The sequence below is a fragment of the Mauremys mutica genome, chromosome 1 (genome assembly GCF_020497125.1).
Source record: "Mauremys mutica isolate MM-2020 ecotype Southern chromosome 1, ASM2049712v1, whole genome shotgun sequence".
Classification (NCBI taxonomy): domain Eukaryota; kingdom Metazoa; phylum Chordata; order Testudines; family Geoemydidae; genus Mauremys; species Mauremys mutica.
Genome location: NC_059072.1, coordinates 82,213,647 through 82,447,743, shown reverse-complemented (window position 1 = coordinate 82,447,743; position 234,097 = coordinate 82,213,647). Strand labels below are relative to the sequence as shown.

General features: G+C 42.5%; 1 protein-coding gene, 1 long non-coding RNA gene and 1 pseudogene across 4 annotated transcripts; all 3 read left to right on the top strand.

Moving 5' to 3' along the window:
* Nucleotides 1-26,396: 26,396 nt before the first annotated feature.
* On the top strand, nucleotides 26,397-64,603 carry LOC123370051. Its single transcript, XR_006579263.1, has 3 exons — nucleotides 26,397-27,356; nucleotides 63,174-63,290; nucleotides 64,430-64,603. It is a non-coding gene; the product is annotated as an uncharacterized LOC123370051 (long non-coding RNA).
* Nucleotides 64,604-103,473: 38,870 nt separating this feature from the next.
* Nucleotides 103,474-233,288, top strand: EEA1 (early endosome antigen 1). Of its 3 annotated transcripts, XM_044980564.1 has the most exons (30): nucleotides 103,474-103,823; nucleotides 120,895-120,987; nucleotides 127,104-127,229; nucleotides 143,599-143,726; nucleotides 149,969-150,023; nucleotides 150,134-150,193; nucleotides 151,143-151,182; nucleotides 152,071-152,178; nucleotides 152,267-152,388; nucleotides 155,868-156,023; nucleotides 164,149-164,265; nucleotides 174,287-174,625; nucleotides 183,468-183,617; nucleotides 185,043-185,162; nucleotides 185,416-185,619; nucleotides 189,070-189,270; nucleotides 190,527-190,640; nucleotides 192,260-192,415; nucleotides 193,145-193,284; nucleotides 195,047-195,377; nucleotides 197,644-197,745; nucleotides 198,486-198,680; nucleotides 199,593-199,775; nucleotides 212,167-212,352; nucleotides 212,772-212,903; nucleotides 215,959-216,144; nucleotides 216,725-216,963; nucleotides 224,939-225,059; nucleotides 225,416-225,514; nucleotides 227,305-233,288. In XM_044980564.1, the coding sequence occupies exons 1-30, from the start codon at nucleotides 103,746-103,748 to the stop codon at nucleotides 227,425-227,427; spliced, it is 4,404 nt and encodes a 1,467-aa protein (XP_044836499.1). In that variant the 5' UTR covers nucleotides 103,474-103,745; the 3' UTR covers nucleotides 227,428-233,288. The 3 variants fall into 3 exon arrangements, with proteins under 3 accessions (XP_044836499.1, XP_044836506.1, XP_044836514.1); XM_044980571.1 differs by lacking the exon at nucleotides 127,104-127,229; XM_044980579.1 differs by lacking the exons at nucleotides 103,474-103,823; nucleotides 127,104-127,229 and adding an exon at nucleotides 105,423-105,548.
* LOC123362319 lies at nucleotides 180,753-180,869 on the top strand (annotated as a pseudogene).
* Nucleotides 233,289-234,097: the final 809 nt, after the last annotated feature.

The following is a 234,097-nucleotide window of genomic DNA, read 5'->3' as shown; positions in this document are numbered from 1 at the left end:
GGAGGATGTGGGGGAGAATAAGTCACTCAGAGCTGACTCTGAGTTTGTCTGATAAGTAAGAGCCTGAGAACAATTTCACACCAGGAACTTGGTTGCCCATAGAACTTGCTAGATGAGGTACCTAGAAATCAGATTTCATATTTTGGCATCTAACTTGTGTCCCACACTAACTGGGAGCTGCGCATCCTGTTGCTGATGAAAGATAGAAACAAACATCAGTGATGTGAGCCTCTGTTTTTCATGTTCAAATGTATTTTTACACGTGGGTATAATTAGAAAGGTGACTACAAGTGATACCACAAAGCTCCATTGCTAGGCTTCCTCAATTACTCCCCTGTCAAATTCATTCAATTTACCAAGTCAAGACTATTTTCCTAACTGCTAGCCTGGTAAAACTGAACCTGGGTCCTAAACATTAAATTGTGTTCTTTCTCCCTCATACAGCATCATCTGTAATAAAGATACTGCTGATAATATAGGGGTTGATGAAGGCAGCAGAGTAGAAATCAGTTTGCTCTATCATAGCAGCATTGTCTCTGCAATGCTAACAGGAGCGAAAATTTGTTAATGTCAATTAAGTTAGAAAATTACCTAAGACTGCACAGGGAGCAGATAAGTTGAATAATCAGGAATGCATGTCATTTTCCATAGTAACTTTTCTGCCTCTGATTGTACTTTAAAAGAGAAAGATTTGAGTTAAAATCATTAGAAATAAAAAGTGAAATTTATTTACATAATTTCTAAATGAGCAAAGGCTTAGTGCATTGCTTACATAGAATTAGAGAGGTGATGGTTCTAAATTTAGAATGGCCAGCATTCTGTTTGCTCAGTGCAGTAAAGTACATAGGTGACAGTTCTTGCCTCCCTGGAGCATCTGCATAGTACAGGCAATGCAATTACTAAACAATGCATAGTAAAAATCAGGATGACCAAGGATTTCAAGACCCAATTTCAGAGCTGTAAAAATGTAATCTATAACTAAGTGGCTTATTATTGAAAGGCTTCATGGAAGATGTGTGTTTTTAAAGAGGGATTGGAATGAAGGAGGGGGCGGTAGTTAAGACACGAAAGAAGAGGGAGAGATGGCTCTTTATGATGGAACAATGTGAAAGACGGTACCAAGGTGAATGGGAGGAGGATGTGGGCATGATTAAGGGGGAGGCTTGGGCAGAGCAAAAGGAAGGAGATGAGGAGCACAAAAACACGAGTGCAGATTTCTAAGCAGGGTTGGAATTCTGCCATACAACTGTTAGCACATCCATGGCTGCACGCTCTCTGTGTTGGAACTCTTGTCTTGTTGACACAGTCTCTGACCTAGCTCGCTTTGGCTCCAGCCCTTTTTCATTTGCTGTAGGTTATTATTACCTCCTGCAGAGCATTTGCCCCCAGAGGTTTGGATGAGGGCACTCTGATGCCTTAATGAGAAGATTTAATCACAGGATGTATCTACCACAGCCCCAAATCCCTAGATTTCTGTAAGAGAATTCTAACAAATGGGTGGAACTGTTTCAACACAGCAGGGTCCAGGTTTGGAAACCCCAGTATCTCTCACTCAGGTCCCTAGGAAGATCAGATTTAAGCCATTTGCCTGGGAGCTATTTCTGCTGTGGTTGACTAGAAACACTGAACTCATTAATATGAGCTCATTCTCTTATAGGAACCTTTGCTAGCATACTTAAAGGGACAGCAGCCAGAAAAATTTGGGAAAGGCAAACAGTTGCAACCTTAAAGTGGCTGGTTTGCATTGCAGTGCTGTTAGCTGCACAACCGTCCATGTCATAAGGACAGTGTTCTTAGCGTCTCTTGTGTTCCCCTGGTTTTCCTTTCCCTAACTCCTGAGGAGATGGCACATCAAAAAATATCCACAGTGAAGAATAATGGAATTTCTTCCTAGAGCTAACATTTCAGTACTTAACTCCTCGCTTCTGCTACACTGTACCTGCTATGCTCCTGTCCTATTAGCAGAAATGAGTGGTGTGTTAGGATGTCTTGGGGGCATTTTACCTGGATACACCTGGAATGTTCTGTGACAGGTTAGACCCCTTGGGAAGCCACCTGATGTGCTGAGATACCACTGAGTCTACCTGTTCTGCCAGCATGGGCCCCCTTTAACCTGTCCTGCTAAGCCAGGCTATTAAAGCCTCCTCTAACACACACACACACACACACACAGGAGGGGCCACACCCAGCTGCAGATCAGCTCTGGGAAGACTCAGCTTCAAGGATTTGCTCCAGCACTCAGATGCCCACCTCCCTTGGAGTGCAGACCCAAAGAGATTATGAAATTCACCCCCTCCCTCAATGTGGAGAGAGGTGTGCACACTTCTTCCCCCCCCACACCCCAGTTAGAAGTTACAGAAACTGGGTTATATTATAAACAAAACAAATTTTATTAACTACAAAAGGCAGATTTTAAGTGGTAGCAAACAGAACAAAGCAGATTACTAAGCAAATGAAATCAAACATGGAAACGGAAGAAAAGAAAGAAAGAATTGGTTACAAATAGTATTTCTCACCCTAGATATTGTTGCAGGCAGGTTGCAAAGTTTCTGTGGCTCAGAGTTCCAGTTATATTCTTTTTCAGACTAGACCCTTGTCTAAGTCTGGACTCCCCCCTTGCTTTCAATCTTTCTTCTTGGGCAGACAGGCCATGGAGAGGAGGAGTCCTGTTTGCCTTGCTCCCCACCCTTAAATACTGCCCTGTCTTCCTGGGGCAAATGTACATGAGGAAGGAATCCTTTGTTTCCCCAAACTTGACCCTCCTTCCCTTGCAGTGTAAAGTTACAAGAAATCCCACGTAATGTTTTAGTGTCAGGTGACAAGACCACCTGCCTCAGTAGGATCACAGCGTCCAGGAGTTGGTGGCGGTATGGAGCGTCCACAGGAAGGCCAAGCTTTTCACAGTTCATTGTCCTCGCTGATGGGCCATCCGCCCTGTCTGGCTTTTCCATTGTTGTACCTGAAGGATTAGCAAAGTCACCCAAAGGAGCATAGTTGAAATACAGATACATAGTCAATATTCCTAACTTCAGATACAGAAGTGATACAGGTATACAAATTGGATAATTGCATTCAGTAAATCATAACCTTTCCAATGATCTCACATGACCCATCTTGCATAAAGTATCTCAGTTATGTCATTCATCATAAGCATATTTTCATAAGGAATATGTAATGTCACATGTTCATTATCAGGCAAGTGGTTAAAAGTAATAGGAAAATTCTTACAGAGCCTCATTAATGTTCAGTAAAATCCACTAGCTCATTATCTAAGAAATCCTGTAACAGAACATCTGTCAAATAGGAAATCAGGAATGATTTAATCATAATGGGTATAATTCAGTTGTCATCAATGGAGTTACACTAAGGGTCCATTGTCTACTCTCTTCTATTGTCCAGAATTTCACTGATTTGTGTAATAAAAAAATAAACAGGAATCCAGCTATGTTTGTTCCTTCTTTAACCAGGATGGACTGTTCCATAAAATATCAATGTAGGAGTGCAAGAATGGTTTACGATTTTAGTTCACTCAGTCTTAGATTTCAAAAGTAACTCAGACTAGGCAGCCCAAAACAAAGGGCAATGTTCATTACAACGAATTCTGAGGCAGAGGTCACAGTTTGTTATCAAACAAACATAAAATCTCCACATTGTTTCTCATGTTACAAGTGCAAACAGGGAAGCAGTTAAGACCAGGTCTATGCTACAGCACTACGGCTAAGGTTGAAGGAGCGGCATATATACTTATGTTTTGAAAACATGAAGTTAGAAAGGGAGTGCTGTGTCTTTTCTTTTTCTGCCTCCGGAGAAGGAAGGAGGGCAGGCTAGCCAATGAAACAGTGGCAGAGCTTTGACTTTTCCCATACGGTGGCTGCAAGTGCATGTGGGAGAAGCCAAAGTATATTTGTTACTTTGTTAGCTCTCTCTTTTCCCAGGACCCTGACAATCATTTTTAGAATCTAAATATTTAAACAGCCTGACTTCTCAATGATGTAAATCTGGAACTTCCTATCACCTGCTGCAGCATTATGTAACGGGACTGAGCGTAGAGAAGCTATATTGTACACAGGAGTTGTGCTTGAGTCTAGACGCTGAATAACATCATTGCTGATATGTGTCGATCATGTTGGAAAATAATCTGCCCAAAACTGGGGGAAACATTCTTATTGCATCAGATTTCATAGCCCAAAACCTCACACCGTCTCATGGTATAACCTGTCTGCTGGTGTAATACAGACTGACAACAAGCCAGGAGCCAGACCGGGACCGGCTGGCACAGGTCTTGGAACTATAACTTTGGCAACACTTCATTCTGTTTTCTTCCCTTGCAATACTGGGGTCTCTGCATGAGCAACTGAGCATAACTTCAGCCCTGACACTCCCTGGAATGTATAGGGATTGAAATCCTGGACCTGCCTGCTCAGATATGATTTCTAAGGACAGGTGAACTGGTTTGGATAAAATCAGAATGGCATGAAACTTTTGACAGACTTGCAAAAGTTCAGGACATGTCTACACCACGGGTGCCCAGCAGAACAGCTGCAGAGCTCCAGCTATGCTGCTGAAGTGCTGTCATGTAGATACTTCCTAAATAGATGGAAAGGGTTTTTCTGTCTAAGTAGGAAATCCACCCAATTCTTCCATTGACCTAGCTGCATCTATGTTGGAGGTTAGCTTGGCTTAACTATGTGCTCTGGGGTGTGAATTTTTCACACCTGTGAGTGACAAAGCTAGGTTGAGCTGAAGTTTATGTGTAGACTGGGGCTCAGTTACCTACTATTTGTGTTTTATTATATCTCTGTGCACACCCGGGCTTTCCATTTCTGGTCAGGAGTCAGGTCCATGAGGGCCTAATGACCATGGGATGCTATTTTTGCAGGCTTTCCATGTCAAAGTATATTCCATCTAGTTCCTAAATGTCTAGCACAATTCTATAGATCAGAGAGGTTCTTGTTTAACCTACTGATAATGTCACTTTGTGTTAGTGTATCTGTGATGGGTGTACCAGGCCCTTCAAGGCCCTCTGGTGGAGGCCCACGGTCCTACCACAGCCTGCCCCACGAAGCAGCAGTGAAGGTGGGACCTCCAGGGCTGCCTCCCACTGTAGGCTCCTGCAGCTGGAGCCTGAACATCTACAGCACAATTAAACAGCCCCTTAGCCTGAGCTCCACAAGCCCAAGTCAGCTGGCATGGGCCAGCGTCAGGTTTTTAATTGCAGTGTAGACATTCCCTAAGAGAACCTGAGTCAAAAGCCAGGTCTACTATGCCAGTTTAGCAATATCTGTGAGGGGTGTGATTTTTTTTTAAAATGACATTTCTATACCTGCAAAAGCCCTAATGTGACAGGGTTGGGGGAAATCCCATCCCATGCAGGGCGAGTGCACCCCATCACACTCCTCCCCCCAGTCTATATACTCGCCCGTCTTAGCAAGGGAGTGCGGCCCAATGGCCAGAGTCACTAAATTGGCCCCAGTCAGCAGGGCAGTAAGGCCCAGTGGCTACAGTCTGTAAGTTTGCCCTAATGGGACAGGGCAATGCAGCCCAATGGCCAGCATCAATAGTTTTGTCCCTCTTAGCAGGGCAGTAAGGCCTAGTAGCCCCAATCAGTACATTTGCCTCAGGAAGACAGGGCAGTAAGACCTAGCAGCCAGAGTCCATAGAGTCGTCTTTCTTGACAGGGCAATGATGCCTAATGGCTAGAGTCAATGTATTCACCTCTACTAGCTGGGCAGTGCAGCCCAATGGCCGAAGTCAATAGGTTCACCCCTCTTAGTGGAGCAGTAAGGCCTAGTAGCCATAATCCGTACATTCGCCCCATGAAGACAGGACAGTCAGGCCTAGCGGCCAGAGGCCAGAGATCCACCTTTCTCAGCAGGGCAGTGAGGCCTAGTGGCCAAAGTCAATAAATTTACCCTGGTTTTCAAGGCAGTGTGGCCCACTGGTCACCATCAATACATTTCCCCTGTTAGCAGGGCTGTAAGGCCTAGTAGCTCAAGTCCATAGATTTGCCCTTCTCTGTAGGGCAGTGAGGCCTAGTGACCAAAGTCAGTTAGGAAAGGGGCTGCCACACACAAGGAGGGGGGTGGCAGCCCTGGTGGGGGCTCCCTCTCCACTGGACCCCAGCCCAGGGCCCTAGTAGCTGTAGGAGCACATGCCACTGAGTCAGCAGTGGGTTCCTGACCATAACACACTGACTCAAAACTCCAGTTCACTAACCGGGCCACTATCTAATTCCCCTAGGTTGCTCCATCATAGTTCCCATTACTGCAGCCTTGGGTGTGTCTGCTGTCTCCAGGTTCCCCTATCTGTGCTGTCCCTGGTGACTTCTGACACAGCAGGGTCTCTGTAGGTACCTTGGTGTCTGCCTGGGTTACAACATTGCCGGCCTCTATGGCCTCTGGTTTTGGCTGATCCTTGGCTCAAGCCAGTGGAGCCCACCCTTCCTTCCTGGCAGTCAGTCCCAACAGAGCTGAGCTGCTCCCTTTTATACCAGCATGCCCAGTAGAGTAAAGGGGGTGTGGCTTACTCAGCCCACAAGGTAGGGTTAACACTTCCCCATCCAGTGCAGGGCGAGTGCACCCCATCACACCTAGCTAGACTAGTGCTTCTGGGAACTGGCAAAAGCACTTTTCTTCTGGATTAAGCTTCATCTACACTAGGAGCGTTTGCCAGCATAGCTATACTGGTGAAGCTTTTCTTGTGTAGACCTGGTCAAAGCTGATATAACAGGCTGAGGCCCTGGAAGGAGCTATAGGTTACATCACTTAGACTTTCCTCTGAATTTGACCCACTGGGAAGAAGACCTTAGGTGTGATTCATTTTGCAAATAGTGGAAAGGAGGATTTTACTACTTGATTGATTTAAAAGCTGTAATGTGGAGTCCACTTTCTGCACTCTCCCAAATTATGTGACTGAAGATGGTACAATTCTGTCATGTTATCAGGGTGGTGTAGGGATCTGTTTAATAGCAATTCAGAGATAATAGAGATGTAAAATCATTGGATCATTTTTGAAAAGGCTTACTGACTCCCTATCATTTTAAGAGCTGGACATCAGTCTGTGCAGGGATGGGGTGTTCACTCTGACTCGCTTTGGGGAATCTGGTGCCATCAGCTATGCAAAACTTGTGGAGTCCTTGCATCTGCTGAACCTAGGGACTCAGGAACTGTGCAAGTGGACCAGACACTGAATTGCCTCTTGCAAAAAGTGCTAATGTAGATACAACCCTGAGTCCTCAGTAAAGCTGTAATGGCTGGGAGCATGTTGTTTCAGGATGGTCACATCTGGTTCATACGCTCCTCCATTTACTGTTTCCTAACTGTACAGAGCAGCTACTATTGCAGGGGTCGGCAGCCTTCTGCATGTGGCCCATCAGGGTAATCCTCTGGCAGCCGCGAGACATTTTGTTTACATTGACCATTCGCAGGCACAGCTCCCCGCAGCTCCCAGTGGCCATGGTTCACCGTTCCCAGCCAATGGGAGCTATGGGAAGCAGATTACCCTGATGGGCCGCATGCCGAAGGTTGCTGACCCCTGTACTATTGGCTCAAGTTAGATTGAAGTGGCACATAGGCGTTGTGCATGTCCCAATAAGGGAAATTAAGAGGAAATTGATTTATTTTTTCTGACACTTAAGAATGATGGAATCAATATGAAAAACAGCAATTAATTGAGCTTTAATGATGGTAGCCCTTAAGCCATTGCTAGCACTAATGCAGCTGCAGTGTTGCTGTAAAATAAGGTGCAAGGTATTCTAGTGTAGGCAAGGCTAAGGAGACAACTCTTAACAGTGAGCACTTCATACAAAGCACTGGAGTTGATTGCAGTGACAAAAATTCAATTCTTCCCTCCCTGAGCCTGGCAAGTGGTGTGTGTTGGTGGCTCCCGTGATTTTCCATCTCTTTCTTTGTGTGCTCTCAAGTGGGCATGCAGCATGCAGATCAGGTGCTAAGATGAGTGAGCTGCTCCGAGGATGCAATCTTATGTGCCCCAAATGGTCCACGTTTTGTGAAATGTGCACATGGTGCTCTGAACAGAGGCTTGTCTGTCTCCTCTGTCCTCCCTGACAGGAACTGGAATGCACTTAACTCCCCTCTTGCTGGAATGATTTAAGGGCAGGACACCAGGGTGCCTTTTATCTCAAGTCTCACCCACTGCCCTGTGGAAGAGAGATTTCCCTTCCTAGCATGGGGCTTGGCAGCTCTTCACAGGGAGGGGAAGGAGTGACTTCAACACCATGGAATCCTTAATGCGACTAAGGCTCTCAATGCACCCAATTAACAGTGCCGAACAGAAATGTTCAGTTCACTGCCACGCATGTGCCTGGACTTAACAACAGCATAGCTGATACTTTCTTAATTGCAGGTCAACAGAGCACTAGCACTGGAGGCCAAGGAAATGCCAGAATAGATGCCGGCAGCCCTGTGACATCTTTCTTGCTAAAGGCATGATCCATGGCCAAGGGAGCACTTGCACTGTACACCTTTTTAGCTTGCACAACAGCGTCTAGGCATTTCAGGGGGGCTGAGAGTCTGGCCAAGGCATGGCCTATGCCAGAACCCCAAATCTGATGCTTCATGGTCTTGCTATAGCTAACCAGTTATCTGGGGTGGCCTTTTACTGCAGGACTGTGGGTCTTCTGGATCCATATCGGGGATTCATGATCTGCAGGATGTGGGAGGGTTGGGCCCAAGCTGTCAGGACATGGAGCAACATTAGGAAGCTAGTGACCTTGCAGGTGCTTAGGCAATTAGTTGAGGTTCTTCCTTGGGTTTACCATTCAGGGGGTGAGGCTGTATTCTTCCAGGCAGCCTTTCTGTTGGGTTTATTTGGAGTCTTCTGGGTCAGTGAGTTGTTCCCTTCAGGCAAGAGGGGACTTTACAGCTCAAGTGCCACAGATCAAAAAATTGATAAAATTGGGGTGGGCGAGGCTGTTTCTCTGCCCTGATCTGGGGAGGGGGAACCTGTGTCCTGTACAGGCACATGTGGCTCCATGGCCACCTGGGGAGAGTCCTGCCCAGGGGACCGTTCCTTCTTAACCAAATTCCAGTTTGTGGGAGTGTGTAGGACGGGGCTGTCATTCTAGGGCTTGCCTCCAGGAGATTATGGATCCCACTTGTTCCATATAGGGGCTGCAAGAGCAGCTATTCAGTCGGGTGTGTAGGGGCATCAGAGGTCCAGGTGTGGGTGATCCAGGGCCTATGTGCAGCTGCCTGAGGGGAGGTTGACAAAGGTGATGGGCTGAAAGCATCACTAAGTCTGCTTCCTTCCCCATGTCTATCATATAGAATGTATCGGTGCATGCTGACGGCGGGAATATGGATTTACGGGCACCCCACTGTGTACTGATCTCACAAGACAGCATGTAATTCAGCAAGGGACTAGTAGCTGGTCTGTGGGCTGGATGTGAATTTTGTTATGGCACAGCAGACAGGGCATGTGCGGGGACCAGGTCATGCTCTTGTGTACAGGCTGGTGCCCCGTGAGGACATGCTGGACATCATTATTATCCACCTGGGGAGAACGACCTGAGAAGTCTCCAACTGATTTGGAAGGCAAAGCAGGATATTGGACATGTTTTCAGTCCACCTACAAAAATGGTGGACAGGGCCCAGAGGAAGGCCAACAGGAAAGTATTGACATGGCTGGAGTCCCGAGGTGGCTCAGCTATCAGCCCAGTGTGCGGCTGAGCTTTAATGAGAGGACAGAGTGCACCTCTCTGGTACAGGTGCCATTTTGTTCCTGGATGATCTTGGTATTGGGTTGGCCGAACTTCTATGTAGCCTGCCGGGGGCAGGGGTGGGGGTGGAGGCAGCCAAGCTGAGGCTGGTGCCTCCTTGTGGCAGATGACTAGTGCAGGAACTTGCTAATTTAGGCTCCAGATCCAAAAAGGTAACACAGTGGGTCTTCTGAGGGGATCTCCTTACAAGATGGGGGCATCATGTCTGACTTTCTGGGTGTTCATGTGAACCAGGGGATGGGGCATTATCTGGGGAGACCGCCCCGGCAACGCACTTGATGGTGGTGCTCTCTGGAGGTCAAGGTCCCCTCTTGCCTCCATCCCTGAAACAGGGAGGTATGCTAGTGGGCAAGTGGAGGTGCCCAGAGACCCTCCTCATGTGACAATTGGCTCCCTCAGTGGTGGGGGCCCATGAGAATTGGCAAAGGATCAATAGGGTGTGAGTAACGGTGCTGGTCTAGTCTCCGACAGGAATTTTGGATGTAATTCTACTAATAAAGCTGTGGCCTCGTTAAAACCCGTACCACGTGTCCGTGCCTTCTTCCACTCCGTGAGCACACCAAACACCCACCAGCGTCCCTTGTTTTTGGGTCTGTGACAATGGGGTTAGAAACAAATGGAGCAATTGTTCTCTTAGTAGTCTGAAATCCTGTTTTTTCAAGGTTCGAGGAATAACCAAACATTTTTCACATTCACTGCACATGCCAGGTTGCAGCACTGCATGCAGCTGATACGTATGAGCCTTTCCCAAATATTGTAGAGTAGTCATGCAGACATTAACAGCTCTCCAATAGCTGCAAGTGGATACAACTTCAGCAAGAATTTCAAGCATTTGTGTGAGCAAATAGTTTGAAAACACAGCAGCTCTGCTTGACCAGGTGGTGAAGTCTGTTGGAGCCTGCTGACAGGAGAGTAAAGCATTTCTTTGCTTAGCTAGTTATCAGATAAAGCTAATTGTTTGGTCCTGGTTGAACAGACTAGCTTCTAATGGCAGGACTTCTCTTACCAAATGCTGCTCTTGCTTTATTTAACTAGTTTTGCCTGACTTCACAAGTTGTAGTAACCTGCTTTGTTGAAATCGCGCTATTCTGCCCAGATTGTACTTGGAAATGCTAGCGCTATTAGAATTTTTAACAAGCTACAATATTACAGCTCAGGTGCTGGCATCTATCACCAGACTCAGGACTGCACCGCTTTGACTATAAGAGCACCACACCCCACTACAGGACCTGGTAGCAGGGAATGCACGAGAGGCCTGGAAATGCTGGCTAGAGATAAGGGCTGGCGGTCTGACAGCCCACAAAAGAGAGAGCTGCAGGAGTCTCAGAGGAGCATATCAGTGGAGGAATGCTAGAGTTCCTGGCTAGTGCCTCAGCAGCATTGAGGGGTTTTGCCCCATCCCCAACTGTAATCATTTTAGATTGTAAGGCATTTCTCTAGGGCTAACATGTCACAACTCTATTGTCACCTAAGGTTATTGTCACCTAAGGTTATTATTATTATTTAAAAAAATATCCCAACTTTGAGAATGAACATAAAGCTTCTGCACAAATAAATCTGTTAGTCTTTAAGGTGCCACCAGACTCCTTGTTGTTTTCATAAAGCTATTTGTCTCAGGCAGCCGGTATACTTCAATTTTGCTTCTTTCTGATTGTTCACCAAATGGATATTGGGAGGTCTGCTGTTCATCTTCCAGGTGATAGTCACGGCTGAAAGGTCTTATTTAGAACCATAAAGCCAGATTTGTTCTGTTAATTTTTAACAATCCACCCCACCCCAGTAAACGCCTGCCTTCCTTCCTGAAGGCCACCCATGCTAGAGTATTCCAGCAAGATCCGGTTACAGGTCAGCACACAGCCCTAGCTATGCACTCACTTTACCTTCAGCAAAGGGATTTTAAGATACTTAACCCCCAGACAATCTGGAAAATCTAAGTTGATCATTTACTGCTATTCCACCTGGCAAAAGATTCCACTGGGTTGGTGTGCACAGGTATTTATAGCATTCGCATTCACAGGCACAATTCTTGGTGCCTCTCTATACCTATAAACAGGGTGTAGCCAGCATTTTTAAATCATTATGTACACTGCCTGGGCTGTTATCCCTACACTCCCCACCTTCACTTCTCTTTAAGGCGGATAAACCAATACAAACAATGGGTCTGATTCTTTGACCACTGAGAATCAGAAGTTATCCCTTTGTATTCAGTGAGTTTACACTGGTGTAAGTGAGGGCTGGTCTACAGAAAGTTTTTGCACCAAGTTAACTAAAACTGGTCATTAAATTGGTGCAAAAAAACTGTAGGTTGACCAGCCAGCTCTCAGAGGAGAAACAAGCCTGTTATAGTCACTAACATAACAGGTGCAGTTTCATGCAGTAATTCAGCAGTGTGCTGAGAAAAGGGATGATGAAAAACAAAATAAATCACCTCTTTAATCATAAGAGCAGTAGACTCCAGGAAACAAATATTGTTTGTTGTGCTCTTAACCTGCTACAGCTGTGCATGTGGTCCAGGCAGGTCTATTGGAAGGGACATAGTATTGAAATAGCTGCTAATTTAAAAGACCATATGTTGCTAATACTTTAACCTGTCTGTACACAGCCAACTGTTACGCTGTATCGAATGTAAAGTGGGAACACCAACTCACTTAGATCCTCCACAGGCAGGCAGGTGGCTTTCGGCGGCGTGCCTGCAGGAGGTCTGCCGGTGCCGTGCCATCGGCATCCCCGCCACCAAATTGCCACCGAAGCTGCGGACCTCCCGCAGGCGCGCCGCCGGAAGCTGCCTGCCTGCTGCCCTCACAGGCAGCGACTGGCAGGCCGCCCCCCCGTGGCTTGCCACCTCAGGCACGCGCTTGCTGCGCTGGTGCCTGGAGCCGCCCCTGGTTGGGGAGGAGTGAACCAGTATGGAAAAACTAAGAACAATTTCTCCTCCCAACTTTTGTCCAAAACCTAAACTGACTTCAAAATCAACCCTTTTGGGTGGTAGAAGGAAGAGATAATAAAAACGCCACCCTCTTCCTCCCACTTTTTTTCCTCCCCATTTTCAGGAACCTCTGTGCCCAAACCCAAAGTGAAAATGCCAAAGTACTAGGAGAGTGGCTTTTCTTGTACTATTTCTGGCCAGACTAGATGCAAGGAACACTGAAACTTCATTAGAAAGCCCGATCTTTAAATTTCCAGGACAATTTTTTTATCTTGAAAGGTCCAGATAAGCCTCTGAGCTTTGGATACTGCTTAGAAATGAGCTGAACCTTTCTGAGGTTTGTCCATTGCTAATGACAATTGCTTAATGATGCAACATGAAATTCCAAAACAATGAACAATGATGCAACATGAAATTCTTAAAACAAAGAAATCCATCTGTTTTTGATCAAGGGAGCTTACTTTAAGGTACCTGGAGCCACAGATATCTACCGCCACCTAAATGTCCTTGTGCAATTTTATGGGATGCTACTGTAATTTTTTAAGGCTTTAATCCTTGAGCCAGTGTGCAGACTGAGTGGTTGGGCTTCTCATTTGCATTTGGAGGAAGGACTCCTTGTCCCAGCCTGCAGTGTGCCAAGTTGCAATATCCCCTTAACCCTTGAAAGAGGGAAGGGAGGAAATGATGGAATCCATGCAGTGACAGATCCACATCGCCTGATCCTGCTTTTTTCAAGGCCTGCCTGCCTGCCTCCAATTCTTTTTACTGGAGTGCAGGGAGCCCCTGCCAAGCAGTCCCTGCACCTCAAGAAGGAGCATATAAGGGTGCAGGTGCTCTCCAGGTGAGTAGAATCTCACTTCCCCCCAGTAGAGATGGGAGCACAATTAGAGCTGTAGTTCAATGAGAGGCTACAGCACCCTGCTATTAAAGGGGCTCTAGACTCAATGGCGCTTTCATGACTGCAGCACTGCAAATACCAGCTTTTGGCAAAGCTGAATTATTTTTGTTAACCGAAGTGGGGAGTTTGTGTATTTTGAAGGCTGGTGGTAACAGGAATTGGAGAAACCCCCCAGGAATGTTTTGGTCTGGAATGACATTAGAATCTTACTTTCAAATTAACCCTTTGATTTTCAGCCTGGCTGGCCAAACAGATCCCCTGGATTTGGAGCATTCTGCACTCAGCAGCACTTTTTGACCTTTGCTCCTACTTCTCAAGGTCCGCTTTCTCCCCTGCCAAGGCACGTCTCTGTCGGTCTCTTTCCATGTACCACTTTAAACTAATGGCCTCCTCCCTTACATCTGAACAGGTGTCTTGTTCTTATGGACAATAACGGCAGCTAGGAGATGATTCCACTATGCTACACAGTCAACCCTGGACCTAAGGAAATAATTGCATTTTGGTGTCTGCTGCAGTCATGAGAGCCTTACCCTACCCCAATGTCACTGGAATGGGATGGGCACTGTTTTCGTTATTACTTGGCATGCATGTCTTTGTTTACCAATGCTGGGTATGCAGCCTCTGATAAAGGTGATTAATTACTACTCACTTTTTGCTGTTGGATGCTCCTCTGTCTCTGTGTTCAAAATTCACCCTTTATTGTCGTGGTGACTGACTACTGAATTTTTGAAACATAAGGAAACAGATTTTAATAAATTTAAAGTAAAATTAGTGCTTAAGAAAGCAGTATCACCAATGCCCTAAAGTTCAAAATCATGATTCAGACCCCTAAAATCATGAGATTATAAACCTATGTTGTTTTTGGGTTGTCTTTTAATTTTTGACTACTCCTGCGCCTCCCCCCCCACCCCCCCGTGGTGTGTGCAGGGCTGGCTCTACCATTTTTGCCGCCCTAATCAAAAAAAAAAAAAAAAGATGCTCAGACTGTTGCCCGAACTGCCGAAGCAAAAAAAAAGGCCACCCAGACTGCCGCTCGGACTGTGCTGCCCCAAGAATGGACGGAATGCCGCCCCTTAGCATGTGCCGCCCCAGGCACGTGCTTCCTCCGCTGGTGCCTGGATCCGGCCCTGGGTGTGTGTGTGAGACAAATAGTGCTGCCAATGCTCCCAAATTTATAAAGGTGATTTTGGCCCCCGGCTGCAGCATCTCTTAGCCCCCCATGTCTACCCATCCCCAGCCCACCAGTTCTGTTCCCTCAGCCTCACCTCCACTCCTTCTGCCTCTCCTGGGGCTCTGCACCCCTCCCCCGTCTTCCAGACCTAGGACAGCTGCATCAGGGTCCCCTCTGCCCCAGGCTGGGGGCAGCAGCTCCAGGGCCTCTTCACCCTCCTTTGCCCTTCCCCAGATGGAGAGTTGTGGGAGGGGGAGGCAGAGCAGAGGAACCAGGGCTGGATTAACTTTTTGTGGGTTTGGCACCAAACATATTTGTGGGCCTCCCCTGGGGAATGATTGTAAAAGACAGGAGAGCAACACAGAAATTGTCTTTGACACAGCACACAGCAGCACAAGTTTTATTAACAATAGCTACACAAAGTGGTTTGGTTGAGTAAGTTACTCACATTAATACTTGCTATGTAATACACAAATTACTTATCTGAAGTAAGACTAGTATGAAGAATGATGCTGTAAATAAAACATATGAAAGTTTTCTTCAGATTTTTTGACGTGTCTTTGCTGCAGCAAACGTTTCAGTTAAACTAGAGAAGTCTACAGTGTTTACCATCTCCAATTCAATGGATAACAGAGTAAGAATGTTAAGTCTTTCTTGAACCATTGTAGCACGTAAAGCACTTTTTATCCTTTTTAAATGTGAAGAAGACCTTTCACCGCTGTAGTTTGAGACTGGTAATGTCGGGTAAATGCGTAGTGCAACAAAGGCATTTGGAAAGGCTGTTTGCAAATTATGCATGTTCATTATGGTCAGCATTTGCAGTGGTGTAGGCAGAGCTTGTGACAATGGTTTGGAGGCAAGCTGCTTTACAAGTGAGCTCCACTGTACCCATTCTTCAAAGATCTCCTCACTGAGGTCACCTGAATAGAATTCAATTAATCTCCTGAGAGACTCTTTAACAGCAGTACTGTCAAGGTCACCTGTTAAAAAACAGAAATGATTGTTTATTTCTGAATATGCATGAATTCTTCTGTTGAGATGGCTGACAAGTGAATCAATTATGATGTAGAATGATTCAAGTTTGAACTTCTCTTCCCCTGTCAGCACAACAGCAGGTTCTTCACTATCATCAGCCATACGCTTTGGATGATGTTGCCTCTTTACCTGAATGTTCATGGTATTCTTCAAAACTCTTCCCTTGTGCTGCCATGAACTCAGATAGTGACTTCAGCAGCATCACAGCTCTGCCTGGAGTCCATTGTTTCAGACTGCAGAAGTTGACTTGTTTTGTTTACTTTTTTAAGAATACTACTCCAAAATGGTGTCATAAATGCTGTCTCCAGCTGATCCGTGGTTTCAACTAATGAGTTTGCCTCTGCTCGTTTTTCACTGTTCTACACAGTGTCTGCACCAAAAGCCTGAAAAATGGATTTATAGCTTTTGTAGTTGCATAAACTGTGAAGTGCAGCTGCTCAAGGCGACCACCTTGTGTCACTGAGGCGCTTTGGGAGAAATTCTCTCTTACTGGCCCCAGATGTCTCCTCTTTCAGAGAATCTCGCAGCAGGCCCTAGCGATAAGTGGAACCTGAGAAAAAAACATAGTTTTTGGACAAATCCAAAAAATGTAATTGCATCAGTGCATGACTCTGCAGCAGCAACACCACCTAGACTGAATGGGTCATGCATGGGATGTACACGGCTTTCTCACTGACTGCAATTACCTGAATAAATGCCAGACATGTTACTAGCATTGTCATACGTTTGACCTCCGCAGTCCTTTAGCTTGATATTTAGTTCATTACTTAGGGTTTTATTGATAACATTAAACAGATGAAGACCTGTATGTGATGTAACTGGAACAAAATTCAAGAAGTGTTCTACAGGTGTGCGTTATTCAGCACGTAGCGCATAGGAAATGTCAGCTGATCAGTATGGTTAATATCCAGTGTGGAATCAACACTAAAGGAAAAATACTTAGCCAATTTTAGCTCATCCACAATGTCCTGCTTTACCTTGTTAGCCATGAGTTTGATGAACTCTTCACAGATTGTTGATGATAGATATGATGTTGTGCCATGACCACCATTCTCATACTTGTTGATGTGGCAGGCCAGGAAAGAATCAAACTGTGATAAGAGCTCTAAGCAGCCAAGGAAGTTGCCATTATTACATCTGCCAAAGTCTTCATTAGATCCTCTCAGTGCCAGACCTCGTGTTGTCAGAAATTTTATTGTTGTTATGACTTGCTTCAACACTTCTGTCCAGTAATTTCTTTCTTTAATATAGCCATCTGCTATATGTTTATCAAGGGTTTGAGTTTTTGATAAACACAGTACATAAGTGGTGAGAGCTTGTTGGTGCTCAGTAGAACTTTCATGTTCACCAAGTCTGCCAATGTGATCCCATGAATCAAATCTTCTCTTAGCTAGTGCAGATGTGCTGTTCAGAGAAAACAATTTGCACACAAAACAGAAGACACAGCCAGTTGATGGTGAGTATAAGAACCAGGGCCTTTCAATAATTTCACCATTTGGGGACACTTGGTTGAAGGCTGTATCACAGAGCTTCCTAAAAAAATAAACATTTTACTATTAATGCATTCTCTCCAACATTTGTGATGAATACAGGCACATTTGTGGGGCATTAAGAGAGTAAGGGAATCATAGTATAGTAGCAAGCAACCTAGAATTAACATTTTTACGTTTAGATAGATACAACAAAAACCTATTTATTTCAATTGTCTCACAAAATTAATAGTTAAGTCAACACTTGCTGGAAAGAGTTGATCTCATAAAATGACTCGAGTAATTTTTTTTTTAAAAGCATAAAAAATTTATAATATCTTGTTCTGCCCTTATGTTGTCTTGATGACATTGCATATTTGTCTCTCTCTGCACTGAGCTGCCCCGCCTCCAGCAGCAGCAGGACAGGTTCTCTTCCCACCCTCTGGGGTGGGTGTTGGGAGTGGGAGGAGCGGAGGCTAATGTGGTTACTCCTACAACCGGACTTTTAGTTTCCAGTCAGTACTGCTAACTGGACACTCAGAAACGCCTGAGGAGGGGAGAGGGACAAACAATCATTTTTAAAAGTGGGAAGGCTAAGCCTTAAGCGGGAAGGGGTGTGGGGGAGAAGTGGTGGGTGGGCTAGGGAGTGGAGAGGAGCTAGTGGGCAGGGCCATGTCTGCTGTAGTGCCCAGGTAGGTGGGAGACTGTGGGCTGATAAAGTTTGCGGATGACACCAAGTTGGGAGGTATTGCCAATTCGGAAAATGATCGGGATATCCTCCAGGGAGATTTGGATAACCTTGTAAACTGGAGTATTAGTAACAGGATGAAATTCAATAGTGAGAAGTGTAAGGTTATGCATTTAGGGATGACTAACAAGAATTTTAGTTATAAGCTAGGGACACACCAGTTGGAAGTAACGGAGGAGGAGAAGGACCTGGGAGTCCTGGTTGATCGTAGGATGACTATGAGTAGGCAATGTGATGTGGCCGTTAAAAAAGCTAATGCGGTCTTGGGTTGCATTAGGCGAGGTATTTCTAGTAGGGATAAGGAAGTGCTAGTCCCGTTATATAAGGCGTTGGTGAGACCTCATTTGGAGTATTGTGTGCAGTTTTGGTCTCCCATGTTTAAGAAGGATGAATTAAAACTGGAACGGGTACAAAGAAGGGCCACTAGAATGATCCGAGGAATGGAAGGCCTGTCGTATGAAAGGAGACTTGAGGAGCTCGGTCTGTTTTCCTTAACCAAAAGAAGGATAAGGGGAGATATGATTGCACTCTTTAAATATATCAGAGGGATAAATACCAGGGAAGGAGAGGAATTATTTCAGCTCAGTGCTAATGTAGACACGAGGACAAACGGATATAAATTGTCAGTCAGGAAATTTAGGCTTGAAATTAGACGAAGGTTTCTAACCATCAGGGGAGTGCAATACTGGAACAGCCTACCGAGGGAAACAGTAGGGGCGAAGGACCTCCATGACTTTAAGATTAAGCTAGATAAGTTTATGGAGGAGATGGTATAACAGGATAACGGGCTTAGTCAATAGGTCAATTAAGTGCCACACTGGTAAATAGTACAATGGGTCAATGATATGATATTCTTAACCTTTTTCCAGAGGGTATGGCTGGAGAGTCTTGCCCGCATGCTCGGGGTTCAGCTGACCGCCATATTTGGGGTCGGGAAGGAATTTTCCTCCAGGGCAGATTGGCAGTGGCCCTGGAGGTTTTTCGCCTTCCTCCGAAGCATGGGGCAGGGGTCCCTTGCTAAAGGAGTGGGTAGATCGGCTTATGTGGCCTGCATCTTGCAGGGGGTCAGACTGGATGATCATAATGGTCCCTTCTGATCTTGAATTCTATGATTCTATGATTCTATGATTCTATGATCAGCTGACACAGTGTCCCCAGCCCACGTGACATGGCAGCATAGGGATCCCTGTTCCCAACACATTGCGCCCGGGGAGAACCTCTGAAATTGGTGTCCTCCCACCACACCTGACCCATGCAAGCGGGTCGCTGGGTTTGGGGAAGCTTGGGCGCACTGCAGCTTGGCCCACCCCCACCTCCCTTCCTCTGCTGCAGAGCAGCTGAGCGGCAGGCAGGGACTCCGTCCGCTCCGCTCCGGGCGGCTGGTTGACAGTCCGTGGCTTCGGGCTTCCCCACCCAGGGGGAGCCCAAAGTGGCAGACCGTCAGTTGCCGGAAACCTGAAGGAGTGGCAGGGCAGTGGCTGAGGGCTCCTCTCTGCCCTGTCACTGGTAGGCTGCTTGCCAGTTATGGAGGGCATGGGGCTGGAGATGAGAGGAGCCCTCAGCCAGCCAGCTGAGAGGAGGAGCGAGTTGGTGGGGAGGAGAAGTCCAGGGCCCGGGTTGTCAGGGAAGGGCTGGAGAGCAGAGCCAGCACTGCGGCCGCTGGGCTGCAGCAGAAGTGGAGCGCCAGGCCCGAGGGGGCCCCTGCTGTGAGTGGGCCCAGAGCCATGGTGCCTTGGGCACCATTATAAACCCGGAACTGAGAGGAACCTATTCTGTTGCTCGCAGGAGAGGACAAGGGGAGCTGCTGGGCAATTTTCTTCTCCCTTTCCCACCATGAGAATGGGGTTGGATGGCTGAGGGGCGCAGGGAGAGCTTCCTGCAGCACCCCTGATTGCCTGCTCTTCCTCAAGAGTTGGGCAATTAGGAAGACAGCCAGTCGAAGTGGTCAGGGGGTTTTCCCCTGGCAGCTGGAACAAGATGCTTCTTGTCTCATTACCAAACTGGCTCTAGCCCTGGCTGAAATCCCATGACTTGGGAAAAAATTGCGAGACCTGCTGACACTGAGAAGGCAAAGGACTAATAGCTCCAGCATCAGACAGGTGTAACAATGCAGGACAAGCTCCCTTGTCCAGCTTTGCCAGCGTGGGTACCTCACTCCCTACTGATCTGCAGCACACCCTTGCTGTTTGACTCCTAGGCCTGTCAAATGGAGCCTGCCAATCCTATGGTGAGTTTGTGATGTATGCAGATGGGAGACCACCCTGTCGTTTTCATACATGATTTAAAGAGCAGCCCTTCATAGTAGTGATATTTTGAAATTCCTGTTGCTTCTGTCAACTGAGCTCATTATCACACCAGGGGCTCCCTGAATCCCTCCATTGCCCTCCACAAGCTCCCAGTGTGTCACTCTTCCATCCCACTTTATTTCTGGGACTCCTGCAAGCCCATTCCACTTACCAGGGGCTCTGTGTGTCCTCCTCCCCCATACCATTGTCCCTCATTCTCCCTCCATGGCAGGAGCTCTATGGAGTCCCATTCCCTCCCTCCCTCACTTCTTTCTGTCTGGGAGATAAGTCATTCAAGGTTAAACATGTTAACCTGTATTGGGAGGATGGGCAGAGCTGAGTTGTAGGGGTATTGTTGGGGGGTATTGTTATGCTGGAAGGTGTTAATTGCTGCTGTCAACTGGTTCGGAGATCTATATACAATTACAGAGTGGTTGAAGCAGCTGAGTCTGCTAACCAGATATAAGGGGCTGTGTGTGTCCCCCATTTCAATTTCTGGTTTTCCAATTTTTCACCAAAATCACTGTGGGGAGGCCTAGAAGATTCCCAGACAAGTTGGAGTTGATCAGATAGGGTATTCAGAAAGTTACCACGTTACTTATAGATAGGACAACAGAGAAATGCCATTTTGCTTGGTGTGGCCTAGTCTACACTAGAAAATTATTTCGACATAATCATATTGGTAGGGGTGTGAAAAATTCACCTCCCCTGAGTAGCGTAGTTAAGCCACCTCAATCCCCGTGTAGACAGTGCTAGACTGACAAAAGAATTCTTCCACTGACCTAACTTCCACCTCTTGGGGAGGTGGAATACCAATGCTGATGGGAGAACCCATCAGATAAAAAGACTTCCTTTAAAAAGTGGAAGTCAAATCCCAGTGAGGCAAATAGAAAGGAGCACAAACACTGCCAACTTAAGTGCAAGAGTGTAATAAGAAAAGCCAAAGAGGAGTTTGAAGAACGGCTAGCCATAAACTCCAAAGGTAATAACAAAATGTTTTTTAAGTACATCAGAAGCAGGAAGCCTGCTAAACAACCAGTGGGGCCCCTTGACGATGAAAATACAAAAGGAGCGCTTAAAGATGATAAAGTCATTGCGGAGAAACTAAATGGATTCTTTGCTTCAGTCTTCACGGCTGAGGATGTTAGGGAGATTCCCAGACCTGAGCTGGCTTTTGTAGGTGACAAATCTGAGGAACTGTCACAGATTGAAGTGTCACTAGAGGAGGTTTTGGAATTAATTGATAAACTCAACATTAACAAGTCACCGGGACCAGATGGCATTCACCCAAGAGTTCTGAAAGAACTCAAATGTGAAGTTGCGGAACTATTAACCAAGGTTTGTAACCTGTCCTTTAAATCGGCTTCGGTACCCAATGACTGGAAGTTAGCTAATGTAACGCCAATATTTAAAAAGGGCTCTAGGGGTGATCCTGGCAATTACAGACCGGTAAGTCTAACGTCTACCGGGCAAATTAGTTGAAACAATAGTAAAGAATAAAATTGTCAGACACATAGAAAAACATAAACTCTTGAGCAATAGTCAACATGGTTTCTGTAAAGGGAAATCGTGTCTTACTAATCTATTAGAGTTCTTTGAAGGGGTCAACAAACATGTGGACAAGGGGGATCCGGTGGACATAGTGTACTTAGATTTCCAGAAAGCCTTTGACAAGGTCCCTCACCAAAGGCTCTTACGTAAATTAAGCTGTCATGGGATAAAAGGAAAGGTCCTTTCATGGATTGAGAACTGGTTAAAGGACAGGGAACAAAGGGTAGGAATTAATGGTAAATTCTCAGAATGGAGAGGGGTAACTAGTGGTGTTCCCCAAGGGTCAGTCCTAGGACCAATCCTATTCAATTTATTCATAAATGATCTGGAGAAAGGTAAACAGTGAGGTGGCAAAGTTTGCAGATGACACTAAACTACTCAAGATAGTTAAGACCAAAGCAGATTGTGAAGAACTTCAAAAAGATCTCACAAAACGAAGTGATTGGGCAACAAAATGGCAAATGAAATTTAATGTGGATAAATGTAAAGTAATGCACATTGGAAAAAATAACCCCAACTATACATACAACATGATGGGGGCTAATTTAGCTACAACGAGTCAGGAAAAAGATCTTGGAGTTATCGTGGATAGTTCTCTGAAGATGTCCACGCAGTGTGCAGAGGCGGTCAAAAAAGCAAACAGGATGTTAGGAATCATTAGAAAGGGGATAGAGAATAAGACTGAGAATATATTATTGCCCTTATATAAATCCATGGTACGCCCACATCTCGAATACTGTGTACAGATGTGGTCTCCTCACCTCAAAAAAGATATTCTAGCACTAGAAAAGGTTCAGAAAAGAGCAACTAAAATGATTAGGGGTTTAGAGAGGGTCCCATATGAGGAAAGATTAAAGAGGCTAGGACTCTTCAGTTTGGAAAAGAGGAGACTAAGGGGGGACATGATAGAGGTATATAAAATCATGAGTGATGTTGAGAAAGTGGATAAGGAAAAGTTATTTACTTATTCCCATAATACAAGAACTAGGGGTCACCAAATGAAATTAATAGGCAGCAGGTTTAAAACTAATAAAAGGAAGTTCTTCTTCACGCAGCGCACAGTCAACTTGTGGAACTCCTTACCTGAGGAGGTTGTGAAGGCTAGGACTATAACAATGTTTAAAAGGGGACTGGATAAATTCATGGTGGCTAAGTCCATAAATGGCTATTAGCCAGGATGGGTAAGAATGGTGTCCCTAGCCTCTGTTCGTCAGAGGATGGAGATGGATGGCAGGAGAGAGATCACTTGATCATTGCCTGTTAGGTTCACTCCCTCAGGGGCACCTGGCATTGGCCACTGTCGGTAGACAGATACTGGGCTAGATGGACCTTTGGTCTGACCCGGTACGGCCTTTCTTATGTTCTTATGTTATGTTCTTATCTGTGTAGATAGTTTCACACCAGTGCTGCTAAAGCATTTTAATTTTGTACGGCCTTGTTCTCCTTGACCAAAGATGTTTGGTTTTATTTTCCCTATCTGGCAGCCCCACAAATTCACACTGGGATCTAACAGTCAAGCTGGGTTCTTTCCATCCCATGCATCATCATGAGTAACAGAAGTTTGCAAGCTAAGCAAATCTGACATGTCTCCAAAGACTGTACAGTCTAGGCCTCCCAAACCCCCATAGAGCTATAGGAGTATTGTTTCCCCTGTTTTTCTGATGAGGCACTGAGAAGTTCAGTGCTCAAGAAAGACCACACAACGAGTCTTTGAGCTAAAATTAGAACGTATGTTTCGAGTCTCTTGCTCGATCCATTAGATCATGCAGCTACTCTTCAAGCCTAGTAAGATCGTTGGTATTTAAAGCAAGATGTAATATGGGGTTTACAAACCCCATACTGAGCACAGGTATAAGAGAGATGAGAGTCTTCCCTGCTTACAGGCAATCAGGCTGACCGGATGCTCCCACAGCTGCCAGAACTGCCAATGGTGGAGGCATGTGGCATTCAGCCACAGCTGTGACCAATGAAGAAAACAAGCCCAGCTATAAAGGAGGAAGAACAGGGAAGGAAGGGGAGGCAGAAAGGCCTGTGATATGGAAGGGGCAACACTCTCACTGCAGGCTGCTTTTAGGGAACTGTCAATGAGACAAGAAAACTGCAAGCCCTGTTGGTTAAAGGGTTGATAGACTTAATTTAGGTTAAGAATTTATGGACTGGTCTAATTGTACAGTAGGTGAATTAAGGGGGACCAGTTATAGAATCACAAATGCTGATAAATCTGATTGGGCCACAAATTCTGAATTTAATGTGTATTGGGATATACTGGATCTGTAAGCTTAGAGGGGTCCAGAAGGTTGTTCCAGGAACACTGGAACAAGCAAGATGTATCAAATAGCTGAAGCCAGAAGAGAGGCTGCAGTCCTGGGAATTAGTAGTTGGATCCGGAAAAACACAGCACACTGTCGCTGTAAGGGCCTGGGATCAGAAGCTCTGTAGCAAAGGGTGGGTCAGGGCTCCCCTCTCTCCCAGCCAACTGGGAGGGTGTCCCTGAAGAAGCACAGTATATATATATATATATTGCCTTCTCCTGCAGAAAAGAGGAGATGCTGACAGGAGAAGGAAGCTAGAGCCAGGTGGCTGAGAGGCAGCTAGGAAAGGCTGGGGGTGGCAGCTTTGTGAAAGACAGACAGAAGAGCTCTTTGTGGGGTAAAATAGCCAGAGCTGAGTATGGGCTTTTGGGTTGTGGTGATGGACTTTAAGACTGGGACTTTGAGGACTATTTTTGAATTGTCTCTGTTATTAAATTAGCCCCAGTGGAGTTTGTAAGGCCCTGAGGAGGGAAAACAGAGGCAGGGTGTGGCAAAGCCCTGAGGGGATGATCAAGAGGTGGCTGCCTTGATACATTATGGCAGACAGTTGTATAGTCCAGTGAGTAGCCACACCCTGCACTGTTCCTTGGTCTCTGTTGTCTTGTAATCTTTGTTGCAAACAGAATTGAAGAAAGCACAATAAGAGCTTTTTTTGATTTCTGGCAAGTATGTAAAACTGAAATGTGGCTTCCCCACCAATCCATGCAGCTCTAGTACCGGTTGCAAAAGCAGTTCTTTATCCTCTCAAGGTCCTTTGGACATTATTTGTTCAGGTTGGGAACAGGGTGTTTTTTTAATGAGACCAAACACATAAAAAGAATCTGATAAGGTACTTTGAAAGTTGAAAAGTTAATGCCCAATATATATATATATAACTAGTTAAAAGTTAATGTAATGAGGCCTAAAGGAGAAAACAAATTCATAAAGGTGAGGTGGGTGGTGTATTCCTACACTCAAACATACGCTACAAAGTTCAAAGGTGGAATGATTGTGAATAGGAAACACAGAAGCTAGTTTAATGATAGAGGTGAGTATTGAAAAGTAGGTTTCAGTAGCTTACAGTGAAGGAAGGAAGGACTATGGAGGATCAACTCAAAGTTTAGTTCCCCTTCTGACTAGAATTTGATTTGTGCTAATCGGCTGACCTTGTCAGAAGGTGCATTAGAATTTGATCTTTTTCACTTAAATGGACAATTTGAGATTAATAGTCATTTTGTAACCATTTGCAGTCTGCTTTGGACTTAACTATCTTAAGCAATCTTGTATAGTCTACAAACTTTGCCACCTCACTGTTTACCCCTTATTCAAGATAACATTAATATGTTGAACAGCACTGTCCCACTACAGATCCGTGGGGGACCCTGCTATTTACTTCTCTCCATTCTGAAAACTGACCATTTATTCCTACCCTTTGTTTCCTTTCTTTTAACCAGTTACTGATCCATAAAATGATTTCCCTCCCCCTGCCCTTATCACATTATTGACTTCCTGTGAAGAACTAATTGGAGTGGTAGGCCTCAGAGGAATGCATCCTGGTAATGTGGGGTAGTGACATAAGGAGCCAGTGGTTGAAGGAAATTGAAACTGGAGACATTGAAAACCTCCTCCCCACCCCCACTTAGCGTGAGTCAGAGATCTGTGGGGAGGAAGAGCTGCTTCTGAGTCTCTCCACCAAAGGGCTTTGGAGGAAGCATTGGGAAAAGCTGGATGAATGAATAGAAGGAAACAAGAGAAAGAGGGGAAAGTTGGTTTATTTTGGGATTTTATTGGCTTCTTTCTTGTGTTGTGGTGTTTGTTAGAAGCTCTAGAGTAGGGTGGAAACTGGGAAAGGTGAAGGAAGAGTCCTTGGTAAAGAAGCGGCATGGGAAGGGAGTCTGGACAGAGCATCTGCTTCCTTCCAGAGACCCAACCTGGAGCTTCTTGCAAAACATGGGGAAATTCCTCTTGAACTCCTCCCTGTGCCATGGTATGAATTGACACAGACCTGTATGAGATACCGGTGGCTCAGGAGACTGGAGAAGGAGCAGAGGGGGTTGAAGAGCCTTTGGAGGTTCTCCCACTCCTAAGTCTGGAAAGGGGAGAAAGGGACCCCACTGCAGACATCGAGGCCTGGGAGATGGGGTGAAGAACCCCAGGAGGATCCGAGGTGAGGCTGTGAGACTGAACTGAAGGGGGCTGGGTGGGAACTGAATTGAGGTGGGTGAGGGGCTGGATTAATGGGGGAGGAGGGGAGCGCAGAACTGATGGGTGGGTGTGGTCTGGACAGATGTGAAGGTGCAGGGCCAGGCAGAACTGAGGTGGAGGCAGAAATAATGAAGGACTGGGAGGGCAGGATTGATACAGGGGTTGAAGACAGAATTAATTGCTGGGCAGGGATGGGCAAATATAGGTATGATAGCTCCTGCACTGGGGGGCCAAAATCACCATACTCAGAGTATCTGAAAGAGAGGGCAACACTAATTATAACACATGGTGAGGGGGTTACAACCCCAGACTGGAAAGGAAGGGGTTAAAGGAGCTGCTCTGGGCCCAGAAGGTCCCACAGCACTGCATCCACCTTGAATGCCCAAACAGGCTGGAGCAGGAGCTTTATAAGGGAGAGCAGAGTAGCTCAATAGCAGGCAGACAGAGGAGGTGAGCTAACCTACTATGCTCTTAGCTCCTGAGGAAGCAGCACCACTGAGCTCTTGCTGCCTGAGACCTGGCAAGAGTGGCCTGATCAAGCATGAAAACAAGGTGCCTCTGAAGGCAGAGCCTTCATCTTTGTGTGTTAGCTCTTTCCTTTACCCTGGGGAAGAGAAGCCAGTGGTAGGAAGCGATCCAGGGAGGCAGCTGCAGAGCACTTCAGGATGCAGGTTTAGGTGCCTACCACTTAGCTCTGGATTGGAGCTTGGTGCAGAAGCAAGGCCTGGGCTCCCAAAGCGATCTTCAAAGAGGGACAATTACAGAAGCCTGATGTGGGGAACCTGGCTGTGAGGAGAAGACGCTGAAGAAAAGAGAGTCTGAGACGTGAGATCTTGACTCAATGTGGGGGGAACCCTGAGGACCCTGCTTAATCCTGAAGGCTCCCCTGTTGCTGGACTCTTTATACATGCACCCCAAAGAGAGAGACTTGAATACCTGACATGACTAGAGGGCCAAGTCACTGGAAAGACTCACCACCCCAGGACAGAACAGCAGTAAAGAGGACAACCTGCCATATCTCTGCTGGGCAGCAGCATGGTGAGTATCTCCATATGCATGTACATATGCAAACACACACACATGAGTGATAGGGGCAGTTCAAAAACCCAAAGACAGACCAAAACCACAATATAATCTTTTTGAAAAACTCATGATTTGGGGCCAATCTTCTGATTATTATTTTTGGGGGGGGGGGTCTTTTGAGGTTTTTGATCTCTTGAGGTTGGCAATACTGCATCAGGGAGGTAAGTGCATTGCTACAGGTAGCCTGTGGCCTGTACTGTACCCCCTATAGTGTGGCCTGATCTGTACTACAGGTAGCAGGGGCCTGATTCTATACCCAGAATATACTGGGTTTAAACAGTATGGCCATAAAGCTCAAATTTGGATCCTTTAATACATAGGCACCTTATTCCTTATGTAGGCACCTGAGTGACCTGATTGTCAGAGGTGCTGAGCACACGCATCTTCCATAAGTTGAAACTCAAAATTATACTCAGTGGAATTTTTCTAATACTTCTCTGCAGCAAGGAATTTGTAATTACTTTGTGTTGTCTTCTTGTATCCCGTAAACCAGACATGCTGATTAAAGCTGAACTTCCTTTCAGTTTTGAACATTTAGGTAGGAAACAACTAATATTATGTGTTTGGAAACCTCAAACTATTTACTTGTAGGAAAGAGGTACTTTTTACAGCAGCAGCAGTTTGTAGACCACAATCAGGTTGCCCTGCAGGTCATGACTGAACTTTATTTACAGACTCTTTTGGCTGTCTCTAGCACTCTTGAAGCTAATATAAAAGCAGGATGAAAATGAATATGTTGCCTCCTCACTGCTACCAAAACATGCTTGTCACCATTATTATTTTTGATAGATTGTCTGTTCATTTCAGTGAGCTATCAGCACATACCAAGTACTTTATCAGGTTGGAGGAACATATTTCCACGATGTAATTAGCATCCTCTTCAGCTCTGAAAGTGAGCTCCCCTTCTTTTGAAAGCTAAGTACTTGAAGTGAGATATTATAAATGCAATAGAGTATAAAAAGAACAAATAGCTGGAATCTGAATCCAGACAAATTCAAATTAGGCATATTATTGTTAGTTAATAGTGTGGGTGAAGCTCTGAGCCCCGGCAGGCGTGCCCCGAGGTCCTGTAGCCCCAAGACTCACCTTGCCGCTGGGCAGAATCCCCTAGCCCCTGAACTCCCCACCCCAGTCTGGTAGGTGGAGAATGGTGGGGTGGGGTGTTCTTTTCATTGTAAAAGAGCTGCACGTGCCTCACAAGCTGTGGTTTGGCCATCCCTGCTTCTAGCCCAAAATATTTGAACCACTTCTTTCATGAGCTCATGGGAAGTTGCCCCTACACATTTTCACGTTCCCATCACCTAGCAAGAGCTCCAGCGGTCTGTTAATGACTTTTCTGCCTCTTTGTTTGCTTTTTGGATTGGCTGCTCTGCCAGCCCAGCCCGTCTGTGAACAAAACACTCACAATGGCCTGTGTCAATCCTCATTGCTTTGCCTTGTCAAGATGACTAAAGGGTGAGGGTATTCTTTGGTCTTGTTTTCCTCTCAATATCCTTGAGGGGAAATACCTTTCTTTTTATATTCGTTCAGAATGGTTTCTGTCACTCCTTAGAGGCAAACTGGGGCATAAAAAAGACAGGAAGGAAGGTCTTTTTCTTCTGCTTCATGTAAATTCATTCTGTGTGCTTCCAGATAACCAGATACTCTAATCAGGATTTCTTAGCTGACAATGATCAAAATTAGTCACAAACAAGTGACTTCACTATTTCAACAAGTACCTGTGGAAATTTATCAGTTGGAGGATCACATTAACAAACAATCAAATTAAGTGGAAGTGATTAATAAATGAGAGGGTATTTCTTTATTTGGTAGTGGGATTCTTTCTGTACACAGTTAAAAAGAACAAGCTGTAGGGAGTATTGACTTAAGATGCCTCTGGGGCACTGAGAAGTGTAAGGCTGAAGGTGAAATATTTTCAGTCACATTTGAAGGGGAGCTACTATTCATATAAATACGATTCTTGAAAAGAGGTTTTTTTCCCTTTAACAAACTAGTTAAAATAACCAAGAAAATATCCTTCTAATACTTGTATTTCCTCAAGATAAATTAATCTCTTGAAATTAAATTTTTTTTATGTGAGATGTTTTCTCAGTGTCTTCATTAATATGGGCCTTAGAATTAGTTTTGTATACATTTTTAAAATCACTTTGCTCTCTTTAGCTTTCTCTTCTAGATCTGCTACATCCCTGCTTACTCTTTTTGCTTTGGGTGAGTAGCCTTTCCTTGGTTTTTTTCCACTTTCTTTCATTCACTGAAGTTGATGAGATTTTCTATAATTTATTTTGACTTTTGTCCATGGACTGGCATGACTGGATTGTGGGACTTTTGGGACTGTGGGTGATTTGGGGGTTGCTGGACTCAAGGGCCCCGAGAGAAGGACACGGCCCAATTTGCTGGGGTGGGTCTTTGCTCACAGTTTGATCTATGAACTCTATTTGAGGTATTTTCCCAATTTAATGCTTGTTGTTTATCTCATGTAATTAAACCTTTTCTGCTACACCAAGACTCTGTGCTTGCGAGAGGGGAAGTATTGCCTCCTTGAGGCACCCAGGGGTGTGTGTAAGATTTTCCCAGGTCACTGGCTGGGGGCTTGAGCTGGTTTTGCATTACGTTGTGGGGAAGGGACCCCTATGTATTGAACCCGGCCCTTGCTGCTATCGTTTCGGCCTGGCAGAGGAACAGTACCTTAATTAATGCTTTCAATACTTTTGTGCTGTAACTGATCCATTATCTCAGGCCTTGGCTACACTGGTGCTTTACAGCGCTGCAACTTTCTCGCTCAGGGGTGTGAAAAAACACCCCCCTGAGCACAGCAAGTTACAGCGCTGTAAAGCGCCAGTGTAAACAGTGCCCCAGCGCTGGGAGCGCGGCTCCCAGCGCTGTCAGCTAATCCCCACGGGGAGGTGGAGTACCTGCAGCGCTGGGAGAGCTCTCTCCCAGCGCTGGCGCCGCGACCACACTCGCACTTCAAAGCGCTGCCGCGGGAGCACTCCCACGGCAGCGCTGTACGGCTGCAAGTGTAGCCATACCCTCAGTTTCACAGATGGGGAAATTGAAGCACAGTATGGTGAAGCGTCTTACCTTATGCCATACAGAATCTCAGTGGCAGAAAAGGGAATAGAACTGAAAACTCTCTTGGCTCCTAGCACTATACTGTAGCCTTTTGACCTATAGAGAGATTTTTAGTGCCTGTCCCAAAGTTACCTATTTTACCTATTAATACAACTATGTAGAATGTTGAAACACTCAGGGAAATATAGGTGCATTGACAATCCATGGGGGTTTTCACTGAACAGTTTATAGTCTTGTCCTGTGTGGTTATACTTGCTACCTGCTGAGTCAGTTGTTTCCAGCTGTCTTTCAGTACACTGTATGAGGGATTGATTTATGCAAATTACATAATTCTGGTCAGCTGAGCAGAGTTCCTGTAATGATGTAGAAGCCAAAATTGACACCATCATATATGGATCCATCATGTAACCTACCATGTGACTGATCTGTGAAAAATAGATCTCCAGTGTAACCATATACTAGTGTGAGCTGCGCAAAGCTGGTGTCATACACTGAAGTCATCCATTATTTTCGGAAAGCTCTGCTTGTTTGGTCTCTATTACCTTTCAAAATAGGATTATATTAATAACTTTATGGCAAGCATTTTATTTTGAAGAATGTTCCTACTAATGTAGATGACTTTAGTTGATCAAATATGAAACTATTGTGGCCTACAAAAATATCTGCTTTTCTAATTTTGTTTGTTTGGAGAGGAAGGAAAGAAATCTATGTTCTTAGTTTTCATTAATTTGCCAAATTCCTATTTATGTGTTTTTCATTTGTATATAGATTGTCAGCTAAGTGACCTGCTAAATTTATATCTAAAGACATGCGTGTTGTCATAAACAGATAGTAAGGGTTAAGGTCTCTTTTACCTGTAAAGGGTTAACAAGCTCAGTAACCTGAGGTACACCTGGCCAGAGGACCAATCAAGGGACAAGATAATTTCAAATCTCTGTGGAGGGAAGGCTTTGTCTGTGTCCTTTGTTTGGATTGCCGTTCTCTCTTTGGATCTAAGAGAGGCCAGACATATTCTTCAAGTTCTCCAAGGTTTCCTGAAGTATTTTCTTCTATTCAGTATAGTGAGTATTAGAAGGCGGTTTAGTCTTATAATTGATTTCTACATTTGCAATTGTGTATTTGCTGGAGAAATATCTTTATTTCTGTTTGCTGTTACTTTGATTATTCTGAGAAAGGGGTCGGGGGAGCCTCTCCAGGTTTATAAGTTAGACCCTGTATTTTTGCATCCTGGTAATACAGAGATAGTGTACTTGTTTTTCTTTCTTTAATAAAATCTTTTCTTTTTAGAACTTGATTGATTTCTTCCCTTGTTTGGATTTTCAGGGGAAGGGGAGGGGGGAAAAGTGAATCCCTCTTTGTTTTGATTCAAGGAGTTTGAATCCAGGTATCTCTCCTAAGGACTAAGAGAAGGGAGCAGGAAGAAGCGGGGAGGGATAGCTCAGTGGTTTGAGCATTGGCCTGCTAAACCCCGGGTTGTGAGTTCAATCCTTAAGGAGGCCACTTAGGGATCTTGGGCAAAAATTGGTCCTGCTAGTGAAGGCAGGGGGCTGGACTCGATGACCTTTCGAGGTCCCTTCCAGTTCTAGGAGATTGGTATATCTCCAATTATAAAAAAAAAAAAAAAGCAGGGGGGGAATGGTTTATTTCCCTTTGTGCTGAGATTCAAGGAATTTGGATCTGTGTTCCCCAGGGGGGAATTTGGGGGAACAGGGAGTGTGCTAGACACTAAAAACTTGGCTGGTGGCAGCGTTTACCAGATCTAAACTAGGATTTAGTTTAGAGGAGTCCATGCAGGTCCCCATCTTGTGAACGCTAAAGTTCAAAGTGGGGAACAAACCTATGACACGTGTCCAGTGTTTTTTCCTTGGTTAAAAACTCCAGCAGAAATAAATGAAGCCTTTGTTCGTTTGGGAACCTTTATAATTGTGACTGAATCACTGTTATGTAAATGATACAGCTCCTTTGGCAGGTAAGTTTTAGTGTGTTTGTAACACAGTGCCATTGATCCTGCTAGGTATACATATTTCCTTTTTACATACACTTGATCAGACTTGTCAACACTGGTAATTTCAATCCCTAGTTTGAATACAGTGCCATAAAAGTGACTTGCGCTGGTGCGCCTCTAATCTGAAAAACTTCTCATGAGGTGGATTATGACATTGCTATAAAAGTACAAATCTGGGGCAACCATATATTAACCAGTCAGTTATTATGTACCTTCCTAAACTCAAGCAGTGGTTCCCCAGTGTGACAGGAGGATTGTACAGCAATGCAGCCATCATGCTCTGAGCTACAGGGCAGACCATAAAATTAATGCAGTGAAAATGTGAATCCACAGGCATCCACAACAATCAAGATTTCATGGTCCTTCAACCCCCATGAGCCCTCCTATGTACTACCTTGCTGTCTGCTTCCAATCAGGGATGAGAGCACAGCTAATCTACCTTTATATTCTTTTGCTCAGCATCCACGGTTCCATCCTACTTGCAGTTTGTCTACATTCACCCATCTGCGGTGTTTGATATAGCAAAACAATAGTCCCTAAGAAGCTCATGTATCAGCCTGTCGCCGCTTGGTCACGTGAACACATTAGAATCTTGGTGCAGCTTTGGAGTGAAGTGAGCAAAACTCACAACTTTTAATGGTACAGAGAGGAACACTGAACTGTACAAAGGTATATCTAAGCAGCTACTGGCTGAACTCTGGATTGAACAGGTAGGACAACAGTGCAGGGAGAAGTTAAAATGGCTCAAGGTGAATTACCAGATGGCCAGGGATAAGAATAAGGCAGATGGTGGTGCCCCAACAACCTATCAATTTTACAGTGAAATGGATCAAGTTCTGAGCAGCCATGCAATCATGGAGCCCCATTTCAGCATGGACTTCTCTGTGGAGCTGGGATGGGTGTGGGTTCAGAATCTGGATGTCTGTCAAGACATGATCCAGCCCACCCAAGACAGCCAGCAGGGAGAGGCAGGGGTGGGTGGCCCTCGCCTGAGAGCTGAGCTTGGCTCTGATTCACGGGAGCTGTTCCCTTATACATCCTAGTGCAGAGGAGCTTTCCCACACCAACAGAAGAGGTCTTGGTATCTCCGGCTGGTAAAATGGAAGCTACTTCTTTATTGTTGTTATGAAATATTTGAGCATGTTTGTAGCCTATAATCCTAGCTCTTGGGTGTTAGTTGTGGGCTGAAGGAATGTATTTACACTTGTCCACTTCCCCATCCTTTGCTCTCCTCCCTCTCCTGATCATGCTATTCAAAATGGCAGACAGATTGGGGCAGGGGAAGAAATGCAAACCAGCATTTCATAGCACATGAATGCAATAGCTTTTTTCTTAATTAAAAAGCAGGAATATAAAAATGATAAAACATTTGTGGCGCTATCCCTGCCAAAATGTAAATTACTATAAAATTACGTTTGAAGGCATTCATTAGCCTCCCACGCCATTTGGATGTGAAGGCACCCTGTCACTACTGCAGAAGCCAGCTTATTGTTGATCTGATTTTGGTCCATTTCTGGAGAGTAATAAAATAGAATTTTTCGCTCCGTAAAAATTCCAGGCAGTCTCTGAGATTCCTTCAAAAGGCAAGCCCCTGCCTGCCGGTGTTGTAACTTGCAATCCCTGCCTAGTCAATTATCAGTTTATCTATCACAAGATGTGGAAAGAGTTCCCTGACCTAAACTGAGGGTCTCCTCTCCGATGCCTGGACTTCTTCCATTCCAGTATCTGAAGTAGCACAACGTCTTGTGAGGCTGCAGCAAACTGAAAAGGGTGCAACATAGTCACCACTGCTGCTCTGTCTTCAGTAACTGCAGCCCCATAAAAATGTTTTGGATAGTTGGAAAGGTAAAATTAGTGACTGTTTCTTATCGTGAAATAACTGCTTTAAGAAAAGTTCTCAGCAGGCACAAATTTGATGGCAGAATGAGTAAGCCAACAGACTAGCATTCTTTTGAGATAAAAATGGTTACTTTTGGCTTGTGACTCAGAGAATAAAATTGTAAGACTTCAAGGGCACTTGCCAAATTTTCCCCCTCTGTCTGTGAGGAACTATATTTGACTCACCAAGCATAGCCCAGCAACTAACAGACCACTCACTATCAGTAATAGAATTCTGAATTTGAGGGCAAAGCAATGGAGGAGCAGGCATGATGATGGAGGTGCATAAAGAATACTCCAGGCAGTCAGAAAAGCACATGGAATTGGAGGAGGAGGAGAAGGCTGAGGAAAGTGAAGGAAGGATGAGTTGCTGTCAGAGTATCTCCACCATAATCATGAGATGAGGAAGCAAGACATGGAGTTTCACAGGGACAAATTTGAGGCACTATTCAAAATCATGAGCCAGAAGGGCGAACCCCCAGGAATAGTGAGCCTCATGGAACTACCTCAAAATGATCATGTACTATAAAATATGCAGAAATATTCCTGGGGGAGCCAGAACCATAGACCCTCACACCATCAGCAGTATCAGCTTCACTCTATATTCCACTGATCCAATGCACCAGAAATAGAACAGACAAATGATTTGTACAGTCCATACGAGTGACCTGGTTTTATCTTATGTCTTTTCTTTGCACATCCTTTCAGGCGAGGGCATCTGATATGCCACTTTTTTAGCATCAGTTGAATTTCAATAAAGGTAAAGAGACAGGAATCTTTATTTCTTGAACACCTGCATAAATGCTACATTTGAATACAAAGCAACAGCCTCAATGGACCATACAGCAGCTCAAATTTATCATGAAACCTCAGTATTCAGCCCCTGTGGATTTGCCATGCAGCTCACATATGAGTGCAAATGGTATCTTCTATGACCTTTCCTAGAAAGTCTCCTGTGGCATCAAGAGGTTCATTATTTGGCTGTCTATAAATACACCCTGATTCATAATTGTGAGTCTGTAACCCACTCCATCTTCAAGTACTCTCATTTAAGCTCACATATAGTGTAAAACATAACATACCCCAATCACCTGTCTGGCATTCAAGACACTACAGTCCAAATGGATCTGTATGCAGTGCCATCTGGTTTTTAGTTGGCCAAAGACACCATCCTGAACCTGTGTAGATTGTAGTTCGATTGCCTGTTGTCCTGTTGCCTGGCACACATCAGGGTAAGGCTTCAGGCATCAGGGCAGCAGAGGTATCCTGGGGTTGCCTAAAATCACAGCTGCCATGTCTATCCCATTGATGACTGCTACGAAAGTTAGGAGGGGACAATGTACCAGCTTGCCTACACAGAAACAGGCCAGACTTAAGGAACATGTTGCATCCTTCCAGTATATCTGATGTAAGTATCCATGGATGTGCCATGGTGAGCCACAAGGGCTTGTATAACAATGGAGTAGTGTCTGTTCCTGATAAAATACTGTCTTGCTTGAAGTGGCAGGCATAGGAGGGATCTAGGCATCCCATGCCATCAGTTGTTCCTGCACCATTTGGGAAGCCCACTTGTTTTAACCTTGCAATTATGTCCAGAAAATTTCTAATTTGGAGAAGCCTGGGGGACAGCAAGGCCTTAGTTGCCTTGCAAACCTCAATGACCACTGTGCCAACTGTAGATTTTTCAACCTCATACTGATTGCCAACAGATTTGTAGCAGTCTGGAGCTGCCAGTCTCCACAGGGCAATAGCAACATGCTTCTGGACCATTACTAGCTCCCTCCTCAGAGTGCTTTGCCATGCATTGTGATGTTGTGAATCTTGGGATATGATCCCAGATAGCTGTATTGCTTGTCAGAGCCAGGTACAGTGCCAGTGCAACAGTATGCTAACAGCCACAATGTGGCTGTGCAGTAGCAGGATAGGCTGCCACACATTGACAAGCACACAATTCCTTATCCCGGGGTTAGCACAGAGTGAAGATAAATCACAGATATGTGGCTCAGTCTCTCCTTCTGTACAATGGGGACAATACTTATCACCTTGCAGGGGCTGTGGTGAAGATATATCCATTAATATTTGTGAGGCGCTCAAATACTAGAATGATGGGGGAACAGGTAGATAAGTAGGTAGGTTGTTGTTAATCTGACAGGCCTGCTGAGACCCAGAAAAAACTGTTTAGATTTTCATTTTTTGTTAGACGTAAAGCTGAGGAAGCTGATGCTGGAGAGACACTGGAGGGAACAGTACTGATTAGGATTATAGCAATATACCATCTCTCACTTTTAGGATGTCAGCTAGCCTATCTTGGCAATGATCAAAATATCACATCACTTTGAAATGAGTTTGGTGATGACATTCCATATCACAGAATTTGCCATGATTGGCACTAATTGACACCTTTTGTTGTGAGGCTCAAGATGAGAGGCCAAGGATTCACTGTAGAATAACCTACCCTCCCACACAGGGTGGTTCCTCAAAATCTGAGTGGAAACATGCTGGTGGTGTATCATCCATGCCATATCTGTTCTGGGAATATGAAGAGGATTTTAGGGTATTCTTTGTATCAAGCAACAATAGCTCATATTTATCAATTACTGTATTTATTGTATAATAGCTTCTCCCTTTAATCTCAAAATGGCTAGAAAATATTGTTCTGAATGATCTTTTACTAGACACCTCTGTCCTCAGCTAGACTCTCATCAGTCAGGGACTAGAATTATTCTGTAAACTGCACTTATTACTGTAGTATCTGAGTATCTTCCAGTACTACAGTAAGCAACGAGACGGATACCTTTCACGTGTTTGTTCTCTCATTCTTTTCCCAGGCTGAGAAGTGTGTGCTGTAGAATGTCTTGTTCTGGATGTTTTTTGCATGAGCGATGCATGAGCAGGGGGTTGGACTAGATGACTTCCTGAGGTCTCTTCCAACCCTAATCTTCTATGATTCTGTGATAATGGAGGCTGGGGAAGGTTAAGCCTCTCCAAACCTCTGCTAATGCTCCCTGCCACGACTGCAGGGCTGGGCTGCGACGGAGCACAGAGCTCTTTTGGGTAGCTGGAGCTTGGGGCTCCTCAGGCGGGCTGGGGCTCGGGGCTGGGGACTGGGTGGGCCAGCTGGGGCTTCTCTGGCCCCGGTGTGGGGCTTGGGGTTCCTCTGACCCTGGTGGGTGAGAGTGGAGTGGTGGGGCCTTGGACAGAAGGGGCGGGGCAGGGCTGTAGCCTCCCGAAACCGGGGGTTCACACACTGCGCATGGTATTTTTTGGTTTGGGTTTTTAATAAATACACCTGTTGCTCTGTATGTATGTTAGAGGAGACCTGGTCAAAGAAACGTGTCTTTACTTGGAGTGGAAGATGGTGAGGTTTGTGAGGGTGAATAGTTTTTGGGAGAACTCATTCCACAGTCTCTGACGCAAGGAAGTTCTGTTTTCCCACACAGACAAGCTTCATCCTTTTTAAAATCCAAACTACATGGTGATCTTGTTGTAATTGTCTTCTTCTGTTCTGATCATATTGGAACTGTTGGGATTTGATACACTGGAACATAAGATACTGGCTCCATTATGTTACTAATTGGTATCTAGAGCATTATGTTCTGGTGGTTTGCATCGTGCCTCCCTCCCCATGTGCTTCAGATGGCTTATGGTTCTAATTTATCATCTGCATAAGATTCACCATTGGTTGCTTTGAAGGGGTTTATGTTAGGCTTGATTTTTTTCTATCACCAGCTGATTGGTGCACTTAACAATTCATGTGGAATTCATTCAGATATACAGATCTACACTTTCCTGTATTTTCATTGAGGTTGTTATCTTCACATATCAGACATCACAGGAGGCTGCCTTCTGAATGGGTACTCCTCTTTTATTATTCAACATGAAAAAAAAACACATTCAGACTTTTCACCGAGTCTATACCTCTAGAGGTAAATACTGCATGTATTTCCTGGTTTATGCTAATCATCAGATGTTTTTTCTTAAGACAGCTTTGAACAGCTCTTATTCTCGGATGACAGTAGTGTAAAGGTAACTCAGTCAGACAGTTGCCTTTTATATATATTATACCGTCAAATCTATTCCACAATGCTCAGCAATGGAACACCTGCTGATTCCCCCATCTTCTGAGGAAGTCTGGCATGCCATCAGCCAGCCAAAAAATCACAAGGCACCAGGCCCAGATGGCATCCCAACTGAGGTTTTTCAAGCTGGTGGAAAAATGCTCCAGCACAAACTTTGCCAACTCCTCAACAAAATCAACCTGTGAAGAAGTCTGATATTCTTATGGAACTACTAGTTTCCAGGTAGGGTGACCAGATGTCCCAATTTTATAGGGACAGTCCCACTATTGGGGGCTTTTTCTTTATACAGGCTCCTATTACCCCTCACCCCCATCCTGATTTTTTACACTTGCTATCTGGTCACCCTAATTCCAGGAGTGGGATCTTTAAGAAAAATATCAAATATTGCCAGATGAGTTTGCAACACTGAAAGCCCCACAGAAAGTCTGTGGTACTGGTTGACTTATCCCATGGGAAATCACTATTGTGGTGTAACTGATTCCCTGAGTTGGGAGAGTGCAACCTGCAAACCCCTTCCCCTCCTCCCCCCACCAGCAGGTGTGAATCTGTCCCTTTGTCGCTGCTGGGAGCAGTTACAAACACCAACCCATGTGATACAATTAATTCAAAAAAACTACTTGGAGATTTGTTGCTTACAAGCAGCCTCAAGTATTGTATCTTTGCTAGTTCATAGTAATCACAGTGTCCTATTTCTGGCATAGGCTAGAGAGTTGGTTACTTTCACCCCTCCTTCTATGAGCCCAGTAAAATGCCACGTATATACTATTGACAAATGATGCCACTTTATCAATTATAATTGTGCCATATTTCTTCTGTGTACAGTGGACATCTGGCACGATACTGAGAAGAAATTTTCTGATATTATTAACAAGCTGAATGAGTCATAAGTAGCTCTTAAAGTGAGTGTCTCAGAGTAAAGCTTTTGGGGGCCTGTTCAAAGGCAGTTTTATGCCTAAAGCACTATCAAGATCAAGCCATTGTTTTCTCTTTCCCCACCTAAATTATTGTCTTTAACTTGTGTGCAAAGACTGCCAGATTTTAATATGCAAATATTTTTGTTGGGAGACTGTAGGACATTAATGTCTTAATTGTTCTGGTACCATTTCTGACTATGGGTGTACAGCAGTAATGTTTTATTTCTGTAATAAAGGTGTGACACGCACAGAAGGGCTGGTAAGTCTAGTCTTCGTTTCCTGGCCCCATTCATATGACGAGAGGCAGGGTTACAAATGTCATAGGACTGGGATCATTATCCACTGGTTCCAGCTGTTACAGTTCCTAGTGCCTTTTCAAAATGTAATTACAGCTTTTGATAGCTTGCTTGAGCAATGATAAACTGGAGGTCAGGAATGCTGTCATGGGGACCTATAAAATTGATGTGTAAACATTTTTGGCCAAAGAGATATTGTAGATGCAGCACAAATTTCACAACTCTATTGACTTTCCAGTGTAATAATTGTGATAGAAACATTGTCTCAACCAGTATTCTATTAAGGTGCTTTTATGGCCTAGTCAGGGGTTCTCAAACTGCGGGTCATGAGGTTATTACCTGGGGTTGAGGGGGTTGCAAACTGTCAGCCGCCACCACCAAACCCTGCTTTGCTTCCAGCATTTATAATAATGTTAAATATATTTTAAAAATGTGTTTTTAGTTTATAAAGGGGAGTGGGTCACACTCAGAGGCTTGCTGTGTGAAAGGGTCACCAATATAAAACTTTGAGAACCGCTGGTCTAGTATTTGAAGACCTCCCAAGTATATGTCCATTGATCCTTGCAACACCTCTGGTACTTCTCCCATCACTGGAAGTGCCTGTGACATTGAGAAATATTCTTGGTTTATAGGTGACTGACATACAAGGTGTCATGATATATGTCCTTGTTAATTTGCAGTCCTTAATCAGAAGGCATTTATTAAAGAAAATAACTACAGGCTTCCAGATAGGCTTCCACACAACTCAAATTACAGCTTGATCCCCTCTGTCTGGAATTTCATAGCATTGTCTGGAATTCCATGTGGTATAGAAATTTCTAGCAGTTGAACAATGTACGGCAAGTGAATCCATCACTTCTCCACACACTACAGTGAGACTGAATGAGTCACTTGCATTCAGTCATATGCAAGTCTGTGGCAGACCTGGAAATGAGACCCAGGTCTCTTAACTCCCAGTCCAGTGTTTTAATCACAAAATCATTTGTGCTGGTTAATATTGTATTAATGATTTTTTTTCATTATGGATAGGACTTAGCCCATCAGAAGAGCCAGGAGACACTGGCCTGGTCTACACTACACGTTTAAACCGAATTTAGCAGTGTTAAACCGATTTAACCCTGCACCCATCCACACAATGAGGCCCTTTATATCGATATAAAGGGCTCTTTAAACCGATTTCTGTACTCCTCCCCGACGAGAGGAGTAGCGCTGAAATCGGTATTGCCATGTCGGATTAGGGTTAGTGTGGCCGCAAATCGACGGTATTGGCCTCCAGGCGGTATCCCACAGTGCACCACTGTGACCGCTCTGGAAAGCAATCTGAACTTGGATGCACTGGCCAGGTAGACAGGAAAAGCCCCGTGAAGTTTTGAATTTAATTTCCTGTTTGCCCAGCGTGGAGCTCTGATCAGCACGGGTGGCGATGCAGTCCCAAATCCAAAAAGAGCTCCAGCATGGACCGTATGGGAGATACTGGATCTGATCGCTGTATGGGGAGACAAATCTGTTCTTACAGAAGATGAAATGGCAAAGCATTTGAAAAAAATCTCCAGGCTATGATAGACAGAGGCCACAGCAGGGACTCAGCACAGTGCTGCGTGAGAAGCGTAACGGAAAGCCAAAGAATCAAATGGATGCTCATGGAGGGAGGGAGGGGGTACTGAGGACTCCAGCTATCCCACAGTCCCCGCAGTCTCCGGAAAGCATTTGCATTCTTGGCTGGGCTCCAAATGCCTGAAGGGTCAAAAACATTTTCCCGGGTGTTTCAGGGTGTATGTCGTCAATTTACACCCTTTCCCCCCACCCCCGAAAGAAAAGGGAAAAAAATTGTTTCTCGCCTTTTTTCAATGTCACCCTATGTCTACTGCATGCTGCTGGTAGACGGGGTGCTGCAGCGCTAAACCGCAGCATCCTCTCCCCTCCCCTCCCCTCCCCGGTGGCAGACGGTACAGTACAAAAGGACTGATAGCCATCCTTGTCATCATCCTCTGAGTACTCCTGGCTGGCCTCGGTGAAGTCGGCCGGGGACACCTGGGTAAAAATAGGAATGACTCCTGGTCATTCCCAGCAGATGGTACAGAACGGCTGGTAACCGTCCTCATCATAGCAACGGGGAGCTGAGCTCCATCAGCCCCCCCCCTTTATGTCTAAAGAAAAGATTCTGTACTGCCTGGACTATCATAGCAGCGGGAGGCTGGGCTCCTCTCCCCTGCACCCTTTAATGTCCTGCTTGGACTATCATAGCAGCTAGAGGCTTCCTCCCCCTCATTTTATCTCACTAAAAACTCAGTGTTTCTTATTCCTGCATTCTTTATTACTTCATCACACAAATGGGGGGACACTGCCACGGTAGCCCAGGAGAGTTGGGGGAGGAGGGAAGCAATGGGTGGGGTTGTTGCAGGTGCACCCCCTAGAATGGCATGCAGCTCATCATTTCTGTGGGATCTCTGAGGCTCTGACATGGAGCAGCTGTGCTCTCTGGTTCTCTAGTACACTTGCCCCATATTCTAGGCAGGACTGACTCTATTTTTAGACAAAACATAAGAAGGGAATGACCCGGGGAGTCATTCCCATTTTTGCCGATGCGCCCCCAGCCGACCTCAGCGAGGCCAGCCAGGAGCACCCATGATAGCAGCAGACGGTACAGAATGACTGATAACCATCATCTCATTGCCAATTTACAATGGCCTGGCAGACGGTGCAATAGGGATGGTAACCGTCTCTGCTACCTTGCAAAGGCAAATGAATGCTGCTGTGTAGCAGTGCAGTACCGCGTCTGTCAACAGCATCCAGTACACATACGGTGACAGTGACAAAAGACAAAATGGTCTCCATGATTGCCATGCTATGGCGTCTGCCAGGGCAATCCAGGGAAAAAGGGCGCGAAATGATTCTGCCGTTGCTTTCCTGGAGGAAGGATTGAGTGACGACATTTACCCAGAATCACCCGCGACACTGTTTTTCCATTGGGATCTCAACCCAGAATTCCAATGGGCGGGGGAGACTGCGGGAACTATGGGATAGCTACGGGATAGCTACCCACAGTGCAACGCTCCGGAAATCGACGCTAGCCTCGGTACATGGATGCACACCGCCGAATTAATGTGCTTAGTGTGGCTGCGTGCACTCGACTTTATACAATGTTTTACAAAACCGGTTTATGTAAAATCGGAATAATCCCGTAGTGTAGACATACCCACTGTCTTGGCTTTACTGCTTTTTGCAAAAGGAGTAGGGCCATTGTCTTGCCTCCTTCTTGCCCCTTTTGGGGTGGCTCATAATAGCTCTTCTGGCTGTTATAATATATGTGCCATTACATTTTCATTTAGGGGACTGTGGTATAAGTGTCGGTTCTGCTTTGTGAATAGCACAAGCAGTTTGCAGAATTGCTCCCTCGCTGGATGTTTATATCTTGCAAATTTAGTCTGGATACTCCTTGCTTTGTATTTTCCCACTTGTTGCTGAAGCAGTCATTTGTACTGAATTGCTTTAGTGGGGCATGGACAAAGGCTGGGGAAGAACATTAAATCACAAGCAGCTAAAACTCCCCCAATCAATAGAAACCATTTGGGAAGTGATAATGCATCTTAAACAGCTTTGCAGGTGGATTGAGGATCTGTTAATCACTGTGAGTTGTCAACTCCGAAGAATTCAAATGTTGTCAGTAAGGAGTGGTCTGTTCCACCCATCATTACAGCAGTTTCAACCAGCTAGCTCACTGCCTTGTGTGGATTTCCCCACAGCCTAGGCAGAAAGACCAACAAGGTAGACCTAGAGTAGGGCAGACAAACAGCAGGAAGCTGCTCCCCGGAATTGCAATTTCTATTTGGGCCAAATCAGCACCCCCTAATCCAGATGTGACTTTCTCCTGCCATGTAGAAAAGGAGTTTGGAGTACTATGACACCACCATCCCTGGGCTCTGCAGAAGAACACTCTTGAGATCTGCATAGGGGCAGTGGTGGTGGATATGGGAAGTGGGAAATAACCCACTTCCTTCCCTGATGGACCAACGGACGCACCCCACCCAGGTACTTTTCTGCTCCACCGATACTGACTTGGACCCCTTATTCATTCCATGGTGGTGTACCCGAGCCCAATTATCCACTTACACTTTAAAAACCTTTGCACTCCAATCTGGGTCTATGCCGGTTATGCGATATGTATGCATCTTTTCATCCTTGCAAACAATATCTGTAACCCCCCATAATCCAAGCCTGTCCCCAGATGTACAGTACCTTCCCTCTAAACCTGTGTATATTTCATTTCAAACATTTACTTTAATAAAATTTTTAAGTGAGTGGCCCTCTGTTGGGAGGAAGCAAGCACTACTGGTTCAGGGGAACGTGCTGGTAATGTAGCTCCTATAAAGCCAATGTAGGAGGGAATGAATATGCAGGACAGAGGGGAACCAGATTCACAGGGTTTCTCTCTAGAAAGCCCTGTATATCCCCCAAATCAGTGGTACTTAGGGTGGTCCTGCAATGTGGAAAACCTGCCTCCACTCCCTGATGGAGTCATGGAGTAACCCTGCAAAACAAAACCACCCCACTCCTGTGGATATTAACAGAGGAGGGGTGATCTAGCTCATCATTATTGTTGAGAGTAAACCGATCTGATCAGCACTGTACAAAGAACAGGGAAGATAGAATACCTGTCTGAGGGAGCTTAAAATCTAACCTAGAGTCTAGACAGGCATGAGCCACACTTTGAAGGTTCAAACTTCAAGCTGTATTTTTTTTTTTTTAAGTATATACTTCTCACCCTTGGAACCTAATAGATGTTTCCTCTAGCAGTGCCTGGTAACAGAAGCCCACTCTTGTTTACAGTACTCCATTCTCTAAAAATAGACAAGGAGAGAAAGACCCTGCAGAAGCTGAGGAAAAAACAGAAAGATTAATAATTTTTTTGAAGAAAAGAAACAGATTTAGGAACCTGTTCCTGCTACTTGTCCTCCCTTGAACAATCCTGTGAATTCAGTGAGGCTTCCTCAGGGACCACCTGCATGCGTAATGGCTGTAGGATTGCAGTTCTAAGTGGAGGTTAAAGAGTCACATAAATGAACTTGGATGAGAAAACTACAAAACATTTGCTCACAATTTATTGGTTCACAGATAAATTTATCTAGAAAAGGAAGATAAAATAACGAATGGAACACTGGAGATATTTCCTTATTATTCTAATATAAGTTGAGTATCTTAAATTTACTGACTCACTCTGTTTAGAAAATGTTGCCATCTCAACTTCAGACTCAAACACACAACTCAGAGTAACAATGTGATCAGCTGCAACCTTTGGTGATCCAGCAGCAACGTGGCTAACAAATATTGTTAATCTGCTGTATGTAATCTTAATATTATCTCCCTGGAAATGGAAGCTGATGACCCAGCTTTAAAATGTTTTAATCAAACGAGATAGGGAGAAGCTGCAAAGCTTCTAAGTTCTAAAACACTTTTGGGAAGAAAAGCTCTAAAATAGAAACAAAAATTTGGGGAAAATATTCTGACTGCGTTAAAAAACACAGTAGCTTCCCCCACCCCCGAATTGAATAATTACTTTATACGTATGATATAAACCTAAGGCTCAACCTCCCCTCTGCCTATGGCTAGATAAATCTCTTAGGATTGACTTAATCTCTTTCCTTCTGCTACCGAGCATGACTGAATCTTCTGATGGGTCTGTGCCCACCATGCTGATAGCCATGGGTATTATCTCATGTCAGTGCTTCTCATGTAACATTTTCCACTGTCATTTAGGAAGGATTATAAGTGTGCCCGTTTTCCCCCTGTGCTATCACTTGCATCAGTGGAGGTTCTCTCAATGTTATACTGGCTTACCTTCAGGGATTGGGCCCAATGTCTATCTTCCACTGGCTCAGCAGCTTCCATCCCAAGGGAAACCACAAGGCTTTAAAAACTATCGCCCAAATTGTCTGCCTGTCTAACGCCAATGGAGTTACACAAGCAGAAAGTATAGTCTTATATGCATGTGATGGCCGCCATCTTGATCAAACACTGGGGATTGAATTGGGGACCTTTGGAGCTAAAACATGAGTCTCACAGCTGGATCTAAAGAGCCAGGCTCTGTAGCTAGAGTTATAACATTCTTATCCTCTGTGTGTTAGACAAAGAGGGAGTTGTATAACACCTCCTGACCAGGGGCTTACACATAGCAGCAATGCTAAAAGCCGCAGTGTCTGCCAGGGGAGGAAGGCAGCCGTTTGGTATGACACACTGCACAACAGTGGGAAGAGGGGAAATATTGGCCAAAGACTCCAGGACAACCCCCCTATTTTTACGAAAGATACCATGGGGTCTTTAATAGTTAAGCAGAACAGGCTTCAGCTAACTTGGGCATTTCAGAAGACCACCAGGCTTCCCACTGACTGTTGGTCTTTGAAGATAGCTTAGGCTGTGGCTACACTTAGTGCTTCAAAGCGCTGCCGCAGCAGCGCTTTGAAGCGCTAAGTGTAGTCAAAGCGCCAGTGCTGTAGTCAAAGCTCCCAGCACTGTCCGTACTCCACCTCCCTGTGGGGCTTTGACCACACTGGTGCTTTGCAGCGCCGGAGAGGGTGTGTTTTCACACCCCGCTGCAGCGCTGCAAATTTGTAAGTGTAGCCAAGCCCTTAGATAAGCTAAGTTGGTTGGTGTTTACTTAATACAAACACATTTCACTCTTGGAACATCAGCCCTATTGAAATGGTTTGTCATCAGCAACTGCTTCAGACTCATGAAGTTCAAGGGCCTTGCAAGCACAGTTGAAAGTTGTTCCTCTTCTAATTCTATCATTAAGGCTAGAAGTGGGGGAATACTGAAATCTTCTATTCAAATATCATAATAGCCACCCACCATATACCAAGTTCAACTAAGTGAGGGTCCTGATCTGAACCACCTCTGACTAGATTTTTTCCAAACTAGTCTCCTATTCAAAATCACTGCTATTTTTGTGCCTCTCAAAAAATGTGTCTAAGCAATATATTTCCCCAGGAAAATAGCTGAAGATGTGGTATAACTTACCAACATTTTTAAAGAAGTAGATTTTCCAGCTGTTCTGCTTCCTTAAATCCTTTCTTGCCCCTTCATTAACGGGGCTATATTTCTAACTAAAGTGAAGCCCTTATTCTCTATAATCATAAAGGACAGGCTGTCCTTCCCCCTCTCAGCCATGGTGTGTAAGGTTACTTAAAAAACCTCAAATAATCAACCCGGCAGGATCTTTGGAAATGAGTTCTGCAGTCCACATTATTAGTCAGTTTCACGGCCAGCTATTCAAGCATCGCTTGTCTCGATTACTCCATCCTGCCACTCTCTCTGCCCTTTCAACACAACATCTCCCTCATCAAATGCTTCCTTGGCAATGATCTTCCTTTTCTGTTGCTCCATTCTGCCCTCTCACGCCTTTCACTAGATTTCTCTTCAGTGGACTTTCATTGATGTATCAAAGGCTATGGCTACACTACAGCTTACATTGACAGTTATATTGCTCAGGGTGTGAATTACCCGCCCCCGAGTGACATAACTTACATCAATTTAAGCAGTGGTGTGCCCAGCACTATGTTGGCGGGAGAGCTTTTCCTCCTGATGTAACTTGCCGCTGCTCGCTGGAGGGTGGGAGTGGGGGATTAATTAAGTAAATGGGAGAACTCTCTCCAGTCGGCTGAGAGCGGCTACACTAGTGGCTTACAGCGGTGCAGCTGAAAGCTTTCTAGTGTAGCCATAGCCTGAGAGAACTTGGCTGATTTTTAGAGATAGTCAAATACTACAAAAATAGAAGTTGTGAACAGCAGCAGAATTTGCCAAATAACATAGCTGAATACTATTCTATTAGCTTGTACCCACTTTGTTTTATTATTTGTATTACAGTGATGCCTAAAGGTTCCAAATGATAGTGGATCCCCATTGTATTTGGCACTGTATGAATACAGAGTCCCTACCTCGAAGAGCTTATAATTTAAATAGACAAGACAGATAAAAAATAGGCAAGAGCAACAGATGCACAGAGCGGTGACTTACCACAGCTCGCATATAGGCAGGGCCGGCCTTAGCGGTGGGCCACTCAGGTGACTGCCCAGGGGTGCCATGGTCAATGGGTCACCTGTGGCAGCACTGATGTGTGCGCTGCCAGTGTGGAGTCAGAGCCTGCTCCCAGCTGGCAGGGGAGTGCCGTGTGGGAGGGCACCCAGATTTCTCCCTGCTCCTTCCCAGCGGAGGAACATGTGGGGGGGGGCAGCGAGCAGCGATGCACAGATTCTGTTCCCCCCCCCCACCCCTCAACATTCCTCCACGACCCCCTCGGGGGCGGTGAAGGGGGGGGGGAGTGAAGAGCAACACCAAGCACTCCGTGCATCCAGGTCACTTTCCCCACCTGGGCTGTGCTGTGAGGTGAGCCTCCTGGCAAATAACGGCTTCACTTGGCTCAAACTATTTTGCTGTAAAGGTTCTGGGTTCTCAGTGGTTTCTGAGCCAATTTAATCTTGGTGTCAAAACTGGCAGGGAGCAGATAGTGCCCGCCTTAATCGACTGACTGACAGAAAGGGGAGCCATGCCAGCAACAAATGCCAACTCCTATAAGAGGCTGATGTGGAAACCTGGGCAGGTTAAGGGGCCATAGAGGATTGCTGCTGCAGTTACATAACTTGGATTTTTTATAAATGCTCAACTTGGCATGCTTTGTGTTTGGACATGTGTTTGATGTCAATGCCCCTGTTTTATAGCCATACTAAGGACTCATTGACAGAGGGCACTTAGAGCTTTATATAGATATGATGGTCCAACTTAGATTGGTTTCTGAACCAACAAGCTAGATTGTAGTGGAGGGATCTGGGGTTTTGCCAAAGGAATTTGTAAAGGTCACTTTAATGGTGCTTCACATTCTTACAAAGAGGAGCTATACAAAAGATTAACTTGGCAAATATAGCCGACTGGCTACTGAATCACTTGGTTATTATAACTGAATATGAATAGCATTTCTGAAACATAAAAGAATTGAAAAGGAAGTGTCCTACATTCCAAAGGGTGATATGATTTGGGCACTATATATCTAACCTGAAACTTTGGGAGATCATTTTGGAGGAAGCTTGCCCCAGCCTAGCCCAGTCCCCTTCTGGATAGTCAACAATATGATGTAAGTGAACCCAATGCTGGGTCCTGACCTCTTCTAAGGATTTGTCTTCACTGACAATTTTTTTTTTTTTTACATGAGGGTAAGTAATGTGTGTGGTTTATCCTGCTCTAAAATCATGGTGGAGATGAGGCACTTTAGGTTTATTGTGAGGTAAACCCCAAGTAGGGCTACAGTGCTGACCTTGCCTAGCTACCTCATGGTAAACACTACAAATATTGTCTCCACTTAAGATTTTTACAGAAAGAAAACTAGCATGTACGTTATCTCACTGTAAAAAAAACCCAGCACCTTGTTAAGGAGAGAAGACAAGGCCTAAGCAAGCTAGGCCTGGGCTGAGACTACTCTGTTCTTAGCTCTCGGTCTCTGAGGCACATTTCAGGCTCAGACATCTTGTTTGGGCCCTTCTTTGGGATGTGGGACTTCACTGTTCAGCCATTGCACATTATGGAACCAGTGCCTCAGACTGCTTGAGCCCTCTCCTTGCTTATGGTTCTTCGGAGTTCCACCTAGCTCTGGGCATGCTGGCTTCAGGGACAACATGGGGTGAAGGCATGGAACAGAGGCTTAGCGAAGGAATCACTTAACCACAATCACTTGATTCTTAAAAATCCTTAGTTACAGATCTTCACAAAATAACACAAGACCTGAGATGCATCCTCCCCTAATCTGATCTCATCTCTTCAGAGAGTGCACTGTCAGTGTTTCAGGGTAGGCAGAGTCCCTGCTGCCTTCTTTCCTTCAGCGCAGTCTTCTTGCATGTGGTGATGAATTCTACCCTCCCCCCAAACAGTGGAGATATGGAAAAAAGAGTAGAAAGCTAAAGTTATGTTAATATGACACACAGAAAATTATGTGAAAAGAACATTATTAAGGTTGCAAAAATCAAGCACTCACATGCCCAGCTAGTCCTAGTGTTTCTTCCACCCTAACTCCTTGTCCCAGTATTCCCTTTCCCTGCTTCTGCTTCCTAGTCCCTACTTTCGGTACCCCTCTGCCTAGGTCTGTTGCACTCTGCTTTCCTACACATCCTCCAGTCCAGTTCTTGTCCCCTCTGCACTGAGATACGGTAGCTTACTTTTCCATGCTTCCTGGGCATCAGGAGGGAGATTAGAACTTTTGGGTTAATACCAAAGGAACTCAATTGTGAACTTGCAGACCTACTAATTGTGGTATGTAAACTGTTGCTTAAATCAGCTGCTGTACCAGATGACTTGTGCATAGCCAATGTGACACTAATTATATTTTTAAAAGGCTCCAGAGGTGATCCTGGCAATTACAGGCTGGTAAGCCTAACTTCAGTACTGGGGAAACAGGTTGAACAAAAAAACAGAATTATCAGACACATCGATAAATACGATTATGTTGGAGAAGAATCAACATGGCTTTTGTAAAGGGAAATCATGCCTCACCAATCCACTAGAATTCTTTGAGGGGGTCAACAAGCATGAGGACAGAGGTGATCCAATGAATATAGCACTTGGACTTTCAGAAAGCTTTTGACAAGTTCCCTCAAAGCTCTTGATATGTTCCCTTCACATAAGCACAAACCAGGGTTCACTCAATAAAATTTATAGGCAACAAGTTAAAAGCAAACATAAGGAAGTGTTTATTCACACAATGCACAGTCAACCTGTGGAATTTGTTACCACAGTATGTTGTGAAGGCCAAAAGTATAAGTGGGTTCAAAAAAGAATATGATACGTTCATGGAGAATAGGTCCATCAGTGGCTATTGGCCAAGATGGTCAGGGATGCAATCCCATGACTGCTAGAAGCTAGGCCTGGGTGATGGCGGGTAGATTCCTCCATACATTGCCCTGTCTTTTTCACACTGTCTGAAGCATCTGACACTGTCAGAAGAAAGGATACTGGGCTAGATGGTCCATTGGTCTAACCCAGTATGGCCTTTTTTTGTTCTTCAGTTCTTACGAGAGGGGGCATTGAGAGCATAGAAGAAAGAGTCTCCTTGCTTTTAGTTCCAATGTCCGGCCCTGGCCTGGTCTACATCAGCAATTGCAAGGAAAGTCCTGTTCAGTCCCTTGCAGCCTTGGGCTTGACTGGAGCATACACAGTGGAGATGAAGCAAGTACCCAATGAGCATGTGCAAACTGCTATTGTTGAAAGGTTTATAGCTTTGTTAGACAAACACCTGTCAGGGATGGTCTAGATAATACTTAGTCCTGCCATGAGTGCAGAGGACTGGACTAGATGACCTCTTGAGGTCTCTTCCAATCCTATGTTTCTATGATTCTATGATTCAAGAAGTGAAAGAGTCAGGGAGTTGACAAATCCAATGTTCAGGAATGTAGGTAGGATAGAAAGGGAGAGAAATGCAGCAGAATATTCTAAAGGACAGAGAGAGCTAGGAACAGTGGGGGAAAGTGAAGAGATGAAATAAGAGAGACAACGTGGAGGGAAAAGGCTGACATGGAAAGAATAAGGGAACTGGTAACAAGCACTAGTAGTGTTCCAGAAGCTTAGCCATAGAGGATGCTATCAGAGCCAGTAAACTATGAGTAAAAGGCTCAACTGCCACCTTTCAGTTACATTGTTACTCTCTGGATAAAAGGTGGGATGAGGAGCAGGGGATTGTATTTCACCACAAGTCTGAAATCTCTGCTCCTTTTTTGTTTAAAGCTGAGTTTTGGTAAGTTTCATGTTCTGTCAAGAATGTGCTCCTGTGCCGCCTCCCAGTCCTTGGGGTCTTGGTCACTGCCTCTGTGCTTTGTATATGCATTCTGCTGGAGAGCCCTATGGCATGGGTAGTAGGGGGTTTTGGTGGAGGGTCTTTAGAGCTTGAATTTGCTTCATCCTACAGTCCACCAAAGCTTAACTTTCATGAGTTTTAGCATGTAGCAAGATGCATCAGTTTAATCTGGCTTTTTCTTAATTTAGTCCCATCACCAGAGGTTTCCATCGTCTACATGCATGAGTGAGAAAAACTGGGATGGATGTGATTAGTGTCAAATGTTGGCAAGAGTTGTTCATTCACTTTAACTTCAGCCCGGTGCCCAGCTATCACAATGATAGATGCCCCACATCTGAATAGAAGAACATGATGAGACTTGCTGTGGATGTGTCTCATGACAGTCAGACTCAAAGGATGCTGACATGGATGCCTCACAGCAGGTCGGCAGAGTGTAAAAAAAACAACCCCACAGTATATTAAATAGTTTTACGATCAAAAGCTGTTGTAAGTACAAAGGCTTGTATGTCGTATAAATGCAATGCTTTCAGAAGATGCTCAGAATCTCAGATAACACTGTTTCATGTACCAGAAAATGGTGCTCACCAATTCTTTGTCCATGACAATGCAAAAAGGAAAAATTTCTCCTGAAAAGTTCACACTCACTGCAGGGTCAGAAGAGAAGAGCCACATCAATACTGTCTGTGACTGTACTTGTGGGCATAGACAGCTGGAGGCTTAGGGGCACTTCTGTCTCCTCAGAAATTAGGGATTGCATTAAGGGGGAGGGATAGCTCAGTGGTTTGAGCATTGGCCTGCTAAACCCAGGATTGTGAGTTCAATCCTTGAGGGGGCCATTTGGGGAACTGAACTGGGGCAAAAAAAAATCTGTCTGGGGATTGGTCCTGCTTTGAGCAGGGGGTTGGACTAGATTGACCTCCTCAGGTCCCTTCCAACCCTGATATTCTATGATTAACAGTAATGGAAATACTGAGTCTGGAACAGAAGCTCATTTTATTAAAAGTGGACAAATTTGGCCATGGTACTAAACTATTTATCAAGCATTACTTTTTAAAACGTGAGGGGGGAAAAAACAACAAAAAAACCCAATTTACAAATCTCAAAGTTTACCCTAGGTTTCTTTAAATGAATTCTTCTGCAACACCTGTAACTTCTAAGTCCCTAGTCATACATCAGTTGAGATGTGTTTATCCCAGTGTGATTCAAAGCCATGGTTTAATACGCTATAGAGCACTAAAACTACATTCATTTACAGCATTCGTTGTTGGTACGACCAAAAATCAATTGTATCAACTTCAGCACTATGGAAAATAGCTGATATTTGGTTTAGCTGAATTAACTGAGATATTTCTGAACTGAGTTCATTGATCTTTCTGTAAGCTGACTTATGTCATAACTATAAAGAGAAGGGTACAACCCTCCTGTATATAATTCTATAAAATCCCTCCTGGCCAGAGGAACTAAAATCCTTTTACCTGTAAAAGGTTAAGAAGTTCAGATAACCTGGCTGACACCTGACCCAAAGGACCAATAAGGGGACAAGATACTTTCCAATCTTGGGGTGGGGTTGGGGGAAGGCTTTTGTTTGTGCTTTTTGTTTTTAGTGGTGTTTGCTCTTGGGACTAAGAGGGACTGGACATCCAAATCTTCTGCACAAGTCTCTCATATTTCAAACTTGTAAGTAACAGCCAGGCAAGGCATGTTAGTTTTATCTTTGTTTTCTCAACTCGTAAATGTTCCTTTTGCTAGAGGGTTTACCTCTGTTTGCTGTAACTTTAAACCTAAGGGCTTGGCTACACTTACAAATTTGCAGCGCTGCAGCAGGGTGTGAAAACACACCCTCTCCAGCGCTGCAAATTGCGGCGCTGCAAAGCGCCAGTGTGGTCAAAGCCCCAGCGCTGGGAGCGGGGCTCTCAGCACTGTCCGTTATTCCCCACAGGGAGGTGGAGTACGGACAGCGCTGGGAGAGCTCTTTCCCAGCGCTGGTGCTTTGACTACACTTAGCGCTTCAAAGCGCTACCGCGGCAGTGCTTTGAAGTGCTAAGTGTAGCCACAGCCTCAGGCTAGAGGGGGTTCCTCTGGGCTCTTTGACTCTGATTACCCTGTAACTTGCAACAGATAAAGCTGAGTAATCAGTAGATCAGATCATGGTTGAAATCAGATCCATACATTTGAAGCACATCTTGAACTTGCATTTCTGTTGTGTTTGGAGTTGTTATGAAAGTTTCAAGATTTTGAATAACTTTATGGCCTTTTTGTTCAAATCTTGAATGAATTCTGGTAAAGTCAATTACCTTGAAGTAGATGTACTTTTAAAATTGCTTTGCTGAATATGGGTAGCTGGGTTCACCTGTCCCAGTATGTGTTTTCTTGGGAACTTTTCTCTTCCTTGGAAGCCCAGGCATTCTCACTGTCTGCAACTTTAAACTTCTCTGGCGGATTTACTCCCAAAATACATTGTAGCTGTCATCTGGATGTGTGGACTAACATGAATTAAGTGTTGTCATAAGATATTAGCCTTCTGTTGAAACATCTGACCCTGGCAGAGTTTTGGACAGATTATCTACCATGTTTAGGACTTTTGATCTAGTTCACTACCAAAGAAAAAAATGACACTTTTCCATTTAAGCTGCTTTGACACCAGTTCAAGCTCTGCTTTCAGGATCTTTCATTGCATCCTTTTCAAATTCCCAAGTTACACACAGGTAATTCTCAGAAACTGAAGCCAATGCTTCTGCCTAGAGTGGTCATGCTATGATGGTGCTGTTAATACAGCAAGACTAGTATCAAGTGTGGTAACCAGAATGACACACTCAGCTCATGTTTCCTCCTTTGTCATTCTGATTACCACACTTGATACTAGTCTTGCTGTATTAACAGCACCATCATAGCATTGTCCATGACAGTTGTTGACCCTCTGATTTAAATTCAATAACATATCTTTAATTACTGATAGGATTACCTTCACTGCTGTACAGGCTACATTGTCCAATGAACTCGACGTGAACATTCATGTCATTATCCACAGATCACAGGCAAAGAACCAAACAAAAAAACCCCTAAAACTAAGAAACCCCCAAACCCACTTGCCATTTGTTGGAGAAATCTGCTTCATCTACCATAGATAAATACTACTTTCCAGAAATTTTCTCCAAATTATCCTGACTTTAAGACCCATGATTTCCATTATCTCTGTTTGAAAGCTGAACTTGTGAATTAGTCTTAGCTCTCTTTCAGCGTCTTTGAAATATCAGGATCATGTTCTGCCTGAAAACAAAGCAGCTGAATAAAGCTGCAGTCAACCTTTCCACTTAAGGATATATTTTCAGCTTGTTCAGTATAATGGCAAGATAATGTACACTTAATAATGTCATTAGGATCTTCTTGTTTTCTTCTTTCTTCTGAGAGTACTGAAAACTTAGCATGTCACCAATGTTTTCTGTGGTCTTTTAAAGCAGGGGTTCTCAAAGTTCTGTCCTGGTGACCCCTTTCACACAGCAAGCCTCTGAGTGTGACCCCCCCTTATAAATTAAAAACACTTTTAAATATATTTAACACCATTATAAATGCTGGAGGTGAAGCAGGGTTGAGGTGGAGGCTGACCGCTCACGACCCCCCCCCCGCATGTAATAACCTCATGACTCTCTGAGGGGTCCCAACCCCCAGTTTGAGAACCCCTGTTTTAAACACTGTCAGTTGCTTCATGGTGACATGAAGTTTGGTGCCTCTCACATTTGTCTTGAGCCTTTTTCCAGTTAGACACACCAGGGTGTGCAAAAGTGTCACCTGTGTAATTAGTCAAGAGTAGTTCATGCCTAAAAGCTGTACACCCATGGAAACAAAGTACTCAGTCAGTAGCTTCAGAATAATGGAGCCATTGAAAGTCAAACCCAGACTGAAAGAATGGCATTGTTTTCCAAAGTTGCACACAGAGTAAAGCTTCAGTCATGGTTGATGAAGTGTTTCAGAAATGCTAAGAGTGTCAGGCGCCCTGTGTTTGGTTCCTGGTGCAGGCAATGTCAGAAACAGCTCAGTGCTACAATCAGCAGAAGTTGATCCACTTATTGTTGGAAGTGTAGTTTATACCTTTTTAATCAGCCATGTGTAAGTGATTCCATTTTAGCACCCTGAAGATGTACGCTATGTTTCTGTACTTCATTCACTCAATAAGAATGGCATAGGGTTGCAGAGCTAAAAAAACAAAAAACAAACAAAAATCACAGTATTCTCTGGCAAATTGAATCATTAGGCTAGCCTCTAGGTTTTATATAGTCATTGGGTTCTTTGCAGAACAGTCTAGAATGTGGCAGAATGAGGAAAGGGAATAGCCTACACCTGAGATGATTACACTGGAAAACAGTTGCTTTTGTTTTGCTTATGTAACACCTTGGGCTCCTCTCATATCCAGAGACACTGAAAAGACCACAATTGAGATGGATCCTGGAGGCTCTTTAGCCCCCAGGCATGAAGGGTCTAGGGTCAGAGGCTACAAAAGGAAAGAATCATTGGGCTCCATGTCTGTTCTTTTCCCTTCCTTGTGAAAGGAACACATTGAATGTGTGCAGGAATGGAAGGGAAGAGAAGAAGAGAATGGCCAATCAGGAGGCTCTGGGAATTAGTCCCAGACGAGTGGCAACTGCTGGACCTATCCCAGGTCTCCCTTGAAGAGAGGCGGATCAGAAGTCCTCTTGCACAGAGGATCAGCCTTTGTGAAAGAACAAGAGAAACAGTCAGCCTGGCTGTGGAAATAGTGGGATAAGCATGGACAGGTGAGCTTCACCCAGAATTCACCTTCACAAGTAGAGGAGACCCTGCTGGCAGGCTCAGCTGCAGAAGAGATGTTCAACTCAGCCCAGGCAGCCAACAGCCAGCTAATATCCTGGCGGAACTAACAACTGTAGTTGCATAACTACTAACTCTGATCTGTAACCTATCATTTAAATCAGCTTCTGTACCAAATGACTGGAGGATAGCTAATTGGATGCTAATTTTTTTAAAAGGTCTCTAGAGGTGATCCCAGCAATTACGGATTGGTAAGCCTGACTTCAGTACCGGGCAAACTGGTTGAAACTATAGTGAAGAACAGAATTGTCAGACACATAGATGAACACAATTTGTAGGGGAAGAGTCAACATGTGTTTTGCAAAGGGAAATCATGCCTCACCAATCTACTAGAATTCTTTGTGGGGGTTGACAAGCATGTTGACAAGGGGGATCCAGTGGATATAGTGTACTTAGATTTTCAGAAAGCCTTTGACAATGTCCCTCACCAAAGGCTCTTAAGCAAAGTAAGCAGTCATGGGATAACAGGAAAGGTCCTCCCATGGATTGGTAACTGGTTAAAAGATAGGAAACAAAGGGTAGGAATAAATGGTCAGTTTTCAGATTGGAGAGAGGTAAATAGTGGTGTCCCCCATGGTTCTGTACTGGGCCCAGTCCAATTCAACACATTCATAAATTATCTGGAAAAAGGGGTAAACAGCGAGGTAGCAAAATTTGCAAATGATACAAAACTACTCAAGATAGTTAAGTCCCAGGCAGACTGCAAAGAGCTACAAAATGATCTCTCAAAACTGGGTAACTGGGCAACAAAACGGCAGGTGAAATTCAGTGTTGATAAATGCAAAGTAATGCACATTGGAAAACATAATCTCAACTATACATACAAAATGATGGGGTCTAAATTAGCTGTGATTACTCAAGAAAAATCTTGGAGTTCTTGTGGATAATTTTAATCTCTGAAAACATCCACTCAATGTGCAGCAGCAGTCAAAAAAGCTAACAGAATGTTGGGAATCATTAAGAAAGGGATAGAAAATAAGACAGAAAATATCATATTGCCTCTATTTAAATCCATGGCATGCCCACATATTGAATATTGCATGCAGATGTGGTTGTCCCATCTCAAAATGATATATTGGAATTGAAAAAGGTTCAGAAAAGGGCAACAAAAAAGATTAGGGGTATGGAAAGGCTGCCATATGAGGAGAGATTAATAAGACTGGGACTTTTCAGCTTGGAGAAGAGACAATTTAGGGGAGATATGACAGAGGTCTATAAAATCATGACTGGTGTGGAGAAAGTAAATGAAGTGTTATTTACTCCTTTTCATAACACAAGAACTAGGGTTCACTGTGAGAGGGTTGGAGGAAACCCCATCCTGTGAGGGGCGAGTGTTCCCACCTCTCTTAGGGAATGGGGTGGGGGCAGGCGTACATATCTTACATCTACATCCCTCCAAGCCCAAGTCCATATGCTTACCTTTATCAGCAGGGTGGTGCGGCCTAGTGGCCAGAGCCCATAAATTCACCCTTGTCAACTGGGCAGTATTGCCTAGGGGCCAGAGTCAGTCAATCCACCCCTTTTCGCAGGGCAGTAAGTCCTAGTGCCCCAAGTCAATAACTTTGCCTCTCCTTGCAGAGCAGAAAAGCCCAATGGCCAGAGTTAGAAAATCCACTCCTTGTTGCAGGGCGGTCAGGCCTAGTGGCCCAAGTTACTACTTTGCCCCTGTCCACAGGGCAGTAAGGTCTAGTGACCACTGCCAGGCACAGAGGGAGGGTTTGCACCCCCAGAAGGGGGATCTGGGCCTTCCCTCTCTACCAGACCCGGGCCCTGTTAGTGGCCAATAGCGTGGGCCACTGAGTCAGCAGAGAGAGGCTCTGGCTGAAACACACTGACTCAAGGCTTCAGCTCACTCACCGGTATGCTGTCTGATTCCCCTGGGCTACTTCCTGCTGTCATCCCTGCTGCTGTGGTCTGGACTTCCCGGTTACATCTACTTTCTTTGGTCTGCCCTTTCTCTGGCATGTCCCAACCCTGAGAGGCTGTGACGGTGCTGCCCGTGGGAGCCAGCTGAGGTCACTCAATTAGGGTGAACTGCAAACAGAACAGGGCAGACAAACCCCAAAAGCTGGTGGTTATTTCAATACTTAGATTTACCAAGCCAGCACAAAACAGCTTCTATAGTACCTCACTGGTTACTTAGAAGTTCAAACACCACAGTTCCCTTAATGTGCCCAGCCTCAGGCCTTTGTCCAGACACACACGTCAGATATGATGATGATGATGATTACTGAAAATCTTATCTCATCAGATAAAGAAAAGGTTTTTCCAATCATAAAGGATCAGCCACATACCCAGGTCCAATTATAACTTGGATCTTACCCAAAATACACGCTATTAGCCAATTCTTATTAACTAAGCTAAAATTTATTAAAAAAGAAAAGAGAGAGTGTTGATTAAACGATCATTATACAGACAGACTTGAATTCAGTTCTTGAGGTTCAGATACATAGTTGAGGTGAGCTTGTAGTTGCCAAAAGTCCTTTTAGAAATAGTCCAATGTCCATATTCAGGGTGACTCCAGTCAGTGACTGGGGATCTCAATCCTTATGGCTTAAGGTTTCCCCCTCTTGCAACCCAAAGCAGATCTGAGATACAGAAGGATCGTGTTCCAGGGTTCTTATATATTTCCAGCAGCCTTTCAGCCTGAGAAAACAGTAGGCTTAATTCTCCTTCCAAACAGTATGGCAATTAGCACAGGGTAATTTATCCATTAAACAGTTCAGATACAGGTTACCACAACCTTCAAAGAGACATATAGACAATAATACTATTTCACTCAAGTATTATCACAAGTGTTAATATTCCTTTTTTGATCTTTGAATTAAAGCCATAGCAATAGACAAGACTTGTTTGCTTACATCACAAGACCTGAGCAAACATCTCCCTTTCTACCTCTAACAATGCAGACTTGCATTTCAAGGCTCTATTCATTTACATATTTCCCTAACAAGTCTCTCAAATTCCGCCCTGGGTCAAATTAGTCTGTGAGTTAATTAAATAATAAATATAAATAAAATAAATATAAATAATAAAATTAAATAAATAATACATAAAATAAATAAATAAAATTAAATAATAAATAAAATAAATAAAAATAAATATTTATTTATTTTTAAGTAAGTCTGTGAGTTAATTAGCTCTTTCTGGCCCTGTTATTCTTCAATGAGATTTTAGATCAGACTCATAACGTCACAGAGGCCTCTGGGGTTGCCTTGGCATCCGCCTGGGCTTTGGTGTCCCCGGCTCCTATGGTCCCAGGCTTCCACTGGGCCTTGGCCGGAGCAGGCGGCGCACGTCCTTCCTCTATGGCAGTCAGCCACAACTGAGCTGAGCTGCTCCCTCTTATATCAGTGTGTGACAGAGTTCGATTCACCGTTCTGGTGCCTCCTGCTGGCTGTCCTGGGAATTAGCTTAGTTCACCCAGGCGCCCTTGTCTGGTGACATCTCACTGCTGTCAGTTCTGCTCTCCGGTGTGAGTTGTCTCAAAGAACACTGCGTCCTCTTCAGGACACAGCCCTCTGGCTGTGTCACACTTGGTTCTCCCCCTTTCTGGGGGAACAGCAGTCCACTGTCCAGTCACCCACTCAGTGGCAAGTGGGGGCAGAGGGGGACCCAGGCCCACCCACTACTCTGGGTCCTGGCCGAGGGAGCCTGTAGATTGCAGCCACATGCTGCGTCCCTTCCAATCCCACAGTCTACTTCCCTGGGCCACTTCCCCGTAGCCCCAGCACCTTCTCTGCCCTTGTCTCAGGGCCCCAGCAAGTCAGCAGTCAGCCGGGAGCTCCCCCTTGCTCCCCTGATCCTGCCCAGCACTGCTCTGTCCAAGGTGCTAGCTGCCCTCTGCCTGCAAGGCAGCCAGTCCTCCTCCCTCCCTGAGTTCTAGGGAGTGACTGATCCTGCTTTGCTTTTTGCAGCCCTTCTTATATGGGCCAGCCCAGCCCTGATTGGCTGCTCCTCGCAACCCCTCTCCGATTGGCTGCCTCCTGGGCAGCCTCCCAAGGGTGTTCTCTCCTACCGTTTCTAGGGTTCTATTAACCCTTTATGGACTAGTGTGGGGCAGACGCCCCACCACACAGTGCTCCTGGAGCATGCCCAGTAGGGTAAAGGGGGTGTGGTTTCCTCAACCCACAATGTAAGGTTAACTCTTCCCAGTCCAGTGCGGGGCGAGTGTGCCCTGTCACAGTCACCAACATTCAGATACTATTGTGATGAACGGCATGGAACAGCCCATGAAGAAATTAATAATTGAGGGTTTGAACAGTGCCTGGGGCCACACATTGAATGAGTAGGGTAATACAAAATATTGAATAGCTGCTTATTGAGTGAGCACTGTTCATCCTGTGCACTAAATAACGGGAGGGTTCTGTGGAAGAATGGTATGAGATCATGTAAGTAAAGACTGCATCATACATTTGCACAAGGGGGCTAAACGAAGGGTGCCCAGGCAGTTCCAAATGTCTGAATGCTTGATTTGCAGTCTTAATGCTCTTTTCATGTCATGGTTGCAGGTATGTAGTATTGAGATATAGGCCAGGATGCTATGCTATGAACACAGGCCTTCTCTGATGTGCTTTCTCCCAGTCTGGGTCCACCTTTCAGAAGGTCAAGCAAGTGCCTTTCCAGTGCAGTATCTGTGCCCTGAAGACAACCCTTCATCACAATACAGAATCTTCTCACTTTTCCCAGGGTTCTCCAGTCTGGTGTACCTTCCTGCCCAGTGCATATCCATTCCAGACCCCTGACCATCCACTTCTCTAGTGCAGACAATGGTTGGCGGTGGTAGGTGCTGTTTATACAGATGCTACTGCTGTGTTTCACTCTGTTATAAATCTAATTGCTTCAGTGGTAGATGCTTTCCAGTCCTCTCTTCCTGAATTCTGTGAAATTACTTCAGATTTGTACCAGACTTTTTCTCCCACAGTAAATTGAACCAAACAAACCACCACCAACTAGGGTGATCAGATGAGAGGAAGAAAATATCAAGAGCAATAAATAAATAAATGTGCTGCCGGCAGAGCAAAAAATTTTTTTTTCGAAATATCGAGACAAAGATCGGTTGGGACGTGGGACAAACACCTAAATATCGGGACAGTCCCGATTTTATCGGGACAGTCCCGATTTTATCGGGACGTCTGGTCACCCTACCACCAACAAAAATAGTGAAACTGCAAGATAATGTCAAAAATAATGTTTATCATTGTGACAGACCAACAGTACCCTGAACAAAGCTTATGGAATTAAGATAATGCTTTATTTAATTGAATAAAGTTTAACTCTAATTCAATAGCACCTTTTGGGATACATTACATTAAAAATAGAATTGTGTATGTCTTGTGGCATTGTATGTACCTTCTCTAGTAGGAAGGGGATTGCTAATGTAATTCCTCCTTTGTCCGCCCTTCGAAATCACCCCTCTGGGGAGAAATGCACATGTTAGCTCAAACTGGATTCTCCAGGGTCCAACAAACAAAGAAAGGATTTTGAGATAAATAGCCTGGTGTTAAACTGCCCCTTGGTTGGTGAGATGAGTGTCTTCACCTAAAACAGGCAACGTCTGGGGAGCTGGAAGTCTAAGAAAGGGTGCCGTTGCTGGACCACTGGTGGAGGGATACACATGGAGTTGCCCTGAACTGTGACAATCATGTATTAACATTCTGTACTGTGGTGCAAATCTCACCCCACTACCCTGCCTGCAGCAGGAACCAGTGTGGCTCTGGATGTGGGCTGTGGCAGGAATTAGGGAGGTATATGCACCCTGTGTGCCATTCAGCCCAGCTCTTGAGAGAGGCTCTTTGCACACTGCTGTACGGGATTTGGGGAAGGATAGGCCTTGAGCTAGTGGAAGCCCTGCTATGTGGATCTCATGGACGTTATCTGCCCTGTGGGTGGAGGTGCAGACAGCATGGAGGCTAGTATGCTAAAGCTGGTGCAGCTGCCTTGGGGGAGGACTGCTGTCTCCCAGCATCAGTGGAAATCCTAGCACACTAAGTGGTTTGCTCAGCCTGGGCACTGGGCAGAGAATGCAGAACTAAATATGCACATTTTAATACCTAATTGGGGTATCTGTACTGCTTTTGGATGGTTAAAATGATAGATTCTTTAACCCTTAGCAGGCGGACTCTTAAATACACCCTCTGAATGTATTGGCCTTTATTAGCTTGGGAGTTTGGCAAGTGAAAGTTGGAGCATTAGTTTAAACACAAAACTGAATATTATCTGTAAATCTGCCAGTTTGGAAAGTCTGCCCAGAATCGCAGGCCCTCAACACACCAGCTTTAGTTTATAACTAGTTACTTGCATGACTGGCTCTAAACATAGTTTGAGTCTACATGGGGTTACAACTCAGTTATCTGCCATGGTTACGAAGTGTTTGGCCTGCCAGTGGCCTCAACTGACACGTGGTAGCCTTTAGGTTACTGGTCAGCACATTCTGTCTTCCTGAAGTGCGGACAGGATTCCTTCTTCATGTTTGTGTAAATGGTTCATCTTGTTCTCTTTTTTTCCAGCTCTGTGCAGTAGGACACCCCAGAATGCACTGTTCAGTGTGCTGCTGCTGCCACTCCGTGGGTGTCCATCTTCTGGGGCATTCTGTCCTCTGCTGGGACGCTGTGATGTAGCCACCCAGGCTTTCCCAGAATGCACTGATACAAACACAGTTAGGCTTCATGGCAGGTGCTGATGCACAAATATGGTTGTACTGACTGAAAAGCTGCTGTCTGTGTTTGTTGCTTGTCATTGTGTAAAATGACTGGCCCCTTAACCAGATCCACAATGACAGATAAAAGCTGTAGTGTGGACATTGGCTTGCTGCTCAGTTTCCTCTGTATAACTGAGTCTTCCCAAATGTCTTTCCAAGGTTCAGAAAGAAAGAAATCCTTCAAGAACTCGGGGATAGATCATCCACATTTAAGGAAGAACATTTATTGGGGGTAGAGGCTCAAGGAGAACAAATGGAAAACTGGAAGAGACCACAGTGAGTATAAATACCCACTTTAGACAGAACAGTAGGGGGAGCTGAAGATGGGGGATTTTGTTTTCTAATAAAAATAGAGATGGCTTCAGTTCTTTCCTCTCACCCACTGTGTTCTTGCTGTCTGGGATGTTTCATATCTATCGCTGGGTCACATGGAGAAGAAGCATGCTGTGCTGAACTCTGAATTGTTGGATTCCTGTTGAACTTGCTGAGATCTGACAAAGGACTTTTTGTTACAATATGTTTACCTTGAGAGTAGACATGCAGCTAAGCTACCAAGTTCCCAGCAAAAGGCTCCTTCATCCTTCTTTAACGTTCTGTCCAAGTGGACAGGATCACTGGCACATCATCCCTAGAAGCCAGATTTTTAAACGTAGTTTCTAGGTTTTTATTTTATTCCATAACACACTGAGCACTGTGCTATAATTGACTTATTGTTCTCACACCAGTTTAAATGTTAACCTGCAGTTTTTGGTGGGGGCATAAGACTTACAATGTATTTACAGCCTCACATGGAGCAAAACAAGAGTTAGGAGATAACTTAAGTGAAGCTATATTTCCTAGTATTGTATCATAGCCAAAAACTGTATGCTGCTAAACTACAGTTCCACTGGGGTATGAAGAATAGATCGAAGTGATCAGATTATTACCTTAAAAGGCAAACTTTAATGACATAAAACCCACATCCTCCAGCACTAGCTATTTCATGTTATGAAATATTCACTGTATGTCGTTTTTCACAGCAGCTTTTTATAATAGCACATGACATGCTATAATTAAGTGCACTGATGCTGTTTCTATGGGGTAATTATTGTATGGACAGATGAAAGATCAGTTTTTCATGTGTTTATATGAATTGCAGTCAGGGCTTCTACCCAGAAAACTATGTTAATGCAACATTGTGGATTTTGTTTAGGTTCTTATACATTCCACATCATCATGGTATCTGAACATCTTCCAAGAGTTAATTAAGTGACATGACTAGTATCTGTTACATGTGGTTCTTTCTTCCCCCATCTCTTTCCCCAAGGATACATTTCATGTTCCTTATATTTTTTAAATACAATTTAAAAAATGTAATACATTATCTTTACACTGTGCTCTGTTCCTTTTTATGTGCCTCACACTTGGCGTGCAAGGTGCTGAGATTTGAGGTGGAGCTTGATTCCTTTGGGAGTTCATTGCACTGGCCCCAGCAAAAAACTGTCTTCTGCACAGATGAGCTCTACCCTGGATGCGGACAATTCAATTGTGTCTGAAGAGTGGAGCTGTTGTCTGCGGCCCTTGTCCTGGAGCTGCAGGTGATCATCTATGTTATCCTGGATCTGAGCCACTGAGTGCTTTTAAAAATAAGGATGAGATCTTGACCATGAGACTGTATTCTAGGCACAATTGCCAAGCTAGGCACAAAAGGTTACCAAACTCAGCAATGCTTCTCACAGCAATTGTAACCTGGCCCCTTAGACATCTTCAGGGGCTGATCTTCTGTTATGCTACGATCTCCTGGACTAAGGAAGCTGGATGTAAGTTAGAGCAACTATGATGGGGACCCAAAATTGGGGAGATCCAAAGGTGGAATAATGTGACCTTTCTAGCGCACTCATCCCCATCCTTTTCAGCTTTTCTAGTAGTGAGGACCAGTTCCTAGGTAACAAATTTAGTATGTAAATATTGAAGCGGTGTCTGATCCACACAACAGCCATGAGAATTTTCCAGATCTCTTGGACTAAATGCTGCTGTTGTGTTTTCTGTGACTGGATATTGCTTTTGAACTGAAATTACCTGCAGCCTTCTCACTAGCAGGAGCAGACTGGAAAACATTCTGATCAAACGGGGACATTTTTTTTGTAAACGTAGTTCTTTTGCTGTTTGCTTGGTACTGTACTGCTTGGTACTGCTGCTGTTTATCCCTAATACCAGCTCCAGCCAAGGGAAGAGCTGGCCATTTGAAATGTCTCCATCTCCATAGAGCAGCTGTGCCATTAGGCTTTATTTCTGCAGTGAGTTATCAACTGGATGTAATTCAATCCCCTTTTTCCTCCCACCAACAACAGTCTTCTCATTTTGTGTACAAGCAGCAATGGAATTAGACCTCCAGCAGTTCGGAAGCCTAGCTTTCTGTATGCCAGATTTAATGCAACAGGTGTGCAAGAGGTGGGCCAGCTTTTCTGAATTTCCGCAGCATAGCATAGAAGCCACACATCTAGGCATTTCTTCCTTTTCTACAAGTCACTGTGACCCTGATTCCAATTTAAATAGGGCAGAGGGGAGAAAAAGAGAAGAGCTGCTTATACTAAACTTTGATGCTGGAGTTTGGGGGGGGGCAGGATACTCCCCCCTAGAAAGTATTTTTAAAACTCCCAAAGCATTGTATCTTGGAGAGGCTGTGTGTGAAGAAGCAGCAAGATTTAGCCATGGCCTGAATATCGGGGGTCAAAGATGAAGCTCAGATTACAGGGCAGACAGGGAGGATGGTTTTTTTGTTCACCATGATAGAGCAACCTGGGAGAAAACCTGTGTTGCAGCAGGGCCAAATCTACAGCCACCAAAGAGCTAGGACTTGGGCCTTCATATGTACTGCACAGTCAGGCCCACTGGAGCTGAAACCTTTAATGTGTTCTCAGTGAAGCACTGGCCTGCTGGAGTCCTGCCATGCAGATGTGGTCCCTGTTGAGATAGACTTCAAGGCCTGGAGTCTGCCTAGGAGATGAGTAGAAAGGAGCTCTTGGATCCCTTCCCTCACTGTGCCCACCTGCAGTTATGCAAGGTCACAACCCCACTCCTGACTGACTGACCTGAGCACAGGAAGGATCTGTAAGTAGAGATGGTTCACCTATGTTGTGTGAACAATTTGTTTGATGAATATATCCCCCCTTTTTTTTCCCCTGTTTGGCAAGAGTTTGCAAACCAATTTCAGATGTTTGAAACAGACAATAAATAGCTTTTACAAATATGCTTTATAGTATTGTGAACCTCAAGCATTCAGAAGTCAGGAGTCAGGCCCTTCAAAATCATGAGATTGAATTTTTTTTTTAACAATCATGAAAACATTTTGAGGTTTTTTTTTAAATTTGTCCTCTGGTTTCAGAGACTTTGGTGTGCACTCGAATCACATTTTCAAGGTTGTCTGCAGTCACGATAGCTAAGAAGCCTACTTTTTTAAAATGAAAGTTGAGATTCTCACAAAATAACATGATTCCAGGAGCTTAGGCTTTCAGAAAAACACCAAGTATCATGAGATGTATGATAAAATCATGAGAGTTGGTGTCTCTGCATTTGATCATTTGATAGTACACAATTTCTGTTTGAGCTTGTGATTGGCTGTGTAAGTGGCATGGTATTGTTTCTGTCCTCTTATTGGATGATCTGATTTTTATAAACTTTAACTTTCAGCCCCCAACTAATTTTGAAATTTGCTGTTTTAGCAAAATGTCATAAGAACAAAACTTAGGCCATATGAATATTTGTGAGCAGCTAACAGTGAAGGGGTAAGTATGAAAAGGCCAACTGAAACCTGGTTTCTAATTCAGTGACCTCTGTTTCAAAAATATTTTCACGTTATTTAATCAGTTCCAAAACTGGCAACCTCCTTCTGGAAAAAAACAACTCAATTTTTAATACTCTTCTATGGCTAGCCCTATATTTGACATCTGGCTCCAAAGTCTGTGGCACTTGCTTATGCCTATGAAAAACTCTGGACCTCAATTAGCCGAACACTTTACAGACCTGGACACCAGAACCTTGCCAGTGGAGAGCTCCCACTGCTAAATGATACCTTAGCTAGGGTGACAGAGTGTGTCTGTGGAAAGGGGCTTGCCACACAACCCCAGAGGATGCACACTGTTAAAATAAAACATGAGGAAAACAGGAACACATCAAGAACGGCAGCCTGTGTATTTCAGAGGCAACAAGCGCAATGCCAAGAAAAACATTGTCCTTGTGCTTCCCAGTTTAAAACAACATTAGAAAAGCAGTTGAAGAAGCTTTCCACTCTGGCTGTAATTCAGCGCCAGTGTGGGTTGAAGGCTTGTATAACTTTTTTTTAAACTAGACATACTAAAGAAAATACATCTTTTTTTAAAACAAAGGCACAGAGAATTATAGCTTTTGAAGATCAAAACACATTTGTTATCCAGCCTGAAAACAATTCCTGGATGTGGGAAAATCCTGGAAGAAAGCAACAGGAAAAGTGTGGCAGAAAAAATACTATTGTAGGTGAGCTAATAACTGATTTATTAATCAGGCTAACATTCGTTGTAAACCTAAATAAAGGCATGTCTGCAAGTGCAGCTGCACTGCTGCAGCGTGTCTAGTGAAGATGCTCTATGCCGATGGGAGAGAGCTCTCTCATGAGTATAATAAAACCACCTCTGTCAGCAGCAGAAGCTCTCCCGCCTATGTAGAGCTGTCCACACCGGTGTAATGTATGTCGCTCAGGGGGTGGTTTATTCACATTACTGAGTGACATAAGCTGTAGTGTAGACATAGCCTGAAGTATTAATTTTCCCAGGAGTGATATCTTCATCCTTGTAGCTGTCAAATGGAGCAATGGAGACAGAAACCCTTGTTTTACAGTTATCTAAGAGATATCATGACAGTCTTACTGCAGCAGAACAAATATGTCCCTTTAATGAAGTTATATGGTGTTTTTGCCTTTTGCATATTGCCTAGGGGGATTATCTCCCCAAATAACACCATCTGTTGCAACAGTTATTAACAGCCTAGAAGTGGTACAGTGTTGGTAAAATAGATTTGTTTTTTCAAAACACTGTAGTTTTTAGTTCAGACGGAGAAGAGGTGAAAGCTGGTTTGAACTCTAAAGAGCATAAGCCTTGAACAGTAAAAGATTTAGGAGTAAAGCAAGCATCCCTGGCAAAGTGTAAAAATCGGCAAAGAGTCCTGTGGCACCTTATAGACTAACAGAAGTATTGGAGCATAAGCTTTCGTGGGTGAATACCCACTTTGTCAAAAGCGTGTTATCTAGCAAGCGGAACTGGAAAGGGAAGAGCAGCAAATAGGCTGGACTGAATGGTGGTAAGAAGGGAGAACTGCAGAACATTGGAATGAGGAGTTAAGGATCATAGGAATTATTGGAATAAAGAGAAGTAACCTAAACCAGAGTCAGCAACAAAATGGAAAGGAAAGGGGAAAGGAGGGAAGCTGAACACCCATCCCACCCCCAAAATGTACTGTACTCAGCCTTGCTTTCCAGACTTGCCCAGTTTTCACTTTTCTTCCTTATCCACTGTGGCATAGTTTATTTATCTTGGGACAGCACATCCTGTGTGTGTTTCTTCTTCTTCCTCTTCTCCGTCTGTCTGACAGACATGAGCTGAGCTACAAAGTTCTGATCTGGTTCCATATGTTCCCAAAGTTTGGAGGAGTTCAGATCCAGGAACAAGGTTCTGGCACTCTTCAAAGCAAGGAGAAACCAAAATGGAGCAGCGATGGCTGTGTGCCCGACACTTCTGTTTCATGGAAAAGGATTCACCTCAACCAGCTACATCAAGGTAAAACTTGTGTGCTAGTTACCTAGTTGTAAAAAATATAACTTGAAACTTAGAATTCTGAAATTAAACAACAAAAATTTTTTTTTCTGAAATGGAACAAAAATTTGAAAGGTCAGATTTTCCTGCAGAACGGGAATTCAGAAATGTTGTTTTGATCATGTAGCATGGTTTCAGAGGTAGCCTGGAGTCATGGCAGTTTCTCAGCGCAGGGAGCTGAGCAGGATGTCAAGGAATGGGGGAGCTGCAGAGCTGGGAACAACTTTCTGCCAAAACTGAAATTTTTCTTCAGAGAATATTGAATTTGCAGACAGTGAATTTTCCATGGGTAAATCACTGTGACAGAAAATTCCCAACCTGCTCTACTGAGTATTTTTCCTAAAGTAGACATGGCTTAGTTAGCACCCATTGAGATGAATGGGGCAGATCATACCTCTCAGAGCTGTTGTTTCAGGTTCCGTACTTTTGCGGGTGTAGCTGATGTTGCTCGGGGGAGCTGGAGTAAGCTATACTGGTGAAAGCACAGGTTTGTTGGTATAGCTGTGTCCCCACTGGGAGCGCTTTGACGGTATAGCTATAGGTAGGTATAGGCCTGCTCGGTATAGCTAGACTGACAAAGCCTGCTAGTGTACACATAGCTCAAGTCACTTAGAAGCCTAAGTCTTATTGACTTTCAATAATGTGCAGAAACCAAGGTTCAGTGACAGTCACTTCTGAAAATGGGACTTAGGTGCTTTTGAAACTTTACTTCAGAACTAGAGACTTTTAAAAATTATTATTATTATTTTGAATGACAGCTCTGATTCTGCAGACGAAGAAGGCAGCACGACAGACGTGCTGGTTCACTGTACTGGCTGAACCCAAGCCCTGGCTGAAGAAGTGGAGGAAAGAGTTCACTTTTCGGCTTTGGCTGCTGCTCTCCCATTACCCCCAGTGATCTGCTCTGCATGTAACGGCAGGATCATTTGGGTGAGGAAGACCTTTGCAGGAAACGGGGGAAAGTCCTGTTCCTCTTGTCTCTGAGGAACCGTCATCCATTGATGCAAAAGATTTTGGAGGAGGGGAAGGGTATTTAGTCCTGTCCTAGAATCTACCAGTCTTGGTGTTGCTCCCCTTCCCTCACAATGGCAGCTGCTCAGCTGCTGCTCCCTGCTTCTCACCCTGGGCTATAACTGCTAGTAAAGGGACTGGTCTTACTTGCTTGGGGGACAAGTACTCTGCGAGGCAGTAAAGGCCCTCAAAACTCCTTAAAATCTTAGCAGTTAAAAAAATGTAAAACCTACAGAGAGCGGTTACTGCTCTCATCCCTCACTGCTTTGCAGTCGGCCAGGGACCTATTGAGTGGAGCTGCCTGTTAAAGATCTGCTTAAAAGTTGATCTAATAGGAGAATAATCATTACATGTGTAGACTTTGTAACTCAGAATTGTCCATCTTTTCTTGAAGAGCAGTGTGAGACATTATTGATCCAATAAATAATGTACAATATGAAGACTATAGGGGTAATAAGGTATCACATGGTCTATACTATATTAATAGAAAGGAACTAATGTTAACCATACATAAATTACCTAACTGCTCCTATTAATGACTAGAAAATAATTACTCTTTGTATTTCATTTCCAAGTGTAATCTGTCATTCCCTTTATTTTACTGAACTGGCCTTACATAACTAGTGAGCACAGCTGCAGGGTATTTTGAATGCAAGAAATAAAAGTTTTTTTGCCACTGCCACATGCTAATCACAAGACCAAAGCTTGATGATTGAGCCTTGTCATCAGAGGCTCCAAATAGTTACATAGTAGGAAATGGCACTTCATAAATTTAAATATCAAGCTGTGCTGTTATCTACATTCAAGGCAGTTTTATGATTATTATTTATCCATTGTGCCTACAGTGTGCTAGGAGCTTTGCAGTATATACTGTTGGACTCATTCCCTGCCCTGTAATACTGACATTTTGGAATTACCACGAGAATGAATGGCTGTCTGATCTGCTCTTGAAGTTTGTCAGCTATTACTCCTATTTATCTTTCTAAAATGAGAAACCATATACTGCTTATAATGGCAACTCAACTCAACTAATAAATGCATGCATACAACTCAACTAATACAATCTATGCACACTATCAGAATAAAATTAGCAGAAGAAGTATTACAGTTTTTCAGATGTTTGTGTAATTTTGTGAATGCTCATGTATCATGGGGATGAGTCATGCTAGAGCTTTGAAGGTGGTTACAAACTTAAATGTGGGGTAACAGCAGAGGCAGAGCCTGAGGAAGGATTCAAAGAGAGGAGTTTCATGATCAAATAAACTGGCAAAGAAGATGAGCTTACAGGCTACATTTTGCGCACTTTGACAATGATATGCAAGAACTGGAGACCTAACTACTTTGCTTAGTTTCTATCCTGCAATACATTTTACATTCTCTAGAGTTCCAACAATACACATTCTATTTAATATTTAAAAACGTTTGCTGATTTATTCCTTAACCTATCATGAAGGCCAAACCCTCTTGACTTTCTCTTGACAGGATTGGAACTATCCAGGTGATGAAGGTGAGCAGGATTTGGTTCTATATTTATATCCTAGGAACAGATGATCCCAGCTTCGTTGGACAAATCATACCAAGCTAAATATGTCCATCCTAAATGTTGTGTATTAAGTCCTACCATAAGGCTTACCATAGGGTAGATGCTACATCAAGGAAGCCTCCTGGTACGTTGTTTTCATACATCTTACATGCTGAAGGATAGATGGTTGTATATGATTTTAGGCAAGACTGCCGATTTGTAGCTTCTTCAGGAAATTGTAGTGTTCACTTAGACAATATTCTTAGTCTGAAGAGGTGAAACTCATTGCCAAAATGACGGCCACAATTAAAGTTAATTATACAGTTGCTGGAAACAATCAGGGAAAAAGATGATTTTTTCACTGTAGACAGTCCACCCACTCCTGGGGTCAGCTAGCCCCACATCCTTGCCATCTCTTACCACAAACCAGAAGGGATTACTTTCTTCCTACCAACTCTTTTTTTCCTTTTCTTTGAGATGGGCAGGGGACATGGAGCCAGGAGCCAGGGGCAGTAATAAAATAACGTTTATAACTTACCTCCAAAGTACTTTACAAGCACTATTTCATACCTTCCATCTGAGAAGTAGCTAAGTGTGTATTATTATCCTCAGTGTACTGAAATTGAGACAGAGAGGTTATGAGGGAACAGTTGTCGGGACTTTCTGGCTCCTGGATCTGTGTTCAGTCCACTAGAACACTTCCCTGTTTAGTGGAAGGATATTTTCAGGATGATGGACTGTATTCCAAAGGCTTTTCACTGAAACTGAATGAGACCATTACAGAGCATTCCAAGCCCTTTTTTCTTTTCCTCTGAGATGCACTAGGGATGCAGAGCAAGCTGCCAGTAGGGATCCTGGCTCATCAAGCTTCAGGGTTGGGGGAAGGTGAGATGAGAAAGATACATCTACTCCTTGTTGCTGAAGAGTGCAAAGGTTCTAGTGTTTGGTGTTTTGAAGGGATACCACCAGGCTTGTGTGGTTTTGTGGGAGAGTTGTCCACCAGATGTAAGAAAACCTGGAGGCTCAGAATGTGCCCTCAAATCCAAGCAAACAGTGGATCCTCTGTGTACAGATCTTCCCACCTTCCATGCAGAGGGGAGATGACCTGCTTTAGTGGCACCATCCCTTGCCGCTCCCCACCACTCCCCGACTGTGCCAAGCGTGTTCTATGGTCCTAAAGACCATGCTGGGGAAAAGGAGGGAAACGGAATGAGAAGGGGACAGCAGGGAAACTGGGTGTGGGTTAACTCCACTGGCTAGTAGAGATTTTTCCTGGAAAAATTCCCTAAGTGGTACTTTATTTATTTATTTTATTTGATTCATTTTTCTGCTGAACCAACCCCAGGAGCATCTGCAGCAAGGAAAGTTCTTGCTACTTCAGCTCCACAGGGAGCTGGGCATTGGGAGGTTCCAGAGTCCAGTGCAGTGGTCCCCTGTTCTTTGCAAACAACTCTCACCTCAGACCTGACAAACTCATTACACCAAACATATGTCTTGCAGGATATGTTTCCATAAAGAGTAATGATACGGTATCTACAGAAAGCTTGTAAGTTGTCAAGATTCATAATCATTTCAAGATGTATGGATGGGTAATAGGTAAGGAATAATGTATTAATATTTAAAGTATCCTTTATAGACTTGGAGTGAAAAGTAAAGATTAGTCACCAGGATGTCTTTGGTAATGGCCCACTTGGGCAAGGGGGAGTTGTCACCCCACCCTGTGCAGCTGGTGTTGCAATGCAAGGCTTAATTGTTTAGCTTTGTGCAATTCTAAGGCTATGTCTACACGAGCACTTTTGTCCGTAAATTTTTTGTCGGTCAGGGGTGTGGCCAACATACGTTTCACCAACAAAAGTGCCAGTGTGGACAGTGCTATGTCAGTGGGAGATGTTCTCCCACCGATAAAGCTACTGCCGCTCATTGGGGAAGGTTTAATTATGCCCAGGGGAGAGCTCTCTCCAGTCGCGGAGACCTTACAGCGGTACAGCTGTGCTTCTGTAAGGTCCGTAGTGTAGACATAGGCTAAGAGTTTGAATGGAAAACGATCAGAGGTGATGACAGTCTAAACCACTTTACAACAAGACCAGGGTTTGGCCTATCTCTGATTAGAAACAAAAGACTATTTTCAGTATAACAGAGTGAAGAGAAGGAGACTTTGCAAGGGAGCGTTCATGAATGCTTGGATCCTCATTTGTTTGAAACCAGCCAGCTCTGCTAAATACTGACATTTTCCGGCAAAATCTACATTTCATAGGAAAGGTAATTATTACTTAAGTGTTGACCCAGGACTGTTCTTATATTTTGTTCTATATTGTAACCACTTGTCTCCACCACTCTCTCTTGTTTCTAGTTAAATCTTTATTCTTTCTTAAATAAACCTACTTTTGTTTTATTAGAAATGCCTACAAGTGCTGTGTGCTTTACAGGAACAGTGGTTTAAGGTAAATCTGGTAAGTTGGGGTACACTGCACTTTGGGTGCAGAGGATCTGGAAATTCTGTGAGTAGCTAGTGTTGGGACTGAAGATCACCTGGGAATGATTTATTGTTAACCTGCAAGGTGAAGTTAGGGCTGACACAGCCCAGTGGAGAATTGTTGAGTGGCTGAAGATTGGTGTTGCCAGGGAGCTCACAGCCAGCTACCATTAGAAAGACTCCCTCCCTCCCACTCATGGCAGGGGCTACCGTCTGTGAGAGGATGTTCAGGAAGTTTTCCTCCTTCAGAACCTGTTGCTGTGAAGTTTTCTATGGGAGGGAATGATTTAAGCCGAAGAATGAAACCCATTAAATTGTTTTTCCAGCATGTTCTTCCCAAGCCATGCAACTGGTAGGAGCTTCCTGGACTCTGCACACGTTTAATGTGTGTTTTTAAACACTCTACAGCAGTGGTGGGCAACCTGTGGCCCGCGAGCCACACGTGGCCCATCAGGATAATCCACTGGCGGGCCGTGAGACAGTTTGTTTACATTTACCATCCACAGGCACGGCTGCTCTCAGCTCCAGGTGGCTGCAGTTCACCATTTCTGGCCAATGGGAGCTGCAGGAAGCAGCAGCCAGCACGTCCCTGCCGCCTGCGCCACTTCCCGCAGCTCCCATTGGCCAGGAATGGTGAACCCTGACAGGCTGCAAGCGGCCCATGGGGTGCAGGCTGCTCACCACTGCTCCACAGTGCCTGTGGGTGGCCTGTGCTACTTGTCTTTAGTACATAATGGTCAGAGCTTTTAAGCCAAATTGTCAGTGTCCCTCTGCAGGTGAGTTAGAGAGGGGAGAGCCTGCATTCCAATCATCTACCTTGTTGTAACATGTGGATGATATTATTTACCTATATTTACAATTTGGAAAGTGCTTTTAAAGATGAAAATCCTGATCTAGCCAAGCACTTCAGCACATGCTTAACTGTGAATAAATGAAGTCAATGGGACTAATCACGTGCTTAAAGTTAAGCATGTGCTGAAGCGCTTTGCTGGTCAAAAAGCACAGGAAAGAATTGTATACAATAACAGACAAACCCAAGAAAAATTCTGAGAGATGTGGGATGCTTTCCTGGAAGTATATGAATGATCCTATTAAATGCATGGGTCCCTCTTTGCCTCTGCCTCCTCAGTATCCATGTCCTTTCTTTCCCATCTCTATCCCCCCTCCTCTGTCTTTTGCATCCATTCTTTATCTTATCTTAATAAGTTTTCTTTAACTAGTTAGAGTTTTATAAACAAATTTGTCTGTTTGTAAATTGTGTAATACAAATAATTGATTTATTTTTTAACCATTCATATTACATTATAATTAAACATTTCAAGTATAGCTAAAGTTGAGTAGAAAATGGTTAATATATTGTGAGAAGTTTATGTATTATGAGAATTATATTTATAGTTTATTTTTTCTGTATATATAAAATACAAAATTAATAAAAAAGGACAAAGTGTAAAATATGACATTTTCTATGGATCATGTTCCTTGAATATCATTGAGACAAATTTTCCCAGATTTTTCAAATATTTTAAGTGAGTCTCTAGTCCTATGTCATGGATAGCCTCTTAGTTAAACATTAAACAGGATGAGACCTTCGTGGGTTATTCTTTCTTCTCCTCCCACCCTCCCAAAATATCTGTTGTGGGGTTCTTCAACCTTCCTCTGAGGTATCTGCTGCTGGCCACTGTCAGAGAAAAGATGGATTTAATATACACAAGTCAGGGCCAGTATGGCAATTCCTATGTTCGTTTGTAAATTGTAGTGGTTCCACATGAATACCGGTACATTCTCTTTGCTAATTCCTTTTGGAGATGATTGTTAATGAATGGAGGTCTGAAAATCCAGGTGACTTTTCATTATACATGAACACCTTCTTGTGGTGGATAACTTTTCACACTATATTGTCTCTGAAACTAACACTGTTGTTACCCATTCTACTTCTCCCTCAGCGATCCACAGAGAGCTCAAAGATTCCACTGCTCTGTGCTCTGCAGTAAAGGAAAAGACAACAGGGGTGGGCAGGCTTTTACAATGGAAAAAATCACCCTCTCATCAAACCAAGGGCAGGTTAACAAGAATCCTAGCTCAGTTAAAGGCTGCAGTGGCTTTGCCAAGCATAAGAAATAGAATGGTGATAGTCTCAGAGGACCTTGTGGTTCACTTTACTTGTTGCACTTGCACATGTGTTTTCCACTCTGTGTTGTCCCTGAATTTGACGGATTGATAGGAAAAGGAGGGAACCTCCTGACTGGAAGTTGTCAGCTGTGGAGTTAGTTTAAGTCTTGTATGTTTAATATTTAAGAATCAGCTTGCTAAGCTTATGAAGACATTAAGAAAAAGATGGCAAGGAATGCTCCCTCCCACTTCTAGAAGCAGAATGACTGGAAAACTTATAATTAATAATCCTGTACTGAGCTCAGAACACAGGTATTGGTTTGCTCTTGTTGGAATTTAGCCTGTGCCTTAACATTAAAAAATATGAGCTCTCCTATAGGCTCATAATGTATGCATTTATTTATTTATTTTTCTCTCACACACATACACACACCCCTGAGCTGACTAAAAATATACTTATCTATTATTTAGTAATCTCCATCTTTCACCCTGCTACTGGGTTGCTTTGTAAAATTTTAACAATAAGCACATCTGATTGTAATGAAGATAAACAGCTAGTTCATAAATATAAATTCCTGCTGGAGTACAGATTGTGGAACCCATATATATTTGATCTGAATGGTTGCTTTAAACTCCTTTTTAAAGAACGTAACTCTATGAAAATGCGGCACTGCTTGGATTTCACAAGCATTTTGAGTACATAATATAGAACAAATTATTCTCCTAGCCAACAAAACAAACAAACAAACAAAAGTCATATTGCTAATCAATGGACTAGAAACTAAGTACCCTGGAGTAGCAAACAAATCACTCACTAGTACTGAGCAGTGAACTGAGTAGAGCTGATCTGAACGTTTTTGCCAGAAATGTATGTTCATCATCATAGGTTGTTTAGTCAAAGTCAAAATGATTTCAACAGAGTTTCGGACAGGGAGGTTTCTGAGAGACCTGAATTGAAAACTTGACCTTTCTGATAGGAAAAAAGGATGTTTTGACACAATTCCATTTTGTGAAAACGTTCTAAAGGTTTTGTTTTCTTTCCAAGGTGGAACAAAATCAAATTTCAAAAGTTATCACAAAACGGAATTGTTGTCCTCCAGCCAGCTCCACTTCTCAGTATTCCGAACACTGACATTATGTAATACTCTTGTAGCGGTACTGTCCAGTAGCACTATTTGTGTAAATAATTAAATATATGGCAGTGTCCACACTCGCAAAGAATATCATTGTTATCACAAAATCTTGTTCCCACTAGGTGTCCCTCCAGTTCTGCTATGTAAATATAGCCAAAGCGCAAACCATCTGTGCTCCCTGTGAGTCGTTGAATCCCCAATATTGGAAGTTTAAAATAAATAAATATATAACCCCCCCAAATGTTCTCATTCATGCTCTTAAGCCTTGTCTATACTGGGAAAATTCATTGGATTAGAAAATGTGTTACTTAACAGTGATAAGTATGATTTTGCTTTCAGTGTGGAAAAGGACAGTTGTGTTTAATAATGTGCTAGCTGGTTATATGCCACTGTCCTTGCCTGCCCTAACGACAAAACAAGTTTGACCATTGTTAGTTAAAATGTATGAGTTACAATGTTTTCTAACACTGCATTTTCCCAGTACAGTGAAGGCCTTAGTTTTTCTAGTTTTATCTCCAGTTCCAGATTCCTAATTTTATTGTTGTGGCTGTTTCTCCCGCAAGGAATTTGGAAATGAGATTCAGCATTTACGAAGACCTTAGCTGTAACAGATTTTTAATAATGAAATCAATGAAACTAATATCTCTAACTATGAATCCTGAATAGTTTTACATAGCTACACAAAATGTGTAAGTATTTGTTTACTGCTAAATTCCTTCCTCCCCCCCCCCAATTTAACCACTTAGTTGTCCAAAGATGTTCAGTGCAGGTCTAGAAAATACCACTCAGAAGGCCCTATGGATGGCATATGCCACACATTTCACTGAAGCTTTGTGAGGTGCAGTAGATATCACAGGAAACTTAGTGGATCCTGACTGTCCAAGCAGTGGTAAAACAGGTTCAAGCTTTGTAGCCAGTATGAGATTATGATGCTATATCCAAGAGCATATGCTTATTGTTAATTAGGATCAGATGTTTCCTTGGCTGAGACAGCAATAGGTGCAATTTTCCTTTAATTGTGTGAAGAGATCTCTCAATCAAGGCCCAAGAAACAAAGGAAAAACTAGGAGGAGGCACAAGTGGGTGGATTGTGGGGGAACTCTGTGAAGCAAGAGTTCAGCATCACATGAGTGGGTTCCTGAGAGGTTTTGGGAGGGTAGGACCATCTATAGAGAGTCCCTGTGCCTCTGTGTTGACCCTGAAAGTGCCTCTGACTCCCCAGCAGTGTTGTTTGAACTATTCATCTTATTTGAAGTTAGTAGGAATTTGCCTAAGTAAGAGCTTCAACATTTGTTTAGGATCCAGATACTCCAGTGCCCACCTCCCTCCCTGCACCATGGTGACAGTTGAAAAGAGCTAATGAAGTCAATGAGCTCTAGAGAAATCAAGAGGCGCACACTTATAAACCTCTCTTGAGTTACGTGTCTGTACATTACATTACCCAAATAGGATAATATGCTTATAAAAAGTACTGTCATTTGCTGGGTCTTGTTTGCCAACTATCAGCCTGGAGCAAAATTTTACAGCTGAGTTACAAATGCCTGATAACAGTGTTTATTACCGAAACGCTGCCAGCCACTTAATGACCGCGACACACTAGTCACTTAGTCATTGTAAGACATTGTTGTTAAAATGATTACTACTTTTGCAAATGTGGATACATTTGGTGACTGTGTCTCAGTGATTCTAAGAGTAAAGGACTAAATGCTGGTTCATAGCTAGCCAGCTGGCAGTTACTGTGGATAAGCTTCCCCATAAGGTTCTGCCAACAATAATGCCTAATTCTTACATATGCAGTGTAGTTGTAACTATGTTGGTCCCAGGCTATTAGAGACACAAGGTGGGTGAGGTAATATGTTTTATGGGACCCAAAAGCTTGTCTCTCTCATCAACAGAAGTTGGTCCAATAAAAGATATTGTCTCGTCCATCTCGTCTCTCTAATACTGACATAGGACTTTTCATCTTCAAAGTGCTTTACAGACATTGGGTGGAATCCTACCCTTAAGAACAGTGGCTACTGGTGGCTGTGCATCTGGACCTAGAGTTATCCTGCTGGCTCAGGGAAGGGTGGGTCAAGTCTATTTGTGGGGGGGACATTGTTAAATGCCACTTCAGAAAGGAGCATCATGTGCAGTGGATGCTATCGGACGGCACAACACAGCACACATACTAGCTGAATGTGGGTTTGGTTATTTTGTCTGTCCAGCACATTGCACCCCTGTGGAGCTAGGCTGAACTCATTGATGGGCATAATAGCCAAGGGCTGCCTTCCTGGGTGAGAAACATGCCACTATTGAGTGGGTGCACTACTGCTCTCTAAACCCTCTCCTCTGCCTAACACATCTGCCACTGGATTTGGCCCTTTAATGCCATTACATCAGTCGTTTCTGATATGCTATCCCAGCCCTGGAGCTCTTCCGAGTAAAGATTGCCAAATCATTGTAGTACTTTTGCAATGTGGATAAATGTCCACCAAGTACTAGACTGAAGCCATTCAATCCTTTATCATTTCATAGCAAACTTACAGTAGGGGCAGCCCAGTAACAGGTACTTTTTGGGGTTTTTTTGGATCTGAACGGTAACATTTTAATTGATATCCCCTTGGGAGATACTTAGAAAAGTCTAGTCTCGCAGATTCAGTATGGATAGCAGCTACCTGGAATTTAGAAAAGAATGAAAAGATATTTGCTGGAACAATCTCTGGTGACATGATGACTCAAGACTCTCCAGGGCAATGTGTTTGGTGCCATTGGCTTGATTTGAGCAGCAGAATATTTTCAACTAATTTTCAGTCATATAAAACACCCAAAACCCATTGAAATTGTTCATGCTTAGCAGTATGTAGCCACTTTTACTTGCCTTAATGAATGCATACAAATAATATTGCAAATTGTGTATTCATACTGTACTGATAAAAGGAATGTGTTCCCAGTTTCCATAAAGCTGCTGAGACACATCACTGTGTTGAATGCAATCTCTCTTTAACGTTGTAGCAGGGGAAAAAGACAAAGCAATGTATATCAAAGGGTGAAACATGTTATGTTTTCCAGTAAGGAACAGCTGTTCCATGCCATTAACACAATAATGCCACATCCTATAGTACCTATAAATCAGAGGACTTAAAGTGACTTTTGCTTTTAATGCTGAATTTCTTGTTTCTTAATTATTGCAAACTTAAGATCTTCTCCTGCTCTGCTGGAAGGCAATGATAAATCACCCATTCACAGACCTTCCTGTAAGCAGAGGAGTGCCCTTAGTATAGTTTTTGATGTGAGACTATTTCATCCCAATGTATTAGTTTTTGCAGAAAGGTAAATCACCTAGTGCACACTCTGGCCAGTGTTCATAGAAGAAAATGCAGTAGATTCAACAGTTGGATTAATTTCCTGCATACCTGCAAGTCAATTATACACCCAATTTTTTGCACCCACATTGATTTAGTAGAGTGTTAATTTGTTAATCAGATCATCAAATGGTACTATGTAAAGCACCTGAAAGAAGTTATTAAATAAAAATATTCAATTTTTATTAAACTTTTGATCTAAAAGAATGATATAGAGCAGTGGTCCCCAACCTTTTTGGCTGGTGGGCGCCAGCCGAAGGACCACTGCGGCGGTGGAGCACCTGCCTAAATGCCGCCAAATTTCGGCGGCATTTCAGTGGCGACGCATCTCGATGACGTTGCTTGTCGACGGCAAGCGGCGTCAGCGAGAGGCATCCCCGCCGAAATTCGGGGGCAACGCCTCTCGATGACATCACTTGTTGATGGCAAGCGGCGTCATCGAGAGGTGTCGCTGCCGATATGCCGCTGCAGTATTTCAGCGGGTGCTCTCCTGGGGGCCAGGACGCGGGCACATTAAGATGCCCCCATGGGCGCCATGGCACCCGCGGGCACCGCGTTGGGGACCCCTGATATAGAGTTTGTTTGACAAGACCTATTTTCCATGAAACTCCTTGGGCCCAGCTGTAAAATTAGAATAATAAAAATTCCTTTCTCCTACTGTCTTTTCTATTTATACTGTAAGCTCTTCAGGGCAGGGACTTTTACTACATATTTGTATTGTAGCACACTGGGACCAGATCTAAACTGGATCTTGTGATGGGGCATACTCCCCACACTGGCCCCGAGCGGGCTGAATTAGGCCAAGTGGGCCCAATCAGCCAAATAGGCTGCAAATAAGTCAGATTTAAGCTGGAGGAAGCTAATTAGAAGAAGGCTCACCTAAAGGAATAGGTAGGACTTCTACAAAGCCAGTATATGCAGTTAAAGACTGTATCATAATTACATGCACAAGGGGGATGAGTTACGGTTGCATGGGCAATATTAATATTGGCATTTCCTAACATATGAGTGCTTGACCTTGCAACTTTAATTTTTTTAATGTAGTGTGTGTGTGTGTGTGTGTGAGATTTACTTACACACTCTCTCTCTCTCTCTCTCCATGATTTTTTGGATGAATAAATTCTGATGAGAAGTTCTAACCATGAAGAACTTGATTCTACAATGTGCTGATAGCTCTGCATAGTGCTAAGTGCCCCGAACACTCGTTGAAGTTGGTAAGCACTGAGGTTGCTCAGCACCTCACTTGACTCCTGACATTTCCATTCTTCGCCTGCTGCTTTCATTTTTAACGGTGCTGTGGCTTAGGGCAGAAAACTCTTGTCATGCAGGAAGAAAAAAAGAGGACTTGTGCCCTCTATAGGCTTTTCTGCTTATTGCGTTAGTTAATTGACTAGATGTGGTAATACCTTTAATGGGGGGCATGGATCATCATTCACATCACACTCCCCATCAGTACCCGGCCTAGATGGACCAAATTTGGTGATGAATCCTGGTCACGTGCCACGTGAGTCACATTGCGCATACGCTAAGATACCTGTAGTTAAATCAACATGCAGGCTTGGGAGGCCATGAAAATCTCTCTTCTAAGTAATGCCCCTACTGTAAGTGTTTTCAAACGGAAAGATTTTGTTTTTGTAGCTATTATTTCTCCAAAAGTCCAGGGCTGCCCAGAGGGGGAGGCAAGTGGGGCAATTTGCCCTAGGCCTCAGGCCCCGCAGGGGCCCCCACGAGAGTTTTTCGGGGCCCCTGTAGCAGGGTCCTTCACTCGCTCTGGGGGCCCCAGAAAACTCTCATGGGGCCCGAGCCCCCGGAGCTTCTTCCGCTCCGGGTCTTCGGCAGCAATTTGGTGGCGGGGGGGGGCGGGGTGTCCTTCTGCCCCAGGGACCCACTGCCGAAGTGCCCCGAAGACCCGCGGCGGCGGGTCCTTCTGCCCTGGGACCTGCCGCCCAAGTGTCCTGAAGACCTGCGGCGGGGGGGTCCTTCTGCCTTGGGACCTGCCGCCGAAGACCCCAGGCCCCCTGAATCCTCTGGGCGGCCCTGAAAAAGTCATACATGGAACATTTTTATGGTTTTTGGGGTTTTTTTAGTGTTATGGATTATTTTCATTTAAATCTGTGTTTTCCTCTTTTGTGTATGTGTCTGAATTTAGCACTTATAAAAGAGGCCAGACTGACTGTAGACTGAAGCCCTCTATCTACAGCACAAGTACAGTGTAAACAGTTTGCCAATGTACCTTAACTTTAACGTGGAGGTCAATGTGGGGATCAGTCTATATGTCAGTAACCCCTAAAGTTACACTTCAGGGAAGTAATAGGCAATAGTGACTTGGACTTATAAGCAATTGCTCCTCAAGGCAGATTTTGCACTAACAAACAGAGCTGTCTTTTCAGGGTGTCATTAGACATTGATAATTAATCCCGATTAATGGTAACTGTTTTATATAGAGGGCACAGGTAGGGACACTTTTATCTAAGGGTACCTGAAACTTTCTGCTGTAAGATACTAGTTTTAGTTGCCTGTAATTATATCCAACTTGTAATTGTTTAGGCTGACATTTTCCATATTGGGTGTCTGCCTCAGTTCAAACTTTCTGGGAAAGATTCAGTTAAAATAGTTCAAACATTTCTAAGAACAAGATTAGGGAAAAAATGTTGTTTCAGCCATTTAAAAAAAATTCTTACAGCTGTTTTGTTGATGAATTATATTTAGGGCCCTACAAAATTCATGGCCCATTTTGGTCAATTTTATGGTCATAGGATTTAAAAAATAATAAATTTCATGATTTCAGCTATTTAAATTTGAAATTTCCCAGTGTTGTAATTGCAGGGGTCCTGACCCAAAAGGGATTTGTAGGGGGATCACAAGATTATTGTAGCAGGGGTTGTGGTTCTGCTACCCTTACTTCTGTGCTGCTGCTGGCAGCGGTGCTGCCTTTGCAGCTGGGAAGCTGGAGAGCGGTGACTGCTGGCTGGGAGCCCAGCTCTGAAGGCAGAGTCCCTGCCAGCAGCAGCAGTGCAGAATTAAGGATTGCATGTATTGTATTGCCACCCTTACTTTTGTCCTGCTGCCTGCAGAGCTCGGTCCGCAGTCAGCAGCCGCCACTTGCCAGCCACCCAGCTCTGAAGGCCGCAACACAGAAGTAAGGGTGGCATAGTATGGTATTGCTACCCTTACTTCTGCACTGCTGCTGGTGGGGCGCTGCCTTCAGAGCTGGGTGCCCGGCCAACATCCACCACTCTCCGGCCACCCAGCTTGGAAGGCAGCGCAGAAGTAAGGGTGGCAATACTGCGATACCCCTAAAATAATCGTTGTGAACCCCATGCAACTCCCTTTTGGGTTAGGACCCCCATTTTGAGAAATGCTGGTCTCCCCTCTGAAATCTGCATAGTACAGGATAAAAGCACACACAAGACCAGATTTCATGGGGGAGACCAGATTTCATGGTCCTTGACACATTTTTCCTGGCCGTGAATTTGGTAGGGCCCTAATTATATTGCACTGTCAGTACTGTGTTCTCTGCTTTCTTTACAACGTATGAAAGAGTTTGTTCCATGCTCCACATTACAGTGCTCTATTGTAGTACAGGTTGTGTTTATTATGAATTGAAGATATAAATAAATTGCTTAAACTTAAACACACCCCTGCCAAAGATGACAAATACAAGTGTAAAGGATAGTGCATCAGATAAATAACTGTAATGATTCATGTAGCTTTGAAGCTATGGTAACAGTAGGGTAAGAAGAAACAAGGTGAGTTTCAATAATATCTTGCATATGTATTTGATAATATGTTCAATTTTTATTTTTACTAAGCTGCTCATTTAAATCAGTATTACATGACATAATAAATATTTATACTTATAGTTTCTGAGGCACAATGCATGTTCTGAATGAGATTAATTAAATAGTAGAATTTGGAAAATACGTCGTTTTAGGATTTTGGACATGTTACATTGGCCAAGAGTGACCACATGAAACACCATACAGTGAATTGTGTACAATGCCATTCATACAATTTTGTCACAGTGCACTCCTGTTACAGCAATAGAAATGTTTCAATAAAGGTGATGGGGATTAAAGCTGATCAGTTTTTGGTTTTTTTTGGTCAAAATATTTTTTCAGCATAAAATGGCTTTTTGACCAAAACTACCATTTTTGCAGAACATTTTTATTTTGGTCAACGTGCTCTGTTTTTTGACTCTCACTCCCCATCCAAAAACTAAAACCAGAACTATTTTTGGCAAAATATTCAGTTTTCAGATTGTAAAAACTTAACCTCTCCTGTTTTTTTCTGACAAAACAAATACTTTTAATGACAATATTTTAAATAGAAAAATTCAAATTTAAAAAATGTTCTGTGGAAAAATAATTGGCACTTTCGAGGAGCTCAAGTTGAGACCACATTTATATACATATATTTACAATAACAGGGCACCTTGAATAGGCATCATTTAGCATTATTAATAACACTTCAAATAAAACACTAGCAATACTAAAGCAATAACTTTGACAGGAACTCAGCCAGGCAAACACCTATAGAGACTCCTTTCCACCCCTTCATCGTTATGGGAAGCGAACCCTCAGCCCTCTCCAATAGACAAAAAAGAAATAGGTAGGGAATCAGGTAATAATCACCAAGTCAACAGGTTATAGGGAGATTTGGATTAAGCCATGTTTCAAGAAGAGGTGAGGAATTGGTGAGACAGAGGGAGATGAGGGAGTCATTTTCCTATAGGAGGCTGGCTTGTGGCAGCAAAGGATCAATCTATGGCAGGAGAGGAGGCCAGAATTAGCATAGCAGAAGGACTGAGTGGGAGTACAGGGACAGATGAAATCACAGCATGGAGTAGATGGTGTTGCCAGAAAAGGGAGATGCAGTTTTTCAGTGGCTAGGGAGCTAGTGAATGTACTTAGGGATAGGGTGAGGTGGTTGTGTTTTGTGTGTAAGGATATTGTAGCTAGACTTACATAGTTCAGTTCTTTATAATGAAGCTAGAAATCTGCTGCATGTCTCAATACCGGCAGTTGTTGCTAGTTTCTGGAGCACAATGTGTCTAGGGAGATTATGATATGAGGCCATAGTTAGAACTGCCAAATGTTTTGCACATAAAGCCAAACCTTCAGAGAAACAGAGAAAAGATGCTTGGTGAGTCTCTAAAGATCACCCTCCATGTTGGAATGCAGGATTCTGTGACTGCAGAGCTGAACAGCTCCTTCTAACAGCTGGCTCTGATTTCTGTGGTGTTAGATTTATGTAAAGTATAACATAAAATTATTTGATTATTAAATATAAAGGTTTCCTTGCCTTATAGTGAAGAAAACCACAGGTTTTTGACCAGCAACAAAAGTAGCCAACTGTTCCCTTCCTATTTTTTCTCTGACAATTGGCAAGAGTAGTAAGGCATTGACTAATTTTCTGGCTCCTAAATATGACCAAAAAGTCTTCTCTCCCCAGTTATTAGCTAGCTAACGAGTTGCCTCTTTTTAGTGCATACCGTGCATGACTGCATTGTCAAAACCATTCTTAATCACCCAACGAGATTGATTCTATCGATCACTTCCGCCTTTTAGTGACGTGCATTAAATGTCAACCTTAGCACTTATGAGTCGGTCTCAGGTCATGTACTATGGCAGAATGGGTACATTCTTGACCTTAGTTAGTTACAGGAACACTTTGGCTGTTGCTCTCTGTGTCTTCCTAGCAGACCTATAATAAAGAAGATTTTTTTAATTTCCTGGCTTTGTGTTTAACTGAAGATCACCATTTTGCAATTGAACTGAGACCAATTCCTGCACATGGCCTCAACGGGGAGAAAACTATGATGACTGAATGAGTGACTTTCAACAGAGAGTAGAGTAAAACAATTCCTACTGGCTCAGCAGGAGGGAGACTTCCCTTCTAGAATGCTGTGAGTCATGAGGGCCTCCCTTGATTTCTGCACTAGGGCTGGGCACGCTATCCATACCACAAATTCAGCTACTGTGTCTGCTCTAATTTACTAGAATTATTTGTGTGTGTCAACAACACAGTGGATGAAGGAGACATAGATGAGAAAGTAACTTAGAGTTTTAAAACGCCTTTGACAAAGGCCCTAAAAAGAGGCAGCGGAGTCATGAGGTGATAAGTAAAGTCTCTCGTTGCTTACAAACTGCGTAAGCCATGGACAGAAAAAAAAAGAGAAGGGATAAATGATCAGTTTTCAACTTGGCAAAAGTAGGTTGCCACATTCATGCTCATGCTGAAATAAGGTTCCAGGATTGTCTCTGTGTGTGCCACTCTGGAGTCTAGAATGTCTCTTGAGTTTGTGTGAAGTGATGGAAACAGCGACAGGCATGGTTGAGAGCTCTCTTTGATCAGAATATCACCAGGTTCAATTACTGGGATTCACTGTCTGTTACCATCCTATTTTTAAATTCTCAGCCATTTTGACTTTATGAATTACAGCCGTGCAACAGCAAGGGCTTTCATCTACACTAAGCATGTATCTATACCATGCCAAGAGTCTTAGACCATTGTGATATCAGCCAATCACCACTCTTACTCCACAGCTAATTTGCATGCAACAATTTCATTGGTTGTATGAGGCAGACTGCGCAGGTGGATTACTTGGCCTGACTGCCACACCCAAGCAACAGCAGGGGCTTTCAATTACTAGTATAATTATTAACTACATACATATGTTTACTGTGTACGGTTGCGAGTTCAAGCACTAAAAGGTAGGAAGTACCAGAAGTAAAGTTGCCTGTGCAGCAGTAATTCAGTCCTTTTGTGCATCTGAATTATGATCTAGTTTGTTTACTTTATTACATACTCTTTGTTTTGACTGACTGAGGTTTTTACAGTTGTTCATACTGTACAAACACATAGGAAGATAGGATCCCTTGGTGTAAGAACAGATAAATTATCAAAGCATCAATACATTTCTTGTTTGTTATGTTTTCTAGTATTCCCCCCCAAATATCCCCTGCTACCATACCATCACTCTTTCTAGGTACCTCTACCAAAGTGCTCACCCACGGCTGACACACTCTGTGCCCTTTTGCCACCCTGCAACCCCACAGAAATAGATTTAGGGTCAGTGGGGGTGGATGGTGGAAAGAAAAGCTGCCAGTCACATGTTGCTTGTGTTGCAGTAACTGAAGGGGCTTGTCTATATTACAACAATTTACTGAATTGCATCAGCAGTAGTGAGGTTTTTACCCATGAAAGCTTATGCCCAAATAAATCTGTTAGTCTTTATGGTGCCACTGGACTCCTTGTTGAACAATTTACTGTGTTTTGAACAAGGCTGTGAACAAACTAATTAAATGACACAATGCTGACCTCACTGAGTGGTCAGTGTAGATCAAATTGAATTGTGTTCAGGGTTTAATCACATGATGCTGAACATGATGTGTCTTGATCTACACTGTCAGATAAGTTGAGGTCAGTATCACATCATCTAGTTCAGTTTCATTCAAACACTATAAAGTTTTGATGTAGATAAGCCTAAAGTATGAAATCCTGGCTCCATTAACCATGGCAAAACTTCCTTCAGTGGAGCTAGGATTTCACTTAAAATGTCTAAAGGCCCCTTCTGCCTCTTTGCAGTCCTTACTGGCAGATGGAGCTGCATTCCCCCAAGGGGAAGGTTAGGGAGTAGGAAATCTCCCACCTTGCCTCTGGGGTTCCCCTGGGCTGGGACCAAGCATCAGCATGTTGCTGCCTTTTTTTTTTTTTTTATTTAGAGCCAGTAAATATTTTTAGTTGACTCTAGAAAGCACCCCCACAAAAAATTAATTGTATACTATACTGTGAAGCCATTATTTGCCTTGTGTAAGGCAAATTGCTTAAGTTTACGGAGGTGAGCTGACATAGGTACCTGCACAGAAATAAAATTACTAAATATAGCAGATGAACAGGAAGCATTGCTTAGGAAGGCACCAATAAGCATCATATTTGATCCACACTTTGAAATTGTACAGATTTTAAATTCTCTTTCAAGTGCAGTTATAGTCAGAAAAGTGACTGTAAACATGACACTGAGGGGTTCTATATTTCAATGATTTCTAGAACAAATTTGCTTAATATATAAGTCAAAAGATTATTTTTATAATAATAATATAATTGGAGATATACCTATCTCCTAGAACCGGAAGGGACCTTGAAAGGTCATCAAGTCCAGCCCACTGCCTTCACTAGCAGGACCAAGTACTGATTTTTGCCGGAGACCCCTAAGTGGCCTCCTCAAGGATTGAACTCACAACCCTGGGTTTAGCAGGCCAATGCTCAAACCACTTTTGTATCTTGCTAACTTCACCTAGAGCAGGGCAGTTGACCTTTCTGCCTCTTAATGTTGTCATTGGTGGAGCTTGCCAACAATCAAATTTTTTTTTTGGTTTGGCCATGGAACTGGAAAAAAATCATTTCAGGATCAACATGAAACAATAATTTTCAATTTTTTCCGCAAACCAAAGAAAAGTTTCAGGCTGAATGAAACATTTTCTTTGTTTTTGAGGGTTTTTTACTTTCTAAAAAAAAGTAAGAAAATGGAAGTCAAATTCTAAATTTTCAAAATGTTTCAGTTGTCCCTAAGCTGCATTTTTTGACCGAAAAAAAGTTGTCTGAAAAATTTTGCCCAGCTCTAATCATTAGTAGTAAACAATTTGCAGTCACATATGGGACTCAGAAAATTCTTGCAGAGCAAGGGAAAGTTGTGGCATTTCTGTTAAACAGGGCAATTTTTCTTCAAAGCCCTTTCTTCATGTTTGGTGCTCCTGGGTGCTGGGAAAGGACAGCATCTGGGGCATGGCTCCTTTCTGTGGAATCACCCCCACACTAAAGCGTGAGGATTCCCCTGCATAAGATACTGCTGGACTATATGGGCATGAGGTCATATGGGGCTCTGCTTGTTCTGTGAATTTTCCATGAGGATATTTTGGGAGTGGTATAAACAGGGAATGAATAAGAGCACAGATAATGAGAGAACCAGGGTGGAGGGCATCTCTGGGAAGTAATGCAGAGATTCTGGACTTCTGTTCAAATAGGTACCCAGGCATCAAGAGGTGTTTCAGTTTTTATTTCCTCTGGGGTCTTGAGACATCTGATAAACTGAGATGCAAATCCCAAGCACCCCTGGATGTGCAATGATCAATAGGAAACCCCCAAAGTTGAAACTTAGCAGCATTTCCTAGCCCTCACATGGGTTCTGGCTGGGGAATGATCTGGCCCGCAGCAGATTATGGGATTAAAGATGCATGAGTCCAAACAGTGTGCAGTTGTCTCTTCTATAGCTGTAGTGGCCCTGCAGAGAAACTAGTAGTAGCAAAAACTTCTTTTTGTAAGTAAAGTAAACCCACGTGGTTCAAAGGTGCACCAGGAAGCGGATATGTTGAGTAACAAGGTACTATTTTACAGGGGCTTTTCTGAGAGTAGCCATGCTCCAAAATATGTTTTAACTGGGTTTCTGAATAGACACTTTCTTCAGGAGTTAGTTGTGCCTTTAAGATAAAGTCCATAATAAGTGGTGGTGTGGAACCAAAGGGACACAAGGGGAGCATCAGGAGGCATCTTTTATAGCAGGCCCTCACAACTCGTAAAGCCCTCAGGAGCAAATTAAAGGCCCGGGGCTCCAGTGGCTGGGGAACCCGGCAGGGCCGGCTCTAGGTTTTTTGCTGCCTCAAGCAAAAACAAATTTGGCTGCCCCCCGTCCCAGCCCTGGGCTCCCCCCTGTACCCCCTGCTGCCCCAGTCCTGGGCTCTCCCCACACCCACCTACACCCCCTGCTGCCCCAGCGCTGGGCTTCCCCCTTTCCTTCCCACCAGTGCCCTCCCCCCATCCCGCTGCTGCCCCAGCCCTGGGCTCCCCCCTACCAGTGCCCCCCACACACACCTCCTGCCACCCCAGCCCTGGGTCACTGGTAACTCGCTCCCAGGGCGGGTCATTCGGCAGGAATTTTGGATGTGCACAAAACACAGACAGGATTGGTTCCCATATGGTTACAGAGCTGCAGTAAAGTGGAACAATTTTCAGCTTGTGTGATTGGAGGATATCTGGTTGCATATTATAAGACTGTCCTCCATAAATGAGGAAAAGCTGAGGTGCCTTTATTATTCTTTTGTTCCACTCTCTTTCTATGGGGAATTTGCCAATGCAATATCACTGTCTTCCTTTTAAACAAACAAAAAGGCAATGGCTGTTGAAAATAGCAATTCCAATAATTCTAATAAGCATTTCTTGCTCAATTTTATCCTACTTTTTCTACAGCAAGTTACAGTGGATCAGTATATTTGATTTGGGAGAAATGAAGTAACAGCTGCCCAAACTGAGCTTGAGCACTCCTGAATTTTGAGATGTTCAAATCTGGAAGGTGGATGCTGGGGGGGGGCCTCTGGGCTCCGCGGGGGAGCATGGCAGCAACGTGTCTGGAGCTGCACGGAGCCAGACACGCTGGTCTGAGTGGCACGGTAAGGGGGCTGGAGGTTGGAGAAAGGGTAGGGGGTTCCGGGGGGCAGTCAAGGGACAGGGAGCAGTGGGGGTTGGATGGGGCAGAGGTTCGGAGGGGCAGTCAGGGGACAGGCAACAGTTGGATAGGCATGGGAGTCCCAGGGGTTTATCAGGGGACAAGTAGGGGGTGAGGTCCTGGGGGGATCTCAGGAGGGGGCAGTTGGGGACAAGGAGAAGGGAGGCTTAGATGGGACTGGGGTCCCAAAGGGCAGTTAGGGGCAGGGGTCTCAGGAGGGGGCAATCGGGGGACAAGGACCAGCGGTGTTAGATGGGGGTGGGGGTCCTGGGGGGCAGTTGGAGCAGGAGTCCGTGGAGGGGGCAATCAGCAGTCGTGGGCTGGGATTCAAAGGGGTCTGGGCTGCCCTCCGCTGCAGGCAGCGCAGAGCCCTCTGACTCCCGGCTGTGGCTGAGATTTAAAGGGCTCTGAGCTCCCCGTGGCTGCGGGCAGTGCAGAGCCCTTTGATTCCCTGCTGCGGCTGGGATTCAAAGGGCTCTGGGCTGCCCGCAGAGCGCCGTATGCGGGGGAATTTAGAATCCCCCCGCGGGCCGCATAGTGAGGCTCCGCGGGCCGCCGTATGTTGTGCAGGCCTGCTTTATAGGGTGTAGCTTATCCTTGCTTGTGTGCCAGTTGGAGGCTGTGGCCCCAGTCCGCTTCCTTACCTGACTCCCCTTCCCCTCCTTCAGGCTCTGTGTGCTCCTAGGGGAGTATGGTGGAATCAGGCCTTAGGCTTCTGCCTGTATTTGACAGAATATTTTAACTTTTGCCTTCTTATTTGGGTTTGCTAGAAACTTGTGAACCATATTCTCAGTTGTAAATCAGCATAGTTCCAATACAAACTCCATTGAGCTATGCTGTTTACACCAGCTGAGGTTATGTCCAGTATCCGTTAACCTAAATAGGAAAAAAAGGGCCTGATTCTGATCTATATTACTTTTAAACCAGTGTGTAACTCATTTGACTTTGGTACACTTACTCCTGATTTATACCAGCGTAACTGAAATCAGAATCTGGCCTAGGGTTTTTAATGTCATGATTACTGGAAGATGAAAAGAAAATAATTAAACAACATTATTAATGAAATAATTAAACAAATTTTCAACATTCCCACAAGCATTCACTTTTCTAGCTTGTGCATCTGCTCAACATGATGTTACCAGCAGTGGTGGAAGCCCTACATGATATGTTCCCAAGAAGACAGAAAACTGCACGGGCTGGCCCAGTGCAGAGCAAAAAGCTACCAGGAACCTGGTATTTAATTGCTGTTTGTTCTAAGGTGTTTTAAAAAATCATTCAACATCTGGGGGATTTTAAGGATGACATTTTGGCCCCATTGAAGTCAATAGGAGTTTTGTCACTGATGTCAGTGGGGCCAGGATTTGGAAGTATGAAAAATCAATACTCCAGTCAACATTTGTAACATTTTATTGCACATGATCGGGCAAGGCTTTTTTAGTTCAGCCTGACTTTTGATTTATCAGATACTTATCAGATATCATTAAAGGTTCAATCCTGAAATCAATAGTCAAGCAAAACGGCCTCTGATTTTAGTTACAGATGGGGGCAAAGAACAAATTTAAATTTAGATACAAACTCCCTGTGTTCTGATTTGAACCCATCTCTAATTTCAGTGGACATTTTCACTGAAAAAGGACTACAGAAATGGGCTCTAAAACAGGGGTCTCAAACTCAAATGACCCCGAGGGCCGCATGAGGACTAGTGCATTGGCCCGAGGGCCGCATCACTGACACGCCCCCTTGCTGCCCCTGGCCCCACCCCCAATCCACCCCTTCCATGAGGCCCCGCCCCTGCCCTGTCTCTTCTCCACCTCCTCCCCTAAGCGCGCGCAGTTTTAATAAATATATACACTCAGTAATGCACCTCACTCAAAGGACAAAACACGCACTTAGATTTACTGCCTAAGGCTCTGGGAGGGAGTTTGGGTGGGGGAGGGGGTCTGGATGCAGGCTCTGTGCTCGATGCAGGCTCCAGGCTGCGGCAGGGGGTGGGGGTGCAGGCTTTGGGACGAGTTTGGGGATAGGAGGGAGTGCAGGGGTGAGGGCTGTGGGGCTGAGGGCGAGGGGTACATGATGCAGGAGGGGGCTCAGGGCTAGGGAAGAGGGTTGGGCTGTGGGGTGAGGGCTGTGGATGAGGGGTTCATGATGCGAGGGGGCTCAGGGCTAGGCAAGAGGTTTGGAGTGTGGGGTGAGGGCTGTGGATGAGGGGTTCATGATGTGGGGGCGCTCAGGGCTGGGGCAGAGGATTAGGGTGCGGGGGGATGAGGGGTTCATGATGTGGGGGCGCTCAGGGCTGGGGTAGAGGATTAGGGTGTGGGGGGATGAGGGCTCTGGCTGGGGCTGAGGATTAGGGTGCAGGGGGATGAGGGGTTCATGATGTGGGGGTGCTCAGGGCTGGGGCTGAGGATTAGGGTGCGGGGGGAATGAGGGCTCTGGCTGGGGCTGAGGGTTTGGGGTTGGAGAGGCTCAGGGTAAGGGAAGCCTGCCTTGCCAGTACTGGCGGAGGGCAGGCACTAGGACCCTGCACCCTAATCCTCAGCCCCAGCCAGAGCCCTCATCCCCCCACACCCTAATCCTCTGCCCCAGCCCTGAGCGCCCCCACATCATGAACCCCTCATCCCCCCGCACCCTAATCCTCTGCCCCAGCCCTGAGCGCTTCCCTTCCCCCCCCCCAGCCCGGCCCCGACGGGTCCCGCTTCCCTCCCCCACCCCCCGGCCCCGGCCCCGGCCGGTCCCGCTTCCCCCCCCCTTACCTGAGCGCGTCTCCGGCGGTCCCGCTCAGAGCCGCGTGGTGAGGGGGCGGGGCTGGGAGCTCCACGCCGAGCGCAGCGCTCAGCCCAGAGCTCCAAGCCCCGCCCACTCCCCACGCGGCTCGGATCGGGGCGGGGCTCAGGCGCTCGGACGGAGACTCGGCGCTCTATGCGCCGAGGCTCCAGGAGAGGGGCGGAGGCGGGAGCCTCCGCTTTTCTCTTGGGGGCCCCTGCGGAGCTCCCCTGGGGAGCTCCGCGGGCCGCAGGGAAGAGCTCCGCGGGCCGCATGCGGCCCGCGGGCCGCATGTTTGAGACCCCTGCTCTAAAACATACCTTTTCTTTGTGATTCTTTGTGACTGAGTCATCTATGGAGACAATCCAAGAATGTCTGTATTTTTAAATAAATTGTAGGGCACCTAATTACTACTGTTTATAGGTGTAGGGAAAACTAGTAAATAAGTAAATTAAAACAAATGATTCATACCCCATTACCTGTTTTTCTTAGTGTTTTCATGTTAAATTACTATGTTTTGGAGCTGGACAACTTGGCTATAAATAAGCACACCAATGTGAAGCTTAGAATACAAGCTCTTAAACCAGACTGACTTTTTTTTTTTTCCATAAATTTTGGTTTGGACCAATTTGTCTGTTTTAAAAATAACAATAAGGAAAAGAGAAAAACAGAAGTTTTCTGGTAACAGGTGACTCTCTTTTTCACACTGCACCAACCCCTAACGAACTTACGGCCTGCTTTTGCATTCCTTCTCATCACCCAAATCTCCCAAGGAAGTCAGCAGAAGATTTGGGTGCCCCAAAAATACAGTATCAGGTGCAGATACCTGGTGGAGAGGGCAGGCCCAGGTCCCCCTGGCCTGGCCACCACCCACTCTGGGGTCGTGCTCTGCTCACCAGTATTATGGAATCTGGCCGCTAGGCCACACTGCCCTGAGGGCAAAGGCCATATCACTGACTTTGGCCATTGGGTTGCACTGCCCTGACAGTAAGGGCTGTAGTATTGACTTTGGCCATTGGGCCGCACTGCCCTGAGAGTAAGGGCTGTATTACAGACTCTGGCTGCTAGGCTGCACTGCCCTGAGAGCAAGGGCTGTATTCCTGACTCTGGCCATTAGGTCGCACTGCCCTGATGGCAAGAGCCGTATTATTGACTCTGGGCACTAGGCCGCACTGTCCTGATAGCAAGGGCTTTGTTATTGACTTTGGCCACTAGGCCAGACTGCCCTGATAACAGGGGCCATATCATTGACTCCGGCCGTCAGCCAGCCCACCAAAGGGTGACGGGTGCATCAGCCCCATGACACTCCCGTACCAGTTCAGGAACTGAAAAAGTTCCCTTGACTCTGAGGAGATTGGGAAAAGCACCAGAGCCCAAGGAAGTGTTTGCCTTAGGAGAGCCAAGGTTCCCAGACCTTCTGGGGCCCTCTACTTCAAGGGAATAGCACCAGACATACCATATCTGAGGCACTCCTCACTCCCACTCTGGCCGTGTACATGCGTCTGATGGCACTGAGGGTACCACCAATGGAACCAGTCTCCGCATTTTCATGTTCGGAGGACACAGATGAGTGACAGAGATTGTCCACCCTTTCCTGCCACTACGAATATCAATGGAGCCTTTTATATCATGAGAGTATCCTCCACTCCAGCTGCCATGGAGCCACTGTTTTCCTGCACCATGGGGCTCTCCTCAGCACTCTCCATATCTGTCATGCTGGGCCTACTGGGGATCCTGGCCCCAGTGTCCTCCCTTGGAACCTGTCCCTTCCACCAGGGAGGCTTTGCTTATTTCATTGTCTCTGGCGCCTTCGAGTAGATGCTCAGAACCAGCATGGAAAATAAGCCACTTTGTCTGGCTCTGACGGTACTGCTGGAACAGGAGAGATTCCTGTTATCCTCACTGGATGCGGCAGTGACTTCAACATTCCCCTCCCCCCACTTCCTCCTGATGACTACTACCAATTCCAGGATCTCCTGTGTAGACTGACTGGAGAGCTTCACATCCCCCCGGAGGAGAGCCAAGACACTCAGCATAAGTTGCCAGATAATCATTGGTGCCAAGCAGAGTCACTCCTACCAATCAATGATGCCATCCTTGAGCCAGCTCGCACAGTTGGGCATATGTCAGCCACATGTGTGCCTACCCCAAAGGGGCAGAAAAAAATATTATGTACCAGCCAAGCAGTCTGAGTTTCTGTTCTCATGCCTGCCCCCCCAAATTCACTTGTGGTCCAGGCAGTGATGGAACGGGCTAGGCAACAGCATCCATGCTCCATCCCATCTGACAAGGAGAGCAAGTGACTGGACCTTTCAGACTGCAGTCTTCTCTTCATCCAGTCTTCAGTTCAGGACTTCAAATTATCAGGCATTACTTGCCTGTATTCTCACCATTTATAACCTATTCAAATAAATTACTAATGCAACACATGTATACAGCGACTACCAACAAAGCCAACATTTATTATGTCTGTTCACGCACAACCCGTGAAGAAATAAATGCATTAATATTCATAGAGGGGACAGTGTTTTGAATCACAGGCATGTGAACGTTCATACATTTAGAAAGAGCTTCTTCTTATATTTGTTCAGATATGCAGTAAAAACATCCAAGGACTCTCCCCTCTTCTGAAAATTACTCAAAAGGGTGACTTTTCAAAGAAATTCACTGAACTCCAGTACCATTAAATCCTCACATACATTGAAAATTTTGTTAATTATTACTCAGAGTGCCAAAAGGCTAAGTGATTTAAATGACTCAATTGTATATATGTATGACACTGAGATGCCTAGATATTGTGTATATATAATAAAGGGTCCCCTGCGTATCTTTCTGGAATTATAACATTCTCTTGGGAGCTGTTTGGATGATACCTGCAATTGCCCAAACAGTGAGTGGAAGGAGATGACCAAGGAAGAGCTCTTTATAAGACCTGAAACACAGACTAATTATATGGAGGTTAAAAGTGAACAGGTAACAAAATATAGCTATTTTTAACTGCCTACAGTTTATTCTACAATGGAATGTTATAAATACTCTTTCTCCATTTGCCCTTTTTCAGTGCCACTTATGCTAGCGTACATATGAAGACTCTTTAGCACAAGGTAACTCTTTGGAGTAAGAGAGGATTAGAGTGGCGATGTGATAGGTGGGATCAGTGGCAGTTCTTCATAGTGGAATTTGGGCAGACGAACCTATTGGCTGAAGGCCTTGGCAAGGGATGGACTAAATGACTCAATAGATCTTTTCTATCTCTAACTCCTACGATATAAATATCTGGACTTATTTTTCAGATGAACTGGTGAAAGTTTGGTGGTTTTTTGTTTTTTTGTCACTGCTCTCTCACATGCTAGTCCTACTAAACTTCTGTCAGTTTTATGCACATCTCTTAAATCACTGTAGCAGAGATACATCTAGTAGAAATTTGAATATTCCCCAAAAGATTGTTCCAGGCTACAAACGTTTGTGGTTTCCCCTGGACTGAATCTAAAAAGAGGCTAAAGTAAAAAATAATGAAATTCTGGGAGTTCAGACTTGCTTAAAAGCAAGATAAATGTAGTCATTGTAATAGTTAATATTAATTTTCCTGTGTTAAATTCTAAAATATAGTGCTGCAAGTATGTTAAAGTAAATAACTGATGGAGATTTTCATATTTTGGCAAAGTCTTTTCTTTTCACACTAATGGTGAGAAGTTTTTCATTTGCTCCTAATTGGGCATTATTTTGGTTCCACTGTGGATTTAGTACAGATGAGGAATGATGTACTTTGCAAGTCCTGTGAGCTCTGTCATATAGTGTGGGTTTTTTTGACTTTATATTAAATGGCCAGCTAGTTCACTAGTATGTTAATATATGTGTGGATGCAAGTCATTGTAATGCACACAAACTAAAGTTAGACCTATGTAGACCTCTTGTGTAGACCTGCCCCTTGTCTTCATGAGACTATAAAAGTTGTTACTGAAACAAAATTAGACTAGAATTTCCTGAAGTCAGATATCTTGTCCACCTGTCTTGTGATTTTCACTTTTATGTTTCTCATTTAAAGCTATTTTAATTGAGGTTCTGTGCATCTTATTAGTATCATACCCTAGCCACTAATGCTTATTTCCTCTGATTTTCAGTCATGTCTATTATTTCTGTTTCTTGTATTGAACTGATTTCTGTCATTGGCCTCTCCAGACTTGGAGATCATAAAAATTGAAATGGTGATGTCTGCAAGAATGGCAAGTTTCTGTTCCATTTTCTTGATTAAATGACTGTATATGCTCCCAAGTTGTACTCTACGTAATTTATCAGCCAATATATATGAATGGTGTATTTAGAGACAAAGAGGATCTATAGCTGAAATGCCTCTAGTCATAGCAGTTTCTTCCTTCCTAAATTTGTGTCAATCTAGTTCTTCCTAATTTATATCAGATCGAAGAAATGATTTAAACTCATGAGATGGGATCTTCAAAAGCTCTTAAGTGATTTAGGAGCACAAGTCCCATTGACTTTCAATAGGGCTTCCACTCCTAAACCACTTACGGGCTTTTGAATATCCCATCTCATGAATATTTTCTATGTATTTTAGTGCTGTGGTAACTTGTATTGCATGAGTACTGATTACAATCTTTAATTTGCAAAAGCTTGTTTCTTTTTCTAGTCACTACTTGACCTACTTGAGCTTGTTTATGAAATTTTGGCAATCATGTATTCTTCATTTGCCAAGTCATCTAATGAGTAGATTAGGTAATCCCTTTTACTATTGTAATTCTATTTTTTTAGAATCCAGTTTCTAGAAGATCTGTTTCTTAATCTATGAGGAGTTCACTGTAGATGATGATCCATGAAGGTTTCTCTGCTGTCCCTTTGGCTGCTATTTCATAAGCACATAGTTGATGAAATCATTTTATAAACATTTGCAAGAGTTAGTGTCTTGACTGTGCTGATCTTAGCATGAAGAATGTTAATACTTACATAGAAGCGTTGTTAAGGTTAATGACTTCTGTATGCTAAATTGTATGATTTCTTGTAGTTTTTAGATGTGGAAAGGGGAAGGAATCTTGATTTGATTGAAAGTGCACCTGTTTTATTGATTTATGAAAATCCAGTATTGCAGTTCTTTTTGTTTTTGTTAGTGTGAGGAAAAATATTTTTTGTATCCTTTTGATCTTTCTTGCATGCTGCATATGGTAGTTTTAAATCTTTATTATGTTTTAAATCTTCTGTTCTTTCTCTTTTATAACGGGCAATCCATTTAAACTAGAGGTTTATCTATTTAACTTAGATTCCTAGATTGTAAATTAAGTGTACACAGTCAAGAAAAAGAAACTAGAGGTAATTGAAAACAGCTTGATGAAAATATCTGCTAAATATACAGCAACAGTCGAAATAGCAAGAAAAATGTGAGGGTTTATAAAGAAAGGGTTAGAAAACAAAACCAAAAATATGTTGGCTTTATATAAATCAATAGTATACCCTCATCTGGAATATTGTGTTCAGTGCTGGTGCCAACTTAAAAATACAAGAGAACTATAAGGGTCCAAAAACCAGACAATGAAATTGATTTGAGGGAGGAAGAGACTTCCCTGAAGAGAGACTGAAAGGAATAGAACTCTTTAACTTAAAGAGATGACTAACAGGGGACTTTTTAGAGACATGTAAAATAATGTTTGGTATAGTGAAGGTCAGTTGTGCATATCTGATTACCTTTTCTCATAATACAAGACAAAATCATGACTAAAAGGGCATTCAAAGAAACTGACAGGTAACAAATTTATATCTGATAAACTAAATACTTTTTTTAACACAACATATACTTAACCTGTGGAACTTGTTGCCATAAAATATTGAGGCCAAGAGCGTAGTATGATTAAAACAAAGTATTAGAAATTTAAATGGATAATGAGAACCTCCATGGTTATATATGGTAGGATAAAAACGAAAGATGACAAACTCCGTTGCATCCAGGCATGAACCAAACACTAAGGTCCAAATCCACAAGGTATTTAGGCTCCCAACTTCCACTGGTTTATGTATAGCACTTAACACAATGGGTTCCTGTTCCATGACTGGGACTTACAGGCGCTACTGCAATACAGATGATGATGATGATGAATAACTAATTAGGAAATCTGCCTCCTCCACAGGCAGATTAGTCCATAATTGTCAATTATGGGGTGTCTTTCACCTTCCTTTGAAGCATCTGGTATTGGCTGTAGTTGGAGACAGAATACTTGACTATGAGGTGGACTATTGATTTGATCTGGTATGGCAAAACCTGTGTTTCAATCAGTTGTTCCTGCTGAACTATTTCACAATGAGAGCTGGGCTTTAAAGTGTATATGATGTCAAGTAAATGATCACAGATCACCTAACTAATTAGCTTTGGTTAGTAAATATTTATTACACTCAACCTAATTATTAGTTAAATACAGTTTTATTGTGTCAGTAGCTTACTTGTATCCTTTTTGTTGTGTTCTAGATGGAAAAATGATAGCTTTAGAACAGATAAGGGTATTGGTTGATGCTGAGTAATTTATCCTGTGTTACATTGCCATTTCAGGGAATCCCTTGCCAGCAGGACCCTATGTGCGTTTTGCCTCAGCATTAGTAAATACAGTCACTTTCTTTCTACTTGTTGTTCTTTTTGGCCTTAGAGGCCATTGTTTGAAAGAAAGGGAAAAATTGTTACAAATTGTGGCCTGTGTTGTAGAGGTCAGACTAGGTTATCATAATTTGTCCCTTCTGGCCTCAAAATCTATGAAAAAATGTAAATAAGAGGCACAGGTGCCAACTTTCCATTGTGCCGGGAGGTGCTTGACCCCGGCTCTGCCCCAGGCCCTGCTCCTACCCCACCCCTTCCCTTAAAATCACACCCCAGCTCCTCCCCACCTCTTCCCACCCCCCGCTACACCCTTTCCCCGCCTCTTCCCACCCTGAGCGTGCCTCGTATTTGCTCCTCCCACCACCCTCCTGCACACCTCAAAACAGCTGATTACGGTGGGTGGGAGACATGGGGAGAGAGGGGGAGGTGCTGATCTGCGGGGCCGGCTGGCAGGCAGAAGGCGCTGGGGGGTTGGTGCTGATGGGGGGTGCTCAGCACCCACAATTTTTTCCCCATGGCTGCTCATAGCCCCAGAGTTGGCGCCTATGATAAGAGGCATCACGTATGTTAATGAGTATGGATCAAAGTGTAACTGAGAGGAAAAAAGAACTTGTTCTGAATGTTTTGAAAACCTGACAGTATTTTGCAATGTAGAATTTTCAGTTCAATGCTCAATTAAGTATGCAATTGCTTATGCAAATTTCCATTTCCAGTAGTACTAGTTCTTATTTAAATTACTCATGCAAAAATATTTTTATTTGAGCATGCAACTGCTCAAGCATCTGTACCATATTTAGTGCTTAAAATACAGCCTTGCTATCTTTCACACCAACATTGTTTCTTATTTAACAAAACCAGTAGGGAATGACTTACATTTATTTTTTCTCTTACATAGCATGTCTCATCCACAAGATGGGAAAATTTCCCACAGGAGGTGCCACAGAGTCGTATGTAGTACTTGCTTGTAGAAGTTTGTGGGGAAAGTCCCACCCTCTTCCAATTCTCTTCTGACTGGGCGAAAGTGCTGACGAAGATAGAACCCACAACTAGATTTTTTTGGAATCTTGAAACTTATCACAGGCTAAAGAGCTGCCTGTTGGGTACTGTTGAAGATAAATGGACAGATCAGCCAATCAGACACAGGTGAGGATGGCCATTTCAGGGGCAAAAGGTGTTTTGTACCTCCTGGTTAGAAGCACAGACCTGGTGCTGTGATTTAAAAAAAAAGTTCCTTGAAGAGGAAATAAAGTATTAGAAGTAAACAATACGTATTAGGAAATGAGAGGGAAGAAAGTACTGTACTACAAGTAAAAGAGAATTATCACTATATGTTAGGGACAAATCTTGCATACTTTGTGCATCCAAAACATTTGAAGCCAATTAGCCTAAGTAAGGACCACAAGATTTGCCCTAAGAAAATTAGAAACAGGACGGAATTGAGTGGGTTTAATAAAGATCTCCTCCATGAAAAAGAAAGGGAGGCTGTGAAGGATTGTTTGTAGGCAGGGCCTTTTATGTGCTCAGCTTCTATAGTGTTTACAGGTAGGTGAAGCAAGCGCTCTCCAATTACTAGTGACAGTTTGGTGGCATGCAAACCCAGGCATGTGACTCTATACGCTGTGAATCTGCCAAGGCAATATATGCAGAAAACCCAGGCTGGTGAGTAAATTTAAAAATTAAGTTTGAGAATTTGTTTATTAGGTTGAGCTGAAAGACTGCATCAGAGGGAAGACCACAACACACACTGGGAAAGTGTCTGAATAAGAAATAGATTGAAATTTGATTTTTTTTTCTTTCTGTGGCCAGGACTTGGTTTGGGTGAGACAGCACATTTTTTTTTCAATTTCTTGAATTCTTAAATTGAGATCAATGCTATCGGTAAAAAAACCTAAACTATCCTGAGAAGTAGAAGCCTGATTCAGCAAGATGCTGGAGTCCTCCTCTGCAAGCTCAACATCCTCAGCTCTCCCTAACATCAATGGGAGTTAAGAGTGTTTAGGGCAGTGGTGGGCAGGCACGACTGCCTGCAGTTTCCATTGGCTGAGAACGGCGAACCTCCGCCACTGGGAGCTGTGGGCGGCTGTGCCTGCGGACGGTCAATGTAAAACTGTCTCGCGGCCCGCCAGTGGATTACTCTGACAGGCTGCAGGTTACCTACCACTGGTTTAGGGTGACCAGATTTCCCAAAGAGAAAATGGGACACCTCCAGCCAGGGCCGGTGCAAGGATGTTTCGCGCCCTAGGCGAAACTTCTACCTTGCCCCCTCCCACCCCGCCCTGAGGCGCCCCCCCCCGTGGCAGCTCCCCCCCTCCGCCCTGAGGCCCCCCCCCGCGGCAGCTCACCCCTGCTCTGCGCACGAGCACGCCGTGGCTGATTCACTTCTCCTGCCTCCCAGGCTTGCGGCACAAGCATGGGAGGCAGGAGAAGTGAAGTGGCCATGGCGTGCTCGGGGAGGAGGCGGGGCAGGGGTGAGCTCCCCTGCGTGCCGCCCCCCCCCCCTTACTTGCTGCAGGCGGCCCTCCCCTGCCCCAGCTCCCTCCGCCTAAATGCCGGCGGCAACCGGGGTGGCCGAAGATCCGGCTGCCGCGGTTGCTGCCAAAGAAAACGGCGCCCCCCAAATGCCAGTGTCGCCTAAATGGTTGCACCGGCCCTGCCCCCAGCCGCTCACCTGAGGCCCCCCACAATGCTGTTGCCGGTCGCTCCCTGTGGGCCCCTCTTCCCCGCCCCCTCCGGTGCAAGGCTGTTGCCCATGGCTGGAACACTGTGGTGGGGCCTTGCATGCTGGAATGCTTGCTCTCTCTCCCAGCCCTACCTCCCCCGCTGCAAGGGGCCGGCATCTCCGCTTGTCCCCGGCACCTTCTTCCACACCACACCCTACTTTTTTGACAAAAGTGAGCATTTGTCCCATTTGCTCTTGCCAACTGATCAAACCATCAAGAGCAAACCGGACAAATGCCTCCTTTTGGAAAAAAAGTCAGGATGGCTAGGACAGGGCTTAAAAAAGGGACTGTCTGGGCCAAAATGGGATGTATGGTCACCCTAGTGTTCAGCATTATGCAGGATTGGGCCCAGGGAGAAGTAACTGTGACAAAAGTTAGACACAGCATATTCTAAACTTCCCTCCCACTCCCATTTGTGACATCATGGAATGCCACAGCATTTTCACTGGTTGCAAAGCCCCTGACTGGGAGAACAGCAGTATTGTATACAGAGCAAGAGACAGAGTATTAATGATGTAACTAAAGCAACATCAAAAATTTTATACTAAAGACAGCAATTCGACTTTCATTGTAGCTTTTACTGTCTCCGGTAAAGGCCTATTAGCAATTGCAACAAAGATTTTATTTGAGAGAGATTAGTTGCAAGCTAGAGAATGTGCTACCACATTAACACTTTTCTTGAATAACAGACTCTGGACTATGGTGTAACTTCTCAAATTCTCTCTCAAGTGTTTAGCAGTATGCATGGAAGCAGTTAAACTAGAATTAGATTTCCTTGCTTTCCCATTTGCTGCTTCAGAGATAAAAGACAGCAACCATCAGGTAAGTGAAGAGCAAATTTATTTGCAAGTACAAAAAAAATCTGGACTATTTACAGATGTAGAAAAGGAAATAACAACCCAGCTCTCAAAAGTAATTATCAAACCATGTTAAAGAAGCAGTTTAAAAATAATGAAAAACACAGGAGGTAAAAACATCTATTATATCTATTATAAATAAATACTAATTTCTTAACTAAATTATCATACTATGAAATAGTCTTACAACGTTATCTTTCTTTAGGAGCTGGTGGTCTATCAATCCTGTAACCCAGGGGTCGGTAATCTTTCAGAAGTGGTGTGCAAAGTCTTCATTTATTCACTCTAATTTAAGATTTCGCGTGCCAGTAATATATTTTAATGTTTTTAGAAGGTCTCTTTCTATAAGTCTATTATATATAACTAAACATTGTTGTATGTAAAGTAAATAAGGTTTTTAAAATGTTTAAGAAGTGTCATTTAAAATTAAATTAAAATGCAGAGCCCTCCGAACTGGTGGCTAGGACCCGAGCAGTGTGAATGCCACTGAAAATCAGCTCACGTGCTGCTTTTGGCACGCGTGCCATAGGTTGCCTACCCCTGCTGTAACCTAACAGATTCAAGGCTGGTCGCCTTTGCATCCAAATTCTCTCTGGGTTACAACTGCATTTTCTACCTTTAAGACAATCCTGGTTCTTTGCATGTCAGTGGTAGTTTGTCATTGAATCCATTAGGACCAGGATTTGGCCCAGAAAAAACATCCCCAGTCACTGAACACTTAAGCACAAGTTTAAATCTCAGTGAATGGGATTTAAGTGCATGTTTAACTTTTTTGAATTGTGCTTAAGTGAGAAAATTTATTCCTCAGTCATCAGTTGCAGTTGATTGTCTCACTAGTCTCTGCAACAGTTCAGGATGTCCGCATGGTACTGTTTGGGGTAACTATTTCAGTGTGTCCACAGCATTTATAGCCATGGATACATTAGGTATGGTCCTGGGATCCAGTGTTTTAAAGAGGAAGTTTATTAATAGCCCCAACTGGCTTAATGAGAGCAGGCTCCGGGCAGGTGCCACTCTCCTGTCCTGCTTCACTCCCCCTTTTGTCCTATGTCCTTAGTCCTAGCCAGACACGGTGGGTTGGCTAATAGCTTGTATTGGCCCATTTCTGCTGCTGGGAGAGCCAGGCTTTGGAGCTGACGGAGCTCTTCTGGCCTGGCTCGCAACAGAAGTGGGTGGGCCCAATAAAAGCGATTACCTCGCCCAGCTCCTCGGTCTGTCTGGGCCTAGCAGGGCAGCCCCAGCCCTGCAGGCACCTGCAGTGCAGCGTCCAGTCTGGCCCGGCCCAGCTAGTTGTTGCTGAATGTCCTGGGGGGGCGACAGCCTGATCCCCAGTCCGGGCCGAAGGAAGCGATGGGGGGTCACCCCACAGGGCCCGGGCAGGCAAACCCAAGCGGGGTGGGTGGAGGGAGCGCGGCCTAGGTTGGGGAGAGGCCCCTCCCCCAGGCCGGAGCCGGCCGGGCTCCCCGCCCAGCGGCTGCCCGTCAGTGGCGGAGGCTGGCGCCGCTGTCCCGCCCCTCGGCTGCTGCTGCTGCTGCGGCGGCGGCTCCTCCTCCCGGCGGGCAGCCCCCGCTGTCACCGAGCGCGCGGGCCGGGCGGCGCGGAGAGCGGGTGCCCCCACCCCGGCGCCGCGTCCGCAGGCAGCCGGCGGGACCGGGCCGCCGTAGCCATGTTGAGGCGGATTTTGCAGCGGGTAAGCGAGTGACAGCGGCCGGCCCGGGCCGCCGCGTGGGGAGGCGGCTCCGCTTCCCGCTGCCGGCGGCGGCGGGTCGGGTCAGGGCAGGGGGCGCGCGTGGCCGCATGGCAGCCCCCGCCCCGCGCTGCTGCTGCTGCCTCCCCAGGCCCGGCTGCCTGCGGGCCCCCGCCCTGCCCCTTCGTGGGGGAGGCGGGAGGAAGAAGCACATTCCCTGCTAGACAGGGTCCTCCTCCCCCCAGCTGTGGGGCCGGCTGTACGGCCCGGGGGGGGGTGTTTCCTCTCCCCCGTCTCCCCAGCGTCCAGTGCCAGGCAGGATCCAGGCAGTGCCCCCAGTCTGCCCGCCCCCAACACACAGTCTGGGTGGGCAGGGCCCCCTCTTGTGCCCCGGATTGTTTCTGCCCCGCCTGGTGCAGGCCGAGGCCAGGGAATCCAGTGGAGAGAGGGAGCGGGGGGATGCAGGCCCCGGACCCAGCTCCTAGCTCCTCTCCACCTGACTCCAGCTGCGCTAGGTGGTGTCCGCCTGATGCTGGGCTGGAGGCCCGTTCTGGCGTCAGGAGAGGGTTAATGGCAGGGCTCTCTGGCAGGGAGGTGTGTCTGCTGGGGTTGGGAGACATTACTCACTCTCCTAAGTCTTGTGTTATTAAACATTCATTTCTTACATCTCCCTCTGAAGCTCTCTGAGCCATTATATGCTCACACACTCACGGAAGATCAAAATAAACGCAAAGTCACACAGATTCTGTAACTCAGACCCACAGTAATCCTGGATAGTATATTTCCATCCTACTCCCCTCTGGACTCTGATTAATAAATAAACTCTAAAGTCAATTGAAATACAAATGCAAGCCAGGACACCAAAAACTACCAGCCAGCTATCTCCTATTTTAGGAATTGGTTCCTGCGTAACTTTAGATAGGTTTAAAAATCAACTTGTGCTATTTGATTCTGAACCCTGTCTCTCCTTCTGCCCTCCTCATCTGCCTTTAAAAAAAAATCTCAACTGTTTACCTTGCTACTATGTTGTTGTGTTATCTGCCCTAATAGGTTGTGGTTTATGTGGATGTTGACCATGCAGTATTAATGTGCAACAAAACATAGATGACAAACATGGTTGTCAAAAACATTTGGTTTCCACTGGAGTTGGATAACTGGTTCAAAGTGCAAAGGGGATGCCTTCATCTTTAGTGTTCAGCATTGGGATGTACAGAATAGAGTTGAGTCACCCAGCTAGTTGAAAGGGTGTGCTCTAATTCCTACATAACTTTCTTGCAATGTCAGTGTCATGTAGAACTTAGTCATGTATAAGTGGTGAAAATAGCCAACTTTGGTATTTGACACCAGCTTTGAAAATTGCCTGTTTTCACAAGCATATTTGTGAAAGGGTTTGAAGGCTTTTGAAGTTGTTCTAATAATACTCTACGTAAGGAACATATATTGCAACAATGATAAAACCTTGTTATTTGTGGGAAGGAAGGATATCTGTGTACATATTGGTGTACTTTGAAGTGTGGGGGTGACTGATTTTTCTTGTGCCTCAGACTGTATTTCTGCCATAGTTTCTAATCAATCAGAGTTTTTCCCTTTGCTTATTTAAAAGTTACTGTTTACAAGGAATAGTTTCCTGCCTGAAATATGACTTCCCAAAGAATTAATAAGGTAACAGCAAAAAAACAGGGAAACTTTACTTCCGGTGCTGATCATTTTAGGTATTATTAACATTAGTTTTTTTTAATTGATCCTGAGAAATGATCTACTTTTTAGAAAAACTTACACAGTTGTTGGAAATGTGGCCCAAAATATAAATTTAATTAACATGATCTTTTATAAAATCTAAGGCAAATATAAATGTTCACACATTTTAAAAATTTCAGCAAAGACCGTTGTTTTTAAACAAATAAACATTCCCTTGTCGTTTTCAAAAATGAAACTGATTTCATTCATTTTTATTGTTTAAGTAGAAGGAAATACAAAATATAAACAAGAGGCATAGTGACTATGTGAACTTTAAAAACCTTTCTTTTTCTTTGTTATTAGTAACATAGATAAATAAATGTTTGCTTACAACATATGATTAAGTTCACACTGTCCCTTTAACAGAAAATTGTTAAAATTATACAAACAGTTGTATTCATGGGTTACATTAGAAGCAGCTCCTGGTATATGATTAGGGCCCTACCAAATTCATGGTCATGAAAAATGCATCACAGACCATGAAATCTGGTGCCCAGCTGGGTTCCTACCCTGTGCAGCACTCCAGCTGCTGGTCGCAGGAGGGGTTGGGGAGAGAGAAGACTTCCTCCATGGGCCACTCCTGGAGTGGGTCAGACCCACCTCTGGGAACCTGTCCGTGCTACAGGAAGCTGCGTGACTTGAGCTGTCCCCTTCCCCCATGCGGAGAGGCTGTGGCTTGAACTCTCTCTCTCTCACACACACACACACACCTGTGTGGAGAGGCTGCAGCTCCAGCTGTCAGCCATCCATGCTGCTGGGAAAAATGGACATATGGTAACACCCAGCCCCGCTTTTCTGTGCTGCTGCTGGTGATGGTCCTGGCTTTAGAGCTGGGTTGCTGGCTAGCTCTGAAGGGCAGAAGTAAGGGTGGTAATCCCACAATCTTCCTACAATAGCTTTATGGACCCCCCCCCACTCCTTTTTTAGTTGGGACCTCCATGGTTAGAACACCTGAAATTTCAGATGTAAACAAATGAAAACTTGAAATTGACTAATTTAATAAAAACCTGGCCATGAAATTGACCAAAGTGGACCATGAATTTGGTAGGGCCCTATACTGAGTTGACAAAATATGAGGAAGACTCTTGACTTGCACTGAAGTTAATAACTATCCATAATTTTGTGCTTAGATTGTATGAATAAATACTAGTAGTATAAACTTTAAAAAGTGAGATGATATGTTCTGAAATGGATAATTTAAAGCATGTATTGGTTTCTTCTATGCTTTTAAGTGTGTGATATTTGTACACATTTTGTTAATAATGAAGAAAATTACACACATTTTGCAGTCACTGAAACAGGTATATTTGTAATATTTTTTTCTTTGTGGCCATAACTTGAATTCGGTTAATGTTCTTCCTAAGCCAACAGTTAGTCACGACTAATAGTATATCATGAATCCTGAAAGTGTGTAACATAGGGAAATCTCCACCTTTGTAACCGTTCACTTTGCATAGCAATTATAAGACAGCAGCAACTGAAGCTGCAAAAGCACTGTTTTCATTTCATTCACAATTGTGATCTTTTTCTTTGTAAAGTATCCTTTCAATTTTTTTGATAATAGAAAATAAACAGAATACTGATTACTATTCATTGTAGCTCATTTTAATTTTTGAAGTTGGCATAACCAATCAGGGATGCATGTCTTTTTTCACTCCCCTCCTCTTTTTTAACCAAGATGATGTGTTGAATATAATGACTTAGTCATCTGTTGTGTGTTGCATCCTGTGACTTATCTGTTTTTTATATATTGTCTATTAGGCTCCGTTCCTGCAATCAGGTTTGGATGGATGGACCCTTGCATTCGTATGGAGCCCCATTGACTTCATTGGGTGTCCATGTGGATGCAAGGTTCTGCCTGCATGGATCTCATTGCAAGATGGGGGCTGAAGACTTTGTCCTTTGAGGCAGGAGCTGTTTCATTTTACTTGTCTGTAAAGCAGCTGGCATTCTTCAAAATAAGTAAATAATAATATTATACAGTACACAGTGTTTCTAGCATGTGAATTAGTTTAAGTAATAGTATTGTGTAATTAATTTCAGTGGATAAAAACTGATGTACTGAGGGCTTGGAATGATCTTATGTAATGTTAGTTTGAAATGTGAAATTACCTTTTCATAACTTGAAAATAGTCCTTTCTCACTAAAATTCTGAAGGAAAAATTAGTTTGTGAATAGGCTCCTTCTTCTTCTTTTAAAAATAGCACACACAACTAGTAAAAGAAAGGAACAAAGCTAATGTCCTGAAAATTGTTCAGGAGCAGAGACTTAAACAAGCAGTGCTGTCTTTTTATATTTTGATTCTTGCATTTAATATTTGTTAGGGAATTCAGAATGATTGAACAATAGAAGCCTTATGCGGTATTTAAATCTCTGCTGGGAAAATTGTGTAACTTCATGTTCATAATATTGTTTATCATTTATTTTTAAAGAGGTTGAGTTAAAACTAATTTGAAAAATGTTTTAAATGGCACTGCTGATAAATTCAAGTACAGCGATACACAGAGAAGTGACTGTAAAAGTGACATTGTGGGAACCCATACTTATATTCTTAGTGATTTCATCAGATGTATTAGGTTTCCAAATTTAAAATAAATAAGTAAATATATGTAAAGCATCACCTGATTTTCAAAAAGAAAACTGTTCTCTTTCCCTTGCTTTCTTTGGTGGTGGTGGTGATGTTTCTGCATTTGGTTAGCTTCTAGTTTCGATGATATATGAAAAATACTGTGTAGTTAACCTTGTTTTTCAGCAGCTGTATTGGCTCTAAAGTGCTAACAGTAGTAAACTTGTACTTGTAGTTAAAATAAACAATTATGACTCAGGCACACAGGAAGCAGATCTGTTGAATAAGAAGGTGCTAGTTTTACATAATCATTTTTCCAGCACTAATCATACTTCAGAATTTTAATCTTGTAAAAGTGTTTGTAATAGTTCTGTGTATATTTTATGTAGATAGCTTTTCTCTCCCTCCTACCCACACCACAGAAATTTATCCAGGAGTGAATAATTAAAAGACAAACATACAAGAAAACTAAAAAGGGCATCAGCCTTCTACCCTCTTCTGGGTTATATAGTATGGACCATACTTACAAAGCTGTGCGTATACACTGTGATGTTCAGAGTGCATGGTACAGCAGTGTTTATGCTTGAAGCCTAAACTAAATGTGTGTATTCCTAAATATTTAATAATGAAAAGATCAGTTAAAAAGATTCGTTCTCGAATTGACCGATAAAGTCCATGTACACTGTAATTTTGAAAATTGTACTGTGGATTGATTTTGAGGTTTCAGCGTCTTCACAATAGCCTACAAAATTTGCATTTAATTTTTTTATGATACTAAGTAGTTTGTCTCTGCTATATTGCTAATGGACATGTACGTTTCTCCAGATTTTGAAGGTTAATTTTTTTTTTTTAAAAGCACACACAAACCCCTTTGTAGCATGCTCTTTCCTGTGTTGTAGGCTGGAACTATGTCTGTTTTAAGTAAGCATTTTACTTTCAAAATGTTAAAAAGATTTTACCATTATTGTTTCATAACTTTGGCTAGTATTTGCATAACACCAGGAATAAGACATGTCCTGCAGTGCATTTCAGTGTGACGATAGCACACCTAAGGTATTTCATAAAGCAGTGACTTTAATCAAGCAAGCAGTAATAACATCTTACATTATATAGCACCTTTCATCCTGAACATTGCAATAACCATGCATTTGCAGGGCCAAATGCTTTAAAGCAATTTGTGTTTTACAAGCTATCAATATTTAATATGCATAACTCATGTTGAAATGCAGACATCTCTGGGGTGAAGCATGGCAGCTGTTTAACCGTATACAGTAACATTATGTAAGAATTTACAACGGAAAGAAAATAACATTTTCTTTATCATTAGTTGCTTCAGCAGATCCCTACTCTGACGCAGACGCACATGTTCCAGAAGTGTGGATCTAAAAGTGTCCACCCTCCTACTATCCCTTTCTTTCCTCCTATGTAGGTGGGCTGCAGAATAGTCTTCCTGCATCACTGCCAAGGCTAGCAAGTTTGCTCATTTTTCTGTACTTCCATCTTTCTATTCTAAGGCTTCACTGCTAAAGTACATGAAGGAACATTCTTTGAATTTTAGGTTCTGAAAGATGGAACCAAAGACCTGCTTTCATTGCAAGAGGTCCAGAAAAGATACATCCCTTAGTTGAGACGCTTTCTTTGTATCAGAAAGATCTATTACCACTTGGGACAAATTGTGTACTGCAGACATTTGAACAGACGGGAACCTAACTGGATCTGAGGTTTTGAGAATTAAAGTTTCTCTGTTGTTAGGACCTGTAGGAAAGTCTCTCCATCATCCTCAGAGTTGAGCAGCTTGTGGTTCTAAGAATTCCTTCCCCAAAAAAATGGGCTAAACAGCTGATCTGACAATCTGAAGTTGTTGTTTCTCTATGGGAGAAAAAATTAGTATCTGAGCCTCTCCATCAGTGTGAACATGCATATATCTTCTTTGGGGTTTCTCAGTGCGGGGGGGGGGGGGGGGTTACAAGAATGATGTCTGGGCATAACCTTTGTTGAGCATGGCCACAGCTCATGTACTGTGTGGCAAGGTGCTTCTGCCTCAAATTCATAGAGTTTCAAGGTGAAGAGAAGTAGAGTAATAACAAGATGCAGTATTCTTCCTCCCACTTGTCTAAGATAGATACGTCTTTCGTCTGGATATGTGCACATTAGAGATGAAATTTTGCAATAGGAGTAGGTGGAACAGGCAACATTTTATTCCTGTAAGCTCTTTGGGGAGGGGACCATGCTTTCCTTTATTTTATGTACAACATCTAGTATTTTGTATGTATTACAGGAAACAAATTCTTAATTATAATTGAAGAGATTTCTTCTCTCTTCCCAGTGGAATCTTTCATTTTTTTCCTCCTCTCTGGATAACACACAGGTGCTGGGAGCAGTATGACTGTCCTTTTTCAAAGTCCTGATTTCATTAGTTCAAAAACAGATGAAACCTAGAGCACATTAATGGAGCCAAGGATTATTGCCCACTACTTGGATGTTAGCCATTTAAAAATGCTCACATACATAACTAGTTCAAAGCCCCTCTCCTTTTCACGTTAGTCTCACATAGAATCATATCCTATTAGACCCTACAGATCTTATGGGTGTCAATCTCAGAGGGATCAATAGCCTACGGAGTGCCAATACCAATCTTGCTCAACACCCATGATGACATTTGGGCTTGCTTATCCTCTTGCTTATGCAAGTGTAACTCCATTGATGTCAGCAGAGCTACTTCTTGTTTACACCAGTATGAATGGACAATCAGACCCATTGTTAACATCTGGGTCCAAGTAGCAATTTTGCTGGTCAAGTACAGAGAGCCTTTTCCATTGGTCCCCCTCATCCATGCTGTTGAGGACTCCATTTTGTTGTACTTTACAGTTTGAAGCCCTATTACTATGGGCCATTGGGTTCTTGGTTATAAAAAATGGTTCCACCTCTACTTCTGATAAAAACCTAAATCTCCTTCTCCCACATCCATCTCATGTGAAGTCCTCCCTTTTTCCAACTAGGAACAATAAAGTGGGTGCTAGGATCTTTTAGTTTTAGATTACAGGTTTTTACTCTCATTGCTTTTTCATTCCCATGAAGAAAAGGGGATCTGTGTCCAATGCTGATCTCAACAAATGTTTGAATAAAACAAAATTTCATATAGTAACATAATTTCCTTCTGTTCGCAAGATTGCTTTGGAGTTGAACACTCAAGATGCATCCTTCACCATATCAAGAAGGCTAATGCACATGAGATACCTAAGGTTCAAGTTAGGCAATAATAATTTCTTGTACAAGTTGCTCCCATTTGGACACACTGTTCCTTCACCAGTTCTTTATTAGTGGCGTTTACTCACCTCTGTCATCTAGAACTTCAGGAATAGTCATACTTAAACAGTTGGTGTATTAGAGCTTATTACCACAACATGAGATTTGGGTGTGGTTCAGAAATCCCTATCCGAAGGTTTTTTGGAACACTGGAGTCAGTGCTTTTATGCCTGTACCCTCTGTTCCCTTTACTGCAGCACAGCTGATTCTAGGAGCCCAAATTTAGGCAAGTCTGTTCTTGTTCTCAGATCTCTTTGCTCTGGGGAGAGAATTACTAAGGCCATGGCTACACTTGCAAATTTGCAGCGCTGCAGCAGGGTGTGAAAACACACCCTCTCCAGTGCTGCAAATTGCGGCGCTGCAAAGCGCCAGTGTGGTCAGAGCCCCAGCGCTGGGAGCGCGGCTCCCAGCGCTGTACGTTATTCCCCACAGGGAGGTGGAGTACGGACAGTGCTGGGAGAGCTCTCTCCCAGCGCTGGTGCTTTGACTACACTTAGCGCTTCAAAGCGCTGCCGCGACAGCGCTTTGAAGTGCAAGTGTAGCCATAGCCTTAGTCTCTCAACCTGGCAGTTAGGCTCTTTGGACATTAGTCGAGGAAGAGTTATATTTAGGTGAAATCTGGTAAAATGTATTAGTAAGTTTCTAGATCTTCACATGGTAGACATATGCTTCAAACATAAAAGTATTGCAGTAGTTTGACCTGAAGGTTGACTATTGACTGATTGTAGATGTAGGTGTAGCTCATAGGGTGTGGATGTGAGTTAGAAGCTTTTTGTCATTAAGAAAGGAAAGGGTAATTAGTGTCTTAAACATATACAAATGCTCTTACATCACATATTGTATCGTTGAATCTTGTGCTAATATTCGTATGCATGAAGTGTCTCCCCGGGAGTATCAGGAGACTTTCCTGCTCCCTTTGCTGGTGGATATTTCATACCTTTCTAGGGGCTTGGCTACACTTACAAGTTGCAGCGCTGGTGGAGGCTTTCCAGCGCTGCAACAACACCCCGTCCACACTTGCAGGGCACAACCAGCGCTGCAACTCCCTGGTTGCAGCGCTGGCTGAAAACCCATCCCGGCAGGGGTATAAGGAGTGCAGCGCTGGTGATCCAGCGCTGCCCAGCAGGTGTGGACACTCACCAGCGCTTTACCTGTCCTCCAGGGAATAAGTAGTTATCCCAGAATTCCTGTTCAGCCACTCTGCACATCAGTTTGCACTCTACTGCTCTTGCCTCAGGTGACCCGCCCTGTAAATGCCCCGGGAAATTTAAAAATCTCCTTCCTGTTTGCTGCAGCCAGGTGTGGAGTGCAATCAGTTTTAATCAGTTACAGGTGACCATGCCTCCACGCGGCAAACGAGCCCCAGCATGGAGCACTGGTGAATTGCAGGACCTCATCAGTGTTTGGGGTGAGGCATCTGTTCAGGCACAGCTGCGCTCCGGCCGTAGGAATTACGATATCTTTGAGCAGATATCAAGGGCCATGCTGGATCGGGGCCATGATCGGGACGCAGTACAATGCAGGGTGAAAATTAAAGAGCTGCGGAGTGCCTATTACAAAGCCCGAGAGGGGAATCGACGATCCGGAGCTGCTCCCACGACCTGCCGTTTTTACAGGGAGATGGATGAGATACTTGGGGGTGACCCCACTGCCAATCCCAGGATAACGATGGACACTTCTGAGCAGGCTGGGGGACAGGAGGAGGAGGCGGAGGAGGCGGCGGAGGCGGAGGCGTGGGGGGGGGAGGAAACCGCGAGTGAAGCTCCTGGCATGGGGGAAGAAACCGCAGATTCCCTGGAGGCATGCAGCCAGGAGCTCTTCTCAAGCCAGGAGGAAAGCACCCAATCGCAGCAGCCAGCAGTTGCAGAAGGACAAGCAGAGGAGCGTGTTACCGGTAAGCGGCTTTTATTTTCTGGGTGAAATGTTTCTGGAGAGGAGGGGGGGTTATGGATGCATGCATGCCAGCCTCTAGATGTGGAATAGCCCGTTGATGTGGTCTATCACGTCGCGGTAATCTGCCTCAGTTATCTCAGCAAAAGCTTCATCCAGAGCGTGGGCAATATGCCTGCGCAGGTTTATAGGCAGAGCCACTGTGTCCCTTGTCCCAGTGACGGTGACGCGTCCGCGCCACTCTTCTGCCAGTGGTGGGGGGACCATTTCTGAACACAGGCAAGCCGCATAGGGTCCCGGGCGGAATCCACATTGCTCTAAAAGAGCCCCCCGCTGTTCCCTAGTGACTCGCAGTAGGGAAACATCTTCCAGGATTAAGTCCTGTGAAAAATGTTGGGAGACTCTTTAGTGAAGAGATAGGGAGATAAGATCACCCCTGCATCTGCATCTTCATTTCACTCAACCCCTCTAGCACTCCAGATTACCCGAAGCAACCAGCTCCCCTCTTACACCCAAGCCCCACTTCTCCCCATATAAGCACTGCTCACTCACCATGTCGTGGCTTCTGTAGTGTTATGCGTGTGGGTAAAAGAATGCTTAAATAAGAACTCACTCCCTCAGTGTAACAATTCATGTCTGGAGATAGTGGATACAATGCTGCCCGTGTTAAATGTTGTCATTTCTGTTTCTACAGTGACCTTGACTACTGGACTGCCCAGATGTTCAACATCACAGAGGCTTCAAAATTTGAGAAAAAATCCCCGAAAGAGCAAAGAAGACATGCTGAAAACTGTTCTTAATCAGTCTGCTCGAGAGAGTAAGGACTTGAAGGATTGGCGAGAGAAAGAAAGCAGGACACACAAGAGAAATGCAGTGGCCAAGAGGAAAACCACGGAGCGGCTGCTAAGCATCCTGGAGCGCCAAGCGGAGTCTATAGAGTCACTCGTTGCCATGCAAGCAGAGCACTACCGTGCTACTCCCCCACCCGCCCCGTCCTTTGTGCCTTGTGCCCCAATGTCAGCTCAAACCACCTTTCCCCAGCATCCAGGTTCTTACCACCACCAGCTGCCTCCAACACCTGTATGTTCCCCAACCAGCCCTGATACCTACCACCACCCTTACCCTCTGCATTCAACCCCCATCACCATGCAGTATATGAACCCTGAAGTGCAGGATTCATTAAACAGCAATCCAGACAGGGCATATGCAAACTTGTGACTGTACAGTTCACCAACCCACACCCCTGCCCTCTTGTGTTCATGAAATGTTGTGTGTCTGTCTGTCTGTCAAGGAAGTTTTTTTCTTTTCAATAAAACAATTCTTGGCTTTGAAAACAGTCTTTATTATAGCAGATAGTGAAAGATACCTTAGCCCAGTAAAGAAAGAGGCACTACAAATCATATTATTATTATTATGGATAATAGAATAACAGTGTAAGCAGTGCAATTCACTCCCATGCAAGGCAGCAAACATTATTGTTGGCTTTCAGCCTCAAATTCTTCCTCAAGGCATCCCTAATCCTTGTAGCCCTGTGCTGGGCCTCTCTATTAGCCCTGCTCTCTGGCTGTGCATATTCAGCCTCCAGGACTTGAACCTCGGTGGTCCATGCCTCACTGAATGTTTCACCCTTCCCTTCACAAATATTATGGAGGGTACAGCAAGCGCATATAACCGCGGGGATGCTGCTTTCCCCCAAGTCTAGCTTCCCATACAAGCAACGCCAGCGGGCTTTTAAACGCCCAAAAGCACACTCCACAGTCATTCTGCACCGGCTCAGCCTGTAGTTGAACCGGTCCTTGCTCCTGTCAAGCTTCCCTGTATAGGGTTTCATGAGCCAAGGCAGTAACGGGTACGCGGGGTCTCCAAGGATCACAGTGGGCATTTCGACATCCCCTACTGTGATCTTCCTGTCTGGGAAAAAAGTCCCTGCCTGCATCTTCCTGAACAGGCCACTGTTCCGAAAGATGCGTGCATCATGCACCTTTCCAGGCCAGCCTGTGTAAATGTCAATGAAACGCCCGCGGTGATCCACAAGCGCCTGGAGAACCATAGAGAAATACCCCTTCCGATTAACGTACTCTGATGCCAGGTGGGGGGGGGCCAGAATAGGAATATGCGTCCCATCTATCGCCCCTCCACAGTTAGGGAAACCCATGTGTGCAAAGCCATCCACAATGTCCTGCACGCTCCCCAGAGTCACGGTCTTTCTTAGCAGGATGCGATTAATTGCCTTGCAAACTTGCATCAAAACGATTCCCGCGGTCGACTTTCCCACACCAAACTGGTTCCCGACCGACCGGTAGCTGTCTGGAGTTGCCAGCTTCCAGATTGCAATAGCCACTCGCTTTTCCACCGTCAGGGCAGCTCTCAATCTTGTGTCCTTGCGCCGCAGAGTGGGGGCGAGCTCAGCACACAGTCCCATGAAAGTGGCTTTTCTCATACGAAAGTTCTGCAGCCACTGCTCGTCATCCCAGACTTCCATGACGATGTGATCCCACCACTCAGTGCTTGTTTCCCGAGCCCAAAAGCGGCGTTCAACGGTGCTGAGCATTTCCGTAAATGCCGCAAGCACTTTAGTGTCACACGCGGCAGGCAAATCCATATTGATATCATCGTCGGAATCCTCACTGTCACTTTGGAGCTGAAGGAATAGCTGGACTGCCAAACGTGTTGTGCTGGTGACACTCATCAGCAGAGTCCTCAGCAGATCGGGCTCCATTTGCCACAGAAATCGCGATTCACACAGAGAGTAACAGAAAGACACTCACAATGGCGCCAAACGCTGCTGGAAAGAGTGAATGCTGGGATGTGAAGCGATGCACCACGGGGCGCTGGCAAACAGGAAGCGGAATGACCCGCACACTTCCTTCCCCTTCCCACAATACTCAGCGCCAAAACGGTGCCAAAACGGGACGAGGTGCTCTGTGGGATAGCTGCCCACAATGCACCTCTCAATACAGCGCTGGAAAGTGCTGCAAGTGTGGCCACACTGCAGCGCTGGTAGCTGTCAGTGTGGCCACACTCCAGCGCTGGCCCTTCCACAGCTGCATGACCAGCGCTGTAACTCCCAGCGCTGCAACTTGTAAGTGTAGCCAAGCCCTAGAAAGCAATGATGTCAGCAACTTAGCCCTCCTTGAGTATCTTGCCCATTACTTTCCCAATGTAATATACCTAACCCCTCTTCCCTGAACTGTTCTTATCACACTGCTCCCCACTTTGAATTCCTCCACTGAATCTCCACATGTTAGCAGAACTTTATATAAAAGATATATTAGTTACTATAAAGAACATTGTCTGCTGGTACAGATGAATATGTAGCATTGTTCATAACTTGTAGGTGCTATTGTGTTATGAACTGCAGCTTATCTGCCACATGAAGCTTTTGTCACTTCCTTCAGGGCCTTGCATGATACCTTTGCCCTGCCCTACTTGTCTGATCTCATTTTTTGCGTTGCTCCCTGCCCTCTTCATTTCACCAGTGTTGCTAGCCTTGATACCTTGCTTTCCTATAACAGTCTCTGTATATTCTTCCATCCTACTCCCTACCTGTGGAATGCCCTTTCTGTGTTTATACTGATCTAATATTTAAATCTAATCCCAAGACTTACTTCTGTTAGGTATATCTCCATATATTTATCTCATAGAGCTGGAAGGGACCCTGAAAGGTCATCGAGTCCAGCCCCCTGGCTTCACTAGCAGAACCAAGTACTGATTTTGCCCCAGATCCCTAAGTGGCCCCTTCAAGGATTGAACTTACAACCCTGTGTTTAGTAGGCTAATGCTCAAACCACTGAGCTATCCCTTCCCCTCTGTTGTGAAGTCTATAGGAAATTAACTGGTTGGTAAGAAAGCAATAGATGGTAGCTGATACAATGTAAAAAAATAAGTTATGAGAAATACCAACCTAAGTGCCAGGCACCACCTTGATGTATAAATCGTGTTCATATATCATATTCCTTTCTTCCACCTTTGATCCATTTTTTGCCTTTTAGATTATAAATTTTTAGAGGTAGGGGCTATATCATCATCTGTGGTTAGAAATCTTCTACCATATTATGGATGCTACTGCACTCTAATAATTTTATAGCTAGAATGAGACTATATTGTTCTCCCATGTTGTTTTTTGTCTTCTTTCATATTTCCAGCAAATAGACTGAGTAACAAACAGTACACAAAATGGATAAACTTGTAGCAGTGGCCATTTCAGCAACAACTGAAGGGGGAGGATGCAACAAGAAGAGGTTCTCTCTTCTCCTATCTCTTGTCATGGTCACCATTGCCCACCTCTGTTAGGTGGAGTGCATTCAGCTAATTTCCTTCTCCCACAACCACTCTCCTCATCCTGTTTGGTCTTCAAAGACTTCTTTAAGGTGTACTGTATGTTAGGAGCAGTACAGTAATTAGATGATGTAATCCTGGTGGGGAAAAAAGATATAGAATATTATTTATAAACAGAAATAGAATCTATACTACAATTTCAAACTAAGGGAGAAAATTACATTTAGAGGCATCTTTATAAAGGGTTATTTATTGTATTGTTTAAATTTTAAGATTTTGGAATTTTTTTCCAAGACAAATACTGTTATGATATTTCCGTTTCTGAAGTATGTAGATAAAGCTTATTCCTGTAGCTCTCTCCCTTTATTTTAAAATTCTGTATGCAGAAAGTGTGAATACCTTATATAAGATCAAAAATATTTCCAGATTGCCCACAAAATTACAACATCAGTACTTTATTTGGGTTCTAACCCTGTCAATGGAATTCTTAAAGTAAACTTTGAGTTGGCTCTAGATTGGGAGTGATTGATGGTCAGTGGTTCAGAGACCAAAAGTAAAATTTTACTATAAAAGTAAACAAATCCCCGTTTTTTCAGAACAATCTGGACCCACACAGAATTTAAGAGGGAGAAAAATGTTATGCTATGGAAGAATTTTTGTTTTCTTGATTGGCTGTTTCAATAACTTTCCTTGCCAAAGTTTGCCTTGTTGAGGATGTTAACTTTCTTTTATGATTCTGATGAAGCAGTGGAACTTTTGAAGTAGATAAGAGAAGGAAAAATGAACCTTTTGCTGAAAAGTAGGATGAATTCGCTGAGGATTAGTAACCTGAATCTATTTCATGAGACTTTGAATGAAGTAGTATTTACTTAATTTGTTTACTGGTTTGATACTGTAATTTGGAAAGAAGCATATACTGGAAGCAAATGAAAATATACAACTTAATTTTATAGGATTCCTTGTTGAATAAGCTAGTCTAATTTAATTGGAAGTTTGATCTATGAAGCAGTTTTAACTTTAGTTTTCTACTTATCCTCTATATTGAAATTTGGTGATTTGTAAAGTAATATATTTTTATTTACTTACTACCTTATCAATGGGCCTACTTTTGTCAGCTTTTCTACTGAATAATCTGACAAGTATAAAAACGTTGTTGTTTTAGTTAACAAAACTCCACAGTCTGAAGAGGAGTATGTTAGTATTTATTTAATATCTTGTTTAAGAGGCAAAATTTTAATTTCTAGGATTTTTCTATTGAATGACCATTTAACTGTATTTAGCTGTAATTTGAATGATAATAAGTGCAGTTTGGCGTAGTTCTTTATGTATTAGGGTTAATCTGAGGTGTGATTATTGCTAGTTGAAAATTCTTTTATATTGTTGTGTATTGATCTTTCTAATAAACACTCTTTACTCAAGTGATGATGTAAGGGCTTGGCAGTAATTTTGGATTGTACACTGTTGCATTGACTATGCAGTATGCTTATCAGTTTGTTCAATTTACAAGGCATTCCTTTTTGCAACATAGACTTCAAACTCAGTTTAATAAAATTTATATTTCTTCCGTTTCAGACTCCAGGCAGAGTTGGGTCACAGAGCTCAGATTCGGATTCCTCTGCAGCCCCAGGAAATGCAGTGGATGTGAACAATGAAAGCACTTCAGAGGTACGGTAGGATAACAATATATGGGACTAGGCATCTTGGCATCTGATTCACCTCTCTTTTGAGAGGGACTTTGATTAGACATAATCTGTGTAAATGGACAAATGCGTGGAAATGTGTTGTACCAGAAAATTAACAAATGTTTCATAGCATGCATGAATTAGTGAGTTGAATTTGTGAAGTTTTCTAGCTTAAAATGAGCAGACGTATTCTCAATAGGCTTTATAGTGAAATGTCAGCACATATATGGTTAAATGTGAACAAGAAATATATAAAATATATTGCTAATATGAAATAATTTCATCTCAGAACTTTGAGTAAAGTGACATGATCCTGTGAATTTGGGTGAGGCATCAGTGATTCTACATTTGATATAAAAAAGAACCTGCATATTGGTGTAATATGCTTCAGATACATCAAGAATTGCTAAAGTATTGTGTGGTGTCTGCATTTTTATGCAGTCAGGTTGCTCTGAGAACTGATGAAGAACTCAGGCATAGGGCTCATTCATCACTTGCTTTTTCAAGCTACTCTCTAGTTGTCTTAAGAAATGCCTAAATAAGTTGACTAATGCAGTAACTAGTGGCAGACTGGATTGTTCCTGTAATACAGTATGTTTGAAATTCCCTGTGGGCATGTAGTTAAATACAGTGGTGAATTTAATCACTACAATAAAGTATGGTTCCTTTGTGTTGAAGAGTCTAAGTTAATGATAGGTGAATCTCAGAAAGTTCAGATATTTACAGTATCTAACCTAAAAATCTGTTGTGGTCTCCTACCCAACTGGCTTAAAATGGTCCCTTCCTGTAATCCTTCTTTCCATGTATATTGTGATCTGCTGCCCATACCCATCATAGCCAGACCCATTGTACGACACCTGCCTCTCATTATAATCCCGTCTGATCATCTAGTATTATATGGAATTGAGGGTCCCAATGGATCATTCATTCTGTTCCAGGCAGGCAGGTTTATCTTTCTAAATCTCCCAACCCAGAGCATTGTAAGATCTGAATGGAGATAATAACCTGGGCCCAACAGAAGATCTGGGGATCTATGTAGGCTATGTCTACACTACAGAATTAAATAAACGCAAGTTATGCCGATGATCATAAACTGCTATAATTACAGCACTTGTGCATGTTCACACAACTTGTGTCAGCAGAGTGTGTCCTCAGTTGGTGCTCTAGCATAGAGAAAGAGAGCAGTGCACTGTGGGTAGCTATCCCATGTCATACAAGGGACATGACACTGAGGAGCACTCCCTTAATGGAAGCTCTCATAGTTGTGTATAAGTCCAGATGTCCTTAGGGAACCTATCCGAAGGGGTAGTGTGAAAGGGTTACTGCGAGATGCAAAGAATGTGTGTGGGGAGTGTGGGACGGTCATGGCACGCAGTTCTGTATAGGCTGCAGGGGAAGGTGAGCACACGTGTTCTGACTGCAACATCTCTGTTCCTCCATCAGTTTTATCAGTTGCTCCTGGCCCACTAAAATACATTCCTAGCCATGCTTCCTCTCCAGGCTATCTGTTTCCAATTTCTCATCAATTGTCTTTCTTCGTGCCCTGTGCTGTCTGACGAGCACACCTCCCTAACCATGTCCTCTTTACTCCTCCTGTGTTGCCTCCTTATCTGGTGGAGGCGCTGTGTTGGTGTGTAAGGGGTTCCCCTGAAGGGCACGTCTGCAGAAGCACAAGAAGTAATAAACAGAGGCAGCAATAAACAGAGGCACTCACAGCATTGAATCATTACACCTCTTTCTCTCTCACTCTCCCTTGGCAAGCATACAGCTCATCGAGTGCCCTAAACATGGTGAGTTTCTCCCAGCGTGGGGGGAAGGTCCAAGATGGGACAAAGAGTCTATGTGGCTTTTTAAGAGGATCACTGCAAGCGACTAGGGACACTATTATAAATTCTGCCACCATTTTCCACAGGTGGGGGAAATTGAAGCCGATATCTCACTCCTGAGGGTATACAAGGATGCAAGGGTGCATCTCTGGCATTCTTGCGGCTTCAGACCAGGTCCCTATGCTGCTTGTCTGTGTGTCGGTTTGGTCCCTGCACAAGTGATTGCCGATTGGTGTGACAGAGTTTCCTACAGCAGGGGAAGAAACAAAGCATTTCTGCCAAGGAACCTTCGGCAGAGGATAGGCAGGTACCTCCAGGAAAATTTCCTAGAGATCTCTCTGGAGGATTCCTATGAAATCTCAGTGTGAATTAATGAACTTTTCTGCAGGGCCTGCACTGCTTAGCTGTAGGGGAATGGGAAGCAGACGTAAATACTGCTAGTCTTGTACATTTCTGTCCCTTTACCCACTTCTAGCACACTAAACGAAAGAAAGGACAGCACTATCTCATGTAACTGAGTAGTATCAAATCAAAATGAGCACTTACCAGAGCTCCCCTCCTGTGTATCATGCACGCCAGAGCCGGAGTGCTGGGACTGGCTTGAATCCTCTGGACTCGAGAAGAGATCCTGGCTTGCTTCGCCTACAGGACCACCCTGTCACCAGTGCCACCTCATGCTCCAACTCCATTTCCTCATCCACCACTTTGTCTTCGGGGTTCAGTCCGCTGTCTCCAATTCCCGCTGAAGAATCCACGGGGCTCTTGTTGGTGGAGGTGGGGTTGCCACTGAGGATGGCGTCCAGCTCCGTGTAGAAGTGGCAGATCTTTGTCGCAGCTCCAGAGCAATGGTTTGCTGGTACGCCTGCCTCAGTTCCTTGATCTTCGCATGGCACTGATGCATGTCCTGTTCGTGGCCCTTCTCTGACATGCCAAGAAAAATATGATTGTAGGTATCGAAGTTCCTACGGCTGGAGCGGAGTTGGGAGTGCACAGCCCCCTTTTCCCACTGACCCAGCAGGTCTAACAACTCTGGAGTACTCCAAGCGGGAGCATGTTTGCTGCAGGGAGCTGCCATGGTCAGCTGGGAAGATACAATGTGAACGGTCCATACCGAGCAAACAGGAAGTGGAATTTCAAAAAATCACAGTCCTTTAAAGGAGAGTGGCAGATGCCTGTGTACCTGGCTGCGAGGCAGCGGAGTTTGAACTGCTGACCACAGCAGCCAGCTGGGCATTGTGGGACACCTCCTGGAGGCCATTTACAGCAACATAATTAAACACAGTGTCTACAGTGACAGTGCATTGATCTAAGTTTGTCGCAAAAAGCTCTACGCCTCTCATTGAGGTGGTTTTATTTTGTCGGAGTAACAGGAAAGTTAAATCAGCAGGAGGAGCATTGTTGTGTGTACACCTCCACTGTTTTGTTGATGAAAGCTGACTGTTTTTCGACAAAACTCTGTAGTGTAGACAAGGCCTTAGATCCTATGAGCCTTCAGTAGATATCAGGATTAGGTTGAAGGGGGCTGGAAGAGGAGGAAGGGTTAATTGAATTGAATGGATCCAAGTCTTGGAGTTTCTTTTTTGGGTTAGGACTAGGGCTGAGGTCATGAAGCTGTTTTCAGATCAGTATGTCTGAATATCTTATGCCTAAGGTCAGTCTGATATAAATATGTAGAATTTTTACAATTGTGTAAGAAACAAACACCCTTGTAAATCCTCTCTGTTCTTTTCTTCATGTGCTAGGTACACTGTGTGGTGAAAACCCTAAACAGAGAAAATCAGATCAGTGTATCAAGTATGTAATTAACTTATCCAGAAATACCTATCCATCTTTGTAACCTCCCCATGTGTTAAATGATAATGCCAGATGTATTGTAGCCCAGCGCACTCTTTCTGCTGTGCAGAATTATTTGTGCATTTACATGGCCCTGGTTTAAAACTAGTAAGACATTTGATTCTGTGTGCATCTATCCAAATGCCTATGTATACATTGGTGACTTTATCTTGCCATTTGGTGTTGAGTATGTGGTGTAAACAGCATAGGTGGAAACTATTTAACCTTTTCTCCTGATGAGCATCAGTTATCCATGTTCTACCAAATGTGACAGCCCTGCTCAAGCAAAGATGTCTGCGCTGGCTGGGCCATCTGAGTAGTTTGGAAAATGGACGCATACCCAAGGACATGCTATATGGGGAGCTATCAGACGGAACAAGAACAACAGGATGTCTCAAGCTTCGCTATAAATACACATGCAAGCGAAATATGAAGGAATTTGGAATTGATCCTGACTGATGGAAAACCTTGGCAAGTGAGCGTAACATGTGACGCCAACGTCTCTATCAAGGCATCAAAGTCCATGACAGGAGCTGGCTCCTTCAGCTTGAAGAGAAAAGAGCCCATAGGAAGCAAGCAGTTCCCAACCAAGAAACATACATTTGAAACAGCTGCCAAAGGTCATGCAAATCTCGGATTGGACTATTCAGTCACATGAGACATTGCAAACCATCTACATCATATCTCTACATCATATCTCTTGCAGATGAAAGGATGCCAACTATGTGTGCATGCATTTCCCATTTTACGCAAACAAGTGGCATGCACAGTTTTGAAAATTGAGCTCCAGAAGTTAGCTTTCTGTTTTTTAACAGTTTCTGTAATAAAGCTTATTTTAACTGGAAAGCAAAATAAACCAAAAAAGTAGGTTTAACTAATGCAATTTGAATCTTGGATCTTTACTCTTATTTTCCTCTTTCATCAGTGAGAGAGACACATTATTTAAGGCATTGCACTCTTTTGGATTGACTTGTTAGCACATACTTCAGACAAGAGGCTAGAGGAAAGGTACTTCTGATGTTGCAAGATTTTCTTATAGCTGTATGGATTTAACTTTGTAAGTTAGGTGGTTGAACATGATAGTGCAGTCAACAGGTGATCCTTTAAACTGAGGTAAATGACCATTCTGGGTGACAAATGTGTTGTAAATGTTGCTAATTGGTTAAAGCTGTTCTGAATTAAAAAGAAAGGTTACTAGAGTGTTTTTGTTTTGTGTTTAACAATTTATGTAAAGCGCACTCTTACCTTGGTGACAGTTTCTTCAGAATTTAAATTTTACTTCCACGTGCATATTATTGCCTCACATATTCTGAATCCATAAAAATAGTGCTTTTGCTAACAGTACTAAGATAAATTTAAAAAGCCTTTAAAAAACTGCTTACCATTTAAGAAATAACTTAGGAGAAAAATAGTTGGATTTACTTTGTATAGCTCCACATCAACAGATTTCTTTTTAAAGGGACACTGTTTTCAATTTTTTCCCCCTAAAACTGTTTTTACCTTCTGTTTTTCACAAGGAGCAGTTAACATTACTGTAACTGAAGGAAATGAGAAGGAAAAAAAATATAGTACAATCATTTGTCAGAAAAACTTTGACTGACCCCCCCCCATGAAATGTTGACTTGAGTCCTCTTGTTCATGTACTATGGTATTCTGGCTCTTTCACACTCTCTTCCAGTTTATTTTTATAAAAGATCTGAAAGCAATGTTACAAAATGTCCTGTCAGACCTTTGTACAGAACTTTGACCTAGGCTATGTCTACACTAGAGAGCTTACAGTGGTGCAGTTGTACCGATGCAGCAGCACCACTGTAATATCTCTCGTGTAGCTACTCATTGCTGATGGGAGAGAGCTCTCCTGTCGACATAATTAAACCACCCCCAACAAGTGGTGGTAGTTATGTTGGCAGGAGAAGCTCTCCTGCTGACATAGCGCTGTTCACACTGGCACTTATGTTGGTGTTACTTATGTTGCTCAGGGGTATGTTTTTTTCCTCACACCCCTGGGTGACATAAGTTATACTTACGTAAGTGGTAGTGTAGACACTACCTAATATTTTACAGTGGTTATGTCATGATACATTATGCATAATATGCCCCTTTGTAGTGTGGAGCAGTACCAAAGGCCTAGTAAAACTGATGAAAACAATTAACAAAATGAATGTACTGCCTACTGTCAAAGCTCAGTGTCTCAGATATGTTTTGTTTTTAATTCACTTAACAACATTCTATTTGTCTTCTCTGTGTTTAGGACTCATGATCAGAAAAATTTCATTTTAAGAAACTTACTGAAAAGTAACAAGCACGAGCTTTGTTTCTTGCATATAGGCAATAGCATGCTTTTTAAGAATTTTAATACATATTTGACACGTAAGGTGCGCTTTCTGTTTATATTCTTACTTTTTAAAAATGTACATACCTAAAAGTTACTGTTTCACAGGGCTTCATCTGTCCACTATGTATGAAAATGTGTGTAAGTGCCACTGGTCTGTCTGAACATTACCAGAATGAACACATTGGGACAGAGACAAGAAGACAGGAGCATCATGACCTGCCCGCTGTTACTGTGGGTCTTGTTTATTTTGTTTGAGTAGCTTGGTAATGGGTTGCTTAAAATAAATGTCTTTCCTTTCTGGTTGCTTGGGTACCAGCCTCTTTCACTTTGTTTCTTGTGATTCCCTGCTGTAAGGAAATATGGTTTGATCTTTTTATGCATATTTACAATAAGGTATCTCATCAGATGCTTTCTTTTATCTTTCTGGTTTGCAGCCATCTCTCGTGGAATTTCTGTAATATCAGAAATTTGCATTCACTTTTTTAAAACAGTTTTTGCATGATTGTTCTCTGAATTAATATATGTTACTTCTGCATTAGTTAATGTACTTTACTTCTGCGTTAGTCACAATAATGAACCTAAGTATAAGATTTGGGAAATCATTTATACTGTTAAATGTTTTAGAATTTCTGTTTAGCTATCTACTTTACTCTTAAGACAGACTTTTAATGGGAGTCTGGTTTTGAGGTACAGTTATAATTTAGTTAGGAGGAGATATTTTAATAATATTTGGGATGGGGGAATAGGAACTTTTAAAAAACATTCAGAATTTTCCCTTTAAAGAATTTCACTAAGGAGTTTCAAGTACACTGACAAAATCACAATACAAAACTTCTTATAAAACAATTCTGAGATTTAGAACACAATCATTATTTTATATCTCTCTGAGCAAATGTAAAAGCTTTTTGTTTAAGTAGCTCTTGTGTTTAGAAGTATATTTAATAATCCTTCAGTGTGGTGTTACTTTTATGTTGGTCAGTCTTTTGGTAAATCAAGTCATTTTTCCTCAATACTCATGGACATCAGATACTGAAATGATCAGTTAGTTGCAGGTGCAACTGTAACGATCAGTTGCAATTAGTCATGTGTCTAAATTATCAGAAAGGTACAACCCCTTCTCTTCTCTCCCCTCCAGGGGGAAAAGCACCCAAGCTATGCAGGTTCTGCCCTTTCTGGAAAATGGTGAATGTTTAAAAAAAGAAAAATCACTTCCATTCAGGAAAAAAACAACTGCTGAGGAAGAATGGGAATGGGACTAGGTGATTTTTGGCCATCTGACGGCCATATGGTTTGATACACAGGTGGACTTATTTACATCATGGGGCAACAAGAAAATTATAGCATTTGGCCCCAGATATTGGCACTAGTGGACATTGAGGGTGAACTACTACTTTTTCCTGGGATTAGACTAGCTAATGTGTTTTTCTCCAATTCCATTATGTTCTAGGAAGATCATGGTGGCCAAGTGAGCCTTGTTTCATGGAGCAGGACCGCTGCAAACAAGGGAACCGCCTTAGCTGTTCTTGTCACCATTTCAGGATGCTCTTACCAGGGCTGCCTGGGGAAGATGGAACAGATGTGTGTATTCACTAGCAAATAACAGCCAGGCTTTGTGAGGCTATCCGATTGGACTTTCTGAGCTTTAAGAAAGTCTAAGCTAGGTTGGCTTTGGGGGATGGGCAGCTTGCCACTTATTAAATGATGCTGGAGTTCAGGGGAGGATCCTTTTGCCTCCCTTCTTCCAGCATCACTTTTGCCTGTGTGTGAAGAGGTCGATTGTTTCAGTGGTATGAAGTATATGAAGTGGTATTTTTTTTTGCATTTTCATTTCTCCACTGGGAAGTTGATACTATCATTGAAATGTTGTAATTTAAGTCAGACTAGATGACCATAATGGTCCCTTCTGACCTTAAAGTCTATGAGTCTAAGAGATGCTTAGTTTTGTAGTTCTCAAACTATGGATTTGTATCTCCAGAGATAACGTTTTGTTAACAGCAAAAACTTTTTAAAATAATATATAGAGGTGAGAAATAACAGACCTCAACCCTTTTGTCCCTCTGCAAATTTGTGTACCTCCATCTGAAAGTGCAAAGTTTCAAAAAGTTCAATTAAAATAAGATTGTTGGGGGTGAAACTGTTTGAGCAGCATATTCCAGAAGTCTTGAGGTCTTTCTGAGTGTAGCCTTCATTGATTTGAGATCTACCATACCATTCTCTCACTAGAAGGGAAAACCTATAATGGCAGCAGGCTGTAAAAGAGAGCCAGTTTGGGTCTCATCTATCTCCTCTATCTCTGAGTTGTGAAGAATATGTATTAAGGTTTTAACAAGAACGCACTTTTATGTAGAAATACATGATTAAATTGAGTCTTCCTGACTAGTCTTTAAATCATGATTTAAATCAATTTGATTTAAATCAAATCCACTGTGGGCCAAGCCTGTGTTAAGCTGGCATCTAGGGTCTGAGCCCTATTGATTGCCTGTGTACGTGCGGCCACAGCTTGACTCAGATCCTGTAAGTCCTCTGACTGTATCCCACAGGTCCTGGTGGCACAGGAGCAGTGTTGCAGGCAGTCAGCGCAGCATATTGGAAGCACCACTATTGTCTGGCTGAGCGTGCTTCCCCTTCCTCCTCCCACAGCAGTGGCTCTGGCTTCTTCTCGCTGCTGCATGGAGTTTACCTGGAGCAGGGAGCAAAGCTGGTTCCTGGCTGCCAGGATGTTGAGGGTCATCCCTCCCCTGGCAGGGCTGCTCCCCCTCCCTGCAGGGCAGCTGCTTGGTCCCTGCTCTGCTCTCTGGCCCTTGCTTCCAGGTCCCCAGCCCTCCCTGGGGCTGCTTGTACAGAGGAGGTAGGGCAGTGTGCACTCTGATGGCAGCGAGTGGGAGACAGTCCCAAAACTTCCATGCAGCCTGCTGGGTATCCCTTCTCCCTGCACCCCAACCTTTGCAGATGCACTTCATCGCTCAGAAACCTACATTTATGTCAAACTTCAAAACAGACAGAAATAAATACAAAACACTTTCATTGAGCATCCCATTTTAAAAATTAAGTATTGAAAAGTTTCATTTTGGTGGTTTGACAGCCCTATTTACCTTCGTAACTGGTGCACACAGACATTTTACATAAGAACATAAGAATGGCAGTACTGGGTCAGACCAAAGGTCCATCCAGCCCAGTATCCTGTCTACCGACAGTGGCCAATGCCAGGTGCCCCAGAGGAAGTGAACCTAACAGGTAATGATCAGGTGATCTCTCTCTTGCCATCCATCTCCACCCTCTGACAAACAGAGGCTAGGGACACCATTCCTTACCCATCCTGGCTAATAGCCATTAATGGACTTAACCTCCATGAATTTATCCAGTTCTCTTTTAAACCCTGTTATAGTCCTAGCCTTCACAACCTCCTCAGGCAAGGAGTTCCACAGGTTGACTGTGCACTGTGTGAAGAAGAACTTCCTTTTATTTGTTTTAAACCTGCTGCCCATTAATTTAATTTGGTGGCCCCTAGTTCTTATATTAAGGGAACAAGTAAAAAAGTTTTCCTTATTCACTTTCTCCACACCACTCATGATTTATATACCTCTATCATATCCCCCCTTAGTCTCCTCTTTTCCAACCTGGAAAGTCCTAGCCTCTTTAATCTCTCCTCATATGGGACCCATTCCAAACCCCTAATCATTTTAGTTGCCCTTCTCTGAACCTTTTCTGGCTCCTGTGACTCAGCCTAGAGCTGGAGAGCTCAATATTCAGATTAGATTATAGTTCAGTATAAAGCCTTCTCAAACTGCAGTCATTCTATTGAGACAGCCGTCAAAGGAGCTAATTATGCACTTCATGCACTTGTGCTCCTTAGGGTCACAAGTCCCATCACTAGCACCACCACAGTTAGGAAACAGGGTGGGCAGTAGAGTTTTCCCACAGTGCATCATGTTCCTAGGGCTAGAGTGTCGACATTTGGGGAGGGGTGTGCTAGGATCTCTGATATATGGTTACTTTGACTCGGGTCTGTGCACTGCAGTGTGGGTGCCAGAGCCCTAGGTTTGAACAGGGTCCAGAAAATTTTCCACCTTGGCTTAAAATGCAATGTAGATGCTCAAGCTCAGGGTTTTCTGACACGGGTCAGCAGACCCACTAACCCTACGCTTACATTGCCATGTAGGCATAGCTTCTATTACATAAACATCATATTCTAGATATAAGTGTCTCAGACCCTTATCTTTCTTGCCCCTACTTACAGCTTTAAATTGGCAAAAAATATTTCTTGATATATTTTTTAAAAATAGCTCCCATGCTGACATTTTGTTCAGTAAGTCGATTAAAGGTTGAGTTTTAACAGTTGAACTAAAACCCCTTTATGAAAAGGGTTTGTTAGAAAAGCTCTCTGAAAAGGAAACCAGATTTTCAGATGGCGTAAATTGGCATAGTTCTCATGAAGTCTTCAGCCTCTGCAAGTTACTAATCAAAGTGTCAGTTTGGGAGCTGCTGCTGCTAAGGCTGCTGCTTTTTTTAAAATAGTATTTGCTGATTTAAAGCCTTATGGGGCAGGCTGTTAATCAAATGTTAATTTTGACTTCAATGGTGCTATCCCACTTTGAAATCTTGCCCTGGGTCTATATATCTGAGAAGTATCAGAGGGGTAGCCATGTTAGTCTGGATCTGTAAAAGCAGCAAAGAATCCTGTGGCACCTTATAGACTAACAGACGTTTTGGAGCATGAGCTTTCTGGGTGAATACCCACTTCGTCAGATGCATGTAGTGGAAATTTCCAGGGGCAGGTATATATATGCAAGCAAGAAGCAAGCTAGAGATAACTAGGTTAGTTCAATCAGGGAGGATGAGGCCCTGTTCTAGCAGTTGAGGTGTGAAAACCAAGGGAGGAGAAACTGGTTTTGTAGTTGGCAAGCCATTCGCAGTCTTTGTTTAATCCTGAGCTGATGGTGTCAAATTTTCAGATGAACTGAAGCTCAGCAGTTTCTCTCTGAAGTCTGGTCCTGAAATTTCCACTACATGCATCCGACGAAGTGGGTATTCACCCACAAAAGCTCATGCTCCAAAACGTCTGTTAGTCTATAAGGTGCCACAGGATTCTTTGCTATATCTGAGAAGTAACTTTTGGTTATGAATATGTTTGTTTTAGCTTTTGTATCATGCACTATAAGACATGTATATAATTAAACTGCATTTATATTGTGGTCAGCACTTAAATACCTCTCATCTAACTAGGTGATATATATTTCTGTGAGGGAAGGCATTGAGCAGTTCTGCAGGACGTGTAGTTGATCCACTTGCTGTGATAATTGACTGACTTACAACCCATCTCAGTTGGATTAATAATTGATTTCTGTATACATGCAGCACCAAGTGGAAGTCATTTTTATCTTTTTTGTGACCTATTTTGAAGGTACTGTTCTAAAGGAGGCCGACAATTGTCATGGATGCCCACATATGCAAGTGGAGGATTGAACTGCACAATGGGAGGTGCAAAGCTAAATCCTCCTTATGTCTTCCATCTAAATTTTACCCCACCCCCAAAATGTGATGGTGTTACAGTACGTTTGCTTGCTGTCTTTGCTGAGTGAAAAAAGAATAAAAGCTTTGATTCTGATAGCGACATCAAGTGTGTTGTCAGTGTCACAGTGAGAGCTTCCCAGAATTCCTCATTCTTCCACTCTGCAATGAAAAGTACATTCTATAATCTACTAATTATAATGCATTAGATGAATAAAAGTATTGTTAGTAAGGTAGATAGAGAATGTATCAACTTTAGATGCACCTTTCATGGCAGCTTGAAGATTAGATATATACAACTTGTATATATAAGTGCTTGCTCACTAAAAAAAAATCCGAAGTGAACTGCTGAATGTACTAGAGCCATGAAGATGAATGTTGGGAATTTGGAATAGTTTAGAATAAATGTAAGGTAAGCAGTATAATTGCTCAAATAAAAGTATATCCTACTTAGCCCCCCACCCCCAAAAAAACAAACAATAAAAACCTGCACCAAATGTAAAGTAAAGGCTATATTTAGTTGCATATCAACATGTTTTAATGGTTACCATCAAATGAGAACCAACTTTTCTTTGGGAAAATAATTACAAACAATGATTAAAACTGATTTTTAAAATCAAGTTTTCCTGGCTAGTTGGGTGTAAATCAGGGATCGGCAACCCTTGGCACGCGGCCCATCAGGGAAATCCACTGGCGGGCTGGGACGATTTGTTTACCTGCAGCGTCCGCAGGTTTGGCTGATTCCCGCAGCCCCCATTGGCCTGGAACGACGAACCACGGCCAGTGGGAGCTGTGATCGGCCGAACCTGCAGATGCTATAGGTAAACAAACCATCCCGGCTCGCCAGCGGATTTCCCTGGCAGGCTGCATGCCAAAGGTTGCTGATGCCTGGTGTAAATGTTTGCTTTCGGGAGAATAATCACAAAAGGGGAAAGTTGTTCATCTGAAGTCGCATTTAGCACAACTTCTGAATCCACAATCTGGTGTGCTGGTTTTAGGAACTTAATATGATAGTAAAAGTAAGGTATTTGTTTATTTGGCATTTAATAATTTTTTTTAAAAGTTCCCACCTAATCTTTTATAAATACCCTAATTCACTAAGTAAATAAATAGACTAGTCAATTCTGTCAGATTAAATCAGATTTAAGTGTTTGATTTTACAAGTCAGAAATAATCATGAAACAGCTGTGTTGTTACAGGGTAAATGTCATCTTAAACAGCATATACATACTGTATACACTACTTAGGTGATTATATTTGAAGTTACCAGGTAAAGCTGAGAATATTTAGTACACAATATTCAGTTTAGCTCATAAACTAAGTACTAAAGGCAAAGCTAATTATGTAATCTTATCATTATATGGTATGTAATTGCTGATTTTGCTGCAGAAGAGTACAAATTATACACAGAATAATAAAGCTTTCAAGGGAAATTATAATTTCATAGTGAAGTTTGCTATCTTAATGTTACAGAAATACAAAGTGAGCTCATGACAATGCAAGGCACTGAAGGGTAACATGATTTTTAAATATAGCCTATGTGAACAGAGAACAAAAAAGACAGAAGGCTTTAATCTCACTTAGAGCAATGCAAACAGGCCTTTGTCTGACATTGTAAAAGGACTTCAAAATGGGTATAAATTACACTTATTTCCACTTTAGGGTCTCTTCTTGCTGCTAGAGTAGTGTAAAGGTACTTTAGTGTAAATGAGAATCAGGCCCAGAGTGAAAATATAAAAAGGATAAAGAGCCAGAACAGAGTCCAACCCTTTCCAAACACACAGAGGGGTTGTTTACACTGTTATTTTTTACAGTGAGTTATTTGGTTGTCAGTTAAATTGAGGTATTTTGGGTGCCTGAAATGCCCTGCTGCTGTAGTTCTCAGCCTGGGACACTCACAGCCAGTTTACAAGCATACAGGACACACCTTGAATGTCTGTGTGCTAGACAGCTCTGGTTACAATCAGCAAGGTGACCCCAACACACTCGAGTCCCGAATCTCCCCAAAACAGTGTGCCCTGAAATGTTCAGTCCTCACCTGGACCATTCAGAGAAATAAGGTTGTTGCTCCTTCATAGAGACAAAAGTGCATTACATCTTATTAACTGGGGTAGATACCCCCTTCCCTTCAAACACAGCACTGAGTTGGTATATAGTAAAAATGAAACAAATTTATTAACCATATGACATAGGTGAAGTGGTGCCAAGTAAAAGAAATAAAAGTAGAGATTACAAGCAAATAAAAGTGAAAACATGCATCTAAAGGGCTAAAACTTGGTCTACCAAGGTACAGACTTTATTGAAGATGGTTTCTTTCACCAATCTTCCTTCTTCCCAGCCATGGCTTATTTTCCCTCAGTCAGGCTCTTCCACAGAAGTACAAGCTGCTGCCTTCCCTTGTTTTCCTGTGGAAAGGTCTTTGCCTAAGTAGGTTTCTCACTTGAATTCAGGCCTGGAGACTTCATCCCTCCTTGGTTGAAGGACCGATCTTTCTCAGCTTACACGAGTTCTGGTCCCATGTGTTCATCTAGTGATGGATGCCAAAATGGCATCTGGGCTTGTTTATATCGTCCTAAATTCAATAACCTGTTTTTGGGAGGCAGGATGACCTCCTGCTGTTCTTCCCTTGTTCCCACCCTCCTGCTGATTTTTATGTAAATAGAGCTTCCATTGATTTTCATCACATCTTGCTTCTTGGATACAAGTAGATAGCTGTGATGTTTCTCTTTGGGAGAGAGCTTTTTCCTCTTTGTTTTGGTCACAGACTGTAAAGCATAATATAAATATCCATAATTCCTTATGTAGTGTTAATACATACAGTTCACAATGATATTGATCACCAGTGTGTTATAGGCTTCCATAAAACACCTCACTTGATAAAATGCATGTACAGCAATATTGTATACCCTCAATTGATTAAATTACTTATCACCTGAGGTTCAGACCCTGGTCTTTATAGCCCAGATAAAGTTTCTCTTCCCTGCTGGAAGCCATTTCCTCCCCTGCATGTCTTTGTTTACCTAGTATGTAAATAAGACCTTCATTGTGTCTGCCTGATGACGGGACTGGTCAGAGAAGCAAATATACATTCCTTTGTCTAGGGCAGACCTAATTACCAATTTCCCCAACATGTCTGGTTTAAATACTTTATAGTCATCATTCCAGCATATATCCATAACTCTTAATACATGGCATGCACATGCATCACGCAAGAATATTAATGATCAGAGAATTATTGGTTTTCCAATATCACGTTTTTAGATACAGACAATAACTACAGTGAGTTGGGGTACACAGAGTTGGTCAGGCCAGCTGAAAATCGTTACCTGATACCAGTGAGCTCCTTGCCTTCTGGCACTCTGATGCTCTTAGCATCAGACCTCCCCATCCTACAGAGCTGCAGGAAGGTTAATCACTGCCTGACCCAGAGGCAGCAGGTCAGACCCTTCCTTTCTGGACTGGGCATCTGCCATCATATTTTCTTTCCCCTTTAAATAGGGGCTTTGGCATCTTTGTCTCTTTAGTCTACAGAACATAATATCCACTGTGGATTATGCATGCATACCATGTGTTACGGAGCTGGAGAATTTGAAAGTAATGTCCATTGGTCCATGCATCTGTCCTGGTTCACCTTGTGCCTCCAACTGGGATGATAAAAGGAAGGGCGGACTGACTGCCTCCAGTTCCTTCTCACTGCTGTTTGCTCTGGGTCGGAACCATTAGTGTCCTCAGCTTTGGCTTCATGCTACAAAACAATTGCCATCTCAACAGCTTCATTTGCAATTCAGATTTCTCATGGTAATGTTGGCATCAATAATTCCATCACCCTGTGGTTCATGGCTCTCAAAAGGAAGGACGCTTACTTTCACATAGATAGTATCAGAAGGGTAGCCATGTTAGCCTGTATCCACAAAAACAATGAAGAGTCTGGTGGCACATAGATATTCACCCCAGATACAGACACTTTCTTGGATTTAAGCTAGGCTCCAACCATTTTCAGTATAGAGTACTGCCCTTCGACGCAGCAGCCCCCCCCGGAATCTTTACCAATGTATTTTCAGTCATAGTGGCTCATGTCAGACTTCACGGCTATCTTGTCTTTCCATACCTTGTCAATTGGCTCCTTGCCGCCAATCTCACCAGGAAGCCTATGCATCAACCTCTATGATGCTCCACCTCCTTTCTTCACTGGGAATGAGCATAAACCACAGAAAAATCTGGTCCCTCCCCGATCTCTAGACTTTATCAGGGCAGTCTTGAACTCTGTCACCCCAAAGGCGTACCTGCCCATAGACAGATCCCAGACCATCAGCAGCGATTTCCTAGGTCTCATCGCAAGCAACCCTCAGGTACTGGTCAAAACACATCTTTCCCTACTTGGCCACATGGCTTTGTGCACTTACATCACCCCATTCGCAAGACTCCACTGTCAGTGCCTGCAGGCTTGGCTACAGTCCTGATACTCCTTAAGCCGCCATTCCATGAACCTTGTGGTGACAGTCCCTACCAATCTACTGTCATCCCTCCTATGGAGGACAAATCCCCATTATGTAAATGCAGGGGTCCCTTTGCTCCTCTCCTCTCCTTTCCTGAGAGAACCATAATTATGGATGCATCCCTGCTAGTTTGGGGAGCCTATATGAACAGCCACACAGCTCGAGGGGCTAGTGCAGTGGTTCTCAAACTTTTGTACTGGTGACCCCTTTCACATAGCAAGCCTTTGAGTGTGACACCCCCTTATATATTAAAAACCACATTTTTATATATTTAACACAATTATAAATACTGGAGGAAAAGCAGGGTTTAGGATGGTGGCTGACAGCTCGCGACCCCCCATGTAATAACTTCGCAACCCCATGAGGGGTCCCGACCCCCAGTTTGAGAACCCCTGGGCTAGTGTATCTTGAAAATCCAGATGCACATCAATATCCTAGAACTATGAGCAGTATGGAGGGTGTGAGAATACTTTCTCCCATTCATCCACTCTCACCATGTCCTTATAATGTCAGACAACTCTATGCCTGTCTTCTACCTCAATAAGCAAGGGGGAGCGGGATTGGCCTCCCTGTGTGCAGAAACAATCAACCACTGGAATTGATGCATCAACAGTCACATCACACTGTCACCCGCTTACCTTCCACGAGAGCTGAATGTGCACTCCGACTTCCTCAGTAGACACTTTACACTCTACCAGGAATGGGAACTTCACAACATTTTCACTCTATGGCAGTGGTGGGCAACCTGGTGGTTGCATGTGGGCCACACGTGGCCTGATGGTACTCCACTGGCGGGCCGCCCGACCATTTGTTTACATTTGCACAGCTGCCCGCAGCTCCTAGTGGCTGTGGTTCGCGGTTCCCAGCCAGTGGGAGCTGTGGGCGGCTGTGCAAATGTAAACAAATGATCTGGCGGCCCGCCAGCGGGTTACCTTGATGGGCCACAGGTTGACACCACTGCTCTGTCAAACCAGAGTCACTTCTCAAACAAATAGCAGATATACCACAAATTGCTCCAGAGGGGCCCTAGGTCATTGCTCCCCAGGTGATGCTTTGCTACTTTCCTGGTCAGACCAGTTCAATTATGCCTTCCCTCCATCATCACTCCTGCCACGAGTTCTACACAAGATCCAACAGGACAGAGCCAAGGTCATCTTGATTGCCCCCTTCTGACCTAGACAGTTCTGCTTCCCCAACCTCTGGTGCATGTCATCTTGCCCACCGATTATCCTCCCAACATACCCTGAGCTCCTGACCCAGTGCAACGGCAAGATCAGACACCACAATCCATGATTGCTCCACCTTATATTTGGATGGGCATCATCTCTAGAATGTTCATGCTCCTCAGCTGTATGAGAGATCCTCTCTAATAGCAGAAAGGACTCCGTGAAGAAATGTTACCTAGCAAAATGCGCTCTTGAGGGAATTCTGCACCAAAAAATTTAAAATTCTGCAAATTGTATTTGTCAGTAAATAAATGTGGCTCCAGCATGGCAGTGGGGAGCGCAGGCAACAGGCTGCATTGAGGTGGGAGATCACCCTGAAGCCTCCACCTCCCCTGGTACAGCGACTTGGCAGTGAGGCTGTACCTGACCCTGACACAGTGCAAGGGCCAGGCCTGCCCCAGAAACACCTCTGGACCCTCCCCTCTGTGTCAGGTGCACCAGGTGTGGGTGGGCAGGCTCAGCCCAGTAGGACCCAAGTGTGGAGGGGCTTAGTGTGTGGGAGATCCAGGTGTGGGGTGAGAGTTTTCTGTGTGGGGAAATCTGGGTGTGGGTGGCTCAGTGGGAGATCTGGATGCACAGAGGCTCATTGGGGGGTTCCGGGTGCACCGGCAATGGGACTCTGCAGGGGATCCAGGTGAAGGTGGTTGGGGCTCAGCAGGGGGGATCTGGGTGTCGGCAGATGGGGCTTGGTGGGGGATTCAGTGGGGGTGTCCCAGTACTGGGGGAGTGGGGCTTGATGGGATGGGAGCCCAGGTGCAGCTGTTTGGGGATCGGTGGGGCTGTGGGTGGGTCTTGTTGGAGGGCTTCAGGTGTAGGGGGGTAGGGCTTGTCAGGGTGAGAGTTCGATGGACCTGCTTAACTGGGGAGCCTCGGCTGCTGCTGATGGGATGCCGCATGCTGAACTCCCACTTCCCCACCACACACACGATTCCCCATCCCCTCTTTTTCCTCCATCCTCCTCCCCTCACTCCAACATTCCCCTCCCCCTGCCCTATTCCACCCTCCTTCTTTACCCACTGCCTCTTCCCCCCACACCCTCATCTCACTTTCCCTCATTTTGCCACCCACCCGTATCCAGCTCCACTGCGGGCACTCACTGTTGCACAGAAAAAAGGAAGGCTCCCAGCACACAGTAGGGGAGAATGACTGGCACTAGGACCCAGGAGGGGGTGTTCAGCTGAAGAGTCAGCAGAGCCCAGACAGCCTTCTTCAGCTGAGCAGCTCCCCACTTGCAGAAGTGAGTTGAGGGGGACATAACCCCATGTGCTCCCCCGATGCCTCAGCTCTGTTTGGAGTGGGGAAATCCCTCCCAAAAAACTGCACCCATGGTCGTCCCCGCATGGCTTCCCTTTGCTTCCCTGCCGTTTTCTGCAGGGAAGCGTAGGAATTCTGCGGGGAGAGGGGGATTTTTCTGCAGGTGTGTAGTCATGCAGAATCCCCCCAGGAGTATAAATGGAAACGCTTCTCATCTTGGATGCAACAAAGTGGCATCCTACCAGAGACTATAGCTATTGTGCTCATCTGTATCCTATCTTTAAAGACATAGGATCTATCCATCAACTCCTTACGAATACACTTAGTCGCGATCAATGCATACTATCCCAACTACTCAGGTCGACTTGATTTCCTCACATTCTCTAACCAATAGATTATAGAAAGGCTTAATAAGGACTTTCCTGCTTACTTAGAAGGTTCCACCCCTATGGAACCTCAATCTCTTTCTCTCAGTGCTAAGAAGGCCCCCCTTTGAGCCTTTAGCTACTTATTCCATGTCCCTACTGTCCATGAAAGGAGTGGTGTAACGGTCGGCACCTGCCTCTTGTGAGTGCTCCCTTTGGCCAATTCAGTGTCTGCAATCTCTCAGTTTGGAATGGGGAGGCACCAACCTCTTGCAAGCGCCCCCCTTCTGGTTGAGAGTGAGCCTGCCGTTTCTTAGTTCTTGATGATGGGGTGGCACCCATCGCTTGCATGTGCCGCCTGTCCCCCACTGATGGTTTCTTCAGTGTCACACACACCGTCTGAGGGTGGAACAAACAAACAAAACCCCTTCTGGGGTATACAGCTTTACCTTCCTGCCAAGACTTCCTCCCTGGAGACACTGTTCTCCTGTAACAGTCCAACAGGGGCCCATTGTGGTACCCTCAGTTGGTATGTCCTTTTTGGCAGCTCTCCCTCGGCTCTAATCAGAGCAACAGGGCCCATCACAGTTCCCTCACTTGGTCTGGCTAGGCTCTGGGCTCAGTTCTTGCTCGGTTCTGCAGCTAGCCAGGAGCTCCTTCACTGTCCCATTCTTCTGCAGCCTTCCCTGGGCTCAGTCTTGCTCCTGCACTGAGCTGTCCGTGGTCCTGCTGTTCTCCCAGCAAGTCAGGAACCCGGTTTCCCCTCTTCTAGCTCCAGGCAGCAACACACTGCTTTGCCTCTGCTGCTGCTTTTTACATGGTCCATCTCACTCCTGATTGGCCACTCCAGCAGCCCCTCTGATTGGCTGCTTCCCCTGCAGCCACTCAAGGCCGCCTGGTGGACTTCTCCTTTGCTCTTTTCTGGAGTAGGGTGAGGTGGGGGCCTCCAGACCTATTCCCCCCCGTCACAGTTGGCGAACCGGGAGCCATGATAGCAGACCCTCCATACACTGTGTTCTATAAAGATAAAGTTTCTTTGAACCTACATCCCAAGTATATCCCTAAGGTATCTGTTGAATTTCACCTTAACCAATCCCTTGACTTACCCATGTTCTTCCCGAAACTGCACGCTTCTACTGAAGAACAAAGACTTCACTCCCTTGACGTTTGACAAGCCTTCTCCTTTTACCTGCAGAGAACAAAACCAATCAGGAAATTTCCGAGACTGTTTGTCACCATAGCAGAGAGAGTCAGAGGGTATGAAATCTACACCCAGAGACTCTCCAAATGGATATCTGGCTGCATTCTACTCTATCAGCTCTCCAACCCTTCCCCCCTGCACCTCTCCAAGGTGGTATGAGCTCATTCCACTCGAGCTCATGCAACAACTATGGCATCTCTACAGATGTCCAGAAGTGGTACTCCTGAAAAGTGACCACATGGAGTTCTGTTCACATGTTTGGAAGACATTATGCTCTGATACAGGATTCGGCTCCTGATGCCTCTTTCAGGACAGTGGTTCTCAATTCAACCCTCCTTATCCACATTCTCGCACCCTCTTCCTACTTAAGTACTGCTTGTCAATCACCCACAATGGAATACAATAGTGACCATCATTCGAAGAAGAGGACGAGGTTACTTACCTGTAACTGGAGGTTCTTTGAGATGTGTGGTCCCCGTCTGTATTTCACTACCTGTTCTCCACCACTTCTGCTATGGATCCTCTCTGATTCGTGGTGAAGAAGGAACTGGAGAGGTGGTCAGTCCATCTACCCCACCCTTTATCACCTCGGTCAGAGGCATGAGGTGAACCAAGACGGATGTGCAGACCAACGAACAGTACTTTCATATTATCTGCTCTCGTGTGCATGCATAGCCCACAATGGAATACAGATAGGAACCACACTTCTCGAAGACCCTCCAGTTACAGGTAAGTAACCTCCTCTTCACTGACTGAGTTACAAATATTTTTACAGTGACATTAATGACTGGTGTGTGTTTAGATTTCAAATGATATAATACATGTCATCTTTTAAATAAATATGACACCAGTGTGTGAGGTGTAGTGAGTATGTCAGGCATGACACAGAGTAGTGAACACAAATAAGCCTCTTGTGTCACACCTTACCAATCGTGCATAGGGCTTGTGTAGCTTGGTGTTTTTTACGTGGAGTTAATTGATTGTCAGTTAAATTGAGGTATTTTAACTCGTGTGCTGAAGGCTAGTCTGGACAGATCACTAATGTTTGTTACAGGACACATCATGCCAATCATTTAACTTGAGTGTAGACAAGCCTGAGGGAGGGAGGCAATCCAAAAAGAGCATACTGCGTGAATTTACAGTGAATCTTCTAGAATGTAAATGGATGATGTCAAATTCTTTAGACTAGATAGATCTGATTTTCATGAGGTAGTTATCCATCACTGACTTAGTTAGTTTGCTCACTTTTGAAAGATCAAAAGACATTTCCCCCTAATATTAGTATTGTAGACTCAAACAGGTGTCTGAATATTAAGCTTTTGTCGTTGTCTTTATTATTATTATTTAACATGTTTGTTCTGGTAGCACCTATGGTCCAACCAACTGAGGGCCCATTATGCTGTACAAACATAGAATAGTAGATGGTCCCTGTCTCAAAGCTTGCAGTCTAAATAGACAAGACAGATGCAAGCTGAGGGAAAGAGTGTAATACACAAGCAGAGTGAACGGTGTGATGACAGCAAACTGCATGTTAGTTCCATGATTTTTTTTTTTTTTTTTTGGAAGGGAGATTTACTTACAAGAGGATCAGCTAACTGGAGAGAAAAGGGAAGGGAGGGGAAGGAGGGTGAGGAGGGCAGGGGTGAAGAGTGTAGGAAGGGCAGTGAACTGAAGTGAAGAGCTGAAACTGTGGGGGAGGGGAGCGTTGCAGCAACCAGTCAATCAGCACAGAGCAGAGAAAGTCGAATCAAAATCGTGGAAAGTTCTCTGAATGTCCCAAGGTCCCTGCGTTGGCTGCTGCTTCTTCTACTGGCTGGGGTTTCTGGCTGGCTCTTCTCTGTGGTTTTCTCCCAAGCCCTCGTAAGAGGGAGGTGGGGAGGCTACACCTGGGTCCTAGTGCCTCCAAGAGGGGGGTGGGTGTGTGTTTGTGTGTGTGGAGGGGGGAGGGTGTCTCTCCTGCACAACTCTGTGTCCAGAGGGTTACTGGGGGGAGGGATGAGCTTGGCTGGGCCCCATTTTACCCTCTCTCCCAATGCAGCAGCCCCAGCTTTGGCTGCTTCTGCCCCTGCTTGCTGGAGTTTCTGGCTGGCTCTTCTCTACAATTTTTTATTGTCTGATTACTATGAGTGTGATTCTCAAAAGGTTTCCATCCTAGGAAAATCTTTGAAAGGAACAGAACTCTTTTTTAAATAAAAACTTTGTGAAAGTGCCTTTTTAACACTGCCTTTCCTCCACCATTTAAAAAAGTGACAGTCCTTTTTGATGCTACATTTCTTAAATTTATTACAATTCTGTGTACTAGTTCTGGGAGTGAAATTTAGCAATAGGTACAGTTTTACTGGAGAACAGCACTACATAATGAAATGGGGTGTTTATTTTATGTTTTCTAGTCTTCTCTACTTTCCATAATGTCAGAGAATTAGATAAGTGGTATTTTTTAAGGTAACTACTCTCCTACATTTTATTTTTCCTGTTAAATGGTACCAATGAATCTCTTGATTAGGATGAAAAGGCAAAAACTACTGTTGAATTTTCTTTCCTTTATAATAGGGCTTTATTTGTCCTCTGTGTATGAAATCTCATGGATCTGCTGAAGAACTTTTCAAGCACTATGAAGTAGTTCACGGATCTGGCATCGATTCAAGTCATGGAGGAGATGAGCATCCTTCACCAAAAAGGTAGAACAATATTAATTTGTGCATATAGTCTTCTGTCATTGTTAAGTATTTCTAATTACTTTTAAGCATGTACTAATCTGAACAGTTAATTATGCAACGAAGTATTTGAATCGTAATGCCCCATTTCTAAAATCAATTAAAATATTAGTTTAATACTATGCTAGCTGATACTAGACTGGTGATAGATGGAAACTGGGTATACACATTGATATTGTTAAATCCATTGATTGCCTTTAATGCTGTTGATCAGTTGGTGCTGTTGGCTCTTATGTCTGTAGCGGGAGTTAATGGGGGTAGCTCATGGGTGGCTTGATTCCCTTCTTATTTGAGCATTCCCAAAAATTGATTTTGGGCTCTTGTTCCTTGTCCCTGAGGATTCGTTCATGCAAGGTTCCACATGGTTCCATCTTATTTCCCCTTCTGTTCAATGGATATATGGGGCTGTTGTAAATTTCAGCCTGTATTAATTCCAGTTTATGCATTCCATGATTTTTGTCTTGGTTGTGCATAGCAATAAGATGGTGAGCAGCTTTTGAAGGTGTTCACATACTGTGTGGGAACACGTGATGCTAATATAATAAAGATGTAGATTGTATAACTCTCCTGGGATCAACTAATATCTTGACTAGCTGTTGTCTTAGCCGTGGAGCAAACCCTCTGTGATTGATAAAAATAATAAATAAAAAATGATAAATAATTTAATTAAAACATTGATAACCTATTGAACTCATAAAGATGAAAGATAGGGTTTTTTCAAAGAAAAGAACATAAAATTTAACATGCTATGGCTATTAAGTTGGAGTCCATTGTGGGAAAATAAAAATAAAAATATCCAAAACAAAATCCAAAACCTACTTGTGACTGTCTGTGGGAAGAAGGAGCTCCCATTTTTTCACAATTGCATCTTAGGCATTGACAGAAGCAAGGCAGCAGGTCACAAAATAGGAGGGCAGGACATCCATCAAAACCCCATTGCTCAAAGCCAATGTCATTGGAGATCTTCTTTTCACACACTGATCTGGAGGCTTCTCCTGACTGACAGTTCTCCAGTTGGCATGGGATCTTGATGACTTCACTCAGCTGAACATGAGCATTCTATTAAATACCTTAGCGGTAGTGGAGCTGTCAAAGAGTCTGACAAGACACTTTCTCTATAGCTCAGCAAAGAAAAGAGTCTGCACTAACATTTAAGGCTTTTAAATGTTTTTTAACATGTTTCTCTTATTACATGTAAAACAAATTATTTCTGCTCAAATTGGTGAAACAGCCATTCAAATAAACTAATAAAAATGAATTTTCTAGGACATTTTTTAGAAAGTAAAAAGTAGCATGACTTAATGATGACATTAAAAATGAATTAGGTAAGGCTAACATTAAGTACACTCCCCAGTCATTCATCAGCTAAGACTTGTGAACACAGGGGCTAAGGCTGGGGATTAGGCCTTTGGGAAGGTTTGGGTCTTTGGGAAGGTGTGGTCTGCTCTTAAAAGTAAATCTGTACAATTGGCATTGTAGGTTTGGATGTTTATTTTCATTTGCTTATCAAATGTGCTCAGTTTACAAGTAAAAAGATGAGGATTCTTTTTTTTTTGCTTTTTTTTCTGTCAACTGCCAGCCCTACAAATTCGACATAGTCTCTGAGAGTCAAGCTGAGTTCTTTCCATCGGTGTATCATCACCAGTAATTAATAAAGGTTCTGTAGGTCAAATCGTGCCCTCAGCAACACCTTGTCTTCAGTGAGGTTGCACAGATGTAACTGACTGGAATGCAGTAAACAGTTCTGTTGATGATACACAAGATGGATTGAACCACAGCTCACTCAGTCTTAGTTTTGTGTTTTGTGGGGAAAGAAGACAAAGAACAATACAAATTTACTTTTCTCACTAAAGTGAGTAGATGTGACCCTCAATACACATTGGGAACAGATTTGCTGAGTAAGATAATGTTTTTATAGTCATTTTCACACATCACATAAAAGAGGAACTTAAAGTATATCTGGATCAAGCATGATATATCAGATTTAGGAGAGCTGCATAGAAGAAGGCTGAACACAGAAGTGGGAGAAGGACTGGGAGTCATGCAGCTCAAGGAGAGCAAAAAGGAATGAGTTAGGGTTTGTCTACACATGAAAGATTTACCAGTTCTTAAGCTGATATAGTTATACCAGTATAATTCCCTGTGTGGACACCCTTTTATTGCAGAATAAGAGTGGCCTTTTCAGTTTAACATAAACCTCTTTCCAGAGTGACATAAGCATAAATGCAGAAAAAGACTCTCTCTTACTGAAATGAGTGTCCACACAGAGAGTTATACTGGCACAGTATAAATATATTGGTTTAAATTCGTGCCTCAGGTTATGCCAAATAAACTTTTCCATTTAAACAAGGCTTAGAAAGGTGAGATATAGCTAACTATTTTGGAATTGAGCCAGGAAAAGCACAGTATTTTGAAAAGTGCCATTTTTTAAAATATAATCCAAGGTGTGCATTTAAATTGACAAAGTTATCAATATAACCCCTCTGCATGAACACTTTTATTCAAGTATAAGAGAGCTTTTTCAGTTTAGCTTAAACCTCTTCCCAACTCACATAAACTTTTATAAGAATAAGTGTGTCCACACGGGTGGTTATGGTGGTATAACTATATCTGTATGAATATGTCAGTATAACTGGTAAAACATTCCTATGTGGAGAAGATCTAAATCCCATTATTGCTTTAAATAGTTAACTTAAAATATATACATAACTAGTGAGACATTAGTAATATTTATTGGAGATTTTCTTTTCTATTCACTGACCCTGAATTATTGTGTAGTATTTTTTGTATCATCGTTTGGTTGTGACTGAGGCCTCATATTATTACTGTATACCAATAATAAAAGTAAGAAATAATGTGGTGTTGGCAGTAATATGGCTGCTACATTCCACATTAAGGGTGGCTGCATTTCAGTGATGTGATGTGATCCATATGTGTATAGTTTTCTAATTAATCAAGGTGAATTGAGATTTTAGAAAGGTGCTATGCAAACTGAGTAATAACTATTTCATCTTCATATTTTGTTTTCCTGGGCGACTAGAACATCAGGCTTCTGAGTGTAATTTGAGAGTTACAAGCCCTAGGGTTTTGAGTGTCAGCGCACTCAGGCCCTCAAATTGGTGTAACTGTTGGGCACATTGAATTGCTGTTTGGGTTAAATATTATATAACTGCATATTTCAGAACAAATAGGATAGCATGCTGTCTCCTAGCATTGCCCCTTGACATTATATGGGAAATGAGGGGGAACTAACCTGCACTTTTAATAACATGGACTATAACACAGCTAAACATTTTAATACACTACCTTGCAATTCTAAAGTTCTGTTATTTAGTTGATACAATCCAGTAAAACAGAATATAGGTCTAAATCAGTTTATTTGCATATTTAACCCTTCTAATGTTTTGGGGTCTGTCTGACCCCAACTCACACAAACATGTAAATAAAAATTGTTATGACAAACCTGTACTACTTCATATGTTAAGTATGCTCAAACTAGGATGGGTCAATCTTTCCACATTGGGTTTATTATCTTACCTATTGTGATTTTTGTGTAGCAAAAAAAAAAAGTCACCAAAAAGGTAATGGGGTCAGTTAGACCGCCTCAATGTTAGTCAGTGGGAAAAATGAAAGTACTACATTTTCAAGGTCTTTGGGGTCTCCTGCACCCCAAATACATAATAAAATAAATAAAACATGATAGGCAAAGCACTGGCTGTTTTCTTCTTTAAGTATTCTCTAAGTATGATAAGGACAACTCGTTAACATTGGTTTTATCTTCACACCCTATTGTGGTTTTAATGTAGCAAAAAAGATCATTCAAAAGTTATTAGGGTCAGTTAGACCTGAAATTAATTATGCAACTATTCCAGCACATATTGTTTTTATGTTGAGGCAGCAATTATGATATGATTATATCAGTCTTTCAGCATTGTTTTTATCTTCACTGTTTCAGTGTTTTTTGTTTAAAAAAAATGCACCAAAAGGTTCTTGGGAATCTGTGAGTCTCCAGATAACATTTGCCTTATGTATCATCACAGTTGTCCAGCAAATTGAGTCTCTTTGAAGATAATGCCATCACATTGGTTTTTGGGGAAGCCTGCAGTTGCTAGGAGGAGTTTCTGGGGATGCAACAATTGTCAGATGCATTTTCTGAGAAATCTATGCTAGACACATGCTGTGGCTGGATTGCATATGCACATTGCATGTCTGAAGGCATATGTTGTTTAGATTTTGTTGAATCACAAGTGGCATAATACATCTTTGAATAAGAGATGAATATTTCTCAGGGATCTGGGTACAGACATTTTTTGCCCACTGGTACATGAAAGGAACATTCCAGCTTTGCCAAAGGCTTCTAGGGAAGTGTGTCTAGTGTCCTGGATACTGATGCAGAGACTAATTGGGAAGATGTTGCATCTGTTCCAGGGAATGAGATAGAAAAACACATCAAAAATGCATGAAGTATAAAAACTTACTATTTTTAGAACATATGTCAGGTATTAGCTCCATTTGTTCAAAGTAGTAGGCCATTTATTGCAACTTTGCTGTGTTTGTGCCTTTTTTATTGTTGCTGTTGCTATCTATTTTCATTGTCTAAACATGGGGTCAGTTAGCCCCCAGCACAAGTATTATGTAATGAGCTTCTTCGAATAATGTCCCTAGGGGTACTCCACTGCAGGTGTGCTTGCATCTCTGTGCTGTTGATTGGTTGGGAGATGAATCAATTAGTGCATGTGAAACAGGGAGGTTACCTTAGGAATGAATTTTGGATGTGGCCAGAGTGTTTCATGTTCTCTGTGTGTATATATATATCTTCCTATTGTATTTTCCACTGCATGCATGCATCCGATGAAGTGGGCTGTAGCCCACGAAAGCTTATGCTCAAATGAAATTGTTAGTTTCTAAGGCAGTGGTCCCCAACCTTTTCAGTGTGGCGGGCACCTGACGACTAGCCGCAGAGGAGCATGGCCGCCGGACAGGCAGCTGCTGATATGCCACCAAGAAACGGCAAAGCCAACAAGCGTTGCCACTGAAATGCTGCCGAGAAGTAGCGTCATCAAGAGGAGTCGCCGCCGAAATGCCGCCAAAAATCAGCAGCATTTCGGTGGCAGCGCTTCTTGATGTTGCTGCTTCTCAGCGGCGTTTGGGCAGCTGTTTTTCCGGCGGCCAGTAGGCGGGCGCACATAGATGCCATGGCAGGCGCCATGGCGCCCGCGGTCACCACATTGGGGATCCCTGCTCTAAGGTGCCACAAGTACTCCTGTTCTTTTTGCGGATACAGACTAACACGGCTGCTACTCTGAAACTTGTCCTGAAAGAATACCGTGTAGGGGGGATGTGCACCAGAGCCACTATTTCTCCTATTCTCCTGGCCGAAGTAATTGCTTTCAGGAAGGCCGTTTTCATTGAGAGGTATGTAAGTGAATAGGTGGCCCTGGGTTCAAAAGGAGGCCTAGTCAGTCCTCTCAACACCAGCTTTAAGTCCACTGTGGGAGTAGGAAGGCAAGGGGGCTTAGCACATTGACTAGCCTCGTGGCACAGAACAAGGAGAGACAGTGCATGTGTGGGCCTAATGGACACTGCTACCAAAGTTCTCTGATCAGCAGCCTAGAGATGATGCAAGCACACCTGTAGTGGAGCACCCATAAGGACACACATCTCGAAGAACCATTGTTACTGTGCAAGGTGAGTAACTTCTTCTTCTGAATCTAGAAAGTTTTAACTTATTCATAATTTTATAGTTCATTGGTTACAAGTAAAGTCAGTTTTAAATGCATCCCATGTGTTATCTCCAATTTTCACATATTGGGGGTCTCCAAGACCCCAATATGGAAATAGTTGGGTTATTTTTGGTCTAATACAACGGTGAAAAGAAAATTCCATAAACCTTAGTGCAATTACTCATTCTGAGAATAGACCAAGTACATTAGACTGAAAATTATTAAGATATTTAAGGTGACTAAGCACTTTTTAAATCTGGTGATTAGTGTGAAAATGAGATAATGGATGGCAGTTCAGTTTGTGTTAAATTTCAAAAAATAAAAAATGTAAGACTGTATTAAGACACGGATCAAATGTGAGGTGTCCTGTATCCAGCTTATTTAATAATAAATCTGAACAGGAACTATTACATGTACTGGAAGTTTAATCAACAAAATTTAACCATGATTTAATCATTTCTCAACTCCCGGATCTTTATTCAGCAATGAAATATCACTACTCCGACAAGAAGTCCAAGATTTGCAAGCTTCACTTAAGGTTGGAAATTAATTTTACTTGTATATAGTTCATGGTTTCAAATTGTGAAGTGTGCTAGCAGCTTACATTGTGAGCCTGTAATACACTTTCTCTCCCCTCCCCTTGTCTAGGAGGAGAGATGGTACTCAGAAGAGCTGAAGAAAGAATTAGAAAAAGTGCAGCGCCAGCAAGTAATTGCTTTAAAATACTTGAAGCAGGTTTACAACAAGCAGTTTATTATCATCTTTGACATTGAAGATTAATACCTTGTTGTAAGGCACGTGGCCCAATTCAATTAGTTCCATAAATTGATTCCTGAAGTGTTTTAAAAAATCAGTTGTATATACAATGAAATAACTGTGTATGAGGTTAAAGGGATGTTAAAGGTGCTATGATTATTCATTACTACATGCCCTTTAATTTCCAATCAGATTTTTCCTCACAGTAGGCTCATTCAGATCATGCTCAGTTTATCTGTCTCTTCACTGTTATTGCATCTATTTATCTGTAGTGAATTATTACTTCCAAAGTATTTCTGAAAATGGCAATGTAATCTTAAAAACCCACAAAACCTTCTCCAAAAACATCCACCAAACAAAGTTAATTGTAGCCTCTTGCACCTTATTAAACTTGCCTCCTGAAACAATGGAGCTCTAATTTATTTTCATATATAGCAGAGTTGCTTCAGAACTGATTTATACAAACCTCAGAAATAGGCGTTAGGGGTGAATTTTGCTCTATATGTGAAGGATTAAAAGTATAAAATTGCTTGAACCTTTTGGGAAAATCTGTCTTTCCTTTCTTTGCTGCTGCTTCTCTTGCAAGTTATAGTGCATATAACAACATATATTGCTGTAGAGGCAGATTTCAATATAACAGAAGGCTCGTTAGCATTGGAGTCTTGCTGTTCTGCATCAGTATGATAGCTAAGTGATATAAGAGGATGGCAAGTCGTCTTGGCCTTTTCTGTCCTAAATTGCTATGCAGCATTGAAGCACCTCAGTCTATTTTCGTAACCATTCTAAGAGGCTTCAAGTATGGAATTCTTTCAAATGCTCAGGAAATGTCTGCTACTGAAACTTTTGTTATTACCTTTACTGTCTAGTGACACACTTATTCTTCATTTTTTCTTTTCTTAAGGAATCTAAGCCTGATGGAGTGACAACTGCTGCATCTACAGGTGAGAAATATTTTAATAGAGAAATTTCTACATTGCATTGAAATACTACAATACTGTGTGTTAGAAAAATTAAGTTAAGTGAAACTTCAGACGTGATGAAAAATACTGTTTCCTATATTAGAAGGCTAAAATGGTGCAATTATGTAATGTCTTCTCTTGCCTACATTTTTTTCAATAAGTTTATAGGGACACGCAAGGTTGCCATGTTCATTTTTAGAGTAAAGAAACATTAGAAAGAGGTTGATTGGTTCTATCATAGGATAAAGGAGGTGAAGTTACTGTGACCATAAAAGTACTTCTGATCATGGTTTTGATTTTTGAACATATTCTTAATGATTTTAAATATACAGTCATTGTGCTGAGTAAGACAGAGTGATTGTTGACATTTGAATTACACCAATTGTCAATGCTCATTCTGTTGAGTTCAGTGCCAGTCTTCCCTGCTTGCTGCCAAAGAAAACACTTTTTAAAAAATCTGCATGTTCTTAATTTTTTTGTTCCATGTTATATTTGCATGAGACACTCATGGAATAACAACTTTCCTATGTACACACACAATCTCTGGCTGATCCTTATTAAATAACTTCTGACTGCATCTCAGGGCTCAGAAATTAGCAGTGTACAAAAAGTGACCAAAATGGATAAACTAATTTCAGTTGGTTAGCTAGATTATGAGCTCAATCCTGCAAAATGCTGTGGTCACTGTCCTATTCCAGCAAAGCACTTGAGCACATGCTTAACTTTAAGCATATGAACAGTCCTACTGAAGTGAATTGAAGTTTAAGTGAGCTTTGGTGAGTTACTCTTTGTAATGCTCTTTATCAATACAAGTTTCTGTATAACCTCTGATTTTAGTTTTTTCAATAAATACTACTGTTTTTGAGCTAGAATCATTAGAACGGCAACTTGAAGAGACCCAAGTAGAAAATTTTAATATTAAGCAGATGAAAGACCTGTTTGAGCAAAAAGCCGCACAGTTGGCTACTGAAATTGTAGGTAAGTACATAAAATTATTATGCAATCGGTTCTTCTTTTAGTTAAAACCTGAATGAATGATCTTTTGCATAACTTCCGTCTTAACTAGATATTAAGGCAAAGTATGATGAGGAAATGAGTCTTCGAGAAAGTGCAGAGCAGAAAGTGACAAACCTGATGCAAGAACTACAGAAAGAGAGAGCCATAATAGAAGATTTAAAGACTGAATTGGTAATTCATACCACATTTATTATTATTTATTTATTTGGCCTTTCCCAAATGAGGAGAGGATTTTTAGTCATTTGCCCATTCTAAACATAATCTTAAAATAGACTATCATTGTTTACTTGGACAGTGATTTATCTGTGAGAGGAAGAGGGGCTCAAAAAATCCTCTCTGCTAAACTATCTATTCCATTGCTCTAAACGTCCAATAACTTCCCAGCCAAGGAATGTATATTTTGCCTGCTCTGTTTATTCAGTTATTTGCATTATTGCTAGGTATGTATGACATGATGCTTGTTTGTGCTCTGTTCAGAGGCCTCTGTGTGGCTTCCCTCATTTCAGGACTTTCATAAACAAAATATTAATCCTCATATGTGTTTTACTTAGGCCTAATTTTGCAACCTACTGACGATGATTAGAATATACTCATGAATAGATCCATTGTTGCTGACTTCAATGGGTGTCTCTATATTAGCCTTTTTCCCCTCATGTTTTTCACTGTTGCTGTCACCGGGCAACTGCATTCATAAGAGCAGCTCTGCCCAAACCTCGGTGATGTGCTGGTTAAAAGGCTGGCACCTGTCATCACTTTGTCTACACTGGTGTTACCGTTGTTGCTCTTGGCTGCCCAGGGCACATGTATTCCAAGAGTGTGGCTCCGCAGAGACAAAATACTAAAGAAAAGTTATTCTTAGTAACCCTTTTTCACAATCATGGTCTAAGAGGAAGCTACCCAGCAGGAAGGAAAAGCAGAGTAGCCTGGAGGAGCTTTCTAGCCTCCTGTCATCTTCATTCACTCACTCAACTGAGAAACTTGGGCTCTGGATTTTTCTTTTCCTCTTCTGTATTGCTGTTGATTAGTGGCCTTTCTTTATTTCTCTGTCCACCCCTTCCTGCCACTGCAATCCTTCATCTGCCCAACCTCATTCTCCCAGCCATTTTGCTTCTGTCCCTCCTTCTGTCCTTCCTCTCTCTGTCCCGTCTCATCTTTAGTCTCTTTCCTGTTCCCTGTCCAAAACCAACAGTCCCTTCCCCCCTCCCACTTCAGCTCCAAGTGCTACTTTCCCCTCCAAAAGCCTACCTCAAACATTTTTTTGGGTAACACATATAAAACAAATATGTAAACAACCTATCCATCCGTGGAACTGACATGATGTGTGGCTTTATGCAGTGGGAGTATTGCTGTGTTGGTCCCAGAATATTAGCAATACAAGGTGGGTGAGGTAATATCTTTTATTGGACCAACATCTGTTGGTGAGAGAGACAAGGTTTGAGCTACATAGAGCTCTTCTTCTTGTCTGGGAAATGTACGCAAAGTGTCACAGCTAAATACAAGGTGGAACAGATTGTTTAGCATAAATAGCTAACACATATTTCAAGGGACCATTCAAGGTGAAGTGGCCTGTTAACAGCTCTCCAGTCACGGGGGCATTTACTGCACTGGATAAGGTACACCATAGGTTGTGATAGGCATGTGTAGGACCCATGGACCTTGAAAGGTGTGTTGTGGGGAGTGTTGATTATAGCAGAAATGGAGATATGTCTACAGTTTTGCATCTGTTCTGACAATGTCTGGTGCTACGTTGAGTTGGTGGGCCCTGATCTGCAGGGAGCTTGGGTCTGATGAGGAGCTTAGAGAGGGGTTGTTTGAAGACCAGAAGAGGAGGTTCAGGAAAGGTTTATTTCAGGATAATGTCCACACTGAGTATGAGTTGTAATTGTTTGATGATACCCTGTGTGGGTTCTAGTGTGGTGTGGTAGGTGAAAAGTAGTGTTGTGCGGTCAGAGGAGGTTTTATTTCTGTATTGAAGCAGGTTCTCTCAGGGTGTTTGGATGGCCCATTCCCTGATGCTATCTACTTCTCTGGTGGAGAGTCCTTGTTTGGTGAAGGTGGTTTTAAGTGTATATATCCTGGACTCTCTCCTCAGAGCATATTCTGTGGTATCTGAGTGCCTGGCTGTAGATAACAGATTCCTTGGCATGTTTGGGGTGGTTCCTGGATCTGTGAAGTTAGGTGTGGTGATCTGTGAGTTTATTGTATATAGTTGTCTGTAGGCTTCTGTTGTTGAAACTGGTTGTGGTACCCCGGAAGTTGATGCTAGTGTGGGAGTGTTCTAGAGAAGGGGTTCTCAGCCTTTTTCTTTCTGAGGGCCCCCCAACATGCTATAAAAACTCCACGGCCCATCTGTGCTACAACTGTTTTTCTGCATGTAAAAGCCAGGGCCAGCATTAGGGGGTATCAAGCAGGGCAATTGCCCATGCCCCAAACACCATGGGGCCCTGTGAAGCAAAGTTGCTCGGGCTTGGGCTTCAGCCCTGGATGATGGGGCTTGTAACCCCGGGCTTCAGCCCCAGGCGGTGGGGCTTCGGCTTTCTGCCCTGGGCCTCAGCAAGTCTAATGCCGGCCCTGCTTGGTGGACCCCCTGAAACCTGCTTTGGGCCCCTGGACCTCTGGTTGAGAATCATTGTTCTAGAGGGAGTTTAGTGGATGGGTGGTGGTTGTTGATGTTGTGGAGGAGTTTAGGTCATCTGTGTAGAGGATGAAAATGTCATCCATGTAGCTCAGGTATATCATTGGTTTCATGGTGCATTTGTTCAGAAATTCTTCTTCAAGGTGGCCTCTGGAGAGGTTGGTGTATTGGGGAGCCATCTTAGTAGCGATGGCTGTTCCCATGGTGGCAAAGGGACTGTTTTTTTTTTCCTTCTGAATGTAAAATTGTTAAGGGTGAGGATGAAATGGATGAGTTTGGCAATGTGCTTTGGCGTGGAGTTCTGAATTCATAACTTTGCTAGACTCCAAAAAAACATGGACTGAATAGAGACACTGGATTTATATGGTTTATTACAGCAATCTATAACCTACTAACCCTTCCTCCCCCCAACTTCCCTCTCCTTCCCCACTTCACCTTGAATGGTCTCTGGAAATATGTGTTAACTACTAGGCTAAACAATCTGTTCCACCTTGCATTTAGCTGTGACATTATGAGTACATTTCCCAAACCTGACGGCGTGCTCTGTGTAAGCTCAAAACAGAAGTTGGGCCAATAAAAGATATTACCTCACCCACCTTGTCTCTGGGATCTATAGCTGGGATTACCACCCTGGCTGCTTTGCCTGTAAGGTTTATCTTTTCCTTCTACTCCTCATCTGTTCTGTTGTTCTTTTGTATTGTAAGCTTTTCAGGGCAGGGACTCTGTCTTTATGAAAGTGAAAACAGTGCCTAATGCCCCACTCCTGATTGGGGTCTTTGAGTGCTACAGCAATATATATAATAAAAGCACATAAATAATACCATTCTCTGTTTAGATGAGAAATGAAAGTGTATTTGAAAATAAAGGGTCTGGAAATAACCCAGAATAATTTCAGCAGGAAATCTTAAATGAATTGGAAGCTTTTGCAGAGAGTGAATATGAAGTGATACTGAAAACATATTTGTTAGTATTAGAAATCCTTATAGGTAGTAATTATTGTTATGCTGCCTTTCAGCTGCAAAGGCCTGGTGTGGAGGATGTTTCTGTTTTAAAGAAGGAGCTGGTCCAAGTTCAGACATTGATGGACAAGATGACTTTGGAGCGTGAGAGAGAATCAGAGAACCTGAAAGATGAGTGCAAGCATTTGCAGGCAAAGTATGCGAACTCAGAGGTAATGAAGCCAAACAAAAAGGCTTAGAACATGTTTTAGCTTTGTTGTGATTTTCGTATTGTAATGCTGAATGTTAATCCATCACACTGAATAGAATTTTGCTTTCTTCCCTAACTAGTCTGGTAGGGAGTGTTTCATTAGATTAGAGTAGATTGATACAACCCGTGCATTGGTATCCGGACACTAAATCTTTTTTTTTTTTTTAAATCTCTTTTTAGCATGAAAAGTTAGTTTTGTACAGCCATGTAGAGGAGAAGCAGCCTCCCCTGCTGGTATATGTTGTGATCTCTCCAGTGAGACAGGGAAACAGACAGAGCAATAAATTTCTGCCTCAAAAATAAAAAATTTATTTTGAGCTTTCCTAAATTGTGTGCTGTAATACAGAGACAGAAACTAATTGTTACCTAAGGTTATGGTTGCTACTTAACATTAAAATTGAAACATATGTTTACAAAACAGGGTTATGGTTTTAAATAACCCCCTAAGCATGTAAATATATGAAAATGAACTATTAATGCAAGGTAGATAACTATTCAAGTGTTCCCACAGTTCATATAGTCCCTTAAATAAATGTACATGCTTTTGTAGAATATGCATTTTGACTTTTTTTAATCAGTGTAACTTCTGCAAAATTTTTCCAGCATTAACCTATTAATCAGAAGCCTTTTGACACTTACCCTTTATCACATCTATATTTTGCATATAAATTACAAACCTTAAAATCACTCACATACTCCCCCTGCCCTCCTCCCTCACAGTATCTTTCAGTTCACCTGCTCATTATTGGCCATAGAAATCAACATTTTGCCTATTATCCTCCATATACAAACCAGAAACTAAGCTCTTGCCAGTCCCAACTACCTGTTTTGGCCAATAGACACCAATATATCATGTCTCATCCTTCATGGTCAGACCAGAGACACAACTATTTTTCTTCATCCACTATTCCATTCTGAGGTTGAAAACAAAATCTGTTACTTCCACCTTAATTATATGTCCTGGAAATATATAGCCCTGTATCACCCCATGCCCTTTTTTTCCTGTTTATCCTTTCAAAGTGAGACTCCAGGTTCCATATGAGATACAGATTGTAGGTGGGTTTTTCAGAAGTGTTCAACGTTGGGCTAACCAGCATCTGTTGAACTCAGTGGGAGCAGAATTAGACCAGTGTTGAGAGATCTGAAAATACTTAACAATATTTATTCAGTCATGCTGTACTCAATAGGGCACAGATCTCAGTATACCCTTTTGATTAAATGAAGCTAGTACATTACCTAATTACCTAGGAAGAAGAGAAAGCAGGCCAAAGAAACTTGGAGAATGTTTGGTGTTTTCATCTGTAACCAATGATTTCAAATATTCTTAAAACTGTTGTTGTTCCAATAAGCATTTCCTGTAAAATGTTAGGTGGGTAGATAATGGGAGTCTGAATTAAGGTTGTTTTTGGAATGTGCAATGTGATTTTATTTTTACACTTGCATGTTTATTTCAGAGAATGTCTGAACTGTGAGGATACTTGAATATTTATCTTCCTTCCTTTAACTATTCATTTCCAGACTTTTGAATGCTTAGGCTTTCTTAAACTGGAACAATCCTTGGTGTGAATATGTTTGCACTTCAGCGAGAGGTAGCAATCTTAACACCTATAACCTTGCTGTAATTTTTGGCTTGGATCAATAAATTTTGATGAGGAGATGCTTGTGCTAAAAGTAACAAAATTATCTGTTTGTTAATTTCCTTCTTTTGAATATAGGGCCAATATAGAACTCAGGAGCTCTGCAAGGTCCCTACTCCACCATGACTATGTATTTCCCTGTCCTGTACAGCTCAGATAAACTTATAAGTTTTGCAAGTTACCCCTAGCTCATGCTGTTCTAGAGGCCTTTGCAATGGTGCAGAATAACTGGCCCGTTTAACCCCCTCCGCCCACCCCGGGTTCATCTGCCCTGTGGAATTTCAGAGCTCTACCGATTCCAGCTCCTTCCTTCCTTCCTCTGCCTTGCAGAGCTTTAGAGATGTGTGGAGTAACCAGTTCTCTTGGCCTTGTACTGTTTCTAAACTCCTCAGGGTTCCTGATATCTTCCCTTCTTTCCTTGCCCTGCAGAGACTGTGCAAGGCATTCATGGGGCCACATGAATTGTATAGAGAGTACAGTGTTCTACCAAACAATAAGTCCAGTATTTTCTTATTCAAGTTTAAAATATTTAGACTAAGGAGAAGCTGTTCACAGACTTGATCAAACATGTATGTGAAGAAAGGAATGTCGCAATTGGAGCCCTGAGTATACAGTAACTCCTCGCTTAACCTTGTAGTTATGTTCCTGAAAAATGCTACTTTAAGCGAAACAATGTTAAGCGAATCCAATTTCCCCATAAGAATGAATGTAAAATGGGGGTGGTGGTGGGGGGAAACGGTGTTAGGTTCCAGGGAAATTTTTTTTGCCAGACAAAAGACTATATTTTATATATATGTATATACACAGTATAAGTTTTTAACAAACAATTTAATACTGTACACAACAATGATGATTGTGAAGCTTGGTTGAGGTGATGAAGTCAGAGGGTGGGATATTTCCCAGGGAATGCCTTACTGTTAAATGATGAACTAGCACTCAGCTGAGCTCTCAAGGGTTAACACATTGTTGTTAATGTAGCCTCACACTCTACAAGGCAGCACAAATGGAGGGAGGGGAGACAGCATGGCAGAGAGAGACAGAGACACACACTGTGTGTGTGTGTGTGTGTGAGAGACACGCATTGCCCCTTTAAGAAAACTGACCCCACTCTGAGTATACTGCCTTTTTAAGTAGATCAGCAAGTTGAGACGACAGCTGCTGCTGGCAGGCTCCCTCTGTCTTGAGGCCTGTCGTGTCCACCCCTCTCACCCCCCGCTCTATGGAGATGGGGGGCAGGAGGACACGCCTGCTTGGCAGCTGCCGCACAGGGAACTTAGGGGAGTGGGGAGTTGATGGGGGGCTTCCGGTCCGCCCTGGTTCCAAGCCCCCTCCAGCTAGCTCCAATGGGCTGCTCTTTCTGCAAGCAGTGGACAAAGCAGGTGGCTGCCAAACAACGTTATAATGGAGCGTTGCGGAACTTTAAATGAGCATGTTCTCTAATTGATCAGCAATGTAACAGTGAAACAGCGTTAACTGGGATGACTTTAAGTGAGGAGTTACTGTAATTGGTTATGTAAATTGCTGCCTCATTTTTGAGTATATCACAACTGTACTTCAGAATTTAAATTTTCATTTCAATATATTGGTTATCTAGTCTGTATGTTTCAAAGACAATCTGAAAGTGTAAACTGAACATAAAGTGATGTCTGCCATATTATGCAGAGCTAGCTCTAACAGAAATATGAACTGCTGCTGTTCATCTTAATGGATGGATTTACATACCAAAATGGCTAACTATTTCACTGTGTATCATTTAACAGAAACAATCTAATGTTCATTGTCACTCTTGTTGGACATAGTAGCAGATAGAGGGGAAAAGGGTTGCATTGGTGTAGCTAGTTATTCTCATGCATATGAATGGCAAATCTTGGTGGGGCTGTGTGACTAAATTTCCAGTAAAGCGTTTGCAGTGACATTAGCTATCTATGAAAAATTGGATAGGTACTATTTAAAGTGAACCAAAGACAACTGGTATAATTTAAATGCTAAAGTAAGTAGTGGTAATTCATTCTTCTATAAAATGTTACTATCTCCTCTGCATCATAATCTTTAGCATAGCAGTGACTATAAAGTGTGACAGGTTAACTACATTAAAATAAAATGTTGCTGTCTATGAGAAGTGATATTAGATCTAATAGATTTTAAAATCAGTAGCCCGAATTCCACTTAGCATTTAAAAACTAGTAAAATGTGTTTGTGAAAAGTGCTAGATTGAGAACACTGGAAACTGGTGCCCTCTACCCATGAAATATATAGAGTAATGGTGGTGAAAGCTTCCCCATGCCTGTGATTCATCCCTGTTCTTGAGGGCTCACTTCTGGGGCTGAGAGAGTAATTCGGTCTGTGGAGCATGAGGGAGTCATCTGTATTATTTTCTGACAATCACATTTGCCTCAGTTTACCTGCTGGATATTATGCTGCCTGACTTCATGGAATTAAATCAAAGGAGGCTGTTAGGAGGAAACTAATGGGAAATGAAACAAAGACAGAGATAAGATACTTCCACAAAGGGTCCTTAAGGGAAGGGTGAAGGGCCCGTTAATTGGGAAATGCCTATCTGCCTGGCTTCAACCAGGCTAGCAGGTTAATTTCTCCCAGGCCCAAGCCTAGGATCAAAGGGATACTAAACCATGAAAGACCCTAGCCTAGAAAGGCAGGGGAGTGAATAGGCAGTAGGGGTTGAAGAGAAGTCTCTATGTACGTCTCCACTATGTTTGAAAATCCATGGTAGCGAGTCTCAAACCCTGGGTCTATAGATATGGACTCGCACTATAGCACTAAAAACAGCAGTGTAGATATTGTAGCTTGGGCTGGAGCTAGGACTCTTAGGTGAAGAGGTGGGCTTCAGCCTCCCCTTTTTACCAACCACGTTAACATGGGCTTCAGAGCCTGAACCTAAATGTCTACACAACTATTTTTAGTGTGAGCCCACGTCTATAGACCCGAGCTTTGAGACTTGCTGCCACGGGTTTTAAAACACAATGTAGATGTACCCTCTGATAGTGAGACACAGACAGAGTGTAGAAGGGGCTGTCTGTCTCTCCCAAACCAGCAGTAGGGGTGGCTGGGCTGAGTGGGACTTATGTAAAACTTGCACAGAAAGAATAAAGTTTAGATAAGACCCAGGGGTCTAGGCTTTTTATTGTTTTATCTCTTTCTCTACTTGCTGTGCACCCTTGAGTGAATAAACAATTCCTTGTTTTGAAGAAGCCATTTGAGTCACTTTAATCAGCCCATGTCACTGGCCCTGGAGGAAAAGGGCTTGCAGTAGCTAAACACAGTTGGGCCTGTTGTGTTAACACAGTTGGTAAACAAAGGGCTGCAGCCCAGAGATCCATTCTGAGAGAGGTAGGATGTGTGGTTCCACCCAAGAAGCGGTGAAGGTAGTAAAACCTGTCACCAGACGGATGCACTCATGAGGGATCAAAAGGGGCCTGAAGCACAGCTCATCCTGTAACTATAACACAGTCCTTGGTCTTTTTGCTCAGAATGCTGAGAGTGCAGATTGAGAATCTAACTAAAATAGCATTAAGAACTCAAACCATATCTTCTCATGTTCATAGTATTGGTTTCCAGAGAATGTAATTTTAAAAAAAGAGAACTGTATAGCCTGAAGTGAGAGAATAAGAAAAAAAACTTACTGTTTTTAATGGATTTTTTCCTTTAAATACTGAGAAACTAAGTAGTTTTGAGGTGAAAAAAATTACTGTTTCCATATTTGTGGCATTTCTGCTCTAAATGTGGCTTCGTGTTTGTCATCTTGTGCTTGGGTTTTTTGCCCTTCATTGCTAAGGAACTAAATTATCATTTTGGCATTAACCAATTAAAACTGTTGAAAGAATTCTAATTTTTCATATTTAAAAATCACTGATCCAGCTGTATGCTGAGCTCTTCTTTTGCCATTCACCATCTCGCCTTCTTATTCATTGGATATTGTATGTTGTGGAGTTATACTTGGAAACAAGGCAAGTTGCTGTCTTAGTTAGATTATGAGGATCCCAAAAGCAACTCTAATTATCCCAAGTTTAGTTTCTCACTATAGTGAATCCCACATAATAAATCTTCTCTGCAGGAACTAAAACACGTAAGACTTACTCCAAAAGTCTTTGAAATAATGGAAAGACATAGTTAACTTTACACACTGTGCTTAACTTCATTCACTGTAGATAGTCTCACTGCAGTCAAGTTTAGCATGTGTGTGAATCTTTGCAGGCACTCATTTCAGTTACTGTATTTATATATGGGATAATTGCCTACATGGCATACAACACCTGCTAGATTGTTGATATAATTTCCAGTGCATATTAACATGAATAGGGGGTATTAACATGAATAAATATGAGTATTTCTTTATAAAGTGCCTTTGTTGTGATAAAGTCAAGATTGTCTCTTTAAATAAAGGCATAGAAAGGTTCTATGAGATAAGTATATCTCCATATATTATATTATTATGTTTGACTATAGATTTTGAAGAATTGTACCTAAAACTTTTATCACTGCCTGTTTCCACATTTCATCCATCATTTTATTTTATTTTTTCTGCTTTCTAATGGAGACACTTACATTTGAGGTAATTTTTTTGTGAAAGCCTTTTCTCATTACATTGTAATTCTGTAGTCTCTAGATAACATCAAGAGCTTGTTAAACAGTTCCTGTTTGCTTATGGGTTTATTAATCAAATAAACACATCATTCAGCACGTATTTTAAATGATTATTCAACCTCACTTTGTTGCTGTTTAATAACTAAACACGAGATTTTGTTTTGAACAATGGCTGGCAGAACTATATCTTGAAATATATTTACAGTAACTCTTCTATGTAGGTTCTTGTTCTGTTTCTGGTTTAAACAGCTGCAATAGTGTTTGACAAATTTGTGTGCATTTTTGCATTTGCACTATCACTTCTACAAAATGTCCATGTACTTTTCTGGATACTCTCACAAAACAGTGTATTTGCAAAATAGAAATCCCATGTTTTTTAGTGACAACTCTGCAACTACAGCAGTATAAAGTGTGCCATTATGAAAAGTCAGAGTTAATAGCAACATATATTTTTACAATGAATGTGTTTATACATTCTCTTTGCTCTTCCCAAAAATGTATCCTATTTTAGGAACAAGACTGCTTCTTTCAAGTAACTTTTGTTACATGCACAAAATAGTGTAAACTTTCATGGGATTTGCTATTCTTTTTCTAAAAAAGGAAATGATCAAATTAACATCTGTACTGTGACCAGAAATCTGTGGCTAGAATAACTTAAGGGAAGGAAAAGCATTTATAACAAATAATGCCATTTATGTACTATGTGTTTCAAAGGTAACACAATGTGCATTTTATTTTTCTCATTCATCTTTAAAATGCAGAAAGCTGATGTTTCTCCATATCTTTCTTTGTTGCAGAAAGATTGAAACAAAGAGTAAAAGCAAGTGAATTGGACTTGTTAGCCATTGGATGGTTTGCTTCAGACACATTTTAATTAGGAAGCTCAGTATTAACTCACATTTTATTAAAAGCAGTTACCTTTGTCTTCCACTTTAAGGACCAGATCATGCCACCTAAATCCATGCATGGAGGGGATCCTCCACACACTTATTTCCTTCCTTCCACATCACCTTGTCCCCTCCTTCACCCTCTCTTTCCTTGCTCGCCATTTCCTGTGTGCCATGCTGAGATTTCTCTGCAGTCTGGGGTCTTTGCCAGGGGAGGAGATGGGGACTGGGTGATGTACATTGTGCATCTGTCTCTCGGAAATTAGCCTTTAAAGATGAGAGCCTAGGGCAGCCATTGCTATCTGTCTAAGGTACTTATGCCCTCATCACTGTAGTATCTGAACACCTCACAGTCATTAATATATTTATCTTTACATCACTCCTTGAGGTAGAGAACTGCTGTTATCCCCACTTTATAGATGGGGAAATGAGATAGAGGTAGATTAAGTGACTTGTCCAAACTCACACCGGAAGTCGATGGCAGAACTGGGCACTGAACCTGGTGTCTTAATTCCCTTCTAGTGCCCTGTCCACTTGACCATCCTTCCTGGCTGGGTAGAGATCTTGGCAACACTGCTGAAATGGAGCCAAGGGATCCCAGTTCCACTAAGAGTCCGAGCCATTGGAGACACAAGGCCTCCATGCAGATCCTTTGGGATCTGCCAGGTTTGGGGGTGGGCTCCTTGGCCTTTTCCACTGGAGCAGGCAAACAACCATCTTCCTGATGGGATGATGTGAAAGGATCTCAGCAAGGGGATTCCCCGCACCTCTGGTATTTCCATGGGTATTGATCTGGGCCAAAATTTGCACATATCGTTCATGCTACTTACAGACACATTATTTTTTGCAAGCTGGTTTATATTTTGCCTCCCTCTCCCCCCCAGACCTCCTGTCTGTATTTGGGCTATCAATGTAATTGATTATTAATTGTAAATGTTTTTTAAATTTTTTTTTTATTAAGGCCACCATAAATCAGCTAAGGGCTGAGCTTGCAAAAGGCCCTCAGGAGGTTGCTGTGTATGTGCAGGAACAGCAAAAACTTCAAAGTTCAGTTAATGAATTAGCACAGAAAAACCAGGTAAGAGTTTTAATATTACTCACATTTGTAAAACTGGTATTTATGTGAAAATGTACAATCTGGCTCTTGTGTCACAAACTGCATTTCAGAGTGTTAACCAGAGTTTAACAAAATACCTCATTGTGACATCAAAAGTTAAGCCTTTCCTGATTGTTCACTATCCTGATTAGCCTGAAGGGGGTAGTAAATTTACAATTCAGTAGTACGTTTGAAGGATTTTATCTTACATTATAACTTTTAAAGATAGTCAGGTCCATTACAGTTATAACATAATTGTAGTTTTCTAATATCTGCCATTTACACTATATATAGTATTGCCAAAACAAGCATTAAAAAATCATTAGTAAGTTCACAGAATATTAGGAGATTTCCTTTTTAAACGTAATTATTTTTAAGCCAGTTATATACTTTTGGGGGGTTCTTTTTATGTGCCATCTGGTTCCTGAGCCTTGAGGTCACACACAGGTCACATTTTGAAGCTTTTCACAACTGTGAAGGCTAGAAACTTATTTTTTTTTATAATAAAAGCTGAGATTCTCAGCTTGAAGAGCTAGGGCTTTCAGAAAAACATCAAATATTGCAAAATTTATGATAAAATCCTGAGTTGGCATCATTGCATATGTAATATATAAATGAATACATACATGTACAATAGAAACTCAGTTACGAACTCCTGAGTTACAAAGTGACCAACCACACACTTCATTTGGAAGCAGAAATATGCAGCAGCAGACACAGGAAAAAAAAGAAAAGAAAAAGCAAATACACTACAGTACTGTGTTAATGTAAACTACTAAAAAATTAAAGGGAAAGTTTAAAAAAAAAGATTTGACAAGACAAGGAAACTGTTTCTGTGCTTGTTTCATTTAAATAGAGATGGTTAAAAGCAGCATTTTTCTTCTGTGTAGTAAAGTTTCAAAGCTATACTAAGTCAATTTTCAGTTGTAAACTTTTGAAAGAACAACCATAACGTTTTGTTGAGAGTTATGAACATTTCAGAGTTATGAACAACCTCCATTTCCAAGGTGTTTGTAACTTTGAGGTTCTGCTGTATTCCCTAAAGAAGAAGTGGGGAAAAATAGTAAAAGGAGACAGAAGAGAAAGAGGAGACAGGAAAACAAATCAGAGAACTTTTCTACAATTTTATGGTTGTTTCCCCATTATAATACATGTTTGTGTACATATAAAACATTTGAATGTATTTGTATTATATGGTGACAGGTTTCCGAGTGGTAGCCATGTTAGTCTGTATCAGCAAAAAGAAGGAGGAGTACTTGTGGCACCTTAGAGACTAACAAATTTATACGCAAAAGAATAAATGGACACAAATCAGACGTCTAGAATTATAACATTCAAAAACCAGTCGGAGAACACTTCAGCCTCCCCGGTCACTTGATTACAGACCTCAAAGTCGCAGTACTCCAACAAAAAAACTTCAAAAACAGACTGCAACGAGAAACTGTAGAATTGGAATTAATTTGCAAGCTGGACACCATTAAATTAGTGGATGGGTCATTACACAAAGTAAAAAGTATTCTCCATGCTAATTCTGCCTCCCCCCCCCCCCCCCCCCCGTTACTCATACCTTCTTGTCAACTGTTGGAAAGGGGCCATCCTGATTATCAATACAAAAGTTGTTTTTTTTCCTGCTAATAGCCAACTTAATTGATTACTCTCATTATAGTTGGTATGGCAACATCCATTTTTTCATGTTTTCTGTGTATATATATCTTCCTACTGTATTTTCCACTGCATGCATCCGATGAAGTGGGTTTTAGCCCACGAAAGCTTGTGCCCAAATAAATTTGTTAGTCTCTAAGGTGCCACAAGTACTCCTTGTTCTTTTTGTATTATATATGATTATAATTTTCTGTATGTGTTTGTTTATTTATGTGGTGGCAACATTGGTAGTTTAGGGTAGGCCTGTGAAAGAATTTTCCCCACTTGTTGGAATTATTAATATTTGAAATTATTTATATTAATCTGGGAAACCACCAAACTCTAATTTAACCACAAATTCCTTTATTAAATCCAAAGACCAAATGGTGTGTGTACAATTGCTCCAAACATGCCTAAAAAGTCTCAGTAATAAGCAGTTTACTACATCCAAACAGTAACAAAACATTTATAAAGATTTGGTCAAAATATTTATAAATGGGCTAAACCCAAGGATGCTTAGAACCATATTTGTTGGCTCCGGTGTGGTCAGGCAAGTAGTGGCAATGAATCCTTTGAGTTTACTTTTTTTTATACTCTTCAACAAATAAGTATTGTCATTGCAAATTACTGACTTCGGTTAAAACCAATTTAAGACAATTCCCCCTTATTTCTAGTCCTTATTCAAATAAGATTTACAGCTTCCTTTCCTCCCCTCCTTCTTGCAGTCTGACAGTTTGTTCTGGATTCACACAGACTTTAATGCTGGTGTGTGGGGTGGGAAGGGCCAAGCTGGCTCATTTTAAGACAGATTCTTTTTGTCTTATTTAAAACCATTTGCACTCACCCCTATTGGTTAGAGGCCTTCTTTTTAGAAGCTTTTCCTTTATATCAGTTGTTATTCTTTGAACAGACATCTTCCTTATTTTATTCCTTGTGTCCTTATCCTTATTATTTTCAAGTCTTTCCTTCTGCTTGCTAGTCAGGGCCTTCCTTTACAACACATAGATCTTTTCGTAACCAAACTCAAGCTAACAGTCATTCTTTAATTTCACGTTTATTGAACACTACCCCAAACCTAACCAATTGCTGTCTACGAGTATTTATTTATTTTTGGCCAAATTATGATCTAGCTAATGTAGCGGCGTAGAGGTGTCCATATACAGATAGTAGTGCTGAAGGGGAAGCAGACTGCAGAACCACCGTGTCCTGCCCTTGTGCAGCTAAGTGGGAAGGGCAGAAGAAGGTAAAGATAGGTTAGAGCTGTGCCAGCGTGTTGGGGAGCATACACTGCTTCCTCTGGGTAAAGGCCCAGCATGATTTACTCTCTTCTTGGAGCAGCAGGGAGGCTCCTGGGGCAGGAGTAACAATGTGCTGCCCATTCCTTTGAACTCATGGCAAAGTCACAATTGAGCCGTTTATTGTCATATCACTCTGCACTAACGATTTAGTGGAGGGCTGCACCTTCAAGTTAACTGACACATTTAACATAAAAATGTGTATTGCGGGCTATCCAGGTCCCCCCCACCTTCCTGCCACAGAAGTGGTCCTATATCTATGTTTGTATCTCAGTGTAAGTGCATGTGCAAGTGTGTATTTCTGTGTATGGGTATATATGTAGAGAACACCATAGATGTGGTAGTTGTAACCATGTGCTCAATTAACATGACTGCCTCACTTGCACTCTGCTCATTAATGCATCTCAACTGGGCTTATTTCTGATTTTCCTCATCATTAAATAGATTTAAACAGCCATGTTAACCTGCCAGATATATATTTTTTTCTTTCCTTGACTTGGAGAATTTCCCCTCTAAAATCACAAGCAGTACTCCTGGAATGTAATAGTTTTAAGTTCAATGTGTTGCGACTCCATAGAGCTGTAAATGGGAGCATTATAACACAGAAAAAAGGAGAATCCCAGCTTCCCAGTGGGAGTCAGCATTTGATTCTAATTATGGAAGGTCTCAAGTTATCCAGTTTCAAAGCCCCGTTCATTTTAGATAAAACTCTTCTAGGTTACTTTTAGGGTTCTTTGTGGCTTACTCTGAGGCTGCCCTGTACAGTTGGACTCAGGGCAAGTGAATTGCTCACTTTTCAGTTGTCTCTTTAAAAAAAGTCCCAGTAAAAAATCTTTAAAAAATTTTTTTTTCTGTTAACCTGTGTGGCATATACAAAAAGATGGTGGGTTGGTAGGGTATAAAGTTTTCCTCAGGACATGTTCAGACCTGTATAACTTCCTCAGGCTTCACTGCTAATGAATAATGTGCCATCTCAAACTCTTGCTAATAAATCCTTTATACTACACCACAACATTGTGTGTTCTCTGCATATTTTATGCAGTATTTTATCCAAGTTCTTATACTTTACACATCACCATGATATCAGAGTGCCTATTTTATATATGTATATATAAAAAAAATCAAATATAAAATGTAATCACAACTCATGTTTAGTTAGTGTAGTTAATGAAGCATTTCAGTGTGTTATTAAACATCTCTGTTATTTTGCAAGCTACATACCTTTTTCTCATCAGCTGTAGCCTGCGTGAGTGAAGTAATTTATTCCTCCTCTGTGGAGGTGAAGCATTTTTTCCAGTGCTCTGTATTTATTTCACCAATGGAATAATGTCTTGTGAATAAATCCAAGACATGTTTACTGTATTTGGCAAATCATTCAACATATAAAAGGCAGGCTTTTCTTTTTTCTCTAACTTCATTTTTTTAAATGTTACATATTTTCCCCCCTCACAGTTGCTTTTGTAATTCTGCATTGCCAAAAAATTTGGATAAATTCCCCCTGCAAAGCATAATGCTCCACTGAATGTTTTATTGTATTATCTGCTATTCTTCCAAAATAAAACTGGGACAAATCAACATGGAAAACGTTCAGGTCAAGTCTGTCATAGCGATGTTAACTCTTCACTTGGAAGCTTAGCAGATGCCTATCCAATATTCCTACTCTTACATTAATGTGAAGCGCAGAAAAAATAGTGCAGGCTTCTAACCCCAAAGTCTCCTTTATCATAATGCTGAATACTACCTATTGACCTGTGCTGTCCAGATGCTCTTCTTTGTTTGCGTACTCCCACAATGTCTGTCTCTGTGTGTGTATGTGGAGATAAGCAAGACCAAATATGGAATTCAGTTGTGATGGAGCACTTCCTTAGAAGGATGAATCATAGTACTTGGTGTGTTGCTGGCAGAGTAGTTATTATATAGCACATTGCCCAAATAGTGTCTTGGGAAAGGAAGCATATTCATATTTAGGAAAATAGAACATAGAATGTCAGTCGGGGGCAGGGACTGAGACCAAACACTGTAGTTTAGTGTAATTTAATGTAGAAATAACATTTGCCAAGGAATATAGTAAGATGCAGTTTAAAATTTCTTTATACTTCGCTTGTGAAAGCATGATGTAAATCTGAGGCAGACCTATAGTGAGAGTTAGCATCTTATTCCACTTCCGCAAACCAGCAGAGTTTAATCATATATGAAGAATACATTGAAACTGATACACAATAACATTTAATTCCCCATATTTAATGGAATGACAGCAGATTGATGAATAAGATGACTAATCTGTAGTCAAAATAGGAAGATAAATCAGAAATCAAGGGAAGGAGTCCTCAGCTGTGTTGAGTTCATGCTCGGTGCAGTTGAGGAGATGGTGTGGGAGGGGTGGCTCCAAGCCACCTTTTGACGCCCCCAGTCCTGGGGCTGTCAGAGCTTAAATGACCCACAAAGTGACTTATAGCAGCCTAAGAGTGCTCTAATTTGCAGCGTCTGAAGTAGCCTCCGAAAACCACTCTGTCAGCCAAGGACTGGCTAAAGTACTGTGTTCCTTGGCCGTGCCCCGGACTTGCCCTCACTCCAGTAAACCCTATACTGGGTGTGAGTGGGTGCTTGGAATCATCAGCTGCCCCTATAGGGCAGCTTTCCTGAAACCTTGTACTGTCCTATGTTGAAGGTCTGGCCACAGAACTAGAAAAATTATGAAAAGCTCCTTAAATGATGCAAAAACTTTACTTTTAATCTTGTAAACGTGGGGGAGTTGAGCATTGGCCTGCTAAACACAAGGTTGTGAGCTCAATCCTTGAGGGGGTGAGTTGGGGAAAAAATCTGTCTGGGGATTGGTCCTGCTTTGAGCAGGGGGTTGGACTAGATGACCTCCTGAGGTCCCTTCCAACCCTGATATTCTATGATTCTGTGCACTTTTGGAAAAGATAGAAAACAGATATTCATGCAGAGTGGAGTATATTGGGTTTTAGTTTGTATGTCCATTAAGATTCCAGCATAGCCCCGGACAGTCTCATTGTGTATGCATCCAGATGTTGAGATCATGTAAAGTCTGATTTAGAAGAATGTTATTCTTACAGTGATATCTTCCAGCAGTTGCATCACAATGAGGAGTGACGAATACATAAATGCAGGCCTTTAACTTAGGAGAGGAATCTACTTCCTCTAATTTTTAAAGTAAAACAGTGAACTTCAAGAATAGTAGGAACTCGTGAGGAAGGACACAGACATCTGGAATTTAGGTCAAGTGGCTGCAACTCTATTAATCCCATAACAGGATAATTTATCAGGCTAGCCTGTGTTGACCACAGTGGAAAATGGGGGAAGGCAACAGGCACTGTATTTGTTACATGAATTCTCCCCCTCTTTTTATAGCTCAAATCCAGAGCATCACAGTTCCAGGGATCAAATTGCTTGTATAAAACCAAGTCCCCTTAGAAACTGCATTACTCCCAAGGCCTATAACAGCCTATTGCCCAGAACAGCCTAATGCTAGAAAAAACAATAAGCCTCTTAGGATGGCTCAGGCTTCCCTGCAAATCTAGCCTCTTTTCCCAAGAAAGGTATCTTAATGGGAAAAGGGCTTCATCTGAAACCTCCTGCCAGAGCCTTTCACCGCTGCCTCCCCACTGCCAGAGCTCTTCCTTGTTGCTTTGTGAGAGCCTTTCCTACTGCCTCAGATTGTCCCTGCTGTGGGGAACAACTCCTGCCATTTTGAGGCACCGGTAAGCTACTGTGCTAAAAATAGCAGTGTAGACAGCTGTGCAGAGTATATGCCCTAAGGTTCTGGAGTGTCTTTATTCACCTAAGTATTGCCTCACTATCTACACTGCTGTTTATACTCATGCTATGGGGCATACAGTGTATGTACTCTACACACTGCTTTAAGTTTAGACATAAGCTCAGATACAAGTGATAATACTTCAAATAAACATTAATTGTTAGCTGTTTCACTGTTCATCAAAGCATGGAAGGAGTGAGAGGAGGTATTTTAAGTAGATGTACACAATCTCCTCTTGAGTGACTGCTCATTTTGGCAGGGTGTTAGAATGTGTGGAGGGTTGAAGGGGTGCATATTTTGTTTCGTTTTCCTGAAGGGGAGCTGCGATTTCAAAAGTTTGGAAAATACTGCAATAAAGCAATTATAAATGCCACTTTATTATGTAGACATAATGTCTAATATCCTAAGACCAACGCAACAACAATGGCACTGCACACATCATGATGTCCCTTTCCCCATGTTAATTCAAAATTAAACTATGCCAGGGAGCTCTCTTTCAAATTCTGTCATTCATCTTTAAGGTGCATGACAATGTTCAGTGTCTCATTACTTCTTTGAAGCACCTTTACATTGATTACTATTAAAATACCTTCTAAGGATTACAAAGGTATTGTGATAATCCGCGTATGAAACTGCTGTAATGCTGTTATAAATATGCATATTAGAAATCAGGTTGTGAAAAAGGTATTGTGCTGTGCTGGTGCTCCTGTGCTGAACTTGTTTTCCTGGTGTTAAGAAGGCTAGCTAGAGTTTTTGTTTTTCTAAAGGTTAAAACATACTAATTCACACCATAAACTCAGGGTGAAATTCTGGTACTATTGTAGTCAATTGGCGTTTTGCCACTGATTCCATTGGGGCCCGTATAACCTTCAAAACAGATATTCTGTATGTACTGTTTATTATTATATATTGCATATATAATACATATTATTATATAATCATGTAACTAAAAATAGTTATTTTGTTTTTCTAGAACTGTTGTGGAAAATGTTATTACCAGGCTAGAATTCACATTCAAACTTCAGCCCGGAGCAAATTTTCTTGGCCAAGTTGTAAGCCTTAGAAAGTATATTTTATAATGGAAACTCTGAGAGGACTATAATTATAATCATTCTAATGTGAGCTGCTACTGCCAAGCCATTTGCCAGATTGCAACATAACTTAAAAACTGATGTACCGAAGAATAACTCTCCCCTCCCTCCAAACTTGTTAAAAAGCAAGTAAACTAGTATAAAAGGACTTTTTGTCCTTTTAAATTTGATGAAATTTAACAGTTGTTAAACTCTGTATCCTCAAAATTAGTCTTGAATAGTGTTTTAATTTTCTGTTAAACTAACCAAAGCAAAATCAATTTGGGATTGGTACCTAGATGCTATGAAGAAGTGTGCTTTAAAAATGCCCAGCATAGCTAGAATTACAGTTCTTTCTATGTCTTCTCTTGAACCTATATATTCTAGGAATTGCAGAACATAAACCACCATCTGACGCTTTCGACACTAAACTTGTGAGTGCTGGGATTTTTCAGGCTGCCAGCCAGCTGAATTCTTGGAAATGTTTTGTTTAAAGAGAAGCTGAAAAACAGAGTATCCAGTTGAACTGTGGGGAGAACATTGGTAGCTGAAAGATGCACACAGAGATGCTATGATGGGACAGGAAATTAAGAATTCAGTTATACCTACATGGGGATTTTAGGGAGACAATGAATTCCCAGAGCTGGAATTTTACTACAACACCCAGGAAGACAGCTGATAAATTTCAAAAAGTGCCATTGGCCATTTAAGGACAATGGTTAAGATCTTGGCTTTAGTTCTCTCTTTGAAAGATGGCACCTCCAGCAGGAAAATGGTGTCTGTTGCTGAGGCATTGATCAGTACTGATTCAAAGGCCTTGCTGCTTGCAAAATGAATTTTGTTAAAGTGTGGTGAGAAAAATTTGATACTCCAGAGCTCCTCTTCACTAAAAGGCCAGTCTAAATTTGTGGTATGTTCAAATTAAAAACAAACAACCCTCCTGAGCTGACGTGTATGCAGAGTTTTATTTTCTGACAGAAAAGTCTGGCTTGAGGGAGTTAGCTGGTGTGTGTTAGTAGAACACTAACATGTTAAAACAGGCTAAATTCTGAATCATGTTATGAGTTTGGTGGTCTCATGCTATTATCATTTTTTAATGTTGCATGTGGCACTCATTTTGGCATTCTCTGTTCAAGGGAAGCTCATAGAATATCATGATTGGAAGGGACCTCAGGAGGTTATCTAGTCCAACCCTCTGCTCAAAGCAGGACCAATCCTCAGACAGATTTTTGCACCAGATCCCTAAATGGCCCCCTCAAGGATTGAACTCACAACCCTCGGTTTAGTAGACCAATGCTCAAACCACTGAGCTCTCCCTCCCCCCTGGAAGGGTTGCCGCCGTCCCTGGATGGGCTCAAACCACCATCCTTTTGGTTAACAGCTAAATGCGCTGACCCATGGCAGCACAGAGACACATATTTTGAATATTTGGAGATGTTGCACTTCTCTTGAGATGTGATAGGGCAAAATGAGGAAACTTCTTGAAAAAGTGAGGGCATGATGCCGTATACCAGTGATTTTCAACCTGTGGTCCATGGACCCCTGTGGGTCCGCAGATTGTCTAAGATTTCCAAAGGGATCTGTACCTCCATTTGAAAATTTTTAGGAGTCTGCAAATGAAAAAAGGTTGACAACTACTGCCTTACACAGAATTACAGGTGAGGCAGTGTCCCACAAATTTAAACGTACAGAGAAGTACATGAAAGGGTGAGGTACCTCTGACATGCAAATAATTTTTAGCTGTCACAAAGCAATTTGCCAAACACACGCGTGAGCTTGCAGTAACATAGAAGCTCAGTTGTTTCACTAAAACAAACCAGTCTTAAAGATGTAGAAATAATGGCAACTGAATCAGCTACCAGATGAGGAGGAAAAGGGCTTATGTAAGGAGCAAAGGAAAAGTGTTAGTTTCAGTCCAGAAAGCAACTTTACTGAGCACAGTTTAAAATATATAGAGAGCAAGGGAGCTTGAAAATGGGAATTATAATTGTAATGGTATGCTATATGGACTCTGGCATTGACTGCCATAATATGAAATAGAAATTAAAATATAGAATTATTGACAGACTTATTTCATGTCTCAACTCAATTTTGGAGATGATTATTGTGAGAGACTTGTTCATTGCTCTGCATAAACTCTTGTGAGGAAATGTGAGTAATAACGGTTGATCAGATGCAAGCAGAATTGTAATTTAATTTCCATTTAATTGCTGTTATAGAGTCTGACAGAAAAGCTGCTGAAGAAGGAACTTGATTACACCCAGTTAGAAGAAAGGCACTATGAAGAATCAGTGAGTAAAAAAAATATGCAGGCAAGCCTTCACCAAAAGGACCTGGACCTGGAGCAGCTTCGAGCAAGGCTGTCTGCCTCTGAAGCCTCATTGCAGAGGTTACAGATAGAACTGGGTGAGAAGGGGGAAGCAAGCCACAAACTTAAGGAAGAATTGTCAGAAATAGAGACAAAGTATCAGCATCTCAAGGCAGAGTTTAAACAGCTACAACAGCAGAGAGAGGAGAAAGAACAACATAGCCTACAACTGCAGAGTGAGCTTAATCAGGTGTGGTTCCTTCAAAAACATTGTTTTCATTCATATTCTTCTTTTCAGTACTACACTTTTTTCTGTATATTTGTGTATATGTAATATAGAGCTTCTCTGTGTGTCTGTAATATCTATATTTAAAATCTCTGTGAACTACAGTGCTCTGTGAGTGTGTGTACATTTGTTTATTGGAGGGAAAAAATGCAAACATGCTGCTAAATGTGTATTTCCTGGCTGTTATAAATGAAAAATAAATCTCAAGTGTCATGTTTTGGCATGTTAGAGAAGTAAGCAAAGAACACAAAGAAAGATGAGGTAAAGGTAAAAGAGGGAGTACAGAAACGTACTCTGATCAGTACTGTCACACCTGAAACTAGTTATAGGGCCAGACACTTAGTTGGAGCAAGTTGGCGTAGGGTTGTGCTCATTTACACCAGGTGAGGGTCTGGTCCATAATTCATATTGTTTTAGTTTTGTATCTCTAAGATTACTAATGCTGTTTAAAATAATTAAATTTTCTGCTCTCTGTGAAAGGAACCTCTAATTCCTTTAACCTTGTAAATAGTTCTTTATAAGTAGCTTTCCATTTTTTAAGAATAAAAATAAATTAGCCTTAGAGCTTATTTCTTGTTTTCAGAGGGCTTGTCTGCATTGTGCCTTAATCCACATCAGCTGGAGTGTAAATTCTAATGCATGCTGCTGGGTCAGGAACTCACTGGCACATGTGGATCCTGTTGGTGTACACTAAAAGTTCCCTAGTGCATGTTAACGTAGTCCCATTTCAAACAGCACTACATTAACATCCACTGAAGAACTTCTAGTGTGCACCTGCAGGGTCCACACAGGTCAGTTAGTGTGCAACATGCTGGTGCATGTTAGAATTTACAGCACAGCTGATGCAGACTAAGGCACTGACTGGACAAGCCCTGAGAGTCAGAGAAATCAATAATTTCCAAATTCAGCATGCCGTTACCCATGAATACGGATCTTGGGGCATATCAGTGATATGCCTCTCCTGTTGGGAGTTCTTCGGTAACTGATCATGTTTGGTGTCTCTCTCCACCTCCCCCCCCCCGCCTTTTGTTTTGTTTTGTTTTGTTCTGATCATGTTCTTCTCCTGACTCTAGGTGGGGAGTATTGGCAAAAGAAAATGCTACTTAGATTGTTTAGTTTTCTTGCCAGATATGAAAGGGATCAAGCCTTCCTCATGTGTCTAAAAGTTTTCCAAGGCTGTAAATAACAAGGAGCAAGTAATATTGTTTCTGCTGGCTCAGAGTAGAGTAAGTTGTAATGGGATGAAGTAGTACAAAAGAAAGTTTTGGTTGAATATTGTGGAAAGTTTCCTAGTTGTAAAGCTTGTTAAACTGTAGGATAGTATAGAAGTAGTAGTGGAAATCCCATTGTTGGATTCCTTAAAAAATGTACTAAGCAGGGAATGTATTATAGAGAAGAACTCTGCATGACTGGAGGAACAACATAAAGTCCTAATAGTTTTTTTCAATTTCTAATGTCTGGTTCTGTGATTTGAGCCTTTATATTGGAATGCATATAGTGAACAGTCCCATAGTCCTTTCACATGCAAAATCCTATGGAGTATAATCAGAGTTACTTTCACAGAGCCGGGGGATTGACCCACTATTATTCAGTGTTAGATTAAAGTTGACTTTGAGGTGCAGTTTTGTTTGATCTTTGTTTTGTTGGGTGCCTCTTTGTTGGGTGCCTCTTAGTATGCGAGATCAGAGAGATGTTTGTGTTTCAAGAATAACGCTCAATCCTTCAATAAGAAATCTGTGGCTCATTCCAGCTTGGTTTACTTTACTTTTAGGCCTGAGCTTTTACAGCTTTTCCTTTTTCATAAAGTTAATTTAAATAAATATGTTGGCTTGAAGCCCATCCACATGCCTGCAATAAATTACATCTTAACCTATGCATGCATACTTTCTACTGAAATCTCCTGTGGTTTGGCAAGAATCCAAATTAAAAAAAAAAAAAAAAAAAGCTGATGCTTGGAGATGTGATGAAGTTTGAAGTTCCATCCATATGCTTAGGAATCCTGATGGGTGACATTGCAGCCATCTTCCTAGACCGCAAAGAATGCAATTTCCGAAAGCAGAACCAACTGGCAGAGTTCAGCTGGAAACTGGTTTCAGACTAAGAGGGCATGCTCCAGCTAAGTAGGGCTTGTGAAAGGATTTTTGGTGGGGAAAAAAAACTTGGATTGCCTATAAATTTCTAGGAAAGGAAATGTAGATGACACAAATCCCCCAGTGCTACCATCAGAAGGGAATTCAGTCCAACCAAGAAAACCTGCCTGAAGGGGGATCACTGGAGTGCCCAAGATTGTTTATTGAGACCAGTCGTCCCCAAACTGTGAAGCATGCCCCTGTAAGGGGGCATGGAGGAATGTTTGGGGGGCATGTGTGGCAGGGCCCAGGCCAGTCCCAACGGGGGCAGAGAGGAAGCACCACCCATCCTTGTTCTGCCCCAGCTCCCTTCCTCCCCCCCTTACCCCCCCCCCCGGCCCTAACCGTGGTCCTGCTCCTGACTGCAGTTCTGCTCCTGGCCCCAACCACGGTTCCTGGCCACAGCCCTGCTCCCGGGCCCCCTCTGGTTCCTGACCATGGCTGTGTGTTTGTGTGTGTGTGTGTACCAGTTAAGGAGGGGGCATCAGCAACAAAGTTTGAGGACCACTGATTTAGACATGGTACAGGGAGGACTTCAGGGTGGATTGAGAGATTCGGAGTCTATTCATGATACAGTTAACTGGTTACTCATAGAAAGAGAGACTTGTCTTAGTTTTTCCAGTTTCTTCTCTAATCGCTTTGTACAGTTCCCATATATTTCATATTGTTGTTCACTTAGCAGTCTAAGTTCATAGTTGTGAATATTGGAAATAGGTTTATAGCTATCTTTTTAATTCCCTCTTACCTGTGATTGGAGATTATCATTGCAAGGGTGTAGCCTACTAGGGTATGTCTACACTGCAATTAACTGCCTGCAGCTGGCCCATGCCAGCTGTCTCGGGCTCACAGGTCTCGGGCTAAAGGGCTGTTTAATTGTGGTGTAGATGTTTGGGCTCAGGCAGCAGGCTGAGCTCTGGTGCCCTACCACCTCGTGTGGTCCTAGAGCCGGAGCTCCAGCCTAAGCCCAAACGTCTACACCGCAATTAAACAGATACCAGTTAAGATTCAAAGTCACAGAATACTTTTTTTTGCATGTGAGATTTTACCTCAGATGAAGCTGAGGTTGTTGGTGTGTTGAAAGCTTTAATATCCTATCTGGTCCTAAAGTCAGCAGTGTTTCTTTTAATTTAAAATGAAATTTAAAAAATGAGAAATAGTATTTTAAATATTGAATTTTTGAAAGGTATCTTTATGTGTATGCAATGTAATTATTTTAATATATGGAATATAGCACACATAGTTCATTAGGAATAGAAAATTTGTGGATGATCTGTTTACGGCAGTGGCGGGCAACCTGCGGGCTGCATGCAGCCCATCAGGGTAATCTGATTGCGGGCTGCGAGACATTCTGCTAACGTTGACCATCTGCAGACATGGCCCCCCGCAGCTCCCAGTGGCCGCAGTTCGCCATTCCCCACCGCTTCCCGCAGCTCCCATTGACCGAGAACGGTGAACTGCAGCCACTGGGAGCTGCAGGGGGTTGTGCCCGCGGACGGTCAACATCAGCAAGATGTCTCGCGTCCCACAATCAGATTACCCTGTTGGGCCCCAGGTTGCCCACCACTGGTTTATGGCCACAGTTCGATTGTTCCTAACATGTTATTACGTGATATTGTTCATGATGACATAATGAATTGCCATTTGCTGAATGGCTAAACATGGCTTATATGGTAACCCACCTCACTCATTAGCGGAGAAAGCCCATGTGCCCTCTTATCAACATTGTCTCAAACAGTTGTCGGCCCAGATCCTGGAAAGTTCCATGTGCTTCTGCAAGGTACAGGGCACCCTCAACTGCCATTCTAGCCAGCAGTTGGAGACCTCAGAACATTACAGGGTTATCCCTTAGTCTTCAGGAGGAAATGCTCATTACTTAAAATAGCAGGTCTGTGAATGATGTTAACACTTCTGATACAGTAGTTTTAAAAAGTACAGTTTCTCTATTTTGTTTCCATTTCGCTTGATGATGACTGGAAAGGGACTCTGACAGCGTAGCTGATGGTTTCACTTGTTTATGGAGAACGCAAAATTGTGCGTTACAGAGAATATAAAAACTTGGTCCTGGCCCTGATCTTGTAATGACTTGGGTGGACCCATGTGTTTGCATGCAGCTCACTGCAGGATCAGGACTTAATTTTTTATGTGATGTGGTGAGCGAGAGTAACAAACAGTTGAGAGATGGAGGGAGAAAAGAAAAAGGTTTCAATAAAAAGATGATCCAGTTTCTCAGTTTTTGATATGTGCACATCTCTGTGGATTGGTTAAGTGTGTGTCTGTACAACATACTTTTTTGAGGTGACATGACAGAAGTGGGTTTCACTGAGTTATTTGAAAGAGGAGAGGCTGATGGTTTAGTTAGGCAAACAGGGATTAGAAGAATGTTCCACACAAGGCGGTTTTGCATGAGGAAGGCTCTGAGACAGTAATTGAGGGATGCGGAGCGGTGGGATGCAGGGGGCGAGGAGAAAAGGAAAATATAACTCTCTCTTTTCCTTAGAAGTGATAGCTGCTAATAAATATTGTTTTTATCGTGCAACTTTGAACATGATAGCCTACGATTGGTCAGACCTTTTTAACTCCAGAGATATTTTTTCTTTATAAGTAAAATCAGTAATAACTACATTCTACTCGCTATGGTAAAGTCTTTGGTTATACAGCCCTATTAGCTTAAAGTTCATCACATGTCCACACTGCGCCACACCATTCCCCACAGAAGTCAATGGTTTAAGAGCTTTTGGCCATATACTCTGCCTCTTGCTTCTATAGACTTATTTTTTGTGACATTAAGGCAGAAAATAGGTATTGTGCTTAGCAGTATCTTACAGGGAAAAATAAAATGCATTTTGATCACATTTTATATTAAAGAGACCTTTATAAAGGTTAATGGTGTTTTTTAAATAAATGGTTAATCATTTATATAGCTTGTAAGAATCCAATAGGTCAATAAGTGGCATATAACCATGGCTTGTAACCATCTATAGCCCCTTCTTCTAACATAGAATCATAGAACTGGAAGGGACCTTGAGAGGTCATCTAGTCTAGTACCCTGGACTCATGGCAGGACCAAGAATTATCTAGACCATTCCGACAGGTGTTTGTCTAACCTGCTCTTAAAAATCTCCAAGGATGGAGATTCTACAACCTCCCTAGGCAATTTATTCCAGTGCTTAACCCCACTCTGACAGGAAGTTTTTTCTAATGTCCAACCTAAACCTCCGGTGCTGCAATTTAAGTCCATTGCTTCTTGTCCTATCCTCAGAGGTTAAGAAAAACAATTCTTCTCCCTCCTCCTTGTAACAACTTTTACGTACTTGAAAACTGTTATCATGTCCCCTCTCAGTCTTCTCTTTTCCAGACTAAATAAACCCAACTTTTTCAATCTTCCCTCATAGGTCATGTTTTCTAGACCTTTCATCATTTTTGTTGCTCTTCTCTGGACTCTCTCCAATTTGTCCACACCCTTCCTGAAATGTGGCACCCAGAACTGGACACAATACTCCAGTTGAGGCCTAATCAGCATGGAGTAGAGTGGAAAAATTACTTCTCGTGTCTTGCTTACAACACTCTGCTAATACATCCCAGAATGATGTTCGCTTTTTTTGTAACAGCATTACAATGTCGACTCATATTTAGCTTGTGGTCCACTATGACCCCCCAGATCCCTTTCTGCAGTACTGCTTCCTAAGCAGTCATTTCCCATTTTGTACGTGTGCAACTGATTGTTCCTTCCTAAATGAAGTACTGTGCATTTGTCCTTATTGGATTTCATCTTATTTACTTCAGACTATTTCTCCAGATCATTTTGAATTTTAATCCTAACCTCCAAAGGACTTGCAACCCCTCCCAGCTTGGTATCGTCTGCAAACTTTTTAAGTGTACTCTCTATGCCATTATCTAACTCATTGATGATGATATTGAACAGAACCGGACCCAGAACTGATCCCTGTGGGACCCCACTCGTTATGTCCTTCCAGCATGACTGTGAACCATTGATAAGTACGCTAAGATCAAGTGCAGTATCTGTTCTTATCAGTTTAATCTCTGGTAATGGTTATCCAACCATTTTGCACCCACCTTATAGTAGCCCCATCTAGGTTGCATTTCCCTAGTTTGTTTATGAGAAGATAATCCGAAACAGTATCAGAAGCTTTACTAAAGTAAAGATATACCTCGTCTACCCCTATCCACAAGGCTTGTTACCCTGTCAAAGAAAGCTATCGGGTTGGTTTGACACCATTTTTTTTTTTTGACTCTCACTTGTCACCTTATTATCTTCTAGATGTTTGCAAATTATTTGCTTCATTATCTTTCCAGGTACAGAAGTTAGGTTGACTGGTCTGTAATTCCTTGGGTTGTCCTTATTTCCCTTTTTATAGATCTTTTTAATAGATTTATAACCATCTAAAACACATGCTGCTCATGTCTCCATCAGGCTTAGAAAACCTACTAATTATTTATTGAATATACATTGTTTATAAACTAAATATACATTGTTTATAAACATCTGTGTTACAGAAAGTGTGACCTTCATTTCTGTAACATGTAAAATGTTGTTATACTTCTGCTGATTTTTTTTTTCTGGACCTTTCTTCCTACCTTTGGTGTTTTTCTCCCAGCATCAGGGTACAAATGACATCAGCAGTTAAGCTGTTGCAGCAAACTTTCCCAAGTTTGCTTAACTCTTGTGCATATTTTTAGAAGGAAATTACATTAACAATTTACCAAAACTTCTTGCCTCCAATCACACAGACAGATTACTAGTGTTACTATGTCACAATTACTAATAGTCCATCACCCACAGGTGGAATGATTTACAGTGGTTAATAGTGTGGACTTATAAAGGGAAATAATTTAGCTTCAGATATTTTTATCCACTGATGTAAGTGCTCCTGTTAGGTGGAAGTAGTTTTTCTACTCTAAGGTCTGACCCATTCAATGTTTTGCATTGAAATACTTCTGTCTTACTCTGTAGTTACCTGTTGCTCCTGAATCCACAAAATGGAAGCTCACATATATATGTTGGTTGGGATTCAGTAGTGGGCAGGAGGTAACTAATGGCCTAAAATAACAGCTAGAGGTTTTAGAGAGAAGAAAAATTTGTTTGCATGGATGCCTGTTTATAGCAAATAACTGTAAAGAAAGCCCTTAGCTCCTTTAGCTGATGATAGAATCATAGACTATCAGGAGGTCATCTAGTCCAACCCCCTGCTCAAAGCAGGACCAGTCCCCAACTAAGTCATCCCAGCCAGGGCTTTGTCAAGCCTGATCTTAAAAACCTCTAAGGAAGGAGATTCCACCACCTCCCTAGGTAACCCATTCCAGTGCTTCACCACCCTCCTAGTGAAAAAGTTTTTCCTAATATCCAACCTAAACCTCCCTCACTGCAACTTGAGACCATTACTCCTTGTTCTGTCATCTGGTATCACTGAGAACAGTTTTGATCCATCCTCTTTGGAACCCCTTTTCAGGTAGTTGAAAGCAGCTATCAAATCCCCCCTCATTCTTCTTTTCTGCAGACTAAACAATCCCAGTTCCCTCAGCCTTTCCTCATAAGTCATGTGCTCCAGCCCCCTAATAATTTTTGTTGCCCTCTGCTGGACTCTTTCCAATTTTTTCCACATCCTTCTTGTAGTGTGGGGCTCAAAACTGGACACAGTGCTCCAGATGAGGCCTCACCAATGTCGAATAGAGGGGAATGATCACATCCCTTGATCTGCTGGCAGTGCCCCTACTTATGTAGCCAAAAATGCCATTAGCCTTCTTGGCAACAAGGGCACACTGTAGACTCATATCCAGCTTTTCGTCTACTGTAACCCCTATGTCCTTTTCTGCAGAACTGCTGCCTAGCCATTTGGTCCCTAGTCTGTAGCAGTGCATGGGATTCTTCTGTCCTAAGTGCAGGACTCTGCACTTGTCCTTGTTGAACCTCATCAGATTTCTTTTGGCCCAGTCCTCTGATTTGTCTAGGTCCTTACTTTGTACTCTCCGGAGAAGTTTCCCATGCATCAGCCAATCCAAGAGAGTGGGTTATAAGTCCTATGGAAGGAGCTGGGGAGTAAGCTACAAAAGGGCATGTGATCACAGAACACTCCTAAAGATCTAGCACATCTTATAGAGAGAGTCCATACATCAGCCTCCCTTGTAGTGGAGGAATGCCAGGGGCTCATGGTGAGCTGAAATACAAGTCCCACTTGCCCAAATAATGCAGAACACCATGGTATTGGAACCAGCGTCGCCAGTAAAAACTTAGAGCATGGGCCATTGGAGAGCATGGGAATGCTGATTTACTCTGAGCTCTGTGTAAGATGTTGATTCAGCCATTGCTGTTTTACATGATAAATATTTTATGCATTTGGAGGGGGATGGAATTTAATCCTTGCTTTTCTCTGTGTAAGGGCACATAGCTCATATAGAGGGGCTTCTATAAAGGGGTGAGGCTGCTTCTTCGTAGACTCACTTCCCACCTTCTGAACGTACCACTCCTTTTGAGCCTATGCTCCTGCATGTGCACTTGGCTGGTTTGATTTCGCTCAGGTTTATGAAAATAATTCCCAAGACATTTTAGTCGTACCATTCTTGTATGATTAAAAGCATGATGAAAATTACTATATTATGTGGATAATGAGTCTGAAGTACAGTGTAGTGGCTGGAAAACTGAGACTAGTATTTTCTTCCAGTTGCACAGTAAGCTTCTGGAGACAGAACGCCAGCTAGGGGAAGCACATGGTCGACTGAAAGAACAGAGACAACTCTCTAGTGAAAAACTGATGGACAAGGAACAGCAGGTGGCTGATCTGCAGTTAAAACTTTCTCGTGCTGAAGAGCAGGTAGGAGTAATACACATGATCAGATTTCACCGTTGTTGTAGTGATGTTTTGTGTATTCTACTTGCAACATCCTTCTCATGTTGGTGTTTACAGAGTTAGTGCCCAACTGACAGCTTTGACTAAGTTTGTTAAAACTTAATTGCATTTTTTAAAAATCCTCATTAAAAAAAATCTACTATTTTTCTTTCGGCAAAATAGTCTATAGGACAGTTACTTTTTTGTTTTTAGAAGCCTAAGAATTATTTCCTTGCCTAGAGCCTAAATGTGCGAGGTGCTTTACAGATAAATAAAGGATATAGCCATGGCACTTGAGGACTTTGAGGCTATGGATCTGAGCATGCAAAAAGATCCCCAATGCACAGAAACTTATGCCATGCATAGCAGAGTTGGGTATGCATATCTTTTTATGGGATCAGGGTCCAATTGAAGAAGTAATAGACATAATGTGATTATAGTGAATAATGTGTAGGGGGGAATTGGTGTCAGAAAACAGTAATTTTACTACTCTATTAATAGGTCAAGTTTTTTTGCAATAGGGCACTACCTTAGTAACAAATATTTGCTGTTGACCTGTTTATATTAGCTATATGCAAATGTGCCAAATATCTAAGAGTGGTACATTTTCAAAGTTTTACTGCAGTTTAGAAGACACCTCCACTCTTAGACTTTAATGAGAGTCATACAGCTAACACTGCAATGCTTTGCATGTTGGCTCCAGAAAATCTGTTAAGGTAAGCAGAGCGTAAGGGCAGGTATATACTTAAAACGCTGCATCAGCACAACTGCATTGATGCAGCTGTGCTATTGCAGCGCTTTAATGAAGACGCTCTATGCTGATGGGAAAGAGCTGTCCCGTAGGTGTAGTTAATCCACCTCCCTTAGAGGCAGTAGCTATGCTGACGGAAGAAGGTCTCCCACCGACACAGCGCTGTCTACACCGGGGATTAGGTCTGTATAACTACGTCGCTCAGGGGTGTGGATTTTTCAGACCTCTGAGCAACGTAGTTATACCAGTGCATGTCTGTAGAGTGGACCAGCCCGAAGTTGCTACTAAAACTGCTAATGATAATTAGCACTTAGAATACTTTATGAATATAATTTACTTCAACTCTACCTTATCCATAGGAAAAAAGACTAAATCTCCTTTAACAGTTTGGTGTTAAGATGTAAAATAATGCATGTCTGATACTTGGGATAATTTTTGTTATTTAGAATTTACCTACTGTCAGTGTTGAGAAGTACTTCAGTGCTGTGTTCGTTCTTTGCTATAGAACTGGTATGACAAATTACTATTTTTACACCTGTTTGAAATGTTAAACTGTTTAGTGTACAGTCTTTCAGTATTAGAGTAAATGATAAATGTTATTGAACTACTGAATTGTGCTTGTCAGTTTTCAGTCAACAGTCCGTGACTGTTTTTTTAAGCTAAAGGAAAAAGCAGCAAATTGCACTGAATTACAGCATCAGTTAGATAAAGCAAAACAGCAGCATCAGGAGCAACAAACTCTTCAGCAAAGCACTACAGCAAAACTCCGAGAAGCCCAGGTAAAAAAAAAAACAAAAAACCAACCCACACATTATTTTCAAACTAGTGTACTGCAGCAGTTAATATTGCCTGTGCATTGCAACATGTAAACAAGCTGCATGATTTCCTCATGTAAAACATTTTCTTTTTTTAATTAAATTTCAAAATAGAATATGTAGTAAGTATTTGTGAAATTTGATATCTAACATGTCATGCATCAGGAATAACTTTTAAGGTCCCTATACTTAAAGAAACTATTTAATTCATTTTTAGAATGATTTGGAACAAGTACTGCGTCAGATAGGAGATAAGGACCAAAAAATTCAAAACCTTGAGGCCTTGCTACAAAAGAGTAAAGAGAACATCACCCTGTTAGAAAAAGAAAGAGAGGACTTGTATGCGAAAATTCAAGCAGGGGAAGGAGAAACTGCAGTTCTGAACCAGCTGCAAGAGAAAAACCATACTTTGCAAGAGCAGGTAAGAAATGCAAAAGCCTAATTGGTTGGGTCATTACACTAATTGAATCTATTTCCCTATGTTAAGTTCTCCTCACACTTTCTATGGGTCATCTTAATTATCACTTCAAAATTTTTTTTTCTCCTGCTGATGATAGCTGATCTCAATTGATTAGACTCTTCCTGTTGGTATGCATACTTCCACGTTTTCATGTTCTCTGTATGTATAAATATCTCCTGTCTGTGTGTTCCATTCTATGCATCCGAAGAAGTGAGCTGTAGCTCACGAAAGCTCATGCTGAAATAAAATTTGTTAGTCTCTAAGGTGCTCCTGTTCTTTTTGCGGATACAGACTAACACGGCTGCTACTCTGAAACCTGGCAAAAGCCTCGAATACCCTTAAGAAAGTTTGTGTAAGGGTATGGCTACACTTACAAATCTGCAGCGCTGGTAGTTGCAGCGCTGGTTGTCCAGCTGTGCAGGGCCAGCGCTGGTGTGTGGCCACACTCACAGCTACCAGCGCTGCAGTGTGGCCACATTTGCAGCATTTGCAGCGCTGTTGGGAGTGATGAATTATGGGCAGCTATCCCAGCATTCAAGTGGCAGCAACGTGCTTTTCAAAAGAGGGGGGTGTGGGGCAGTGTGACAGGGACCGGGGGGGGGGGGAAGAGAGAGTGGATTTTTGGAACCGACACTGTGCAAAATCAGAATTTTCCCACCCCCTTACTGTTAACTGCAAACAGCCTGCATCCAACATACTCCCTTTCCCCCCTCTGCCCCCTCCCCCGTTTCTCTCAAGCAAAGCAAACACTCAACCCCTGCAGGGGGTTATCTCATTTCATTGTTGACAGTAGTTACAGATTAATGACAGCAAACAGGAGCTATGTTTGAAGCAGCTCCAGGTGCACGGAGCCCGGAGCTCGAATTGACAACAAAACAAAGAGAGGCTGCATAACAAAACAAAGGGAATAATTTAGTTAAAAGCATTCTGGGATACTCCTTATACCCTGGAGGCCAATAACAGCGCTGGTGAGTGTCCACACTTGATGACCAGCGCTGCAGAACCAGCGCTGCAACCCTTATACCCCAAGCAGACCTGGGTGTACGGCCAGCGCTGCAGCCAGGGAGTTGCAGCGCTGGTTGTGCCCTGCAAGTGTGGACGGGGTGTAATTGCAGCGCTGGAAAGCCTCTACCAGCGCTGCAACTTGCAAGTGTAGCCAAGCCCTAAGAAGAGTCTCTTTTGTTTCTATCTCCCAGTCTGCAGCTTCAGCCTCCACTGTACTTCGCTCTTTCTTGGATACTGTATTTTTTTAGCATCTCTTTATAAAATTCACAAGATTTCTGTGACATTTCCCCCCCCTCCCCCTTCTTGTTCTGATAGCAATACATTTTGGTGCTTCACATCCAGGTGCACAAGTTGTGCACTTGGATATGGAGGATGGTGTTATACAGACAATCAAAATGATTTTTTTTTCTTACCTCTATGGAAATCTAATTGATAACATATTTGAACAAGAAAACACATAACATACACTGAATATGATTTAATGAAAAGATCTTTGAAGTTGGAATTTACAATCACAGTGTACCATCTGAAAGGTATATTAGATATTTTTAAGGTATTTTTAAAGTAATTTTAGCTGCATAATCTTTTAAAATATGTGTATGTATATACACACACATTATTTTTAAAAAGCTATGCTGGAATTAGTACTGCTTGTGCATACAATTTTTACTTCATATTTTTGCAAAAGGTAGCATGATTGTATATTAGTGACTCTTTTTTGTACTTAGAGGAATTCTTTTAGTATACTGTTTCAAATACCAGTATGGTAATATTGTTGCACACTTACAAAGGTTATTAGAACACACTGGTCTCCTTTTGCAGCATATGTGCAACACATTACTAGTAATTAGAGCTGAATGTGAGTTCTCTGGCATATAGTCCATAGTGTATGCTACTGGTACAAATAAGATAGAAATGTACTAGTTCCCAATATCAGCTGTTACCTGTTTGTAACGGAAGGAACACCTGTGTCTTTTATGAGCTACTTGAAAAATATTTTGGTAGCAAACACATGTCAATTTTTTGTAAGTAATTAATGGATGTTTTTTGCCATACTTGCTATAAACTTATAATAAAACATACACAATATATAGAATACGAATATGAATTAAATGGAGTTCAATTCATGTTTGTTGCAGACATAGAGCTTTGAAACTGGCAAAGATTAAATTGATAGGGATATATTATTTTCTAGATGGCCACATGTAACTCACATTAGTGTTAATGGTAATGTGGAAATACCCTTATCCTGAAGAGTTTATAATCCAAGGTACTGATCATATGAACATTTATACACATGTCAGTGGGACTACTCATGTTGTGTAAAGTAAAGCATGAGCAGAAGTGTTTGCAGGGTCAGGCCTTAAGAAGACAGGTGAAACGTGAAAGGTGGAGGGAGAGGGATACAATCAAATGTATATAATTTTCTATTGGATTTACTTGTAAATTCTTGGCAATTACATTCTATATTCAAGGAGCAAGTGCTGTATGTTGCATTTTTCATACTTTTATGAGCTGGGAGAAACCTTATGTGTCAAGCTAAAACCTCATTCTAATTGATGAGTGAACATGCAAAAAAAAGCCCAATAGTATCTGCCTAGAATCTAGCACCATTTGGGCGGAGGGTTTTACTGGGTATTATGACCAGGAGTGTATGGGAGGAAGTAAGGGTGAGAGCACACAGAAATAGAGAGCAGACAAGAACAGAGAGAAAGAGACGCAAGAAAGCCAAGCAGGAGCCTCTGACCATGAAAAAAGCTTTTGGATTGGAGTTGGCTGTAAGCTTAGAAACTGCTCCTTTTGTTCTTGGCTCCCTCTGTATTCAGAGGCCCATCACTGTGTACATTCCTTCCAATAAACAGGACTGCAGCAAATAAAATACCATCAAATTCTACTTCCAGCTGGAACATCCCCAGGGCCCCAAACTATGACTATCCACTCAGGTGGAAAAGAGGCAATAATACATAACCAAAGGGTTGAATCCAGGTCTTCAGTGCAAAACTCAACTCAGCCTAACTATTGAACCACAACTGGTGCCTCCATGATGTGTTTATATTATTTTTCTTATAAATAAAGCAAGAGTCAACCATCCTCATCTGTCTCTCAACCTAGCCAACACTAACTGGGCACACACAAAAGGATACACACTCACAGTGTTATATTAGAGTGATCATGCTTGCTGGCTTTGAATTTCTTGTCAAAATAGTTATGCTTTAAAAAGTTGGGGTCACTCATGTATTGCACACAAAAAATAAATGCATTGTTGTTGTCCAGAAAGAGAAACTTTGTAGAATCAATAAGTGGTGAAGTTGATCAGTATTGGGGCTTCATAACCAAGACAACATGTTTTAGGGTGTTTTTAATTTTGCCTTTGGACTTTTAATTGGCAACTTATTTATATTGTAGGTAACTCAGCTAACAGAAAAGCTGAAGAATCAGTCGGAAAGCCATAAACAAGCCCAAGAGAATTTGCACGAGCAGGTGCAAGAGCAGAAGGCACATCTGAGAGCTGCTCAGGACCGTGTGCTCTCCCTAGAAACAAGCATTGGTGAACTAAATAGTCAGCTAAATGAAAGCAAAGAGAAAGTATCCCAGCTTGATTTACAGGTAATTTGCCTTTGTACTATATCCTAATGAAAAAAAAACCATCTGCACTTCATCATGGAAAAAGGTGGCCTTTGTTGAATATACAAGGCTAGTAGGCTAAGTTTCTACTAAAGTTTGCTTGTTTTGTGAGCAACAAATAACCAAATGAAGTGCAATAAGCAAGATATAATCCAGCAAGACATCAGTGGTTCTAAGATACAAGGATTGCAGCCAAAAAAAAAAAAAAAAACCCACACCAAAAAGAACACAGCCACCACCAAGGAATCAGCGAAGGAAAAGTTATGTCTCCTTAAAAGACTCAGGGTATGTCCATACTACCCCCCGGATCGGCGGGTAGCAATCGACTTCTCGGAGTTCGATATATCGCGTCTCATCTAGACGCGATATATCGAACTCCGAACGCGCTCCCGTCGACACCGGAACTCCACCACCGCGAATGGCGGTGGCAGAGTCGACGGGGCAGCCGCGGACTTCGATCCCGCGCCGTGAGGACGGGTAAATAGTTCGAACTAAGGTAGTTCGACTTCAGCTACGCTATTCGCGTAGCTGAAGTTGCGTACCTTAGTTCGACCCGCCCCCCCCAGTGTAGACCAGGCCTCAGACTTGCTGTGTGCATTAAGGCTAAGAAGCCTGTCTGAAAACTGTTTTAATGATTCTACAGTCCACATGCCAGGGTGATTTCCCTTGACTAAAAGGAGAGCTGGATTGGACCCCATAACTCAGGGTATGTCTACACTAATCGTGGATCGATGCTGCGGCGATCGATCCACCGGGGGGTCAATGTAGTGGGTCTAATGAAAGACCCGCTAAATCGACCGCAGATTGCTCTCCCATCAACTCCGGTATTCCACCAGAACGAAAAGCATAAGGTAAGTTGACGAGAGAATTTCTTTCATTGACCCAGCACAGTGTAGACACTGCAATAAGTCAACTGAAGCTATGTCAACTCCAGCTGTATTATTCATGTAGCTGCAGTTGCATAACTTAGGTGGACTTAACCCTAGAGATCTGCCTTCAGAGAGGAACAATTATTCGTAACTTTATTTTATTTTGTTCCATTCTGTCTTCAACTGTCTAAACTTTGTTAATAACTTGTGTTTTAGCTCTGATTTCTGTGTCCATCATTTCATCATGTCAGAATTACTAATAATTAGCAATAAATAGCTAGTATTATAGTGCTTGTTAGTAGGAAGAAAATTTGAGTTAATTTTCTGATGATCTTCACATTACAAACATTGTAACACTCTTCTTTTCAGATAAAAGCAAAGACTGAATTACTGCTTTCAGCAGAAGCATCAAAAGCTGCTCAAAGAGCAGATCTTCAGAATCATTTGGACACAGCCCAGAATGCACTGCAAGATAAACAACAGGTAGGAGAAATTAATGCTACTGGATCATCTAAGATAACCTTCATACAAAACCCAAAGGACAATTTGGTTTGGGAAAAAAAATCAAAGTCCTTCTGGATTTGCATTTGCATTGGAGACATTATTCAGAGTATTTGAATATGTGCTATATTTTGTCCTGTTTGCTATAAGCAGGGCCCTGTGTATTGTAATGCAGTGGTCCGCAACCTTTTTCGTCTGGCTGGCGCCAGATGACGAGCCATAGAGGACCGTGGCGGCAGATGAGCATCCACCGAAATTCCGCCGACAAGCGGCAGCGTCAATAGGCGTCGCCGCCGAAATGCTGCTGACAAACTTCGTCATCCAGAGGCGTTGCCGCCGAAAATCGGCAGCATTTCGGCGGCAACACCTCTGGAGGTCACAGCTTGTTGGCAGCATTTCGGCAGATGCTCGTCCGCTGGCCAGTACACGGGCGTACTTAGATGCCCCAGCGAGCGCCCTGGCGCCCGCAGGCACCGCTTTGGGGACCCCTGTTGTAATGTATGGAATTGACTGTGAAATCCACCCCTGCTGCAGAAATTTACTCTAGAATCTAAGCTTCCATATTATAATAGAATTGTTTCTAACCTGTGTGATTATGAAGAGAGACTTTACAAAGTATATTGAGTGTAAAACAAAGCAGTGTTGTTTTTCTGGAGTCTTCAGATTCAAGATAAAAAAAACAGACTTCAGCTAAATGAACAAACATACTTTTACTCCAAAATAAGTGTGTACACACACACACACACACACACTTGCATTAAAATAAAAAAGGGATGAATTAAAACCAATTTAGTTACTTTGGTGAAAGTCTATGTGCACTCCATCCCTAAATCAGCACGTCTCATTGGGGTGCTAATATTGAAAACAAATGATGATAAATTAACTGTCAACATGGTTAATTGTTTTGCTGCTGATTATTTCAGTAGAAACATCCACAATTTCAAACCACTTCCAAAACTAACACCGGCTCCCATGCCTTTTCGGGTGGGGAATTGATTATCAGCATAAATAGCACAAGTCCTTCTGTAGTGATTTTCATATTTAATTAATTAAAAATCTCCCATATTTTATTTTAAATGAAGCTGCTGACAAATTTGTCAGTCTCTTGCATCAGTGTGTCGCATAAGTTAGGTCCAGTTCACCATAAAACATGTGGGTCTTTTGACTATCAGTATTGCGTGTTCCATTTTTGGTAGAAAATAATATTGTTCCATGTTGAACCAATAGTTTTCAAACTATGATCCGTAAGCCATTGGTGTCTGTGGAGAGTTGACTGGTCACATGGTATTGGATGTCCTTGTTCCTGCTAAATTTAATCGACTGCTACAAATAGGTTAATATTATGTTCCCATGCATGCAATAGCAAAAATTTTTAAAAAATTTTGCTCGTGAAAAAGTTCTGCCTTAAAAGCAATTTGAAAAGAATAAGCTATTGAATATGCTGTTTTTCTCCAGTATAACATGTACATTTTTAAAAATTTCGTATGAACATTTTAGACAAGTAAATATTTAGGCATGTGTTTAGAGAACATTTTAATAATTTAAAAAAATACTCATCCTTTAATAAAAGTAACCTTTTTCAATTATATTTTACTTCATAGGAGTTAAATAAGGTCAACACTCAGTTAGATCAGGTTACGGCTACGCTGAATGACAAGCAAGAATATTGTACCCAGCTGGAAGCCAATCTTAAAGAGTATAAAGAGAAACGTCTTTATTTAGAACAGAAAACGGAGGAGCTAGAGGGACAGCTTAAGGTTTGTATTCAGAAATGAAGAACCTGAGTTTATAAAACTAGTTTTCACCATGTAAAGCAACAAAATTGTTTCATAATGCATGGTAACAGCAGTGCGGAAATTGCAGGAGGAGGATGGCCAGCCACCTAAAAAGTGTTGTTGTTAGTATTCTCTTTTCCCAGTGTTTCCTTTTTCAGCTGATGAATGAGAAAGTGGAGTTATGCCAAAACTGCCTGCACTGCCCCAACCTCCTTCCCCTCCAATTGGAACCCTGAATGTAATTCATGGAGAATATTAAGAGATGAGACATAGACCACTTCCTAAATTCAGAGCTCTCACATTTGTGTTTATATAAACTTCAAGTAACTTTATTCAAGTGCATAAGTGTTTGCAGGATCAGACCCTAATGTACACACATCTTCAGTGTATTACGTTTGAGGCAGGAGGCAAAAAGCTAGAATACAGTGACATGAGACGTGTATACAATTGCACAGAGGTGGAGTATGTTCCATTTATAAATATTTGGGTTATTTTTAGATTACAGTATTTTAAGCGTCTTACAGATATTTGACTACATTAAAATATAGAAGTATGTTTAATTTTAAATGTATGTGAAGACTAGGAGTGAGATCCTTACCCCTGCTGTAGCCCCTTTATACCTGGAGGCTGGAGGCATTTATGAACAACTGAGCAAATTTTCACTCTGGTGGTTGTGTAATGGTAACTGTAGCTTTTTCTTTTCTTTTACAGAAACTTGAAGCTGACATTCTTGAGGTTAAAGCAAGCAAAGAACAAGCTCTTCAGGAGCTACAACAGCAACGGCAGCAGTGTACAGATCTAGGCCTTAGAACAACAGAACTGACTAAACAGCTTGAAGCAGAAAGAGAAGTGTATGCTAACACTGTTTAATGCATACTGACAAATTTTAATTGTATTGTAAAAATAAGAATGGATTAAAGAAATGTTGTATGTACCTTTAAGCAGAATTTTAATTGACAAAGCCCTGGCTGGGATGATTTAGTTGGGTTTGGTCCTGCTTTGAGCAGGGGGTTGGACTAGATGACCTCCTGAGGTCCCTTCCAACCCTGAGATTCTATGATTCTATGATTACTTTTCAGACCTAGATTCAAATTTGAATTGTTCTATAAGAACAAACAAATGCATGTTTATACTCTTAGACTAGAATTGAAATTATTATTCACCTTCATGATCACCAGACCTCACCTAAAACACTAGAGTAACCCCGCACCTCAGTGAGGGTTTCTGCATCTTTTCCCTCACAGGAGAGAGAAGCATTGTCTTTTTTGACTTGCACTTCAGCCATCAGCTGTCACCCCATAGATGAGTCACCAAGTATCGTGACTTAACCTGAATGGGTTGAGATGCACCCAGTGTACTTCCTCCATCTCTTCTGTACACTCTATCTAGGTCCCACTTGTATTAGCAGCAGAAAGCTGGTCATCAGCAAACAACCTTGTACTGTTATACCACCCTCTGAAAAATTAGGGGGTCCTTCCTAGTGTCAAAGTTAGACTCAGGACTCACAGTTTGTCAGACCACTCTGTTTTATTACCACAGCACTCTCCTAATAACACTCAGATAATGTGAGCACCATGCAAGACACAAACTATCTTATTTATACAGATAAAAGGGCGAGAACTTAACAAGATAACAAAGGAAGCAGAATTGACAAGTTTATCTGAGGCTAGACATACATTGGTAAAAGTTAGTAAAGAAATTAACTATCTCCAGTTAATGTTTCACCGTTATCTTAAGTGGACTCATTGTTTATGCCTTAATGTTTCTTTTCCTAACACCAGTATTTTAACATTTCTTATTTCTGCTTAAAGGTACATACAACATTTCTTTAATCCATTCTTATTTTTACAATACAATTCATTCTACTTTCACACCAGCAGGGGCTCAGATCTTTAATATGTATATAAATGAGATATTCTCCATCACCACCTGTATCTGATATATGGGTAAGAGGAGGTTATATTGTCATAGAACAAGTGAGAATATTGGAATTCATATGCTTGACTAAGTGGATTTAAGTTTTGTGTGATAAATGGGTAAGGGAGATTCAACCCATAGGTGAAAAGTTAGTGGGGATACAGGATAGCATTAAAGCCGGTGTGGGAATCTTATTGCAAATGCAATTTCTCCAGCACTTAGCACAAACAAAAACTACTACAAAACTTATTTGGCAATGTTGTTGTGTTGAAGGTCAGTCTCTCAACTTTTAACATTGTCTGGGAATAATGTGTGTGAGACTCTTTCGTAGAACCAAATGGTATGTTGCCAGTTGATGGATCTGAATATATTAACCTGTTCAGACATCTGCTGAGTAAAAAAACTTTAATTTGGGGTTTTATACATCTTGATTTCAATTTGCATGTTAGCTCTCCAGGGGTAGTTCTTAGGTGTAATGTTTAAAGAAGAACCACCAGCCTGAAAATGGGACTTCAGAGTGTGTCATTCATTTAAGTGTTGAAATGAAAAAGCAATATATCATCTGAAAAAACATGCTTTAAATTAGTAGAACAATTAATGTTTTTGATTATAAAGAGTAGATTTAATTACACAATACAACTTATCGATAATTTTTTTAAGTTTTGTATTTCACTGTTCTCCTTTGTATTTGCACAGTGTATCTAGTACTAAATTGGATTTGGAGAAGAAATCTGATGCCTTGGAACAAGCAAAACAGCAAATATCAAAGCAAGGAGAAGAAAAAGCAAGCCTTAAACGAGACCTTGAGAAATTAAATCAAGAGACAAATAAACAACAAAAGGAACTAGATGGCAAGATTCAAGCGGCAACATCAGAGCTGCAGAAAATGAAGTTAGAGAAAGACACTTTATTGAACGACCTTACAGTTACCAAAGACAAATTATCAAAAACCATTGAATCCTTGAAGGATATAAAAGATGAATTGGAAAAGGAGAAACAGAAAGGAAAAGCTGCTGTAGCAGAAATGGTTAGTTGTGGTTTTAATCAGGCATCCAGTATTGGGTATTCTTCAGTTTGCTCATCCATGATTGTCAGCTCTGCTTTGCATTCTAGTATGAAAACTGCTCATATTTATTGCAAAGATGATGGCAGCAACTGTGGAAATTATGATTGCCTTAAGAAAAACAAAACTGAGAGATAATTGTAAGTCCTGAATTAAGTTGTGGCTGGATGTTTTTACTGGTAAACATTGGTTCATACCAGAAACCAGACCCCTTTAGTTGCTTTTTAATATGGCAAAGAAAGCCACAGACAGTGATGAGCATTGAAACAATTATATGTGAAATGTGGAAAACACTGGACAGCCCTATAAAAACATAGGTTGTGAATCTGCCAAAATGCAACCCACATTTGAGAACAATGAAGTCAGTTTTTCTTAACCTATTATAGTTTTGGTTTTCTAATCTGTTTTATGCAGAACACATTGGTGCACTTGTTATGAGTGTGATGGAAGATTGCTGGTTCTGGTAAGCATAACGGTGTCTGGAGAGACAAGGTGGGTGAGGTTGTATCTTTTATTGAACAATTTCTGTTGGTGAGAGAGACAAGCTTTTGAGCTTACACAAGTCTACAGAGCTGAAGAAGAGCTCTGTAAGCTCTCACCAACAGAAGTTGGACCAATAAAAGATATTACCTCACCCACTCTGTGTCTCTAATATCTTGGGAACAACATGGCTACAACATTGTATAGAATAATTGTGTCTGTCATTTTGGGAAATATCACACCTGAACATGTTGCAAGAGCTGTCTGAAAGCCAAGTGAGTCCAGTGACCTAAGAAGCGGCATTATGGCAGCAAAATGCTTGGCCAGGAGTCCATTACTGTAATAAAAGTGGCCCTTACTATTACTGTGTTTAAAACAATAATCCCCATTTTTCTTTTTCTTTTTTTTTTTTTTTAAACTTTGGCTGCTTATAGCAACATCAGCTAGTACAGTAGCAATACATATTTTGTGAATTTTTTATGTTTAAAATTTATTGTAGGGGTATTTTTCCCAATTTCTTTTCCTGTTTTGCGTCAGATCATCTCTCAGCTTCCATGTGTGACTTATTTTTATTTCCACTCAAAAGTAAAATGTATTTACAATTACAAATAACATTTCTCCTCACCTTCTATCCCTTTTATAAAAAGCCCTTTCGTTTCTTCTTTAACAAATGGCGATGGCTGCAATGTTTTACAAAGGCAGGTCTACACTTAAAACGCTGCAGCGGCACCACTGCAGTGCTTCATTGAAGATGCTAATATGCTGACAGGAGAGCTTCTCCCATCGACATAGTTAACCCACCTCTGTGAGAAACGGCAGCTGTGTCAAGGGGAGAAGCCTACTTGTCGACATAGCGCTGTTTACACTGGGGGTTAGGTCGGTATAACTGAGTCGCTCAGGGATGTGGATTTTTCACACCCCTGAGCGATACAGTTATACTGAGGTAAGTTTATAGTGTAGACCTGGCCTTAGCTACCTCTGCTTAACTATTTACATTTACTCTAATAACTGGAAGGGTTTACTCTTCAGTTTATACTATTAAAAATAAGGTCCATATTCTACTTCCAGGGAAGTCCATGGGAGTTTTGCCATTGATTCCAGGGAGTAAGATTTAGACCTAAAAAGAGAGAGAGTGTGTGTGTGTGAGAGAGAGAAATATGTTAAGAGATTTTAGATCACATTACTAACAAAGGTTCCAATTCTGCCATCCTTACTTACTCTGTGTAATACCTTACTCCAGAATTAATAAAGATGGTGTTATGAGCCTATACTGTTCCCTGACAAGGGGAAGAATCTCAGTATTTATTGGTACCCTAAGAGGAATCACCCTTCCCTGCTTTAAAACAGTCATCCTTGTTGTTCCACTTCTGAGCTGCCAATCTAGGCCTCAATTGAGAAAAGCATCCCTATTCAGGAAAGCACTTCAGCACATTTGTCAGACCCAGGGACTTAAATGCTACTTAAGCACATGCTTAACTTTAAGAGTAAATAGCATTTAAGTCCATGGGTCTTACAAAGGTGCTGAAGTGCTTTCCTGTATCTGGGCCTTGGTAACCTGGGAAGAATGACTAGGACAGGGTTTTCAAGTTATAGTTATTGCACATTGCAAGGATATTTCTGTGCCGAATACAAATTCTGATTTAAGAGAATGCAAGTGTTCTTTCTTGGTAGTTTGTAGTTTTTGTAATAATAGCTGAAATGCATTCGGTAAAGTTGACAAAAAATGCTCACTAGGTAATCTGTTTTTCAGGAAAAATCTTGCCAAGAAACTAAACACCAGCTTCAAGTACAGACAGAGTCTGTAGCTAAAGAACGGAATGAGTTGAAAAACTCACTGGAAAAACAGGAAGGGGTAAGATTACTAATTCCCAATTACAAAAAATAAAAATATATCAATGACAGCTTTTCCAATCACATATGCAGAGATCAGATTGGAGGGGGGAAAAAGTAGTGGTATTCTCCCAAGCCCTATGCAGTTGACACCAAAACAAGATGACAGTCACAGAAGATTGTGTGTATTCTAATATGATCATCCTTGGTTTTGGTGCGCTCTTCGTACAGTACATACAATGATCATCTGTTGTAATTGTCCGTCTGCTTTCTTACATTTTTTGAAATAGTTTACTATGTTAACATGTAACTTGTCATTCGTTTTTCGAGTTAACTTCTCTTTTAAATGAGTATGACAGTTCACACCTCTCAGATGTGTTGTTTCAAGCTTAGTCAGACATCTGCATACCATTGTATGTATCGTTTTATCAGTACTCTGTTTGGGAGAAAATTTTCAGAAACTCTTGAGAGATTTAGTTGTTTTTGAAAATCTCCCTGTAGGAGGTTATCTTTGAAACTATATGGACTAGTCTTACCTTTTAAAAAATGAAAACTTACATTCTAGAGCACAGGATAGCCACGTCAGCGATAAAAGATCTGCTGCCAAGCAACTGTGGTGTGGCCCAGTTTAGCCTCTGCATGAAAAAAAGTGCTGTACAATTAGATGTTAGCTGTAAATAATGTATTTGTTGTACAGCAACACAAAGTAATAATGATTAAGGTAAAGATAATATGCAATTTAAAAAATATTTTTAAATATAGATTTCGAAGCAGCTGACAATAGAGCTTGATTCAGCACGAGGACAAATACTGGAGATTCAGGGTGTCCTAAAAGAGAAGGAAAAGAATGAGCAGCATCTCCAGGGAAAGCTGAAAGAACTGAAGGAATCGTTTGATCAGAAGAAAAGGCAAACTGAAACACAGCAAGCTGAATTAAAAGGTGCCCTTTTAGAAAAGGTAGTTCTGGCTTCTCTTCATTCCTCTTACTTATAAAGGAAATTAGTATTAACTCCTCTGATGCAGGCTCCTGTTTTATGTCATTATGTGGGTGATAAAATAGCTATTTACTGTAGCTGAAATGTGTTACTGAGAATGGTAAGGTCAGGATGCAGAACTGAGCCCATCAAATATTGTTCAAGGTCAAAACTATAAAAATGTTGAGTGTAAGGCCCAAATAGTGAATTATGGATTATGCAAGTAGTACACCTGTCATCAAATTGATAATAATAGCTAGACCTGCTGTGTTCATTCTACTGCATCTGTATGCAATGTGGCAAGAGTTGCCATCTTGTCGCATAGCAGTATGCAGTTTCATGAGAATAATTTAGACAAGAGTCCTCAGCATTTTGGAGCATCAGTGGTGGTTTTAAACAACTCATTTTGTACTGTAAGAAGAGAATAGAGAGTCTTAATGACAATATGAAATGTGAACTATGATGAAAAAGTTTAAACTCCATATAGCTTTAGGGATGTTAGTGTCATGTGCTGTACTATTAAATGATGTCGGCACTCAGTCTCTCATTTATCATATAAAGTATTGCAGTGGCTTTCTGTTGTTCTGCCCATGGAAACTATAGGGTTTGGAAACACTATTTAGATGTATGAAAACTGGCCTCCTTGTGTTTAATTATTCTCTTGTTGTTAGCAAGTAAATCATAGTATATTAATGTAAGAAATAATATGATTTAATAATATGACCTTGTTCAAATTTTGTAGCTGGGATAAGTTATAGCTATGCTTCTTTAATTAACATTTCTTAAAAAATAGTTTAACAAAACTGAGATATCAAATATCCATATTTTACATTTTATCTTACATGCCTGCTTTGTACTGTAAAATATAAATCCAGGATTTGTATGTGTGTTTCAGGCAGAACTAGAGAATAAATTACAGCAGCAGGTGACATTATCAGCACAGGAGCTTAAAGCAGAGAAAGGAAAACTAGCAGAGCTACAAAAGATCCATGAAAAAGATCAGGAAAATATGAAAGAACTTCAGCTGGATCTTTATGGTAAAGAATCTGAGCTGTTGGCAACAAGGCAAGACCTTAAGGTACAGTGTCTTTTTTAAGTCATAAGTGACTTAATAATGTTTGTCTTCAGGATGAATACAAAGAAGGAAAGTGAGAGCAATGTGAAGAAAAAACTCTCTTGCTATGTATAAAATTGTATTGTGTTCTTTCCCTCAGGACACAGTACATGTTGGAATTAATTTAAATGCCAAGTATTTTTGCCTGATGTACCTAGAATGCCCTTCCATTTCACAAATGTTTTGTAGCAATGCTGTTGTCTGAGTTCTGGGAACAAGGTGAAGGATTTAGGAATGCTGGGTTCTTTCTTTACACATTCCACTCTGTGTAAAGCTTGTCCCCAGTCTTACCCCTGCATAATTCCCAATCTGTGGAAACAGAAATTCAACTAATGGCATCCATTTCTGCCAGCATGCAAGGGAGCAACTCCAAGAGTATTTCCCTCCCCCACAATTTAGTGCCTTTTTTTGCTCCTTTGTATGGACGTAACAGGCTTTGACAGTGCGCCTCAGCTTGCATTCCTGCAACAAACCTATTTAGTCTGTATTGTTCTACAGGTGATCCAGTTGTTTTGGCAAATTTACACACTATTTTCATTTAAGATATATTTTTAAAGGGATTTCTCTTTAGTGGGACCTATTTTACATATAAAGTGATGCAGCCATACCATCTTGATTCAGATGCCAAATCTAAGTAGACCCTGACATTGTCAGTGCTTGGATTGGAGACCTCCAAGAAAGCCCAAGTACTGCTGGAACTGGTGTTGGAGAGTCAGTAGATAGTGCTTTTTCCTCTCAGTCAGTACTCATAGTCCTGGAGTCATAGAGTTAAAACCAGAAGTGACCACCAGTTCATCTCTTGTGACAGCCTGTATATCACAGGCCACCAACACCATCCAGCACCCACACACTAAACCAAACACTCAAAATTAGACTTAAGTATTACAGCCCACAGGAGATGAGACCATTATGTGCCACAGGCAGAGAATAGGGATGACCGACTGAAGCAGTGCCCTAGCAAGTGTTAGGAAATATCATGGTGCTAGAGGAGCTATCTTTAGGGTGAGTTGCAAAACAATTGGCCCCGATCATGTGTAGTCATTAAAGGTTCTGTGGCTCTTTCTGGAAAGAAAGGTCTATTAGCCCTTGTGTCTTGGCCAAACTGCAGTGCTCATAGACTCTAAGATCAAGAAGGACCATCATGATCATCTAGTTTGACCTCCTGCACATTGCAGGCTACAGAACCTCACCCATCCACTCCTTTAATAAACCTATAACCTCTGGTTGAGTTAGTGACATACTCAAATCATGATTAAAAGACTAAAAGTTACAAAGAATCCATGTACCATAGTTTAAACCTACAAGAGAACCATGCTCCATGATGCAATGGAAGGCGAATTCTCCCCCCTTCCCCTCCGGTTTTCTGCCAACCTGACTTGGGGGAAAATTCCTTCCCTATTCCAAATATGGCAGTCAGTTAGACCCTGATCATGTGGTCAAGACTCACCAGCCAGACATCTGGGCAAGAATTTTCTGTGGTAACTCAAAGCCCTCCCATTCTAGTGGCCCATCACCAGCCATTGGAGATATATGCTGCTAGCAGTTGCAGATACCATCCCCTCCATAAACTTATCAAGGTCTGTCTGGAAGCCAGTTAGGTTTTTGCCCCCACTGCTCCCCTTGGAAGGCCACTCCAGAACTTCACTCCTCTGGTGGTTAGAAACCTTTGTCTAATTTCAAGTCTAAACTTGTTGATAACCAGTTTATATCCATTTGTTTTTGTGTCCACATTGGCTCTTAACTTAAATAACTCCTTTCCCTCCTTCATATTTATCCCTCTAATGTATTTATAGAGAGCAATCATATCTCCCCTTTTTTTGGTTAGGCTAAACAAGCCAAGCTCTTTGAGTCTCCTCTGATCATCCTAGTAGCCCTTCTCTGCACCTGTTCTAGTTTGAATTCATCTTTCTTAAACATGGGAGACCAGAATTGCATACAGTATTCCAGATGAAGTCTCACCAGTGTCTTGTATAATGGTACTAACACTTCCTTGTCTGTACTGGAAATACCTTGCCTGATGCATCCTAGGACTGCATTAACCTTTTTCTCGGCCACATTGGTGGCTCATAGTCATCCTGTGATCAACCAGTACACCAGATCTTTCTCCTTCTCTGTCACTTCCAAATGATAAGGCCCCAACTTATAGCAAAATTCTTGTTGTTAATCCCTAAGTACATGACCTTGCACTTTTAAATTCCATCCCATGTCTCTTATTCCAGTTTTCAAAGTCCTGCAAATCTTCTTGTATGATAATCCGGTCATTGTCTGTATTGGCAGCTTCTTCGAGTAGTGTCCCTATGGGTGCTCCATTGTAAGTGTCCCTATGAATGCTCCACGGTAGGGAGTTCCAGGACACAACCTGGGGGAAAGTGAGGGTCAGAGGAGGTTGGCAATAACAAGAAAATAAGATTACCAGTCTTAGCAAATGTATAATTTTATAAATGTTACGATTGTGGTTCTATTGTGCTAAAATGCTATACAAACATGGAGGCAGTGTATGGGTTTTTGTTTTATAATAATATCATCACTGAACAAGACAGTTTAATAAAATGCTAAAAGACTACTGTAAAATATAGCTAAATTGAAAAGATGTAAAAAACAAAACAACAAAATCCTATTCAGAAAATTCCAAATAATGATCAAAAGATCAGTTTATTCTTAGACCACACAAAGAATATAATTGACTATGAACACATCCTTCTAAACTGTTTTCACTTTGGTACTTATGTGCTAAATATACAAAACCAGTAGAGCAAAGTTTTGGAGAGTCTTTATTTTTCCTTTTCCTCTCAGAGAATATTTTGTCATGTCATAGTGACACATCCCATGTTACATTATAAGTAAAGTCCTCCTAGTTTCCTCAAATACTATTTCCTATAATTGGAGTTCTCTAGCCTTGTTGCAATTGATGTCACGGCCACCATAAATATCTAGAAATACATGACAGAGAGTACAACTTAATGGAAAAGTAGGCCAAAAATGTATTGCAAGTGGAAGTAGATTGATAAATATTTAGGGTTGCAAATTATATTTGCTAAAGAAGGTGGAATTTTCTTTTTAAAGAAAAACTAAGGATGCTTTATAAACTAATTAAACTTCAGTGGCTGCAGAATATAATCGGCTTGGCCCACAGTTACAGAAATGCAATTCACTCTTTTGTGCCTCGTAGTAAACAAGTGTGTCCCTATTTAGTGTTTTTAATGTTCTATGCAAAATAGATAGGCTCCAAAGATGATATAAGCAAAATATTTGGGGGGTAGTTCCTGAGATTCCTGTATGTTCTCTGAAGCTGAAGGTTAAGAATGATGTGCACAACTAATGGGACTGTTTTTACCTAAGGACACATAAAGAAAAACAAAAACATTATTGCTCCAAGAGCCCATCAGTATTTTATTTTTAACATCTTGACCTCTTCCCCCATCCCCTGCCCAACTTCACCTGCTGGGAGAAGGCTCCAGTCTTTTGTGCGGTGGGCTGGCACTGAGGCAGGTACTCCTCACTGAGGCACTAATAGATGATGATCCTCATTCTGAGATCAAGTGCTAAGGCTTGGGTATCTGTGTAAAACATTTCAGTTCAGTTCCTTTGTGACTGTGATTAGCAAAGCAGGTCCTCATCAGAATTGCGAGTGTGACTTGTCAGTTCTGTGCTGTTCCTGTGGACGTTGGCTTCAGTTTGGCAGTGTTTCTGTTCCCTTTTGTTCATTTGCCATTTCCCCCTTTCAGCCTTTTTGTGATTTCTCTTGAAATTGCAAACTCCTGGTGTATAGAAAAGCTATCACAGATCAATTTTGGAGGTTTAAAATTTCCGATTTTTCTGTCATTCTAAGGACCTCACATGGCAACCAGTGCATCTTTGGCTTTCCATGCAAAGGGATGTGAAAAAATGTCACACACAATTTAAAATGTTTAAAAATTATTAAGAAACTGTTCTCTAAAATATATATTTTAAACTACATGAGGGAGTGTGAGTTGATAGTAGAGAGATTTTGCTATTCCTAATCCAGCCATTCCAAACGAATACCAAGAAGGCATATAATCCTATGCCGTCCTCCATATATTATGAGTGGCAGTTGGTTGCCCAGGAAACCTAGGCCTTTCTCACTGTTGCAGTGCCTGTGAAGAGTGGTTGTCAGTTTGTTTTCCAGATACATTTTTGTTTTTTTGTTTGTTTCTGTAAAGGGAATCATCCTGAGACAGCACCTAAGAGAGAAATTTAGAACTCAGGGATACATTTAAAATATGTTGAATTTCAGAGGTGAAATTCTGTCTCTATGGAAGGCGATGGGAGTTTTGCCTTTGCCTACAATGAGACCAGGGATTTACAGTTTGACCTTTCATATGTGGAAAACTAAAACAATCAGTTTTGTTACCGGAGAAGGTTTTCTTCCACCTGTTCCCATTCTTCCTTGTCTGCTTTCATTTCCATAGTCAACCGGTGGAACTCTTTGCCAGAGGATGCTGTGAAGGCCAAGACTATAACAGGATTCAAAAAAGAACTAGATAAATTCATGGAGGATAGTTCCATCGATGGCTATTAGCCAGGATGGGCAGGGATGGTGTCCCTAGCCTCTGTTTGCCAGAAGCTGGGAATGTGCGATAGGTGATTGATCGTTTGATGATTACCTGTTCTGTTCATTCCCTCTGCAGAACCTGGCATTGGCCACTGTTGGAAGACAGGACACTGGGCTAGATGGCCTTTGGTCTGACCCAGTGTGACCGTTCTTATGTTCTTATGTACCAGGTCTAATAGTTACAGCTGCTGGGGTTTTCTAGAACAGTGGAGGCTCTGGGGTGGTTTCAGTTGGGTCCTGCCTGGCACTCACCCCAAAGTAGCAGCTCTTGCAGCTCCTATGCTGTGGGGCTGTCCGGGCTTGGCTGTCTGCTCCAAGTGTTGCAACCTCTGGGGTTGCAGCACCGCTCTGGTTCGACCCTTCCCCCTGCTTGGACTAAATTTGTGTGAGTGGAGTTGTGGCCTGGCTCATGGGATTGCAGTGCCACTCACTCAGATTTGGTCTACCCGAACTCCCATCATCATGACAGCTGGGCTACTCCTAAGTGGTGTTGGGACCCCAGCGGTTGCAATGCCTGAAGCAGAGAGGTAAGCTCAGTCAGCCACGTGGGACAGGAGCTGTCACATGACTCTTCAAAACCCAATTATGGATCCCAACCCTGTCCTACGTAGAGCATTGGTGCAAAGCAAAATGGAAGCTGTTCTCATAGTTAACTTTATTGGCAAAGAAATGCAAAGAAAAAGTGCCTGTTGTTGTTAAGAAACTTCCCAGTATCATCAGCTTTGAAATAGGTCGCCCGACTGTAGTTCTTCCTTAGTTAGAACAAGTTCACTTTTTGGGCTGAAAGCATAGCTAGATTATGAGAGTAGAGGAGGAACAAGGCTGATACTGCAGGACTGTTAATTCCAGTGTCTCTCTTATTTTTGCTTTAAAAAGGGAGGGGAGGGGAGAAAATGTTCCTACCCTCCTTAACCCAGGACATGCTGTATAGCTTTTATTGCAGTATAAACTCAGAAAGTATGTGTTTTAGATTAAGAAAGTGAAGAAAAAAATTTGTGTTCTCCATAGGCAGTGATCTAAAAACCAATGGTGACACAGAAGTAGTATTTTGATATTCAGATGTTAAAGTAGTAGAATCGCTAAAGTCAGGCACTTCTTGTAGCAGGATTTCATCTTCTCAAATGCTAAATTTACCCCTCATAGGCTACATAAAACTAGGGGCTTTGCTTAATATTAATAATAAATACACCTGAGTCAGAACCACAAAATTTGGATTGCATCTGGATCCAAAGTTTGTGTGCGGGTTCAGGTCCAGGGTTTTGGTTTGTCCCCATCGCTACAATGAAGTATCTCATTCATGGTGTGTTGAAACATCTGGAGTCATTTTGTACAACACAGATCTTTGAAACATAAACTAGATGATGTTGAATGTTTTTCTTGTCACTTCAGGTCTTTTAACAGAAGAAGGATAGTCATTGTAAAGCAGTGATGAGTCCACGTGATGTCAAAACCAGTTTTGTTAAAGAGAAGTTTAAATAAACTTGATTAGGTCTGAATGTGAGATACCCTCACTGTTAGCCTTCACTTTAGCTAAATAAAAATATCTTTGGAATGGCTAAATGGTTTAACACAACTTGGCACACAGACACTGGGAGGCCAAGGTTTCAGACAGATATGAAGATAGATGGCCTCAAGCCATGTTGTGATATGAACGGAGGTGGCATGTATAGTGGCTGGGTAGGATTGGAGGGCATGAGTTGAGCTGTACTGATAGCACCATCTGCTGGCATGAGAATAGAATATCATTGTTAAACTACCGAGTAATTTCATGACCTTCCTAGCTAAAGGAATCAGTCTGTTGTAGAAGCTGCACTATGATGAAAAGCAGATCATGGGAGTTCAAGGGAAATCTTATAGCTTGAGATATGTAGGTGACATTGTTCCATGAAGGCTAGCCTTAGATCAACAACTGCTCTGATGAGCCCAAGTCCTCCTCCCCCATCAATACAATTAAAGAAATGAAGGGCTGGTTATCATCAAAGCCTTTATTTTAATGAGGAACATATGTTATGTCACTTTAGCCAAGGTGAAAAGATTTGGTGTAATCTGAAGGGGTGGATGGTGGGACAGAGGCGGGCACAATAATGTTTTAAAAGTCAAATTTGAATTAATATAGATTGAAAAGAAAATATGACGTGTGTGTGTGTGTGTGTATATAAAATACACACACCTCTATACATTACAATTTAATACATACTTTTTCAGTTTAAAAAATTGCCGTGTGCCTCCCCTCACAAAAATGGCACCAAACCAATTCACTTTGGCTAAAGTTAAAGTTATAGAAAGGATATGTTCCTTTTTAAAGATAAGGGTGTTGATCTCTTGCAATTCTTTAACTGTATTGATGGTGTGTTTGGGGGGAATGGATGGATGGATTTGAGCTGACAAATTCAAATAAATTATATTCTCTTTTAATATATGTAAATTGGGGAGGGACTTTGTATTGTTTACAAAAATTGCTCTTTTTTTCAAAAAGTTACATTGTCTGTAAGTGAATGTGAATGTGCTCATGAAAATGAGGAACTGCTAGCCATGGGCTGGATCGAATTAAACAAATAGTGTATGAGATCTTCCAAATGCACCTCAGTCTTGGCCTGGATGCTTTTCTAATCTAGTCCTGGTCTCTTCCATAGACAATGCCAGCAGTAGAATGTATTTGGGGAATTACCTTGCTTCATAGCATAGTCTTCCTGGTTGGTGTCTTTTTTTATTTGACCTTTCCTCTCCTTGTATTTGCTAGTAATCCTTCCCTCCCACTCCCCACACCCTCAAATTCAAACTACACATGTAATAAAAAGGGCAGAAAGCAGTGATGAGCTGCCAAATTTTTAACAACCGGTTCCCTCCTCCCTCCAAAATTTTAACAACGGGTTCCCTCCTTCCCCCCCCCTCCGGGGGGGGGGTCGTGCCCCATCCAACCCCTCGTGTTCCTTGACACACACACTCCGAGACCCCTGACCCATCCCCCCCTTCCCTGTCCCCTGACTGCCCCTTGCCGCCCCACCCAACCCCTCCTCTCATTCTCAATGGCCCCCCAGAACCCCTACCCCATACAACTACCCCTTCTCTCTGTCCCTGAGTGCCCCCACCACCTCATCCAACCCTGCTCTTTCCTGACTGCTCCCCGGGACCCTTGCCCCCATTCAATCCCCCTGTTCCCTGCCCTCTGACCCCCCCACCCCCTACCCTCTCTCCAACACCCCCTCCCTGCCCCCTTACCGCGCTGCCTGGACGTGGCTGGGCCGGGACAGGAGTCGCGCGGCCGGAGCCGGAGGATGCGGCGGGAGCCCAGCGGCCGGAGCCAGGTGGCTGGCCGGGTGGAGCCAGGGAGGGCTGCGGCCAGAGCTGGAGCCGGGCAGCCGGGGCCGCCGCCACACCCAGACCCACGCTGCCGGAGCCCGGCCCCCTGGCAAAACAGCAGGGGCGGCTGGAGCCACGGGGCCAGGCCGGGCTGGAGGTGGGGGGCCGTGTCCAGAGCCGAGCATCCCGGTAGGTGGGGGCACGGGGCAGGGCCGGGGGGGGGTTGTGGCCGGAGCCGGGCGGCCGGGGAGGGGTTCGGGGGGGGTCGGGGACGCGGGGCCGTGCCGCAGCCGGTGAGGGTCGGGCGGGGACGCGGGGCCGGGGAGGGTCGCGGCCGGGGACGGGGACGGGACGCGGGGCCGTGCCGCAGCCGGTGAGGGTCGGGCGGGGACCCGGGGATGGGGGGGGTCGGGCAGGGTCGGGGCCGGGAACACGGAGGGACCCGGGGACGGGGGGGGGCCGGGTGGCTGGGCAGGGTCGCGGCCGGGGACCGGCCGGGGCACACCCCCCCCGCCCGTTTCCTACCTCAGCGTCCTCTTCTTGGGCCGGGGGAAGCCTGCTTGCTTCTCAGCCCTCCCAGGCTTCCCGCGCGAACAGCTGATTCGCGGGAAGCCGTGGGGGAGGAGAAGCAAGGAGGAGCTTCATGGCAGGAGGTGGAGGCAGAATTCGCAACAGTTCGCGCAAACCGTTTGCTATAATTAGACGCCGGACAGAGAACTTTAGCATCCGGTTCTCTGTCCGGCGTCTAATTTTAGCAAACGGTTCGCGCGAACCGTTGCGAACTGTCTGCAGCTCACCCCTGGCAGAAAGGCTAGTGCACCTAAGCCACTGCCACCCGGTACATACTGTGTCCTCAAAATATTTTCTAATGCCTCTTCTGCTTGTCCCATCCCCTGTTTAAAAACATTCTAATAAATATCCCATTGATCTCATTACCTACCCAATTTGCACTTTGTTTTATTCCTTATTCAAGAATTTAAAGATTTTAAAGAATTTAAAATTAAACTAGCATTAACCTGTTTAATAGGTCCCTTCATTTTCGGTTTTTATTTTATTAGTTTTTTCCTGGGAGTTTGTCAGTGTTTATTATTATAACAACAAAATAGGTGAAAATCGGTGGGAAAAAACTGTTAATCATTTTTCTGGGTAAATATCAGGGGCTATTTTGGTGGATGGAAGGAGAGGGGGAAAAAAGTATTCAGTAGATTAATGGTTTGATGAACGAATTCAGTATGGTTTGCTACAGAACTCAAAACACGTCACCTCTGAGTTTAAGAAAACAGTACATCTCTAATCTGAAACTAAAACTTTTTATTTCAATAAACAGTTTACTGTTGTAGACTTAGAAATATTAGCCTATAAATATTTACATTTAATAATTGGGCCACACCATTTGCAGTGCAGATACTCAACTTCATCTCTTTTCTCCTGTTTTTGTTTTTTTTAAGCTTTTGAATACTTCCTTGTGTTCTGAAATGTATTCTGACACAGATTTTCGTTTTCTTCCCATTTTAGTGTGTCAGATCTTTAAACCATTATCTGCTAACAGCTTGAAATGTGTGCATGGTGGGCATGAGATTCATCAGTATGTTCAGATGTGCACACGCTTCTGAGATTGCGTGCATGCCTGTTTATTGTGTGCATCTTCTAGACTAATACATAGCCTTGCTTCAACAAGCATTTTTGCATATACACACCGACTAATGTATTCTTGTAATATATATATATATATATATATATATAATATCATGCACTATAGTCTATTTTTGTAATAGAACAAGTTATTTTTTATATAGTTGAATGAAACAAAGGCAGGGTGAACATCAGGAAAAAACCAAATAATACTTGTTTGTAAAACCCAGGATTTTTTAGTTTAAAAATTGGTTTAAACTGAAAACGAAGTTGATTATCTGTTAAGTATTCATACTTGTGTAGCAGTATTATAGCTATAAGCTAGATAGGATCTAAGATGTCAGTGTGGACATTAATACTTAAGCTGGTCTGACGTTCAATCCAGTAACGGAGGGTACTGCTACTCATACAGAAAGACAGTCACACAAACAGTGTGTTATACATTGGAGTAATTATCTGTTCATTTAAAGAATATTTACTACTGTTGAAGAGGATACTAGTTAGAAAAGGACACTGTAATGTGCATGTTAAAACTGGCCCATTAAAAATAATGGGTGAAATTGTAATGGGCAAAACTCCCATCGATTTTGGTTGGGCAGTTTTTCACCCAGTATTAAAATGTCATTGTCTGAGTTGTCATCGTTGTTGAGTTCTGGCAGTCTCCCACATCATAAAAGCCTTTGCAAGAACCAATGGGCAAAATTCCCATTGACATCAGTGGGGCCAGGATTTCATTGCACGTTTTGAAGAGAGTTTAGTGTCCACTTAAAATATCTTGGGAGATATTGCCATAGCTCTACTGTTGGGCTGTGTCTGTTTTATTTGTTACCAGATACTGAAGCAGGTTTTAATGACTTACATGTTTTTCCTTTTTATCTGTCTTTGAATATGATTTGGGATATGCTTATTGTTTAAGTTTCCTAAAGATAATATGCCTTTTTATAAGGTACTATCCCTCTGTGCTTAAATCCCAACATAATCCTCTTACTGAAGCTTTGTGATTCTAAGTGGTAACAATAAATCTGACCTTAAGTGTTGTTCAGTTATTTATATATTTGTTTTCTGAAAAATAGGTCGTTTTTCTGATATTCCTTAGTTCTAGTGTCTTGAGTCACCATCTGTTCCTTCCATTAATGTAGCCAACTCTGTTTTCAAACACTACTGTTGAAATGCTCCTGTTACAAAAGTAGTATCACCAACCTCAAGGGCTCAGAAGTTATGAACTGGGCTTACACATCACGAAATCTAAAAATATTGAGGCTTTTTATTTGCTTCTGACTTTTTAAGCTTTTCTGCACCGCCATGAAAGCTAGAATTGTTTTTAAATTGAGATACTCATGCATGATTCCAGCAAGCTGAGGCTTTAAGAACACCACCAAATATTGTGAGGCTTCTGAAAACATCACAAGAGTTTGGAACACTGTAACAGTAGCCACAGTTTACTTTGAGCGAGAGGAGATGAGGAGTTTAACAAACACATACTGTATGAAGGGGATTAAATCTTTAGTTTTATTTTTAACACTTAAGTTTCTTGTAGTGTCTTAATTTATTTGGTGGAAATTAAGTGGTTATCAGCTGTGTTGAGTAAAAAACATTTTCAGGTGCTAGCATCAATGAGTAGTGAGACTTAAGTAAGCCTTGTCTGCACCAGACTTTTTTCCTTTAAATTTACCATTACTGGTAGCAATGATTGGAATTTTAATTGTGCATACACAGACCAAGAAGCTCTAAAAATTGGTGAGAGAAAACATAGCAGTCAGCCTATGCTGTACTGTATACTGTATAAATATTTTTGAATAATGTCATTCAATAATTTTTCAATAATTACTTGTATTATATGGAGTTTGGAAGTTAAAGTGCAGTCTACTATGTGCTCTAATTTACACACAGCAAGTACCACTTAATTAAGATGTGGTTAATAGAGATGTCTTCTTAATTGGGACTTGAACCAATTTTATATAATTTGTGTGTTTACACACCTAGCACCCTTTCACATAATTTGTCTCTTCCTTTGCTCTTGCTTAACTCAGACACTGTTCTCAAAGTACCTTTTGGAAATGAATTTCAGCCTCTTTTGTCCATGACAAAGTGTTGAAATTATTACTTCTGCTCCTGATTTGCCCTCCCCTAAGATAAAGTTCAGTTTGCTTCTCTCATAATTGCTCAACAGCTGTTAATTACAACTTAACAGTCACTTCATTCAGTTCCAGTTACCTTATTATTACTTATGTGTTTTACTGTTGCTCTCACAATGTTATAGGCATTGTACCAACAAGAGGATGTAAAGAACTTACTTTCCAAGAAGACAGGTTAGACATATGAGGGAAAGAGAGAAACCATAAAAAGTTTGGGACTTTGCTACAAGACAGGTGGGATTTTCAAAAGCACTCATAATGGGCCTAACTCTCTTCCCATTGAAGTCTATGGAAAAACTCAACAGGAACAGAGTTAAGATAGCACTGAATGCTTCTGAAAAATCTCATCCTACCACTTTATCTATTTCTCATATGTACAACTACCTGTAATCATAGAGCAATTCAAGTGCCTGAAGAAATAAGTTTATTTGTTTTGCATTAATTTTTTTACTGTGTATTTTCCTTCTTTTCTTCTTGATGCATTTGAAACATGTAAACTCCAACTCCTATTACTGGAAACATTATTGGAGAAGTTTTTCTTTCCCCAGATGTTAGTCTACTAACTGTGTTCTACTGAAATTTTAAAATGAAGTACTATGCACCAGAAGCTAGTCTTTCCATGCAGATGCATAACGTGTGTTTAAATTATTGTGACTGATTTGGAGATCTTGAAATGGCTTTGACAGATGATTTTCAGCACTGTTTTTTTAATTAGTCCACAGAGGAGAAACTTGCTCTGGCTCAAGAGGAATTAATTTCAAACAGAAATCAAATTGGTAACCTTAATCAGTTGATCCAAGAACTTAAGACTATAAAGTCTACTCTAGAGCAGGATGTGTCAAAGAAAGAACAGCAGCTGAAAGAACAGAACAAAATGTTACAGGAAATCCAGAAAGACAAGGTAACTTACTTTTCCCATTACCTTTCACCTCTTTCCTGTTTTCTAGTGAAAACATATTTAGAAATATTGTGCTAATGCAATTTATACCTGCTCTTACAGCAGTTAACTGGACCACTGATACATAAAAGATTTTAAACAAATAGTTGAAATGGCAGAATATATTAAAACAATTTCAGCATAAGTTAATTATCCCCGAGGGGCCATGTACTGAACAAAATGAATGTGAAAAGAAAAAACAGATTATTGATTTTAAAGATTAAACTAAATGATGGGGTTTTCTCTAAGATCAGACAAAATAATTGTGGATGGAGGTCTGATACAATCATTCTCCCATCAGCAATCTTTGTAATCAAGAGGTTTTTAATAACTGTGGAAGTCTGGATGAGGTCCCATTTTTCCTTTGATTTTTTTTCTCCAAGGTTTTGAAAGAAAAAGATTTGGTTAATGAAAAATCTAAAACAACAGAGCTCCAGGAAATAAAGAGTAAGCTGGAAAAAGACACTACTAAATTGAGTGAAGAGCTTAGGACCTGCAAGCAAGAATTTGAGAAGGTATGTTGAGACACAAATTGGAACTACAGATAGTAATAAGAAAATGCACGAACGTAACGTTCAGTCAGAGAATCTCAAATTGCTTTGCAATGATGGGTATTACTATCTCCATTTTACACACAAAGGAACTCAAGCACAGAGGGATTAAGGCCCATACCTACAAAAGTACTTAGGAGCCTAACTCCCACATCAGGCACCCCAGTCCAAACTTTAGGCAGTACTGAGATCTTCAAAACCTCTGGTCAGCTCCCACCTAACTCTGGAGGTGCCTAAATTTTTTCTGTAAAAGTCCCCCAGGTGCCAAAGTTTCTGCCACTGGGTAAGTATATAACACCTCAGTCTAGACTTCCAGGCACCTGTTCTCATGGCTAAGCCCCAGCAGAATCCTCAAACCAGGTGAAGATAGATGGTCCTGCCTATCTTGTGGGGCCCAGTCCAGTTGGTGTTCTCCAAGCACTGGGCTATCACAGAATCATAGAATATCATAGAATCTCAGGGTTGGAAGGGACCTCAGGAGATCATCTAGTCCAAACCCCTGCTCAAAGCAGGTTATTTTGATGTGAGTCAGTGTCTCTTGTTGAAGCTGTTCTACTGAGTATAAATAATTAAATATGCTTTGGCCCAGAGCATGAGAATGAGTCTATAGCCTCATGGGTAGGGTACTCTCCTGCAGTGTAGGAGGCCCAAGTTCAATTTCCCTCTCCATATCAGGCAGAGGAGGTAATTGAACTGGGGTCTACCACACTCTGACTCTGTACACTAACCACTGGGCTAAAGATTATAAGGGAGGCCTTCCCATCCCCTCTGCTCCTTGGCTGTTTTGTGAGGGGCTAGATGTGCACTGCCATCACTTCTGTAAGAAACAGCTTATGCACCTGACTCCAGGAGAGGGACCCTGGCTGTGGGTTACAAGCAGAGATAGGTGTCTTTTTCCAGCCCAGACTGAGGCACCTCACTTCCTGAGAGGGGCAGGGCTAGGACCTACCTTTCTCCTCAGTATCTCCCATTGACTACTTTAGGCAGCTCCCTGTCTAGTGTGCTAGCTTCTGTGGATCCCATTCTTAGAAGCCTCTCTCTCCCCACGTATTCTATAGGGAGCCTGCGCACCTTAACTAGGGTTTGTAGATTCCTCTGAGGTGGCAAGGGCCTAAAAGTTAGGAGTTGCAATCCCTAAATCCCTTTGAGGATTAGGCCTAAATCATTTCTCCATGGTCACACAGCAAGACTGGGTCAGTTGGTTGTGATCCAAGTCTCCTGACTTCAAATTCTGTACTCTAACCTCTAGACCCTGCTGTCTCCTTTTATATAGATGACTCTAAGCAATTAAATATTCAGGCTTTCTCCCAATGTTTTAATAAAAAGTAGACAAGAGGAAAAGTTCTCACTCTGTGCCCCCAAATTCTGAGAAGTGAGGAAATTAAACAGCCTCTTCTAGCCCTACAACAAAACAAGAAACAAACCAAAAACCCAAAGCAAAACCAACATCTTAGTTTTATTAAGGTACATGTTCTCACTAATAACTTCACACTTTACATAGCTTTCCTTATCAGGATGGGAGGATTTTAAGCTGTTTTTGAATGGTTGTATCCAACCTGAGCTCTGATTTTTAAAAGCGACACTCCTAATTAAAAAAAATGTGTACATTCATTAAAAATGTACCTACCTGTCACTCTTAAGTGCTTGTAATTTATTGAAAATTAAAATACCAAACCAATATTAGTTAAACCAATTTTGTTGAAACTACTTTTAAAATCACTCTTGAGACAAGACTGAATCTTTTAACGGATTCTCTTTTTTTTTTTAAAGTGAAGTGAGAGAGAGAGAAAAGAAAAAGAAAAAAATTGGAGGATAGAGTGTTGAATTATTTTTTGTAGTCTTTGTTTGTATTATAAGTGCTCGTTACATTTAACATCTCTAAATCTTTTCTGTCTCTTCTGAAATCTGACACTTTTAAAAGACAGCCTGGCTACATTTTCTACATTTAATTACATATTATATTTATTAATAGTAATGTATTTGCTTCTGCTGACCAATGTTGTAGGTGGTTTTGTGAGTATAAACGAAGACACAGTCCGTCCCACAAACAGCTTACAATCTAATACAAGTAAATTAATTTTAAAATAGCCTGAATATTTATAAGTTCTATGGAAATACAAAAAAAATACTATGGCTTTCAGATGTTCTTTTGTGATCCAGTGTTTAAAAATGATGGTTACTTCCAGAGAATTCAATGCCCAATGCATTTTGATTTTGGGAACACTAACTATAATTGTCACACACTTCCTGAAACCTGTGTGCTAAAAAAAGAAGGAATTTACAGAGCTGCAGAGAATTTTAAAACATACACAAACTGGGATGTCAGCTTAATATTCACCTCTTGTTCTCTGTGGTTGCAGTCAGACTGAAACCAAAAATATCTCCACTTATGAAAGCAAGTGTGGCCATATCATCCACCCATGGGTTTGAAAGAAGAAAAAAGACTTTATCCTTGTGATGTTTTGTCTTGACTTTCAATGGAATGTGTCCTACGAAAAGCTAGCACCCCTATTTCCAGTACAATATGTAGGTAAATATTTACAAACTTAAGACCTGTAGAAACACTCCCATGCAATAATTGTTTCCAGTGGATTAAATAAATCAAAATTCCCTTCTTGCCACCACAGGGTTTGTAACTCCCACCTTGCGACACTTACCTAGTGCAGAAAACCTGACAGTGAAATTTATTAGAATCCGACTTAAGGAAAAGTGAAATTGACAAACCTACTACTTGACAGAAAGGCAGAAAGTAAGCAAACATAATTTCCACTATTTTAGTGGAGAAGTAAATTAGAATTTTTTTTTCTGTTTGTAGTAATCTAAGATGTAATTTGTAACCTAGGTAACGAACTTAATTTTTTTTTTTATAATGTCACAGTCAGTTGATATTTTGTGCCATAAAGGCATTTGCTCTCCTATCCCAGGAAATAGTTATCCTCAGTCTGAAGTTAGTTCACAGATAAGTTTTACCATTTTATTTTTAGACTCTATGTGATAGTTTAAACTTGTATTTTAACAGGAGGTGACAAATCTAAAGGATGCAAAGCAGCTATTGATTCAACAGAAACTAGAGCTGCAGGGCAAAGTAGATAACATGAATTTAGCTCTTGAACAGGAGAAGAAGAATCAGCAAATTATCAAAGATCAGCTGAAAAAAAAAGAGGAAGAACTGAAGAAGGAATGTGTTGAGATTGAAACTAAACTGGTGAGCATGTATAGAATTTATGTGTCTTTAGCACGTCTCTGGTTCCTTTCAAAGAGGGAGGGAGGCAGACTTAATTTTAATTTCATGGCATTTACATTTTTAATCAATGGTTTGTAAATATTTCCAAAAACCTTCAATGTGAGACAGATTATATTGTAGGAAAACTCAGGTACAATAGGCTCAGCACTATTTTGACAAATAGATATAAATCCATAGTGGGACCATAAGCAGGCATTTGTTTCGTATAATAGCCATTTATGAATTAAAACTAATTTAGTTTTGAAATTGTAAGTACACGGTTTTTCATTTCTCTGCCTGAGTTAAACAATACCAGAAGGGCAGAATCTAGTTTTCTTTCACTTATAAGGAACATTGTTCCATTAGAAAAAGTCACTCTTTGAAAAAACATGCCCGAATAACTCCCCATTAGCTGTAAAATATCAAAAACGGTTTTGCAGATGTACCAGAGATAAGTGTTACCATCATTTTAATTTTGATGTTGGAGTTGATAACACACCAACCTGGTTACAAACTCAGAGCTATTTGATAGCTCATTGTGCAGTGTTTCCTTTTTTCTCAGCGCACAGAGATAAAAGAGAAAGAAGAAGAAAACAGAAAATGTGAGGAGGTGGAAGCCAAGCTCACGATGCAGATCACAGCTCTGAATGAAAATCTCGCTACAATGAAGAAAGAGTGGCAGAGCAGTCAACGGAGGGTCAGTGAGCTAGAGAAACAGACGGATGATTTGCGTGGGGAGATTGCAGTTTTAGAAGCAACAGTACAAAATAATCAGGATGAGAGGAGAGCATTGCTAGAGAGGTAAGTCAGTGAGTGTAATGTGGGTGTGTGCTTTCGGTTGCTTATTAAGAAAATGATAAATTAAAATTTGAAAAATAGTGTTTCAGTCTTTTTAGTGTTCTACTTACATTTTGTATGTATTGTACTGCTCCCAGTGCTCCAGGTAGGGGTTTCCAGAGAGTGAAGGCTCCCCTCCTTCACCCCAGCAAGTCTTAGTAGGCTGTTGAACCAGTCAACCAGCTAACCAAACAAGAGCCTCCACACCCTGTGGGCTTTGTGATGGAGTGCCCACCTCCTGCTAACTTTGGCATATGCATCATGAGTTGCATCCTCATGAGACTCAAGATGCTCACCAAGGCCCCAAACCATGTTGACCTTAAGAGGCTCGTGTCCATCTCCTGCAAGTCCTTAATTGTGCTCTTTTGGAGCCTCTCCAAATCCATCCTGCACACATGCAAGCATTAGGAGGGACAGTCAGTAGCCTTCATGAATCTTAGAAGGCCTTGCAGAGGGGACTTCCATAATCTGAGTTGGTTCCTTGGGGCTCCCTCCACTGAGGATCCTCTGTTTCAGAGTCAGAATAGGTTCATCAACTTCCCAGTGATCTAGAACAGACTTGTAATCCCCCTATAATACAAAAGAGGCTTTTGGGCTTTCAGATGTGGCCACCGGTGACCCTTCTAGGACTCAGCATGTGGTTGGGCCCATTGCGAGCCTCTTAAAGCTCGTAAAGAGGACAGACATGCTTCTCAGACTCACTAGATGTTACCCTCTCCCACAGGCCTCTTGATTTCCCATCCTAGGCTTCTGACCTCTTAAGATCCCTCCTGTTACCTCTACTACAGATCTCCTAAACTCTGCAGAAGCAGAGCTCTTTTTCTCCTGATTGCAGGAGGCCTGCAGGGTAAGGAGCGGAGGACTGAACGAGAGCAATGTGCTTGCAGGATTGGAGGGCATCCTGAGGTCTGCATGAGGGAAGAACCCACTTGTGAGATGAAGGAAACCCTTTATGAGGGTATCTGTGGGAAAACTCTTCTTCTGACCATCAAGCTTCCTTAACAAATTATGTTTTGAGCTTTAGGTCTGTAAGGAAAAGGGCTAGAGACTTTTATTTAATAGCTGCTTAAATCTCCAGCAGCAGTCCTCCTGCTGTGCTAAACTCATCAGAGCCAGTTTTCTGCAACAATGTTACAAACACAGAAATGAAAACATTTTGAAAATAGGCTTTAACCAATTACATTTTGTACCTGGGCATTAAATTGTGGCTAGGAAGGGACCGCAGTAAACCAGCTTCTTCTTTGAATGTCCTCTGCATATTGCCACTCTTGGGATATGCGCCAACTGGTGCCGTTGAATGGTACAAACTTATTCTAGCAATGCCTATTCTGAGCATTCGTGTGCCTCCTCCATACACCTCCCATCAGTGTTCGAGCATATTCTGAGAAGGGGGCTATAAAAGGGGGCACGGAAGCAGTTACTGCCTCAGTTCCTTCCAAGCACTACCACAGATGCACATGATCCTTCTTTAGCATACAAAAATGAAGAAGACTGCCCAGTCAGCAACAAAAACCTCAGACCTGCTTCCAAAAAAGGAACATAGTGACAGAAATGGCCTTAGACAATATGTGTTCCATGCCTGAGGCCTCTTTGGAACCAGGACCTTCAGTTCTGAAGAAGAAGCAAGACCGAGCACCTTTCTGGGTCTTGCATTGTCTTCTATTCAGGGAACTCATCAGATCCTTCAGATTGCAAACATGCAGATGTGAAACAGATCAGAGACCAAGATCACTCTGTTGAGTCAGGACCTAATAAATCGATAGATCTCTCTCTTGTATCAGCACTGATACCTTCAGTGATGGTTTCCACTTAGGTACCTGTGGAACTGCATTTATCAGATCAGTTTCACACTTCTTCAGTAGAAGAGAGAGATTTGGATAAGGATCCAACACAATGCTTTCCCTCTCTCAAAAAAACAGAGTAGATTCCTCAACACATGGATCTTCTGCGATGCTACTACTTCCTCCCTGCATACCTATAGGTTCACCTAGAAAGACTCTCTCACCCTTGTTGCTACTATGGATCCCTACCTCTGTAATACCTTGTTCCTTGTCAGTTCAGGGTTTTGATCCACATTTAGAAAAGGAGATGGATACATCAATCTACCTGCAGCCTCGACCTCAAGGCTGGTTTTGTGACAAAGATTATTGCAAGTTGATGTTTCCTCATTACTGTGAGATGCTACAGAACTGGACAAATTGGCATGAGTAGCAAGTATCTTCCTGGATGCATTGGCCATACTAGCCAATTCCAGGGCTTCCATTTCAACCTCATTCAGCTGCAATGACCTTGATTCCACACTGAGGCAAGGAAACTTCAGCACTTACTAATGTGTTGGATCCCAGGCATTCAGATCCTACACCATTGGATCTGAGACCAAGAGATAGGTCCTCTACAAAAATTCAGGATATTCTCTGTGATGAGAAAAAAGTTGATGTGTTTTCACAAGCTGGTATTGTGCATCAAGACTTAGAACCCACAGGCAAATCCTCCCTTAAGGAAAACATTGGAGTAGCCTCAGCTCCCTCACTATCTGAGGATGCTATAGAACTACAGGAATCAGTAAGCAGAATGGTGTCTAAGATAAAATTACCTTCAGTTTACTTCAGGAAACTCCTTATCCTGTTTTTTGATACTGGGGAATATATCTACTGAGAAAGTATCTCTGCCTCTTTGGGAAGGTCTCTGCCAGCCAGCAAAATCAGCATGGAATGCTATTATCTTCATATCAACTGATTGCTAAAAAAGCTGATTGGTTGTATGAGATCCCATATGAAGAGTTTTCTTTTTTCCATGTTCATTTTCCCTTTAACTCTCTTGTGGTAGCTGCAACAGTGCAACGTTCAAGAATGGGACATTTACATTCTACTCCAGTGGCAGAAAAGGGAAATAATTAGATTGCTTGGAAGAAAGGTATTTTTTTCAGCTTCTCTGAACATGAGAATAGCTAACTACCTAGCTGTCCTGGACAGATAACAGTTTCATCTCTGTAAAAAAGAGAAATCTTGTCCTAAAGAATCTTCCTGAGGAACACTGCAGACTGTCTAATGCTCTTATTAAAGAGAGTCTAAACGTTGCTATGCATGCATTGAGAGTGTCTTTTGACGCTTTTGATACATCATCAAGATCAGGACGATATCAGCTGCAGCAGTAACTATCCACAGACATGCATGGCTACACACCTCTTCTCTGCCCTAAGAAATGAGGTTGAAGATTAAAGATCTTCCTTTTGAGAGGGATGATCCATTTGGCTCAAAAATGGATGAATTGTTAGAGAAAATGAAAGAGACTAGACAGCTGCCAGGTCCCTGAGTCTCTTACAGCTTTTTAAGAGAAGAATTCCTACACTTGCCTTCAGATATCAGACAATATTGTGCTCATTATTCTTCATATTCCAACAGAGGTAGACAATACTACCAGTAGCAATAACAACAGCAGTCATCATCATCATCCGAACACCAGTATAGAAGGCATCCATTTAAGTCTAAGATGAGACAAAAGAATTCATCCTCCACTACTTCTGACAGATAGACCTTCAGTTTGACATGGGGTTAGAGAGCAGCAAACCAATTTTGGATTCTATCCCCCTATTCTTTGGAGCTGTTTATGCCACTGTTTGAAATCAACTTTTTACTCGGGGAAGGACTGATAGAAGAGGTTCTGGTAAATTGGGGTTTCTACTCCCACTGTTTCCTAATCCAAATATTACAAGGTCTTTGCCCAGTCTTGGATCTGAGGAAGCTAAGCACATATATTTGAAAGTTTCACTTGAGAATGTTAACTCTGGGTTCCATTATTGTGTCCTTTTCTTTGGTTTGCTGCTTTTGACATAAAAGATGCTTAATTTCATATTTCGATAAGACCATCGCACAGGAAGTACCTGCGTTTCACCATAGACCAGAACCGTTTCCAGTACAAGGTCTTTCCTTTGGCCTTTCCACTGCACCCAGAGTCTTTACAAAATGCCTGTGAATAGTGGCAGCTTTTCTGAGAAGAAAACCACTACACCACATATTCGTCATAGTGAAATTATTTTGATATGATTATGGCATGATTAAGATACATTTTGTACAAGATGCGTCATGTGAGAGGTCATTGAAAAAGTTATGATTTGCTGAATATGATTATCTTATTTGTATGCATATATCATTTTTGTATATGAAGTTATGAATATTGACTATGGACCTGTATTTCAAATGTGCTTACTCTGGAAAACACCCAGAGCTAGCCTTTCAGGTACAACAGTGATGAAGCTAGATAGTGCTAATGGCTCATCAACAAAGACAATAGGCTGTGAAAAAGCTTACCCTTCCTATAAAGATTTCAGCCTGCCTGTAAGTAATGGCTGCTATGATTCAGCAAGGGCACATGACCAGACCACATGATACTTAACTCCATTTTGGGTACCTATATTTTTTCACACACTGGGCTTGGAACTGTTTTTGGAACAAAGGATTCCCAGCATATGTAAAAGCTATATAAGTTGGGGTGTGACATCATCTAGGGGTCTCACTCCTCTAGGTTGACCAGATGTCCCAATTTTATAGGAACAGTCCCGATTTTTGGGTCTTTTTCTTATATAGGTTCCTATTATTCCCCCACCCCCGTCCCGATTTTTCACACTTGCTGTCTGGTCACCCTACACTCCTCACACAAGAGAACTCCTGGAAACACCTGAGGAACAAAGTCTGAACTAGGGGAGGTGCGGGTTGCAAACTAAAAGGATTTCTAGCCTTTGTATGGAAACCTGGTGCACTGCTTGTATCATCAGCTGGGGTGAGAAATTGCTAATTCATATCCAATCTTTCTAGTAGTTTAGACTTAGTTTGCAGTTTTATTTATTTGCTAGATAATCTGCTTTAATCTGTTTGCTATCACTTATAATCACTTAAAATCTATCTTTTTGTAGCTAATAAACCGATATTTTGTTTTATCTAAACCAGTGTGCCTTTGAGTGAAGTGTCTGGGAAAAAATCTCAGCTTGGTTAACACAAGCTTGTTGCATATCTTTCCCACATAGAGAGGAAAGCGAACTATTTATGAACTTACATTGTACAGATTCCTGTGCAGTGCAAGATGGTATAATTTTGCGTTTATGCTCTAGCAGGGGGCGTGTGCCTGGGGAGGTGGGAGATTGTCTGGTATTGCACTCAAGTAGCTCAGTTTAGGTGAGTGGTGCCACCTGCTGTCGTGTTGGATGATAACAGGGCCTGGTGAGGCTGGCTGTGTCTCGAACCAAGCAGTGTGAAAATAGAGCCAACCCAGTTGTTTGTCTGAGAGGCGCGCAGCGATTCCCACATTTCACGAACTGCACCCCAGGGATGACATCCCATCGCAAAGGGATTTTCGTGTTTCTGTGTCTTTGATTTTCTCCTAAAAGCAGCTTCCAGTGAAAAGAAATCACTGCCAATGCCTTCACAGTTCCTGAAGACAGGGCCGCCCAGAGGGGGGGGCAAAGGGGGCAATTTGCCCCGGGCCCCAGGCTCCGCAGGGGCCTCCAAGAGAAGAGCGGAGGCTCCCGCCTCCGCCCCTCTCCTGGAGCCTCAGCGCATCAAGCGCCGAGTCTCCAGCCGAGCCCCTGAGCCCCGCCCCGATCCGAGCCGCGTGGTGAGGGGGCGGGACTGGGAGCTCCAACGGGGCCTGAGCCCCGCCCCGCTCAGAGCGGCGTGGGGAGGGGGCGGGGCAGCTGCCTCCGCTCGGTGTGGAGCTCCCAGCCCCACCCCCTCACCACGCGGCTCTGAGCGGGACGGAGCTTAGGCCCCGCCGGAGACGCGCTCGGGTAAGAGGCTGGGGCCGGGGCGGGGGGAGCGGGACCCGCCGCCGCCGCCGAAGCGCAGCCAGGTCTTCGGCGGCGGGGGGCCCCTTCTGTTCCGGGACCCGCCGCCGAAGTGCCCCGAAGGCCCGTGGCGGGGACCCCCCCTCGCCACCGAATTACCGCCGAAGACCGGGCTGCACTTCGGCGACGGGTCCCGCTTCGGCGGTAATTCGGCGGCGGGGGGGCTCCCGCCGCGGGTCTTCGGGGCACTTTGGCGGCGGGTCCCGGAACGGAAGGGCCCCCCGCCGCCGAAGACCCCGGGCCCCCGGAATCCTCTGGGCGGCCCTGCCTGAAGATGTTATATACCATTCAGTTTCTCTTTCAGAATCTATTTCAGAAAGTGAAGTTCTTCCTCTTCTTACTAGGTCTCATGGCATCAATGACATGTCACACTCTGTGTGAGACTAAAGATGAGACCTCTTCAACATTGGGTGACAGGAAACTTCAGATATGGAGTACACAACGTGAAGCTAATAATTACTATTCCAAACAATATCCAGAAAACTTTTTATGGTGTATGGATTGGGATCATGTAATGAAGGGAGTGAGGTTCAACTCTCCATCACCTTCCATGATAATTGCAACAGATGCCTTGAAAACAGGCTGGGGTGCACAGGGCTCTGGAACCACAAGAAGTCTTCCCTTTATATCAATATTCTGGAGCTAAGAGCAATCCGGTTGGCATTCAGATTTTTCCACCCTCAGATGAAAGGATACGTTGTTCAGGTAGCCACAGACAATATGACAGCAATGTATTATATAAACAAACAGGGAGGAGCCTGCACTTCACAGCTTTGCAAGGAGTCAATAAAGCTTTGGGAGTAGTATATTCTTCATGAGGTGTATATGGTAGCTCTGCGTGTAGCAGAATCCTTCAACCAGTTAGCGGACCAACTGAGCAGAAAATCCTCCCACATGCACAAATGGGCCTTAAAGGATACTGTAATCAGGGACATTTTTGCTCTGTGGGTTACTCAAAATATAGATCTGGTTGCCACAAAGTTCAACACCAAATGCTATTTGTTTTGTTTGAGGGCAGGAGCAGACCCATATTCTCTAACTCAGGGATCAGCAACCTTTGGCACCCGGCCCATCAGGGAAATCTGCTGGCGGGCCGGGATAGTTTGTTTACCTGCAGCGTCTGAAGGTTCGGCCGATTGCAGCTCTCACTGGCTGCGGTTCGCTGTTCCAGGCCAATGGGGGCTGTGGGAAGTGGCGGCCAGCACATCCCTTGGCCCATGTCACTTCCAGCAGCCCCCATTGGCCTGGAATGGCGAACCGTGGCCAGTGGGGGCTGCGATTGGCCAAACCTATGGACTCTGAAATTCTTACATACTGCTGACTAAACTGTCCCAAGAGTGGGAGTGTGCAGAGGACACTCAAAGAAGAAATGAAGGTTAGTTGCCCATAAGCAAGGTTCTCTAAGATGGACTTTATATATTCACACTCCCTGTCCCCCTTCCCCTCTCCTGCAAAGTCCTAACTATTCGGGCTCTTCATTAGCAGTGGAAGAAACTGAGCCAGTGACTGCTGCCACACACCCCTTTATAGCCCTGCCCTCAGAACATGCTCAGATGCTGAGGGGAGGATATGGGTGTGTGTGTGAACATTCAGATAGGCACTGCTAGTTGAAGGCTGTACTGTTCAATAGCACCGTTTGGCGTACATCCTAAGAATGTGAATATGTACAGTACGTCTTGAAGAACCTTGGTTACAGGCAAGTAACCTTCATTTTTTTCTCTCACCTCCTTTCTGTTTGATTTGCTGCAAAGTGGCCTGCCAGAATTGCTGCTGCTGCTGCTTAATAAGACTGTCCTGTTCTGCACTTGTGCAGAGCAGCAAGCTCCAGCTGGTAGGAGTTCATTCAGTCCTGAACCCCCTCTGAAATCTGGGCCCTGCTGTCCCTCATTTGGTACTCCATCTGAGAGTGAGGCTCAGATGTGATCTTAGGTTAATTGTTAAAATACTACGTCAATTTCCCAGCCAAGAAATACAATGGTTAATTATGGTGATATATTTATTTGTTATGGACACATGGCCAAACCTTTCAGTGGTGACATTTTGCCAAATAGGATAGGAATTGCTTTGTATATGTTTAATTTACTACTTGCTATCCATCTTCAGGTGTATTAAAAGTGAGGGAGAAATTGAAAAGCTTCAAGCCAAACTCCTGGAACTGAAAAAAAAGCTGGACAATACAACTGCAGCAATGCAAGAGCTAGGCCGAGAAAACCAATCGCTACAGGTATAAATTACATTGTGGTGACTAAGCATGCCCTTACCAATATATAGTGATGAAAACTATTTTGACTTGAATAGTGTATTGTCACTCCAGATGTGTTAAAATGAGGCCCAGTGCACCTCAGGAGGCAGTTGATATCAATGGGAGCTTTCATGTAAGTTCAGAATTCAGCCCATAGTTTGGACATCAGAACGTTCTTTTTTATTTAAATAACTGTGTGCTGGCATTCTAACGCTGAGTCACCATGACTAATCCTCAGTGTTTTATCCTGATGCGTACAGCATGTGTGACGTAGTAGAGGACATTAATAAGAAATGGACTTGCATTTAAAAAAGTCTGTATTTGTTTTATTCATCCAGATCAAACACACACAAGCCCTCAACAGGAAATGGGCAGAAGACAATGAGGTACAGAACTGTATGGCCTGTGGGAAAGGCTTCTCAGTGACAGTCAGAAGGGTATGTGTGCCTTTGTGGGGATTCTCTAGAACTTTTTTTCTTTCTGAACTGTTTTGGAGTTGAAGCAAAGTTAAAGAGCATCTTTAAAAGGTACTCCTAAACCTCAGAACGGCTCAGAAACATAGATGGTTTGTATTGTTTCAGATATTATAAATAAACTGCTCAAGGCTTTGTCTACACACAGGTTTTGTGCTGCTTTAACTATATCTGTGTAGAACTAGATATAGTTGAAGTGGTACAACTGCCTCATGTGGACACAGGTTTTACCAATATAAAGGTACTTACATCAGTGTGGCTTATTTCTGTAAACTTAAATTCAGGCCTGATGTAAATGAGTGTAATTGTGTTGAAATCAATAGTGATACTTTCTTACATCAGGCATGACTTTAGGGTGATATTTTGGTTTTGAAGTACTTTTTAAGCACTGACTCAATCTAGAAATAAAAGATTTACACACAGCTCTGTCAGTGTAATCCTGCTTCCCCTCCGATCATTTGCAGTCCTTTGGTATTTCCTGAGTCACAGTTAAGGGAAACTTCACCTGTATTTCTGCTCACTGGTTCAGCAAGGGCACCCAGTCTTGGTTTCCAGCTCCCCAGGTGTTGCTTTTCTTGGGTGTAGACAGGAGTCTCTCTCCCTTCTGACCGGGGCATTCCCAGACTGGATAGTTCCCTGCCTTCACTGTATCAATCCCAGCACAGACAGATGCCCTAGGACACCAGACATCTGTCTTTTCAGAGACAGATGATAATGTAATTGCTACATATACAAGTTACCACACAGTTCTTTGTAATCAAATCCATTTTATTCTTGTGGTAAAAATATTACAGAGAAAACATACTAAAAACAATAAAAGAACCTACATGCATGCTATTAAGTTTGCCAGAATTCATCCCAGCTCTCACAAGGGCTCTGGCAAGTGCAGTCATTTAATATCCCATCTTAGGGGCATCCTTGTGGTTACAAGTTCATCAGAGCTTCAGCTCAGAACAAGCACATAGTTTTAAGAGGTCTCAGCAGGCAAAGTCTTTCCAAGGATTGGGGCCCTCTGTGGACCAGGGGTCCTGTCCGTTGGAAGAAGGCCCTGAGCCAGATTAAAACCCAAACTTTTGTCCAAAAGTCTTTTCTGTTGATCCCCGGAGAATCCAGTTTGAACTAGTATATGCATTTCGCCTAGGAGGGTGGCTTCAAAGACTGATCATGGAAAAGCTTCATTAGCATCCCCACCTTCCTACTACAGAAGTTGTATATAATGCCACAACAACAGATACACAATTGCATTTTTAATACAACGTCCCCATGGGTGTTAACCTAATTCACTAAGGTTTAATTTAAGCTTCACTGAGTTATCTTAATTCTATAAGATTTGTTCAGTATATTATAGGATATAGTCTATCACAACCGCTAATTGTATTGAATTATAGGGTGGTTTCAGCCATTTGATTAAGTCCATGAAACATGCATCTCATGAACCTAAACAAGATTGAGAGTAAAACTTTCAAGTAACTCTTAAATCCCATTAAAAGTAATTTAGGAGCCTACGAGTCCTTAAAAGTCAATGAGACTTAGGCTCCTAAGCCACTTCTGAAAATGTTACCCTTATGCCCTTTAGAGATGGAGTTGTATATAAATCCGAAGTGCCATTTAGCCCCCAATGTTAAAAATTTAAACGCACATCTGAAATGAAAATATGTAATTGATCTGATACTTTATGTAATAATTTATTTTCATGTACTGTGCCCACTATGCTGTATTGACAATTCAGTATCTGTTGTTTTCATCTTTCACAGCATCACTGTAGACACTGTGGAAATATCTTTTGTGCTGAGTGCTCCGCAAAGAATGCCTTAACTCCTTCTTCTAAGAAGCCTGTCCGTGTCTGTGATACTTGTTTTAACGACTTACAAGGATAACTGGTTATCTCAAATGGCACTTAAACGTTACGCTAGAATTAGAATTTCTGTTGATGCACTTCGTACAGCACTCAGACTACTATTCAGTTTGAACAATGATTGTAACACTTGCAAAATTTAGTATATTTTAAAATGTTTTATTGATACTAAGTAAAACTATTGTATTTTTTGTGAGACGGGCTCAGATCATCCTCAGCTTATTGCCATTTACCCAGGAAAGAGCTTTTATGTCTACGTTAGGAACACCCAGTTATTTGTAAATAAAGTTTAAACAGAGAAGTAACAATGTATTTTTTTAATCTTTAATTTTTGTGTTCAGAAGAAACATGTATGTGATATTGCAGTTTTTGTTTCTTTCAAAACAGTAAGTTGCAAAAATTTGCAAGGATTTTGTGTATCAAATATTGCTGTTTCAGTGGCATAATTACATTTTAATTGTTGCATTTGTTTGCATAACTAACATTCTTTTAAATCCCCTGGTAATTTCTTTAGGAGTTTTTCTCCTCTCTTGCTCTTGAATTTTTCTCTAAGGCTCCAATCCTGCAGTGGGGGCAAACACCTGTACCCACATGGAACACTGCTGACCTGCATGGGGCTCTGTATGGTCACAGCAGTCTGGCCACATAGCGCTCATTGCAGTATCAGTGCCTAAATCATCGCCCAGCTACAGCATTTGGCTATTGGAGTATCTATACGTGTACTGTAAGGTACTAGCAATTGTACAGACAAGCTAGAAACAGGACTGCAAGTTTGGCTTCTGTTCTAGGAATGTTGCATAAAGCTCTCCCATATTGATTTATAGATTTGTTGAATAGAATATAACTTTCTAGATTTTCCTATCTGTGGACATATAAAAAAATTATCCTCAGTTCTATTCTTTTTCTTTCCCTACTAACCACAGAAGCCCTTAAAGGTCCTTGGTTGGTCTTTGAGGAACACCCAACTGTCCTATGCTAGGTTTCCTACTAATGAGCAGTATTTGGAGACTCAAGCATTTTATATGATCTTCTTTTTGTCCCCAACATTAACTGGAAGAGGTTGGAATTATTCTCTGCCTAACTGACCTGGTCTTTCCACTGCTTCTCCTGAACCTGTGGTGCTGGCATTTTTCTTAATCCTGGGTCTTTCTTGGTACAATAGTTTCATGATTTGGCCTGCTCAGAATTGTGGTTGAACCTGCTGCTGTTTTATTTATATACAAAACAGTCAGACTTAATTAAGAGGTGAGGATATAATTATAGACTTCGTTACTGTCATATTTTCTTCTCCCTACTTGTGCTGGATGAGTTTTTAAAAGTGATGCACATATGTACCTCTCTTTGTTGTGTAGGCAGAAAAAGTAAAATGTACATACCTGTAATTTTTCCTTCTCTGAAGTGGGCTCCTGCTGCTCTATGATGCATTGCAACTGAGTTATTCCTCATCTTCCAGACCCATTGCCTTTCTAGCTCCCCCGCTAACTGCCCAAGGTAAAAAGACTCTAACTATAAGTTCTAATGAATAAATATTATGAAAGATTAGCCATCTCCATTCATGCCATCTTATCGAAGGCATGAATTAACAACTGCAGAAATGGTAGAGTAACCCTCAGTTTATTGAACTCTCCAGCCTCATGGTTGTGAAGACCCTGCTGCTTCTACAGCTACAGCTTTTCCTTCTGCCCCATTCTATGTGACCTGCCCCTTGAAGAGATAGGGAATGTTTTTAAAACAAACAAACCTGCTTTCTGCATATTTATAGAGGCAGGTATTAAGGGGGGAAAGAGTAGGGTTGGGCATGAGCACTCATGATTGAAGTCTCTTACTCATGCAGTAATACCCTGTGAGCATTAAAGCTTTTTTTAAAGTGGATTTACAGATATACAACAAAATTATGTACTCTCCTTCCTTAATGCTTAGTGCAAGATCACAGACCTGGCAGGCTGGTGGTCTGAGCAACTGGACACTCTCAGCAGTGTTGCTGGCAGGCCAGGCCAATATGGTTCGCATGAAGGGAAAGTGGAAGGAGAAAAATTTAATTGCACCTCTGCCTGTAGATTCCAGCTCATCATTGGTAAGAAAAACAATTGGCTGGTGTAGTACAAAGGCAGGTGAGGTAAAACCCACTGACCTAAAGGAGGCCAGACAGGAAAGGCAGTGGTAGGTTAGCAGAGAGAGGCCATGCTGCATAAACCAATGTGAAGGAGCTGAAAGGGGGAATATAGTCAGTGCTCAGAACCCTCAGGCTGCCCTGATATAGTGGTAACTGATAATAAATATGGTGAATCAGAGCCATTGGAGTGGGGATTTTTTGAAACGAGTTTTTAACTGTAGGAGTCAGAACTGCCCTCAGAGAGGGGGCTGACAGAACCATTGAGGGGGAAGGGCTAAGCACAAGAAGAACTGGCTAAGGCTATTTCTGGAACAAATGGGCCAAAGAAGTCTGAAAGGAGTGGGAGGTCCTGCCCCATGGGATTTTCCTAACCCTCTGACTGACTGGCTAGATATCTTCCTTGGCACCATATTTCACCCCAGTCAGAACAGAAAAATGGCCAAGGACCTCTAACTTGTTGCTTTCAAATACCATATCCTGTTGGTGAACATAAATTAAGGCTTGCCTGCCACATTTCTGCTGTTGGAGTCAGCCCTTGCTGGTATGTTTGTTTCACCTTGGCCTGGAGTTCTGAGTAGCCTAGGACCACTGGCTTGGAGATCCTGCTGAGCTAGCTTCTGTTGCTGCATTTCTGCCCCAAACAGCTAAAGCCGTATGCCACATTGTTGTACAGAACGGAAGGCAGTGCAGTAGTGTGTAGCTGGGTCTGAGCAGGAGCTCCTTTGATCTTAGCTGCTACCTTGCTATGTTTTCTCCTCTAGTGCTGGTTTCCTGCAGACTCCTGTAGTCCAAAGATCCTTCATCTACTAGGAGGCACCAAGGAGAAAGAGAAATATAAAAAATTATAATGGAGAAAAGCTCCAAACTGGAGATAGAAAGACCTGGAGGAAGCACCTGCTTCTGTGAGCAGATTTGAGACACTAAAGAGTTAGAGAAGCAGTCACTTTTCTGACACACCTGCTGGTACTGGTATGTGACACTAAAGAGAGAGCTGGGTGGGGGGGTTGTTTGTTTGTTTTTTTTATTTTAAAGAGAACCCTGTTCTTGGAAGATACGAACTAACCCAGTTGTAATGGATCCTGGAGTACCAGGTGCTTATTAGGAGGAATAATTTTGTCACTCTTTGAATGACTTAGACTGCTGAGATCATCTCACTGGAAAATCTTTTCTTAGTGAAGCAGGAAAAGATGTTTGGAAACAAAAATGTGAAGTAGCTTTTTGCAGATTATTGCCAAAAATGATTGCTGTTTGCCAAACTGTTGCTTGACATAAAATAAGTGACCCCTAAAGCAGAATATTCTCCAGAGCGCAGTAGGGGCCCCATGAAACTCAAGTCCTTTCTAGTTTGTTAATGTAATTTAAATGCAATATGGGAATAAATGCTTCTTACAACATTTGAAATTTATGACAAATACCTGGAGATCGGAAGGAAAATGCTGGAGCTTAAGACCAGAAGGAAAATAAACATTGTCTAGAGTGATGAGTGAAAGCTCTGTAATGACACTATGATTGGAAGAGGTTGAGAACTGATGAATTAATTCATTGCAACCTCCAAAAACCTCTGGAGGAGTAGGAAATATCATTGTCACTTGCACTATGCACTTTTTTCTTTCTAGCATAACTGAATATAATATACAATAAATGGAATGGCAATTTTGAATGCATAGATGTAGTAATCAATCCACAGTGGGAGGTATTCTTAGCTGGATTGCTCATTGAACTATATAACTCCCCTTTGTTGTTAAGGGGAATTGCACTCATAATTTCTCTGCACCCTAGGGGAGCATAACCCAAGGACACACATAACAAAGGAATTGACAAGGTCTTTAAAAAGCACGGCTGTGTTTATAAAGCTGTATCTTAAGATTTAAAATGATATATGAATTGTACATATTTAAAAAAAAATCATGCCAATCAGTTTTCATTCTCCAAGTAGGAACTCTTGTACTCACCTTAGATTATAGAGTAAGTTTGAAACTAACACATATACACAGTTACACCAGAAGTCACTAAATGGTTTACTTTTCAGAAATAGTAATAACAGAAAAGTAAAATTCTTGTAGAGAAACATGTACCTTTGTTTGTCAGTCCCATCCCTGCCCTCCCCCCCGCCCCCCGGGGCTCTAAATAAAGCTATTTGCATTTTTAGAGAGAGAAAACATAACACACCACTTACATTAAGATTTTAAGAAAACAAAGAGATTTACTAGTAGTAAACATTAACCATTTCTGCTTTTGTCCACAGCATACCATATTATACTATGCACTCATCATACAGCAGGTTCATGAGTATCTTTTCACTGGATCACATAGAGTACATTTGAAGATATTAAATGGGAAAACTCTCTGATGTTAACCCTCTCTGAACAGTGTTGTTTTAGAAGCAAAAAATTTGGTGAAGTTTCCTCTCCCTCCGCCTCCCAAATTTAAAAATAAAACCCCAGTCTTTTTTGCATGCCTTTTGGGGTGGGGGGGGTTAGAGGGTGAAGAGAGCGGCTTGTGGAGAATATATTCATTGTTTATATGTCAACAGGCCAGTGCTGGCCGGTCCAGAGCTCCTGCTGTTGGCTCTGTTGCAAAGTACTTTGTTGTATCACCTTGTTAAATCCCAACTCCTGTCACCAAAGGGATATTATAAGACTGTCTCACTGGGTTAGTGAATACCGGAACTTTTTATAGAAATGTGTCCAAAATGCTGCTTGTATAGGATTTGTCACTTTTGTAAGAAAATAAAATAAAAAAAAAAATCTAGCCCACCACTCGATGCCATATATGATTTTATTTAAACTACCTCTCAGTGTGTAATTCAACCAAGTAGTCCAGTTTAATAGGGTTTCCTCACTGTAGTGTTATGTAACAGTTATAGAGACTGCCAAATTTGCAAGTGTCTGTCACAAAAAAAAAAAAGTAAAAGTAGTCTTTTAGTCTTTTTGTGTATGTTTAAACAGTATCCACTAATTTCTAATTATTGTAGACTCGGTCGTTCTTTTTTACTTCTGTAGTTTTAATCCTACAACTCTAGCAGTTGGAGAGGAAATAAATCACTACCACAAACTTTCATAGTTATGGTCTGTTGGGTTACAACGGTTGTATAGGGAGCTTTGTCATAGCATCATCCACTAATTAATCCGCTCTTAATTTAGCCTTTTTTTCCCAGCACTCTAGATATGAAGTTCCTGAATGGATTTCTGTAATGGACATGTGCTACAAATTATATTGCCTTGTTTGCCTCTTTTCTGAATTTTAATGATCAGTTTATTATGGTTGCAGATGTGAATATTGGGCATAAAATTGTCTAATTTTCTGTGTAATTGTATAAAATAGAATTGAAAAAAAGCTTTATGTTTTTAACCCACTATTTAGAGATAATGTATTACGTTTGCCTTATGATGCAGTTTTACCTATGGAACACTGCACTTCTTTTAAACTGGGTCATACACTCCTAATGGGCATAGTACAAAACTTACGTATGTGTAGATAGACTTTGCATGAACATTTTTTCATCAACTTGATTTCTAAGTCTTACTTTCAGTGTTGTGTTTACTAATTGTGATCATGTAGTTGTGCCTTACATTGTGAAAGAGTTTAGTCCAGTATGCACTGCAATTCCTAAACTCTGCAATTGGGTGATGACTAAAGTTGTGGACAAGAAAATGATACCATGCATCAACTAATTCTGTATAAAGTATGATGGACAGATGCTTGTTGAAATGTTACTTTTGTTTTCTAATCTGCTAAAGGAATGATAATAAAATTAGATCTTTCTAATAGACCAGTTTTGTAATTTCACACTTGTCCCATCTTAAAGAACATTATTTTGAACTGTGGGTTGTATTAGTTTAAAGACTGATTGTCAGGAATCCAGAAACTGGAGAGCAGACTTGGCTTTCCATTTTCTTGCTCCTGGAGGAACTGCCAAGAAACTTTTCACTATTGCAAGGAGGTGATAAGGGCCATTATTTAATCAATTTCAGCCTTCAGCAATTTCATTCAGAGTGATTTGCTTTTCCCCTCTATCTCAAAATCTGTCTCCACACTCAGTTACTAGAGGTGGCTATTGTATATATTGGACATTGGCCAAGTAGTGTGTAGCAGTCAGTCCCGTCTGTCATTGACAGTGTTACCTTTGTATTATGTCCAGTGTAATCTGTATTGCTCCGGCATGAGTGAGAGAGGCTCAAAGACTGCTTCATAGTCTAACAAGCTCTTTTACTTTGCACCTGAACACCCTTTTGTAGGTCTGTCTTCACTGCGGTGTTAACCTGAGTGATCGGCACTCAAGTCTAAGCGCCCAGGTTATCCCAGTTTGGGTGTAAGCAGCCACATTGCAAAGCCTTACCTAAATTACTGTCTGTCTGGTGCTACACAAACCCATGTGAGGTGCTAGGACTTCTGGGATCATATCCCATGGTTCTTAGTGCTGCGTTAAGCTGAGCAGCTCCGATTGTTTCCTAGTGAATTGTGGAAGAACTTGTTTGTCCTTCCGGGCACTGGGGGGAAATCACTAGAGGACTATCAGCACTCAAGTGATGGAGTCTGAGTCCTCATTGGAAAGTGGATGGGTTACCAGCACAGGTGT

Coding starts and splice junctions, on each gene's coding strand:
- EEA1 (XM_044980564.1), top strand. CDS start 103,746: ATGGAAGCAGTTAAACTAGAATTAGATTTCCTTGCTTTCCCATTTGCT. Junction 183,618..185,042: donor TTTCTCGTGCTGAAGAGCAG/GTAGGAGTAATA, acceptor TGTTTTTTTAAG/CTAAAGGAAAAAGCAGCAAA. Junction 216,964..224,938: donor AGGAGAGCATTGCTAGAGAG/GTAAGTCAGTGA, acceptor ATCCATCTTCAG/GTGTATTAAAAGTGAGGGAG.